At 45.4% G+C, this 288358-nt stretch overlaps 2 protein-coding genes across 2 annotated transcripts; both read right to left on the reverse strand.

The window, feature by feature from the left end:
- Positions 1-15274: 15274 nt before the first annotated feature.
- Positions 15275-148708, reverse strand: PIWIL4 (piwi like RNA-mediated gene silencing 4). The gene is made up of 18 exons (XM_066586812.1): positions 148651-148708; positions 112615-112829; positions 112276-112397; positions 87972-88052; positions 82599-82796; positions 77352-77466; positions 75614-75740; positions 72589-72706; positions 70730-70841; positions 70047-70231; positions 50548-50620; positions 41236-41436; positions 41064-41167; positions 40253-40323; positions 37228-37381; positions 36560-36685; positions 30248-30395; positions 15275-15512 (listed from the first exon to the last, which is right to left on the reverse strand). Exons 1-18 carry the CDS (start codon positions 148676-148678, stop codon positions 15396-15398), a joined length of 2295 nt encoding a protein of 764 aa, XP_066442909.1. The 5' UTR covers positions 148679-148708; the 3' UTR covers positions 15275-15395.
- A 90397-nt stretch (positions 148709-239105) lies between these two features.
- FUT4 (fucosyltransferase 4) lies at positions 239106-242589 on the reverse strand. The gene has a single exon (XM_066586821.1). The coding sequence runs from the start codon at positions 241896-241898 to the stop codon at positions 240810-240812; it is 1089 nt and encodes a 362-aa protein (XP_066442918.1). The 5' UTR covers positions 241899-242589; the 3' UTR covers positions 239106-240809.
- Positions 242590-288358: the final 45769 nt, after the last annotated feature.

A 288358-nucleotide genomic window follows, 5' to 3' on the forward strand; every position in this document is an offset into this window, starting at 1 on the left:
GGGGAGAGGGGAGAGAGAGATAGGGGAGAGGGGAGAGAGAGAGGGGAGAGAGAGAGGGGAGGGAGAGAGAGGGGAGGGAGAGAGAGGGGAGGGAGAGAGAGGGGAGGGAGAGAGAGGGGAGGGAGAGAGGGGAGAGAGAGAGGGGAGAGAGAGAGGGGAGAGAGAGGGGGAGAGAGAGGGGAGAGAGAGGGGAGAGAGAGAGAGGGGAGAGAGAGGGGAGAGAGAGAGGGGAGAGAGAGAGAGACAGAGAGGGGAGAGAGAGAGAGACAGAGAGGGGAGAGAGAGAGGGGAGAGAGAGAGGGGGGAGAGAGAGAGAGGGGAGAGAGAGGGGAGAGAGAGGGGAGAGAGAGGGGGGGGAGAGAGAGAGAGGGGAGAGAGAGGGGAGAGAGAGAGGGGAGAGAGAGAGGGGAGAGAGAGAGAGAGGAGAGAGAGAGGGGAGAGAGAGAGAGAGAGGGGAGAGAGAGAGAGGGGAGAGAGAGAGAGGGGAGAGAGAGAGAGGGGAGAGAGAAAGAGGGGGGAGAGAGAGAGAGGGGAGAGAGAGAGAGGGGAGAGAGAGAGGAGAGAGAGAGAGAGGAGAGAGAGAGGGAGAAAAAAAAAAAAGCTCGGCACCCAATGTCCCACATACAAAAGTGCTTGGGTCTCCCAATGGGGTTCATTACTCGAGTAGAGCTCTCGAATTTTACGAAAAACTCGACTCGAATAACGCGGACCTGAACATTTGGGTGCTCGCTCATCTCTAACTACGAGTTCTTCTTTACAGCCGACAGTGGACGAGTATTCTACACCAGCGGATTTCTGTCATAGTTTAGAGAAGCAGAATCCACACTGAAAAGTCCGATTCCACCAAATAAACAAAACCACACATTATTTTTTTTTAATTTATTTTACAACCCCAATGGTAAAAAAGTTGGGATGCTCTGTAAAATATAAATGTCAAGAAAAAAAAAAGAATGCAGTGATTTGGCAAACTCATCTAACCATATGTCACTCACAATAGAACATATCAGAGGTGGGAAGGGAGACACTTGTCCATTTCATTTAAAAAAATGTATTTATTTAGAAATTGATGGCAGCCACACATCTCACAAAAGTGGGGGCGGAGCCTGTCTACCATTGTGTAGCATCCCATCTTTTTATAACGGTCTGTAAACATCTGGGAAGTGAGGAGGCCAATTGCTGGAGTTTTGGGAGAGGAATGTTGTCCCGTTCTTCTCTGATAACAGTCCGGGGTCTTCTGTGCTGGATTTTTCCTTCATAATGCATCAAGCATTTTCTATTGGTGAGAGGTCTGGACTGCAGGTGGCCGGTGCCCCCCAAACTGTGTTCACAGATGATGATTTCTGGAAGTACTGCATTACAGAATCATGCCTGTTATTAATGCATCCACTATTGACCGTCGGCCTTGTCTCTTGTGCAGATCAATGTCTCCAGGTTCTCTGAAGCTTTTGCTGATATTATGTACTGTAGATGGGGGGATATTCAATGTCTTCGTGATTTTACATTGAGGAACATTTTTCTGAAATTGTTCCACAATTTTTAAACACAGTTTTTCACAGATCGGTGAACTTCTGGCCATCTTTTGCTCCTGAGAAACTTAGGGTGCCTTCACAAGTGTGAAGCCACCCATAGGCTCTCCATAATGCTTTATGTGACTTAACCATGTCCAATCCACTGTCTGACCTCTGAAGACATTATAATTTAAGGCTGTACAGCTCTGCTGTTGGAAGAAGTCTGTTGGGGTCCTCTTCCTGTATATTGCCAGCCACTCCGCTGTTGGAACCTATCCAACGTGTCACCTCATGCAGTACTGGCTTTAGCCAGCATATAGCGCCGTTGTATAACAGCAGAAAAAGAGTAAGCACTCCTAGGAAAACCAGGATACAAATTGGATTGGAAAGGGTTAATAGAGAATTGACCCTTCTGCTGTTTTTCTTTAGCACCACTTCATTTTCCAGCCTTTTGTTAACCCTGTCGCAATTTTTGTGGAATGTGTTGCTGCCATCAATTTTTAAATGAGTTAATTCTATAAAATGTCTCCATTTCACCTTCTGATATGTGTTCCATGTTCTATTGTGAATAACATATGAGTTTTCCAAATCATTGCATTTTTTTTTGCTTTGCTGGGATTGTATTTATTTTCATTCTATCGGGAAAATTTCATTTTTTTTTTTTAATGATTGAATTTTTATTAGAATTTTTCAGGGAATTTTAGGGTTCTGCTAACAGGTCATTTCACTTTAGAGTGGGTTCAGAATTTTAAAGCTGTGGCTGGAAAAAGGGAGGGAAGAAGGGTAGAGGGGGTAGTGGTGTAAGGTTGCTTGAGGTAGGTAGGGGGGAGGGGAGTCGTTAGCTTGTGGAAGTCTCCTTTCTATCTATCCTTCACAGCCCCTTCTTCACTTATTTCCCTGGTTCCCTTCCTCTCTTTAGGGGGTTTTTGGTTGTGTAGTCCAACCAAGTTGCCCAAAAGGATGTATGGGGGTGTTGGGAAACAAATCTGCGCGAGTAGGCTTCCTCTAGGTGGAAGGTGAATTTCTAACCTCTGATATAGAAGGGGCTTCTTTTGATTTCCAGTATCTAGCTATTGCTAGACGTGCCGCTAGGATAATGTGTGAGGTGATGGCTGAATAGAAAGGGGATATTTTGTCTGTTTTCAAGAAGCAGTGAGCCAGGTGAGGGTCCGGGGGTACGTGCTGGTTTGTGACGGAGTGTATTAGGTTAAATACTAGGTTCCAAAAGGACCGTATCTTGGGGCATAACCACCACATGTGGAAGTAGGTGCCTTTTGCACCGCACTCTCTCCAGCAAGTTTCCGAGGTTGAAGGGTTCATTTTAGCTATTCTTGCCGGGGTAAGATACCAGCGGAGAAATATCTTCTGGGAAGATTCCCAGTGAGAGATGCCATGTGAGATCTTTTTGGTCCATGATAGCGCCCGGCTCCACTCCTCCAAACTGAAAGTTTGTTTGAAGTCAAGCTCCCATAGATTCATGTGAGTTGATTTAGTTTGGGCAATCTGGGAGAATGAAGACTTGTAGAAGGTAGATATGCCTCCAGAGACCTCTGTTGATAATGAAAAGAAGGTGAAGGCCGCTTTGGGGAATGTGGGCTTGTGAACATCTATGGATTGTAATGCGTACCTTAATCTTAGATGCGAGAAGCCTAGTTTATTAGGGAGTTTGTGTATCTTACCTATTGTGGGGAAGTCCATAATGGTCCCCTCTCTATAGAGGTCTCCAATCTTTTTAACTCCAAATTTCTCCCAGGTCCCGTATTCAAAATCCGGGAGGATGGAAGATAGAAATCTCAGTGGGAGGAGTGTGGCCGGCACCTTTTCTGAGGTTGAGAAGATTAATTGGTTCCATATCTGGACCGACGCTTGAATGCTTGGTAGGGGCGCCCAGAGTTGCTGCTTCTATGTTCACCCATTTCTTGGGGGATGCAGGGATCCACCAATGTTTAATTTGGTCCAATGTAGCTGCGGCGAAGTATCGCTTAATGTCGGGGGCTTGCATACCTCCTAGCTTATATGGTCTTGCCAGGGTTGAGAATTTAATTCTGGCATGCGCTCCTCCCCAGATAAATTGGTTGATGAGAGCTTGGAGTTTTGATATAAAGTGGGTGGGGATCGGGATAGTAACCGTTCTAAAGACGTATAATATATGTGGGAGGGAAAATTTCATTTTTAAATGGGTTTTCTGGACCGTTTTTACCTATTAGCATTAGTTTCCATGTGATGTGATGGAGTAATTTCACATTGTGCATTGTTTTCCTATATTTGATGGGATTCCCCAATATCAATGCCGGGTTATGTGATGCGTCTCTAATATGTTTAAGTTGGTTCCGCTGATATCACACCTGTAGCGGCCCACATCTGCCCCTGTCTGTATGTGACTGCCATCAGGGGCTATGTAAACGTTCACGCTGGAGGCAGGGTGGGGACAAGATGTGTTGTGGTGGTGTATGAGCAGTCCGAACTGGCTGCAATGGCAGAGCTAAGGATGCTGGACAACCTCCGAAAACATAATGCAGTCTGTAACTTCAGCACAGAACCAGCCTTTATTTAAAAAACACAGTGTTGGAAAACCCCTTTAACTATAACTCACTGGCATAAATCTGCAGATGTTAATCAATGTAATGACCTTGTTTTCTTTGGGTTACAACAAACAGCGATACCAGATTTGGGATTAAAAAATATTTTTTTTTTCTTACAGACTAAAGGGGAAATTCTTTTTACTACTTTTTAAAATCCTTTTTTAAACTTTTTATTTTTGTCTTTAAAATAACAATATTTCATTATTCTTATACTACACTGCTATACTACAGTATAGCAGTGTGTTATAAAACCTATGAAGCTCAGCCAGAGGTTTCTCCAGTCCCGGCTGTTTTTTTGAACAAGTTCCAGGCTGTTATTCAACAGTCAAGCACCCGCTCTGCCTGGTAGGGGAGATCCGTGCCTGCTTTCTGATGCAGCACTGTGAAAAGGTAATAGCATCAGAATAAAGCCCCTTAGGGCCACTGTCAAAAGGCTTATGGGCGGTCATTAAAGGGTTAATGATTGCTACATCTGTACATACATGAACATTAGTCTAAGTATGCCATGATAAACGGGAATGTGGTCAGGCAGCCCTGGGGTCCTACAGTGGGCTCCGGGTTGTCTACCCTTACAAGGTAGGGACTTTGATCATGCTACAGAGATTTCTTTTGTTGTGACCCAAGGGAGGATCCCCTCCTCAGACTCTGCCTTTGAATACCTTAATCAGCATATGAGGGCTTAAGGCCGGTTTCACATGGGTGACAAAATCGCGTGCTTTTTTTGCGATGCGACAGCGCTACTATTCGCATGTATGTGAAGCCCATCCTTTCCTTCATATTAGCGATATTTTGCAGGCTGCTATATTGAAAGAATAAAAATTGTAGGTTGCTAAATAATGCCGCGATTTGCGATGCTTTGTAGCCCATGTTTCCCTATGGAGCCTTCCTTTCTGTTGCATCACATGAAAATGTGGTTTTAATGCAGTGCAATGCAACTTTTACAGTAGGAAGTCCAGCACAGCGCCCCCTATATTGCCTCCCTCATCTCAATCCATCACCCAGCTAACGAAACCAGACTGAGCGCCCCTTTAATTCGAACTTCTCATTCCCGCCTCCAAGACTTCTCCAGAGCAGCATCGGTCCTCTGGAACGCACTACCAAAGGCTACCCGGCCAATCCAGGACTCGCAGAGCTTCAGGCGTGCTCTAAAAACGTACTTCTTCAGGGAGGCATACCGCATTCCCTAAACAAACCCCTCTGTACTCCGCCTGATAACATGCTCCCTGACCTACTGACTGCAATCCCTGCTAGCCACCATAAACCGCTCCTGCAGTCATACAGATTCTGCCGTCGCATAGCTAAATGTCTGACCATTGTCTGTGTATATCACCCCTCACTCTCCACCTCGCCATACCGCGCACATCTCAGACCCTTTACCCTCTGTATCAGCCCATTACTTGTGGTATGTAAGCTCGTTGGAGCAGGACCCTCACCCCTATTGTTTCCATCATCTGATTACTATGTAACTGTGGTTCTGTAATGTTTGTATTTTTTTGGCTTTCTGTATTTCCCGTTTATGTAAGCGCTGCGGAATATGTGGGCGCTATACAACTAAAGATTTTTATTATTATTACTGTAAAAGCCCCAAAATAAGCCCAATCTGCACAAAGCCTGTGCGGAAAAAGACTTGTTGCCCCATGTACAAGTGTCCGCCAACGTGGCACTATAGGTGCTAAGCCACAAATCACTCACCTGTCGGATTGTGTAAAGAGGCAGTCATTCATCTATGAACAACTGCCTGTTTGCAATGAATGGAGAGAGTTGGCCGGAAGAGATCTTCGGCGTACTTCGCCTCCATTCACAGAATGACTATCGCTCATGTGTGAAAGCAGATTTATCATGTACAACTCTGCATAGAAAATTCAAAATTTTCAAGTGCATTTCGGCATAAAAAAACCCACAATAGAACATGCTCTATTTTACTGTGTTTTCGCGCCTCAAGGGTTCCTATAGCAGTCAATGGCGGGGGTGGGAGAGGGGGGGGGGGGGGGGCGAATGCGTGCAAAATACACAAGGAAATGCGTGAAACTCTGCGTAATTCGGTCGGAGAAAGAACACATCTGGAACTCATTAAACATATTAGACATTTCTTTCTGTCCCGCGCGCAAATGAACGTGACCTGCGGGCAGCAAAAGGACAGTGAAGTACGTCAATACGCACGCAAAAAAAAGCCTTGTTCATGCAAGTCGCGTGCAATTGTGCATATGCTTGTGTGAGGCCGGCCTCAGTCTGTCCTCTTTTGTCATGTGGTTGTAAATTCTGATCATCTGGTATAGTGAGAGCTACGTGCCAACCAGCATGCCCACTGGTACAGCTCCCAGATTGTTACACTAATGACGTCTGACTAGTGGTGCGCTGACACGGTCCGTCGCCCCCGCAGGTCCTTCGTGTGCATTGATTGTACTGGTGGAAGATCACATTTGCCAGCTAAGCGATATGAGTAAAAACAAACAAGCATGGAAAGCCGTTCATTTCCGTTAATGAAAATGCTGCTGCAGATGTCCGTTGCGGTGGACCAGTGCCGGCTGGGCATGGAGGACAATTCGGGGTAGGTGCTGTGGGGATGGCAGGCACTTACAGTCCGATGTAGAAGTTTTAGGCAGGTGTGCAAAAATAGAAGGCGTCTGAATCCAAATTAATTCTGCTAGCGGTGTAACATGGCAGCATTTACATGTGATAATGTCAGCCAAAGAACTGTAGTAAGGGCTCCGTCCCACCCGCCATTTCTGGCATGCGGGATACACGGCTGCACGCTCACCTCTCCTTGGTGGACGCCACCTTCTGTCTCCTGGTCGGCGGCTGTGAGCTATGTCCTGGTGAAGCTGTATGACTTCCTTTTGCCGACACCGCGCACCCTTTGGACTGTGAAGGGGGGTTGCCACTTCAGTGCCGCAGCCGCCACTAGGTAAGCCACTTTCTCCCTGGGGTTTGAGCCTGCAGCACTGGCGAACACTGTAAACTTTAGCTCTGAAGCTTTAGTGGCCTTGCAGGACCTGCCAGCCAATACCCAGTGCAGCCAATCATGTACAGGGGCCGTCACCCCCTGTCAATCTTGACTCTACCAGGAATTCCTGGTGGCGTCAAGATACACTAATACTGCGGTTAAAAACTGCTTCTCCCTTCTCCTCTTGGTTCTTGGCTGTGTCTGACAGCAGAGGACCTGACCTGCTTCTGCTTAATTGTAGCAACAGAGGCTTTAATCCAGTGCTGTACTTCTGCCAGGACCAAGTGCCATATATTCACTAGTCTTTAAGGGGTCAAGTTTGTTCCTGCATGTTTATCTATTTGTACTAAAAGCTTTTGTATTACGAAGATCCTGCCTGCTCCTGTCATCACTCCGAGGTCTCACCCACAAGAGGACTACATCAGCTCCTGGGGAACCCACGTCATCCTCACCTGACATAACTACTGGGGGAAGGCACTGCTGTTACTACTGGGGAAGGTACTGTTGTAACCACTGGTATAGACTACTGGGCCTATTGCAAAAGATTAGGGGAAGGTAGATTAATGGGCAAAGGGATAGCTTTGCTAAAGGAGGGAAAATGCCCTGCTTTGAGCCCGTCGCAACTGGGTAAGAGGCATAGAGTGCTGTTATCACTTGGGGAAGAGAGATAGGATGCTACCGCCTTTAAGGGGGACGTGGCACGTGTATAGGAACACCTGACTGCTTTTCGGGGGCAGTGCTGTTTTGGGCATTTCCTAAGGCCTGTAGCAGTCTGTAGCTTCAAGAAATGTAAAAGTGGTACCATATGCATCATTACGTTACCCCTAAATCCCATTCATAGATAGACTTGGTCTATAAGACTCAATACATAGTTATGGTGCTTTCATACAACGATTCCCTTCCACTATATAGTAAGAGGATTATTTCAAACAGACCCGATTCACCTTTGGCTGCTTCAAGCACTAAACCTATTTGTTTCTGCAGCATTAAGTAGACTTATCTTGAGGCAAGTGAATGAGGCTTATTACAGGATTAGAGTCTGGGCCGCTGCCTCCGCCGCTGAAATATGATTTGGATAATGGTATAAATTAACTAATTTTAGAACCAAAGTTAATCCCTTTGTGGTTCGAATCAGTGCGGAGTACATATATGTTGACCTTAAGGCAGGGTTCACACGGGGCAGATTTGCAGCAGTTTTTCTGTTGCGGCAAATCTTATTTTGTCTTGCGTATTTGGGCACTTTTTTAGCTTGAAAAAATTTGCAAAAGTTTTTTTTTCGCAGCACTTTTTACTTTTGCAGCGTATTTTGGTGCGGATTTTGCAGCATCTATGGAGGTCTATGGACAAAAAACGGCAAACTGCAGCAAATCCAATCCGTGTGAACCCAGCCTTAGGCCTCCAGCTATAATCTCATATATAGTGGGTTATACATTATTGATGGCTTAGCCTCATAATTGGCCATCACTAGTAGGTTGGCAGGGGTCTGCTGCCTAGGGACCCTGCCAATCAGTTGTTTGCTGGGTCGGTGCACTGAGCTGATTTCTGCAGGCAGGTCCACACCCACCATAGTGGCAAAACTTGGTAATGCAGATGAAAAATCTCATTCACTCCAATGAGAGCTGGGCCTGTAATAATAAGTCTGGCCACTGTAGTGGGAACAGAGCTGCCTGCTTTCAAACGACTGAAAGATTTAGCTATGTATTTGCATAAAGTGTTAATGGTCATTAAAAACCATTAACACTTTATCCTCTTCATTTGCATGTAAAAGGACCTACGGGAGTTTTTGCAGATCCCAGTGTGTTTAAACACACTCCCAGCTGTGTAAACACATTCCATTGTTCTACTCATGGCCAGTGTAAACATGCCGCGGGGAGAACATCATGCAGTCCATTGAAAGATGACCGAAATACATTCAAATGGAATATATTTGCTCAGTTTTAAGTGGCTGGACAATGGATTTTAAATAAGTCAAAATTGATCGTTGAAATGAAAAGTGCCCGAGTGCCCACATTTATATGTGACTATTATCGCTCATTTTCAGACGTTTAGATGAATTTTGAGCGATAATCGTCTCGTGTAAAAGGGCCTTCAGGAGGGTTCTTATAGAGGTGTAGAGATCTATGAAGGCCATCCCTGGGTGTTAGGCAGTTGTGCACATCTATTTGGTCGCTGCTAAGCTGACGGATGTATGAAGGATAATTAGTAGAGATGAGCGAACACGTTCGGCCCCGCCCCTTTTTCGCCCGAACACCGAACTTTGCGAACACTTCAGTGTTCGGGCGAAAAAGTTCGGGGGCCGCCGTGGCAGCGCAGGGGGGTGCGGCGGGGAGTGGGGGGGAGAGGGAGAGAGAGAGGGCTCCCCCCTGTTCCCCGCTACTGCCGCCCGCGCCGCCGCGCATCTCCCCGCCCCCCGGCGGCACCCGGACCTTTACGCGCGAACACTGCAGTGTTCGGCAAAGCCGGTGTCCGGGTGCGGATGTGTCCGTAACGGACATGTTCGCTCATCTCTAATAATTAGTTAATAATTTCAATGGGAAACTTTTTGCTTTAATTAAAGTTTGCTTTGTAGGGAGAAAGGTATGCAGAATAGTAAATGCCCCTGTAACGTGATACGACTGCTTGCACCAATATCAGCAATTCTAGGAATCAAGAGTAAGAAAACACAAGTCATGTAGGCATATTCCCGATGGAAGCTGTCATAGGAGTATATATTAGCAAGCGGAGCAAAACAAGATGTGAACAAGCCTTGTGTGTTTTATCTGCCTGCCTGTTGCGAAGGGCTCACTTTGCTGTGTCTCTTTTGCTCCATCTAGTGGCAGCAAAGGGAAGTATTCTTCAGAATGCAATGTACTCTGACAGCAGGTCCTAGGAAAGCTGAACTCATAAGGAAGCTCAGTTACAATTCAAAGTAACAGATTAATAAAGTTTAGCAGACTCTACACTGAACATGAACACTGCAGTATACCAAAAGGTGATGCCAGTGATGATCTAGTATCATTGCCTGTGCCAGTTCCATGCTGACCACTAATATATACTGCTGTCTGAGTTTTTATAGTACTGGTGACCTAGTAGCCACTCAGAATTGCCATAAAATATTCCAAGGTATAACAGACTGCCAAGAAGTAGTGTCTGATGCCCCTATGTAGTGCCAGCTATGTAGCAATACCCATGCTGCAGTAGGAGAATTTTGTACTCGCTTTCCTGCTCATTCCTGTGTGAGCATGCAGGAAGACGGGAGTGAATATCCTATGAGACTTTGCAGAACACTAATGTATATAGTATGACAAACCCCAAACAAACAATAGTACACATTCAATATTTTTATAAATGATCTAAAAGGAGGGAATTGAGGAAAAACTGATCAAATTTGCAGACAACGCAAAGCTAGGAGGCATAGCTAACACTAGAGAAGAGAGAGGATTCAAAAAGGTCTACACAAGATTGAACAGTGGGCGGCGACTAACAGAATGGTATTTAACAAGAAATGCAAAGTCCTACATCTGGGCAAGAAAAAAAGCACATACAGAAAGGGAGGAATTGGGCTAAGCAGCAGCACATGTGAAAAAGACTTGGGTCTACTAATAGATCATAGACTGAACATGAGTCAACAATGTGATGCAGCAGCCCAAAAGGCAAACACAGTTCTGGGATGTATTAAGAGAAGCATAGAGTCTAGATCACGTGAGGTCATTATCCTCCTCTACTCTTCCTTCGTCAGACCTCATCTGGAATACTGTGTCCAGTTCTGGGCACCCCACTTAAAAAAAAAAGACATAGACAAACTGGAGCAAGTTCAGAGAAGAGATGGTGAGCGGTCTGCAAATCATGTCCTATGTGGAACAGTTAAAGGATCTGGGAATGTTTAGCTTACAAAACAGAAGGCTGTGAGGTGACTTAATAGCTGCCTACAAATATCTGAAGGGCTGTCACACTGCAGAGGGATCAGCCCTATTCTCATTTGTACAAGGAAAGACTAGAAGCAATGGGAAGAAACTGAAAGGCAGGAGACACAAATTAGATATTAGAAAAAACTTTCTGACAGTGAGGATGATGAATGAGTGGAACGAGTTGCCACGGGAGGTGGTGAGTTCTCTTTCAATGGAAGTCTTAAAAACAAAGGCTAGATGGACATCTGTCTGGGATGATTTAGTGATCCAGCACTGAGCAGGGAGTTGGACCAGAAGACCCTGGAGGTCCCTTCCAACCTTACCATTCTATGATTCTATGTCATTCTCATTCCCTAGTGATATTCATCATGTCCCTGAAATAGTCATCCAGATATATATATATATACATACACACACTGTAGCAATGTCTGCGCAGGGGGTGGGCGATTTCACAGATGCTAACTTAAGGCCGGCCGTCCACAGACGTTGCGGAGTCCCGCGGCAGATCTCCACCGCAGGAGCTGCTGCCCGGGAGCAGGAGCCGCACATGTTTCTCCACCGGTCAGCCTAATCTAGTAAGCTGACTGCGGAGAATCGGGGCAATTCGCAGCACGCTGCGAGCGGAGAATCGCAATAATTCTCTGCTCGTGGACACGGGTCGGCGCTTTCCACAGCAACGTTATGGAAAGCTTCAGCCTGCGTGATTCGCTGTCGTTTTACCGCCGTCGAATTCACGGTCATGGACAGGGGGCCTTAGCCCAGATAAAAAGTTCAAGTTGCCTTTTTTTTCTTGCTCCCAGCAATAAACACGGTAACACAAATAAACAGCAGCCACTGGTGGCCCTTGAGTTTCAGGGCAAGACAGAACCCCCAAGGAAGTTCCGGACTGGATCCCTCCCTACCTCACCCAGGCTGTGTGTGTGTGTGTGAGATATACAACCCACCCAGCACCTTCCTATTTACCTGTCCACAACACACATACTAGCACCTGGGGATCTAAAGGTTATACACCCAGTTAACTCTGACCATGCCATGATGACTTACTTACAAGGTGACCAGGTGGGAATCCCTGTTCCTGGTTGATAGTATAAATGGCTGATGCATAGCTGTAGCAATCTGTGTACTCTGTATACTCAAGAAGTCTGATACAAGGTAAACCATGGAATAGTAGCCTTACAATACTGCAACAAGGAGAACAAGCAAATGGATTTTTTCCAAAACTGTATTGATTTACCCATGTTACAACAGATGCTGGAAGTGGTCTCTATTCAATTCTATGCACCTCTGGGCACATTGCAACATTGGCTGATACTGCCTGCAGCTCTTTTGCGGCGATACTGCAGATAGTGTTTGTGATGGTTTCTTTGCGCTCATACAGGAGAATGTAGTAGAATGTAGTAGCATTGAATGGCTGTGATTGGCTGAAGGCGCACGTGGCTTCAGCCAATCACACTATTCAATGATGTCATTGAATAGTGTGATTGGCTGAAGCCACGTGCGCTTTAGCCAATCACAGCCATTCAATGATGTCATGGCTGCCGGCGTGTGTATTAGCTTTCTGGAAGCGGGGATTTCAAGCCCCGCATTCAGAAAGCTATGCTGCGCCGGGACGAGGAGCGAGCGACAGCCTGCCGGAGCGAGCGACATCCTGCCGGAGCGCGACAGAACGCCGGGGCAGGTGAGTAATGAATTTTTTTTTTTTACACTTTTTTTTTTTTGAATTACCGGCGTATAAGACGACCCCCGACTGCAGAGCAGATTTTTCGGGGTTCAAAAGTCGTCTTATACGCCGGTATATACGGTAATAAAAGTTTAAATCACCCCCCTTTTGCCATATCTATTATTAAAATGTCTAAATAATAAAATAAAAATACATATTTGGTATTGTCGCGTCCCTAAAAGTCCGATCTATCAAAGTAGCACATTATTTACCCCGCACGGTGAACGTCGTCCGAAAAAAAAAAAAAGAACGCCAGAAATGCACTTTTTCAGTCGCCCTGTCTCCCAGAAAAAACGCAATAAAAAGCGATCAAAAAGTCGTACGTATTCCGAATTAGTACTTACAGAAAATACAGGACATCCAACAAAAAATGAGCCATCGCTGAACTACATCGACGGAAAAATAAAAAAGTTATTGCGCGCACAAGATGACGGCAGAAAATAATTGAAATAAATTAAATGTCTTTGGGGAAACACAAGAGTAGTAGAGTGAAAAAAACTATAGAAGTTTGGTATCGTAGTAATTGCACCGGCCCATAGAATAAAGTTATCATGTCGTTTTTGTTGCAATTTGTGCGCCGTAGAAACAAGACGCACTGAAAGATGGCGGAATGTCGTTTTTTAAAATTTTTTTACTCCACTTGGAATTTTTAAAACGTTTTTCAATACATTACAGTATATTAAATAGCATCATTGAAAAATACAACTCGTCCCGCAAAAAAACAAACCTTCATACAGCAACGGCGATGGATAAATAAAGGAATTATGATTTTTTTTAAGGGGGGGGGGGAACGAAAATGGAAGAAAAAAAAACGGGCCGCGTCATGAAGGGGTTAAAGTGGTTAAAAACCCATTTTCATACTCCTGATTAGCGCATTGGGGCATTAGAGGGGTCCTCTGTTCAGTATCCTCATCTCTTCTGGAGAATGGTTACATAAAGCTTCTCTCTCTCTGCGGGATTGTCCTGTCTTGCATATACAATCAATTCATGTGAATGGACACGGTGTAGTTTCTCATTTCCCCAGTGGTGGCGCTGCATGGAAACTGAAAATTTACTGCCATGGTTCGCTACAGTTGATCAAGGGGTCCCAGCAGGATACTTTGTCAAAAAAGACCGTTCTAACAAGTAGGGATTTTCACTATGCAGGTTCATCCATCCAATGTATAGGTAACTACATACCTCAGCCCCATTCACTTGGATTGGATGGTGTGGCATTTCTACCCAGCAAGTGATCATTAGCGGGGCTGTGCAGAAGAGATGCTAAGGGACCTCAGTCCCGTTGTTAGTTCTCCAAATCTGTGGGGGTCCCACATTCCTCATAATTTACAGCGCACATCTACGTTAGCTCACAACAGGTGTAGCTCTCAAATTTTAGGCACGTGGAAAGCCAGGGACGTAGGTCTGTGTCTCCACATATGTAGAAAAGCTGTGACATTTAGACAAAGGTCGGACATTGACCTGCAGAACTGACACCTTCTAATAGGTGGCGCTGTGGAGGCATTGCTCCATCTTCCCATTTGCACTTGCCCAGCCAGCAACCTACTGCACACTGATGAGGGGAAAATACTCTGACCCAGTCTATCTGTGCATGGTGATCTTTCCCTTGGGGAGAAGCCTCAGGCTTTGGCTCATAATCCCCAGTCCTTGTTACAAGGTTTGATAAAAGGTCAGACATTGACTTGCAGCAATGTTGCCTTCTAATAGGTGGCGCTGTACAGGGATTATTTCATCTTCCCATTTACATTAAAGGGGTTGTCCCGCGCCGAAACGGGTTTTTTTTTTTCAACAGCCCCCCCGTTCGGCGCGAGACAAACCCGATGCAGGGGTGAAAAAAGAAAACCGGACAGTGCTTACCTGAATCCCCGCGCTCCGGTGACTTCTTACTTACCTGGTGAAGATGGCCGCCGGGATCTTCTCCCTTGGTGGACCGCAGGGCTTCTGTGCGGTCCATTGCCGATTCCAGCCTCCTGATTGGCTGGAATCGGCACGTGACGGGGCGGAGCTACCAGGAGCCGCTCTCCGGCACGAGCGGCCCCATTCAGAAAAGAAGAAGACCGGACTGCGCAAGCGCGTCTAATCCGGCGATTAGACGGCGAAAATTAGACGGCACCATGGAGACGGGGACGCCAGCAACGGAACAGGTAAGTGAATAACTTCTGTATGGCTCATAATTAATGCACGATGTATATTACAAAGTGCATTAATATGGCCATACAGAAGTGTATAGACCCACTTGCTGCCGCGGGACAACCACTTTAACAAATTTGCCACATTGGACATTATTGTATTCTACAGCGCCATAAGCCTGGGTTCACACGGGGGGCGTATTCCCGCCGGAAATCCCGCGGTTTGGCCGTAGCCAAAACCGTGAGATTTCCGCCGGGCTTTGAAGCGGCCCGGCCGCTCGCTTTTCCGCTGCAGCCGGCGCTCCCATAGAGGAGAGCGCGGCCGCGGCGGAAAGAAGAGATTATTAGACATGCTGCATATTCTGAAACCGCGGTTTTCAAGGGTGAAGAATCGCGTTAAAGACAGCGGTTCCCTTTATCACATACAGGCAAAACGGACAACAAAAGTGCAAATAACATTTTAATTAAAAAAACTGAAAAATTGTTACAAAATGTTAAAACGCCCTATAAAACTAAAGTAACAAATGTCAAAGCTTAAAACTCAGCACTTCAGATAACCCGACAACAGGGAAGGGGAAGGTGTTTTTCCATGTCTGCCATTACTCATCAGACTCTAGAAAACATCTACTTAGAGGTAAAACAAGGTGTTTGAAAGCTCAATTCTTGGCTCTCGGTGGATGCTCTGTCCAACAAGGAAGGTGAGTTTATGGGCGTACTGGCAAGGAGCGGGCACACGGATCACACCCTGTGAAGAAAGAACACATACAAGATAATGAGGCAGATAATATCTACTTTCCAAGAACATACTTAGCGTTTGACATGAGAGAAAACAAGGCAACCAAAATGTTATAGATGACCCACCACTTAAGATCTAGACCACACTCCCAATATGCCTCCAACCACCCTCACACCATCAGCACCTTTTAGACCTCTTCTTACCTTGTGTGTAATATAAGCAGGAATGTATTTATAGTGTGGGCAATTAGAGTAGACAACCAACAGATTGAGATTAGACGTGGAGTGAAGATGCACTGTGGTCACTACCACGCAGTCAGCACCACCCCACTACTCCAGCACCCACTGAATCAATGTCACGTCATGTTAACAACTATATGATAGTATCTTAGGCTGAAAGAAGACAATGTCCATCCACTTCAGCCTGTTTCCACCCCCTCCTTGTTGATCCAGAGGAAGGCAAAAAACCCCAATGAGGCAGAAACCAATTTATCACATTTTAGGGGAAAAAAATTACGTCCCAACTCCATAATAGCAGTCAGAATAATCCCTGGATCAACGCTTGTAAGTTACTACCTGACTCCAAGACCTGGACAAACAAACCCCACTGGTTATTTAAAGGGGTTCTGTCACTAAAAAAGAAAAATGCTCTACTTATCTATTCCTCCCCATCAGTCTACTTACCAGATCTTTACCTCCAATCTAATGTGGTTAGATTATAGGCATGTATACCTCTGATAGTAAATTTATTTTGCGTGCTGTTGCCAATTTTGGTTTCTGCTTCTACTGTGTGTTGCAGCCATGGTTTAATGTGAACCTATATATTTCTATTGGGATATATTTCCAATGGGTAGTGCTGACCCCCTTTTTCCCTTCCTGTACAAATATTGTGAAGTTTTGGCTGCCTTCACTGGGTCGTGCACACCTGCCGCCCATTTACCACCTGTCCCACCTATTGGAACATCTATATTTGCAGGCTTAGTCCCAAGAGAGGAGCATTTTGCAGTTTCCTTTATGGACACGGGCACATTCCTTGTCTTTTATCCTCCATTTCTTTAGGCTATGGATATGAATACACTAAACAATGCTATTTATGCATTAATGATGGATCAACCATTTGAATTAGGGGCGCTCATTACTATGCATTAATTATGGGTACCCATCACATCACATCTCCTATATCATACACTGCCCAATTTTTATGCAATGCATATTGCGGTATTTGCTTTGAGATGCTTTTCTGCATAATAATCTACAGCACGATATCTATGGACGAACCTAAGCATTACGGCAACAACTATATCTTAATAGCTTCAGTACCGGCACAGCTCATCCTTTTATTCGTCTCGCACCATGCAGTCAATCGGTACGCACTAACCAACGGAGCCTAACATCTAGGTCTCCATGGTTACTGGTACTCTGCAGCCGACCAATCATCTCCTGGGACTAGTTCCTCCCCGCGAAGTAACTCCTCCCATAGATGTCATGATGTCATTGCGTGGTCACATGGTCTCGGGTGAGCGTGGTGACGTAACCAACGTTACTGTCACCCGCTCTACCCTTTCCCTGCACGCCTCTACGCCACCGCGTCATGGCGCGGCCACTCCTCCAGACGTCATTACGTCACCCCATTAACACAGGGTCTCGGATGAGCGCTATGATGTTGATCATCACAGCCAGCGTCATCGGCACTAATAGCGATCCTACCCGCGGACAGGTACAGTCGCTCAAACACTAGTTGTTTATATAATAAAGGGCTTTTACCACACTCCTTTTTAAGAGGAGGTGTTACATGGATGGCCGGTATATTGAGACATAGAGTCCCTCCCACTGCTATGAGGGGGCGGTCTCTAATAATGGTGTCTATTCATTGGATAATGGGGACATACCCCCACGGGGGCGTTAGCCTCTTTGCCTCATTTAAGACATGCAATTCCTGTGAGACAACATTTCCCTCCTGTCTGCCATCAAGACAGGGGTTGTTCTCCTCTTCCCACTTTCTCTGGTATTCTAACCGAATTGGGGTTTACCCCCTTTTTCTGATTCAGGAGCATTTACCACAAATTATCGGGGCCCTGTTTTGGATTGGACATTGTTTCCAGTATACAATTGTGTTTTGACTTGGCACTTTCAGTAATTTGCGCCAATCTTGACGCCTGATATTCTATAGGTGCCTTGTCTATCTAGGTTAGTTCGGATTTGAAGAGCAGTTTTTCAAACTATCTGGGTTTGTTCTATTGTTAGGGAAGCTTAGGGTGTTCTGCTTTTCGTTTATGGGCGACTTACTATCGGTCCATTTGCCCTGACGTATAGGCACCCCTTATTGGAACATCCAACAGCATTATTTATAATCTAGGGCATTTTTATCATCACGGGCTAATTTAACCATAGATAGGAAAGGTAGTATAATTATCAAGGACTACTACACCTTCATTGTCAGATGACACTATTTTGCATCAAGGTTCCTGATGAGTCTGTATAAGACAGAAACGCGTTGAACCAGTTTTGAACAAGTTTTGAATCAGTCTTGTAAATCTTCCTATAAGAGAGCCCAGTTTGATCATCAACTGGTGCTATGTGCTCAAGAACCAGTTCTGAATTTGTTTTTGAACCGTATTATGCATGAGAGCCCATCATACACCTGATTGTGGTCCTCTGGATTACATCTTATCGGTTCTATTAGAATCTATCGTAATTCTTGATTGGTGGCCTGTGGCCGACATTCTATCGGCCACTATTGAACCAATTTTTAACCAGTCATGAATTCATTTTGTACAAGAACCCAGCAAAACCACTGACTGGTGTTCCCTTATTCAGAACTAAGTTTGAACCTGTTCTGAACCCTATCAAGGAAAAGAACCCATCATATACTATCGCTTGGGGTTCTTTGGTTGGCATCTGATCGGTTATCATCCTCTGCCCTTTATTCCTCGAACAGGGCATTTCCCTGGATGGAATCGAACCTGTCTCTTATTGAGACTTTATTACAATCAAAAGATCGGTGTCTTTCGACCCTCATCAAGTCGCTTATTGTTGTGTTCCTAGTCTATTAGATAGGACTTTGTCTGGGTCGAAGTGCTCGTTCATTAGACGCTAGCTGTAAATCACCGACTCTGGTGGAGTCATCAGCCCACAACCATCTTGTTCAAGAGGATTTAGTCCGACACTGGCCTCGAATCACATCTAAATAAAGTTATATCATTCTATATTATTAGTTTACCTCGGATAGGCATTAGTGTCTCGTTTTCCAGCACCCCCTTGGACTACAATAGAGGGGCCAGCTTCACCCAATTTTTCCCGGTTCTTTTCCAGTATAGAACCTCTTGTTCTGTTATTGTCTGTCTTGTTTGTCTAATTTTTGTGAGGCTTAGGGCTCATGTCCACGGGCAAAATGAGATTTAAAATCCGCAGCGGATCTCCCGCGCGCGGATCCGCACCCCATAGGGATGCATTGACCACCCGCGGGTAGATAAATACCCGCGGATCGTCAATAAAAGGGATTTAAAAAAAAAATGGAGCATGAAAAAATCTGGACCATGCTCCATTTTCGTGCGGATCTCCCGCGGGGACGGCTCCCGCGGGCTTCTATTGAAGCCTATGGAAGCCGTCCGGATCCGCGGGAGACCTAAAATAGGAATTTAAAGAATTTACTCACCCGCAGCGGGCCGCGAAGCTCTGCTCTTCCTCACGGCCGCATCTCCCTTGCTTCGGCCCGGCGGATGTGCCCGGCGCATGCGCGCGGCACGTCGACGACGTGCCGGCGACGTGCCGCCGGCGTAAGGAATTCATCCGCCGGCCGAAAAAGAAGATCCGGCCGTGAGGAAGAGCAGTGCTTCGCCGCCCGCTACGGATAGGTAAATTCTTATTTATTGTTATTTTCAGCGCTCATGTCCGCGGGGCAGGAGGGACCCGCTGCAGATTCTACATGTAGAATCCGTAGCGGGCCCGATTTTCCCCGTGGACATGAGGCCTTAAATACGATTCTAAATATATTTATCATTAAAAGTTATATTTTAGGGGATACACCCAGTGACTAATACTGAACCCTGTGGCACCCCGCTAGCGACGGTGGCCCAATCAGAGTACGAACCATTTATTACCACCCTCTGCTTTCTATCTCCGAGCCAGTTCTTTACCCAGATACACACGTTTTCACCCAATCTGAGCTGTCTCATTTTGTATATCAGCCTATTATGCGGCACGGTGTCAAATGCTTTAGAAAAATCCAGATAGATGAGATCAATAGAGGGCCAGTGCTTTCAGTCCAATTCCTTTAACCGTTTATGCCCAACATGGCGGCCCCATCACTTACCGATCATCCTGGTTATTGGGAAGCAGGAGACGTGGAATTGTTTGGAATTAAAATCGATTGTTCAGAACTTAATTCTCTCTCAATGTGTTGATTTTTGGCTCATTCGAGCGTTTCTTTATGGTGTGCCACTTTCTCTGTGTATTCAGTGACAGAACTATCTATAAACCCCAGCGAATCCAACTGCAGTCAGCTGTGTGCAGATGTGATGTGCTGTCTAGTGATGTGTGAAGTCCTATAAGAAGGCTGTAGAGATAATTAGCGAGTGACAGAGCCTGTTTGTAAAACTAAACGTGATCTGACATCGTATCACAATCATCAGCATTTGTCCTTACTGCTAGATCCTTGTTCCAAAAACAAGTGGCTCTTGGGCCCTCAGCATGTGGCTAACGAGACACCGGCAGAGATGATTGTGTATGGATGCTTAGAGGCTGTACAGCAATTGAGAAAACATGGTCGCTGTCCGTGCAGTCTGTGAAACGTGTCCTACAATGTAACTAGGACAGGCTGCACTTTAGGACTGGAAGTGGAAGAGAACAGAAGTACGGGCAAAGGGTGGCACAGCCTAATGCCGCACTATCAGGCTGAAGGCTAAGCCTGCAAAAAAACCAAGAGTGTGGCATTAAGCTCCTCTGGTCTAGAAATGCATTTAACCTAGTTAATCAAGTTACGTTCTCGGACGGGTTTCTCACGTTGCATTGACATCCTGGAGACGCCTTTTAATACTAAACCTATAAACTTCTCTGCATCTATACTGCGGCAATACATTCCTCTGGTTTCATACATTTTTTTTGCCATATACAATTTTCTGAGAATTAATTGTGGCACGTAGTACTGCATGTTGTATCGTGGAGGGGTTCTCTGCTGTAAGAGTACTTCTGTAGGAAGATGGCAGCCCACAGAGTGTCTACAGATCTGCGGTACAGAATTGGAGGGACTCTGAATGTCGCTGCACAGTTTGTCCACGTGGCTTTGCTGCGGTCTTGACGGCTTACTGGAACTTCACACCAGGATCAGGGCGAATTAACATGGCTGTGGGCGCAACTACGCTTGGCAGCACGGAGCCAGGTTGTGCCTGAATGAGGGAAATTTCTTCTCCCTCGCCGGCAGTTCAAACTCCGAGCCAGAGTGCAGGAGTTTGAAAAAAGAGGTGGGAAGTCGGTGGCTGTCCCCGGATCTCTGCAGCATGTAGTTTAACTGTGTGCCAGAAAGATAGGGCAGATGGTGGAAACTAAATCACTGAATACCATAGAGATCACTGGTTTAATTGTGTCCCGTTATTCAGCCGTGATTATCATGGCCGTACAAGGGGGACAAAACCACGCTCGTCTGAATCTGCCCTCAGAACCATACATTTTGCAAATAACACCAGGCTCCTTCACACAGTATTTGCGCATGTATTTTACATGTGTAATATGTAGAGAATAGAACACACTGATTTCGATGGGTTCACTTACATGGGCGTATGTTTCCTGCGTAATTCGGTTGCGTTAAAAGACTAAGCAGCATGCGCTATCTTCCTGCGCATTTGCGCACCAACTGTCCCTAAAGAAGCCAATAGGGGGTGCATAAATGCGCGGACAATACATTAGGAGATGCGTATTATACCGCGTAATTCATCTGGAACTAAATAGCCATTTAAAGTGGCACGGCGTGTTTGCTGGGCACAAATTACCATGCCCAACGGGCAGGAAAAATACACTGATATGCAAAAAATGGCATCATTTCCACAAAAACGCACTGCTAAGGCGCATGCAAATGTGCATATACTTGTGTGAAGGAGGTACGTTTACACCGGAAAACAAGATCCATGTTCATTTAAGTGGCCTTCATACCAGCAATACCGAATGTGTGAGGCACAATCAATGATACATGGGATCATTCATCGCCCATAAAGTGTCATCAGGTCAGCAGAACATGTATGAGCTGCCCTATTCACATAGGCAGGTGTGCTGTTAACAACCACGTTTTTTTGGACTCGGTTTGGATCGTTTGCTTGTTTTTTGCTGATCAGGGGCGCCGTCAGACAGCCCAATAATTGGCAAATGATTGTTCAATGCCTGACCATTGAACAGTGTTAGCGCCCATTCACACTGCGTTGCAGATTTAATTTTCCTGCTCTATTATGAGAGCAGGAAAATGGGATCTCCTAGCTGAAGGGATTTGTTTCATAATGGATCTGAATGGTGCAGAACGGACCCCATTGACTATAATGGGGTCTGTTCAGTTCCTGTCATCTGGTCTGGAATTTCACCAAATGAAAAGAGTCCTGAATGCAGTATTTCACACCAGATCTGCACCGACGGCTCTGAGTGGAGCTTTTGGCACAGATGTCAATGAGCCCTAAAAGGGTCAAGTACAGTAGATCTGTCACTTGGGTTCTGGGTCAAGGAACATGGCCAAGACTAACAATTTGGAATTTACACCAGTAGAGTATTATTGGCTTTTTTTCATCTTCTTGGTTACCATTATCTACTGTAAAACCTATTGGCGTCCCCTCTACTAACGGCTCTTTCAACCCGCTGTATACTAGTTGTATACGGTTATTACATTTACATTTGTACTTATTCCAGACACATCTTTGATAGACTCTTTATATCTGTAGCACCTAATATGAGTTGGGAAGCCTGCTCTATGGGAACATTTTGGTTTTTCATACAGTATGAATCAAGGTTCAGTTCCTCCAGACCTTGATGATTTCTAGACGTCTTCAGTCTTGTGGAGTGATCGGCATCATTTCCTGCATATTGTCTCCGTGGGACTAATGCGTCTTCGCTGTGTGTTAGCTGACGGATGGAGATTCAGCGAGGACCTTTGGCTGAGTACCGGCATCGGTTTGATAATTTTGGGTTTTGTTAGAATAAATGATGTCGGACAATTTATTTTCCCGCTGAGTCGGAGCTCCGAGTCTTCATGAATGTGATTATTAAAGTTTCCTCAGCGGCTAATAGACTGCCAGGTAACAACTGTTAGAATCAGACAATTTGTGTTACGTGCAGATTTAATTGCAGACTTCACCGCATGTATTGCAAAAGGTGAAATAAGAGAAGGCGATCTGTGACAAAACTGATGTGCGGATGGTATTAAGGTCCCCAGCATGTTCTGAATCCCATCACATACTTTGTACTGCAGAATGTTGTGGACTCTCAGGACAGAATCCGTGACGGGTGAGTTCACCCTTAAAGGGGTTGTCCCGCGCCGAAACGGGTTTTTTTTTTTTTTTAACCCCCCCCCCCGTTCGGCACGAGACAACCCCGATGCATGGGTTAAAAAAACAACCCGCACAGCGCTTACCTGAATCCCGGCGGTCCGGCGTCTTCATACTTACCTGCTGAAGATGGCCGCCGGGATCCTCTGTCTCCGTGGACCGCAGGGCTTCTGTGCGGTCCATTGCCGATTCCAGCCTCCTGATTGGCTGGAATCGGCACGTGACGGGGCGGAGCTACACGGAGCCGGCATTCTACACGAGCGGCCCCACAGAAGACTGCAGAAGACCTGGACTGCGCAAGCGCGGCTAATTTGGCCATCGGAGGGCGAAAATTAGTCGGCTCCATGGGAACGAGGACGCCAGCAACGGAGCAGGTAAGTATAAAACTTTTTATAACTTCTGTATGGCTCATAATTAATGCACAATGTACATTACAAAGTGCATTATTATGGCCATACAGAAGTGTATAGACCCACTTGCTGCCGCGGGACAACCCCTTTAATGGAAGGGCAATAATGCAACGCTCTCACATTAGTTTATTGTCAGGGGTATCTAGCCTAGTATATTACGCTATGAAAATAATCATACGAACCACGGCTATTATCACCCTCAAAACCCATATTTTCTGCTGTGCTAATGCATCAAAAATAAAAAACAAAGTAACTTTGCAAACAGTCTTAAAGGGATATTCCACTCAAAAGTATTAAATGGGTTGTGCCATGTTTCACAGATTGGTGGGGCTCTAACCACTGGGAACTTACTTTTGTGGATTCATGAAAAACTCTTCTTGTTGCCCTGATCCATTCTCTTCTTGACTACTGTAACTCTCTACTGATCGGTCTTTCCCTCCCCAATCCATCCTGAACACAGCAGCCAGGCTCATCTTCCCATCCAATTGGTATACCGATGACTCCACCCTATATAAGTGACTATACCAATGCCTCCACCCTGTTCCAGTCACTGCGCCAATGTCTTTGCCTTATGGCGGTCACTGCACTAATACCTCCACCCTATGCCAGTCACTAAACCAATGCCTCCATCTTGTTCCAGTCGCTGCACCAAAGCTTCCATCCTGTTCCAGTCATTGCAACGATGCTTCTACCCTGTGTCAGTCACTGCATTGGCTGCCCATCCTCCATAGCGGTGGTGGCAGGGGGCACCCAGAACCCTCTCTGTGGGCAGGCGCACCATCACCCCAGCAGAGACGACAGTTAGGTCAACGACTGCATTTTGTTGGCACTCATGCAGAGTGTTTACACAGGCAGAGTTCTGCTCCATTTACACGAGAAAAGTGTCAGGCAAACAATGCCCAACAGTGTGTTCTAGCGATGCTCCCACCTGTGCTGTGACACAGGCACAAGTATCACTAGCATTGCTCATAGCGCTGCTAGCATGGAGGCGGAATGGACTGTGGAGCGTTCTCGCCCCTATTCACTGCAAACAGACAGTCCCTCAGAAGAGAACAACTGCTGTTTATACTGAACGGTGCTTTGTTCGGTTTTCTGTATGCAGAAAGTGAACTGCTAGAAATTCTCATTCATTTGCTGCATGCATTTACACGGGACGACTATTGTCCAAGTACCTGCGGGAGTGCGGGAATTTTAAACAATTTTGAGCGATAATCGTCCGGTGTAAATGGCTGTGTTGGCACTTTGAGATCATTAAGTGGGTTTTAGGTTGCAGTTTGGGGACTCGGTCTATAAGCCTGGGTTCACACAGGGCGGATTTGCAGCGGTTTGCCATTGCATATTCGCACTGTGGCAAAACCGCTGCGTCTGCAGTGCAATGCAGTGCAAATGTGTTTGGGCAAAAAGCTGGTCTCACAGGATGGATTTTTTCCGCAGTGCGGAAATGCAGCTGCGGTGCGGTTTTTCAAGACGCAGCATGTCCATTCTTTTGTCCATAGACCTCTATGGATGCAGCAAAGTCCGCTGCAAAAGTAACAAAGCGCTGCGGAAAAAAAAGCATGCGGATTTTTCGCGTGGAAAATACGCAAGACAAAAAAAAACCGTTTGAAGCCGTTTTGCCGCAGAAGCAGTTTTTCTGCGGCAAAACTGCAACTGAAAAACCGCTGCAAAACTGCAACAATTCCGCCCTGTGTGAACCCAGCCTAAAAGATTCGCCCTCACTGGTTTGTAGAATACAATTCTATCACTCTGATGCATACAGCTCTCCGCGGGGCTGCAGTGTCCTATATCACCTCCTTTATCTCTTTCCATAACTCTACATGTGATTTCCATTTTGCTAATGATCTCACACTAAATTCCTCCATAATCCAAACCTCCCACTCTCGTCTCCAAGGCTTTTCCTGAGATGCACCACTTTTTGCGTGAATACACCACCCTGGACAATCAGGTTAATTCCTAACACCCACAATTTCAGTGTGCCCTAAAAAACCATCTCTTTTGGGATGCTTATTACATCCTCCAATTTAAAGGGGTTGTCCCGCGGCAGCAAGTGGGTCTATACACTTCTGTATGGCCATAATAATGCACTTTGTAATATACATTGTGCATTAATTATGAGCCATAAAGAAGTTATAAAAAGTTTTTTACTTACCTGCTCCGTTGCTGGCGTCCTCGTTCCCATGGAGCCGACTAATTTTCGCCCTCCGATGGCCAAATTAGCCGCGCTTGCGCAGTCCTGGTCTTCTGCTCTCTTCAATGGAGCCGCTCGTGCAGAATGCCGGCTCCGTGTAGCTCCGCCCCGTCACGTGCCGATTCCAGCCAATCAGGAGGCTGGAATCGGCAATGGACCGCACAGAAGAGCTGCGGTCCACGGAGGAAGAGGATTCCGGCGGCCATCTTCACCGGTAAGTATAGAAGTCACCGGAGCGCGGGGATTAAGGTAAGCGCTCCGGTAAGCTTTCTTTAGGTCCCTGCATCGGGGTTGTCTGGACAACCCCTTTAACTCTTCTCTCTCTACCCATATCCTACATTCACCCTCAGAACCTCATCCCAGCATCCACCAATATCCCCCACATATACAGTGGTATGACTGGCTATGGACCATTGTACAGAACAAGCACTGCTACCTCTTGTGTCACCCCTATTTCCTCATAGAGTGTAAGCGCTTGTGAGCAGCACCCTCCCCCCATTGTTCACATTTTTTCTTAAGTTTACTACTGGATAGGAGCCATCCATATACGCGGGTCCTAAGCCCGGATAAACGGGGACGGTTAGGGTAAGACTTGGCGACCTACCCTGTAAAAACTTTGTCATGGAAACCGCAATGAAAGAGTTCACAAATCATTCAGATATGGTATCTAATGGCAGACCCCTCAGGGCAACTGGGGAAAAAGAGCAAGGTCTGAGTACAAGTAGTCGGGGTTTTCCTCATGACGCAACTGGGGGGGAAGCCCTCGGGAAGCCCAGCTGCTGCTGCACCTCATGATGATCGGAAAGGACTGCGCTGTACCAAAGGTCACATACTAGCAACATGGAATGTGCGTGACACGAGTCTAGGGAAATTGGACATTGTGAAACGCGAAATGTCAAGACTTAACATTGATATTCTTGGGATTAGTGAATTGCACTGGACAGGTAATAGATATTTTCAGTCCGATGAATTCACATTGCTCTATGCCGGACATGAGGAAATCAAGAGGAATGGAGTAGCCTTTATTACAAACAAGCGGACCTCAAGGGCAGTAGAAAGTTTTAGAACAATCAGCGACCATATCATTGCAATCTGGATACGTGGTAAGCCAGTGAACATCTCAGTCTTACAGGTCTATGTCCCAACAACTGATGCTGTTGAGAAAACCATTGAAGATTTTTATGCTGACGTCCAGAAAACGCAAAACGAAGCACCAAAGAAGGAAAACATTTACATTGTGGGCAACCTCAATTCAAAAGTCGACAGCCAGCCAGAAGCAACCATCACAGGAAGATTTGGGCTTGGTGAAAGAAATGCAGCAGGTGATCGCCTGGTACAGTTCTGCCAAGAAGATCAGCTCAGGATAACAAACACATGGTTAATAAACAGTAAATCAGAAGCGGCGCTCCAATGGTGTACAACGAAATTACAGACAGGAACAAAATGAAAAAGGGGACTCACCGCAACTGAACCGGTCCTGATGGGAAGGAACCGGTCAGTTCGTGGGTCCACTGAGGTGTTTCAAATCAACGTTGGTGGTCCTGAGACATCCCCTAGGGGAGAGCAGCAGCGAGCGACTCCGAAACAGTGTTGTCAAGGAGGAAAGAAATATAAATTTTAAAAGAGACAGAAAAACTCACTTGATGCGCTCCATCCAACTGTATCAACAAGTGAAAATCTTACTTGATGTGGGAAGATTTTCACTTGTTGATACAGTTGGATGGAGCGCATCAAGTGAGTTTTTCTGTCTCTTTTAAAATTTATAAACACATGGTTAATGCAACCCAAATGCTGAGTGTACACGCGGACCTCTCCCAATGGCCTCCATCGAAATCAGATTGATTACATCCTGTGTAATCATTGTTGGCAAAGTTCAGTCGCTGGTGTCAACTGCGGCACTGATCATGGACTCCTTGCAGTTAAGATCAAGATCCAATTCCGTAGCATTAAGAAAGGTGCTCCATTGAGAAAACCTGAAATCTCTAAAATTGTCCAATCATACACTATTGAGGTAGCAAACAGATTCAAACTGCTTGACACATCAGAAAAGCAACCAGAAGAACTATGGCACGAAATACAGTCCACGGTTATGGAAACAGCCAATAAGCATCTCACCTATAAGAAGCAGGAAAATTGATGCTATTGGTTGTCCGAGCAAACCCTCAGAATAGCTGCTAAAAGAAGAGCAGTAAAGGCGGCCGGCAACAAAGACGAAGTTTGGCAACTAAATGCCGATTTTCAGCGAGCGATAAGGAAAGATAAGGAAATGAACTGGAATGAGCGTTGCAAACAAATCAAAGCAGAAGCTATGAAAGGCCATATCCAAGGTCTATATAAACAGGTCAAGATGGTCCAAATACCTTTCTTGGGACGCAACAGCACAATCAAAGGCAAAAATTGGAAGGAACTGAATGACCAACAGAGTATCAATGATGGGTGGAGGGAATACTCAGAGCAACTATATGCGTGCAACCACATACCTGGACCATTGCATCATGGCAGCCTGTGGACTTGGAGCCTCCATTATGGAGTCAGAAGTGGTTATGGCAATGAAACAACTAGCCAAAAGTAAAGCACCTTAGATAACATACTGGCAGAGCTATTGCTGCCAGTACCAGTGAGAACCATCACAGAGCTGTGCCAGGCAGTACGGGGCATCCATACAATGCCACAGGACTGGAAACGATCTGTCTTTATCCCTCTACCAAAGAAAGGCGACTCCCAGAACTGCTCCAACTACTGAACAATAGCCCTCACTCCGCATGCAAGCAAGATCCTTCCCAAAATTATACAGGAAAGCCTGAGGTTAGTGGTTGAAGCGTCGCTCCCTGATGCGTAGGTAGGATTCCGGCGAGAACGCGGCACCCGCGACCATATTGAAAACTTGCGATGGACCATGGAAAAAGTTCGAGAATACCAAAAGAATATCTACATGTGCTTTATTGACTACATAAAGGCCTTTGACTGCGTCGACCATGACAAGCTGTGGCACGCCCTACAAGAGCTGGGCGTATCGGCACATCTAGTCAAGCTGATAAAGTCACTTTATACCAATCAAGAAGCCGCTGCAAGAACACAGTATGGGGACACAGATTGGTTTGGGATCTGCAATGGCGTCTGACAGGGCTGCATCCTCTTACCCTTCTTGCGTAACCTATATGCGGAAGTGATAATGCGGAAAATGGACCTAGATGAATTAGAAACTGGGGTGAAAATAGGCGGCAGAAACATCAACAATCTCCGTAATGCGGATCACACAACTCTGCCTGCAGAAACAGAAGCCGGTCTGAAGCAGCTAATATGGAAGATTAAACTGAAAGTGAAACAATGGGCCTCCAAATGAATTTAAATAAGACAACTGCAAAAAATGGCCAAATTCAAATCGAAACGAGGTCGTAGAATGCGTGCGAGACTTCATCTTCCTTGGCTCAAAAATTGACCAGGCTGGAGAATCTATGCCAGAGATAAAACGTAGGAGAGCACTGGGGCGAAGCGCAATGCTAAACATGGACAAAGTCTGGAAAAGTAGGGATATCGGTATAGCAACTAAACGCAGGATAGTGCAAACCACTGTTTTCCCCAGAACATGTATGGATGTAAAAGCTGGACTGCGAGGGAAGCTGATAGAAGGAGGATTGATGCGCTTGAGCTGTGGTGCTGGCGAAAGCTGCTGCGTATACCCTGGACGGAAAGAGTAGCAAACAGAAGTCCTGAATTGTATAAGACCCGATATATCACTGGAGGGCAAGATGACCGGACTCAGACTTCTTTTTTCACGATGCTTGGACAGATCAGTGGCAAAAGAAGACCTGGTCACCAAAGAAAATGATAGCTGATACTGTCAGAGCTGATACTGATATGGATATCACACAACTGAAAGAAGCAGAGCAAAACCAAAAAACATGAAGGGAGGGAGCCTTTAAACGGCTAACAACAACAACTGCTGGATATAATGTCATATTTTGTCTGTATACGGGCCCTCTAATTTGTAAAATGCTGCGGAATGTGTTGGTAAACATTCTTCTTATCATTATTGGTATGGTCTCTTGAGTTTGGTCGTTAAAGCGTTAAACCTGTCATAATCAGAATATTACTTTTTGCCAAGCAGAGATCCAATAGCTAAGGTAAAAACAAAAATGCAGGGTAGGATGCCGTGTAACAGAACAACATTTAGCTGCATGCATATGTACAGATCACACACTGCACTTGTGAATAGCACCTTAGAGATGCACTAGGAAGTCCCTGGGCGGTGCACATCTTACCACCCGCCAGTAGAGGTCACTGTAGCACAGCTATTGCACACCATGCTGTAGACAGCTCTTTCATCTTCTCTGGCAGTCTGCTCTTGATAATTCAGTATAAATCACAAATATACTTACATCTGGCAAATATAATCCCCTTGCAGGTCTGCTATAATCTGTGCTGAATTAACAAATGTAGAGACGCACAGATGCAGCAGATCTTTCTACCTGGCCTGAAACCCATTACACCCAGTGGAAAGAAAGCAAGAGAGGTGTAAAGAGTGGCGGATTCTCCTTTAAAATCGGGTTATACCCTAATATACTGGTGATTAGACCCCCCCCCACCCCCCCACCCCCCATTACAGCACTGACCAGACGCCACTGCTCACCGGCCAGTTGTAGTACAGGTGACACATCTTGTAGGTGAGACGTTGCAGGTGATCCGGTCTCAGGCAGTTGGAGTCGAACAGAACATTGTAGTAGGTGGGATTCACCGTTCCCTGCCGAGCGTTCTGACTTATGAGGAAAAAGTCGTACCTGCGGGAGAGGATAGAAAGGCACACGTTATACCGCATGAAAAAGACAAACCAAACAGAAAAACATTCTGTACTTTATCACTGAACTGATGGAAGAAATAGCAAGCGTCTTATTTATGAGCTGTAAAGAAAGTCGTCCAGGAGTCAGCACCGCTCTATGGAGCAGAGATAAAGTGTCTGTGCTGCCCACAGCAACCAATCAGAGCGCAGCTTTTATTTTACCAGAACTAAAAGCTGCGCTGCCATAGGTTGCTATAGGCAACAAAGACAGTTTTACTTTAAGACACGGCCATAAATCTCCCGTGATTGCAGGGGACTATGCTTCCACTCATTTTCTTACTACATTTCAGTTACATCCTCCTTCTTCTTCTCTCCCCGCTTTCTGAAGCTCAAGATGGAGGACACTGAACTCATCATCTTACCCGCCTGACTCCACCAGATCTATGAATCAAAGTCAACAGCTCCACACAATCACCAGACTCACAAGTCTGCTGTATTAAGCCCCATGTGTACACAACGATTATCGTTTGAATGAACAACTGAACAACTTATTTTCATAGAATGCTAAGCATTTAAATGTACAGATAATTGTGTGAGATCCGCTCCATTTCCCTCATTAGCTATGTAAACTTTGTGTATGTTGTTTGCTCAGGTGGGTGGCTGTTTATACGAGGAATCTCTGTCCAGCAGGGTTTTAATTAGTGTGAGGATAAGCCATTGTCTTCTACAGATGTGAGCAAACAAGTAGTCATTGTCTTCAGCAATGCAAACAATCCCCGCTCCCCTCAAGTTGTTCAGTATTTCAAACAACTGAAGGAACGCCATTTAAATGAAATTCAAAGCAAACAAACTAATGACCATGTTTATGCAGGCTGAACATCCTTCTCTGTGGCCTCCCCTCTAACACTCAAGTCCTTCAAACCCAATCCAAAACTCTGCTTCCCAGCTAATCCACACCTCCCTCATTACTCTCCAGCTTCTCCCCTCTGTCAATACCCTCTTTGACTTCCCATCGTCCAGACAATCCAATTCCAGATCCTATCAATTACATACAAGGCTGTCTACAACCTGTCCTCTCCATACATCTTCATCCACAACCTGTCCTCTCCGCGAATCTCCGCCCACAATCTGTCCTTTCCGTCATCTCCATCCACAACCTGTCGCTGCCATACATCTCTGCGGACAGCCTGTCCCCTCCATACATCTCCGCCCATGACCTGTCCCTGCCGTACATCTCCACCCACGACTTATCCCCTCCATGCATCTCCGCCCACGTCCTGTCCCTTTTATACATCTCCGTCCACAACCTGTCCTCTCCATACATCTCCATCCACGACCTGTACTTTCCATACATCTCCGACCACGACCTGTACCTTCCATACATCTCCACTCATAACCTGTCTTCTCCATACATCTCCATCCACGACCTGTCCCTTCCATATATCTCCATCCACGACCTGTCCCTTCTATACATCTCCGTCCACGACCTGTCCCCTCCATACAAACTCTGTCCACGACCTGTCCCTTCCAAACATTTCTGTCCACGACCTGTCCCTTCCAAACATCTCCACCCACAACCTGTCTTCTCCATACATCTTCATCCACGACCTGTCCCTTCCATACATCTGCACCCACAACCTGTCCCTTCCATACATCTGCACCCACAACCTGTCCCGTCCATACAAGGCTGTCCACGACCTGTCTCCTCCATGCATCTCCGTCCACAACCTATCCCGTCCATACATCTCCACCCACAACCTGTCCCGTCCATACATCTCCACCCACAACCTGTCCCGTCCATACATCTCCACCCACAACCTGTCCCGTCCATACATCTCCACCCACAACCTGTCCCGTCCATTAGAGATGAGCGAGCGTACTCGGAAAAGCACTACTTGCTCGAGTAATGTGCTTTATCCGAGTATCGCTGTGCTCGGGTCTGAAGATTCGGGTGCCGCTGCGGCTGACAGGTGAGTCGCAGCGGGGAGCAGGGGAGAGCGGGCGGGAGAGAGGGAGAGAAAGATCTTACCTCCGTTCCTCCCCGCTCTCCCCTGCAGCTCCCCGCTCCGTGCCGGCACCCGAATCTTCAGACCCGAGCACAGAGATACTCGGATAAAGCAAATTACTCAAGCGAGTAGTGCTTTTCAGAGTACGCTCGCTCATCTCTACCGTCCATACATCTCCACCCACAACCTGTCCCGTCCATACATCTCCACCCACAACCTGTCCCGTCCATACATCTCCACCCACAACCTGTCCCGTCCATACATCTCCACCCACAACCTGTCCCGTCCATACATCTCCACCCACAACCTGTCCCGTCCATACATCTCCACCCACAACCTGTCCCGTCCATACATCTCCACCCACAACCTGTCCCGTCCATACATCTCCACCCACAACCTGTCCCGTCCATACATCTCCACCCACAACCTGTCCCGTCCATACATCTCCACCCACAACCTGTCCCGTCCATACATCTCCACCCACAACCTGTCCCGTCCATACATCTCCACCCACAACCTGTCCCGTCCATACATCTCCACCCACAACCTGTCTCGTCCATACATCTCCACCCACAACCTGTCTCGTCCATACATCTCCACCCACAACCTGTCCCGTCCATACATCTCCACCCACAACCTGTCCCGTCCATACATCTCCATCCACAACCTGTCCCGTCCATACATCTCCACCCACAACCTGTCCCGTCCATACATCTCCACCCACAACCTGTCCCGTCCATACATCTCCACCCACAACTGTCCCGTCCATACATCTCCACCCACAACCTGTCTCTTCCATACATCTACACCCACAACCTGTACCCTCCATACAAGGCTATCCACGAAATATCTGTTCCACATATCTCTGTCTACAACCTGTTCATTCCATACATCTACACCCACAACCTGTACCCTCCATGCAAGGCTATCCACGAAATGTCTGCTCCACACATCTCTGTCTACAACCTGTTCCTTCCATACATCTCCGTTCACGACGTGTCCTTTTCATACATCTCCACCCACGACGTGTCCCTTCCGGACATCTCCACCCACGACGTGCCCCTTCTGGACATCTCCACCCACGACGTGTCCCTTCCGGACATCTCCACCCACGACGTGTCCCTTCCGGACATCTCCACCCACGACCTGCCCCTCCTGGACATCTCCACCCACGACCTGCCCCTTCCGGACATCTCCACCCACGACCTGCCCCTTCCGGACATCTCCACCCACGACTTGCCCCTTCCGGACATCTCCACCCACGACCTGCCCCTTCCGGACATCTCCACCCACGACCTGCCCCTTCCGGACATCTCCACCCACGACCTGTCCCTTCCGGACATCTCCACCCACGACCTGTCCCTTCCGGACATCTCCACCCACGACCTGTCCCTTCCGGACATCTCCACCCACGACCTGTCCCTTCCGGACATCTCCACCCACGACCTGTCCCTTCCGGACATCTCCACCCACGACCTGTCCCTTCCGGACATCTCCACCCACGACCTGTCCCTTCCGGACATCTCCACCCACGACCTGTCCCTTCCGGACATCTCCACCCACGACCTGTCCCTTCCGGACATCTCCACCCACGACCTGTGTGATAGACATGATAATTAGTCAGTGTAAAATGTCTATTGATTTGTACTAAACTAGATGTATTACGCAGCTGTAGTGACTTTAACTCTTAGAGGCTAATGACTGCATAATTTCATTATAGTAATTGCTGGACAATGGCATGGTGAAAAGATGTGTGTGTGTGTGGTATAATGTTGACTTTGCACACAGTTCCACAGCAGCCTCTTAAAGAGTTAAGTCACATTCCAATACTGAAGAAGCCCCCTCACCCACTCTCCAGCTTCTCAAACAAAGATGCTTTCAGTTTTGAGCACATGCAATAGAACAAAGGACAGGCTTACACAGTGGACTTTGGAGAGGGGTGGGGGATTCTATATGATCCGACAAATGAGAATCCTATATGTTACTGATGTAATCTGTTGCACGCCCATAAAAGGGCGGTTATCATGTGTTACAATAAAAGCCTGAGACTCTACACATTTGTGAAGAGACTCTCCCAGCTTAGACCAGCACTTGTGTCTGATCTGGTCGATGATGTGTGCACACTATACAATTTGGAAGCTACAGAATACCCCAAAACCTGCTGGAGGAAAATATGATCCAGCTCACCTGTCCCTTCCGGACATCTCCACCCACGACCTGTCCCTTCCGGACATCTCCACCCACGACCTGTCCCTTCCGGACATCTCCACCCACGACCTGTCCCTTCCGGACATCTCCACCCACGACCTGTCCCTTCCGGACATCTCCACCCACGACCTGTCCCTTCCGGACATCTCCACCCACGACCTGTCCCTTCCGAACATCTCCACCCACGACTTGTCCCTTCCGGACATCTCCACCCACGACCTATCCCTTCCGGACATCTCCACCCATGACCTGTCCCCTCCGGACAAGGCTGTCTACGACCTGTCCCCCCCATACAAGGCTGTCAACGACCTGTCCACTCCATACAAGGCTGTCCACGGCCTGTTCCTTCCATACAAGGCTGTCCACGACCTGCTCCTCCATACAAGGCTGTCCACGACCTGCTCCTCCATACAAGGCTGTCCACGACCTGCTCCTCCATACAAGGCTGTCCACGACCTGCTCCTCCATACAAGGCTGTCCACGACCTGCTCCTCCATACAAGGCTGTCCACGACCTGTCCCCACCATACATCTCCGCTCACGACCTGTCCCTTATGTACAACTTTGCCAACAACCTGTCCATCCACAACTGGCTGAGTGATCATACTCAAAGGGTGGTCATAAATGGCTAAACATCCAATTGGAAGAATGTGTCAAGTGGGGTACCACAAGGCTCTGTCCTAGGCCCAGTGTTTTTCAACATTTTTATAAATGATGTAGAGGAGAGAATCAAGGGAAAACTGATCAAATTTGCCGAAGACACAAAGCTAGGATGGATAGCTAACACTACAATCGAGAGAGGATTCAAGATTTAGAAAAGCTTAAACAGTGGGCGGCAACTAACAGAGTGATATTTAACAAAAAGAAATGCAAAGTCCTACATTTGGGTAAGAAAAATGAAAAAAAATCACATACAGAATGGAAGGAATTGGGCTAAGCAGCAGCACATGTGAAAAAGACTTGGGTATACTAATAGATCATAGCCTGAACATGAGTCAACAATGTGATGCAGCAGCCAAAAAGGAAAACACAATTCTGGGATGTATTAAGAGAAGCATAGAGTCTAGATCACGTGAGGTAATTGTCCCCCTCTACTCTTCCTTAGTTAGACCTCATCTGAAATACTGTGTCCAGTTCTGGACACACCAATTTAAAAAAAGACATCTATAAACTGGAGCAAGTTCAGAGAAGAGCTGGTGAGCGGTCTGCAGATCATGTCCTATGAGGAAGGGTTAAAGGATCTGGGAATGTTTTGCTTGCAAAAAAGAAGGCTGAAAGGAGACAGAATAGCTGTCTAGAAATATCTCAAGGGCTGCCACAGTGCAGAGGGATTAGATGAAACTGAAAGGGAGGAGACACAGGTTAGATATTAGTCAGTGAGGGTGATCAATGAGTGGAACAGGTTGCCACAGGAGGTGGTGAGTTCTCCTTTAGTGTAAGTCTTCAGAGGCTGGACAGACATCTGTCTGGCATAATTTAGTGATCCTGCATTGAGCAGAGAGTTGGACCAGATGACCCTGGAGGTCCCTTCCAACTCTATCATTCTAGGATTCTAGGAACGAAAACAAATAAGTAGCTGTTTTATTTTTGTCATGCAGCCCAAACCCCATCAGTACCTTTCCTACAAATTTCCTAGGAAAGTTCCGGCACCCTCTATCAAAAAAGGTTCCCCGCTCCTGATCTACATCAGTATCCACACGTGAAAAAGCTTGATTATTGGCAGTTAGGACTGTGCACATATGTGGACGCTGGTTCCCTGAACCAATGGAGGAAAGGACAAGCACAGGCAAGATGAGGCATTCAGCACACTCATGCACCAGTGTCCTAGAAGTAAACTATGGAGAAAAACTCTGCTTTTCCTTAACCTGCTAGTATTGGTAGTAGTAGGAGTATTTTTCCTCAAGGAAGTGATTACATGACATTAATGATACACAAAATGAATTGCTACTTGCCACACTGCTCTTGTAGCGTCACGGTCAACAATGGTTCCCAAAGGCGGGTTCTGTAATCCTCTGTGAGATTCGCTGAAGAACCTGGTGGTACATCTCTTCCTCACCACCACCACTGTAATCCTAGGGCTAGGACAGATATGTTACTGTGAGCTTCAGAAGTGATGTACATGCAAACAAATAAGTTAAAGGGGATTAGAAAAACATGTCTGTTTTCTTCCTGTCCGTGCGTTGTGTGTGGTGTTACAGCTCAAAAGTGAGTGAAGTGAGCTGGAGGAATTACAGGACATCAAGATGGGCAAATGACCATCATGCTGGCTCTGAGTGTAAAGCATGAGACTTGTGGTGTGGAGGACACATGGCCAGACCTGGGCTTTGAATTACACATGTATACATGTAAGCGGACAGCAGCTAGGACCAAGACGTCCATAATTTGCATGGATGACCCATTGATTTCAATAGGCACCTTACAGTAATTCGTGTCTGCTGTGGAGCTGCTGGAAGGGATTTGGATACATCTTCCCCTATAGATTACAGTTGATCACTGGGTTCCCAATTGCAGGACAACCAATCATCAGCTTATCATTAGGGAACACCACTGATTGTTCAGTGTGTGCCACCATTTTAGTAGTAGACTCCTTTTACATATGCTGTCATTGCTACTGTCATACCTGTATCCAGTCTGGGACTCTTTAAAGAAGGTAAGAAGTTGAGGGATTTCATAATCGACAAGCATCTGTAGCTGTCCGTCCCCAACTCCGTCCCGATAGATGATTATACGGTTTGGCAGCTCGTTATTACTTTTCTGCCACTTTTCAATAGCGCCTAATAAGAACACATTGAATGACACGACTTAACAGCTGTAGACATCTTTGGGGGGCAATTTTTTTTAAATTTAAATGCATGTATTTTGGTTTTACAATCATTTTTATAAAGAGGTTTAATTTAAAACATTTTCACAATTTGTCTTCTGCAGCTGCTACATATCAATGTGTATAGAAATATACAGTCTAAAGGTACCTTTACATGGGGCGAGTGCCCGACAGCCGTCCCTTGGACTATCGCTCCTGTGCTTACACAGGAATGTCATTCAAGTGAATGGAGGCGGAGCAGGTTGGATTGTTCCAGATGACCATCTTCATTCACAGTAAGCAGAAGTCATTCAAACATTGATTGGCTCCTGTTTACTATGGCCGATAGTTGCTTGTAATTTAGTTCTGTGGCTGCGTGCCAGAGAGAAACCAAGCCATCAGTCCAGCCTCACTGACCAAACTTTTACTGAGATTTATAGTCCTTTTGCATAGGCCAATTATTGGGTGTGAACATTCCTCCGAATGCTCGCTCACCCGACAACCGGGCTGTGTAACTGGCCGAACAATTAGCTGACGAATGAGCGAACACTGTGAATAGAGAGATGTACAGTTAGCTTATGGGGAAGAACGATCGTAATCATGGTTGTGCGTTCACTCAAGTCGAGTCTCCGCCTGTGTGAAGGAAAATGAAATGAATGCCGATTGACAACATTTTTCTCAAACCTCTTCCCTCCCAAGATTTGTATGTACATCACTAAACGGGACGTGGTTAAAGAAATACAACTGGGAATACCAAAGCAGGGAAACGTTCTAGATATGTTTCCCAGTAAGTTAAAGGACTTTTCCAGGCAGCACCTTTGGGGATACACCAGGGTCAGAGCTGAAGCCATTGCTCCGACTCCTATGTAGTGCTCGACGCTCATAATTACAGGTGCAGCTGTCATTGACATCAATGGGAGCTGAGTTTGTAAATGTAAACACAGTTCCCATTGATTTCAATGAGAGCTGCACCTGCAGTTACAAGCGTTGGCCACTACACAAGTGGTCGGAGCAGTGGCTTCAGCTCCGAGCCTGATGTATCATGGTTGGCGCTGCATGGAAAACCCCTTTAAGGAGAAGCCCTCAATGCCAAGTAGCAGCAGCAAAAGCAAATTAAAAAAGAGGTTAGAATCTGTGATTCAAGTATAATATTGCCTCTCTACTAATCACTTGTATGGGCTGATCGGGAGGGAAATTATACTGTGAGTCCTGAAGGGACGAGGACAGATGTCAATGGTGACAACCTCTGCACAGAGCTGCGGAATATGTTAGCACTATATCAGTCATGGAAAATAACAACTTTCCCGATCAGCGGGTGTCTGCAGATCATTACACTGGGACAGGATTTCTACAGCGGCTTCTTTTCCTTGTTTCCATTGCAGATATTGCCTATTAAGGTCAGGGAATGATAATATTCGGAACGACTTACAATCCCCATGCTAAATAAATAGAGACACAAAGCCTTATCAGCGAGCGCTCTCTATTAGGAGCCGGGATACCGCAGTGCTTGAGAACACATTATACTTTCCACTCCTTATCTTCATCCTCAGATAATAGCTGTCTGCCAGCGCTCATAAAAGTCCAGCTACTTTTCATTAGATGCCTGAGTGGCAAAGAACGCTGCTATCCATGTATATCGCTCATTGACATCCGAGGCTTGTAATGCCGGTACAGCACCGTGCGCACATAGGAGCTGTCACCACAGAGAAGAAGAATAACTTCACCTTCGGGCGTCAGCAGCATAGAGATACTACAATGCTCTTTAAATTGAAAATCTGAGCCGCTGAGCTCAGGGAGGAAGAGTCTCCTGGGATGGGATTCCATTTTTTCCTGTTTGAGTTTTACATGTAGAGCCATCAGGCACTGACTATGGGCAGGACTCACAGGCTCTTTCTAAGTGGGTGGTGGTATCAGGACTCACAAGCTTCCTCTGTGGCCAGTGATTGGCTGTAGCAGTCACATGTCCTGGTCAGCAGCAACCAGGAAGGACAGAGGGACTGTGATGAGAATTGGAGGGGAGGGATAAAAAGACCAATTCTGCCATTGCTTTTTTTCCCAGTGTCAATCATGCAGCATAAATTCCATGATAAGTTTTTTTCTGCCTGTTGGTACGACTAAGACAATACCAAAATCAGATATATTTTTTAGACCCTTTTAAAAAAATAATTATTTTTTGCATGGATGCATTCAAAAAATCCCGTAACAGTTTCCATTAATGGGGCTCTATGGGGGCTTGTTTTTTTTGCGTGATGAGCTGTAGTATTTCTTGGTACTATTTTGGGGACAAAGGTATCTGGTTGCCATGGCAACCCATCAGCCCTCTGCGATGACGTCATAGAAGGAGTGCGCTCCCTCTGTGAACCCTTTACATACCTCGAAACACCATTAATAGAGGCATGTAAGGCGATAACAGTGGGCATCAGTGTTTTTACCGATCCCCGCTTGGGCAGCGGGAGGTCGGTGTCAGTCACAGTCGGCTTCTGCTGCAGATGGCACAGGCTCAGCTTCTGAGCCCATGCCATGCACAGGACATAAGCTTACATCCTGTTGCCTTAAGTACCAGGGATCAAAGACGTAAACTTACATCCAATAGCGTTAATGGGTTAAAAACAAACACCACCAGTGGTCGTCATGCTGTGTTAGTTTAACATTCTGCTCCATCATGCCGTAATGTATCAGTGTTTGTGCTGCATGTACCCGCCTCTGCCCGGAGAAGGCATTATGCAGATTAATTGTAAACATGTTTTTGCTGCCTATTTTGTGGTCTGATATTTCACAACTGATTAATACATGTGGAGAGCGATCTGCCAATCTCAGCAGCTCCAGGCCTTGGCGGCTAAATTACCTTTCATGCACACTTTCAAGCAATCAGCAAAGTCTGTTGATGTTTTCTGTATGATACACTGTGAAAACCACCTGAAAAGGGACGGACAAAGAGAGAAAACAACGGCACAGCTGAAAATTCACAATCTCCATTTGGTGATTCAGCAACGGAATAGTCTGTGAAGTTAAACGGACCAAAGTCTAAAACACAAAATTGAAAATCTGTTACTTTCTAAAAGTTACACTTAGGAGAAAGGTTACAAAAAAAAAAAGGATGGAAGGTTTTGCAGAAAGAATATAAAAGTTACAAAAAAAGTTTCTGTCGCTTACAACCATTTTGATTACCTGTACTTAAAGTGTTAAACAGATTTCCGGGAATCTTAGGGCCCTTTTACACGAAACGATCATCATTCAAAAAAAATTATTGGATTGTGCGAATAATTATGATTATGAATGATTATTGTTCAGTGTAAACATGGCCAACGATTGAAAGACGTCACTTCACATGACCCCACAGCCAACCAAGGCACTGCGAGGTTGCGTCCGCAATGCTGTGATTTGGTTGTTGTTGACAGTCCGGCATTATGAAGCGGGGACTAGCTTAAAGGAAGAAACAAACCGTATGGTTTAGGTCCTGCCAAGCCTCTTTGTCTGTAATCTACCATAATTCAGTGGGAATTCTTTCTAGATCTGATTAAATTGAGCCTAAACTCGTTGCTATGGACTTTACAGTGCAGCACATCCCTAGCAACCAAACTGGGATGTCAAATCTGTCGGTCATGGAAAGCGTTTTAATCAATGGTCCTATAACTGGATGTAAGTGAAATACTTACTTGGTCAATCTTGAATTTGTGCTGGCCACGAAGCCCACAACTGACTGCGACTTATTGATGGCGTCTTTGTTGACATCTATCCCGATCACCATAAGAGACTTGAGCTGCAAGAACAGTACAGGCATTTAGTTACAGTAATGTCTTCTGACTGCAGGGAATGTTAGAGACTTACAGGGATCTCCACGGACCACAATTCCCCTCCGGTTTTACAGATGATCTGCATGGCGATTTTACTAGCGACGCTCATTAGCATGTTCTGCTTGGTCAGAGTACGGTTTTGCACACACTGGCTTGGGACCGGATGTTCCAGACTGAGATATTTCTTTATGGAATCGTAGTTGTCCTTCGATTGAGAGGGCAGAATGCAGAAGACCTGAAGGGAGAGTGAAAGGGGTGACTTGATCAGTTTGAAGACACTCGCAAACTCAACTGCCTCTTACTGGGAACCCCTGGCATACCTTCCAGACATCGGCACAATATCTGCCCCTTGTTACAGAAGACTAATTACACATCGCTCTATTCTCTCATTTGTGTAAGTTTGTACCTACATCACTTGTTTCTTCTCAGCTGTACCACTTTATTCTATCCCTCATTACTGATGATGCTATTGTTTTCATAGACTGGTAGAGTTGGAAGGGACCTCCAGGGTCATCGGGTCCAACCCCCTGCTCAGTGCAGGATCACTAAATCATCCCAGACAGATGTCTGTCCAGCCTTTGTTTGAAGACTTCCATTGAAGGAGAACTCACCACCTCTCATGGCAACTTGTTCCACTTATTGATCACCCTCACTGTCAGAAAGTTTTTTCTAATATGTCGGGTGGTTCTTTTTTGCCTTTCTTCTGTCCATGCACATTTATAGGACTTGTTTCACTTTTAGGGTACATGCACACAGATTAAATTTTCATCTTATTTTCGGACCATACATATAGCATTTATTCCTTTGATTTGGCGTGTACACATGGGCTTTTTCAAAAAATTCAAAGCATGTCCTATTCTTCCCTGATTTTCGGACGGCATATTAGACAGCACGAGAGCGGTCTAATGCAAGTTGTGCCTGAGAATGCACAGCCGTGTGTATCTATCTTCAGGCTGGATTCATTGGGCATGCGCTTCCTCATGAAAATGTTATGCACACAATTCACAGAAAAAGAAGTTTGACATTAACTTTAATAGGTTAGTTCATAAGCGCGTATTTTGCATATGCAATTGCATCACGCAAAAAAAACACAAAAAAACCAGCATGCTCTATTTGCATGCGCATTTGTGCAAGAAAAGAACACATCTGGCACTCATAAACAATTTGGCCATTTCTATGGCTGAGAGCACCGGTGTGTATTCTTTTACGCACGACTTGCAAGCATAAAAAGAAGAGTAAAGAATACAGCGGTACGCAAAAATACGCAACTTTCATTCCATAAAAACACACACAAATACGCATACCCTTGTGTGAATCTGGCCTCAGGCAGAAAACAATGGGAAACGCTTGCCGATCATCCGATGCGGCTGAAAACTACGCCGGAAGATCGCTACCTGACAGAACTGATGGGAGGTGTTTTTGACAGAAATACGCCTCGCATCCACGGGTAAATCACACGTTGGCAAGCGCGATATTGGACTGAATTTCACGGGCTGATATCGCACTTGGCCGTGTGTAGAAATCCTGACAGGAAGGGGTCATCGATCCATGCTGCTTGCGCCAAACTCTGACCTCCTATCACACAGTGCAGCAGAAATCTGGATCCATCTGACCAGGTGATGCGTTTTGCCTCCTGGAGTCTCAACTTTCTATTCCGCTTAGATACAACGGCGCTGAAACTGGTCGTCCGCTGTTATAGCCCATCCTTGCTAAGGAACAGCGAGTTGTGCATTTGGACACGTTAGTTGGAGCACCAGCTGTGCTGTGCAGCCCCTGTTCATCACAGCAATTCCTGACATCCTCCTCTGACCCCTTTTGTCGACAAATTGCGTCCATCTACAGGATCCCCTTTCCTTGAATTTTTTTCCCTTGCTCACACCATTCTCTGTATACTCTATACACCACTACACAAGAAAACCCCATGCGGCTGGCAGTGACATCACGGCCTTGGCTAGTCTAGCACCGATGACCCGGCCTCGTTGGAAGTCGCTCAGATTGCTGGATTTTCCCATTTAATATGGATTCACACTGAAACTGATCAACGGAAAACTTGTCACGTGATTTTATGCCGCACTCCAGGGGCACGGGGGGAATGGTCACTGATCTGCTGATTCCTGCTGGCACTGCTGTCACTATGGACAGCGCTGGAAGCAGATGGCACCGCCAACAGTGCATCGGCTCGTGTTCGGTACCGCAGCCACGGCTCCTATTGAATCAGATATGGCTGCCATCATTGTTTCAGCTTGAGCATGCAAGATGAAAACTAGAATTAATTCCATCGTGATTAAACCTTCGGGGATTTATTACTTAAAACACTTGGCGTTCACAAAGACTGGAGTTTGGTTTCCGACCGTTCCTCTAATTACACGGCATTAGCGGAGGGTTATGAGAGGGCTGCCATGTTGATTTATCCTCTTCTTAATCAGAGCCTCTTTTGCAACGATGCTGACACATAAAACTGTTGTTTTTTTTAATGGCGCTTTTGTTCATTCTGCCTTCGGTTTAATACGCATTCAATATATGCACAAGATTATCTGCCAGGAAATTATTACATATCGCAATGATGTTCTTGTTTGCGGCTGACTGAAACAGCTATAATAAGCCGGAACACAATATATATCTCATTGTCTGCGCTCAGGAAGTGTTTTCTAACTTAAATCAGAGCCATTTGGTTGTTCGGGAAGCAATAAAAGTTACATAAAGATGATAGAAGTACAAACACCTCCATGCTACTTAAAGGGACACTTAAACACGGAGAGGAAGGAGGGAGAAAAGCTTCACCTATCCGTCACTCTCCGAGCGGTTCTTGTAGCGCAGCGTTCTCTCCTGATTGCCTCCATTTTCGGCTATAGGGGAGGAGTTTCAGAGAGGTATTTATCTTACCAGGTCTGCTAACCCTGTGTGTGTGGATGGGAAGAGGGGAAAGACATTTGAGGACATCCCCCTTATTACTGCTATTTGCTACTAGAGGATATAGAAAGGGGTGGGTAAGAATCCATTCACACGGGTGTTTTTGCGTGTGCAATACGCAAAGGACAGAATGTAATTTTTATGTGTTTTTTCACATTCGTGTATTTTCTTGCACATTTCGGTCATGCAAAAAAAAAAACACAGCATACTTTATTTTCCTGTGATTTGCGCACCCAAAGTCCCCATAGACGTCAATAGGACACGCGCAAATGTGCACACAGTATGCTAAGAGATGAGTGAAATAGTGCATCATTGTGTAGGAGGAGGAGCGCATCTGGAACTCATTAGCCATTTCAAGCAAATAAACATGACTTGTGGACGCAAAAAGTCAAGCAAAATATACAGATGCTTGCGTAAAAAAGCAGTGTTCATTCTGCAAACATGCAGCGCTCAAGTGCGCGCAAAATACACGTTTGCTCGTGTGAAAGGGGCCTAGAAATGGAAAGTCCCTTTAACCCCTCCGGGATCTGAGATTTTTTTTTTTCTTTTCGTTTTTCTGTCTTCCAAGATCCACAACTTTTGTTTTTTCATTAACATGGCCGTACGGCCGCTTGTTTTTCTGCAGAGCTAGATGTATTCTTTTAAACCATTTCTTAAGCCGGTTTCCCGCGGCTGAGAATCTCCCACGAATATGAACCCCGATCTTTAGAATGGGGTCATACAAAATCAATATACATATACAAAATTGCATCATGTCCTATCTTTGGCCGTGCCCTCGTATTGAATCACTCACTGTTTTCAGTGGGACCGGCAGAACATTGTACCGCGTGCTAGGTGCACGTGAATGCGATGTTTGCCATTGGAAACAATGGGAAGCACTCAGCGTTCCTCCGCCACGGCTAAAAGTGGAGAATCGCTACTTCCCCATTGCGAGGCGGTTTTAACACAAAAATGCCCCGCATCGGCAGGGATGGTGCATGCTGGTGAGCACAAAATCAGGCTGATTTTCACGGCCTGATAACGCATTCGCCCATGTGAAATTAGCTTAGTGGTGTGGGGGGAAAAATGCAATTGCACCATTTTCCTTTCTTTTTGGGGTGGGGCGCTTTCCTGGCTCCAAAGTGTGATGGTGGTCCATCTGATAAGGTGCCACTGTTCCATCAGGTGAATACTACTCTTAATTCATTTTGGGGGTCATATACCTTCTATTCAAGCGCTGTCCAGCTTTTGATTCATTTGTTTCTGTACCAAATTTATATATTTTTTTAAATGTTTTACTACTGTTAAAAAATAATCTCTTAAAAAAAATAGCTTTCTGTTGCTGTATTCGAAGACCCACAACTTTTGTTTGCCAAACTCCCAGCGATCCTATTGGGCTGCTATGGTGAAAAGCCTGATAGCCGCTGTAGAGGACACGTTTCAGTTGTCTGACCGGATGCTTACTTCGTCAGCGGCATCTTTTTCCTTTAGACGTCCAAAGCAATCTCCAAAGACGTGTCCTCCTTATGAGGAGTTTGAGGATGCCTTAACCTGGGAATGGAACATTCCCAACAAACGCTTTACTAAATGAAGCTTCTAGACCTCATGTAATTTTTTCCAGATGAGTTAGTGAAGAAATGGTCATCTTCAACAGCAGTCGATCCTCCGGTGTCCCATTTGGGAAAACGCACCACTCTACCTATGACGGAAGCCTCGTCTTTTCAGGATGTGCGCAACAAAAAGATTGAGTCTCTGGCAAAGACCTCCTTAGAGGCAGTGGGTCCGGTTCTCAAGCCAGTTTTCTTCTAACTGGGTCAGTAAGGCCCCTACTGAATGGGCCAATAGGATCATCCTCTGCCGGAAGAATTGGCAGACATTGCGCATCAGATAAGCCAGGTGGGAAAGTTTACCAGTGAAGCTTCCCTGCATGCGGCCAGGCTTTTAGCGCTCACTTTGGTAGCCACACGCCGGACCCTGTGGCCTAAATCCTGTGACACAAGGCCTCCTCAAAAAAGTCCTTAACCAGCATGTTGGCTTGCGTCTGTTTGGCACCAGACCGGATGAGATAATTTCCGACGCCACAGGTGAAAAAAGGAAAAAAGTTCTCACGTGCCACAGAATTGTTCCAGACATGTGAGGGCTCCACCAAAAAAGTTCACAAAAACAAAGGCGAAGATCTTGACCTGGGCTGAAGATCATCTTCCAGTGCTCGCCGCAGTCCTCATACTGGAAGCATACAATTGGATAGCCAACTTCCTCAGCAGGGAGATAGTCAATCCGAGGAAATGGGAGCTATAGCCAGAGCTCTTTCGAGCAGTTTGTCAAAAGTGGGGCCAACTGGACGTCGTTCTGATGGCGTTCAGAATCGATTGCAAGCTGCCAATCTTTGTGGCCAGATCTCAGGATCCTTATGCTCGAGAGGTGGACGTACTAGTAATTCCAGGTCAAGATGGAAGGTCTCCCCATCGCTCCAGATTGGCATTGTACGCAGATCTCATCGATCTACTCATAGACTCTCCATGGCGTCTCCTTTTTAAGAGAATCTCTCGGAATGTCCCACAGTCTTCAGCGGTGTTCCCCAATGTTACAGACAAGAAAACAAAGATACTGTACTTACTGTAATATATCTTTCTCGTCTCGTTAATTGGGGGACACAGCACCCAGCCATGTTGTATTAGTATTTCCCCATATATTCTCCTGGTTGGAGTGTTCATTTTACATTTGCACATGGTGCTACTGAGCTACAGTTGTAAAAAAAAATGTTGTGTTATGTTATTGACTATTGTCCTACTGCTTGCATACAAACTGATTAGCTTGATGCCTGCAGGAAGGGTATAGCTAGCAGGAGGAGCCATCACTTTTTCTGCTTAGTACCCCAATGTCTTCAGCTATGTGTCCCACAATGAACGAGATGACAACTTTTTGGTCCCTTTTTACTAGATTTTTTGGCATAATTCAGGCTTTGTGTATTTTTTCTTTATGGCTCCCACATTGATTGCAGCATCTAACTGGTTAGGGGTTGCCCCAGGTTTTTACATTATCCCCTATCCGCAGGATAGAGAATACCTTGCTGAACAGTGTGACAGCTAGCACTGGGAGGTGTTAGCTGTTTTGTACAGCCGGCACTTACCAGATATGGTGTGGGTTTGGCTACATGTACCCCATGAAGGGGTTAAGAACAGATGCTCCAGAATTAAAAAAAAATCAGGAATGCAATAACCTACTAAGTAAGACAGATCAGCAGCTCCTCTGTAAGTGTCCGCGGAATACCGGAGGACGTCTGCACTGCGACAGATAAAGTTGTCTCTTAGTGACATGGATGTAGAGCGGCATCTGATTCAGGCGCTGAGTGCTTCAACATAAAAGCCGTGTCTTTCAATCACCTGTCTCTGCTTCATATGAGCTTGGATAGTAGGGACTGACTTTCATATCTGCACTGAGCTGAGATCCCGGTTCCCCAGGGTAACTCTTATCCGCTGCACACAATCGCAATTAAACAAATCATTCAAAGAGGAGAGGACGCCCGGCTCATTTAATTGCTATCGGCAGCACTGAGAACGTGTTACTTACTCATCAGGAATTTTAATAAGGTTTTATAGAACATGAAGTGTGTTACCAGAAGAAAGCCGCTAATAAATATACCATGGAAGACATATGAGAACAAAACAATCGCAGTACCCTGCTGGAGGAGCTGATTTTAACCCATTCACAGCCAAATTAGCTTTAAAGTCACTGTCCACCTTTAAACACCAATGGCTTCTCAATATGTCTGAAGTTAGTGTACATTATCCTGCCAAAAGTAACACCTGAGCAAGAATCAAAGTACCATTTATTTCCATATTTTAATACTTAGAGGGGCTTAACATTGGAGAGACAGTGCTATTCTCCGTGGCATAGTTTCTACTAACGTCTGATACACTTCAGCTGGTATTTCCCTTCATTCATGCTGTTAATGCCTGGTGAGTTCTCTCAAAGAAGATGCATCTACATACAATGGTGCGAAGATAGTAGAGCAATGGAAGAACGTTCTATGGAGTGACGAATCATGCTACTCCAGCTATGCAGCAGATGGAGGTACCTGGCTGTGGAGGATGATGGGGGACGCCTTTTGCCTGAGTGTGTTGTACCAACAATTAAGTATGGCGGAGGTTCCGTTATGGTCTGGGGGTGTGTTACATGGCATGGTCTCAGTTTGTTCAATGTAGTGACAAGAACCATGAACATGGAGGTGTACCTTGACATTCTAGACAATAATGTGCTGCCAACCATGTGACAATACCCTGGAAATGGTCGGCCATACTTCCAACAAGACAACATACCTTGTCACAAATCCAATGCTGTTTTAAGCTGGTTTGAGGATACGGATGTTCTACATTGAACCAGCCTGCACAGAGTCCGACCTGAACCCTACTGAACATCTTTGGGATCAACTGGAACGTTGGGTCAGGAAATACGTACAGCGTCCATATTCTTTGAGAGAACTCATCAGACGTTTGCCGGATGAATGGAGGGAATTACCAGCTGAAGTGTATCAAACGTAAGCAGAAAGTATGCCACAGAGAGTATCCGATGTAATTAGGGCCAAAAAAGCCCCATTGGTATTGTTCAGGTATCCGATTACTTTTGGTAGCATAGTGTATAAGCTGATCCATTTCATAAAATATCTTTATACGGGTGGAATTAAAGCTTTGTCCCACATCTTAATATGATTCATCCAATCCATCCTGAATGCGGCAGCCAGGCTCATCTTCCTGTCCAGCCGCTACTCGATCGCCTCTGCTCTGTGCCGATCACTGCACTGGCTGCCCGTTAAATACAGAATTCAATTTAAACTTGCTATCTTCATCCACAAAGCCCTCCACAGCGCAGCACCCCCTATATTGCCTCCCTCATCTCAATCCATCATGCAGCCTGGGCTCTCCGCTCTGCTAACGAAACTAGACTGCACACCCCTCTAATTCGAACTTCTCACTCCCGCCTCCAAGACTTCTCCACAGCAGCATCAGCCCTCTGGAACGCACTACCAAAGGATACCCGGGCAATCCAAGACTCGAAAAACTTCAGGCGTGCTCTAAAAACGCACCTCTTCAGGGAGGCATACCGCATTCCCTAAACAAACCCCTCTGTACTCCGCCTGATAACATGCTCCCTGACCTACTGACTGCAATCCCTGCTAGCCATCATAAACTGCTGCTGCAGTCATACTGATCCTGCAGTCACACGGCTAAATGTCTGACCATTGCCTATGTGTATATCACCCCTCACTCTCCACCCCGCCATACCGTGCACATCTCCAGCCATTTTACCTTCTGTATCCCCCCATTACTTGTAATATGTAACCTTGTTGGAGCAGGACCCTCACCCCTATTGTTTCCATCAACTGATTACTATGTAACCGTGGTACTTTTGTCTCTCTGTATTCCCCCTGTCTATGTAAGCGCTGCGGAATATGTTGGCGCTATACAAATAAAGATTATTATTATATTAATATGATTCCTTATGCACAGCATATGGAATAAGCTTCTGTTTAGTGGGAATATGACTACTGGGACCCCCAGTGATCATAGGAACTGCCTTTTTCTACTTGTATGAACAAAGAGGCGTCTCTGCCTGCGCTATGCTAGTCCGTTTGTCTCTGGACTGCCAGAGAGATGAATAGGGTGGTAGTGTGCATGCTGGACCACCGTTCCATTCCTATATGGGGCACGGGACCCCTATTCTTGTTATCAGTAGGGGTTGCAACAATCAGACCTCCACTGCTCAGATACCTATACTCTACTGAAGTGTATGGGATCTGTGCCTGCAATACCAAATCAAGCTACTGCAGAATATATGAAGCTATCTGCTTCCTGCTTCATAGAGGGGGCAACAGCGGCCAGGGTCCTTTGCATTTAACCTCGCTTCCGTCAGCTTCACGTCAGCCATGAGTCAGGAACCATGCGGTCAACGATGCGTTGGTGGACATGACTACGCTGGCTGATGTTTCTATTCATTGGTCTTCAGCTTTTCTGTAGTAAACAAGAATTTTACTGGATCCGGAAATGCTACTCTAATCTTTTCCTTGCACCTATGAAACACAGCTGTGGATATGATTGGTGGTGAGCTGATCCGTGTTTCTTTTGTACATCAGTCTGTAAGACCAAAAAGCCCCTCTAGAAGGGTTTTCACATTTTAAAACGTGATAGCATATTGCTAGCAAATACTAGCAGGAGCTGCACCTCTGTCCCCAGTGTAGTGGCCAGCAACTGAAACTGCAGGAGCAACTCTAATTGATTTTAGTGAGAGCTGCGCCTGCAATCCTGGCTCTGACAGCAGGCACTGCCTGGAAAATCCCTTTAGATACACAAGTAGGCCGTGACCTTAAGAGGCTAAAAATGCATTATTATTTCTTGATTTTCTTTCAATTTTCATAACTATTTCAGAAGATGCCATTGGCGCTTAGCCAAGCAATACGTACCAGCTGAAGATCAGGATTCATATTTTGCTGCAGAGCGCGCAGGAACGAAACTGAGCTGTCGTCTACTTGTATTCTAAAAGGCAAAATAAGATATTAGGTATAAAGAATACTCCTCTTGTAAAACAAAATCCAGCTAAAACGCTGACTTTAGAAATTCATTCCCAGCACATTCAAGAAAATGTAGCCATCATAGGGATCACCAATCCCTGTAATGACTGCTCATTCATGTCCACACTGACTGCTAGTAAAGGCAGCCAATACCACTATTATGTACACCATATACATGTGCATATCAGATCCTGCATTGCAGCTTTTAATCAGCTGCATTTCCCTCATTAGCTAAAGTAAACTCAGTAGCTGCTGTTTGCTCAGTTGGGCGTGTGTTTATGCGAGGGATTATCTGGCTGGCAGGATTCCAATGTCTTCTCCAGCCATGAGTAAACAATGTACTGATTATGTATGCAAGGCAAACAGAAAACATCCTGCAGCCGATCAAAAGACTGAACAAATTCCATTCAAATTAAACGTCTTTTGAGCGGCCTGACGATGGTTTTTATGCCGGCAAAAAATCCGTGGCTAACAAGTGAATGAACGGTGCACGACTGCCTATGTTTACACGTAACGATTATCGCTCACTTTCGGCGGTTTGAACGCATTTGGAGAAATAATCATTACGTGTAAAAGGGCCTTTAGCCTTATTTCTAACATGCAATCAAAAGTTAGTCAAGAAAGCCCTAGCCAGTCCAGTTATTTTAAAGTGTTTTATCTCAAGCAAACCGTATCCAACTAAATGAAGCCCTTGATTAGCTGTTTCAGGTGTCCTTGACAACAAGACCTGATTTGCAAATATGTGCATTTGGGGTAAGCTCCCAAAGTATAAGGGCTTATTTAGACGACCGTATATCGGCTCGGTTTTCACGCTGAGCTGATATACAGTGTCCTTGTCTGCAGGGGGGGGGATGGATGGAAGAGCCAGGAGTAGGAACTGAGCTCCCGCCCCCTCTCCACCCATTGCCACTATTTGCAATGGAGGGGGCGAGACAGGGGCGGAGCTAAGTCCCGTTGCTTGGCTCCGCCCCCGTCCTGTCCCTCCCATTGCAAATAGTGGCGAGGGGAGGGAGCTCAGTTCCTGCTCCTGGTTCTTCCACCCCCCCTTGCAGACAAGGATACCGTATATCGGCTCGGCGTGAAAACCGAGCCGATATACGGTCGTCTAAATAAGCCCTAAAAAAAAACACTTGCAGCTGAAACTTTCACAGCTACTAACAGCTGCATGATCTTGCCATTGGCTGCTGTAGATGGGAAGAGTTTAGGCCACAAGCCTTTTTTGTTGTGTAAGAAAGCAGGTTTAGCTATTCCTTACACTATTAAGGAAGGAAGAGTGTTTGAATAATTCTAAGACTGCAGTAGTTTTTAAAAGCAGCATTTTGAATTTCGAGACCCCGCTTGTTATATTAGTTGTGTTGAACTATTTAAATTGTTCTTGTCTGATTGTTTCTTTTTTAAAAACAGCTGAAAGTTTGTAGATTTGGCAAATAAATCTAATTTGTGAAGACCAGTTTCACACAAGCAAATTGCAGGAACATTTATGGGCCTGTAATACGGATGAGTGTACCGGCCCAACCATGGGTCTACTGACCTGAGTCACAGATGCGAACCATGCTGGCCTGTCCCTGCCCGCAGTATGAAGACTGACAGCTCACTCTATAGGCCACAGCGTTTCAGAATAAAACATACACTAAGCTAATGAGCTGTCCAGGGCTCATGCTTCCCATGGTTTGGGCAGCATTAACCTGCTGACAGTATCCTTTAAATCTCCATGGCAATGATTTTCAACCCAAAATAAATGCATTTAACTGAAAAAAATGTCCCCAAGGCTGCTTACAGGCTTTAAGGACTGCTATAAAAAAATAACCTGCAAATTGCTGCTCTCCAGCTGCTGAGAAATTACATCTCAGCATGGCTTGTCAACTACAGGAGAGTCACAAGTCGCAGACAACTTAGAAATAAGTATTTGTTTCGTTCACTTACCACTAGAGGGAGCTCCTAGCCAGTATTATATTGAGAACTAGTATATATAGATCATCATGATGTATCAGCTCCTATTTGTATCCCTCTTATGTACGCGTTGCGCCAAACAAGTCATAAGACTGAGAAGTTACTCACTCCCCCTCCTTCGTTACTGCTCTGTGCGCACATCTTACACTTCTTGGAGTACATTTTTATGAGGGTGACCTGGGAGCGCAATAAGAACCAAATCAAACAGCAGATCAGGAGATCAGGACGTGACCGCGGACAACGCCATGATGTATATGACATGCTGCAGAGACCTTCCCACAACTACATGTGAGCCGAGACATTATCTGATATGGCAGCGCTGCATCTATAGAGAGAGTGTCTCTTATCGGCCTCAAGGAGCTAAAAAAACTGGTTATATTACCTGTGTGGCCATTGAATGACTGACCGAGCGTACGGAATATTATAGGCTTAAGGGCGCCATTATATTTCCAATGGGTGTCACAGAAGGCCTGACCAGAGCTTACATCTACATAAAACATTGAGCTCTTTGCAAAAGCTCATTTTCTTTGTTTTGTGCCAATTCTGAGATATATCGTGCTTTCTTCTCCATTCACATCCAAAGCGTTGCATTGTGCTAGTTGGAGTCTAACACTACCAGTGACCCGGCCGTAGGTTGGGTTACCATGATGGGATTCTGTATACTTCCACCTAACGTGTATGGGCAACCTTAGGGCAGCTTCACAAGGGCGTATTTGTGCACGCGCAATACGCAGAGGATAAAAACCATTGATGTCAAGGGGTTTGTAAACATTTCGTGATTTTACGTAGCGCATTTCTCTCGTGCTGAAACAAATAGAAGCTGTTCCACTTATATATGCACTTGCGCACCAAAGGTTCCCATAGAAATCTATGGGGGTTCGCAAATGCGCTCGCAATGCGATGTGTGAAATACTGCACAATTCCGCTGGAAAAAAAACACATCTGGACCTCATTAGGCTAAAAAGCCATTTAAATCGTGCAAATGAACATGCCCTGCGAGTGCAAAAAGTACAGTAAAATATGCTGATGCGCACGTAAAAAGCGCAAATGTGTTGCACCGAGTTGCATGCAAACATGCATACGCTTGTGTGAAGCTGCCCTAAAAAGCATCTTATAACAAAGTTTCAACCTTGCTTGATTCGCTGCAATCCGCGGGTCACATTGTAGCAACTTGCAAGTCCCAACACAATCAGCACTGACTTCTATAAGATTTGATCGTAGAGCTACATTGTGTCTCTGCCAAAGTCGCCCTGCAGCCCTAACATAAGCCCCCCCCCCCACATTGGCGTATTTGTGTACACAATACAGAGAATAGAGCCCATTGAATTGTGAACCTGCGTATGTTGTTCGAGCATAATAAAACCCAAGAGAAACACGCTCATGTTAACCAGCCCACTGAAATCAATGGGTTGGCTTTGTCATGTTTTGCGGGTGTCTGTTTCATCCGCACGAAAACACGTTCGTCTGTTTAAGCCCCGTTTATACAAACGACTTTCTCGCACGAGTTACGTGTAAATGCGTTATGGACATAGCAGGCAAGGGAAAATAACCCATTGATTTTTCGCTCTCACCGGCAGTAAGAGAGAAAGACTGCAGCAGGTCCCATTTTTGGGTGACATCAGCCGTTAGTTTTTATGGGACTAATGAAAAAAATTGGATCGTACTTACACGTACATGCGACTTTTTATTGTAAAAACACGATTTTCACACATGTGGGAAACAAAAACTACTGATATGTAATGCGCTTTTCTCTCAAACGCATCGCACGCACGTAAATATGGTTTACAAGTGCGAAGCTCGGATCAATATCACACTCAGCCTTAGGGCTCCTTCACACGGCTGTATTTGAGCAAAATCTGCGCATGCTAGACAAAGAGAATCGAACCCATTGATTTCAGAGAGTTTGTTCGCACACGCACGTAAAAAAGTTGGACCTGCTCTATTTTCCTGCATTTTGCGCAGGGAGGTGGGCAAATGCACAAGAGGAAGGGAAAAAAACACTGCGCAAAACATATCCGGACCTCATGAGGCTTTAAACAGCCTTGAAATCCACTGAAACAACGTGCCATGCGTGTGAACTGGCCTCACATGTGTAAGAAGAGCACTATGTGCAGGCACAAATGACACCTCCTCAAACCTTGTTCATGTGCCAATACGCAGCGCTGAGCGTTTTTGCGCATACGCTCGTCTGAAGCCGCCCCTACTGTTACAATTTCTGTGAACCCGGTAAAAATAAAAAAGCAAATCAATTATTATTAACCCCTTGGCGACATACGGGTACACTGGTTGTGTGCAGGGTTAGTCTGGATCAGGCCCAAGAGCAAGCCCACTCTACATGCGACGGGTGGTCGCCATCTTTGATAGCCTACGCCCACCTGCAACAGCCACAATAAGAGATACTTCCAATCATGACACTTAACCATTTAAATGCCACCATAAATTCTAAATGCAGCATTTAACCTTTTCCAATCCACTGTCTGACGTCTTCCTACATTCTGATTGAAGGCTGTACAGCTCCGATGTCAGAAGACGTCCGGCAGGGTATTCTTACTGTAGATTACTGGCAGCTCTGTTGTCTGGGGGGCTTTCCAGTATGTCCCATACCGCAGTACTGTCTCTAGCCAGCAGATGGCACCATTGTATAATGGCAGAAAGAGAAAGCCCCCTAGGAAACCCTGAATCCAAAATTGGATTGCAAAGGGTTAAATTTCCTGAACGACATTTAAATGTCTTGAACGTCTCGCCTGCAATGAGAAAACAGGCGGCCAATCGCGTGTCACGGTAACATGCAGAAATACAATATATTGCAATACTGAACTACTGCAGTATGTTGCATTAGCTATGAAACAATCGCAAGTTTAAGTGCCCCATGGGGACTAGAAGAAAAACAAAAATACATGAAAAAGTTTTTCCTAAATATTACAAATACAGTAATACCTGCATGGCTTTTACGCAGAATATCTCTGTACGGGCTAATTCACACGGACATACTTGGGCTTCCTATTACGCATGCAAAATTTGCGCGTGCAATACCCAGTGAATAGAACCCATTGATTTCAATGGATTCTTCCACAGGAATGTATTTTTCACACGCATTTCGCTAGTGGAAAAATATAAGTAGAATGCTCTATTTTTGTGCATATGGCACACGAAAATAGCACGCATTAAATTAATTAAACGTAATTGCCTGTTGAAATCAGTGGGAGCATGCTTGTGTGTTTTCTGCGCACGCAAAATACACAGGGATGTGCGCACAAAAAATACATTAAAATACCCCCACATGTGCGCACAATCGCAGCGTCCATCACATAAGGGCTTGAATACACGACCGTGTTTGTGGAGCTTTTTGCGGATGTGAAAATCACAGCTGCAAAAAAAGGCTGAAACGAAACCATTGATTTCAATGGTTTCATTTTCACTGGCGTGATTCTCGTGCGAGGTCACTACACACAATGACAGATAGGACTTGCTCTATATTTCAGATTTTATTTCCCCCTCAGCGCAATAACACATTGGATCAGTTGGAAGAAATACTTTTTACTGGTTCATGCGCAAATATGCTCAATTGCAGCAAACGCATTTGCACATGTACCCGTGTATTGAAGCCATAAACGGATGCATAGATACACTTACCCCCATGTGAAGCTGGCCTAAGGGCTCCTTCACACGAGCGTATTTGTGAACACACCTGTGTGCGCCATACTCAGTGGGCTCATTCAGATTTCCTTTTTTGTACATAAGCGTTTTTTTGCGTGCGCAAAAAATAGAACCTGCTTTATCTTTCTGCAGCATTTGTGCACCAAAGGTCCCCATAGAAGTCTATGGAGGTGCACAATACGCTACGCAATTCCATGAAGAAAGAACACATCTGGACCTCATTAGGCTAAATAGCCCAATAAATTGGGGAGTGGTGTCCTGTGTGCACAAAAAGTATATTAAATGCACCGATACGCGTGCAAATCTGCAAAGTTCATAGCGCAAATACGCTGCGCTGAGATGTGCGCAATTGCGCGTATGCTCGTCTAAAGAAACCCTTAGGGTGACTACCCACTAGCGTTTTTCGAATTTGCAGCCTTTTTTCCCCCCCAGGTGTCTATGGGGCTTTCTAATGTTAAAACGCATCGCGGCAAAAACGTAAGTTACTGCGAAATCGCGCGATGCGATTTTAACATTAACAAGTCCCATAAACCCCTGGAGGAAAAAAATGCTGCGAATTTCGCATGAAAAAGAACTGTAGTGGGTAGTCACCCTTAGGGTGCATTAACTTGGGCAAGAGCGAGTTGTGCCCGAGACTCGCATCGCACAACACTGCATCCGTGTGCGATGAGCTGGAGACCGCACATCTGCATGTTCTGTTCTTGTGTGACACTTGCACAAAGAATGAGCTGCGACTTCACCCATGTAAATACATTACAAGTAATGGCTTGTATCTCTGCACCCGTTTTGTGTGTCTCGCATTTTCTCGCCCGTGGGAATGCACCCTATGTAGAGCACACGACATACTGCAGCCTGTAAAGCATCACGTGGAGGTTGTGCAGCTGTGCGCTGCCATGACTTTAGGATATGTCAATGTGATCACTCATCTCTTGCAGGGATTCTGGCTTCCCTGTTTTGTTATACCGGCAGGTACCTATTTTCATGTCATTTTTACTAGTATGAACTGAAACAAAAATGACACAAGAAAACAGCAAAATTGTAAACTAAATACACCCTGGCAGCCTGGCACACGTCTCCATGACAATGCTAATGTAACATCAAGTGTTCAAAAGTACAAAGCATGCAGTATAAAAGTATCCTACAGTGGCATACATACAGGTGTGCGGACCACATGGTATGCATACAGGTGTCTGGACCACGCGGCATACATACAGGTGTGCGGACCACGCGGTATACATACAGGTGTGTGGACCACGCGGTATACATACAGGTGTGTGGACCACGCGGTATACATACAGGTGTGTGGACCACGCGGTATACATACAGGTGTGTGGATCACGCGGTATACATACAGGTGTGTGGACCACTGGATATATATGCAGGTGTGTGGACCACTGGATATACATGCAGGTGTGTGGACAATGCGGTATACATACAGGTGTGTGGACCGTGCGGTATACATACAGGTGTGTGGACCGTGCGGTATACATACAGGTGTGTGGACCGTGCGGTATACATACAGGTGTGTGGACCGTGCGGTATACATACAGGTGTGTGGACCGTGCGGTATACATACAGGTGTGTGGACCGTGCGGTATACATACAGGTGTGTGGACCGTGCGGTATACATACAGGTGTGTGGACCGTGCGGTATACATACAGGTGTGTGGACCGTGCGGTATACATACAGGTGTGTGGACCGTGCGGTATACATACAGGTGTGTGGACCGTGCGGTATACATACAGTTTTGTGGACGACGTGGTATACATACAGGTATGTGGACGACGTGGTATACATACAGGTGTGTGGACCACGTGGCAGAGCACTTGTGATTACTGGGTCCTATGGAGGTATTGGCACTTCCTCTAGGAATAACAGAGCCTCAATAAGCGCAATGTAGGCTGGATAAGAGAAGGCAGAAGCAGTTCCTACTGAAGTGAATGGGAACTTTGCCTGTAATACCTATTTAGGCCACTGCAGTGGGAATGGAGCTGTCTCCTTCCTGCAGAAATCCCTTCAGTGCACCAGCATGGCAAACAGTTGATCAGTCAGGGTCCCGGGAGGCGGACCCCTGCCAATCGAGTATTGATGACCCATCCTGCAGATTGGCCATCAGTAGTTTAGAACTGATCAACACCTTTAAAAACATGGCCAAAACTGCACTATTTTGGTGCGGATGTGGTGCACATTTGCTCCACGTTTTCTATTGCAGAAAGCCTGCAGTGAATATGCCACGTGTGTAGGTGGCCTCATGGTGCTTTTACATGGGCGTTGCCAAAAATTGCAGGTGCAGCTAAACAATTAGTAATAAATAGTGAATGTAATCGGCGGCTGCCAGAGAGTCCTTTGTTGAAGCCAGGTGTGTAACGCAGACTACGGCAGTAATGAATTGTCTCAGAGAAGTTTTCGTTCTTGTGATGCTTTCTCCTCTCTTTAAGTTGGCATGCGTGCAACAATGTGTATTGGTAGGGTGGGTATAATTTTACCATCGGAAGTTGTTGCCATAGCAGCAAAAATAGTTACCTTGCGTTGCCCCCTGTGGAGAACTCTCAGCTGTACTGCAGGGATAGCAGCATTAAAGGGTTTGTACACAGCTACATTCCATTTCAATCATTCCAATACATGGAAAATAAAGCAACTTTGCGAGTAGTCTTGATTATACATCCCTACTTGGTGTGACTTCCCCTTTGCCTTCAAAACAGCATCAATTCTCCGAGGTACTTGGCCTTATTTAACAAGGTACAGAACGAGGAGGGCCGTATCGAGAACATTACTGCCATTTTTGATAAACAATAGATTGTAATGATACGATTGGGTTTTATTCCATATTTGCAGAAATGTCAAAAAAGTAGTAGATAGTTTTCACAATCAAACTTGTATTGGCGGTTATGTGATTTACTGTCACCATAAGAGGGGAGCAGAAAGAGAAAGGGAAGGGGGAAAGAGGAAAACTGAATAATCAATAGTGATCGGGGATTATTCCGATGGCCAGATTGGAGTCAGGAAGAATTTTTTTCCCTTAAATTAGGAAAACTGGCTTCTACCTCATTGGTTTTTTTTTTTTTGCTTTCTTCTGGATCAACATTGGGGTGTTGGGAGTCTAGCCAAGAAACCCATGTATTTTTTTAAATGTATCAGGGCAACCACTATGTTGGTACTAGTTATTAGTATTATTTATTAATGAAGATAGGAGCCACAGTCAGAGGGATCTTTACCAGGTTTTAAGAGTGCTACGGTATAATAGTAGCATCATAAAAGATGGGAGGGAGTCCCCCAGAAGGGCCCGTCACAGTGTACTTTGTAATAATAGGGAAAGTTGTTCCATATAGCTTTGATAGACCTCTATAGGAAGGCCATCTGGCCCAGGGGATTTATTTAGTGCCATGCCTGAAATGGGCCGCTGTACCTCCTCCATCTTAATAGGGGCATCCAAGAAGGCAACCTGTTCGGTGGAAAGAGTTGGGAATGTAAGGTCCGCTAGGTAGAGATTGAGAATGTCTGATACAGATTTACGACCTGAGGAGCTGTATAAAATTGCCATAGTATTCCTTAAAGGGGTTGTCCCGCGAAACAAAGTGGGGGTAAGCACTTCTGTATGGCCATATTAATGCACTTTGTAATGTACATTGTGCATTAATTATGAGCCATACAGAAGTTATTCACTTACCTGTTCCGTTGCTGGCGTCCTCGTCTCCATGTTGCCGTCTAATTTTCAGCGTCTAATCGCCGGATTAGACGCGCTTGCGCAGTCCGGTCTTCTCCTTTGCTGAATGGGGCCGCTCGTGCCGGAGAGCGGCTCCTCGTAGCTCCGCCCCGTCACGTGCCGATTCCAGCCAATCAGGAGGCTGGAATCGGCAATGGACCGCACAGAAGCCCTGCGGTCCACCGAGGGTGAAGATCCCGGCGGCCATCTTCACAAGGTAAGTATGAAGATGCCGGACCGCGGGGATTCGGGTAAGTACTATCTGGTTTTTTTTTTTTATCCCTGCATCGGGTTTGTCTCGCGCCAAACGGGGGGCTATTGAAAAAAAAAAAAACCCGTTTCGGCGCGGGACAACCCCTTTAAGACTTGCACCTTTGTAAGTTTTAAATCATACAGGACAGAATTAGATTGGGTATCTTGCTTGATTAAATTAGCCAATAAATGACTGGACTGATTCCATTTCAAATTAAAAAATAGTTTATGTTTGGTTTTCATATGAATCTGATGTTTATAGAGGCGGGAAAGACCCGGCCAATTTATTTTATTAGTGTCTGTAGAGTTAGATATTTACAACTTTTCAGCTTCGATGACTTGAGATTCTAGAAGGGGGTCTTGTTTGAGAGGTGGATTTTTCAATATAAGGAGATAGTGAATGTGAAACAACCTCTGTGGTAGTCTTCGAGGGAATCCCACTTTAGGGTTTATGGGGTATTATTATAATGAATCTGAAGGGACAAGAAGATCTGGTCAGGGACACGATCACTAGGTCCTATCAATTCAAGCCGAAAGGGATGCAGTTTCCAACTTGAGATTGTTGCCCCCTTCTGGAATTGTAAATATGGGAGTATTGTGTTATGGACAGATGTATCTTGAGGGCAATGAACAATGGATGACACATGAATAGCAAGTGCCGAGGAACTAAATATGTAGTCTATCCCTAAAAAGGATCCTTGACCAGGAGAGTAAAAAGTATATTCACATATATAAGTGGCGTAAGCGCCAAAGATCAATTCAGGCCACACCGTCAATGTAACAATCCACTTCAGGATTGCAGTCTCTTGTTGTAACCGCTGCGGATCAGTAGTGTAGTCAGGGGAAGTCAGAGGTCGGGACACGGGTAGGTATGAGTTTGCGTTACAGAAGAGCAGGTGGGTAGCGTAGTCAGGGAAGGCAGAGGTCGGTACATGGGTAAGTATCAGTTTGCGGTACAGAGGAGCAGGCGGGTAACATTCAGGGAAGGCAGAGGTCGACACGGGTAGTTATCAGTTTGTGGTAAAGAGGAGCAGGCGGATAGTGTAGTCAAGGAAGCCAGAGGTCAGTATACAGGTAGATATGTTAGGTAGCTGTATGGAGGAAGAGCAGCAGGTGAGAGAACATGACTACTGGCTGGGAGCACAATAATCATGCAGTGAGGGAGGAACAGGTTTCTAAATAGTGTCTAACCATTTAGGGGTGGAGCTAATCAGGAGCTGGGTTGCAGGAGCAAGAAATTGGGCAAGGTTAGATAGGGTAGCTGTCCAGCAGGCTGAATAGCTCACTTGAGAGAGACGTCGCCTGGAGTACAGGAGTTCCGAGCTTCAAACCCTGACAGTCCATCAGCTGGGGGAGTCATATATTCCGGTGTGTGTTTACTTGAAGTCTATCTTTAAGAGGATCTATGACCTGGTTTAAGTCTCCCATACCTAAAACATATGCAAGGTATTGGTATACAAATGTAATAGCTGTTTTTAAAACATGAGTACTATTGTATGGTGGGTTATAGACACATAAAAGGACATTGGGTTTAGTGTCAACGTCTTTGTATGCAAATATAAATCTGCCTTCCAAGTCACTGCAGACATTGATGGGGTTTTATCTTACTGATTTATGAATCTGTAGATAGACTCCTCTAGAAAAAGAGGTATAAAAGGAGTGGCATGACCACTGGACCTATGGTTTTGTAATGGCCCTTTTACATGGGACGATTCTCATTTAAACGAGCGAGTGACTACATGCCGTCACCGCTATTTGTTCACGCTCATGCCGAATGTTTGGACAGGCAGATTATTGCTGAGAATTGTTCACTTCTCCCTCAGGGCTTTACATTCCTATGTGAAACACTAAGCCGGGATGTGTTTAGACATAAAAAGTGAGCGAGCCGGCGCTCGCTTTTATTTAAACTGAGCGACAAATAAGAAGTACATGATGACTTCACGTTTAGACGTAACGATTACCGCGCACTTTCATTCGTTTGAGCGAATTTTGAGCGCCAATCGTCACGTGTTAATGGGCCTTATCTATTTTATCTATAATTAAATGTTCTTGTTAACCCGATTATGTGGTGGAAGCATCATTTAATACATACGAACACTGCTGCTCTCTTTGTCTGGGTGCCAAGGCTACACACATTCCATGTAAAACATTTCAAAGACATTGATAAGTGTGGAAAGATATATTAGGAGATAACAATGTTCACCTCGAAAGGTCTAAAAAGGTATCATGGAGACAATACTATTAGTATCAAGAACACCCATGTGCCAATACAAATAAACTAACAGAACAGGAATCAAATTATATAGCTAATTGATGACATCCAAGCTTTTTTAATATAGAAGGGATGTCAAGCAGAAAAAGAGAAGAATATAATATTTTCTCTAAAACACACAATTATAGTGAGAAGGGGATACTCCGATGGCATGGAGATAAGTTGGCGTCCACAATCAGTATTATACCAATAATACTGCAATAAGCTAATTACATAGATGTAATATTTGGATGGCAATGTAGAGGGTAGTAATAAGGTAGTATAGAAATGATGTTCTATTAAAATTGTGGCAACCGCTACCTTCAGTCCAGGAGAGTATAATTGGGTGCAGTGCCGTATGTCACGATTGAAAACGTTCATACAAGGAAAGTTTTGTAGGTATTAATGGCCTCTAATAGTTGTAGGGGGACAGGACGCAGAGTGGGTTCGGTTCCGGATCAGATTCTGCATCATTGGCTTTTGTTTGTTGCCTGGGCAGCTCGCGTGGATTGTAATGTAGGGTCAGGAGTAAACCGCAGTTTTCAGCTGCAGACGAATTCTTAGCTTGTGTGGTCATCGAAGCTGGATTAGAGCAGGATATAGGTTGTTCAGGGTATAGGTATATAGATAGCATTCAACAAAGTGATGGTAATGTCGATACAAGAGTAGTCTTAAGTCTCTGTTTTGGTATATTGGAGGTATGAAAAGTTGTCTGAAAGTTTTTAGTACTTAGGAGCACCACAAGTCCCAGATTACAACTGTGGTCAGCAATGTAACTAGTTTGCAATATGTACAACTTCAGTTGTTATATTTCCAGACCAGTACAGTTTCAAAAGATGATGCTTTCCTCCAATGGTGTTGTTGTCAGTATGCCTTGTATACGTTAAAGTGTCCTTCCTTAATGCTGGCAGTCAATTGTTCATTTGCCTGTAGGCCTAGGGTTGGAGAGGGCCCGCCACAGTCTCCTCCACATGGCATATAGCGTACAGTGCCATGCTGAGAGGAATGCCACAAGAACCACAGGCCCAAAACGAGGGAACACCATCCTCACTCAACAGGAGTTCCCCAATTGGCATGCAGCGTCCGAGAATGCAACTGTGGATCACAAGGGTGGTCACGGTGGGCATCAGGCCCTCCCTCACAACGAGCGTCGACCCGTGCCCCAAGGAAGCTTCCCAAAAGACCACAAGCTGGGGCTATGTCACCGCCGGGGCTCTGGAGACACCCAGGCAGGGTGTGATGTTCAGAGCTATGCTTGCAGAACAGTTAGCAGAACTCCAAGTATGAGGAGGTGCTGATGAGCGCCTACCTCATGGATACTAGCGCCTCCAGAGAGCCGATGTGCCACTAGGCTTGCCGGACCATGATGCAAGTCACAGATAGAAGGTCCCAGGAGCTCCACCACAGGTGCAATCGAAGCAAAGTCTATCCAGGGCAGCGCTGGTAAATGCCTGAGTGTGTAGAGGGAGCAGATGCAAATGGATTATCAGGATGAGTACAGGCTTATCAATAATCCCAGGGAGCTCCACTCAGAGACGTCCTGCCATGTTGGTGGTTAGCCACGCCGCTCCTGCACTGTTTTTGAAGGCACTCGGCAGGGAGGTTGTTCCAAATATCTTGGGGGACTAACTACAGATCATCTGTGGATATGTGCTTCCTAAAATCCTTCTGTCTCTTCATGTAATCCCAGACAGTTGTGCGATTTCTCTATGACTTTCTGCTGCATTTTAGGGTACGATTTGGCTTGAAACACCCATTAAGTATACAAAACAAAAAACTGACCACTAAGGTCTGTGATTGGCTGCAGCAGTCTACCAAATGCAACAGCCAGATAAGAGTCCAAACCGCACTCCCACAGAAGTCCACGTAATGTAGAAGAAAATCCTGGCAGCATGTAGAGGTGCTATAAAAAAATGTACTCTTTATTCTTCCATCACACAGACACAGCAACGTGTTGGCCGTGTGGCCTTTCTCAAGCTTCTCTAAGCTTGAGAAAGAGGACATTTTATATAGCATCTCTACATGTTGCCAGGATTTTCTTCTACATTACATGGACTTCTGTGGGAGTGCGGTTTGGACTCTTATCTGGCTGTTGCATTTTCTCGGGCGCTGCGGACCCACTTTGTTATTTTGCATTTGAGTGTCTGCAGCAGTCTGTGACGGACAACTTCTTTACCAGCAAGAGGTTGGGGGCAGATGAAGGGGAGAAGCACTGCAGGATCAGACTACAAGGGGTTTATTTGTAGCTTGTTACCACGGAGAAACAAAAGTATTTTAGAAAGTTATTTCAGAGCAAGTGGGCTTTTCTTGACTGAAAAGCTTTCAGTCACATTTGATAAATGTGTCCAGTAATGGGACAGACTATCAAAATCCCATTCACTTGTCTAGTACTGTAGATATTACCAGCCATATGTGAAATGGGATATTACCATAGCTAAAATCTGCCACATTTCCGTAATGCGCTAATTTAGCCTCAGGGCTCCTTCGTACGACTGTGTTGGCGCACATATTTGTGCAAAATCCGCGTGTCCTAAACACATAATAAAATCCATTAATTTCCATGAGTTTGTTCTCGTAAGCGTGCTCTGCGTGCGCATTTAGTGTATGCGCAAAAAAATTGGTCCTGCTCTATGTTCCTGCATTTCGCATAGCGAAATTGTCATAGAAATCTATCGCAGGTGTGGAATTACGCAAGAGGAAGGGTGTGCCACTGCGCAAAACACAGGAAAAGGCAGCTGGACCTCATTAGGCTTTAAAAAGCCAATAAACTCCACGAAATGGGAGTGGCAGGCACGCGTGTGAACTGGCGCTATGTGCGCAAAAATTACATTAATATGCGCAGACAAGCGCGGAACAGGCTGATTATGTTGCTTTTCAGACCTTGTTCATGCAAAAATAAGCTGCGGCATGTGTATTTACGTAACGCTCGTGTGTCTCTGCCCTTTAAGTCCTTTTACAAAGTCTGAAGACTGAGCAAGAATGATCGTGGGAACGTTTGCCTGATCACCTGCAGAACGAGCGAATGCTTTCACGCAGCACCAAAAATCAATGCTCCCAGCAGCACAACTTTGTGCCACTGCCGGGGATGAAACAGCATGATGATGGACGAACAATAGCATGAATGACCTTACGTTCATCCTACATTATGAATTGGCCTGAGCATGGCATTTTGGGTGTTTTACTGCGTTTGTGAAACACAGCCAAATAATAAAAAAATAACAAAAAAAAGGGAAACCAATAAATACACGTGGTTTTAGAAAACACATGCATATTTATTAACCCCTTTAGGTGAGGATTTGGCAACTGTGAATATATAGGTCATAATTGCAGCAGGTTTTCTATTGAGGAATGCCCGCAGCTAGTACACGCTGTGTGAAGGTGGCCTTAGGGTACCATCTTACAGGGCGGAATCACTGCTGGCATGCCACAACAAAATACCTGCAGCAAATCCACAGTGGGCAAATTGTAATTTAATCCTTGTACTTCAGGGGTGGCATAAATAGACATGCTACAGATTTAGAATCGGCAGCGGTTTTTAAAAACGTTACGGATTCATTGCCGAAAATTTCTGCCCCATGTGAAGGGGATTCTGAAATCTCTTCCACATGTCTTGTATGGTAAACTCTGCCAAATTTCTGCAGAAATTCCACAGGGTTTACAGCCTGGCCTCAGGGCTCCTTCACACTGGTGAGAAAATAGTGCGAGAAATCTCGCACAAATATGCAACCCATTCTTTTGAATGGGTTCATTCACACTTGCAATGTTTTCCTGCATGGTACCACGTTGTGTTGCAGGAAACACATCGCAGCATGTCCATTCTTTTTGCGATATCGCCCATTGTTTCAATGGGGCCGGCAGTAGCAGCACTGGCCCCATTGAAAACAATGGAAGAAGATCATGACCTCCTGCCGCGGTGGAGATAAAGGGAACCAAGGTGACTGCCTTGTGAAAACGCCTTGCATCCAGGGGTTTTCAGGATTGCGAGGGCGATATCGGGCTGTGAATAACCAGTTACCGAGCCCTTAGGATGCGTTCACACGACACTGATGGGCTGTACATTTTGGTGCAGATCTGCACCAAAATCCGCAACTAAATTTTCAGCAAATCAATGATGTGTGAACAAACCCTTAGGCCTTATTCACACAACGTATTTTACATCAGTATTTTGTGAGCCACAACCAAATATGGAAGACGTGCAAATCTTTCCATTCTACTTTCTCTCTGTACGTTTTGGCTCACAAAATACTGATGTCAAATATGCTGCGTGAATAGGGCCAGAATAAAGCGCCTGTGTGAGGGAGGCCTATGGCGGAGTTTGTGAACGGCAGTATAGAAAACTCAGCCAAAGAACATATGCGGTTTTAAAGAACTTCATAAGTTTTATAGATGCTTTTTTTTTTTACTGCAATTCACAAATGAAGCCAAAACGCCACGTGTAAACTGCGCCTTATTGGGACAGCGTGTCTGGCACTGGGGGCATTGTACCTACTGCTATAGTCAGAGTCAACTTGGGAATTAGGGCTTGAACATACAAACATATGCACAAATACGCTCTCCACAACGTAACGTATTGAAATCAATGGCTTTGCTTCGAGTTTTGAGTAAAACCTCCTCAAGCACGTTCGTCTGTTTAGGCCCTTAGAGTGTGTTTAGGTCCTGACATAGTAATAAAATAACTGGCCCAAAAAGCCCTGCAGAAGACAACCCCATTTGGAGATGACTATGGAGCCAATCACTATCACTAGGGTTTTTTATGTTGGAATGATCACAAATACCCCCTTAGACATTACTGATGATATATATTGTCAGTATAATGTTACCCAAACATCAGTAGTGCAGTATATAGCGATTTTTGATGTTATCTATCAAGCCCTGTCACAGGTAAGACTTAATAGGCAACTATGCATTGCAGCCTTCAGTAGGCTCCTGTCTGCCAAGCTAGCTCATCGGCAGCACTTGATCGCGTTGCATGGGGTGCTGATGGGGCTCGGGGAAGAACCCCCTTCATCTTGCTGACTGTTTAGACGCACGGACAGCTTTGGTAGAATCATCTAAATAACTAGCAGCTGTCAGCTGTGGCAAACACAAGAGCAGAATCATCTCTCGAGCCTGCTCCATACACAGTTCATTAACTGTATGACATACATTTACATTAGGTGATCGTGAAGGAAACTGGGTGGTATGGGCAGGACTGGCACTTGCGAGGTATGCAGGAGACCTGCAGGAATGTCGCTACCAGCTGCACATCCATCCGTAGTACAATGTTTGCCCACAAAAAAAATGTTTGTAAAACAAACTTAAGTTTACCCGTTCCAGGAAAAAAGTGTGTAGAAAGAAATGAAAGGAAAGATAACAAAGCAAAGACGGCAGGAACAAAGAGACTGAAGAATGTGACAGCTTCTCATCTATCTCTATCATTTACATTCCTCCCGCTGTCCCCATTATGCAGATTGCTGGAAAATAGAGCGTTTATTATTGGTTACACTAAACTCTTATCTCCTCCGTCTCGGGCTCCCGGCTCACCCCTGTTCACACACACAGCTGACGGATAAGATGCAAACAAAATGCTCTCATTAATCCCTTATGTGTCACTTTATTTGTGCAGATGAAAAGACTTCAGACATGAAAACATAATGCAGCCAAGGAACGACGTTGCTGCGTACTTCCCAAATCAGAGCGGATTTAACTCTCAGCCTTTTTTCCAACAGCTCAGCTTCTGCGTCAGAGCGCTTCTTTGTGAATGGAACAATACGGGAGGATTGATACTGTTCTTACAGACGCGCTGCTAAATATACAAGCTGCTTGTAGACGATGCCACAAAGCCTACGAAATATATCCATGCAGCAAATTGGAGCTGGAAAAGTAGGCTAAAGGTACTGAAGGGTGCAAGGACTTATGATAAGGCACTAAATGTAGCTACACGGACTAAGTTACTGATTGGGCCATGATTTTTAGCACCTTGTATCAATGGTATGTACAATGAATAGTCACTTTATCAGAGACCCCCATCTAGTAGCACGTTGGCATTCAGAACTGCAGAAATTCTAGGTACTGACATGTTCTGAACAGCTGACAGGAAGGGTTCATCGATTCATGCTGCTTGCACCAAATTCTGACCTCCTATCAGCGCGGTCAACAGAAATCTAGATCCATCTTTACAGGTTTCTCTGTTACTCAGTGATACAACTTTTGTGCTCTTTTGCCTCCTGAAGTCATGTATTTCTGTTTCTCTTAGACATAATCCAAAGGGAAAAGTATTCAGCAGCACTCAATCTGTGCCCACTAGGGGTGAGGTGAAAAAATGCAAGCCACCCAACAATGAGTCTGAGCCTCAAGACTCAGTAGTCAATCACAAAAGTAGTAAGGAGGAGGTGGCAGCATGCAAAAACTTCATAAAAAAAAATAAATCCCATTTTATTACTCAATAGTCTATAAAGGTAGGCTACGATTTGGCCTTAGAAGCTTGAAAAAGGCCTTCTAAAGCTGAAACGTAGCCTACCTTTTTAAAGACTATGGAATAAGAAAATTAGATTTTTTTTATGACGTTTTTGCATGCTGCCACTTCTTCCCTACTACTTTTGTGATCTCTTAGACATAATGTCACTGGAACTGGTCATCTGCTGTTATAGCCCATCCGTATTGAGGAATGACAAGTTACGTGTTTGGACATGTTAACTGGAGCATCAGCGTTGTACTCTGGTACAGTTTCCTTAACTATGTACCGCCTCTTCATCAGAAAGATTCTTGACATCCTCCTCTGACCCCTTCCATCAATGAATTGTTTCCACCCACAGGATCCCCTTTCGCTGGATGTTTTTTCTTGCTCACACCATTCTCGGTATATTCGACCCCACGAGGTTGGCAGTAAAATACTGGTCCAGGCTCATCTAGCACCGATGGCCTCGTTGGAAGTCACTCTGATCGCTGGATTTTGCTATCTAATGTGGAGTCACATTGCAACTGATACATGAAGAACTTGTTATGTTACTTTTTGCTGCACTCCGGAGTCACAGGTCTTCCATACAGGGAAGCTCCAATCATGAAAGGGTCGGTGTTACTACTAAGGTTCTGAAGGCTCTAATAAAGTGGCTATTCAGTATGTGTGTAAGCGTTGCACAATTCCATTATTAGGGCAATATAGAGCAGAACACCATGAGGGAGATGCCCGTATAAGATATTGCAGAAGGCACCATCCAACTTAGGGTTACCCCTTTTCTTAAACCTTTAACTTCCAGCCATTTTTCAGGTTTTTGCTTTATCATTCCAAGAGCTATACCTTCTTCATTTTTAATCTTTTTTTTTTATTTTAATTTTTTAAAAATTTGACTTAATTTTACATGTTTTTAAGGGATGTGAACTTTTTGTTGATTTGATTGTTTGATCACTTTTAGAACAGACTACACTGCAGTATATTTTATTGTTAATGTTCACCTATTAAACCCTGCCAGAGACAGGGCTTAATAGGGTTACATACATGGCTTACAACCATCGGCACCATGAGATCACATCACGGAGGGCTGACGCTGAGTCAGTAATAAACACAGGCACCATACAAGCATAAAGAGACTACTTCTTACATTCTGGGGTATTCAATAGAGAAGCCCATTCCACTGCCCACTTTCATCAGACAGTTGATCAGGTTTTCAGCAACATCTCTACTGCGGTGACTGAAGAGCAGAAGCCAGTTGGACAGAGGCTTGGCACAGATCATTCTTCCATTCCGTGTATCTCTAGACCAGTCGGCGGCAGATGCAGGTTGGCACTGGAAGAGGAATTATTTCAGAAATGTTGCAAACACTTGAATGCACTTTCGGTTATTTCTGATACAGCTGAGTGACAAACAATATAGCTTTTATTAGGACCTGTTCACACCTGTGTTTAGGAGTCTCTCTCAGGGGTTCCTCTGGCACTTTTTCGACAACAAAAGTACTATTGCTGGAGTCAAAATGAAGGAAACCCATATGAACCCTATTACAGCGGATAACTTAATTTTGTTGGACAACCCTGTTGTTCTTGTGCTTCCTTGCTCTGTTCTCACAGGGAATCCCTGTGATGTCATGGGTTTCCCTGAATGCAGAAGCAGTGTGGTATATCGAAGGCTGTGTTCACAGACTGATCATAAATTGCACATTAACCCCTTCTTTCCCAATGTACATACATTAATGACGACATCACTGGCCCGTTTAAAGGGAAGGAGTTAATCGGGATTTTATTTACAACTCACTATATGAAACCCTATTTTACTGTTCAGGGTACTTACTATATTGTCCCTCAGGCAAATCTTCTCAGGTGGTAAAACGCGTCCGGTGACAGACAGCTGCCTCTTCAGTTGCAGCCCCCATTTCGCTAGTTCTGAACTTGCCTCCCGACTCCTGTGAAAAAAAAGCATTAATCAGCACATTAATAATGCACATTGTTACTTCTGTCACTTACTGGCCTTCCTTTTTGGCACAACCACAGTATAGGAAGGTGGCACGAAACAGGATCTTTTCACATCATTAAATATATATGCTGTTCCGGTGCCAACTTCTAAGAGGCTTGCTAAGTGCACCGGGCATCCTTCTCACTCCAGGGCAGCAAATAAATCAAGTGTATAAACAGATAAATGAATGAGGGAAATGTAGCAGTGGAATCCAATTGTTAGCTGCTGTCACCGGCACTTATATTACCCATCAAATGAATTGCAAGAAATGTTCTCAGAAGAACTACAGTAGTTTATGCTGGCTAATGAACAGCTGACACGTACTTATAAGGTTTTATGCAAGGGATTTTCCAAGTTTAGAAAAAATGGGTCTGCTTCAAGTGAACTGAGGATAAGATGTAATTCCCTGGCACAGCCAATGGGCAGCCCCGGTTCTCATGATCATGAGGGTCCCAATGCTCAGATTCCCCACCGATAGGGAATAACTCGTAATTCTGGGAATTCCCCTTTAAAGGTGTTTTCCAAAGATTGTACTGCAATGACTTCACTTACAAGAGTGATCGTAGGCAGAGTTACTGCAATGTACTACATTAGCGATCAAAGCTGTTATGGTTCTGGTCCCCTACAGTGACATAAAAAAAATAAAGTATTAAAAAATTTAAATCAGGAAGGGACTTATTTAGCAGCACTTTCCGGTAATTTCTTTCTTTTTTTTTTTTGCTTATTACCCCTCAGCAAGGTGGGTACTCATTTTACCGGTAAGATAAAAGGCTGAGTAAACCTTGATCTGGCTACCTGAACCATGCAGGGATTGAATCCGCAACCTTCAGGCACTCTGTGCCACACAAGGCCCATAAAGAAAATTAAAGAACATTTTAAAAAATTTAATAAAAAAAAAATTGCACATATTTGGGGTCATTGTATCTGTAACGACCTGTACAATAAATTGAACACACTATTAATCCTGCATGGCAAAAACTGTAAAAAACAAACAAAAAAACAAGACAACGGAGGCAAACTTCTTTTTAGTTTTTCCTCCCAAAAAACGCAATAAAGGGATCAAAAAATCCACATGTACCCCAAAATGGTACTGCATGTCACGTAAATAACAAGCCCTCCTACTGCCGTGTGGACAGAAAAATAAAAAAAGTTATGGCTTTTGAAGAGAGGAGATGAAAATCCCCCCAAAATCGCTGCGTCCTTAGGTCGTGTCCTTATAGGGTTAATGCTCAAACAGGCTTTGTTACTAAGGGGTTAAATATTTTTTTTTTTTTTTTTTTTTTAGAATTCACTTCCGATTAAATTTTAAGAATATTATTGCAAAAATGCCCTTCTGCTATTAACGTGGCCGTACGGTCGCTCGGCTCCATTCCTATATATAGATCCTTTGTATCATACTCCGATAGATGAAACCCAGGTTCCCTCTTGGTACGAGGAGCCTGATCTACAATCGCGGAAAGGTCTTTATAGCTTTTACATTTTTAATGATAATCCGGTGATAGGTTGGAAGAATCTTCTCTTTCTACACCTAATCAATGAGAAATGATTTACTTTTAGCAATCCCCCCACCTCAGCCCTCCCCGTTATGGTGAAGGGATACACATGAGTTACTAAGCCTAGCTCAATAATTTATCCCAGGTCATTTTTTTATGTGATTCCTGTAATGGAACAAGTCAACAGCAAGTTGAATGAATTACTCCTGGATGTTTTCTGCCAGCTTTTGCAGCCTCTTCTGCCGGGACTCCGGGTTTAATTGTGTTTCCAGCGACAGGTCTTTCATCAGACGGAAGTCCGTAAGAGCGCGGCTCGATAGCCCTGGTGATAATGCAGAAAAGGGAAGAAATTGGCTAAATAAAAGGACACGGCAACATCTGACATATCTACAGCATAACTGCACTGCGTAAGAACAAACAAGATACACAATCTATCTTCCATCACCGGATGGCCTAACAAGTTAAAAAGTTGGAGTTGTTTCGGGAAGCATACTGCGGATTTGTTTTCAAGGTGTAGGATGATGGCTGCACTACAAGCAAACGCACCGAATGAATTAGTTCCAGATGTGTTCTTTTCGCAGTGCAATTATGCAGTGTTTCACACAAGTTTTGCGCACATCCCCGTTGACTCCTATGGGGACCGGTGGTGTGCAAATACGCAGAAAAATAGAGCAAGTTCTAACTATTTTTCATGGCTGAAATGTGCATGCAAAATATGTGCATGTGAACAACCTATTGAAATCAACGGGTTCTATTCACTGCGTATTTCATGTGCAAATCCGTTAGTATAACTATTGGTATAATACCTGAACAGCCTTTCATCTGAGCGGCCACCATGTAATGCCACGTTTCTTCTGTGGTAGCTGCTGCGGTAAAAAAGGTCTGGCTGGCCATGAGCGGGGGAGCAGGGCATTCTGCTGCCACATTCTCACTATTTTGAAGACTACTGTGTAAATTGACTTGATTCGTGGTTTCGGCATCAACAGGTTCCGCCAAGTAATGTTGTGCCGTTCTGTTTGGCACCCGAGTAGTTAATATGACGTGTGCTGTTTGCAGCACTTCTGGCAAATTAGGATAGATGTCGAGTGGGTGTTTAACAGCATTGTTGGCATAATGTACGCTGCATCTATTTTATGAGCTGTAGATAAATATTTAATGACACGCGTGTCTTTTGGCGAAGCGACGCCTCAAAGTGAAGAACAATGCTCCATTCATGGGGAGAGCTCCTCGGGCCGCATGCCCTCTGCCAGGAGCCGCCGGGCAGAGACATACTGCAGTGTGTTTGTCAGGAAAGTACATGTCCTGTTAGTGTCACTTGTGGCGCGCTGGGATGCCAAGAGGTTTACTCTCACTTGTCCCTGGCCGAGATCTGCTTTCACCAAGGAACAGGCCGGACAGCCCGAGGCTGAATGATTATCTCCTGGAAGCTGACCAATGGGATCCGATAACAATCTCATGCGCAGAGGATTACGGATGCCATCGATTTGTTTTCAACTGGGATAAGCGACACCGTACGTATCAAGTAGATGTTTAACTCGTTCTACTCAACTGAATGAACATTCAAAGACCCAACGGCCTGTTTACACCTAAGTATGGCTTCTGTCCGAGGGTCCTGTTGAGGTTTCCGTCTAAAATCCTCAAAACGGCCCCCCTTGGATGGGACCTAAACAAAACCAATGTCGGTCTTTATTGAAAACTCCTGAGAAAGAGACGAAAAGGGGTCCTTTTCGTCAGGTTCCCACTAGAATCTGATATTTTCTGCCGGAAGGAATAGCGCAGACCCCCCCCCCCCCCATTCTTTTTAGAACAAAATGTCAGAAACAAATGGAAACCTGTAGAAATGGAGAACTATTGGTCTTCATTTCAGCAGCTTTTATTATTGGCCACAATAGGTTGTGTTCAGGGTTGCTGGTATAAGAATGTTCTTCTGCAAAACGCAGGTGGGGTAACGCTAATTGCAGATGCCCCCCCCCCCATCATAGTGATGGAACCGACAAGTCCAGGTGCTGGTTGTGATCAGCGTAGCTCTGCCAGGGTTGTGGAATTCACCCCATATAGCCGCGTTGCACTCTTTGGCTGAGAACCATATGGCAATAACCGCATGCATAGTAAATGTGATTGGCCATGGTATAGCTGCTATTGTAAAGCTCATTAAGACTCCATTCACACGGAGCAGTTCAGCTGCAATAAAAAAACACGCCAAAAAGTGCATTTGCATAACTGCGTGTGTTTTTTGCCACATTTTACTACAAACATAGTAATAACACACATGGTTTCACCAATGTACTTTTTGGTGCGCTTTGCACTGCAACCGAAATGCCCCGTGTTAATGGAGACAAACTGTGGCAAATCACGGCTAAAAGCGTGTGGTTCTTTCTGAGTGATTCACAGAAAATATGTTGCAAACAGCCGCTCTGTCGCTCCCTGGTCTCTGGAGAAGAAAGCTGTAAAATGTAATTCACTCCCGTTCACGGCAGCTGCCATAAAGCGCACACACCCTGCCGCACGGTCTATACAGGAAATGAGTCTCTCCAATATGGCTGCCCCAGAGAAGTTTATTGGTAATGATAGGACCACCAATGCACTGGCCAATCACAAAGTGAAGGAAGTTCATAGTGTCTATTAGAGAGTTAAAAAATGTTGGTGACCATCATGTCAGCCGTAAAAAGGAAGCACCAAAGCAGCGGAAGGAAGAAGGTAGAGTACAGGTAGGACACCCTCCGCTCTCCAGGCCTGGGATAGGATTTTATCCTATAACTGTAAGATCTCTTTAATAAAATAACATACACATTGGGGTGTACTTACTTACTTCAACTTTTTGTATGCTGGTCCAAGTATGTGTAGGCATCAGTTCAACCACTGTAGTAAGCGGTGCAATACCGTGTACCAGACTGCAATCTACGCCGGCTACGAGATGAAGTAGGTTCCAGCTACAATTTGCACAAGCTTCTGGCATAAATCGTATTACCGTTACGCCCCCGCTTCTAAATGTAGGTCCCGCTTGCTTTTTGAAACAATGGTGGCGCTTGGTGTAAAAGTGCATAAACTGGGCATAATGCATAGGCTCCATTATTTCTCTTCGACTGACCTCTAGTGAATGAAAGCTGAGGCAAAATACTGGAAACATTCTCTTTAAATAAATATCTGCCTCGTGAAGCACCACAAACCGCAAAAGTGCAGGAACGGAGCGCTAGTTACACGGTGTAACACAACATGTAAGGCCCCTCACCAGTGAGATAGCACAGCTCTGGGAGCAAGTGCACAGCCCGGGGAGAGTCACATGCCTCGTTCTTCTTCACCTTCAGGGTGCTCACAAGCATGGGCTGGAATAAATCCATCAGCTCTAGATTGTATTGCTAGACAAGAAGAGAAAAAGTACATTGTGACGGGTCTCTCCAATACAGCTTTCACATCACTTTTAATATAAACTCCCTTGAAGGGGTTGAACAAGAATTCACTTGTATCACCAATCCATGGGATAAAAGTCTGATCTGTGAGGGCCTCACCACTGTGATCCCCCCAATGCCAAGAATGCGGCTCCCGTGTCCCCCTCTCCTCCTCATTGTGGGCTCCCTGCACCTCTGCAGTGAGGAGGAGACGGAATGGGGCGGTGGTTGCGCATAAGCGGAGCTGAAATGAATTTTGACGTCACTGCTGTTGGGGGCAGCGAGCCAGCAGTGATACAAGGCCCCCACTCTCAAGATTGGTGGGGGTCTCGTCAGTGAGGCTCCCATTGATCAGACTATCACCTACTCTGTGGATAGGTGATAAAAGTATATTATGGTACAACCCCTTAATATGGAATGGCCTACAGCGGAGGCCAGCTACTCACCTCCACCAAAAAAAGACCAGATATAACTAGGAATAAGAGAAATATAACTTTTAAAGGAGTATTTTCCATCTTTAGATTATGTAACTATATGGATTTGTTTAAATAAATGTATTTTTATTTTCCCATACTGCAATGTTCCTGAATGACAGGATCCTCCCAGCCTGTGTATGTATTCACTCACGGTTTGCTATGGCTGTGCCTCACCGCCCCGCCATTCCCCAACAGTTACGCTATTTTATTACTGTGGCCAGAACCTCAGGCGTGCGCATGTGCATCACTTCCCTGTCCAGGTACCACTCGCTAAGTCCGGATTCACAAGGGCGTATGCGCATTTACACGTGCATTGGGCATTGTGCTTTCAAAGGGTTCTATTCAATGCATATTGCGTGAGCAAATCTTGCATGTACAGATACGCATGCAAATATGGTAGTGTGAACAGGTTATTGAATAATAATTCTGTGTAAAAGTCCCTAACAGTACAAATCCATGGTAGAATCCCAGTGTGTGCAATAGCCCTGACTGCAGTTGGTGCGTAGCTGCTGAATCCTTATCAGGGCTCATATGCAGCACGTAAGTCGTAGTTCTGTGTGACCCGTTGTGTCCGGGGAACTAGAACACCCATAAATCAAGCAGTGACTGCCAGCGATAAACCGAGAAGAGCATCCAAAACAGCAGGACCCTGGTCAGACATTAGGTTGGATACGATGAAGATATCATCTTTAGGGCCCATTCAGATGGCCGTATATTTGGACTGTGCGCCATTTGTTCTGCATACAGACAAATGAATGTGAGTTTACACCAGAGACTTTAATTTTTGGTAAGCTGAAATTTAGGAGAGGTCTCAGACGGCCGTATGCACAACTATGCTCGCCGGCACGGGGTGGAGTTGCGCGTTAACAAGGTTTTTCACCAGCAGTTCAAAAGTCGCACCTTAGCACTGGAGTTTGGAAAAGTTAGTGGGCAGATCGGTGCTGCCCCATCCTTCCCGAATGTCGTTAGTATAATTAGCTCCATACTTTCCTTTGCAGATGCACTATAGCTCTCGGCTGAACACGGCTCTCCTCTCAGGCCCTCAAGGCAACTCGGATTTCTATCAATCTTTCACCCGCGGCCGTAGTCATACAATCGATCATACCTGTTTATAATATTCCACGTAGGAAATCTGACTGCCGTCCTTTTTTTTCGGAAATGTGTCTGTGGGTTTGGTAGACCAATCAATATCATCCACTCTGTAGGTTTTATTGTTGTACCTGAAGACAAGAATATATCGTCAATAAAATAAGATAGATGGACTTTTTTTTTTTTACAGACAAGACTAAATGCCCATGAAGGGCTGCGTGCGTGTCTGCTATATGCAGCCGCATGCTACCCCCCCCAGCTGAAAGCGCTGGCTGGGCGGCACAGTATGAAGACGGTTCCATCTGGCAGAGATTCTTGGTAGATCATCGCTCTGGACTGTCTCAGTGAGACTTACAGACAGTTCCTCACACTGTACTGCCCAGCAAATATACTGGGCCCGCTGCTGGAACAGTGCCCACAAGGTTGCTAGCTGCTAGCATCTTGTTGCCCCTTTAACCCCTGAGTGTCACACACTGTGCTGTCGGAGGAGTTACTACCAAACTCTGTACATTGACATCATTTTGATTGTGAGGGGTGTACCAGCTGAGCCCACGTCACCCTGCAGCAACAGCCGGTAGCAGAGGAACTTCTATTCTAGACATTTACCCCTTGTGATGCCACAATCAATAGAGATCCTGCAATCACAAGGAGTGGAATTCCTTTCTTTAGAACCAGTTAACCCATTTGTCCTCTTACAAAAAGAAAAAAAAAGTTTTGTGTCAGCCAGTATAGCAAAATGTGATTGTTCTCAGTAAGAGAAAGTAATGCAATATATTGCAATACTTACGTACTGCAGTATACTGTAGAAGTGATCAATCAAATACAAGTTCAAATCCCCTAGGGGTACTTAAAGAAAATGCATATAAAAAAAAATAAAGAACAACCCTCTTCCCATTTTCACACAAACAAGCTAAACAATAAAAAAAATTAAAATAAGTATCACATTATTTATCTCACACAGGGAGCACCATAAAAAACAACTACATTCATAAAACCAGCACTGTGTTTTTCAGTCTCCTTGTTTTCCAATAACAACTGAACAGACAGCAGAGCTGGGCAACTAAATGAACTCATTTGATGAACTGCTATTGCTGAGGCAAAGCTCTAACTACCATAAGGGCTTTTATCTTGTTGGGGGGGTGGAGTGTGCAAGACACCAGGGAATAGGGCTGTGATGACTGGGGGGAGGACAGTGAATGGAGGTTGTGATGACGGGGGCGGGGAAGCAGAATAGGAAGAAAGTGATGGGGTGTGTGCATAGTACATGAAAGATGGGATGACTGGAGGTGTGTACATAGAACAGGTGGGGGAGAGGGGCTGGGATGACTGGGGTGTGTACATAGAACAGGTGGGGGAGAGGGGCTGGGATGACGGGGGTGTGTACATAGTACATGGGGGCTGGAATGCCAGGTGATGCATTTGCTTAGTACATGGGGGCTGGGATGACTGGGGTGTGTGCATAGTACATGGGAGGTGGGGGGGGGGGGGGGGTGCATTGTACATGGGGATGCTGGGATGACTGGGGATGCATTTGCTTAGTACATGGGAGCTGGGATGACTGGGGTGTGTGCATAGTATACGGGGGGAGGGGTGTTTGCATTGTACATGGGGGGACTGAGATGACTGGGGATGCGTTTGCTTAGTACATGGAGGATGGCATGACTGGGGTGTGTGCATGGTACATGGGGGGGGGGGCTGGGATGACTGGAGGTCTTGTGAGCCTGATTTCTACATTCCGCAAGATCTTTGAACAAACTATGAAACAGCATGTATGCAAGTACTTGAATAAAAAATGAGTAATTAACCAGAGCCAGCATGGGTTTGTAACAAACAAGTCATGCCAGACAAACCTAATTTCCTTCTCTGACAGAATCACCGACTGGGTTGATCAGAAAAATGCGATGGATATACTATATCTTGACCTTAGTTAAGCATTTGACAAAGTATCTCATACCATCCTTATGGAGAAAAATGAACTGGCTGAGTGATCGTACTTAAAGAGTGGTCATAAATAGCTGCACATCCAAGTGGATGAATGTACCAAGTGGGGTACCACAAGGCTCGGTCCTAGGCCCAGGGTTGTGCAACATTTTTGTAAATGATCTGGAGGAGGGAATTGATGGAAAACTAATCAAAATATCCCAATGACGAAAAAGCTCGGAGGGATAGCTAACATTAGGGAAGAGAGATAGTATTCAAAAAGATCTAGAAAAGCTTGTACAGTGGGCGGCGACTAACATAATGGTATTTAATAGAGATGAGCGAACGTACTCGGATAAGCACTACTCGTCCGAGTAATGTGCTTTATCCGAGTATCTCTCCGCTCGTCCTGAAAGATTCGGGGCGCTCCGCTGCTGACAGGTGAGTCGCAGCGGGGAGCGGGGCAGAGCGGGCGGGAGAGAAGGAGAGAAAGATCTCCCCTCCGTTCCTCCCCGCTCTCCCCTGCAGCTCCCCGCTCTGCAGCGCGTCCCAAATCTTTCAGGACGAGCAGAGAGGTACTCGGATAAAGCACATTACTCGGACGAGTAGTGCTTATCCGAGTACGTTCGCTCATCTCTAGTATTTAACAAGGAGAAATGCAAAGTCTGACATCTGGGCAAGAAAAATGAAAAAAGCACATACAGAATGGGAGGAATTGGGCTAAGCAGCAGCACATGTGAAAAAGACTTGGGTATACTAATAGATAATAGACTGAACATGAGTCAACAATGTGATGAAGCAGCAAAAAAGGTAAACACAGTTCTGGGATGTATTAAGAGAAGCATAGAGTCTAGATCATGTGAGGTCATTATCCCCCTCTACTCTTCCTTAGTCAGACCTCATCTGAAATACTTTGTCCAGTTCTGGGCACCCCACTTTAAAAAAGACATAGACAAAGTAGAACAAGTTCAGAGAAGAGTTACCAAGATGGTGAGCAATCTGCAAATCATGTCCTATGAGGAACGGTTAAAGGATCTGGCAATGTTTAGCTTACAAAAAAGAAGGCTGAGAGGAGACTTAATAGCGGTCTACAAATATCTCAAGGGCCGTCACAGTGCAGAGGGATCAGCCCTATTCTCATTTGCACAAGGAAAGACTAGAAGCAATGGGATGAAACTGAAAGGGAGGAGACACAGATTAGATATTAGACAGTGAGGGTGATCAATGAGTGGAACAGGTTACCACAGGTGGTGGCGAGTTCTCCTTCAATGGAAGCGTTCAAACAAAGGCTGGACAAATATCTATCTGGGATGATTTAGTGATCCTGCACTGAGCAGGGGGTTGGACCCAATGACACTGGAGGTCCCTTCCAACTCTACCATTCTATGATTCTATGAGGGGGTTGTGCATAGTAAATGGGGGGCTAGGAAGACTGACAACTGGTAGTGTGCGTATAGTACCTGGAGGATGGGATGACTGGGGTCTGTATGCTTAGTACATGGTGGGGTTGGGATGGCTGGGGATGAGTTTGCTTAGTACAAAGGGGCTGGGATGACTGGGATGTGTGCATAGTACATGGAGGACTATGATGACTGTAGAGTGTGTGCATACTACTTGGGAGGTTGGGATAACTATAGGTGTGTGCATAGTACTTCGGGGCCCGGGATGACCGGGGTATGGTTTGCATAGTACATGGGAGCTGGGATCACTGGGGGTTAAAGGGGTTGTCCCGCGCCGAAACGGGGGTTGTTTTTCTTTGCATAGGCCCCCCGTTCAGCACAGGACAAACCCAAAGGATGTGGTGAAATTTAAAAAAAATTTTTTACTTACCCGAATCCCCTCTCTGCAACTTCTTCCTTCTTTTCCTCAGATGGCCACCAAGATGGCCGCCGGGATCTTCACCCACGATGCACCGCGGGTCTTCTCCCATGGTGCACTGTGGGCTCTGTGCAGTCCATTGCCGATTCCAGCCTCCTGATTGGCTGGAATCGGCACACGTGACGGGGCGGAGCTACGCAATGACATGTAGAAGGGGGCGGAGCTAGAACGGCGCTCATGCCCGGACTGACCAGAAGGGAGAAGACCCTTCTGCGCAAGTGCATCTAATCGGGCGATTAGACGCTGAAATTAGACGGCACCATGGAGATGGGGACGCCAGCGTAGGGAAGGTGAGTGAATAACTTCTGTATGGCACATATTTAATGCACGATGTATATTACAAAGTGCATTAATATAGCCATACAGAAGTGTATAACCCCACTTGCTATCGCGGGACAACCCCTTTAAGGAACCCCATCTTTCTAGTACATATAACTAAATTTCATACTCCATTACTTTACAAAAGGGAATCACATACACCAGACTTGATAAGAGCTGATTATCAGAACTGTCCTATTCAAATTTAATCACTATATATAAAGGGATGTAAAAAAAATTTACATTGTCATTTTTATCTTGTTTAGCAACAAAAAAAAATAAATGCATAAATAAGAAATGTAAATCGAGATTAAAATAGAAAATTAAAGGGGTTGTCCCGCGGCAGCAAGTGGGTCTATACACTTCTGTATGGCCATATTAATGCACTTTGTAATGTACATTGTGCATTAATTATGAGCCATACAGAAGTTATAAAAAGTTTTATACTTACCTGCTCCGTTGCTAGCGTCCTCGTTCCCATGGAGCCGACTAATTTTCGGCCTCCGATGGCCAAATTAGCCGCGCTTGCGCAGTCCGGGTCTTCTGCAGTCTTCTATGGGGCCGCTTGTGCAGAATGCCGGCTCCGTGTAGCTCCGCCCCGTCACGTGCTGATTCCAGCCAATCAGGAGGCTGGAATCGGCAATGGACCGCACAGAAGCCCTGCGGTCCACGGAGACAGAGGATCCCGGCGGCCATCTTCAGCAGGTGAGTATGAAGACGCCGGACCGCCGGGATTCAGGTAAGCGCTGTGCGGGTTGTTTTTTTAACCCCTGCATTGGGGTTGTCTCGCGCCGAACAGGGGGAGGGGGGGGGGGGGGTTTAAAAAAAAAACAAAAAAAAACCCGTTTCGGCGCGGGACAACCCCTTTAAGAAGAGATGGGGAAAAAAAAGAAAGAAAATCTTTGGCGACAAAAAACATTTTTTTTTAAATAAAAGTGTTCTTTAATTTTTAAAAGTAGTTAAACATAAACATAAATTATCATAGTATTATAGTAATGCTCATAATGATACGGATCCATTGAATAAAGTTAACATTTTTGTGTGATGAAAGCTGCGAAAGCAAACCTCCCCCAACTCACACAGCAAGGTCATTAAAGTGGGGCATAAATGGAAAATTCTGGGGTTAAATCATTTTTACCATCAGTACCTGGTTAACACAATCGTCCCCAAGAACTCTTTCTCACAGGCTTCGATGAACCTCTCTTTGGGAACCCTGGAGTACATCTCATTCATGGAGTCCAGCACAGTCTCGTTGCGCAGGACTTTATGGCTCACATCTGCGCTCAGAGTCAGCTGTTTCTCAAGGTAAGTGACTGATGCAGCGAATCCGGGCCACAGCATCAGCCTAGGAATGAAGACAGGTAAAAGTTAATATTTGACGATACGCTACTGTCACTGGACGGAAAAGGCTGGCCATAGACTCACAGCCAAGCAGATGAGCACAAGACACATTTGAAGGTTTTACTGTTGTCTGAATAATCTTCCCCTAATAGATGAACCCAGAACTAGAGATACAGCTCTGTACACGGCTGTAATGTACACACTGCATAAACCGTACATACTATCTGAAAGGGAACTTCAACCACTGGAACCCCAACAGATCGCCCCCATCCGTTTTTCACTGAAATACAGTAGGCCTATTGTTCTCATTACTGCTGCCACTCCTCTACCCTCTGATCTGGATTATGGTTTTCTCCAGCAGGTTTCGGGGTATTTTGTAGCTTCAAAATTGTATAGTGTGCACACATCATCGAGCAGATCAGACACAAGCTATCAGTCTCATATCCAAAATGGCTCTCTGGGCAGAAACACTCAGACGGCCCCTTTTATTGTAAAGCATAACACCTGCCCTTTATGGGCGTTTAACAGATTACACCAGTAACATATATATATTCTTATTCGCTGGGTTATATAGAATTCCCCGCCTCCCCCTCTCCCCACCTCTCTCAAGTAGGAGCCTTTGTCTCAATAACATGTGGCCAAATCTGAAACTGAAAGTAGATATCTCTTTGTTGAAGAAGATTCTGTGTGGGGGATGGGGAGGAAAACACTCAATATTGAATACAGGTATATATATAACACTATGACCTTTAACTCTTAGAGGCTGCTTGTGCAACTTATGTACTCAGCTAACATTACACCACACATCTTTAGCCTGCCATTGTCTAGCAAATACCATGAGGAGATTGTGTGGCCATCAACCTCCACTAAGTTAAAAGTTATTACAATAGCATAATACATTTGGTTTATACAAATCAATAGACATGTCTATCACAACTCCACTTCATCCCTCATAGAGTGCCTGCTTGAATCAGCGCTGATGCTGCTGTAATCACAGGACTTTATAAACTAGCAGGTTCTGTTCTAAGGTGCCCATATGCATTACACTAAGGGCTCCCATACACTAGCATTTTTTTTTTAACGCTGCACTTTTTAAATGCGAATGTCAATGAGACTTACTAATGTTAAAAACGGATCGTCCAAAAATTGCAAAGCACAAACTTGCAATGCGTTTTTAACATTAGAAAGTCCCATAGAAATTCACGTTTAAAAAACGCAGAGTTAAAAAAGCTAAAGTGTGTGGGAGCCCCAAAGTTGAGGAAAGTTAACGATTTCAACCAAAACAATAATTTGCTGGATGTAATTTGACATCAAACGAATGCTTCAGCCAAATGATGACAGACTGTCGTGGTCTAGAAAAAAGTTGGTCACCTTTGACTTTTTTGTCCGATAGTCAGGTGAAAGATCTCTAAGTTGGCCATACATATTAGACAGGAGTAGGCTGATGGTTGAATAACCGTTGAACAAACAATCATCTGGTTTTGCAGACTTAAGCTACCTACACTCGGGCGAGCGCGAGAAACTTGGACTAATATCGGGCTCGCCAACGTGCGTTTTCATACCGATGCAAGGCATTTTGTTAGCAAAAATGCCTCCCATCACTTCTATGAAGTAGCAATCCTCCGGCATGGCTTTCAGGCATGCTGGAGGAGCGACAAGTGTTTTCAATGGGAAACCTCGCATCGCACTGGCGTGCACATTGCATGGCATGTGGTGTGTTTTACTGTCCCATTGAAATCAAAGGGAACGTGAAAAGAACGGACATGCTGCGATGTGGTGAGGTAGGACATCGCACATGTATATGACTCCATTCAAAAGAATGGGGTTCATATTCGTGCGGGTTTTGTGCCTCTCGCAGCACACTTTATTCACGCAAGCTTTTCTGATAAGGGAAACCGGCCTTAGCTATACACATTTTAGTCCATATTGACTGTGGAAATTGTTCAAATTGGCTAGACATGTTCAATGAAAGTGGGCAAGGAAAATCGTTAATGAACTAAAGATCGTTTATGAAAACGAAAGAGCTTTAGGCCGCCTGCAGACGGCTTATCGGATCCGGCTGCGAGAATTCTCGCTGCGGCACCCGACCCGAGCCCTTGCAAAGAGCAGCGCGTACTCACTTGCTCCCTCGGCCCCGGCTGTTTGATGTGCCGGCTGCCCGCGCATGCGCAGACGGGAGCTGGTGGCCGGGGAGTGAGATTTCTGTGCGGGGCTCCGCGAGCCCTGCACAGAAATAGAGCATGGCGTGATTTGTTTGCCGCACGAGATTTCGCGCGGACAAATCGCGGCCATCTGCCTAGCATTGCATTTGTTAACGCAATCCTATGGCAGCTTCCACAGGCGGAAATTCCGCGGTAGATCTCACTGCGGTATTTTCGCCCGTCTGCAGGCGGCCTTAGACCGACTATCAGATGAGAAATTCAATCACGGCTGACTGATTTCCAGATGGTGACGGTCTGCCAGCGAAAGTGATCAATGTCATTTTAGTGGAGATTGCCACTCCTCTACCCATTTTTCACCCCTCACAGAATGCCTGCAATCAGTGCTGATGCTGCCGTGATCAGAGGACCTTAAGGCGCCCCTCTGTTTGCTGCGGGTTCACACGTGGATTCTGCCTGGTCAATGAGCATTTTGTGTAAATTCAACACAGAATCTGCAGTAAAAAGGGACGTCCATTCACGGAAAATATCTGCACTATAATTCCCAGTCAAGCAAATAGGACAGTTTTCTGGTACAGATTTCAAGCGGAATCCTAGCGGATTGCATGTAAGATCTGCAGCATATCCCACAGTATGAACATACTATACATTTTCAGAGGTGGAGGTGAGCTTTAACCACTTCAGGACCAGCAAACTATAAACGTCCGGTGGTCCTGAAATGTGTATGAAGTGGGCTCAGGAGCCGAGTCCACTCTATACTCAGTGACTATCTACTGTTTCCGATAGCTGACCGACACAATCAGTTAGCTCTGAATGCGAAAGTTAACTGTTTAGGTGCTGTGGTCAAATCTGACTGGACATCTAAAATGTCAGCGAGGAAGGGAGTCCGTTCCTGCACTCAGTCAGCACACCCAGCGCGATAAAGGAGTTCCAAAGGGTTAACATGGCAATCCCGGAGCCTAGTGAAGGCTTTCAGGTAGGATGCAGGGCTGGAAAGGCAACATCAAGAATAGCTGTATACTGTAATACAGAAGTATTGCAGTATATAGTACAAGCGATCAAATGATCGCAAGATTAGGTCCCCTGTGAGGGCTAAATAAAAAGAATAAATTTATATAGTGTTTTTAACAGTTAACCCTTTCTAATCCACTGTCTGACGTCTAAAGACATTATGAATTAAGGCTGTACATCTCCAATGTTGGAAGGCGTCCGTCGGGGTTCTCTTACTGTATATTGCCAGTCTCTCTGATTTTGGAACCTATCCAATGTGTCACCTCATGCAGTACTGGCTTTAGCCAGCAGATAGCGCCATTGTATAATGGCAGAAAAAAGTAAGCCCCCTAGGAAAACCAGAATACAAATTGGATTGGAAACGGTTAAAATATAAAAACTGCTATGAGTTAAAAAAATACTTTCTCCATTTTTCGTATAAAAAAAAACAACAATTAAAAATAAACAAAACACAAAAAGTGCTAACTATTAAAAAAACAACAATAATTATCCTGCATGGTGAAAAAAAAGTGTCTTCGGCACAATACATGCTGATCTCTATTACATGTAAAGATCTCAGATTTACGCTGGCCATATGCATTCAACAACTGTCAGACAAACAATTGTTCATCCGACAGTTGTTACCCCTAGCTCCTACTTTGCCGAATGTTCATGTAGTTGGGGAGGTAAGTCACAATCAGACATCTCTGACCGTGGCTTATCTCGTGGGCAACAAAAGGACTGGGCATGAAATACAACATACTTGATCCTTTTTTACCCCCGACATCATCTGAGAAAGGTAAGCCAACCCAATAAACATCAGTGAGTCTTCCAGCCCTACCGATATAGGTGATTTCGAACAACAAACTGGAGCAAGTTCAGAGAAGAGTTACCAAGATGGTGAGCGGTCTGCAAAACATGTCCTATGAGGAACGGTTAAAGGATCTGGGAATGTTTAGCTTGCAAAAAAGAAGGCTGAGAGGAGACTTAATAGCGGTCTACAAATATCTGAAGGCCTTTCACAGTGCAGAGGGCTCAGCCCTATTCTCATCTGTACAAGGAAAGACTAGAAGCAATGGGATAAAACTGAAAGGGAGGAGACACAAATTAGATATTAGACAGTGGGGGTGAACAATGAGTGGAACAGGTTACCACAGGAGGTGGTGAGTTCTCCTTCAATGGAAGTCTTCAAACAAAGGCTGGACAGACATCTGTTTGGGATGATTTAGTGAATCCTGCACTGAGCAGGGGGTTGGACCCGATGACCCTGGAGGTCCCTTCTAACTCTACGATTCTATTAACTAAAATCCAATATGTATGACGACCCTTAGACCCCTCAGCGATAAAATCTTCCCCAACATATCACATATCTAGTCTAATCTACACATACTGTCAGGGTTTTAGCACCGAGCGGCCTTCTCCCATTGATAGGATGGTTTGTTATAAAAATAACTCTGCCCCATGTGGATGCATTATGTAACTACACACTATGCCTCAAACTCATTCATCAACACCATAGTATCTAAAGGTTGCCTGCACCACACTCCTATGAAAGCAATTTAAAAGCAAATCTGCGTTTGTTGCCCAAAGCAACCCATCACAGCGCAGCTTTCATTTCTCATAGTGCTGGGGTAAAATGAAAGCTGCGTTGTGATTGGCTGCTTTGAGCAAAATGATTTTTTTTTTACACATCTTTCATAAAACTGTGGTTTTTGGCTAATTCTCCATAGCCGTTCTGTAGAACAAACTTAGTTGAAATGTTGTTTATTGGGAAATATATTTATTAGATAATAAAAGAAAAATCTGCGGACTTTTAAAAAATTCCACCAGTCTCTACAAAAGTAACCAGTGGGCAACACACAAAGGGACCTCCACGTTGGTTTGCCCTGAGTCTTTGTATTCTAACTATTATTCCTCATTCCACTGAATCATTTTCCTGAGCATGGATATTTATATAGAGAGATTGCAGTCGGGCTTTCTACTAGTACTGTATATGAATTATATTATAGAGGCCACATTATCTGCCTTACTTGTGCTGAGGAATATGCACAGGATCCGATGGGAGGAAGTAGTTGCGTCCCACTTGGTACATGTTTAGAAATTTAAACACCCTGAAAAAACACAAACAAAATCAGAAATGTTACTGCACTGAATATCACAGAAACAATACCTTTACACAATATACACACCCGTAACATTCATAACCTTGAAACAAACTGCACAACATGGCTTAGCCCCCCTCGTGGCGCCAAAACAGATCTGAACCTTCAAGGCAGACATCACAACAGCTCTGCAAGTGTTCTGTGGCGCACACACACCCCGCCGTCCACATGATGTGAAAGAAAAAAGGATTCATCAGAACACATAGCCTTCTTTCATTGCTTTGTAGTACAGTCCTGCTGCTTAAGGCCACCTGCAGACGGCCGGGTCGGATCCTGCTGCGAGAATTCTTGCAGCCGGATCCGACCCGCGCCCCCTGCAAGGACCAGTGCAGGTCTCACCTGCTCCCACGGCTCCGGTTCTGTGATGTGCCGGCTGTCGGCCAACCGGCGCATGCGCAGAGCAGAGCCGGGAGTGACATTTCTGTGCGGGCCTCTGAGAGACAGGCACAGAAATAGAGCATGTCGCGATTTGTTTTCCACGTGTGATTTCACGAGGAAAAATCGCAGCCGTCTGCCAAGGATTGCATTTTCTAATGCAATCCTATGGCAGCGGCCACGGGCAGAAATACTGTGGGAAATCCCCCTGCAGAATTTCCGCCCGTGTGCAGGGGGGCCTAAGTGGCAGCGGGACTGTACTACAAAGCAATGGAAGTATGCCCATTGTAGGCATTTTCAGAAGTGGACAGGGTGGTCTTTGGCAACACAGCCCCAAAAGTATCAAGCTGTCCTGTATGATCTGACATCTTTCTATTGCTGCTTTTACACTGGATGATTGTCGTTTGCACGAGTGAACAAGTGGGTGTTGTCATCACCAGATCGTTCGATCTCATGCAGCCTGTATAGACAGGCAGATTCATCGTTGGCTCCTTCAATGTCATTCACATTTGCTATGTAAAACACTGAACAAAAAGTGTTTAAACGTAACGACAAGTGAACGAGCCATCGATGATTTTTGGTCCTGCAGAAACTGAACCCTGAATGAGAAGTGAACGATTTTCGTGCTTCGTTGGCTCGCTTTTAGACTAAGCGATGATCATTCACTTTCGTTGGTTTGGACGATTTTTTGAACAATAATCTTAAGACAGCCAACGTGAACGCTGGCTCTACCAGGTTGGCAGTCTTCACTCCCACACATATCAACGATATTTTAGCGCCCATGGAATTGTTGCCAGTTCACCAGTTGTTCTTATTCAGACCCCTTTTGGTAGGTACTCACCGCTACATACCAGGAACATCCTCTAGGACCTGCCATTCTGGAGATGATTTGACCCAGTAACACATATCCCAATTTGGTCCTTGGCAGAGTTGCTCAGATCCTTACTTGGCTATTCTTCTTGCTTGTAACATATCAACTTCAAGAACTGACTGATGGCTTGCTGCTTAATATATCCCCCACTGATAGGCGCCCTTGTCACCAGTTAGCCCATGTGATTCCCTTCACCCGTCAGTGATCTTAATGTCATGGCTGATCGGTCTGGTCCTCCTCATACATATCCCAATAGACAAGTATATGAATAAGTTAGTATGTATGATACACGGGTTGTAGCGAATGGACAGGCATTTTTTTAACGCTAAACTATAAATCTAGCATTTTCTTCTGTTTTCCTGCAGAATAAAGCGCGGTCAGAGTTTTGCAAGTTCCTATTAAGTGTTATACACAAAGATAAATTGGCGCGCACGAAGCAGCTGAGATCGTGAGCTTGTAGTGGATTCGTCACTAGAAGAAATCTCAGAAACGTTCTATTTTCTGTGCGTTTTGATAAGAAAGAAAATCTAATACTATAAATGAAGAATAGATGTACAGGAAAAGATGGCAGAGAAACCCTCTGTTAAAGGGAACCTCGCAATATATCCCCTCTGTGTCTCGTAAACATTGGTACATCTGGTAGATGTCCTGATAATTCTAAAGCACTAGGATGGAGGATGAAGCCGCTTAACCCCTTCCCGCTATAGGACGTACAGTTACGTCCTGCGTGGTCGGGGTATGTATGAAGAGAGATTGCAGGGCGAACTCTCTGCATACAGCACGGGGGCCAGCTGTTTATTACAGCGGACACCTGGCAGCAATAGCTACACGGCTGATCAGTGTTATTAACCCTTTAAATGCCAACCACCGACCCCCCCCATCAGATTTCAGGAAGACGTGTGGGTGGCAACCAGGGGCCTTCTGAGGCCCCATGACTGTCTTAATAGATTGCCTGCCCGATCGTAGTACTGCAGGAGCGATCAAAGCATCGCTAGTTGTTGTGCCCCCTGGGGACTAAAAAAAAAAAAAAAGTATAAATCAGAACAATAAAGTTTTACCAAATATAAAAATAAAAAAGTAGTAAAAGTTCAACCCCCCCCCCCCCCAAAAAAAAACCTTTGGCCATATTTATAATAAAAGAATCTAAATAATAAAATAAAATATACATATTTGGTATTGCTGCGTCTGTTAAACTTCGATCTATCAAAGTGCATGTGGAACGTCGTCCGAAAAAAGAAAAAAAAAACCCGCCAGAAATGCACTTTTTTGGTCACCGTGTCTTGCAGCAAAAATGCAATAAAAAGCAACCAAAAAGTCATATGCATTCAAAAATGGTACCAATGCAAACTACAGGATGTCCTGCAAAAGATAAGCCCCTTGCACAACTATGTCAATGGAAAGATAAAAAAAATTATTGCGTGCATAAGATGGCGGCAGGAAATAATTTCAAAAAATGTAAAGGCTTTGAAAAAAAAATACAAGTAGTACAGCAAAAAACAAAAAAACAATATACGTTTGGTATTGTAGGGTTCAAAATGAAGAAGTCATATTTCCTTTCCAGTCCAGGTCAGTGAGTATTGTAACATTGTTAGGGTAGGTTCACATACTGCAGACAAACCCAAAACCTGCAGATACGATTGTAGGAAAAAGGCTGTCTAGGGTTACAAAAACATGTCCATGGGTTGTGTGCGGTACTGCAGCCTCATTCACATCAATAAAGTTCAAGTGCGATACTACACACAACCTGTGAACGGGAGCGGCACTCTTTTTTGGGGAAAGCAGCTATTGTTTCTAGTCCTTTACAACCTTTTTAAGTATATACAACCCCAATTCTAAAAACGTTTGTCCGCTGTGTAAAATGTAATTGAGGGTGCCTACCCACTAGCAATATATTTTCTTGCGATGCGAGAGCCTCGCAGCGCAGAGCAAGCTCTGTGATATCGCTCCGTGTTTTCAATAGGACCGGCGGCAGCAGTGCCAGCCCCATTGAAAACATAGGGAGTACATCGCAAACTTCTGTCACAGCGGTGACAGAAGTCCGTGATGCTATTCCATTGCTCGCAATGGGGTTGGCACTACTGCAGCCCCATTGAAAGCAGTGAGTTGCAGGCAACCCCGCAGTGATGACTTTCAGGGAAGGGCTTAAAATATAAGCCCTTCCGGAAAATCATCCCTAGCTGTAAAAAATTAAAAATTTAAAAAATAATAATATATTTTATATATATATACATACACTACCGTTCAAAAGTTTGGGGTCACCCAAACAATTTTGTGTTTTCCATGAAACGTCACACTTATTCACCACCATGCGTTGTGAAATGAATAGACAATAGAGCCAAAACATTGACAAGGTTAGAAATAATGATTTGTATCTGAAATAACATTGTTTTTACATCAAACTTTGCTTTCGTCAAAGAATCCTCCTTTTGCAGCAATTACAGCATTGCACACCTTTGACATTCTAGCTGTTAATTTGTTGAGGTAAGCTTGTGAAATTGCACCCCACGCTTCTAGAAGCATCTCCCACAAGTTGGATTGGTTGGATGGGCACTTCTGGCGTACCATACGGTCAAGCTGCTCCCACAACAGCTCAATGGGGTTCAGATCTGGTGACTGCGCTGGCCACTCCATTACCGATAGAATACCAGCTGCCTGCTTCTGCTGTAAATAGTTCTTGCACAATTTGGAGGTGTGTTTAGGGTCATTGTCCTGTTGTAGGATGAAATTGGTTCCAATCAAGCGCTGTCCACTGGGTATGGCATGGCGTTGCAAAATGGAGTGATAGCCTTCCTTATTCAGAATCCCTTTTACCCTGTACAAATCTCCCACCTTACCAGCACCAAAGCAACCCCAGACCATCACATTACCTCCACCATGCTTAACAGATGGCGTCAGGCATTCTTCCAGCATCTTTTCATTTGTTCTGCGTCTCACAAACGTTCTTCTTTGGATTCCAAACACCTCAAACTTGGATTCATCCGTCCACAACACTTTTTTCCAGTCTTCCTCTGTCCAATGTCTGTGTTCTTTTGCCCATCTTAATCTTTTTCTTTTATTGGCCAGTCTCAGATATGGCTTTTTCTTTGCCACTCTGCCCTGAAGCCCAATAACCCGCAGCCGCCTCTTCACTGTAGATGTTGACACTGGTGTTTTGCGGGTACTATTTAATGAAGATGCCAGTTGGGTACCTGTGAGGCGTCTGTTTCTCAAACTAGAGACTCTAATGTGCTTATCTTCTTGCTTAGTTGTGCAACGCGGCCTCCCACTTCTTTTTCTACTCTGGTTAGAGCCTGTTTGTGCTGTCCTCTGAAGGGAGTAGTACACACCGTTGTAGGAAATCTTCAATTTCTTAGCAATTTCTCGCATGGAATAGCCTTCATTTCTAAGAACAAGAATAGACTGTCGAGTTTCAGATGAAAGTTCTCTTTTTCTGGCCATTTTGAGCGTTTAATTGACCCCACAAATGTGATGCTCCAGAAACTCAATCTGCTCACAGGAAGGTCAGTTTTGTAGCTTCTGTAACGAGCTAGACTGTTTTCAGATGTGTGAACATGATTGCACAAGGGTTTTCTAATCATCAATTAGCCTTCTGAGCCAATGAGCAAACACATTGTACCATTAGAACACTGGAGTGATAGTTGCTGGAAATGGGCCTCTATACACCTTTGTAGATATTGCACAAAAAACCAGGCATTTGCATCTAGAATAGTCATTTACCACATTAGCAATGTATAGAGTGCATTTGTTTAAAGTTAGGACTAGTTTAAAGTTATCTTCATTGAAAAGTACAGTGCTTTTCCTTCAAAAATAAGGACATTTCAATGTGACCCCAAACTTTTGAACGGTAGTGTATATATACAGTACATACATACATAACATACATACATACATACACACTCACCTAGAAGAGCCATCCATCTCTTCTCTCCGGCCCCGTCAGTCGTCTTCTGGAGGCCAGAAATTGAAAAATCCCCACCCCAAGAAAGCACTGGTCTCATTAGCTGAGCACTCAGCGCTCAGCCATTGAATGACAGAGGTCCCCGCGGGGATGAAGGAATACCCTGCCCTAGCTGTCACAGCTGTGGCAGAAGTCTGCGATGCACTCCCTATGTTTTCAATAGGGCTGGCCGCTGTTGCGGCCAGCCCCATTGAAAACACTGAGCGATATCGCTGATTTTTTCTCTGTGCTGCGAAGCTTGAGTAAAAAAAAAAAAAAACGCAAAGAAGTACAAAACCATTGAAAATCATTGGTTTCATAATCATGTGTTTTCACTCACTCACGCATCACAAGAAAATATATCGCTAGTGTGTAGGCAACCTGAATGTAAAGAAAAAAAAGAATGCAATGATTTGGAAACTCATAGAACACGTATAAAGAGGGGGACTTGTGGCGACAGCCGAAATGTTGGCTTCAATAAAGATGGAATTCTTTTAATTCTATGCATTGCCGTATTTGGGTACCCTGCTTTGTGGCTCCAACACATCATTTCTTGCTGGACTTTATAGGGGTCACGGATTCAGACTCCTTTTGGGAGCTCGAAATACACACCGAAAGAAGCCCCCCTTAAGGTAAGGTACGCACAAGTGCTGTTGTGTTTGCGTTATTTGGTTCTAAGAGGGGGAAAGGGAGACCTTTTTCCATTTCATTTTTAAAAAGTTAACTCATTTAGAAATTGACGGCAGCAACACATCTCACGAAAGTTGGGACAAGGTTTACAAAGTAAGTGGTACAAATTAAAAACAGCTGGAGGGTCAATTTTCTACTAAGTCACATGACTGTGTATTAAAAAAAGCATGTTAGAGAGACAGAGTCTCTCAGAAGAAAAGCTGGTCAGCACATCTCAGATGGTATGAGGTGGCATTAGTGCCTATTGCATGAGCAGCTTACACATCCTGAAAGGCACTATTAATGCTGAGCAGTATATAGAGGTTGTAGAAGAATATATGCTCCCATAAAGGGGAGGCCTTGCAGATTTCAGCAAGACAATGCTAAATCGCACACTACATCCATCACAAGAGCATGGCTTCACAGAAGAAGAGTCTGGGTGCTAAACCGGCCGCCTGCAGTCCAGACCTTCCACCAATAGAGAATATTTGGCACATTATGGAACAAAAATTCCAGTGAAGACCCCAGACTGTATAGCTGCTAGAATCCTACGTCAAGACAAGAATGGGAAAATATTAAGCTCCAAACACTCCAGCACTTGGTCTCCTCACTTCCTAAATGTTTGCAGACTGTTGTAAAAGAAGGGATGCTACATAGTGGTAGACATGGCCCGCCCAACGTTTGTGCCATCAATTTCTAAATGAGTTACTTTTTTGAATAAAATGGAACAATGTCTGCCTTCCCCCCTCTGATATGTTTCATGTTGTTCTGTGAATAAAATATGGTTAGATAAGATTTCCAAATCATTACTTTCATTTTTCTTTACTTACATTTTACACAACCTCCTAATTTTTGGGGAATTGGGGTTGTACACCAAATGATCATTGCATTAGGACCAGCTGGCATGTGACATCTAGTGACCAATAACGTGGTACCACATGATGGCTGCATCATAGTCTGCTCTCAGATAATGTGCTGCTCGCTCCTCTCGGGGGCAGAAGGCAATATTTGGCAGTCATGAGTTCTTGTGGTGACTGGAGTGGCTTTGTGGGCAGATTGTTGGTGCCCGGAGGATTGGTGCTGGTATTTCTGAAACAGTTGCACTTGTTGGCTGTTTCCGCACCATAGTATGAAGAGTGTACCAAGAGAGGGGCATGGCCAACTAACAGCATGGAAATACGCTTCTGAACTGAGCTCCCTAGAGATGCCTGTAATCCTGTTGGACTCCGAAGCCCTTTTTGGATTTCAGCACTTACAGCTGTTGTCCTGGAGTGATTCGTTGGCTCTGTGGCGGTACCTTGGGAGCCTCCTGTCTACGTCTTGCGTTTCAGCCTGGTGAGGCCCAGCCGCGAGGTGGCCTCTGAAAGCACTCCTCATCAATGAGGTAGGCGCTTGCTCAGATCTCACTTGGCTTAGGAAACCTTAGATTTGCTGGATGTAGCGTTGCAAGCTGCATGCCACTTGGGGCAACTCCGAATCTCTGCTGCCCTGCTGCATTTGAGCCAGAGGCTCTCGTGGGCGGACTCCTCTGTGCTGTGTTGACCAGTGCGGATAGGGAGAGGCGGCATTGGCGTCGGCGCCTCTCTTCAGTTATCCCCCTATGGCTATTACACTGGCTGCCATATACCATGTTGGATAACCCCGCTACATCAGATAGTGCTCCATTGATTTTAGACACGTGGCAGCCTTACTGGTGCAGCATCAAGTATCGCGTACCGAGAGGAACGGCTTTAGGGCCGGTGTAACACCCTTCAACAGGGTTCTGCGGCAATAGCAGGAAGCATGTGGCTCGTAATAAAGGGGGGTGGGACCAGCTATCCTGGATATAACTTGTTAGAAAACGTGCCATAACTACACCACCTGCACATTTATAATCACAGTTGTGTTTGGCAATATCTCATCATCTACCATACTACGGTATTTCCTCCACTCACCACTGTGCATCAGGCAACTACTTGTTATATACTGGATACTACATTCAAGAGACTCCTTAAAACAAATCGTACATTCTGGAACTTTTAGCACTTCTAAGCATTAAGCTCAAGCTATCCTTTTATCAGACCACACAGTGACGGTCTAGATCATATATATTTCAATACCGCTATTATCCAGCCAGGCTCTGTTTATACCTTATTGTACGCCAACTCTTTTATATACCGTATATACCGGCGTATAAGGCGACGGGGCGTATAAGACGACCCCCCAACTGTCACCTTATACGCCGGTATTCAGTGGAGAAAAAAAAAAAAATTCATTACTCACCTGCCCCGGTGTTCTGTCGCGCTCCGGCAGGATGTCGCTCGCTCCGGCAGGCTGTCGCTCGCTCCTCGTCCCGGCGCAGCATAGCTTTCTGAATGCGGGGCTTGAAATCCCCGCTTCCAGAAAGCTAATACACACGCCGGCAGCCATGACAGCATTGAATGGCTGTGATTGGCTGAAGGCGCACGTGGCTTCAGCCAATCACACTATTCAATGATGTCATTGAATAGTGTGATTGGCTGAAGCCACGTGCGCTTTAGCCAATCACAGCCATTCAATGATGTCATGGCTGCCGGCGTGTGTATTAGCTTTCTGGAAGCGGGGATTTCAAGCCCCGCATTCAGAAAGCTATGCTGCGCCGGGACGAGGAGCGAGCGACATCCTGCCGGAGCGCGACAGAACGCCGGGGCAGGTGAGTAATGAATTTTTTTTTTTTACACTTTTTTTTTTTTTGAATTACCGGCGTATAAGACGACCCCCGACTGCAGAGCAGATTTTTCGGGGTTCAAAAGTCGTCTTATACGCCGGTATATACGGTACTGATATAAATTCCCCTCTTTCTTTCGCCATTATGAGCACGTTTGCCAAAAATTCGTCTACAGCAGAAAAATTATGGGATTTTGCCCGCATGGATATCCCTGACCCCTTGCCACGCTCAACACAAGCCACACGAGTAAAAAATAAATAAGATGACCCAGAATCGGAGACTACTCTGCACCAAGTCACATGCCAGTTGTTAGAGGCCATTTACACCGGCAATACCTCTCTGCCAGGGAAGATATAGAGGAAAGCAATGTTAATCTACTTAGACAAGATGTACAAGCATGTGGGGTCCGATACATGTGATAGAAGGCCGGCTCTCTAATGTTGAAGATAAGCTATTTCCACTCCCCGCTATAGTACAAAAGTCCAACTAAAACAGCTGAAATATGCCAATCAATAGTAAATGGCCTTGAAAATCACCTGTGGCTAAATTATTTACGCATTAGGCCTCATGTCCACGGGTGGGTCGGGTTCCATGGGCAGGAGCCCCGCCGCGAGATCCCACCCTGCCTGCGGCATGGAGACATTACTTGCGTCCGTCTTCTCTTCTGTGCATGTGGGCGTGCCCGCCGGCTGGCATGCCCCCCGCACATGCGCAGTGATTTAAAAAAACAAACAAACTGCTTTCCCGTGGGACCCGCAGCACACCGGGAGTGACAATTCTGGGTGTGCCGCAGATCGGACGGCTTCCACTGTCTTCAATGGACGCCGTCTCTGCAGGACCTGCAGCAAAACGGAGCACGTTGCGATCCGGAAAACAAACCCGCATGCTTTAATTAAGCTGCGGGCGCCCATGATTGTCTAGGGGTGGCGTGAACTCGCGTTCATCTGCGAGGGTGCCCTACACGGACTCCAGAAGTCAAACCCGCTCATGGACATGAGCCTTAAATATGGAAGGGTCATACCCTGAGACTTTCTTGGAACAGTGGCTCAAATCAACATTGGGTGATGATGGTTTTTCTTCTTTGCTAGCGCAAACCAATATTTGCTATACAATATGCGATTGGGGTCCAAACTAAATTGTTTAGAGGTAGACTAACATTACATCACAGAGCATGTGATGTGATCCAAAGGAATCGGTTTGAGTGACAAGCGACCCTTTTATAGGGTCACATGTTCAATTACAATAATTCAAATCTATTAGAATTCATTTGTTACCATTGGTCAAAGAGCAAAAGCAAAATATAATATATACAAGATATACAAGAATTTAACATCTAAAATGCCAACCAAACGCACGCAGGTGCAGAGCTAACCATATATGACTAACTTCTTGGAACAATAAGTTTGCTTTACATAGAATGTCCTGGAACATGTGTGAGTGTGTCAGTCTGACCCGCCGACCAGTCTAAAGGCCATATAAATCTTCTGGAACAAAAGCCTTAGTGATTCACTGAAGGTTTAATAAAAAATCATTTATCATCCATAAATCCTGGAGAAAGAGGAACGTGAATACAGTGAAGAGAGACACAGAAGACGGCTACAGGCTTATAAAGTGGCTAGGCATAATATAGAAGATGGAGTCATATTCATATCACTAACATCCTCCTTTGTAGTAAAAAGGACCCATAGAGGCCCAGCAAAATCACATTTAGGCCTCGGTCAGACAAACACTTTTTTTTTTGCGCACCTGTGTGCGTAAAATAAAAATGCGCTGCACGGATGTGCAAAATGTGCGTGACTGAAGCTCCGTGCTACTGGAGCAGCTGTGCTTGTAGAAGTGCAGCTGCTCCACGAAGGTCCAGTATGCAGTGATGATGGGACTCCCCACGGGAATGAAAGAATCCCCAACCACAGCTGTCACAGAGGACCGCAATGTTATCCCATAGCTTTCAATTGAAATATAAGCCCTACACAAAAAATCATCCCTAGCTGTTAAAAATAAATAAATAAAAAAATGTAACTCCCCTAGAAGTGCTATCCAGCTCTTCTCCCATCCCGGACAGTCTTCTTCTGTATTCTGGTGGCCGGGGATTAAAAAATCCCTGCCTCCAGAAAGCGCTGCCTCTGATTGGCTGAGCGCTGTGACCAATCAGAGGCAGCGCTCAGCCATTCATTGAAGTCTCACTCTTAATTCATTGTTTATTGCGATGGAATCCTATTAATACTCAAAGTATCCCGAAGGCAGGTGTGTGTTTGTATATGCAGAGATTGATAGTAAACCTTACCTCATGCATTGATAATCCAGCACACAATAACGCGCATGTTTTCACATTTGCACACCAATAGCCTCTCTTGATTCATCTGCATGGGAGACGTTTATCAAATTATGGATTCTTCCAAAGAGAGATTTCAGACACGCTCGCTCGAGTCTCCCCCATGCAACAGCTGATTGATGTGTGTGCGTTTACGCCGCACAGATATCTGTGACTATACCTGTCGTTTCCCTTCCATTTTGAGAATATGTTCGATATTTAGCTCCCCTGCGCTCGCTATTTATGTACCTTCCATTATTCATGGACTCCGAGGTGTGTCTGATCATAGTCCAGTAATGCTCTGCTGACAATTTCCAAGACATATGATAACTCCAACTTAGAAAATTTACCCTTTTTGATGGGCCCTAATGACCGTATTCTTGTCCAAATATCTTCATTCCTTCATATTCATGATGATCCCACCCATTATGCCTTAAAATGGGATATGCTTAAGGCTGCATTCCCACGAACGTATATGGGCTCGGTTTTCACGCCGAGCCGATATACGTCGTCCTTGTGGGAGATATCCTATATGTTCACCATTTTGTATGTATTTTCTGTTGTCAACTGTGTATATACTGTATTTTGTCTATAATGGTCTGAACCTCTGGAGGAAGGGAACATCACCTCCCCCCCACCTCCACAAGAATTGGAGGAGCTCAAGAACTGGTAAAACCAGTTCTAACTGGCCAAACCTTTTTAGGAGTGCTTTGTCTTGGACAGCAGAGAGGAGAAACAGGATGTTCTTCTCATGAGACCAAATTCAAGAATGAACTGAGCGTGCTCACTGAAGTTCCTCCCAGATGGATGACATCACAAGCTACCTCACAAATACCTCCCTCTGAGAAATGGCCTATCAGCTCACTGTAACTGCTAAATTGCCTGACTTCCTGTGTTGAAACTTATTTAAGTTATGCGCGCATAATAAAGAGACTCTTTGGGGAACACATGATGTAGGCTTGTGGTCTTTGAAGGCTCTCCAGGCCTGTACACATATTATTTAATTTGGAACACACAGTATATCTATAATAGCGAATTTTGCGCTAACAAATTTGGAGGCACCGCTGGGATAATGAAGATACAGAGATATGAAGATATTTCATCGTTATCCGGACACAAGGGGACTTCGAAGCAGAGACGGACAGATAATGAGCTCAAACAAGGTAATAAGTTATTCTTGTGCCTGTACTATCTCTCCCTCTCTGCTATGATCCGCCCCAGGCTGGGTGAGTTGAAATACCTTTGTTATGTGGGGGGAGGGGTGCACATGGAATGCTTGCATTTGCCATGTTGGCATACCTCAACTCAAGGGAATTTGGGCTTGGAGTAGAGATGTGGGCTAGCCAGAGGTTCTGCTCCGATTATGGCAGGCCAAACGGACTGTTGAGGTTCCACAATGTGGTGCCAAAAGTGCAGATCTGTGCCATGAGGTGCAGGAGTAGAGAATCTCAATTAATTAAGGATTTTTCCAATTACGACAAGATGGGCAGGGGTGAAATTGTAAGTGCTTATTAATAAGATAAGCCAGACCTGTGTCGTGAGTTGTGGGAAAAATCGAAGTATGACTCGCAAGCAAATTCAGTGAGATGATGTTTGTAAACATAAATGGACACACAAAAATGGGAAAAGAAAAAGCAAGTCAATGAGTTAAGGAAAGGTAGAAGGTTTAACAATGAACGGTGATAATGGCTGCTATCTGGAGTGGTGAATATAAGCATGTGGGTGGAAATGGGCATAAGTTGTATTATGTTTGTCATTGGATAGCCTATGCTGGACAAAATATGTAAAAACCGCGGTACATAAGAGTGTTTCTTATATATATATTTTGTTCAATATGGGAAGTTCTATGTACAGTAAATACAATCCCAGTTTCTACTTCACATGAGATACTTATCAGTCTGTATATGAGTGAGTGAAAACCCCAGTGAGTGTGAATTTGTGTATAAATGAAGGGCCCGTATGAGAGTTAGATTGTGTTATATGATGTGTACTGTCCGTAACCAGAAATGAAATGAGGCAAGAAAGACCAAACGCTGAGCCAGGCCACAGGGGGTGGAGTTAGGTGATGTAAGGAGATGGGAGGGAAGAACAATAGGAAGAGGTTTTTGCTCCACCCTCAACACAGACCAGCCTAGGAGAGAAGTGTGTCTCCATTTAAGTGGATGTTGGTATATATGTATATTGTGGTAATGTATAGAGGGAAGGTCACTCTTAGACTCCATGTTAAGTCTCTCACTTGAACAAATGTAGGTGACCAAAGGAGGGGCATCTAATTTTATTCCTCAGGGTAGTTGTGTGAGATAATAGTCCAGGATTACCACAGTATATATATATATATATATATATATATATGTTCTTGGAGTATGTGGAGTTTTAAAAATATTGAGTTGTATTTATTTTAAATATTATTGAATTAAGATACTAAAATGAGGTAATTGTGTACTTGAGACATCTGATAAGTACTTTAGTCAAATTAATAACAAAAGTTCTATTTTATAATGTATCTCATTTTCAATTAACAACAGTATTTTATATGAAAATAGTTACATTTGAAAAATAAGTACATTTTTGATGCCAGTAATTGAGTTTATCCCAAAGGGTATCAGGGATATCAGTCCCTTAGTAAACCAGTAATTAACCATCATTGGTGCTGTTGTTATGGTCGTAGATTGTAATAACAATATTTCCTCTCCTGTTTGCTGTACATTTTCGTACAGGTACCAGAGATGGTGTGGGGCCCCTTAACGTCATGCTTCCTCAAGGGGTCATAAAATACTGCATAGAGTGCAAACAAAACATCTTTCAGCTTCCAGACTAACTATGTATGAGACTGCCCTGCTAGCACCCTCACATCGCAATCAAGTGGGGTAGAGTTCTAAATGCCGTTTCATATCTTTTACTGAATTTAGAAGGTTGAGAGGAGGAGCAGCAGGCACAGACCATGACATTAAATAGCAAGCACATGATTGTATGATTGTTGGAAGATTAATGCAGAAGAAAGAGAAACTAGGGGTCCTAACAATAATGTTGTAACTGCCATGATTAATGTAAATCTTGAGTTTTACCCATAGATGGTTCCAAATATTGTGGAAATGGACAAGCAAAACAGGCTATGCAGTGGTAACCGACAGAAAGAGGTAATTATACAAAAACCACTCTTTTCCTCCTGAGAGACTCAGTTACTCAGGAAATAAAGGTGATGGCGCTCACTGAAATATGTAAGCTGGCTGCAGGTAAGACTGTTTGTGTCTGCACCGACTTAAGGTACACATTGGGAATCGTACACGATTTCACATCCTTAGGAGGCACAGTGGAAGTTTCATGGGGTCCTTGAGTAAGCCAATTCAGAACGCAGAAGCAGTGTCTTTTGTTCTACAAGGTTTTAGCTCTTTTCGCACAGGTGACTTATCATCAAGTCCAGGCTTATGCCACAGAGACAACCACTGAGGCTGGAAGGAACCAGAGAGCAGGCATCGCAGCAGCCTGACTTCCCTTGAATGAGGTAACGGCTGGTAACCTGCTTGCACCTGAAATAGGTGTAGATATTTCTCTGTTGCTTGAATTACAGGAACAGGCCTCAAAAGAAGAAAAAGGAGGAGTGGAAAAGCGAACAGAATGCTACTGGGGTCTGGCAAAAAAGTAAATGCCTGTGCCTCCCCTGCACGCTGTACTCCATGATGTCACACCTGATCCCTGAGCTAACCCATTCATCCAAGGAGGTAATGTGTGGTATGGTGTCTTCTGCTTGGCTTACCCCAGGGTTCAACACTGCTGCAATAGGGTTTGTACAGGGATGCATGATATGCGCCCGTTACAACCCAGGCCAATTGGTCAAGGTACCTTCTCGGTGCGAGCCAGACTATCTGTATCAGTGACTGCAGGATGATAGCATACAGTGTTGGTTTGCATAGACCTCTTTTCATGTTATTTGGAGGCGTGGCTTGAGAAAAAAAATAAATAAATAAAATAAAAATAATTTTTAACACGCCAAAAATATGACCTAAGAATATGTTTTATGAAAGTAATTTTGAATATTTGGGTACACCAGAAGTAATAATAAATAATAAAGGTAAACATTTTATTAATCATCCACTTGGTCAGAACCACGCCCAAATGTAAGACTAAGTTGAGTCCCTCTGAAGGTTTTGTTTGGTAATGCTGCTGTAATAGGCCTATGCTTATTCCAGGCCAAAAAGGAGGGTCTCACCTCCCAAGTGAGTGCCTTATATCAGGAGTTATATCAACTGTCACTCATAAATGTGTATTCTCCGTGTTTCCAGATCAAAATGCAAAGAATCCTTTCAAGTACTGTTAACACTACGGTCTCAGTGAAACTTCAAGAAAAGCTAATTTGGGTTCATGTCAGACATTGAATAAAGATAATCAAGGAAGGAGACAAATGTTGCCCATAATCCTTTGTGATATGTAGGACCCCTGCGGTCATTGGGCTGTCATTTCTCTTCTTCCTCATAATGGGATGTGGTAAATACATAACTACTGATGAAGATGATCATGACAAATCTAGGAATATTGCGTTAAAAAAATTTGATTAACTTGGTTTGCGGTATTCGATAACATATATGATAAATAAGTAACTGCACTGATGATGATATTGATAAATCTAAGATTATTGTATTGTAAACTTGATTGATTTGCAATGTTTGATATTATATTGTTTGTTTACATAGTAAGAATTCTTGAGTTATATGTCTACTGTATGTAGAAGGTATTTGTGCCGTAATGTAGGAAGATTAGGAATATTAAAAATATTCATTTGCTACAGCAGAAAACTTATCAAGTCTCTCTGGGCAGAGATTGTTGGATGGATAAATTTGAACTACAGATTTTTGTTTTGAAGGGGTGAAGAAAAGCACACATGGCCCCAGATTGTGATTTTGTTTTTGTTTTGTTTGATTTGCCATGGACTGAATTATTTTGGATCACGTTTTATTTGGGACTGAGAAAATTTATGAACTGAGTCATTTCCACCAGGACATTGGGACTTTTGCTATTGTGATTTGAAATTTCATCTTCTCTAAGTGCCTGCTGCACCTATCCACACGCTATGACTATTCAACTGAGCCTGAAGAACTGACAAGTGTGCCCAACTACTGCTAAACTGTCATAGGAGTGAACCTCAGATGTTCTGCAGAATGCTGACCGCCAGCTGATGATGACAAAGGAGGGTGAAGCATCACAGCTCCTCCCTGAAGACCTTGGGCAACAAAATGCTGTACAGAGGCATCTTGCTACATTGGAATAAAGGGGCTCTATAGTCAGCTGTGGATACTTCTGGATATGGAGAATGGAGAAGATTGTTAAATGGGCAGGGACAGATTCCTACTTAGGGTCTGTTCTTTGGCTAACCAGGGAAAGCAGTGAGGGCACAATAATCCCCCTGCATCGGAGATCCTATAGGTTTAGGATCTAAAGAAGATCAAGAGAAGAAGAAACAATTTTACAGGAAGAGACATTTGTATTCAACATCTAACTGTTTTTGAATTTTTTGTTTTTCGTTATTTTCTCGAGCCCAGATTTGACAAGATTGGTTTTATGTTGATAGCAAATGGATATATATAGGGAACAGGTATTTGGTTGTTTATGTAATATATTTCAGAAGTTGATTAATAGAACTTGAAGATCAAACCATGATATGTCAAAGTACATATTCCAACCCTAAATTGTATGCTAATTTTATGTATCTTGATGAAATATTTGTAGCCCTCCATTTTGTCCTTCATCCTCCATTTTGTATTTTCCTTTATTCTCCATTTTGTATCTTACATACGAATAGCTATGAACATTCATGTGGCCTTCAAACCTGTTTGGTGTAGGAAGCTTTGATGTAACTGTGAAATGTGACAGAACAATGCTAACTGCATTAACTACAGTTCCATTTGTATAGGTTTGTTTGAACTCTGTCCATATACATTGTATGGCCAGGAATCTGTTGTCTTGTTAATCCTGTGATACCATCATCATTGTCTAGGAAATTGAGTTGCTGATTCTGAACCTTTGATCAATGAAACTGGCTCCTTCAGATGGTGGGGGGGGGGTCTCAGACTGATAACATCTTGGTTTACAAAGCTTGGGTATGACTAAGCAAGTTTTAGTGTATAAAATAGGACAAAAAAAAAAATGTCAACAGATACAATAAGGTAGCAGTAAGTGTACCAATGTTTCAGCCATATTGTGTAATCAGACCAATGTTAACCTGTAACAAACAATATAACCTGAGATCACACTTGGAAAGCCAGTCACATTCAACATGTTGTATGTCATTTAAACTATGAACAAGGTGGCTTATGCAGAAAACGTGAAATAAAGATAAATCTTTCAGGAGCCATCTACCTAGAATACCATTGGGAAACTGTAACGTGTTGTGAGGTATTTTCCTTATCCTGGATATCACCCAGCAGTAGGCAGGGATAAGGAAGGTGACAGCTAGGGTCCCCTGTAGGTGGTAGGGAAAGGCCCGAGAACACAAAGAGGAAGAAAAAAACATCCAAGAGAATGAAAATACGCACAACAAAGGAGGGAATTGTGGGAGATATCCTATATGTTCACCATTTTGTATGTATTTTCTGTTGTCAACTGTGTATATACTGTATTTTGTCTATAATGGTCTGAACCTCTGGAGGAAGGGAACATCACCTCCCCCCCACCTCCACAAGAATTGGAGGAGCTCAAGAACTGGTAAAACCAGTTCTAACTGGCCAAACCTTTTTAGGAGTGCTTTGTCTTGGACAGCAGAGAGGAGAAACAGGATGTTCTTCTCATGAGACCAAATTCAAGAATGAACTGAGCGTGCTCACTGAAGTTCCTCCCAGATGGATGACATCACAAGCTACCTCACAAATACCTCCCTCTGAGAAATAGAAAACAATACGTCAGGGAGGCGCCACCTGTGTCAGCTTGGAGCTATAAAACCTCTGTGTAACCAAACTCTATGTGAGTTTGATAGCTTGAATAATAGATCAATGAATTCAACTCACCCGGTGTCTGGTGAGTACCCCTGTAAGGAGGTCTCACCAGCACCTCCACTTCCTCGTCGGCTTTGAAACCTCTGGTATGTCCGTTCGGCTGCTGGGCTCCTGTGTCCTGCTGACTAGCGGGACCCACTCGAAGTATATTCGTGTATAGACTTAAAAAGAAAATGCCCGCGCTCTTAAGGACCTAGTTACCAGAGTCGGGCTACAGGCACCACTTGCATCCAACTTTTATTACCAATATCCTCTGTGCAACGCGTTTCGTTGTCATCCACGACAACTTTCTCAAGCACAATGTTAATAGCTATACATTTACACTCAATATATGGATAACTCACAGTTTAGTGGCAGCATCCCATTCGTTGCGCTGGTTTTCAGGTGTAGGCGTCCTGAGCGTCTGTCAGATGCGAGGCGCCATGTCGGGAGTGAGTATCGGCATCGTCACTTCCGGGTAGGGTGACGTATGCCGGTTCCAGACGGAGCTGAATGCCCTGCACGTTCTATCTCCTAGCTGATTGGTCGCAAATAACGTAGAGAACACTTACAGGCTGATTGACATATTTCAGGACCAATCAGCTAGGAGATAGAACGTGCAGGGCATTCAGCTCCGTCTGGAACCGGCATACGTCACCCTACCCGGAAGTGACGATGCCGATACTCACTCCCGACATGGCGCCTCGCATCTGACAGACGCTCAGGACGCCTACACCTGAAAACCAGCGCAACGAATGGGATGCTGCCACTAAACTGTGAGTTATCCATATATTGAGTGTAAATGTATAGCTATTAACATTGTGCTTGAGAAAGTTGTCGTGGATGACAACGAAACGCGTTGCACAGAGGATATTGGTAATAAAAGTTGGATGCAAGTGGTGCCTGTAGCCCGACTCTGGTAACTAGGTCCTTAAGAGCGCGGGCATTTTCTTTTTAAGTCTATACACGAATATCCCTCTGAGAAATGGCCTATCAGCTCACTGTAACTGCTAAATTGCCTGACTTCCTGTGTTGAAACTTATTTAAGTTACGCGCGCATAATAAAGAGACTCTTTGGGGAACACATGATGTAGGCTTGTGGTCTTTGAAGGCTCTCCAGGCCTGTACACATATTATTTAATTTGGAACACACAGTAAATCTATAATAGCGAATTTTGCGCTAACATCCTCATGTGCAAGGGGGGGGGGGGGGGGTAGATGGGGGGAGGATAGAAGAGCCAGGAGCAGGAACTGAGCTCCCGCCCCCTCTCTGCCTCCTCTCCGCCCCTCTGCATTATTTGCAATGAAAGGAGGCGCGACGGGGGCGGGGCCAAGTTTCGAGAATTAGCCCCGCCCCGTCCCGCCTCTCCCCATTGCAAATAGTGCAGAGAGGCGGAGAGGGGGCGGGAGCTCAGTTCCTGCTCCTGGCTCTTCCATCCTCCCTCTCCCCCCCCCCCTGCACATGAGGACGACGTATATCGGCTCGGCGTGAAAACTGAGCCGATTTACGTTCGTGGGAATGCAGCCTAAGGCATATCTCAGATGCACCATATCCTTCATTAAAAGATCTACTAATTAAACAAATTGGCTGGGTCTTTCTCGCCTTTATAAACATCAGCTTTATGTAAAGTTATTCTTTACCAGACAATACAAATTTAAAATGGGTAACCATCAAGCGAACTATTACCTAACTTAATTAAACCTCGTTCAATAGTGAGATTTACCTGCATGGCTCCGCTGTCGGACGAGGTCCGACACGTGTGTCTAACACTATGCAAAAGAGAGTCGTGATGTCAGAGTTCTCTTATGCATACGTATATTACAGTATGCAGAGGAGAGCTGCGATGTTGGCTCTCTCCTCTGCATAGTGTAATCAAACTACTAACGACCACTTGCCATTTTGTATGTATGTATGTATGTATGTATGTGCTTCTCATGCTCCACCCCTGGTGACGACATCGCAGATCCTACATCATATATAAAACACAGAGCCTAACCAACAGAAAAACGACAAAGTTAGGGCTCTTGGAAGCGGAGGACAAAAATAACAAAATGAGAACACAACTAAGCCGTTATTATCTCAGACACAACTCAGCGGTCCTGACAGGACACACCGACCTACCGCCACCTCACAGATCCTGTAGGCTGAAGGACCCGCGGTGATGTCACTACTAGAAAGTACTGTATACTGGATAAGCTGACAGCAGCTACCAGGACTTGTGATGACATCACCATCATATGATCACATGTGTGGGTGGAGTCAGGGATCACATGACCAGGGGATGATCACTGTCTCCAGGAGCTCTGTGTGTGTCATGTGTGGGAATCAGGATGGATCAGCATGAATGTAGCAGAGCTGTTTGTGTCATGTGGGAATTAGGATGGATGTAGTACAGCTGTATGAAGTCACTATGGATGTAGCAGAGCTGTGTGTGATGTCTGTGAATCATAATGGATGTACCATGTAGCACAGTTGTGTAGTGTAATTTTTCTACTAATTACTAGTATACATATACAGAGGAGAACTCCAATGTCCAAGCTCTCCTCTGCATACTGTAATATACAGAAGAGAGCTTCGGAGATGATCCCATGCAGAATAAATAAGAGCTGGGGAGGATTTGGGTGGCAGTAAAATTGGATTGGAAAGGGTTAAGCTGGAGGAGAACCGACAGGCCATAACAGATATGGCATTGAACAAATCCCCTGGGCCCGACGGCCTTCTTATAAAGGTGTACCAGAGATACTTGGAACAACTCTTCCCAATATTACAAGATATACTGCAGCAGGCCCACCTGGAGAACTCCCTCCCGTCCTCTTCCTATGACGCTGCCATCATAGTATTATTAAAACCCAGTAAAGAATCTACAGAATGTGATTCATATCGTCCAATATCATCACTTAATGTCACTCATACTGATCAAATGAGCTTTTTGCCTGACAAATCCACTATTATAAATATCCACAGAGTTCAAGCAACTGTTCAACTTGGCAGGTCGCATAATATGCCTTGGGCTTTAGCATCATCAGATACAACGAAAGCCTTCGATTCACTAGAATGGAGTTTCTTAGAGGCTTGTTACAACATCGTTTCAGGTTTGATCCCCAATTTACAAATCCTCAACAGCTAATGTCATAGTAAATGGTATTCCATCAACTAATTTTCCCCTCTCACGTACAACTCGGTGCAGACCCTTATCCCCTGCTTTATTCTCCACTGATATAGAAGCACTGGCTATTTGGCTACGTTGCACCCCTTCTGTCACGGGTATTTGCTGGGAGGGATGGGAGAGCATTACGGAGCTTTACACTGATTATATAACCCAGAGAGATCATTTCCTCCAGCCATAAAATTAAAAAAATACTTTTCCTCCAATTTTTTGTGTTATGTATTAACTGGCAATAATCTGCCATTGTGTGCACGGCTCAAAACCCACTTATGGACCCTTTTTGTCTCCAGATGCGGCCTGTCGGAAATCACTAAAGACCTTGGAATAAATATGGTACAAGACCATGAAAATACAACTGCTGAGACTATTACTCCACTGCGAGAACTAATTAAAATGAAGTTTAAATTATGGTGTAAATTACCTCTCTTGGTGGCGGGCCGCATAAATTTGATTAAAATGGTAATACAACCTAAATGTTTAGATACTTTGCAACATATGCCAGCAACAGTTTCACTGGGTTTTTTTCAATCCTTAAACTCTCTTAATACTGCATTTAGTTGGGTCTCCAAAGTGAAATTATCCTCTCTACAAAGACCTAAGGAGCCGGCTGGGATGGCTGTCGGACTTGGCAGGCCAGATGCGTAATATACAATCTTGGTTTCTAAATGAGGAATTACCTACTGCAGACCATTAGTTGGCTGGAATGGAGAGTTTACTTAACTTTCTGCATTGCCTGAAGTTACTATTACCACTGCATGTACTGACTCCGTCTCTTTGGTGCACAGCTAAAGCCATTCTACATTTTACAGACATAATATCTGATCTGCCATTATGGAACAATCCCATATATGGGACATATATAATGATAATGTACTTCTGTCTTTTACCTGAATTATGAGCCAACTTGCAAATACTTCAACTCTATTTGGTACTTTCAATTACACCATGCTTTTAATGCGCAATTTCTCCATTTCAACCAAAATTTCCAAATATAATATGGTAGGTATATTAAAATTTCAAGGTCCTAAAGGACTAATCTCAGGACTATATACACACATATCAGCCAAAGTTAGTCATAAGCCATTATCTATATATGATAGATGGAAATCACATATTCCCATGATGTCATCAGAATGGCTAGATCTAATGGATTTATAATTAACCGCATGCCCGGCTATTAACAATTAATACAACTACATATTCTACACCAATAGAGAGGAGCGAACGTGCTCGTTTAGGGCAATTACTCGAACGAGCTTCGCTTTTTTCGAGTAACTGCCTACTCGGGTGAAAAGATTCGGGGGGAGAAGGTGGAGCGGGGGGAACACTCTCTCTCTCTCTCTCTCTCTCCCACCCTCCCCCTCTGAATCTTTTCACCCAATTAGGCAGTTACTCGAAAAAAAGCGATGCTCGGTCGAGTAATTGCCCTAAACAAGCACGTTCACTCATCTCTATACACCAATCTTATCTTACCCCTATCCAGTTACATAAAATTGGTAAAATCCCCAAATCAGCCAGCCGCAGATCTCATCAGCTGAATACTAGTTATTGGCATCTAATATGGGGGGGGGATGTCCTTATATTAAGGACTTCTGCTCTGATCTCTTTACCTTTTTATTCCCACTTTTACCTCTCACTCTTAATCTGGATCCCAAGGTTGGGATACTTGGCTTATTAGATTTATGGCCACACAACGCACAAATATTCCATAAAGGAAAGATGTATTTGGCCTGAAAGATATTTACTATGACGTGGATGGCTGTAGAGTCGCCTTCTGTCTCAAGCTGGACAAGATTGATTAATGTAATAATTGCTTATGAAAAAGTAATATTCCAATATAGGGGTTGTCCTGATGAATTAAAAGGAAGATGGGCTCCCTGACTTAACTCCCCTTCCAAAATGCAAATTGATTGATTAATTAAATATATGTCCTCTCTCTTCCCTCCTCTCCTTCCCTCCCATATATTTCCTCCCTTTCCCCCCATATCCCTTGTATTTTTCTTTTTTCCTTCATTCCCTTTTCTTCCTTCTTCCCACTTCATAGAAACAGAACTACATGGAAGCCAAACATCTTTGTTTACCTGTTTATTGAAAATTTGTTTAAGATTTTTCTTTTCTATTATTTGAATTTGTCAAAAGATTCCAAACCCTGTCCAATCATTTTTCAATATGACGTGTATTGTATTATTTCTGTGATGTGTTAAATAAAACAAAGTTTAAAAAAAGTTTGTACCAGGTCCAAGACCGGTTGAACCATGGACAGACATCCAACAGCCGTCCACATCACAAGTGGGTGATATTAGAGGCAAGCGTTAGGTGGCACGTCTGGTATATCAGCAATGACATGCCACAGTGGACCAACTGACCCAGCAGTACAACAGTAGCGAAGTTACGACAAATTTCTACAATGACCATGCAGTGTACATGGCATTGACTGGGACTCAACAGCCAAAGGTCATCGGCAAGGAAGCCTCTGATGGTCCCCACATCATCACCAAAAACCCCTCGCATGGGTCCATGAAAGATGTTAATGGACCTTAGACACATAGTGAGCTGAGATATATGGATGGCCGGGTCCGCATCTGGTGTAAGCAGCATGAAGCCATATCCCATGGGTGCACAGTTGCAGTTCAACAAGCCGGTAATGGCGGTGTCATGTTCTGGTGAGCATTTTCCCGCCACGATCCAGAACTGTTGGTCATCGTACCACAATCCTTACACAGGGAACGTTACAGGGACCTGTTAGCTGATCATCTGCACCTATATCTACAGGAAGTCTTCACCGACCCGAATGCCAACATTTCATCAGGAGAACGCTCCTTGTCATCAAGCTCCACCAGGGAGTGGGTGGCCCTTGGACTCATCAGACTGTAACTCCATTGAACATGTTTGGGATACGCTGGGAAGGGCTGTAATACTAGTTTCTACTTGCCAGCCAAATTCAGTGGGCATGGGTCGAGTTGAGTATGGAGGATATTTGCCACCTTGTGGAATCTGAAAGCCGTGGTTGCCAAAACGGTGGACCAAATGATTATGGCTCGGTTTCTAATACAGTGATCGTTCAGTGTATTTATGTAGCATGCATTTTTCTACATTTATTTCCAGACTATTGGAGGAGGAGATACAGATGAGTGACGGATAACACTGCCAGTACTTATGACCAGAGAACTTACTTTTAATCCTAGAGAACTTACTTTTTGAAAAGGACATTAAAGAACTGGATGCAGACGGGGGATCCTGGCATCAGAGTGCTTGTCAGGGTCACCGTGATCTTCACAACCTCCCCATTATTAGTGGTGCTGGTCAGATCTGTCACCTAAACAAGAAATGGACCTTATGAGTTTCAACTATGCACAGATCATCAAGACCTTGTATATCTACTTTGGGACATGGACCTAAAGTGTGTGCTACGTCTTTATTCAGTCACTCAGGTGAACAAACAAGTTAAGACGCAGGACAGCTTTGCTTGTGACTTGACAGATTACAGAATAGAGAGTAAGCAGAGTTACTATTAAACAGCTATGATTTCTTACCGTATTTTGAAGTTTCCTCGACAGGAAGAGTATGGCGCCGTCGAACGCACGTGCCGTTCCCAGGACATCTCCATGACTGTACAACAAGCCAGCCTTCAGTCTCATTGAGACGATGGATGGGCTGAAATCCACATGGTACTGGTACAAGGACCACTCAGTAGGCAGCCCCAAGTTAAACAGATTAGTCAGAAGATTCACAGGATTTCCACTTGTTCCTAAAAAAACAAGAGAAAATAATAATTGTTTTCAGCTGTTCTCTCAACCTCTTATAACAACTACTGTCATCTCTGTTAGGAAGCCCTTGCTTCCGAGGATCCATATATATTTTATTACGTGTCTAGAAAGACCTCTCAGTTCTCCAGGCATTTCCCATACACTTTTAAAGCTCATACACACAGGTGTATGCAATTTTGGTCCTTGAAAACCAAACCAATTTCACTGTATGTATGTGCGGGTTGCAAGCGTGCGATTGTACATTTGCGATTTTTTACATCCGCGTGGCACCCATTTTTCATGCGCGCACAAGAAGGCCCAATTGATGTAACTTTTTCATAACTGATGTTGACAGGCGACCCATACAGCTCTAGTGAATTTCATGAGGCCTAATAGATTGGGGGCACAGGAAAGTGGTCTCGGCACCATAGCAAGGAGTATGGTTGAACTGGGGCAAGCCACAATTTCTCTATTTTCATCCGTTTAGTGAAACTGTATTGAGCCGACCAAGAAGGCTGAGGTGGACAGCCAACAATACACCCATCGTCAAAAACAACCAACCACCTAGAAGAAGTCATGTTGATATAAGTGATTTCAATATCAGAGCAAAAGCATCATTTATTGTGAAAATACTCACCCCTTGAAGGGAGGTTCTAGTGCCCTGTTGGGCTGCATCAAGCTCGGATACAAGATATGATACGGGTGGGCATAGAGGCTCTAGTACCCTGTCGTACCACTTCTAGCTTGGATACAAGATGTGATACAGGCGGGATGGAGGCTCTAATACCCTGTTGTACTGCCTCTAGCTTGGATACAAGATATGATAGGGTGGGCATGGAGGCTCTAGTACCCTGTCGTACAGCTTCTAGCTTGGATACAAGATGTGATACAGGCGGGATGGAGGCTCTAGTACACTGTTGTACCGCCTCTAGCTTGGATACAAGATGTGATACAGGCTCTAGTACCCTGTTGGGCTGCATCACGCTCGGATACAAGATATGATACGGGTGGGCATGGAGGCTCTAGTACCCTGTCGTACCGCTTCTAGCTTAGATACATGATATGATACAGGCGGGATGGAGGCTCTAGTACCCTGTTGAACTGCCCATAGCTTGGATACAAGCTGTGATAAGGGTGGGCATGGAAGCTCTAGTACCCTGTTGTACCATCTTTAGCTTGGATACAAGATGTGATACGGGCGGGTATGGAGGCATACAAGTTTTGTATGGTATCCTGTGGCATATCGCTCCACATTCCTGTAAATGGGTCTTCAGATTGTGCAAACTTGTAGGCTATTGAAGTTTGCGTCTGAGATGGTTATATACAGGTTTTATTGGAGATAAATCTGGTGACCGGGCTGCCAAGGAAGTGTGACAATGTTGTGGGGGCATTCCTCTGACCCCCTTGTGTGTGCGGCCGAGCATTATCCTGGGAGCCCTGCTATAAGAGACAACACATGAAACAGCAGGATGTCCTGAACATATCACTGAGCTGTAGACTGTCGTATGTGATGTTGGCAAGACCGTTCAACTAATCACGCCATTACACTAATCATCAGCATATCTGACAACTCCTTGGAGCTTCAGTTCTTGACAAGGAGTGTATTTAAGAATATCAGGGACCAAGAGACCCCCCTGAGCCCTCCCACATAACACGACAGAGCGTGGGACCCTATGGCATTTAGAGCTCCAAATAAAGATGAATAGCTGTTTGTAGTGATTTCAATTCCGAGAGCGAAACTTTAACTGGTAGTGTCTCAAAGTAGTAAAGCAGTTTCGGTAAGAGGGTTATCTTAACAGCTGTGATACGCCCTAGTAATAAAAAATGATGGAACTGCCACTTATCTAGAAGAGAGCGGAATTAACAGAAGAGGGGTGGGAAAATTAACCGAGTATGGAGGGGGTACCCCCCAAGTACTTGAGCGAAAAGTCCCTTCATTGGTAGTGGAAGTCACATCGCAAAGTCCAAATCAGTAGGGAACATTCAGGGCTTCTGTTTTGGAAATATTTATTTTATAGCCTGAAAGAATAAAATGCAGGTTCAGTGGAGTGACATGAAGGTTAGAGAAAGTCTCCGTAAAAAGAGTAAGTTTAAATTCCCTATCCCTAACCATAACACCTTTTATATCTGGAAGTTGCCTAATCCTGGCCGCTAAAGGTTCTATACAGAGGACAAAAAGAATAAGTGACAGCGGGCAGCCCTGACTAGTACCATTGGAAATACGGAGGGTCTGAAAGGAAGAATGGAGTAATTTCACCTCTGCGGAGGAGCTAGAGTACACTTTGAATGGCTGTTAAAAGAAGGCTTGAGATGCCAAAGGAACTAAGAGCTTCCATCATAAAGGGATAACTAAGCCAATCAAGAGCTTCCTCTGCATCTAAACTAGGCAAAAGGGCTGAATCGGATTGGTTATTGACCAGCTTAATTAATTCGACTGCCTGGTTAGTGACTGGCCATGATGGCAAGGGGCAACACTGACTTGATCCTTACAAATAAGGAAGGGTAGCAAAACACTCAAACAATTCACCAGCATCTTAGTAAGGCTGCCTGTCCACGGGCGTATATTCATTGCATTCTCTGCAGCGATAATTCGGCCACGGGGAACGCAGTGAAAGCTTTCCATAGCGTTGCTATGGAGAGCGCTTCCCCCCTATGCACGAGCGGAGAATCATAGCGATTCTCTGCTGGTGGGTGGCAATCGCAGCAAGCTGCAAATTTACCGCGATTCTCCACTAGGCTGACAGCGGAGATCCGTCTACCGGCTCCTGCTCCCAGGCGGTGGATCTACGCCACTGGATACTACAACGCCCGTCGACAGGCAGTCTAGGTGATTTTAAATCCGTATTCAGTAATGAGCCTATAATCTGCACACTCCTGAGGTCTTTTTCCAGTTTGGGCATACAGTTAGGGCCAGAAATATTTGGACAGTGACACAAGTTTTGTTATTTTAGCTGTTTACAAAAACATGTTCAGAAATACAATTATATATATAATATGGGCTGAAAGTGCACACTCCCAGCTGCAATATGAGAGTTTCCACATCCAAATCGGAGAAAGGGTTTAGGAATCATAGCTCTGTAATGCATAGCCTCCTCTTTTTCAAGGGACCAAAAGTAATTGGACAATGGACTCTAAGGGCTGCAATTAACTCAGAAGGCGTCTCCCTCGTTAACCTGTAATCAATTAAGTAGTTAAAAGGTCTGGGGTTGATTCCAGGTGTGTGGTTTTGGATTTGGAAGCTGTTGCTGTGACCAGACAACATGTGGTCAAAGGAACTCTCAATTGAGGTGAAGCAGAACATCCTGAGGCTGAAAAAAAAGAAAAAATCCATCAGAGAGATAGCAGACATGCTTGGAGTAGCAAAATCAACAGTCGGGTACATTCTGAGAAAAAAGGAATTCACTGGTGAGCTTGGGAACTCAAAAAGGCCTGGGCGTCCACGGAAGACAACGGTGGTGGATGATCGCCGCATACTTTCTTTGGTGAAGAAGAACCCGTTCACAACATCAACTGAAGTCCAGAACACTCTCAAGGAAGTAGGTGTATCTGTCTCTAAGTCAACAGTAAAGAGAAGACTCCATGAAAGTAAATACAAAGGGTTCACATCTAGATGCAAACCATTCATCAATTCCAAAAATAGACAGGCCAGAGTTAAATTTGCCGAAAAACACCTCAAGAAGCCAGCCCAGTTCTGGAAAAGTATTCTATGGACAGATGAGACAAAGATCAACCTGTACCAGAATGATGGGAAGAAAAAAGTTTGGAGAAGAAAGGGAACGGCACATGATCCAAGGCACACCACATCCTCTGTAAAACATGGTGGAGGCAACGTGATGGCATGGGCATGCATGGCTTTCAATGGCACTGGGTCACTTGTGTTTATTGATGACATAACAGCAGACAAGAGTAGCCGGATGAATTCTGAAGTGTACTGGGATATACTTTCAGCCCAGATTCAGCCAAATGCTGCAAAGTTGATCGGACGGCGCTTCACAGTACAGATGGACAATGACCCCAAGCATACAGCCAAAGCTACCCAGGAGTTCATGAGTGCAAAAAAGTGGAACATTCTGCAATGGCCAAGTCAATCACCAGATCTTAACCCAATTGAGCATGCATTTCACTTGCTCAAATCCAGACTTCAGACGGAAAGACCCACAAACAAGCAAGACCTGAAGGCTACGGCTGTAAAGGCCTGGCAAAGCATTAAGAAGGAGGAAACCCAGCGTTTGGTGATGTCCATGGGTTCCAGACTTAAGGCCGTGATTGCCTCCAAAGGATTCGCAACAAAATATTGAAAAAAAAATATTTCGTTTGGGTTATGTTTATTTGTCCAATTACTTTTGAGCTCCTAAAATGTGGAGTGTTTGTAAAGAAATGTGTACAATTCCTACATTTTCTATCAGATATATTTGTTCAACCCTTTAAATTAAACGTTACAATCTGCACTTGAATTCTGTTGTAGAGGCTTCATTTCAAATCCAATGCGGTGGCATGCAGAGCCCAACTCGCGAAAATTGTGTTACTGTCCAAATATTTCTGGCCCTAACTGTATGTACAGTTCTGTTATTGTTATTGTTCTGTTATTTCTGAAAGTAGGATATTAAAATCACTTCTGATGATCCACAAGGATGGCAAAAGCTTGCAAACAGTTTAAAACCCATCGGACAAAAGAGGTCTGATAGGTGTTTGGGGGGGGGGGGGGGGGGGGGGAATCAATGTTGCTAAAATGACAGGGCTACCATAAATAGTGCTTTCCAAAATAGTAAAGTAGCCTAGAGGATCAATTTTGGAAGAAGAGACTAGTACTTGGCAAGTGCAAGATAGTAGAATAGCTACCCCGGCCTTGCCACAGTTATGTTTGGATGAGTCAACATTAGGGAAATAGTGTTGGGTAAAACGAAAAGCACTACTTTGGTCAAAGTGGGTCTCCTATAAGAAGGCTTCTTCAGCTCGCAAGGCTTTAAGTTCCCACAAAACAAGCTGCTGCTTCATATTGTAGTTGAGACCCTTTACTTTTAAAGTGACGCACCGAACTATAAAGACACGTACAGATGGAGGAAAATGCTGAAATTGCATTCACCGGGCCAGAGCCCACAGGATAGGAGGATAAAAATGTTAAGTAAATGCCAGTGGAGAATCAGTCAGGCTGCTCCAGTATCAACATAGTATACCTGCTAGAAGAGGAAGGAAAGGAAGCAGAGGAGGGAGAGAACACAACAAACAACAACACGAGACACACATAAAAAGAACAAGTAAAGTGAACAGAAAGCAGGATCTGAGAACCCATAGGGAAGAAGCCAATACCGGCAGAGCAGATGAAAGGTTTTGTAACCATACAAAGCTCCATTAAAGGGACTTTCAGAGTTGTAACATATGTGTGCAACCCCTTTTCCTATACAGTAAAATAATAAATGGTGATATACTAACCTCTCTCCGCTCCCAGTGTGCACCACGACGGTGCTTGGTCCTCCGTTCTGTCTGCCTGGTTTAGGGGACACCACAGGGGCTGCAGTGCTCAATCGCTAAGCTGTGTTATTGGTGCTGTAACCATCACTTGTTATACTCTGCATGGGGAAAGGGTTGTCCAAAGATGGGAGAACTCAAACAACCCCTTTAAGGCATTATAGGTGTTCAGACCCCTCAAATTCGGGAGCAGACAAGGAACTGACATTGACAAACAGTGAAGCAGAGAACAAAAAAAAAAAGACATTTTCTAGAGGTTGTCATCCATGCCACAATCAAAAAGAAAACGTCCAATCAAGTGAACAGAAAACAGATCAGCTCTACAGGGCTACAGGCTCACAACAGAAGAGGAATGAAAGGGGAGTTACTCAAGGAAGCACAATCATGAACAAAATTGCATAAAAGATCCAAGAGAAGGAGGAGGCCTTTGTTTAGCTCCGGCAGCTTGCCACACATGAGGATAGCAGGGAAGGAGAGTCCAATTCCCAATCAGTCAGGTTCAAGTCCGACACATCTAATGCCTCAGAAAACCGGTGAAGATACGAGTACTTACGAAGTGTACCCAAGCGACCATTCCTACAAGCAGTAGGTGTGAAGGGGAAACCGCAACAGGTGGTCACGTGGAATAAGCAGTGGTGGAAGGTGCCATCTTTTTTGTAAGGTGACCCACGATAAATCAGGGAACAGCTGGATTGGGACACCATCAAATTCAAAGTTTCTCAATCCTCTAGCTTTAGCCATAATGGTCTCCTTGATCACAGCAGATGCCATTCCTAGGCTAAGAGGTGGCATTTTCTGGCTTTAGGCCTCTATGAGCTCAGTTAAGTTTAATCTTTTGAGGAGATGGCTATCCTAGAATAAGATTAAAGCTTGCTTATAGGGTGGCGTGTAGGTCTTCCGCACCCTAATGTTGTTCCCCTGACTCCTGTCATGCAAGACCTCTAAGCGACCTTGCAGATCACATGTACCATTGAAATGGGAAACCACTGTAGCCTGTAACGGAGTGATGTAAGGCCAAGTAGCGTTATAATCAACTTCATGGGTTGCAACTTGTGATGTAATATTCTGCCAGTCTTCTACACACTTAAGAAATTTCCACCCGGTAGCTCTCTTGAATTTCTAATATCAATGCCTTAGTCAGTTTGAGTGGGGAGCTGCATAAAATAGTGGCACCATGTTGGAGGCAGTTGTGTGGGGAAGACAAGTCAGTGTCCTTAGGGCGAATTCCAGGGGTGATTCAAGTGTACAGATCGGGAAGCGGGAATGAGGTTTAGGTAGGGGGAAGCCCAAAAACCCCCACTTTCCCGCTCTTGTGGAAACGCCCCTGAGGTGTGATCTGGGATACAGTTGCCAGGTGCATCAGTGGTCACTAGCTGGTTTTCGAGTCATGAAATTTGCATGAGGAGCCTAAACCCACATTTGTGCCCTCCCTGGCTCATCAACACTGACCTGTGCAAGCTGATGTCTGGGAATCTTCTCCATGCTGGTACCATTTTGCTTGGGCACCAAAGGCTGTGCACAATGCTGAACCTGGCCTACTGTCACATCAGGAGACGTGAAAGATAGACCACCATTTCTTATATTTAGGGACACTAGTGAGACCAGGGTTCTACCACTGAATTGGCGCATTGTCAGTGTGGTGACAATATACAAAAAGGGGTCTAAAAGAGCCAGGTAACTACAGGCCGCTGAGTCTCACTTTAATAATTGGAAAAATATTTGAGGAATTTCTAAGAGACGCCATCGTAGAATACCTCCAGGAAAACAACAGTATAACCCCTCATCAGCATGGGTTTATGAGGGGTTGATCGTGTCAGACTAATCTGATCAGCTTCTACGATGAAGTAAGCTCTAGGCTGGACCTGGGAGAGTCTATTGATCTCATATATCTGGATTTATCTAGAGCATTTGACACCGTGCCGCATAATAGGCTGATATATAAAATGAGGCAGCTCGGACTGGGCGAAAACGTGTGTATCTGGGTAAAGAACTGACTCAGAGATAGAAAGCGGAAGGTGGTAATGAATGGTTTGTACTCTGATTGGGCCACCGTCGCTAAGCGGAGTGCCACAGGGTTCAGTACTAGGCCCCATTCTGTTCAATATATTTATTAACGACCTGATAGAAGGACGGAAAGGAAGGAAAATAACGATATTTGCAGACAATATGAAACTATACAACATAATTTATACAACGGAGGACAATCTACAAACGGACCTAGATAAGCTAGGGGCTTGGGTAGAAAAATAATGAATGATGTTCAATATTGATAAATGTAAGGTTATGCACACGGGCAGGAAAAACTGATGTCACCATTACACACTAAATGGGGCACTGCTAGGGAAAAGTGATATGGAAAAAGACCTGGGGGTACTAGTGGACTGTAGACTTAACTGGAGTAATCAATGCCAGTCAGCTGCTGCAAAAGCAAATAAAGAATTAGGGTGCATTAAAAGAGGTATAGGGGCGAAGGATGAGAACATTATTCTTCCACTATATAAGGCACTTGTCAGGCCTTACATGGAATACTGTGTACAGATCTGGACACCGGCGCTCAGGAAAGATGTTGCTGTGCTTGAAGGGGTTAAAAGAAGGGCAACTAAACTAATACATGAAATGAAGGGACTGGAATACCCAGAGAGTCTAACAAAATTGGGATTATTCACCCTGGAAAAAAGACGGCTAAGAGGTGATCAAATAACTATGTATAAATACATGAGGGGACAATACAAGGATCTCTCCCATGATCTGTTTATACCCAGGACTCCGACGGTAACAAGAGGGCATCCGCTACGTCTAGAAGAAAGCAGGTTTCATCACCAACACAGGAGGGAGTTCTTTACTGTAAGAGCAGTGAGACTGTGGAACTCTCTGCCTGAGGATGTGGTGATGGCAAAATCCATAGAGGAGTTTAGGAGGGACTAGATGCCTTTCTAGAGCGCTATGATATTACAGGATATAGACATTAGGTGACCAGCGGGGTTCTTGATTCAGGTCTTGGTGTTAGGTAGGAACTCAAACGTTAATCCAGAGATTATTCTAACTGCTATTATGGAGTCAGGAAGGATTGTTTTCCTCCAAATGAGCTAAATTTGCCTCTGCCTTGTTGGTTTTTTTTTTTGGCTTCCTCTGGACCAACAAGAGGGGGGGGGGTCAAAGAGGCTGAACTAGATGGATATTGCCTTCATTTAGCCTAACATACTATGCATGTTGGGCAGGTGAGAGAGGATCCTCGGCAACTGCAGTGGGATCTCCAGATGTCGCTGTACCCACTTGCATCCTGGAAGAGGTGGCTGGATCAAGAACTCCTTCTCAGACACAGGCATCTGGCGATGGAGGGCAACAATGGTTACCTGTAGAGGGTTTCTTATGTTGTCTCCTTCCCATGTAGGACAATGCTGGGCATTATATTTGCAGTATGAACTTGGGGGCACAGAACCTAAACGGCCGCACTCATCATGCCCCTCCTCATAGATTGTAAGCTCTTGTGAGCAGGGCCCTCACTCCTATTTCTTCATAGATTGTAAGCTCTTGTGAGCAGAGCCCTCACCTCTATTGCTAAAAATGTTTATTAGTTGACCACTGTATGTGATGTCTGACTTCGTCTGCTCATGTTCCCTCCCTCTGATTTGTAAATTGCTGTGGAATAAGTTAGCACTATGTAGAGACTTTTACTGTAGGAAAATTCTTGCCTGGCCGGGTTTTCTTCCTATTTATCATCCTTTCCACCTCGAGTACGCAGCTTGATGCATAACAATGTCCAATACAGGCAGAATGGAATGCGATTAGTGGTTCTGGATGCCAAATGTCACAATAACCAGCAGAACACAATGACTGGTACAATTCCATGTTATTACCAAGCTTGGCTTAATCAGGCCATTGAAGGTGCTATTTATATATATGTATTCAGCCCCTGCTCTGGTTGGGCCAAGTTAAGCAGGACATAATTTTCCAAAGAAGAAATCTGCTTCAGCTTCATTAAGTTCCATTATAATGTAACCGCGTGTTAATGAAGATTTAGAAGGTCACGTTGCAGCTACGGATTTTTTTTAATAACGGCACAAAAGTGGGACCTTTTCTTCCATGATGAATATTCCTACAATGCTATAAGTATTAATGATGGGATAACTTTCTTTTCCATGTTTGTGTCTTAGTGCCCGGTATGAGGATATATAACTGCTCCTGGGGATGATAACTATTGATTATGGGTGATGATGATTAGCACTGTTCAATTCAAAAAGGGACATATTATATAAAACGTGCATAAGTTGACAGTTTACGAGGGGGTGCTGATAAGTCTTTGGCTTTACCCAGAAAGAAACGAGATAGGAAGATGAAGCTTTACATTTATTCCACATACTCTCCACTGATGCCAACACGCTTCTTACATTGGTATTCCAAGTACTGTAAGCCTTGCAAAAAGAAGGATTTCGGTTGTGCCTCAAACCAGTCATCCGTAGCAGCCATGGCATCAGAAATGGTGTGAATTTGGTACCCTTGAGGTGTTTCTTCAGGCTTAGAAACATGATAGTTGGAGGGAGCTAGATCTGGTGAATAAGGTGCGTGGTCACTAGCTGGAAGCCTAGCTCCACCAGTTTTGCCGTGGTCGCTTGTGCAGTGGGAGCGGAGGCGTTGTCTTCCAGGAACAAGATTCCTTTGGACAGCTTGCCGCGCCTTTTGGCCTTCAGAGCTGCCTTCAACTGGTCCAAAAGTTCAATGTAAAAACTTGCATTGATGGTGGAACCATTTTGAAGGTCGGCCACTAGCAGCACCCCCTCCTTATCCCAGGACACAGACGCCATCACCTTAGTGGCTGAGCTTCTTTGGGCGAGGAGAACCACTGTGCCTCCACTCTTTTGACTGCTCCTTGGTTTCAGGGTCAAACAAATAAATCCAGGTCTCATCCATGGTGACCAGTCGATCCAGGAAGTTCTTATCAGTCCGGAAACGCTGACAAATGGACCGGGAAGTTTTCACTCGCATGCTTTTCTGATCTGTTGTCAAACATTTGGGGACCCACTTTGCAGATAGCTTCTTCATGTTCAAACGTTCATGATTAATGACACAAACACGTTCATGAGAAATTGTGCACAGCATCGACTATCTCTGGAACTACAACCTCTCAGTCGTCCAGGACGTTCCTCATCAAGTGGCCCATTTTAAATTTGGCAACCCAGTTCTTAACTGTAGAACATGAAGGGCATTGATCCCCCAATGTCTGCGACATATCACCATGAATATCCTTAGCGGACCAGACTTTCCTTGCAGAAACAAGAATTTTATCACTCCTCTGCTCTCATTTGCTGTGAATATCACCTTAGACGACGCCATTTTGTTTTCCCGCGTGCCGAGATCACTGTTGCCATAAGCCACAAACACAACATTTTGAAAACATATATTAGATACATAAGGCTTTCATGTGATGTAACAATCGTTGCCATAGAAACAAAAAAAGAACACAAAGCCAAAGACTTATCAGCAGCCCCTCGTACCTTTGAGCGGGGGCAGATACTGACAGAAAAATGGTCCCAAGGCAAGAACAGTATACGGGCCCCATAGTTTCCACAATAGGGTGCTTACCATGAACAAAGTTACTAATATTCATCTACCTTCTCCCTCACCAACAGGTACGTTGCATTGCTCTATCAAACTGAATTGCCTAAAGAGATGGCGATACTCTCAATTTAATCTTCCTCTGCCTCTCACTTTAATAAATCCCCCCCTTCCACTCTCAGATCACAACCTCCTCTCTTTCTCCATCAAGCACCCTAGCATCACCCGTGACTCGCCTATCTATCGCACCTCTAGGAACCTCCAGACCGTCTGCACCCAACAGTTCGCCGAGAAAATCCTGTTCTCCCTGTCCCCTATCTCTCTCCTCCCCTGCTCTAACCTGGCAGCCCAACACTAACACACCACCGTCGGATGTGCCCTGGATGAAGTGGTACTACCAGTGACCCGAGCCATCAACCACAGACCACGGCAACCTTGGCTTACGTCCGAAATGCGCTTCATCCAGCGGTGCTCTAGGTGCGCTGAATAGCTTTGGAGAAAATGAAACCTGCCCACAGACTTACTCCACTTCAAATTCATCCTTAAAACTTATGACTTACGACGCCAAACAAGTTTATTTCACCTACCTTGTCTCATCACTATCCCACAACCCCAAATGACTCTTCAACACCTTCCACTGCCTCCTCAGCCCCAAAGAACAGGCCCCTGTGACGGATCTGAGTGCTGGAGAACTAGCCCCCTATTTCAAATCGACAACATCCGAAAAGGAATCCACGAAAACTGCACGGCTAGCTCCAGTCCCAGTCTCCTTAGCACTACACCCATCACCCATTCACTTACTATGTTTGAACCAATGACAGAAGAAAAAGTCTCCAGGTTGCTTTCCACTGCTCGCTCCATCACCTACGCTAGCAACTCTCTCCCCACTCACCTCCTCTGGTCCCTTTCTCCAGCTGTCATTACCCACCTAACCATCATCTGCAACCTCTCCCTAACCTTTGGCACCTTCCACATCTCATTGAAACACTCCATCATATCCAACCTGCTAAAACAAACAACCCTTGACCCGACCAACGCTGCCAACTACCGACCTGTCTCAAACCTCCCCTTCGTCTCCAAATTACTAGAACGCCTGGTTCACTCCCGCCTCCCACACTTCCTCTCTAACAACTCTCTTCTCAACCCCCTCCAGTCTGGTTTCCGCCCTCTACACTCCACCGAAAGTGCTCTCACTAAAGTATCAAATAACCTGATGACCGCAAAGTCAAGGGGTGACTGCTCCCTACCAATCCTACTTGACCTCTTTGCTGCATTTGACACTGTCGATCATGACTTCCTTCTCACTATGCTCCGTTCTATCAGCCTAAAGCATACTGCTCTCTCCTGGGTCTCCTCCTACCTCTCTGACCGCTATTTCAGCATCTCCTTCGCTGGTTCTCCTCTCCACTTCCTCTTGCTGTTGGGGTACCCCAGGGCTCGGTCCTTGGTCCCCTTCTCTTTTTTATCTACACAGCTCCAATTGGATAAACCATTCACAAATTCGGCCTCCAATGCCATCTCTATGCTGACGACACCCAGCTATACACCTCTTCCCGTGACATCTCTGCACCTTTCCTCCAAAATAGCACTGACAGTATTAGAGTCAGCGGACAGACAATGTCCTACCTTTTTCTCAAACTTTGCCTCTCTAAAACTGACCTTCTCGTATTTCCGCCTTCCAACCGACCTCCCCTCAACATCTCCATTCTAGTGTCTGGCATCATAACCCCCAGACAGCATGCCCGCTGCCTTAGGGTCACACTAGACTCAGACCTCTCCTTCACCCACCACATCCAATCTACGACCCGAACATGCCACCTGCACCTCCAGCCGTTCCTCACCACGGACACGCTCAAGACACTCGTGGTAGCCCTCATCCACTCTCAACTCGACTACTGCAACTCGCTATTCATTAGCCTTCCCCGCATCAGACTCTTCCCTCTCCAATCCATACTAAACGCGGCAGCTAGGCTCATATTTCTATCCAGCCATTTCTCAGACGCCTCTGTACAGTGTCAGTCATTGCATTGGCTGTCCATCCACTGCAAAACTAAATTTAAACTACTTATCCTCACCCAGAAAGCTCTCCGCGGTGCCATGCCATCGTATATCGCGTCTCTCCTGTCCCTACACCACCCAGCGCGCTCACTCCAATCCGCTAACACACTCACACTAAACACCCCTATAAAATGAACCTCACATGCTCGCCTACAGGATTTCAGCAGAGCAGCACGCATCCTCTGGAACGCTCTACCCCAAGGCATCCGGACAATTTCTGATGCACAAAATTTCAGACGCATCTTAAAAATGCACCTTTTCAGGGAGGCATACCAAATCTCCTGCCCCTCCCTATGGCTCCCCACACCTTCCACCCTGCCTATCACATATGACCTCTAACTCTTCACCTTCTTACCGCCCCACCCCGTATGCTTCCTAATAATCGATTTCCACATGCAACTCCCTTACTGCCTGTGTTCAGTCATGTCTTATCTCTCCCCCCCTGTACCGCCTGTAGCACCCCCACCCCGTTGACTTCAAACTGTTTGTATATCACATGTTATTGTTGTATTGTCTGTGTTATCCCATGCCTGAAAAGCGCTGCAAAATAAGTTGGTTGTCGCTATACAAATAAAGATTATTATCATCATTTATGGCTCTCCAAAAAAACTCTCACTATTGTGCCAATATACCCATAACAATGGGACATGGAAGGGAATGAGTGTAGCCAATGTGATCGAATAGATGGTAGGGGGAACTGCCAAAAGTAATTGGACACCTGAGCAAAAATCAAGAGTAGTTTTACTTCCATATATTAATACTCAGTGGGGCCTTCTTTGGTCATAATGACATTGGATACTCTCTTTGTTATACTTTCTACTAATATCTGATATGCCTTGTCACAAATCTAACACTGGTTTACGTTGGTTTGAGGATATAGATGTTCCATGATTGGACCGGCCTGTACAGAATCCCCACTTGAAACCTACTAAACATCTTTGGGACAAACTGGAATATGTGGTCAAGAATTATGAACAGCATCCACCCAACTTTTTTATTTTTCCATCGATGCGGCCGTATAAGGGCTTGTTTTTTGCATTTTTTATCTGTGCCACTTTTGGGTACATTTGACTATATTGTAAAACTTTTATTTTTTTTTAATGATAGCAGGGAGAGAAAACGCATCAATTCTGCCATAGATTTTTTTTTCTTACACTTACAGCATTAATCATGCAGCATAAATGAAACAATCCATCGGTTACAACGATACCAAAATTCTTACTTTTTTTTTAGGTTTTTCCACTTTTCTGCAATAAAAACCCTTTTTTGGAAATCTTTTTTTTTTCTCTATCGCTGCATTCAAAGTCCTCTAACTTTTTAATTTTTTTATGTACGGAGCTCTGTGAGGGCTTATTATTTGCAAGACGAGCTGTAGTTTTAATTGGCACCATTTTGGGGTACATACGGCTTTTTTGATCACTTTTATTGCGTTTTTAAGCAGGCAAAATGCCCCCCCGCGCTGTTGCAGCGGGACAGCGCGAGATCCTATGTGATCTCGCGCTATCCCCAGGACGTAAGTTTACACCCTGTTGCGGGAAGTACCCCGCTGCCAGGACGTAAACATACACCCTGGAGCGGGAAGGGGTTCAATACGAAAACCTCACACTTGTACTAGGGGAACGTACATGCACCCCAAATCTTTTATACACGGGACAGATTGTTTTAGCAATGTAAAAAAATGTACAAGGACAGAGAACGACATGAGTAATGAAACCCTTCACTTCTGATGTCTGACCACCCACACTAAGGCACCTCGTAGAGTTTTGGAGAATACAAAATCTACAATAGCCACATTCATAATTGCCTCTCAGCATAACTCCAGTTGCTGCTCGGTGCCCGAGATGATAACCATTCTTCATTTTTTTACATCAAATTTCTATATCGGTGAAATAAAAAAATTGGCTTCCTCTCCGACACAGCAGACAAAAGAGGATTCCTTTCAATTATGTGCCGGTTGGTTCTAATGGCAGAGCGTATTATGGCTTATGGAGATACTCGTAATAATAATTTAAGTCCTCAGCCTATGCTTGAAACATCCATCATCGCTATTATTCCTCCTAGTCTTAAAATATGCCCAGAATGAAGAGGTATATTTGATATGCGGGGTAGTAGCTGTAAAAATGAAGCAATAAATTAGCAGCCACGGGTTTTCCGACTGCCTCTAGTGTTAAGCTGCCCAATATCCACACCGACTGATACTGGTGAATTTCATGTTTAATAGTGAATTTCATGTTCGACCAGATAATGAACACATTGTCTATATAACGTAGATGTTATCAGCAGCTCTTGAGCAATCAGTCTCCATACTATGCAAAGGTGCATGTTTGTGCCTGATCTCCTGGCATTTGATCCAAGCCTGAACCACCCAGCTTTCCTGACTTCACCATTCCTGACCGTGGATCATTATTAGACTATGCTTCTCTTATTTGCTGTCTGTTCTGATTCTTGTCCTGATCTACGTTGTGAAAGTATTCCGCCTGTCGTGACTCTGTTCTACGACTTCATCCCTGACTGTACCCTCTGGTACCATATTACAGCAAACCTGATCAAATGCATCAGTCGCCTCTTAAAGGGGTTGTTCAGTTGTAAACTATTGATAACCCAGCTACGACTGGACAAACCCTTTGGCCGAGACGATTTCTAGGGTAATGAATTGGGAGCGCCAATGAAGACCAGATCCTGATTGTTGGAGTAAAAGGGTAAAACCCAAGGAACTTCGGTTGCTGCTCCTTGATCCAGACCCAAGTTCAATGAGTTTTGGGGCACAGCACATTCACATCCACTGCCATGACGATAGATACAGCTCCAGTTTGCAACGGTGTGGACTAGTATGATCTTCATAAAGGTACCTGCTCAAAGCCTTAAAATGAAAGTTCTGAAGTATCTTCACAGTATCTACACCCAGTAGCCATGGAAAAACTCTTTTAGCCTTTTCCTGCAAATGGATGCACCATTACGTCTAGACTGCTGTGCCCTAATTAAAACCTGACGTAATAACCCATCCTCATGATCATGCAAATTCAAAGAAATGAGGCTGCATTTCAGTTTATGTAGTGTCACTGCGCTGGAAACTACATCACAGTCTCTTTCCCTTGAATTAGCATGATCACAGGACGAGCCACTGAGTGATTACATCACCTCTGAACTAGGAAAACCGCAATCTAGAAGTAATGGCCTAAAAATCTTCTGCGATGTCTATTGTTCCTTATTCATTCAGCTGCCAATCCCATTCCTGAGAGCAGAGTGTACACATGTTACATTGCCGCTACTCAGTTCCGCAGCAACAGCCAAAGAATGGACAGAGTGCTCCGCGGCCACTTCGCTCTAGTGGATAGTGGGCTCTAAGCTCCAAGACCTCGCTGATCAAAACTTTTAACAGATCTCTGGAAGCTTTTCTTTAGGCCACTTCCACATAAGCGACTTTATCGCCCGATTTTGTTGCGATAGCGCTACTAATCACATGTAAGTAGAGCTCATGCTTTCCTATGGGTTCTTCCACACGAGCGATGCTTTCTACCCTGCAACAATGCGAGACTACAAAATTGCGGCATGATCTATGCAACCGCGATTTGCAATGTTTTGTAGCCCATATTTCCCTATGGAGGTTTCTTTTCTGTTCCGTCGCAAATCCTACTGTAAAAACCCTAAACTAAGCCCTAGCAGCAGAAAAAAAAAAGTCTCCGGCACACATCTCCTCTTCACCTCCGGCACTTGTCTGGGTTGGAGGATCTGCCAGCCCTTCCTGGATTGGAGGATCAAAAGCCCAGCCTGCAGAAGGGCTGGCTGTGACTGGTTCTCGAGCATCATGGCTCAGCTAATCAGAGCCAATGCTCGATCAACCAATCACAGCCATTCATGCATTCAATCCAATCCTGGAGGCGGGGATTTTCCAATCCCTGACTGACCCGAAAAGATGCCTGAAGACAATTACCGAGAAGACGTGGCTGAACTGACAGCACTTCCTAGGTGTTATATATGTTTTTTTGTTTTGTTTTTTTATGCAGCCTAGGCTTATTTTTGGAGTGGGGCTTATATTTCCCCTCCCCCCTAAAAAAAAATTCTCGCATGTTGGTGCTACAAAATGGTGTGACTTTGTAGTGACACAAAATCGCGATATCACACGGACCACCGATTTTCTTGCAGAGATATCGAATCACCTGTGTGGAAGTGGCCTTAATTTGCCAGTGAAACTTCAATTATGAACCTAGAAAATCTTCAGATGCTGAATTATCTGGTTGGCAGATTTGATGGACAGCGCACATGAGACCCTCCATTAGCGGGTGGCATTCAGTGACACTAGTCCTTAGTGTTTTAGTCTATCATGGACTGTCATTCATTAACTTTCCGATGGATAGATCTTTAACTAAACTATTCCGGTGTTGCATGAAGCAAAAAAAAGACTCATTAAACAGTCTATGATTTTTTTTTCAAATGCCCTCTCTGGTGATTTTTTTATTTGTTCACTGTGTGGCTAGTATAGTGTATATACGGTATAAGTCGCTAGCATTATCTTGGTTAGCTATTTCTTTCTGTCTGAATCTCCAAGCCTCTTTTTCCTCAGATGGTCATATAATCTGAATTCTGACCAGCGCAGATCTACTTGGGATTATGTATTCCTTTTCTAGTCAGTTTCTCAGTTTGTGTAATGCTGTTACAAGGGTCTAACACAGACAATGCCTAGAGGGGAAGACAATCTCCTGTCACAGTTAGGCTGGGTTCACACAGGTCGGATTTGCCGAGGCAAATCCGCCTGCGGTCGCTAATCTCGGGATTAGCCAGCCATGTGGACGAGATTTCTCAGAAATCTCGTCCACACGGGACGGCCAATCCGCTGCGGTAAGTCAGGCAAGAACCGCGGCTGTGGCAACCGCAGCCGCGGCTTTACAATATGCAGCATGTCTATTTATTTCTTCTTTCCGCTGCAGCCGCGCTCTCCTCTATGGGACCGCCGGCCGCAGCGCAAGAGCGAGCGGCCGGGCCACTTCAAAGCCGCCGCGGGTTTTTCCGCGGCGGTTCTCCCAGCGGAGATCTCGCGGTTTTTGCTGCGGCCAAACCGCGGGATTTCCGGCGGGAATCCGCCCTGTGTGAACCCAGCCATACTGATGATGATCACATAGCTCCACGTTATGGATAGTGAAAGCGGACTCACTTTGCTAACCAACTAGCCTGGCTCTTGGACCAGACCCGGTGTGACTGGCAGCTGACCCCAGTTGCAAGACAATCTCAGATGGGGAATCTTGCTCATAGTTAATGAGGAAGCTGGGTAAGCGTCCTGAAAAAAACAACCCCACGCTGGAACCTCGGGGCTAACTATCTATGACAGGACACAGGGACGAAGTACAGAACACAGGGCACACAGAACAGGACTGACTTACTACGAGATGGGAAGGATGCACAGACTGGAGGGAAATGGACAAACGCACACAGGCGACAGGCTAAAGCACAAGGCATAGAACATACAGAACAAGCAGATATAGATCAAAACAGGCAAAAATGCTGGGCTGATGCATCATGGGATTGACTGAAAGTGAAATTAAAAAATCAAGATGGTGTCTGATAAGGGGGCTGCACTGCATGGAAGTGACTGGAATATACAGAGAAGACCTCCAGAGTGTGACAGGCAATCAGCTTAGTGGGAAGGAATGGAAAAATGTATTTTTGCCAGAATGGCCCTTTAAATTGTCTGTGTACAGTATGTCCACATTTCAATCATTGTAACTATCATCCACTAAGAACTCGTTTATCCTTATCTACACCTGAAAACATACAAAGTGTCCACAGAAATATCCAGGGCCAAAGAGATCTTTCCCGCGTTAGGAGGGAATGTGTGAGGAGCGGCTCGATCCAAAGACAAAATAACAGAAGGGAATTAATTTGAGACAATGAATCAATTTGACAAACAATTAATTTCTGACTGTAAAGGATGAAAAAATCCTCAACATAAATCTGCAATATGTTAATTTATGCGCGGATTTAACGTTTTCAAACAAAGGGGTGAAATTCGCATCAAAGTGTAAGTCACAAACTGCATGTTTCACGCAGATCTTAACGTGGATTTTGGTACAAATTTGGACGTGGCTAAGCACCTAAATCTGCTTTTTGTTGTCGTAGTCTAAGGGCTCATTCAGAGTGTATTTATGTGCGTACAATCGTGCGCACATAACCATGCGTCTATTGAAACCATTGGTTAGTGTCCTATAGTGTGTTCACATGTCCGTGTTTTACAGGCGTGCAAACACGCGCAACTGCAAAACATAGGACATGCGTGCACATAGGTCCATGCTGCGCATCAATATTCCCCGCGGGGAATCCCCTCATCATTGAACACTGACAGCATTGTCACATTGTTCAGTAATGATGGCATTCCCTATGGGGAGCAAAGAATCCCCTACCACAGCTGTAACAGCTTTGGCAGAGGATCGCGCTGTTTTCCCACTGCTTTCAATAGGGCCGCCGCTGCTGCTGGCAGCCCCATTGAAAGCAATGGGCTGCAGGTAACCCCTGCAGTGATTCTCGGGGAAGGGCTTTAAATATAAGCCCTTCCCTGAAAATCATTCCTAGCTTTTGTAAAACAATAAAAAAATATATAAATCACCTCTGCCGGGGCTCGGAGCATCTAGCCTGTCTTCTCCCTGTACTGCTCTGAAGCTCTTTCAGCAGGCGAGGATTTAAAATCCCTGCCTGCTGAAAAGGCTGTGTCTGATTGGCTGAGCGCTGAGGCAATCACAGGCAGCGCTTAGCCATCCTTATGAATGGCTGAGCGCTGCCTGTGATTGGCTGATCACTGTGACCAATCACAGGCAGCGCTCAGCTGTCATACAATGAATGGCTGAGCGCTCAGCCAATCAATCAGACACAGCCCTTTCAGTAGGCAGAGATTTTATATCCTCGCCTGCTGAAAGAGCTTCAGAGCAGTACAGGAGGACCAAGCGGCTAGATGCGCCTGAGCTCGGACAGTGTAGGAGAGGCGAGTATATATATTTTTTCTTTTTTTACACATGCTAGGGATGATTTTCGGGGAAGGGCTTATATTTGAATCCCTTGCCGGAAAATCACTACAGGGGTTGCTGGCAGCCCGTTGCTGTCAATGGGGCCGCCGGCAGCAGTGGCGGCCCTATTGAAAGCGATTGGCACAGAGCCTCGTTCACGCGTGTTTTGGCACGTCCGTGTGAACAAGGCCTCAGGCTTGCTTCAAGCAAAATTCTTTGAGGCAGATATTTACTGGGCTTGTAAAAAAAGTTTTTTTAAAAGTCCAAAAGAGCTGCCTCAGAGAACTAGAGTTTTTTTTTCTATACAGACAATTTTATCATATGTTTGTTGTTTTTGTTTGTTTTTTTCCTGGGGGAGGGTGGAAGAGAGGCATACCCAGAGATTGCTGTGTTCAAAAAGGAAAAAAAAAAGCTTTGATGCACCAAAGGTGAGAAGAAAATGTCACAAAAAAATATGGTCTGCAGTGTACTTCTTAACTCCCTTTAGAGTAAGATAACAGCTGACATCTTTTTTTCGTGGATGGATTTAACACAAAAATAAAAGAATGTTTCCTAGAAACACTATATTGAAGACCACCTACCATAAGCGAAGAAGCACCAAACAACTAAGGAAAAAAATAAATTATGTAAAAATCAGATAAAAGCAGCAAAGATGGAGACAAAGACTTATTGCCAGAGAGAGTAAAACTAACCGTAAACTGTTCTTCAATTCTATAAATAGTAAAACGATTAATACTGAAAGTGTTGATCAATAATGTAGGAGAAATTATAGACAGCGATGAGAAAAAAGCAAATCTATTAAATAGCTTTTAACATAAACTATCCACTAAATGTCACCAGTCTAAAGGCCCTTTTACATGGGCTGACAGTCGTTTAGACGACTGCACGAGTGGTGACGTCAACGCTCATGCAGAGTGTTGAAACAGAAAGTCCTGCCACCAGCTCGCAGGCTTCTCGCTCAGTGCTTCCCCCTCCTGTGGGAAGAGCGGACTGGGGAGCTTTTACACAGGACAACAATTCAGCGGGTACTAACAAGGTTTTTTAAGCTGACTGAAAAGTCAGCTTAACAACCGCGAATGACAAGTGAAAATTTTTTTCGCTTCATACTGAAAGATTATCACTCACTTCTGCTTGTTTAAACGAATTTTAGGCAATAATCGTTGTGTGTAAATGTCTCTTTACACAAGAAAAAGTTAAAAAGCTTAAAATGGGTTTTAAGAACTTTATAGTGACAGGGTCTGTTCCACTGGATTGGCGCATAGCTAATGTGCTGACGATATTCAAAAAGGGGTAAAAAAAAAGTGAACCTGGAAACTACAGGCCAGTAAGTCAGACTTCTATTGTGGATAAAATGTTTAAGGGTTTCTAAGAGATGCCATCCTGGAGAAAGCTCAAGGAAAATAGCTGTATAACTCCATATCAGCATGGGTTTATGAGGGGTCGCTCCTGTCAAACCAACCTGATCAGCTTCTACGAAAAGGTAAGTTCTGGAGCGGGGAGAGTCATTGGATCTTGTGCATTTGGACTTTTCCAAAGCATTTCATACTGCGCCGTATAAAAGGTTGGTATATAAAATGAGAATGCCTTGTCTGGGTGAGAATGCGGGTAAGTGGGTAAGTAACTGTTCAGGGATAGAAAGCAGAGGGGGGTATAAATGGTACATACTCTGGATTGGGTCACTGTTACTAGTGGGGAACCACAGGGGACAGTATTAGAGGGGGTCACTGTTACTAGTGGTGTACCACAGGGGGCAGTTTTGGGCCCTATTCTTTTTAATATATTTAGTAATGACCTGGTAGAAGGATTGCACAGTAAGATATAAATATTTGCAGATGATACAAAACAATGTAATTAACACAAGAGAGGACAGAATGTAGTTGCAAATGGATCTGGATAATTTGGGGGTTTAGGCGGAAAAGGGGCAAATGAGGTTTAACACTGATAAATGTAAGGTTCTGCACATGGGCAGAGGAAATACATGTCACCATTACACATGAAATGAGTAACACTGACATTGAAAAGGAGTTGAGGAATTTAGTTAACTGTAAGGTTAACCGCAGCAACCAGTGTCACACAGCTGCTGCCAAGGTGAATAGAATCATGGGGTGCACCAAAAGAGGTCTAGGGGCACATGATGAGAACATTGTTCTTCCTCTTTACAAGTCACTGGTCAGACCACACATGGAATATTGTGGACAGTTTAGCGGTACTCAAGAAGTACATATCAGAGCCTGAGCCAGTACAAAGGCGGGCTAATAAAGTAATAAATAGAATGGGCGGACTACAATACCCAGAAAGGCTATCAAAATGGGAATATTTAGTTTAGAAAAAAGTCATCTGAAAGGCGACCTAACAATTATGTATAAATGGACAATACAGAGATCTCTCCCATCAACAAACTACTAATGACCACTTGTTTATTAGTATGTATGTGTGCAGGTGCTTCTCATGCTCTTCCACTGATCACATGCTGGTGATGTCATCGCAGGTCCTACAGCATGAATCGTAAAGAGCATGACAGCAGCTGTGTGCTCAAAGGACCTTTGATGATGTCACCGTCATGTTATCAGCCACCGTCACTTAGCTCCGCCCCTGATCACATTACAATGACGTCATCATAGTCACATGGTCACGGAGCTCTGCCTCGTGACATCATCGCAGGTCCATCTAAAGCATATATAAAACATAGAGCCCTAACAGCAGGCATATTAACTTATTCCACAAGACTCCTGCTCGATTTGCAAACTGATTGGTTGTTTGGTGAATCAGCCAACCCAAACAACCAATCATTGTGAATCAGCCAACCTAAACAACCAATCAGGTTGCTGGAATTGTGATTCAGCCAACCTAAACAACCAATCAGGTTGTGAATCGAGCAGAAGTCTTGTGGAATAAGTTAATATGCCGCCAGCAGCCGTGTGCTCACGGGACATGTGATGTCACTGTCATGTGGTCACATGGTGTCTGAGCTCCGCCTGATGACATCATCGCAGGTCCTCCTATAGCATAATTATACAGAACACAGCATATCGGCACCTCTCTGCTCACAGAACCTGTGATGACGTCAACGCATGTCATCAGTCACCTGGTCTCTGAGCTCTGCCCTGCTACATTATCGCAGGTCCTCACAAACCCATGCAGTCTCAGTTGCTATGGATACAGCTTACTCCCTTTGCAGTATGTAGTTTGTTATGACAAAGCTGCACACCTGCATGGAGACTCCAATAAATAAAACTTCACAAATGTCCATATACATAGTGTATTTTGACTAACAACATTGAAGCATAGTCCTTCCCCACTATCTTCACATCTCCTGAACGTGATATCATGTAATCTCAACTGCTAATGCCGCGTACACCAATCCAGCCTTCATCTAATCGTCAACCGTTGTCCAGTGTTGAAACAAACCGTCGCTGTTCTGCCAACATGTCACCATAGAGGGTTCAACGCCGCCGTGAAGGTAATGCAGCTTACATGACACAGCAACAAACCACGATTTCACCTCAGTCACTAGCTGAAGTTTGTACTTCTTGTGCAGTAGATATGCAAAAGCAACGAGCCAACATGTCTCTTCAGCAAGTAGCTGAAGTTCGTAAATCACATGTAGCTTATATACGAAAGCAACAAGCGAGCATGTCTCCTCAGAGAGCTGTTGAATAGAGCAATTCATCAATTTTGCTTTTACCAACTGCAATCTCTTCAGAAACTTCACAGGTTTAAATGTTGCAGTATGAGTATTGCTATTTTGTACATTTACCAAAGTTTTCTTTTTCATAGCTGTTTGCAGTGTTCAACAAAAGAGCTTACTATTTGCACAGAAATATTTTGATCAACTCCAATCCCTTTGACTATATACAGAAACACTGCTACTATAAATAATACTAATAACTAGTCTATTTATACTCAGGACTGTGACTGTAACAAGAGGGTATCCTCTACGACTAGAGGAAAGAAGGATTCTACACAGACACAAAAGGGGGTTCTTTACTGTAAGAGCAGTGAGACTATGGAACTCTTTACCCGAGGATGTGGTAATGGCAAATTCGATAAGGGTTCAAGAGAGGCCTGGACGCCTTACTTGACAGATACAATATTTTATGTTATAATCATTAATAACTTCAGAAGGGTCAGTGATCCGGGGATTATTCCAATTGCCAGATCAGATTTTTTACCTTAAATGGGGAAAATTGGCTTCCACTTTATGAGGGTTTTTTTTTGCCTTCCTCTGGATCAACATTGGGGTTGAACTAAATGTATAAATAAATAAATGAGTGGCAGCAACCTTGGATGCAATTTCTTTAAAAAGGCAAAAGTTTATTCTTCCATAAGAATTAAGGGAACAACGTTTCAACCTGTCTTTTCAAGCTTCTAGATGTATACAAGTTTTTTTTCGGCCTTACATTCTGTTACTATGTAATTGTGCTGTAAAGCTATATTTTATAGATTTCAGATGTCAATTTTCTGAACAACTTGTCATCATAGTTGGTCTAGGCAGGCTGTCGTCTTGGACTACAATTCCATAAGTTAAAATGACAAATCACTGATCTATCTTTGCTGTGATCTGTGGTCCGGTCTGGGCTTCCGTTGATGGGATGCTGATCTATTATTCGACATGAGTGATTTTTCTAAAGCAGCACCCGGCAGCGACCAAAGAATACAACAAGGCAGTTATTTACCATTGGTCACCATCTGTCACTCTCACTCACTTCACAACAAGGTGCCAATTGTGGTCAAAAAGTGGTGTAAACTGGCCACTTTGACTGTCCAAAGCCACTAATATACGGTCAGCTTAAAGGGCTTGTCAATTCGTAAACTATCCATGGCCTATCCTGAGGATATCCTCAGGATAGGCTATGAATACTAGATTTGGCTAGGGTCTGCCACCTGGGATCTCCACTGATCAGCTGTTTGCTGGGCCCACGTGCTTCTGCACAGAGATGATTTCTGCAGAAAGCAGACAGCTCAGTTCTCACCACAGTGGCCAGGCTAGGAGTTGCAATACATTTATTGCTATGGGAACTTTCCCTGTAATACCAAGTCTAGCCACTGCAGTGAGAACGAAGCTGTCTGTTTCTTGCATAAATCAGCTCAATGCACAAGCACTTCGGCCTGGCAATACAGCTGATTGGCTTGGGAGGTGGATGCCCTCCAATCTACTATTGATAGCGTATCCTAAGGATACGCCATAAGTAGTTTACAACTGGACAACATCTTTAAGTATACAACTATGTTTGACTTGAAGGCCTTGGGCTACCAAGACAACTATTTGGCATCTCATGGTCGTGGGGCAAAGGGATTCCCCTCCTTTTTTATGAGCACTTAGATGTCACATTGAGCATTGACTATGGCATCTACAGTAAAGGGTTAAAAATGCCGGAATCAGAGGTAACTCTGGGCTGTTGCAGGCAAATGTCAGCTGTGCACAGTAGCCGGCGCCCCTTGCATTTGAAGCAGGCTCGGCACCTGAGCCCATTCTGTATGTACCCCGCACACATCCGCCATATATAAAGCGGATGTCACGAGGGGGTTAATAAAATGTGAGTTCTGCTTTTACGGTATAAACACCTCAGGTTCACCACAGGTGACGCTGCTCTTTAGAATTCATGTTCACTCTCTCCTGTTACAAAAACATGACAAGTCGACGCCAAGATTTTAAATATTTGCGCAGTCCATTACACTGCTGATAAATTATACATCCAGAGAGCTCAGCTAGGAAGGGAGTCACCTCTCCCGCAATGATTCAGTCCCCTTGTAATTAAAAATTGATGGTTAAATAAAGCTGGCATAATGCATTATCACGATTAATATTTGATTGACTCTAAATGTTTCTCGTATTTCCTTAGGACATGGGAAAATTGTATAAACATGAGCAAAATACATGTGTCTGTAAGAGAAAGATACCAACCCGTGAGCGGAATAGCAAATAGGTCGCAAAAAAAAGGAGTGCAACTTGTTGGGTCTTCAAGTTAGTGACTCTCCTCAGTAGGGAGTCTCCCCAGGCACGGGCAAGAGATCGGGTGAATACGGAGGTGAGGCGAGGGTGTCATGACGTTTTTCCTAAAATATTCCTTAACATTGAGCGCTGTGTGGGCAAACAGTGGACTGGTTCTTCCATCACAACTACGCACCCGCCCACACAGCGCTGAGTAATTTTTGACGAAAAATGTCATGACACCCTTGTCTTTCCTAATTTTTATTTATTTTTTTTACAACTCGGGAGGTTTAAAAAAAAGTTCACTGGAGCCGAATGCAACCTTCCCCAACAACGTCGGCTGGCGTACCGCCTCAGAAGGGTTCCGCATATATTACTAGAAGCCTACTAGTAATACCCCGCCACCAGAAGAAAATTCCTGTTTCGTTTTGGGTACCCCTCGTATTACACAGGAGGTAGATGGAGATGGTGGAATAGGAAGACAGAGCAAAGAAAAGCACATTGGCTCAGTAGTTAGTGCTACTGCCTTGCAACACTGGGGTCCCTGGTTCAAATCAGGCTAAATATAGATAGTGAGCCCCAATAAAGATGATTACCAAGAAGAAAAAGAAAACCATTAGAGATGAGCGAGCATACTCGCTAAGGGTAATTGCTTGAGCGAGCATTGCCCTTAGCGAGTACCTGCCCGCTCGAGAGAAAAGGTTCCGATGCCGGGGGCGGGCAGGGAGCTGCAGGGGAGAGCGGGGAGGAACGGAGGGAGGATCTCTCTCCCCTCTGCTGACTGCTGTAACTCACCAATCCCCCGTGCCGGCACCCGAACCTTTTCTCTCGAGCGGGCAGGTACTTGCTAAGGGCAATGCTCGCTCAAGCAATTGCCCTTAGCGAGTATGCTCGCTCATCTCTAAAAACCATGCAGATCTTGTCCTCGGCAATATTTCTACCTGTGGGCTTCGAGGTAACGGTGCTAACCACTGAGTCACCCTGCTTTATGGAGAGCATCACTAGTGTTAATGATTTCCGAGTGCATGCTGTTTTCCATTGATTCGGCTCTGAGCACGATTTCCTGGGACATCAATACACAGAAGTATTTTTGTGCATTATATATTTTACATTCAACTTTTATTGGCTTTTTTTGCAGAGAAAATACATCTTTCAAACGTAGAAGTATAGTGAGGCGGTACATTATAGAGAACACAATAAAGCAGGAGCAGCGTAAGCAAAGAGAGATTCTAGTGGATTGTAAAGAACAGCAGGAAAACCATCCAGCGTACAGAAGGCATACTGGTAGAAACCTTCTTGGGCCACATAATGAAGAAGAGACGCAGTCAGAAGCACCGAGAGCAAGTAATAACCTGTGATACAGGGGATACAACCAGAATAAGAGATACCTGGTCGAGGACACGTCAGGGGTGCCCTCACACAACCCTATAGGAAAAATAAAAATCTTATGGCAGTCAGAAGTTGCTGACACAAAAAAAATTTTATAGGCCGCTTCCACATGGGTGACGCAATATCACCGTGAGAAAAATCGCTGATATCGCATCTGTGTTCTGTTCAATATCGCTGCATTTTCTCGCAGCATTATCTGTGTTGCTACAAAGTTGCACATGACGCTACAAAGTCGCACGACGTTATAGTGCTCTTTTGCCGGGATTTCGGGGGGCTTGAAATACAAGCCCTACCTTGAAAATAAGCTCTGGCTGCAACAATAATAAAAAAAACCAAAAAACAGAAAGATCTGTCTTCAGGCAATTCCTCCTGGTCCAGGGTTTGAAAAACTTCGCCTCCAGAAAGTGATGCTGTCTCTAATTGGTTCTTGAGTGCTGTGGTTCAGCCAATCAGAGCCAGCGCTCAATGAATAGCTGCGATTGGTTCATCGAGTGCTGTCACAAAACATCGGAAATCACGGCTATATAGAGCAGAACGCGATTTTGTATTCTAGCAATGTCGCAAGCTACAAAACATTGCTCATGTGAAAGAACCCTTTGGAAACCATGGGCTTCTCATACACGCATTTTGTAGCACCGTCGCATTGGTACAAAATCGCGCAATTTTGTAGCCCGTGTGGAAGCCGCCTAAATTTGATAATAATCTTACTGAGCCATAGGCAGAGGCCCGCACAGAAATATCAGTGGTGACGGGCTGGCTCCTTACTGCGCATGCGCCGGCTGGGCCTGAAATCCATAAGTGTGAATTTTTCGTGCGCAATTATTTCACACAAAAAATATGCATGGTCCATTATCCTGTGCATTTGCACAGGATAATAGAGCATATGAAACTAATAGACATTTCAATGTACAGGACCTTGACTGTGAGTTTCTTTGAACACGCAAATGCGCATAATTTGCGTGCGCAAAAAGTACAATAATAAACACAATTGCACATGCAAATATAAAACGCCTGATGCACAAAAAACGTGGCTCAAATACACATACACTCATGTGATACCGGCCTTAAAGGGAACCTGTCACCTACCTAATGACCATAAACTAACGTTTGGTGCTGTTAGGTGAGATGACAGGTAGCCGGGTGTTTTATGTGTCATACTCACCTGCTTCCAGGTTCCCGCTGTGGCCGCCTGTGAAGCTCCTGCATGAGCTGAAAACAAGTCAATGGGTGAGCACGCGCACAGGACTCTAGAGGTGTTGGATTTTCTGCTGGCACATGCAGTTCAGTGGTGAGCACCATGGGAACCAGGAAGTGAGTATGAAAAATACAGCACCCGACTCCCTGTCACCTGCTCTAACAGAGCCATAAGTTTTTTGCAAGTGACAGGTTTCCTTTAAGGCTAACTGCACACGGGTGAGTGCGATATTGAGCCGTGAATCAAGGCAACATGCAGTTTCCCTGCAGGTGTGAGTCGTTTTTATGTCAAAACCACCCTGCATTTCTTTGGGGAAGTGGTGCGATATGAGGGGGGGGGGGAGGGGGGTTAAATCGCTCATGTGTAGGACTCCATTTAAGAGAATGGGGTTCATATTCATGCAAGCTTTGCGTGTCTCGCAACGCACAAATCTACTATGATTTTCTTGCCCATGTGCAGCCGGCCTAAGAGGTTAAAAAAGGTGGCCATCTATTTTGTGCAACGATTGCTAAGAAACGAATGCAAAACTTTAGGCCGTCTATTAGTTGAAACCAGCCCACGCACTAAAAGAAACATATACGCCAACAATCGGCTCTCCATACAACTATCTTACCTTGGCTTTTAAGGTCATTTCTATTCCCCCTCTATAGACGGCACTTCTCATGTAAAGGCATTGCAGGTACAACTAAATATTCAGAGAACTGAGATGGAAAATAAATCGTCTTGACAGTCATTATTCCGGATAACCTATAGACAGGCCGGCAGCGCGGCAGAACTATTGGGTAAAGCAGCAGGGTTCTGGGCTGCATAAAGTACAAGCAGCGGGAAGCGAGTGTTTATTGTGCTACTTTATACATTATTACTACGACCTCTGTTAGGCCTCCACCTGAGGAGCTTTTACACAGCAACCTGAAAAGAAGAAAAGTCACGCACTCCTTCCACTTCACAAGCTGATAAAAGGCAGAGCTTTCTACCATTCACGGAGTACCTATTAGACATCTGCAGGAATTAAATCCAATGAATTGAAATATTGCAATTGGCACCGACAACACAAGAGACTGCAGACGTGAATCTGACCCGCTAAATCCTCTTACACATCACATGAACGCTTCTGTTCTAGAGTCAGTTTGTACAATGGCTTACAGGCGATGCGCGATCATTTTATTACTTTCATGAAAAAACTTTGCAAATAATCTTTATTACAAATATCCCACCATTCTGTGTGTACGGCTTCCATGCAGACCTACAGCAATCACAATTATTGACCCCCTCCCCCCACAGTGCAAGTTCGGTTCCAACTTCACAAACTTTCAGCTGTTTGCAAAAAAAACTATTAAACAAGAACAATATAAATAACTCAAACACAACCAATATAACAAGTGGTTTCTCCACATTCCCCACAAGATGCTAATTTTACGGACTACTGCAGTCTCAGAATTATTCACCCCTTCATGACGAGCGTCTTTAGTACTTCACAGAGCACCTTTATGCTGTTATGACCGGCTGCAGATATAACGCATAGCCAGTGGCTTCTGACAGCGTTCCTGAGAAATCTTAGCCCAGTCCTCATGGGTAATGGCCTCCAGGTCACTAATGTTCTTGGGTTTGTGTTCTCTGCAGCCGCCTTCTTAACATCCCATCAAAGAGTTTCTATGGGATTCAGATAACTGTGACAGTCCAGAATCTTCCAGGACTTATTCTGAAACCAAACCTTGGTGGTCTTTGAGATATGCGTGGGATCTTTGTCCTGTTGGAAGGTCAATGAAGCCCAAGCTTCGGCTTCCTCACAGGAGGCGTGACGTTTTTGACTTGGATTTCCTGATACTTGATTGAATCCATCTTGCCCCCCATACACTGCAGGGTTCCAGAGGAAGCAGAGCGGCCTCAGATCAATCGCCGAGCCACCGCTATGCTTCACTGTAAGCAGGAGGCTCTTCTCAGTGTTTGCTTTATTCTTCCTCCTCCAGACATAATGCTGATCGGTAAGCCTGAAAAGTTCTGGGCTTTTTTTTATCGCTCCACGGAACAGAATCCCCAAACCTCTGTGACTTATTTATATCATAGAATGGCAGAGTTAGAAGGGACCTCCAGGGTCATCGGGTCCAACCCTCTGCTCAGTGCAGGATTCACTAAATCATCCCAGACAGATATTTGTCCAGCCTTTGTTTAAACACTTTCATTGAAGGAGAACTCATCACCTCCAGTGGTAACCTGTTCCATTCATTGATCACCCTCACTGTCTAATATCTTTTCTGTGTCTCCTCCCTTTCATTTTTATTCCATTGCTTCTAGTCTTTCCTTGTACAAATGAGAATAGGGCTGATCCCTCTGCAGTGTGACGGCCCTTTAGATATTTGTAGACAGCTATTAAGTCTCCTCTCAGCCTTCTAATTCGCAAGCAAAACATTTCCAGATCCTTTAACCATTCCTCATAGGACATGGCTTGTGGACCATTCAGCATCTTGGTAACTCTTCTCTGAACTTGCTTCAGTTTGTCTATGTCTTTTTTAAAGTGGAGTGCCCAGAACTGGACACAGTATTCCAGATGAGGTCTGACTAAGGAAGAGTATCGGGGGATAATGACCTCACGAGATCTAGACTCTATGCTTAATACATCCCAGAATTGTTTGCCTTCCTTTCTGCTGCATCATACTGTTGACTCATGTTCAGTCAAGGATCTATTAGTATACCTAAGTCTTTACTTAGCCCAATTCCTCCCATTCTGTATGTGCTTTTTTTCTTTTGTCTTGCCCAGATGTAGGACTTTGCATTTCTCCTTGTTAAATACCATTCTGTTAGTCGCCACCCACTGTTCAAGCCTGTTTAGATCTTTTAAGATCTCTCTCTTCTCTAGTGTTAGCTATCCCTCCTAGCTTTGTGTCGTCGGCAGATTTGATCAGTTTCCCATCAATTCCCTTCTCCAGATCATTTATAAAAATGTTGAACAACACTGGTCCTAGGACAGAGCCTTGTGGTACCCGACTTGATACATTCTTCCACTTGGATGTGCAGCCATTTATGACCACTCTTGGCATACTATCACTCAGCCAGTTGTGAATCCACCTAACAGTTGCCTTGCTAATCCCATATTTGGTAATTTTTTCAATAAAGATGGTATGAGATACGTCACAAAACTCAAGATATACTATATCTACTGCATTTTCTTGATCAACCCAGTGGGTGATTCTGTCATAGAAGGAATTTAGATTCGTCTGACATGACTTGTTTGTTACAAACCAATGCTGGCTCTGGTTAAGTACTCAATTTTTATCCAAGTACTTGCATACATGCTGTTTAATAATTTGTTCAAAGATTTTAGAAGTCAGGCTCACAGGCCTGTAGTTTCCTGGGTCCACATTTTTCCCTTTTTTGAAGATTGGAAAAGAGCAAATGTTGTCCCTATCTTCTGGGACTTCTCCCATTCTCCAGGGATTTTCAAAGATTATGGCGAGTGGTTCAGAAATTACCCCGCTGCTTTCCTTAGTATCCTAGGATGTAATTCATCTGAGACTTCAATCAATTTAAGTTAGCTAAGTGTTCCCTTGCCATCTCTCTGCTTATAGGTAGCATGCATTATTTTATTCCCCCAATAGCACAATGAAGATCAGTTGATGTTGCATCTACTTTTTGAGGAAAAACAGATACAAAATAGGAGTTTAAAAGTTCGGCCTTCTCAACATCATTTTTAACCAATTCAGCATTTTCATCTTGTAAACATCCTATAGCATCTTTGACTTTTCTTTGGCTTTTGACATACTCCACAAATCCTTCATTGCTTTTTGTCTCTGTTACAAGCCTCAATTCATTATTAGCTGTTCTGACACTTGCCCTACAGTTTCTGCAGACCACATTATATTCTTCTTTAGATATTTCCCCCTCTTTCCATTTGATAAACATATTTTTCTTTGTTTTTAGCATGTGTGTAAGTTCTGTGTTCCTCCATCCTAGTCTCTTTAAATTCTTCCTTTTTTTAGGAATTGTTAACAATTGTGCTTTGAGAATCTTATTTCGCAATATTTCCCATCCTTCTTTGACATTTCTGTCCTTAAGAACATCCAGCCATTAAATCATTCTTACACTCTTTCTGAGTCAATTAAAATCTGTACCTTTCCAAGTCCATTAAAATCTGCCTCAGACTTCTTTCACACGAGCGCATATTGGCCAGCCATTTTTGCGCTGTGATCTGATGCATTGCATTCCTGTTTTCCTCCCCTTCCCCATGCAGGCTCACCTCTCGTTCTTCACCGCTCTTTCTTTGCAATGGGAGGGAGCAGGACGGGGGGCGGAGCTAAGCGCTGATCCGCCCCTCCTCCTCCCATTGAATAAATAGAGAAGTCCTGCAGCACCACTTTCAATACCCAAACATGGGGAAGAATTCTCTGCACAGCCGATCAATAAAGGTGAACCAACCTTTGTATACTGCAAACTTGATAAGTGAAGGAGATCCGCAGCAGACAAGGAGATGATGTAAAAAGATGTTCTTTTATTCCAAATCCATAAAAGCAAACTGTACAGGCAGCGACGTTTTGACCATTGCTGGTCTTTATCAAGCCCCTCCTCCTCCCATTGATGGCTATGAACAAGGGGCAGGACATGGGCGGAGCTAAGTGACCGCCCTCTCCCCGCCCCTTGCCATCAATGGGAGGGGGAGTCGCAGACCAGCGCTTAGCTCCACTCCCGTCCTGTCCCCTCCCACTGCACAGAACGAGCGGGGAGGAACAAGAGGTGAGCCTGCGATGGGGAGGGAGGGGGAATGGGAGATGGCCTGGTGAGGTCGGTGCATTTACGCCGGCCTCACTAGGCCATATGAAAGGGCGCTTAAACGTTTGATTTGTGCGCCCCTTCACCAGTTTTTTCACTAACAACGTAGCGTATATCAGCCCAGCTGTGAAAACGGACGGCCAATATACAGTCATGTGAAAGAAGCCTTACGTTGAGGTCTGAGTCTTCTCAGGTCTTCTTTCCCTCGTTATCCAAAATTCAAGGATAGCATGATCACTGCCTCCTAAGGTCCCAGCCATCTTTACTTTCTCAACCATTTCCTCCCTGTTGGTAAGATTGGGTCCAAGATAGCAGATCCCCTTGTTTTCTCTTCTACCTTTTGGAAGATAAAGTTGTCAGCAAGAGCGGATAAGAATTTGTTGGATCCATTACTTTTACCTGAGGTTCCCAACAAATGTCTGGATAGTTAAAATCTCCCATAATCACTAGGTCATGCTTCTTTGAGAGCTTGGCCATCTGAAATAGTTAATCCATATCTTTTGCTTGCCCAGGCGGCCTATAGTAAATGCCTACAATGGTGTCCTTTCTGTTATTTTCTCCGGCATCCTTAGCCAAACTGTTTCTACAGAACTTCAATGCTCTGAAGCTTGAATCTCTGTGGAGATGTGTGCTTTTCTAACATACAATACTACACCTCTTTATCTTTTATTATTTGTGTAGAAACATTTTAGTTTTTGATCAGTGTCTCTTTCACTCCTCTACTTTCCTTCAGATTTTTTTGTCTCTGTTCTTTCTTTCCACTTCTAATAGCGAGGTTCTCAAATGTATTAATTAGCTGTATATTTTTTCCTGGCCTTTCACTTCCCTTCCCATATTGTTCTAGTGTAAAGCTCTCCTGATGAGTGTTGGAAGGCGCCTGCAAATATATGCTTTCCTGTCTTTGTAAGGTACAACCCGTCTCTAGCAAGCAGTCCATCATATAGATAATTCACTCCATGGTCTACAAATCCAAATGCTGACAACACCATCGACATAGTCAGTTGTTCACCTCTAGAATCCTGTTCCATCTTCTTATTACATGGCCATACACTGGGAGGATGGACGAGAAGACCACCTGTGCTCCTAGTTCCTCCACTTTCCTGCCGACGTCTTCAAAGTCTCTGCAGATAGTTGCAAGGTCCTTTTTTGTAGGGTCATTACTCCCTACATGTATTAGTAGGAATGGGTAGTAGTTTGTAAGACTGAAGAGCCTTGAAAGCCTATCAGACCCATACAATTTTGAGCATATTGGAGTCAACTCTGTTTGTGGTTTTGGGTCAGTAGAGGTAAATATCTTGGAGTTCGGGCATAAAGACCTTCAGCACTGCGTATGCGCCTGACTGTGCAAATGGAAACCTTAAGTGCTGCTGCCAACAAATCTTGCTGCAAGTCTTTTGCAGTTACTCAAAGATTTTTGAGCATCTGCCTCCTCAGGAATCTGGTGGCATCCGCTAATAGTTTCCTCTCTCTGTCACATCCAGGTAATGTAGCCAGTGTGCCATTAACTTTGTAAATTATGCATCCAACTATATCTCTATGAATATTCAGTGCCTTTGCTATCTTTCTGTATCCTTTTCCTTGTTTATTCAAGGCAATGATCTCTTCTCTTAACTTTTTGGACCCCTCTCTTGTCTGCCATATTTCTAACATGAAATCAAATGTTACTGTCAACAAAGCCCTCGCGGGTCCAGGTATCTGATTGGAAGGGTTTTATCTCAAACATACCTGATGCAACTATTGAAACCCTTGATTAGCTACACCAGGTGTGCTTGAGGCAACACCAGGTTTGTGAATGTGTGCTCTTAGGTGGGGGGGGGGGGGAATGATTTTAAGACTGCAGTAGTCATTAAAAGTGGCATTTTGCGTTGTATTTGGATAAACCACTTGCTCTATTAGGCTGCTAATACACAAATGCTAGAAGAAGCCGCTAGTGCTCACATTTTCCCCCAAACTGCCAGGCTCAACCTGCAAATGCAGCCTGGCAATTTGCACTATTACACGAGCATTAACGGCACTCATGTAATAGCAGTCTAAGGCTGAACAGTATTTTCCTGGACAAAATAGCAGGGAATAATGTGCTATTTTGCCTGGGATTTTGTCCCACATCTGCGCTGCAGGCTCATGTGGATGATGCAACAGGCACTTTACTGCTCCATGCCTGTTGCAAAGGTTGGGTTCCCACTAGCGTTTGCCATTCAGTTTGCCTGCTTTGTCAAAAGAGCAGGAAAACAGAATGCTGGATCCGCCTTATCACGGAAACAAACTGCACCAGATGTACCGCAATTCAAGTGAATCAAGCTGTAAAGTATTTCCCTACACAGTGGGTGGCTGGCAGCGTTTCTGTCCAAGGATACGATAGTACCACCGACATCATATATCAATGATAAGCCATCATTTACTACGGAGAGAAAACCCGTATAAATAAGCTATTCCTTTTTTTCTAAAGGCTGTCTCTTTATATACCATGAGTGGGGAGGTACCTGTTTTACAATCCTTCACATGAGCCATGGTCTGCCTGGTGACAATTCCCAAATCTTGTAGGATATGTCCAAACCGACGTCCCCTCTCTGCAAGTACATGCCGACCGTCTCCAGCAGAGATATTACCTAAAGCAATGCACAGGAGAGTGAAGGAAGGACATTATTACATGAGATTCACTGTACCTCATGGAAAAATATTCTAAGCATTGACTCCTTATAACAATTTGTCTTAGTGACACGACAGCCCTATCACTGATTTCAGGGATATTTAAGACTTTTTAAATATTTAAAGAGGTTGTTCCACTTCTACCTGTTTTGCTGCAGGAAGCAGACAGCTCTGTACATTGCACAGTGGCCTGGATTGGTACTGCAGGCTGCATCCCATTCACTTCAATAGGACTCAACCTGCAGTACTAACTTGAGCTACTGTGCAATGTATAAAGCTGTCTCTTTCCTACAGCAAAGTGGAACAAAAAGAAATATTATACCCCAAACATATACATTTACTGAATGCAGACACTGTACATGTTTCAAAATACCACCCAGCACTTAACATGAAAAGTAATATTTCCCCGTAATTGGAGGCTGCAGAGGAGGAGAGCATATATTTCTTTGGGGGGAAAGGGAGGTGATAACATGAAGAAACGTTATGAAAGTTCCTGAATTGCCACCCAAGTCATTAGAAGCTCTACAGGAGGAGAGCATGGCTGCAATACGAAAGCAAACAACTACAAAAGTTACAGCAGCACTCTGCAAGCGCTAACATACGTAATCACTGCATATTTACGCATGAAGTCATAAAACATAAAAAATGCAATGAATACTTGCGCAAAAAAAGTGTAATGCCCAATGAACATACAGAGTTTTGGTCCATGAAAACCCTTACAGAGGTGGTAACACTGGCTGATGATCAATTAATCAAGGGAAATTTATTAGAAGCACCTGGCTGCTACTTACACTCTTAAATCCTATGGCAGCAGTAAGGAAGTACTTAAAGGGGTTGTCTCGCGCCGAAACGTCTTTTTTTTTTTTCAATAGGGCCCCCGTTCGGCGCGAGACAAACCCAAAGGATGGATTAAAAAAAAAAAAGATATATTACTTACCCGAATCCCCGCTCTGTGACGACTTCTTTCTTCCTTCTCCAAGATGGCCGCCGGGATCTTCACTCACGATGCACCGTGGGCTCTGTGCGGTCCATTGCCGATTCCAGCCTCCTGATTGGCTGGAATCGGCACACGTGACGGGGCGGAGCTACGATGACGACGCGGGACCAGCTCTCCGGCACGAGCGGCCCCATTCACAAGGCAGAAGACCGGACTGCGCAAGCGCGTCTAAAAACGCCAGAAGACAGCGAATTTAGACGGATCCATGGCGACGGGGACGCTAGCAACGGAGCAGGTAAATGAATAACTTCTGTATGGCTCATAATTAATGCACGATGTATATTACAAAGTGCATTAATATGGTCATACAGAAGTGTATGACCCCACTTGCTGCCGCGAGACAACCCCTTTAATTTTTAACACTCTGCTTCTGCATTTTGTTTTTGTTAAGTTAATAAATAAATAGTGACAGTGTAAAGGCCCTTTTAGGCCTCATGCCTACGGCCGGGTCGGATTCCGACTGCGAGATTCACGCAGTGGGATGTGACCAGTTCCCCGACATTGACCTCCTGCTTACCTGTCCGGTGTCTTCTCTTCCCGCTCTGCGATGTGCTGGCTGACGCACAGCCGCGCAGAGCAGAGCTGGTGCGTCAGTGGTGACGTTTCTGAAATAGGACATGCCGTGATTTTAATACCTTGCGAGTTTTCAAGCGGGCAAAGCATGGCTGTCAGCATAGGGTTGCATAAACTAGTGCAATCCCATGGCAGTGTGCAACGAAGGAAATTCCAAGCGGAATTTCCGTTAGTGGGCATTGGGCCTTAGGGCGGCTTTAGACGCCGGATATCAGCCGGGTATTCATGCCGGCCGATATACGGCGTCTCTTTCTGCAGGGGGAGGGGGCAGGAAGAGCCAGGAGCAGTGCTCTGAGCTCCTGCCCCCTCTCTGCCTCCTCTCCGCCCCTCTGCACTATTTGCAATGAGAGGAGGCGGGGCGGGCCAAAGTTCCGGGAATTAGCCCCGCCCTGCCCCCCCATTGCAAAGAGTGCAGAGGGGCGCAGAGTTGATGGAGAGGGGGCGGGAGCTTAGAGCACTGCTCCTGGCTCTTCCAGCCTCCTCCCCCTGCAGAGAGGGACATCGTATATCGGCCAGCGTGAATACGCGGCCGATATACGGTCGTCTGAATAAGTCCTTACTCAGGATGACTGTTGGGTGCTAAACTACCCGACTGCTGTCCCAGCAATGATCGCTCTACATGAAAGATCCAATCATGAGTCTACATGAAAGATCCAATCAGATTCATCACTGATCGTTCTCTTACTGCATGTCGTTACACCTAACAATTATCGTGCAAACCATTCAATCCATCAAATGCTTCACACGGGCACGCGCATTACAAGGAGATTAGAGCCCATTAATTTCGTTCACATTTCCTTTTTTTGCACAAGGATTTATTACTTGGGCAAAAAAAAAAAATAGAACCTGCTCTATTTTGGTGCATATTGTGCAATACGCAAGGTGATGCATGAAACACTTCGCAATTCTGTGAAACAAAGATCACATCTGGAACTCAATAGACTAAATTGCACGCAAATGATCGTGCCCTGAAAGCGCAAAAATAGAATAATATACGGCGATACTCACGCACAAAAGCTTCTGGTTGTTCATCTGAGATTGCATTTACCTAATTTTAAGACCTTCTAAGTGTGACTACCCACTTGCGTTTTTTTTCCGCTGCGAATTCGCTGTGTTTTTTTTTCCAATTGTCAATGGGACTTTCTAATGTTAAAAACGCAGGGCACCAAAAACACAAGTTGCGTTTTTAACATTAAAAAGTCGCAGATGTTTTTTTATAACGTCCTGATACGTAAATCACAGAATTCAGAGCACTTCGTTTTTGTCATGACTGTATATAATATTTTTTAGCACAGGTTTCTGACATAACGGCACAAACCACAAATACATTTCACCGACACCTGTATATTAAAAATTTCCAATTTCTTGGCCGCTATGAAATCCCTCCAGCACAAAAACCCTGCCAACTACTCTCTGCACCGAGTAGAGGCGCAGAAAGTGAAGCGAGTGCTCAGATTTTTCATCCCTCTGGTAGGTAATTGACCTGCAATGAAGGAAAAACAATTGGAGATAGGACCGCTACCTAATTTGTTTCTGTCTGTTCCTGAGCTCATCCCCAGACTAGTAAGCGGACGCACCATACCAGTGAAACTACCTGGAGAGAGATTTCCTTCAGACAACATAAACAAGAGGACAGACTTAAAAAAATAGAACTGCAGCTTTGAAGAACATTTTCTCCTCCTGTATGTCAATTTCAGCATCACTCAAGGCTATATTAATCAGCGAAGAGCATATTATACCTGCGGTGAGACCCCGGACCCTTCTCTGACAGCACTTATTTACGGCCGCTGGAATCTTCCTCGTAAAAAAACCTAAAAAACAATAACCCCTCTAGGAGGAGAAAAAAATACAACCCGGGAGAAGCTGCTATAAAGAGACGAATGGCCGTATTAAAGTGTACAAGAGTCTCTAGGAATAACTACAATCATATGGGAACAAGAGGCGTTATTCCCCTTTCCAGAGACTTTATGTTTTTCCTTCCGGCACCTGAAGAAGAAAGATATATAAACTAGTAACTAGTCCCTCAATGCAAAGTATACAAAAAGCAGATGAGGTAATACTAAACCAATGACATGACTGTAGTTGTCAGAATACTTCAAGAAAAGTACGACCATTATAAACTTTATTATCAATTCATGTAGACCCGTGAAAAACTGCATCCACACAATATACTAACATCAAGATAAAATCCCCCAAAAACACCTATATAAAGAGGATGCAGGTATAGTCACAGGCGTAATCTCTGGGGTCCCAATGCAAAGATCTGTGATGGGCCATCTAGGATGTGTCATGTAGACTACTGTTGTCTTCTTCTGTGGCAGATGGATCTTGTGGTGCGCTCAGGTGTGACTCCGCAGCCCCTATAGCTAAGCCACAAGGTATAGGAATACATACCTTGTGCACAAACATCAAAAATATCAAACTATTTCACAAGCCTAACTTGAAGCTCCCATGCCCCATTGTATAATCTGTTACAGGGACCCCCACTTACAATGTGTTATGTGCAATACCGCTGTTTTATTAACCCCTTATTGCCACAGGACGTAAACGAATTCCTTGTGGATGGCGTGGGCTCAGAAGTGGGTTTGCACCATCCCACAGCACGAGGCGGCTGCATCTGATAGCTAGCCTCAAGCTGCAACAGCGGGAATCGGTGAGAACAGTGATCCCTGCTGTTAACCCCTTATATGCCGCAATCAATGTACATCGTGGCATGTAAAAGGGTTCATGGAAGGATCATGCTCCCTGTGACCGTCATCGGTCATCTGCGACAAAATCACAGAGGGACGATGGGTTGCAACACTGGTGTCTGGGCCCGCCATGGCCTGTGATCACCACTGTGAACAATAATAAAGGAAAAATGTACTTATTAGGTTAATAAAACATATTACAAAAATGCTTACAATCACCTATTCTGGACATATAAAACAGAATTTATGGTGGCTTCACATCTGCATCAGAACTTCCGGCCAGAGGTTATGCCACAGATTCGGCTGCAAGTACCAGAATAAAAAGCGCTGCATGCCAAGCTTTTTCTTCCATTCCAAAACTGGCCAACTGGGCGGACCCCATTATAGTCAATGGGGTCCATCCAGAGACAGAACCGTTCGGCTGCGGGGATTCTCCTTTCCTGCTCCCTGAAATCCCCAGTGCAACCGTAAAAGCACCCTTAAGTGATAGTTTAAAAAAACAAAGGCAGACAACCCCTTTAAAGTGTAACAGATGACCTATCCTCTAGATAGGTTACCAGTAGTTGATGGACGGGTGCCCGCTGCTTGGGAACCCCTTCATCAGCTGATTGACCAACCCACTGTCAGTTTAGCGGGCCAGACGTTGTCATCAGCAGTCACGTCGGGAAATCAATGGGAGCACCGAGCTACTACGGGACTTCCTGCTTCAGAAGCAGGAAGTGCCGCAGTTGAGCAACGCTTCCACCTATTTCAGTGAGCGGATGGTCAGCTTGATGGCCTGGGATCCTGAGCGGCAGACCCCCATCCATCAACTACTGTTGACTAATCCAGAGCATAGGTCATCAGTTACAAAAGGGGGAGACAACCCCTTTAAATACAGGCTTCTGGCTGTGTGGTGGACCGCTTGCAATGAGGGAGCATCTCCCATTATTTTGCTGATCTTCAACACCTGATGACCTAGGAGTTCTCCACCACATACAGCCATAATAGGGTCCTTGGGGCCCAAGACAGAACCAGAATAAAGAGCTGAAGAAGACCTTCCAGTCCACTTGCAGCTACCACCATTGAACAGAGTTCCTTATCAGTCCCCGGCGCTGTAAGTATCACTGGTCCGTGTGTGGGGAACGTATGACTGGATTATTTATCTGTACATTTTTGTGTTAATTGATTTTCCTTCTCTTCTTAAAGAAGCAGGGTAGAATTCCCCATAAAACGTTTTCCCCAGAGGTCTCCGCACCCGGAGAATGGGCACGTACGATATGCACACATGAACGACAGAACAGGTCATGTACTAAAAAAGATCCATAAAAGAACTCCACCAAGAAGAAGTTTGCCTGCAAACATTTAGCTCCCATTTCCATGTGTGATATAGTAAGATATAGTGTCACTCCGAAGGTAAAATCAATTTCATTCTCACACATTCTTCAAGATAATAAACATCATCTATATTTATGTGGTATTTTCCTCGTCTTGAGGTTCCAAGATGAAAGAGTTATATATTTTCTGGCTCGCCTTTTTTTCGTTGGGGACGGCGCCAGGTTTAGAATTTTAATCCTCTCTAGTCATTATTCTCCGAGTAGTTCAGAAGTAAAGCGTGGCGCGGAAAGAAAGGAACTGCTCAGGTACCAAATGTCATCCGGCTCGGGCAAACGGCGTCTTTGGTGTTTGCGGTAGTATTTATGTGTGAGCGGGTATTTCTTTGTCTAAGGATTAGCATCTTCAGTCACCAAGTTCATCGCTGACAGGATTGTTTGGGGAAGGTTTAAGGGTTTATTCACAAGAGCGATATCCTTGCGCCAATATTAAATCCTATCTTTTATTCAAAATTGCAACATGTTCTATCTTTTGGTTTTCTCTCGGAAAGCCCCGCCTATTTGTTTTCAATGGGACCTTAAAAGCCATCGTATGGCACTCACATGACGTGTGATGTGCATGCGAGTGCGAGGTTTCTTATTGAAGTCAATGGGAAACATTTGCAATCCTTGCAAGCGTGAAAAATACACGTTGTCAAGCGCAATATCGGCCCGAGTCAATAAGCCATTGTAGGGAGAATGCTTACAAATGGGAGGGGAGGACTCAGCTGCTTCCATTATTTTTTTACATGAAGCACTCTGGATGGTCATCACCGTAGTATTAGGACATATTGACATCGTAGAGGGTCTCTAGTTCAAGCCCCCCCATCTACAAGCAGGAACAATACAATATCAAACAGCAGGATGGGCAGTGTAGTCCAAATACATATATACACTGCACACAAAAGTTTTGTGAACACCTAAAGTGTGTCACATATTTCCATCTCTACCCCCTTCACCCACTGTCACACTCTGGACACCTATGCATACTGCAGTCACTTCCATGCAGTGCAGACTTCTGTCTGATGATTAATAGACATCATCTTGATCCAGAGATTTCTTCCTGCTGTCTCTTCCACTATCCTGTGCATGACGCATCAGCACTGCATCACATGACCAACTAGAGCCTGTACTATCTCTGCCTGGTGGGAGGACATTGTAATTATCATTACCTTCTATATTCTGGTAAATAAGCTAAAGACCATAATTATACAGTCAAGAGGCTAAACTATTATCTCCTTCATTATTACTGTGAGACAGGAGCCTTTAATCATCAGCAATAGCTGTGATAGAAGTTTCTCTGGTAAAATCAATTACACAGGTATTATGCTGACTGGAAAACTGACTTAAGAACATAAACCAAGTAAATCTCAGGTGGTCAGAATGTCACTATAGGGGGATGTTTGCTCCTATGGATGCTCTAGCTAAAGTCGAAAATGTGAAATAAAAAAAAAAAACAGTGTGAATGACCCCCAGAGGTCTTATCTGATGTCATGGGGAACATAGATATTAGGAAAAAAGTTACAAATATAAAAAAAAAAAACAGAATTAAATAAAAATATATATGAAAAAAACGACCCACCGCCTATGCCAACCTAAACCCTAGCCATGTACACCCTGTAATCCGAGACTATACAAATTATATACATGTCCGAAAGAAAATGGCGAACCCATTTCTGTCCTTTATTTTAGCATAAATATAATTATTTTAAAACTATAAAATGAAAAAATATATTTTTTTACTTTTTGTACATATCACCCAAAATAAAACAAAAAAATGAAAAAAAATTGTAGTGAAAAAATGTATTATAAAATAGCCCTGTATGTCGCACAAAAAAAACCAAACAAACGACAGCGCAAGAAAAAAAAATAGGGTCATAAAACTACCTTATGCATAATATCGCTAAAAAGTGTTTGGTCCTTCAGGACTGAAACACCCTGGTCTTGAGGGGTGAAACCAATTCATGTGTGGAAAACCCAATCTTCAGGCCTCTTCACAGGATCGTGTGCACGTGGGTACACAGACAATGGAACCTATTGATTTCAATGGGTTCTTTTTCATGAGCTTGCTTTGCTTTGGACAGCACACAGACTGCACTCATACGGCATCCATTTTTTTCTATCTCAATTGACTTGCATGGACGAATTCCATCTGCAAATTGAATCAGAATAGTGCATGCAATGAGTTTTTTGACGCAGTCCGTGTCTGCGTGAAAAAAATTGCCATTGTGTGTTGCCACATAGAATAATAGGGGTCCAGGAAACAGACTGAAAAAACAGGCTAGTAAACTGAAGGCCTCAAACCAACTTTCTTTAATAAGTTTTCAGATATTCTCAGAAGTTGGAAAGGCGCCGACTTCTGCCTGCTGACAAATCCAATCCGTCACATGTCACGGAAAAAACAGAAAACCCACCTGAACCGATCGCGGAGGAGCCGATGTTTTTTCTAATTGTTAACAGCAGATGTGCTGTATTCTTATCAAATAGTCTCCTGCGGTCCTGTCATGGCAGAGTATAGACGGAGCACTCTCGGCTCTGCGTGATCCTGCTCACTCTTCGTCTGCGGGAGCCGATGACTGACATGTAGACAAGAAACCTGAGGTCTCCAAACTCCCAAATACAGCTGCGGCTCTTTGTTCTCTTCCCGCTGTACGGCGGCCTTTGTATTTTGCGCTTCAAGCTACTTTTCATAACACAACTTTCTTATTCCTTTACATATTGTACTGCATGCTAAATGAAGCGCACATCTGCCTTTTATTAAGGTGCAAATACCATCGGGTATTTTATGAGCTTTCAAAAAGCTGTTTCCTCTTCATTTTGAGCTTGCGAATGACACGAGGACATCAAAAAACCGCAGCCGTCATCCGTCTCAGAGTGAGGATCTTGATAGCTCCAATATATAACTCATGTCACAAAGCTACAAACTGATTACATCTAAAATGGAAGAACGCTGGCGCGGCTCCCCTGCTAGATCGCTCTTCTGACACTGCGCATAAATAAAGCACAAGCAGCCACATTAAGAGCGAGAACAATATCCTACCTGGAACAAGTTGGCGGCAATCAGTCCTTGTGAAGGTAATTGAATGGAGAGGGTCATGTGACCCACAATGTATGTATCTGTACAGTAGGTTCTAACTGCGAGCGATGGGAGAAAAGATCGCCGACAATGTGTCAGATAAGGAAAACCACTAAGCAAAATGCGCCAGAATTCTGACTTAATAAGGTCTGAATTTAAAGGGGTTTTCCAGGGAAATATTACTCAGATTAGGTCATCAACAGCTGATCAGCTGGGATCCATCCCAGCGATCAGCTGATCGGGTGCCCAGCACCACAATACACAGGGATTGGAGCAGGAGCTTCTTCGATTTTTGGGCGCATGAAAAAAAAGATAGGTCTTGCCTTATGTTTAGAAGAAAAACGCTGGAGCTCCCATAGACTCCTATGGGAGCTGAAAAAAAAGAAGGAAGTGGGGGGGGGGGGATTACACGCGTCCGGCGCTCGGGAAAGAAGACAGCTTCCTCTATTTAAGCATTAGAAGTCATTATGAGGATTTCCGCCGACTGCCGGAATGCTGCGCTGCAGCGTATTTTTCCTGTGATAAGCCCGTGTGAATTGGACGAGAAAACACTAATCAATCTCTATCCTCCACTGATGCGATTTTCGTCCGCGGTGCAGCCGGCGTTAAAAGGCATCGCCCATGTGAATAAGGCCTCTGTTACACAGCCCTATGTGTAGCTGCACGTTCAGCTGCGTCCAACGCTGGGAAAAAGTTACAACTGGCTCTATTTAATCATTAATAGTAATTCCGTGGATTTCTGCTGGCCGAGGGATTTCCGCGCTGCAGCATGTTTTTTTTTACCGATACACCACAGCCGCCCGTGTGAATGGACGAGAAAACGCTAATGAAGATCGGGACTTGATAGCAGCTAATCTTCTTTCAGGTAATTCTTAGCCACAATTGGCTCGAGCGTAAAAACGCATACGGTCCTGTGAAACAGGCCTGAGGGTGCATTCACATGTGAATGGACTTTGATCCACAGCAGATTTCACACTTTTAATTAATGGGGCGAAATCTGTTGTGGATCCACATAAAACCCACTATGATCAGTAAAATCCGAAGCGCCCTCTCAGTGACTTCAATGGGCAATTTTGGTCCGTGAAGACCAGAACAGGATATATTACAATCTTTTAACACGTACCATCGGTAAGGCTACCTTCACATGGGCGAGCACTCTATCAGGCTGAGAGACCCGCACTTTCTCGCTTGTCAATGTATATTTTACCTGCAGATGCAAGTCTTTTGTCACGCAAAAACGCCTCACATCACTTCTCTGAAATTCCGATCCTCTGGCACTTATTTCACGCGAGGATCAGCAATGGAAACATCAGGGCATGCAATGTTTTTCACTGATCCACTGAAAACACTGGGTGAAGCGTTCCGAGATTCATGCTTTAGATTAATCTTTAATAGATTGGCCTTAGGACACATCCAGCCGTGAAAACCGCGTGAGATTTGTGCGTTGCGAGACGTACAAATCTCGGATGAATATGAACCCCATTCTTTTGAATGAGGTCATATACAGGAGCGATTGTTTTTTTTTTCACGCCATGTCCTATCTTTGGGCATTCCCTGGGAACGCATCGCCCTTTGTAGCACATGGGGCCGAAAACACGTCGCAAGTGCAATGCGAGGTTTCCCATTGAGGATATGAATTGTACTGAACTGATGGGAGTCTTTTCCCGCTGTCAGGATAAGACTGAATTGAACACTGGTCGCGCAAGCACACCAGAGCTCCATTCACTTTCAATGAGACTGCTGAGTACCCGAGCGGTACATCCGCTCGGATATTTACGTCACTCCCATTGAAATGAATGGAGCGCTGACCACACATGCTCGGCCAGTGCTCCATTCACAGTGACGTCACTGCGAGAGGAAAAGTGACCCCTGCAGTGAGAAGGGATCGGGGCATGGGAGTCCCTTTCTCCAGATTGGTGTGGTCTCAGCAGTAAGACTCCCACCAATCAGCACCATATCCTTAATCCTGTGGATGGGGAATAACTTGCTATCCTGGTACAATCCCTATAAGGCAGGTATGGTGCTATATCTGGAGGAAGGCAGCCATGTTTTTCCAAGGCTAATTTCACACAAACGAGTGTGTTATGGGGCTGTGAAACTCGGCCCGATATTATGCTCATCCCCCGTGGATGCGAGGTGTTTTTCTGTTAAAAACGCCTTGCATTACTTCAGGGAAATGGTGGCGGAGGATCGCTGAGTGTTTCCCATTGGAAACCTTGCATAGTATCGTACTCACATGCAGCTCACATGTCGTATGATGCTTTGCCAGCCCCATTGAAAACAATAGGTGATGCGAGGGAACGCCCCAAAATAAGACATGCCGCGATTTTTTTACCGCACCGCGATGTGTGAAAAAAAAATCAATCGTATGCGACCCCATTTGAGAGAATGGGGTTCATATTCGTGCGTCTTGCAACACACAAATCTTGCACGATTTTGCCGTGTGAGAACGGTCTAACTCTGCACAATCCCCTAAACTCTCGTCACCGAGGGTTACGCAGAATGAAGCCGCAGTCTGGCTATGAATTCCCTATTGTATAGGAGAATTCAGCCGTCATGTAGAGGTAATACTTACTCTCTTCAACAAATATCGTAAAATCCCCAGCGGTTATTGACTATTACAGGTGAGTAATTTATATCAGCCGCATCGTCTTGACAGATCTAGCACACGTTAGTAATGAATCCAATATCTGGCTGCTATGCTCTGTGCACATTTTCATCTTAGCAAACAGCTTCTAGTACTTTTTTAACTTAAGGAGAATATTAAATAGGCTGAACTTAAAGGACGTTTCCGCTTTATCCATTGAATAATATGCTCTGTTTATCAGCCCAACATTATTTTCAAGATCTAGCTAGCTGTCAGTGAATGGAATCCCATACAAAAGCATGCCTGATTAGTTTTAGCAACAGTGTGAACAGCAGCTGGCCAGATTTATAGCATGTGGCTGTAAAAAAAACATTGTCCATTTTTTCTAAAAGTTCCATTCATTAAATGTTAGCAGAGATTTTTTAAACTGCTAGGCTATCAAGTATGTTAGTAATTGCATCCCTTTTGATTATACAATTAATAAACTTTATGTATATAAAATAGAAGTATTCTATTAAAGGGGTCTATCTGTAGAATAGGAGACCCCCGTCCCACCTCACCTCTGATTACAGTTACAGCAGCACAGCAAGCTGGATGCTTTTTGCAACTCCCATTCACTTCTATGAGAGTTACAGAAATAGAACAGCTCATTCAGCTACCAGTGGCCACAGCGGAGAGCAGGGATGAGGGTCGATGGGTCACAGTCTTGGCAATAGGTCAATAGGTGCTAGGACCTGCATCCATCAGACTTTTATAGTATATCCTGCTGATAGAATATACTGAAAATTGTCTAATTATACAAAGAATAAACGTTATTCGATACAACAGGAACAGCCCTTATATATAGAAAGGCCGAGTAGGATGCACAGGGCGCCATGTGTGTTTACGCTTGTCTAATCAATGGAGGTAGGATCTGTACTACATCTATATGTGGTATTCCCAATCTGCATTATTAAGACTTATATAAAAGGAAGGTCTCCTTCCAGAAAGCTGGTCCAACACTTAAAGGGGTTGTGCAGTTATAAACTACTACTCAGTAGTAGATGTTTTGGCCATGTACCCCTGCCAATGAACTATTTGCTGGGCCAGTGTAATCATGCACTGATATGATTTCTGCAGGAAGCAGACGGCTCCACTCCTATTGCAGTGCCCAGGCTTGTATTGCAGGCCAAGTTCCAAGTTCCAAGTACCAAGCCTGAGCACTACAGTGGGAAAGGAGCTGTCTGCTTCCTGCAGAAATCGGCTCAGTACATGAGTGCACAGGCAAACAGCTAAGTGGCAGGGGTCCTGAGTGACAGACCCACACTAATCTACTAGTGATGGCCTATCCTGGGGGTAAGTCATCAATAGTATACACTTTGACAACCCCTTTAATTGTGGCCTTTTATACATATAATAGCAGAATACTTACATATGGAACTGCCTGCTCCACTGTTTCTGCCATTATTGCTGTCTTTAGGTCTTCCATTTCCATCTCCAAGCAAGCCCTAGGATAAGATAAGGCAAAGGTGCAAAAAGAGAGTAAAGAAACAGCCAGAGTGCAATAACGTAAAAAGTTGAAAAGCAAATCCTAATGTTCTATTCATATACATCACCGGTCCAACGTGTAAACAATGAAAAGTGTTTAATGAGATTTGGCAATGGATGATGGATTATATGATTAATAGTCCTTTATATATATTTTTTGACTACTGCAGGCACTTTGGGATGTTTTGTTTAAAGGGGTTTTCCTACATTTATCAAATCCAAACATGCCATGACGGGAACACCACACCAGCTGAGCACGACTGGACTGTTTCAGTAACTCCCATAGAAGTCAATGAGAGTTAGGAAAACAACGTAGCACAATGAACTACGTTGTGTCCGTAACCTCCAATTTAGAAAAACAAGATGGCTCGCTGCGCTACACTGTTTGCCTAACTCTCCTTGACTTCCAAGGAAGTTAAGAGAACAGAATAGCAAAGCTCATCCAGCTGTTTCCGTTATCCCAACCACCCCTGGGCGCTACATCCAACTAAGCCATGGCCAGTGGGTGCCAAAACCAGAGATAGGTTTGGTCCCAGAAGTGGAACCCGCACCTACACTGGATATAAAAAAAGTCTACACACCCCTCTTAAAATGCTGACAGCAACATTAAAGGAGCTGCAAGAATTTCTGGCAAGTACTGGTTGTGTAGTACATGTGACATCCGTCTCCCATATTCTTCATATATCTGGGCTGTGGGGGAGAGGGGGAGGACGGAAGCCTTACCTAACAAAGCAAAACATCCAAGCCCGGCTATGTTTTACCAAAACCCACATGAAGTCTGTCAGAAGTCTGCAGAGAACATGTTGTGTCTGATGAGACTTAGGTTGGACTTTAGGCCATAATTCCATAAGGTACGTTTGGTAGAAAGCCAACACTGCGCATCACCAGAAGACCACCAGACCAGCAGTGAAGATGGTGGGGGCAACATTATGCTTTGGAGGTGTTTTTCTGCTGCTGGAACTTGGGCTTTAGTCAAGGTGGGGGGAATTTTTGGCACAAAACCTTCAGGCCTAGGCTAAGATGAAGATGAATTTCCTCTTTCAGCACAACAATGACCCAAAGCAGACCTCCAAGTCGCCAAGAGAATGGCTTCACTGGAAGATCACAGTTTTGGAATGGCCCAGCCAGAGCCCAGACCCGAATCCCATTGAAGATCTGTGAGTGACCTGAAGAGGGCGCTACACACCAGAGGCCCTAGAAATTGGACAGATTTAGGCTAGGTTCTCACTGGGCGGATTCCCAACGGAAATCCCGCGGGTTTGGCCGCAGCGAAAAACCGCGAGATTTCCACGGGGAGAACTGCTGCTTCAAAACCCTTCCGCTGCGGCCGGCGCTCCCATAGAGGAGAGCGTGGCCGCAGCGGGAAAAAAAAAAAAAAGAACATGCTGCGCTCAGCAAATCCGCACCGCAGTGGCGGCTTCTGAGAAATCTCGTCCACATGGCTGGCTTATCCCAGGATTACCGGCCGCATGCGGATTTGCCGCGGCGAAATTCCGCACGGAATTTCCGCGGCAAATCCGCCTCGTGTGAACCCAGCCTATAGCGCTGTTACAAGGAAAAGTGGGCAAAGATTGCCAAGTCAAGATGTGTCATGCTGACAGACACCTATCCAAAAGGACTGAATGCTGTCATAAAGTCAAAGGGGTCATCAACAAAGTATTAGTTTTAGGGTGTGTATATTTGTGCAACCACATTATTTTAGCTTTCTTTTTACATTTTTCCACTCTAAAAGATTCCAGTTTGTTTTCCAATGGAATTGTACAGATACCGGGCCACGCTGAGGGGGAAATAAATCAGAAATTATTTAACATGGCAAAAACATAACAGGGGTGCGTAGACTTTATATATCCTCTGTATCTGACTTATTTTATGTTGGGTTAGTATAGTGTGGGTTTAGAAGCAGAGCCTGCTCCATACACAGCGAATGTCAGCAGTCAAACAGAGCTGACACCTGGCCACAGCAGCTGGGATCAGAAATGACTCTAATCCTGCCATAACCCCTTATGCGGTCAGAGCTGAGGTCCCCACCAATCAGGATGTTATCCCCTATCCTGTGGATGAAAAGTTATATGAAAGTAAAAGGATATATTGAAGTGGTTTTCAGGAAAAAATACTATTGACAGAGCCAGAAGGCGGCTTCGCTTCCGTTGATTTCAATGGGAGTGATGCCATTTACGAGGCTTCCTGCTCCAACCCCATACTGACATCTGGTCCCACTGCACTTACAGTAGGCCAGTCCACCAGTTGATCGCCAAAGATCCATAGCGGAGGATCCCCAGTAAGTAACTACTGATGACCAATCCTGAGGATAGGTCATCAATAGTATTTGCCTGGAAAATCCCTTTAATTATGGTGGGAACACAGCGCTCGAAAGGTGAAAACATACCTGCAGAGATCTACTAGCAGAACTGGGTCCACTATCTATATGCCTTCTCTTCGGAGCTGGTCCACTCATTTTTGCTGTAAAAGAGTACAGTATTATGTAATGAAGCTGTTGATTTTTAAAATTCATAAGTCAAAGCATAAAAGACCCTCATTATAAGCCTTATATCACTCACAAATCTGAGCCGCCAATACGACAATATTCTCTCTCAAAAGTGAAATACACCTTTAGGCCTCTTTCCCACGACCGTATGCATTTTTACATTCGGCCGTTCGCACCGTAAAATTACATGAACAAGAAAAGTCGCGATCAAATATCGAACTATAGCCACGTATTTTTTGCCTTTCCCTCCCCCCTCCCCTTTAGCTCCCATAGAAGTCTGGCACTTTATATCTATATACAGGCGAACAAAAAGAGCATATTTATTAGAGATATGCTTATTGGATGCCAATGTTTTCCAAATGTTACGCTCCAGACAGCATACAACGTAATTTATATAATTGACCGCCGGCTTCACCTGCAGTTTGTACTGATTACAAGCAGCGGCCGAAGCTGTAAGGACTCCAACGCTGATTATTAAAACGATGTCCCCCTACCGTATTGCACAACTAATTCTTGGAGTCAGTCACAGAACTGTTGCAATATATTTTAAGGGCTCCTTCCTTATCAAGCGGTTTATAAATTAGTATGATCATTGTGTTTCACCACTGATTGCCAGCAGTGACTGTGACAACAACATGTAGCAGCCCCCCTATGCTGAGTACGTCATTAAAGACAGCTTTAAACTAGAACAATATCGGAAGGGAAGTGAAAGGCCCGGTAAAAATATACAGCTAATTAATACATTTGAGAACCTTGCTATTAGAAGTGGAAAGAAAGAACAAAGACAAGAAATTCAGAAGGAAAGTAGAGGAGCAAGAGACACCGATCACAAACTAACATGTTTCTACACAAATGCCCAGAGCATGGGAAACAAACAAGGAGAATAAGTGCTCCTAACACAGGAAGAGAAATATGATGTCATAGGCATCACGGAAACTTGGTGGGATGATACGCATGATTGGAACACAAGGCTTGAAGGATACAACTTATTTATAAGAAATCGACCTAATAAAAGGGGAGGAGGTGTGTTGTATGTTAGGAAAACATTCATCTCCACAGAGATTCAACCTTCAGAGCATGGGAGTTCTGTAGAAACTGTTTGGGTAAGAATACAAGGAGAGAACAACAGAAAGGACACCATTGTAGAAATTTACTATAGGCCGCCTGGACAAGCAGAAGATATGGATGAACTCTTTCTACATCAGATGGACAAGCTCTCAAAGAAGCATGATACAGTGATCATGGGAGATTTTACCGATCCATACATTTGTTGGGAATCTCTCTCAGGTAAAAGTAATGGATCCAACAAAGTCTTATCCGCTCTTGCTGCCAACTTTATCTTCCAAAAGCTAGAAGAGAAAACAAGGGGATCTGCTATCTTGGTCCTAAGTCTTACTAACAGGGAGGGAATGGTTGAGGAATAGAGATGAGCGAGCACGCTCGGTAAAGGCAGATACTTGTGCGAGCATCGCTCCTCTCGAATAACTGCATACTCTTCTGAGCAAATGCGGGGGGAGCAAGGGAGGGGAGGGAGAGAGAGAGATCTCTCTCACTCTCCACCCCGCCCACCCCCCTGCATTTGCTTGGACGAGTATGCAGTTGCTCGAGAGGAACGATGCTCGCTTGAGTATCTGCCTTTACTGAGCGTGCTCGCTCATCTCTATTGAGGAAGTAAGGGTGGCTTGGACCTTAGGAGGCAGTGATCATGCTATCCTTGAATTTTGGATAAAAAGATGAGGAAGACCAGAGAAAACTTAGACCTCAAGGTTGGATTTCAGAAAGGCAGATTTTAATGAACTCAGAAAGAGGATAGGAAGAATCCAATGGCTGGATGTTCTTAAGGACAGAAATGTCCAAGAAGGTTGGGAAATATTGCAGAATGAGATTCTGAAAGTACGATCGTTAACAATCCCTAAAAGAAGTTAGAATGGGAAGCATTTAAAGGGACCAGGATGGATGAACACAGAATTGCACACATGTTAAAAACAAAGAAAAATAGGTTTATGAAATGGAAAGAGGGGGAAATATCTAAAGAAGAATATAATGCGGTCTGCGGAAACTGTAGGGCAAGTGTCAGAAAAGAGGCCAAAAGCAATAACAAAGGATTCTGGGGGATGTCAAAAGCAAAAGAAAAGTCAGAGATGCTATTGGATTCTTACAAGATGAAAATGGTGAATTGGTTAAGAATGATGTTGAGAAGGACGAACTTTTAAATTCCTATTTTGTATCTGTTTTCTCTCAGAAAGTAGATGGAACATCAACTGATCTCTGTGCTATTTGGGGGGGAAAAGAATGCAGGCTATCTATAAGCAGAGAGATGGTAAGGGAACGCTTATCTAACTTAAGAAGTTTGGAAAAGGGCAAATGTTGTCCCTATCTTCAAGAAAGGGAAGAAGGTGGATCCAGGAAACTACAGGCCTGTGAGTCTGACTTCTATACCAGGAAAGATCTTTAAACAAATAATTAAACAGCATGTATGCAAGTACTTGGATGAGAATGGAGTAATTAACCAGAGACAGCATGAGTTTGTAGCAACAAGTCATTCCAGACTAATCTAATTTCCTTTTATGACATAATCACTGACTGGGTTAATCAGGGAAATGCAGTGGATATAGTATATCTTGACTTAAGTAAAGCATTTGAAAAAGTATCTCATACCATACTTCTGGAAAAAATGACCAAATATGGGATTGACAAGGCAACTGTTAGGTGAATTCACAACTGGCTGAGTGATCGTACTCAAAGAGTGGTCATAAATAGCTGCACATCCAAGTGGAAGAATGTATCAAGTGGGGTACCACAAGGCTCTGTCCTAGGCCCAGTGTTGTTCAACATTTTTATAAATGATCTGGAGGAGTGAATTGATGGGAAACTGATCAAATCTGCCGACGACACAAAGGTAAGAGGGATAGCTAACACTAGGGAAGAGAGTATTCAAAAAGATCTAGAAAAGTTTGAGCAGTGGGTGGCGACTAACAGAGTGGTATTTAACCCCTTAATGACATGGCCCTTTCCCCCTCCCCCATTTTCGCCCCCCCCCCTTTAAAAAATCGTAACTCCTTAATTTATCCATCGACTTCGCCGTATGAGGGCTTGTTTTTTGCAGGACGAGTTGTATTTTTCAATGATGTTATTTAATGTACTGAAAAACTTTTTAAAAATTCTAAGTGGAGTAAAAAGAATAAAATAACGACATTCCACCATCTTTCAGTGCATCTTGTTCCTACGGCGCACAAACTGCAACAAAATGATGTGGTAACTTTATTCTATGGGTCAATACGATTACTACGATACCAAACTTGTATAGTTTTTTTTTTTTTTTTCGCTGTACTACTTTTATTTTCTGCCGCCATCATCTGCGCACAATAACTTTATTTTTCCGTCGACGTAGTTTTGCGTGGGTTAATTCTTCGCGGGATGTCCTGTAGTTTATGTTGGTGCCATTTCTGAATACATACGACTTTCTGATCGCCTTTTATTGCATCTTTTCTGGGAGACAGGGTGACTGAAAAAGTGCATTTCTGGTGTTTTTTTTGGCGACGTTCACCGTGCGGGGTAACTAATGCACTACTTTGATAGAGGTAGTGTGATTTAAGCCCTGGCTGACTCAACGAGATCTAGGGATTTCCGAGCTGTTTTCATAAAAGTGACTGCATGGAAATGAGTGATGGAATGATCCTTCATAGCGCCACCTATTAGCATAGTAGCTACCCTAGGAGTGAATACCCAACACTTTAACTGGCCTAGTAATATAACTAGGGATTTAAGCCAAACCAGAATGTCTATGTACAGACAGCTGTTTCAGGGTTGTGAAAGGCGACTTTAAGTGCAGAAACGCTTCACATGTCACTAGCCTGTTAGTCTGATTGCTTTGGATCTTTTTATTCGCATCTTTATTCTGTTTTTTTGTAACTTTTTATTAAGAATAAAAAAATCTGGTAACTCATTAGTCAGGAACGCGGAGGCATTTTCCTTATACTGCATTTTATGCAGTTACTTTATACTGTTTCAGGGTTCATCGGTACACAGTAGGGTTCTGGTTGGCCAGGTAAGAGGCCATCAACGTAAGCCTAGAAGGGAGGGATGGGAAAAATCATGCAAATTAGTGATTCCCCCACAGGGAGTATTGCATGGTTCGAAAGACCCCCTACAATCTTGTGGTGCGCTCCACTAGGAGGAACATTAATTCCACTAATACAAATTATGCATTTGAGAAATATTTTCCAAGATGGTTTTCCTGGTCAACAGCTTTCCTGATCTTTTTTCTCTTCTCTCTATTCCTTTTCTTCTGTCTCATTTTGTGTATTACTGTTGCAGACTCTATTTCCTCTTCAGTGAGGAGCAAATGAAACAGTAAGTCAATGCGCTTCTTTTGATACTACATGTGCTTAAACAGATGGGTGTGATTTTTGTTCTGTCATGCCGGATAACGGGATGAAGCAAAACCATTGATTTCAATGTTTTCATTTTGACAGCAGTATTCTCATTCGCTAATAGTACATGCAAGTAAAGATAGCTCGGGACCTATCCTCCTGCTTTTTTTTTTTTTTTTTCAAACTTGCAAACTGAGTTTGAATGGTGCGGAACAATAAACAAGAACCAAGGGTTCATGCCCAACTACCTATCCTCAGGATAGGTCATTAACCCTTTCCAGTCCAATGTCGGGCCTGCCCCGACATCATAATTTCCCTCCACAGCTCCGATGTCGGGGCAGGCCCGACACTGCAGTGCAGGAGTGGATCTGCACCCGATCGTCAGACACATCGGGTGCAGATGCACTCCTTTACTGGTCGTCATCGAGGACCCCCGAGGAGAAGGCAGAAAGGGTTTTTAACCCTTTCTGCCCACTCCTTTACACATTACATAGCGCTCAATTAGCGCTATGTAATGCATAGATTCCGGCCGGCGATCATGTGACCGCCGGTGTTACCTGACCCCCGGCGGTCACATGAACTCCGAGCCGGGAGCCTGCACCGTGCAAGGACCTGCTTACCTGACCGGCGTCTTGTGCATTCTCCTTCTGTCTCCCGACCCGGCGATCATGTGACCGCCAGGTGTCACCTGACCCCAGCGGTCACATGATCGCCGAGCCGGGAGGCAGAAGGAGAATGCAGAAGACGCCGGTCAGGTAAGCAGGTCCCTCCCTGCACCCTCCTGAACTCTGTCAGTTCAGGAGGGTGCAGGGAAAATGTATTTTTTCTCACCCATTCTCCCAGCTTCAATTTATTTGGAGCTGGGGAGAATGGGTGAGAAAAAATAAATGGATTGGAAAGGGTTAATAGTTGTTCAATAGGGTTCCACCTCTTGGGCTGCCCAACGATCACCTGATCGATCAGCCCGCTGTCAGTGAGTAGGGCCAGATGTGGTCATCGGGGTTAGAGCAGGAAGTCTTAATAGGCTGCTCTGCTGCCATTGATTTCAATGGGGATAAAGCCATCAATTACACTACCGGCCCTGACGACTAATGCCAACATTTCACCGGCCGCATTGACAGAAGGTCAGACAATTAGCTGATTCCAGCAGATCAACTATTGATGACCTATTCTGAAAATAGGTTATCAACAGTATTTGTCTCGAAAACCCCTTTGAAAGGGTTTTCTGAATATCCCTAGCATTGGTGGCAGTGGGAGGGATGCATAGTATATTAAAAAACAAACGACAATACCCATCTCCCACTGCTTGCTGCCGACTTCTATTTACTTTGGCAGCAGCAATCACATAGGTTGTTTACCCAGGTGACCCATTAGTGTTGTTTAATAAACCTGCCTAGGGGCTACATTAGAAGCCCACATCAAACGTTTATGGGACATCATCAGATCTTCTCACCTGGTGACATCCTCGGTCAGATGCTGTGCCAAAGCAGCGGTCCGGTACCACTGCGGGCCCGAAAATTTAGAAAAAAATAACTTGGACAGCCCTTTTAATCCACAGGATGTGGAGTTAACGCAACAGGACGTAAGCTTACATCCTGTGGATGGCACAGGCTCATGGGGCGGGGAGGGAGCTTAGCTCTGCCCCCCATCTCGCCCAATCCCACTGCAAACCGCTCAGAGGGGAGGAGAGAGGCAGAGACCCGGTGAGAGGGAGAGAAAGAGGGATCTGCTCAGATGGAAGCGCATATCAGCCAGCCGTGAAAACGCCGTCCGACATACGCTGGTGTAAAATAAGCCCTGATGCTGTAAAAAAAAAATATATATCAGAATTGGGGTTTTCTCTCCCTCCCCTCCCAAAAAAATTAAAGGGGTTGTCCCGCGGCAGCAAGTGGGTCTATACACTTCTGTATGGCCATATTAATGCACTTTGTAATGTACATTGTGCATTAATTATGAGCCATACAGAAGTTATAAGAAGTTTTTCACTTACCTGCTCCGTTGCTAGCGTCCTCGTTCCCATGGAGCCGACTAATTTTCGGCGGCTAATGGCCAAATTAGCCGCGCTTGCGCAGTCCGGGTCTTCTTATCTTCTCAATGGGGCTCCGTGTAGCTCCGCCCCGTCACGTGCCGATTCCAGCCAATCAGGAGGCTGGAATCGGCAATGGACCGCACAGAAGCCCTGCGGTCCACGGAGGGAGAAGATCCCGGCGGCCATCTTCCGCAGGTAAGTAAGAAGTCACCGGAGCGCGGGGATTCAGGTAAGCGCTCTCCGGTGTTCTTTTTTAACCCCTGCATCGGGGTTGTCTCGCGCCGAACGGGGGGGGGGGTTGAAAAAAAAAACCCGTTTCGGCGCGGGACAACCCCTTTAATAACGGTTTTACAATACATTATATGCACCCAATAAAAACTAGAGTTTGACACACAACAAACAAGTCCTCATACAGCCATGTCGACGGAAAAATAAAAAAAAATTATGGCTTTTGAAAAGAGGAGATGAAAATCCCCCCCCCCCCAATTGTTGCATCCTTATGGCCAAATAAGCCCTGTCCTTAAGGGGTTAAGACTTTAAATGGCTGGGATCTGAGTTGTCCCCAATCTGGGCAGCTGCAACAGTGCCAGTTATAATATACTCAGTGCAGATGGTGTGCCCAGCTCCTCCGAGGTCATCACCCCCACACAGTACATGTACGATACTTTACATGAACCATACAGTGCCATAAATGTATATGGATTTCCCGCAAGATCCATTCGCCAAGAAATCTGCTGCATATTAATTCCCAGAACTGTGAAAAACACGTCAGCTGCCACCTATAACCTGACATAAGACGGTGGCGGCTGCTCCTCGTACCCTTCAGGCTGCTCCTACTAACGGCTTTCTTACTTCATTAATCACCGCTGCTCTCATTGACTCATTTCACTGCGTTTTATGCGAGTCGCTGACTAACGCCGTCACACGACTGTTTTGTTGAGTGTTACGATAATTATTATATTGTTGTGCTTGTACGGAGGGTTTTTATATATATGTACACCCTGCACCCGTCTTATCAAGCTGTGACAGTTTTAGAGCCCGGCCGCGGCGCTCTGATTTAACGATGTAGTTCCACCGTTTCATGATGTACTTACCACAAGGATAAATTGCAATGACAATTTCACTCCGGATAATAAATCAATGTTACATTTATTTTCATCCCGCTGAACAGTTTTATCAGAACAAACGCATATCTGTTTCTGGGAGATACTCGCGCTCACGGAGCTGGAACTGTACGCCATTACTGAGGGAGGATGAAAAAGTATATAGGCTGGGAAAGGAGCCGTTATTATTTGTGCATCCTTTTATGTTCTCTTAAAGACGCACGTCGTGTACGGAGGCAAAGGCGATTGCCGACCCTCCGCTGCCCGCCGAAGTAGACGGGGAGCAAAAACATACTAATCTATACTGTAGTGTTGGACGCCGGTGAGAATTGTGCCTGTTATACAGGGGTGGATTTAGTACAGTCTGCGGAGGCGTGTACAGTATTTAATAAGTTATTTAACCTCTTAACGCTACAAGATGTACAGTTAAATGCCGTCGTCAATTCTGACTGCAGCATATAAATGCACCCGACCGATGTTTGGGGGTCCCATAGGATTGCGGGTTGTCATGGCAGCTAGGGGCCTTCTGAAACCCCCCGAAGGCTGCTATTGCAGGGTGCTTATCAAGCCATGCCGCAGGCAGATTGCGATATGATGTAATACTATGGCATTACTCATACTGCAGGAGCGATCAAAGCATCACAAGTTCTTGTGTCAAGGGAATTTTTATTTTAGTCAAGGGACCTAAAAAAAAAAAAAAGTAAAAATAAGTTTAAAAAATTTCTTTTAATTATTAAAAAAATAAAAGGTAATAAAAATTTTAAAAAAACCTTTTGCTATATTTATAATAAAAGAATCTAAATAATAAAACAAAAAAACATATTTGGTATCGTTGCATCCGTAAAAGTCCGATCTATTAAAAGAACGCATTATTTACTCCCCACGATGAACGTCATCAGAAAAAAAAACAAAAAACCCAGAAATGTTTTTTTGGTCACCCCGTCTCCAAGAAAAATTGCAATAAAAAGCGATCAAAAAGTCGTATGTACCAACGCAAACTACAGGACGTCCCGCAGAAAATGAGCCCTCGCACAACGATGTCGACGGCTGTCAGAAGATTGCGGCAAAAAATAATTAAATATCTTAAAATTAAAAGTAGTACAGCAAAACACTCATGAAATTAGAGAGTTCCTGAATTGTAGCTCTTCCAACCTGGTCTATATTGCGCCGTGGCCTTGCCCTAAAAACTATGTGGGCAAAACGATTCAACAGTTTAGGAGAATGATTTTGGAGCACGTGGGAAACATTAGAAAAGGTGACAACATACCTCTTGCAAACCACATGAGCCAATGTCAAGAAGGAGATGTTGACAGGTTGAGATTGCAGGGCATTGAATCTGTCAGGTCATACGGAAGACGGGGTGACCTGAACAAAAGACTATTAAGGCTTATGCCCACGGCTGCAGGCGGAATCCAACCCGGCGCTCCCCAGAGACCCTCTACTCACCTGTCTAGATCTGCCGCAAGAGTGTCGGCCAGGTGAGCATGACGCGCGCCGATAGCGCAGAGTATCGCGGAACGGATGGCTTCCATTGACTGTAATGGAAGTCATCCGTGCTTTTTTCCGCACAAATTAGAACATGCTGCGCTTCTCACCCCACAAGCAAAAAATTGCGTCTGATTTCCGCTCATGGGCATGAGAGAATCGTTTTACACAGCATGTCTATGGACGGACATTGCTGCAGAAATCACGGTGGATGTCTGACAATGATTCTCGCAGTGATAATCGGTTTGTGGGCATTCGGCCTTACAGAAGGAAAGAAATGGATATATAGGATTGATTGTGTACATCCTAGGGGCCTCAATGAGTTGTTGTCTTTTAATTGTTTCCTCTAATAAGCAGGTACTCTGATCTACTGGAATTAAATTGAACTAAACCGTTGTCCTTCCCGGGACAGAAGATGATTTCTGTGATGCTGTAGGTATGAACATAGAGTTTGGTACTCGTATCAAGGTAGTCATCTCCTCTCACGGTGATTGATAACCAAAGATGAATCTGGTTATCGACATGGTACTATTAGATAGAGATGCCCATACAAACTTCCATCTCCATAAAACATTGAGTATGCCTTTATTTTAGCATATATAAAGTTTATGCAGGGTGAGGATACCGGATCACCGTGAGAACAACGAGGGAGCAGGTAGGGACAGGCACATGCCTGTGAAAGGCGCCCCCTGGGTTACGGTGCGCACCTCTAATCCTGAAACAGCATCAATGGGTTTTCATAGAAATTTTTTTTTTTTTTTTTTCGGCCATCTCTGGATCATGTGACCAGATGCTCGGGATGGACACGCCTACTGTGTCGTGATGTTGTGATGCGGTGCGGTCATGTGACCAGAGGTGTCTATGGAACGCAACTGGAAGAGTGTCTTCTGGAAGGGTGCCTTGACTGTCTCTGGGTCATGTGACCAGACGCTTGGATAGACACGCCCCTGGCGTCATTACATGGTGCGATCATGTGACCACTCAAGTCGGTGGAACACACTCGGAGAGGGGTAAACTAACGCTACAAGCAGGGGATCGGTTGGTACTTTTGCAGGTAATTGGTAACACTGGGATTGCGGATGAGGTTATTAGTTGGCACACCATAACTGTGATACCATTAGGTATAGATCGGCTGATACGGCTTCAGACGGCATGAGGATATGTCTAATCCCCGCCCCCTGGGACTGCTTCAGAATGGTCACTCATGCGGATTGGTGGATTGGGGACATATCCCCATGGGGGATGTTACCAATGATGGCTTCATAAGGGAGCAGCGGATCTAGGTTTGACTATTGGTCTCCAGCCTACCACCAAGGCTGGAGGCTCTGCTAGGTCCTCTGACGATCATCTGTTTTTTTGGTTGTGGCTAGGCAACAGATACAGAGACCCGCACAGAAATGTCACTCCCGGCGGCCCGGCTCTGCTCTGCTCATCACAGAGCCGGAGCTGCGGGAGAAGGTGAGACCCGAAATCTCTCGCAGGGGATCCGTACCGGCGCCTGCACATTGGCAGGTTAGACCCCGCATGCGGGATTCCCGCAGCACAGTTCGACTCGGTGCCAGGCCTGCTTACCTGTCCGGCGTCTTCTCCTGTGCTGCCTATGTGCCGGGTGGAACATGCACAGTGCAGGGGATGCTGCGCCGTCATTATGGCGATGACGTGGCCTCCCCTGCTGCGAATGTGGCGGCCAGCCTATACACAGTTGAGAGGACGTTGTGCTGTCACCATAGTGATGACGCATCTCCTCTAACCATTTCACAATGATGATTGCGGAATGGCCATGTCATGGACGGCTTCCATTCACTTCAATGGAAGCCGGGCCTTGTGTAGCCAGCGGCAAATCCCGTTTCGCAGCAGGCACTAAAGCAGATACAATGAACAAAGGGCACAGGCTATTATACTTAGGCCCCCTGCACACGTGCAGGTTGGACTCAGCATTCGGAATCCGACCCTGTGCCCGGCCGGCGTCCGGGCGGAAGTCTTTGGCCTCTTGAAAAATACAATCCGCGTAGAATCTGCCACGGATTTCCGCGGCAGATTCCGCGCGGATTTGCTTTAAATGGTATTTTTTTGTATGCAGATATCCGCACACATTGCTATCAATGTGATAGCAATTTTGCCGATCCGCGCGGAATCCGCGGCAGAATGGAGCAGGCCGTGTTTTTTCTCCCGCGCGTGAAAAACGCAATTCTTTTAAAATGCCATCCGTGGGTGCAAAAATCAATTTAATGGACCCGCGGATGGCAATGATTCCCTATGGGCAAAATCCGCTGCGGATTCTGCGGCGGAATCCGCAATTCCATTTAGCTAGTGGGCCTTTCTGCTGATTGTCCGCACAGCGAGCCATCGGACAAGCGCAGTACAGATTTTTTTTTTTAATCACTGCTTTTCCTGCATCATCACCTAGCGATGTCACGGAATCCGCGACCTTTCCTAATGTCATTGCGGAAGGGCCGCGATCAGACTGCTTCCATTGACTTCAATGGAAGCCATCCGTGCAGAATCCGCTCAGGATCACAGCACGCTGCAATTTCTTCTCCGCCAGCGGAAAATTGTAATCGATTTCCGCTCACGGAAATGCTATGAGCTGTATCTGCTGCAGAAATAGCAGGCGGCCTCACAGGTGTTTACAAAAACACTGCATTTTTTTTAACGCAGCGTTCACTGCGTTTTCAGCTGCGTTGACCTGTGTTTTTAACAGCGTTTGATTGCGTTTTCAGCACAGTGAAAAAATGCAGCCAAGCACGCTGATAATGCCAGAACTAAAAAAAACGCAGTCAAAAATGCTGCTGAAAACGCAGTAAAAAAGTTTAACAAAAATATTAAAAATTAAAACAACACCTATGCTTCCCAAAATAGTACTAATAAAACCTACAGCTCACACTGCAAAATAAAACAAGCCCTCACAAAGCCCGATCAACCATGAAATAAGAAGGTAAGGGTCCCCGGTTATGGCGGTGGGAAGCAATTTATGTTTAAGAGAAAAACCTTTAAAAAGCAGAAAAACACTAATAAACTATATAGATTGTGTGTCATCGCAGTGCCGCCTGCACACGACTGGGTCGGGTGCCTCATGTGAGATCTAACCCTGCACCGGCCGGTGACCCCCGTGTACCTGTCCGGATTCTTCTCTTCTGTGCCGCGGATGTGCCGGCTGACGCACAGTACAGATAATGCCGTGCCGCCACTAGGCGATGACACGGATGCCGTAATGATGATTGCAGAAGGGCCACGGGTCGGACGGCTTCTCTTGACATTAATAGAAGCCGTCCGCACGGAATCTACCTAATAATAGAGCATGCAGCAATTTTTCCCCCGCGAACGGAAAATCGCTATTGATTTCCTCCTGTGGGCAGGAAAAAACGCTTTTCTACAGCGTGCAATGGCAGGTATTCGCAGCGGGCCGACTGAACGGACGACGATAGGACGCGCCAGGCGAGGAGTTCAGAGGGAGCATTCGATGATAGGACGTGCCGGGCGAGGGGGTCGGAGGAAACGCCTGACAATAAGACGCGGCCGGCCGAGGAAACGCCTGACAATAAGACGCGCCAGGCCGAGGAGGTCCGAGGGAACGCCTGACAATAAGACGCGGCCGGCCGAGGAGGTCCGAGGGAACGCCTGACAATAAGACGCGGCCGGCCGAGGAGGTCCGAGGGAACGCCCGACAATAAGACGCGGCCGGCCGAGGAGGTCCGAGGGAACGCCTGACAATAAGACGCGGCCGGCCGAGGAGGTCCGAGGGAACGCCTGACAATAAGACGCGGCCGGCCGAGGAGGTCCGAGGGAACGCCTGACAATAAGACGCGCCGGCCGAGGAGGACCGAGGGAACGCCCGACAATAAGACGCGGCCGGCCGAGGAGGTCCGAGGGAACGCCTGACAATAAGACGCGGCCGGCCGAGGAGGTCCGAGGGAACGCCTGACAATAAGACGCGGCCGGCCGAGGAGGTCCGAGGGAACGCCTGACAATAAGACGCGGCCGGCCGAGGAGGTCCGAGGGAACGCCTGACAATAAGACGCGGCCGGCCGAGGAGGTCCGAGGGAACGCCTGACAATAAGACGCGGCCGGCCGAGGAGGTCCGAGGGAACGCCCGACAATAAGACGCGGCCGGCCGAGGAGGTCCGAGGGAACGCCCGACAATAAGACGCGGCCGGCCGAGGAGGTCCGAGGGAACGCCCGACGATAGGACGTGCCGCCATTTTTTCCCATTCGGGTTCATATTCGTATGAGATTTCTGCGTCTCGCAATGCACAAATAATGCGCAATTTTCTCGCTGCCTGAAGATGCGTGCAACTCTAACAATATTGGCGCCGCTCACTCCAACGGCACTGACGTAAGATCGCCGGCAGGGATAACGGCGTGTGGCGAAGGAAAAACGTCTCCTGTCCTGCGCATCATATTATTAGGTGTCATTATACAACTTACATAACAAAGCAGATAATCTATGACTATACAATATAACCATAATGTATTATAGCTAGTGCTGAGGAGAACTACAAGTCTCAGCTTACCCTGCCTTACTACCTATAAGATATCCTTAGCTGTACTGGAGATGTAACATACATGTAATGTACAGCATGTAATAACCGTGTAATACACAGCCCGTACGTGTGTAATAAGCATATAATATAGCACATACGTGTGTAATAAGCATATAATATAGCACATACGTGTGTAATAACCGTGTAGCCTACACCCGCCGCCGGTACTCACCGCCCCTGAGCTTCGCCGCCGTCAGCCTCCACACCTCTGAGAACGACAGGAGAGCTCCCCTAGTGGTGAAAAGGTGTAATAGCGCAGACGCCACAGACTGCCGCCCGGGCCTTCTGGAAGGTTCTGGCGGGCTCTCTGAGGAGCTGCTGTAGTGACGCCGTATCATTACCACATACACTGCTTACTTGGCATGGTCACTGTGAAGAAACAGTTCACTACACAGGCAGTCTGTAGAAATATGGCGCAGGGGCAGTTAACACGCCATCTCTTTGTTCTGGTGACAGAAACATTGGATATAAAGGGGTTTTCTGAGGCTAAACTATGGATGATTTCTCTCAGGAGAAGCCACTGATATCACACCGCTGGCACCCTCGCTGATATCAGACCGCTGGCACCCTCGCTGACCCACTGTCTGAGGGGCCGCGGCGCTGTAGACTCGTCCGCTGACGTCACGCAGGGTTTTCATGGACCAGAGCTGCACGTATTGCGGGTTTTTTGTGCGTGTGTACTCATGGTAGTTTTCACGTGCACAAGATGGCCCCAGCGATCTCCCTGCCTTCATGCATGAGGCCTCTCACACGCGTGACAGCGATATCACATCTGTGGCCTGTGCGATATCGCTGCGTTTTCACGCGGCGATATTGTAAGTTTGTGTCGCTACAAACAGCAGGACTTCCTACTGGAAAAGTTGCATCGCATCGCACAACCACCGTGATTTCATGCGATGCGACACAAAGGAAGGGTCCATAGGGAAAACTGGGCTAGAAACATCGCAAATTGTGGCGTTCTAGAGTATGCCGCCATTTATTTTCTCGCAATATTCAGTATGCCGCGTTTTTCTCTCTCACAATATAGCAGCATACAAAACATCGCTCATGTAAAGGAACCTGCGGGCCTCACACATACGCGACTTGTAGCACCGTCGCATCACGAGAAAATCGTGCGATTTTTGTCACCCGTGTAAAAAACGGCCGATCCCATTAACTTCAAAGATGGCTTCAGACAAGCTTATGTGCAAGTGCGCTCACGTGAGCCTAACGCATTTGTGCCATAAACAATGCGCTTTTGTATAATGCTGTTCTTTTTGCGCTTGCAGAGCCAGTTCACATGGGCGCGGGACACCCCCCACCTCCCCCCGCTGGGATTTTAAAGTCTATTTAGCCTAAAGATTTCCAGTTATATTCTTATGGCCGCCTGCAGACGGGCGGTTCGCATCCGGAGGCGCGGGAACCGACCCGAGCCCGCGGCTCTGGCTGTTTGATGTGTCGGCTTGCCGGGCAGCCGGCGCATGCACAGACCGGAGCCGGCAGGTGGGCACTAACGTTTCTGTAGAGCATGTCGCGATTTGTTTGCCACAGCCAAATCGCGTCCGTCTGCATAGGATTGCGTTTATTAACGCAATCCTATGCAGGCTTCCAGCGGCGGAAACTCCGCCGCGGTATTTCCGCTTGTGTGCAGGTGCCCTATTCCTGAGGAATTCCGCAGCGTATTGCACATTTGCGCAGGTATTGAGTGCGCGTTTGGGCACCCCCGATAGGCTTCTGTTGGGACCTATGGTTCACATGCAGTGCTAAAAGGGTGATGAGAGTGAACCCACTGATATCAATGGGTTTATTCTCTGCGTAGTGCGCACCCAAGATACGTTCGCGTGAAGGGGCCCTACTTGGCAATTTCAGCCCATAAGGCTTTCTTCCGATGGCCGCGCTTTAGTTCCACTTTGCAGTCGTGAAAATCACGGCCGTAAAACAAGATGAATCTAAACCATTGATTCCAATGGTTTTGTTTTGACTAGCGGCATTCTAGCATTGTTATTACTATGTGCGAGAAACGTGTAGTTTGTCCCGTGTAGCTTCCTACGTGTGATGTAGGTAGGGCAGGACGTATCTTCACACTTTTTTTTTAAAGCTTGCGTGCAATAGTGCAGAATTTAAATAATCCAAACAAAAACCCCGGTTCATGTGATAATATGCTAATATATGGGTGTAATCACGGCCGCATAACGGGACGGAACTAAACCATTGATTTCAATGGCTTTGTTTCGGAATTCTCGCTCATTAATAGTACGGGAGTCTCTGTGCCCATCATAGAAAGTTATGGACCCATACAGAGAATGTCTGTCTACGGGACATCATCAATAAGGACAAGTCAGTTCGGGCTCCAGGCCAAGGAAGGATATTTGGTGCAGAATCCGCAGCGGGCGTCCGCACAACGGATCCGCAGCAAATAGTGCCCATAGCATGCTATGGAAAATCAATTCTTTATTCACGCTTGCGGAAACCAATTGCGGTTTCTGCAAGTGGAGGAAAAAAATCGCAGCATGCTCCATTCTTTCGCGGATTCCGTATTGACGACTTCCATTGAAGTCAATGAAAGCCGTCCGATCCACAGCCCTTCCGCAATCACATTGCAAAAAAGTAACGGATTTTGTGTCATCGCCTAGTAATGCGAGAAAAGCAGCAGTTTAAAAAAAAAATCTGTACTGCACAGGTCCGACGGCGAGCCATGCCGACCTTCCGCAGTACAGAAGAGACCACAAGAGAACCCTGTAGTAATCCAGTCCAAACCTTTGACTGGCGATATACGCCGCACTCCACCCGTGTAAGGGCCCTTTTATGCGAGACAACTTGTCAGGCGCAGATGCCCAACAGGCTGTCCCAGCAATAATCGTTCTTGTGCTTTTAGACAGGAACGAGCATTGCTTTTAAATGGAGGCGGAGCTTGCTGGGAATTCTTCCGACCCGCCCCTCCATTCCAAATCAACAGGCAGTCGTTCATAAGTGATACTGCCTGTTTACATGGGCCTGTCCCTTGTTCAGTTTTCTGCATGCAGAAAATGAGAAAATGAACGGCATACAAAAAGCAAATGTTTCATCCACGTTCGCCGTTCAGACGGGGCATGCATTTACAATAAAGGATAATCCAGCGGGAATCTATTGGCCCATCTAAAAGGGCCCTTAGTTACTACAGGCTGGACCAGATTAAGGCCGCCTGCAGACGAGCGGGTCGGATACGGCAGCGAGAATTCTCGCCGCGGGACCCGACCCGAGAGCCTGCAGGGACGAGCGCGTACTCACCCACGCCTGGCGGCCCCGACTCTTTCATGTGCCGGCTGCCGCGCAGCCGGCGCATGCGCAGACCGGAGCCGGCGGCCGGGTGAGTGCGAGCCCCGCACAAAAATAGGACATGTCGCGGTTTGTTTGCCGCGCGAGATCTCGCGCGGCCAAACCGCGGCCGTCTGCATAGGAGTGCGTATTGTAATGCACTCCTATGCAAACTTTCAGTGGCGGAAATCCTGCGGGAAATACCGCCGCGGGATTTCCGCCCGTGTGCAGGCGGCCTAAGGTTGGCTTTGCACAGGCTTATGTGTTTTCGTGAACCATTCAGCACAACATATTTGCGCTGTAAACGAGTCTCTTTAGCGCTCATCCCCGTGTATTTTACTGTACTTTCCCTGTTTTTTTGCACAGGGGATACAGCCACGTCCTGTTTTAAATGGCTATTTAGCACAATGAGTTCCAAGTGTGTTCTTTCTCCCTCAGAATTGTGCTGTTTTTCACACATCTGCTTACATATTGCGTGCACATTTGCACCCCTCTGCCTTATAGACTTCTATGGGGACCTTTGTTGCGCAAATTCGCAGAAAATAAGGCATGCTGAGTCTTATTTTGCGCGTATAAAATATCCGTGCAAAAACCCATTGAAATCCTCTGCGTATTGCGCACGCAAATATGCCAGTGTGAAGCCATTTTAAGAATGGTATAGGCCCTAAGGCTACAATTTTGGCACACATCCACCCTACCTTTTATGAAAGGCAACAGTAGCTCACAAATAAGTCCACAGGTTTTGCTATCAGGCCCCCAAAATAAATATTAGACCCCTTCATCAGGCCTGAACATTAACTTGGGCCCAAGACTCGAAAGAGAATTCATACCCCAGGAGACAGCCTTGACCTGTACACACTGCGGAGGTCTGATAAAAGGACACATATACAGTTGTAAAAAACAAATAAGTGAACCCTTTGGAATTACCAGGATCTCAGCATTGATTACTAATAAAATATACTCTGATTGTTATCTGACTCGTAATTATCAACAAAGACAATGTATCTGTCAGGGAGATGGATGTGGATCTGCAGGCAGCACTTGAAGAAGCCCGATTTTCCTCTTTGACTTCCTTAACCCCTTAATGACATGGCCTATTTTGGCGTTGAGGACCAAGCGATTTTTTGGTATTTTTCCATCTCCATTTTTCAAAAGCCATAACTTTTTTATTTTTCCGTGGACGCGGCCGTATAAGGGCTTGTTTTTTGCGTGGCGATCTGTAGTTTTTATTGGTGCCACTTTTGGGTATATAGACAATATCGTAAAATTTTTTTTTTTTTTTTTTTTTAATGATAACAGGGAGAGAAAACGCATCAATTCTGCCATAGATTTTTTTTTTTTTTTTTACAGCGTTAATCATGCAGCATAAATGACACACTAAATTTTTTCTGCGGGTCGGTATGGTAACAACGATACCAAAATTGTTATATTTTTTTTTAGGTTTTCACACTTTTTTGCAATAAAACCCCCTTTTTTTGGAAATCTTTTTTTTTTCTCTATAGCTGCATTCAAAGTCATGTAACTTTTTTATTTTTCTATGTACGGAGCTCTTTAAGGGCTTATTTTTTGCGAGACGAGCTGTAGTTTTTATTGGTACCATTTTGAGAAATGTACGGCTTTTTTGATGACTTTTATTGCATTTTTTGTGAGGCAAAATGCTAAAAATTAGCATTTTGCCTCTGTTTTTTAGCGTTTTTTTTTACGCTTTTTGTCGTACAAAATAAAAAGCGTGTTCAACTTTTTGTACACGTCGTTACGGACGCGTCAATATCCAATATGTGGGGTTTTAGTTTTTTTCCCCTTTTTTTATGCTAATATTAGAAAAAGCATAAAAAAGGGGTTTTTTACATTTTTTTTTTTTACATTTTTCTTTTTTTTACACTTTTCTTTTCTTTTTTGTATACTATTTGAGTCCCTCTGAGGGACTTACATCACTGTGCCTATGATCGCTGTCATAAGGCATGGCAAAGCTACTGCTCTGCCATGCCTTATCGCTTGTACAGCGATTACAGGCACAGGCAATACAGGACGCCAGTGTCTGGCGTCCTGTTGCCATGGTGACAGGCCGGGCTCTCGCGATAACATCGCGAGTTCCGGCCGGAGACACACAGGGATCGCGATCCCTCTGTGAACTCTTTCCCTGCCGCGATCTACTTAGATCGCGGCAGGGAAGGGGTTAACAGCGGCGGGCGCATCTCCGATGTCCCCCCGCTGTTGGAGCGGGACGCCGGCTGTGACTGACAGCCGGCTCCCGCTGCGGGATAGCGCGGGATCTTATGTGATCCCGTGCTATCTCCAGGACGTACCAGGTACGTCATGTTGCGGGAAGTATCCCGATTTGGTCTTTGCTACTAGGTCCCTATACCATTACTCACAGAAATAGTCTCAGTAATGTGGTTCTGATGCTACATACGGCCGGTTCCAGAGACTGTACACAGACGTAAACCAGAAACAAGTCACGTTTGGGGCAACAGCATAAAAGTCTACACAGGGGTCAGTCGATGGGTCAGGGCAGGTGGTTGACAAATAATGTGGTCCAGAAACGTAGCCAAGGTCAGCAACACAGAGGTCAGATTAGTCCAAATATGGCTGCATCCACATGGGCTACAAAACCATCACAACGAAACGCATGTATGTGAAGCTCATGGTTTCTAATGGGTTATTTCAGGCTATAAAACATCTCACATGCCGAGGAGAGAATGTGGTGTGCAGGACAGGAGCGAGGTCAATATTGAGGAATTTTTGACCATTCTTCCCTGCAAATGTATTTCATTTCATCAATATTTCTGGGATGCCTTGCGTGCACAGCTTCTTCTGGTCATGCCACAGCATCTCAAATAAGGTAAGCTCAGGACTCTTGGCCGTTCTAAAAAAGAAATCATATTCTTTCTTCTCCGTTGATTTACTTGTGTTTTGAGTCAAAGTCTTTTCGTATCACCCAATGTCTCTTCAGCTTGAGGTCATGGACGGCTGCTCTTACATTTCATGTAACATGTCTGACTCTGTTGGCATTGTTGGCAATCCCCTGGGAGATGGAATGCCCCAGGTGTAGTCACTGTAATGAGGACTGGGATGAAGAATAGGCAAATTAGGCGCCCACCAAGGGTGCTCTTGAGTGAGGAGGGCACAATTTGACACTATCATTGTGGTTTTCAGGCGCCAACAGTTTGGTATGGGAGGAAATTCTAAACCCCTTGCCATGGGCACAGGAGTAGAGCTTCTGCACCTCTGACGCCAATGGAAACTGAACTGAGAGTAATTTTCTAATGAAACTATGAGCCGCTTCAGTCTGCATTATACAACCAGCAAGTGAGTACAAGAGAACGCTCTGGGGACGTATTGATGTAATGTCTTCTAATGCCAGTGTTTGGTTTATGCGGTCATTTATGATGCATGCACCTTTGTGGAGCTGTATACATTGCGGTCATGAAAGCTGTCTCCTTGACTCTTTATCAGTTGGGTTTTATAATCAACTCACGCTTCCTGCAGTAAATCACAGAGGTTCATCTCAGCATATCAAAGGCACGCGGCATGCTTCAGCCCTCCATCTATTTCAGTCTATAACAAACATAGCGAAGAGCCCGGCGATCCATCAGACACACAATAAACAGGCAGCCAATGTACATATTTTACCAGCATAAAGAAAAAAAAAACTCCTGCCGGTTACCCATGCTGCAAGTAATGCAAATGAACACCGGCAGGCGATCGGAAATTTCAAGAGAAGAGCCCGTAGCTGTGAACATAAGCGCAATTTAATCATCAAGAGACGGGCTGCTGTACGAGGCAGCTGCCGCACAACCACCTCATCTGTATGCACATAAAACAAATCACAAGATGTGGTTCAAGTGCAAATCATATTTTGTGGGGAAAGAGTTTATATCGCTACTTCATAGAGTTTATAGGTCGGATGTGCTACAGATAAAACAAAGCTTTTGTAGCATGTCACCTGTCCTGATATGTCTCCTTCGTGTTCTTCATAAAATAACAAATCGGGGGCATCTTTTCTCAGAGCTCTACGGTATGCCGCTCCTGTGTTATTCCTCCCGGAAATTTATAACTACGTTGACAACTGGGTGTGACCAGCTGGGGGTGTGTCCATGCATACACTGTCCAGTCAGTAGCAGTACAAGGAGAATAGTAATATCCAGTTGTCAATGTGTTCATGAACTTCTAGGAGGGAACAAGGGAACATCACGACCATGTTATTTGATTAGGAATACAAGAATTTACTATCAGTGCCGGCCTTAGATTAGCTCACACCCTCGGCTGATTTTTTTGTGTCCCTCAATCAGAAGACAAAAAAAAAACTATATAATTGCAGTCATAGGCAGTCAGTCTGTATTTTAGTTGTGCAGAAAACCGCAAGATAGCAGCTTACACACCAGAACAGCTCAGTGAATAAATACTGTACCAAAACCAAGCTCATAACATAAATACAACATAAACCAACCTTAGTACATAGATACAATACATGAACCAAGCTCATTACATAAATACAGCACCAGAACAAAGCTCATAACGTAAATACAACATGATCCAATCTTAGTACAAAGATACAATACCAGAACCAAGTTCATAACATGAATACTGCCCTAGAACCAAGCTATTAGCATAAATACAGCGCAAAGCTATCTTGGTACATAAATACAATACCAAAACCAAGTTCATAACATAAATACAATAACAGAGATGAGCAGTTGTGTTGCAGGGGCACCAATGGGCTGACCACACTGCTTCAGAATATCAGACAGGACAAGATAGAGCCAAGAAGAAGACGATTTAAGACACTGCTGCATGGAGGAAGGAGATCATACGGTCTGGCAAATCTAAGGGGAGCAATCAGTTCCAGACTACATCTGCCTGGTACCCCTCCCTCTCATGCTGGTGTCCAGTGCGCTGTGTGACCGCATACACCTGTAGTCCCGGTCCCCCTTACTGAGTAAATCCTTCCTACGCCTTTAAGGTATCTAATCATGTGAAGGAGAGTTGCATAGATTTCAGGGAGCTCTAAAAGAGCTCTCCGGAGCATGAAGCAAATGAAAGAAGTTTTTGAAAAAACTCCTGCGCTCATAAGAAGGATATAAATAGAGACCAAAGTTTGAGGTGTCAATTAGGAGCAATAACAGACACTTACTTCGATCCATATCCCCCCCCCCCCCCCCCCCCCTTCGAAGTAAGTGTCTGTTATTGCTTCTATTTGACACCTCAGCTTTGGTCTCTATTTATATCCTTCTTATGAGCGCAGGAGTTTTTTCAAAAAATGTTTTCCATTTGTTTCAATATTAAAGTGGTTCTCTGCTTTGAACAATCCCAGCCTTTTAGAGGGATGCCTTAACAATAAGAATATCACAAAGATTTTCCCTGATGGGACCCCTAGTAATCAGCTATAATCTCTGGGGAAACAAGGTTGTCAGTGTTCAATTTCCCTGCAGTGCCCCCACAGGGGAAATTAAGCATTACACAATATCCATTGACATCAACGGATTGTCCTTGGATCGGGAAGGGTATCATCTCTCCTTAAAGAGAGCACCTAGAAGGTGTGTGAGGAGACATCTTGGTGCAACAGAAGTATTGTTCCATCTTCCTTATTTGGATTGTGCTTGTAATGCAGGACAGACCAGACCTCCCGAAAGACACTCTTTGTAGCCTCTCTCCACTCTGGCCAAGAGATGAGGATCCTAAGCAGAGGAACCCCTCTATTAACCCTGGATTTTTTAATAGGGTGCAGAATCCTTACCTACAACATCTGTCTTTATACTGCATAGCACAGTATAAAAAATACAAACTATCACCCTGGCATGACAATAGCAAAGAAAAACTAAAACCAAAAAGGTAAGGAATGTCCAAGGGCATCTTGTATGTGTGAAAAAGTCAGTCTCGGAAGTTTGTGGTGGGGTTCAAGATCCACTCTACTTTCTTAACCCATAGGTGGTGTGAAACTTTTTAAGGCTTCTCTCTGGACTGACAATACCAAGGGGTATTGCTAGACTCGGAACACACTTGGGGTAGCTTGTGACTTTCTTCGACTTTAGAGGGATTGTGCCAATATTAAGATTGATGAACTATCTTCAGGATTGGTCAAAGCTAGCTGATCAGCAGGATTCCACCACCCAGGACCCCGGACAGTGTTCTAATATACAGCGCTGATTTGTTACTGGAGGCAAACCACACCGTACATTGTTCAGTGGCCGGAAGTGGTACTGCAAGTTGAGTCCCATTTACCTCAATGGAAAAAGCCTGTTGTATTTAGAATGGCCACTATAAATAATACAGCGTTCTGAATAAGAGCAGGATTGTACAGACATGTAAACTTTTAAGAGGTTGTGGCGCTGACACCAGCATCGCAGACCCATCGATCATCTGTTCCATAGAGATCCTGAGCGGCGGATCCCCACTGATTAGATATTAATGGCCTATTTTAAAGGGTTGGATAATTCCTTTAATATGATACATCATCAATCTTAAAAGTAGAAAAACCTCCTTACCAATGATGGTCTATCCTTAGGATAGGTAATTATCAAATTAATTTTGACTCCTGGCACCCCGACAAGCACCTGATTAAAGGGGCCAGGGCATTTCAGCAGGAGCTACAGCCTCTTCATTTTTTAGCAGAGACAGTTACTATATGTACATGCTCTGTAAAATTCTCAAGCAATGGTCAGTTGAAATGGTCAAACTCATCCATTCAAGTCAACTCAGATACATTAAGTGCAACGTTTTGGCAAGATTGCCTTTCTCAGGTTTTAGTTAAAGGGGTTTTTCAGGGAAATATGAGGGTGAGTCAAAACTTATTCGCACTCCAGTTGAATTAAAACTTCTGTTGGCCACACTGTCTTATCAACATTTTCCGTTGTAGGTCATTGTCCCTCCAGTCACTGTTGTGCAGGATTAAACATATTAGGTCAGTTAATTTGTGATAGTAGTGCAAGACATAATGGCTTCCCCACTTCTGATTTGCAGGAAAGAAGAGCACGACAGACTAGGGTTTCAAAAAGGGTACCGAAGAGCACAGAGACAGAGGACTGCTGCTATCCAAGGGTGTTGTGCTGCTGCATGACAATGTATGTCGCGACACTGCTGCCCATTCTGTCGACACTCCAAAGACCTTGTTTTGAGGTGTTAGAGCATCCTCCATATCCCTGTTTGTCCCCTGAAAGAAGCCCTAAGTGGCCAAAGATTCACGTCTGATGAAGAGGGGAAGACATCGGTGCATTTGTGGCTTGCAGCTCAGCTTAAAACATTTTTTAATGAGGGAATACAAAAGCTTGTTGACAGAAGGACAAAGTGTATTGAAAGGGCTGGACATGATGTAAAAAAATAATGTACTGTATATACTCGAGTATTGGCCGACCCGAGTATAAGCCGAGTCAATAAGTTTTACCACGAAAAACTGGTAAAACTTATTGACTCGAGTATAAGCCTAGCTATACTCGAGTATATACTAGGTTAAAAAAAAGCCAATACTCACCTCCCAGCCCGCGTCTGTGTTCCCGGCACGATGGTCTCCCCAGCGGTGCGGCAAGCTGCTTGAGAATTCTCCCCGCTGTCATCTCCCTGCTCGGCTTTCAATTCCTCTGCCGTCAGCGCTGTGATTGGATCGAGCGCCAGCCAATCACAGCCGGCGCTCGATAAACCAATCACAGCCATTCAGTGATGTCATTCACTGAATGGCTGTGAATGATCGAGCGCCGGCTGTGATTGGCTGGTGCTCGATCCAATCACAGCACTGATGGCAGGGGAATTCAAAGCCGAGCCAGGGAGATGACAGCAGGTAGAAGTCCGAAGCAGCTTGCCGCACCGCCGGGAAAACCATCACGCCCGGGACACAGATGCCGGCTGGGAAGTGAGTATTGCAAGGTTTTTTTTGTTTGTTTTTTTAACCTCACTTGAGTATAAGCCTAGGGGGGGCTTTTTAAGCATAAGAAAAAATCTGCTGAAAAGCTCGGCTTATACTCGAGTATATACGGTATTTGTCTTTTTTTGAAAGTTGATTAAAACAAATTCTACAGCCAGTGTGTGGATAATTTATCTCTCCCCCTCGTACTATAACCTATCCTCAGTTGATTGGCTGCTGTTTGCCACTCGGGACCTCAGCTAATCGGGTGCCCGCTGTCAGCACTGCAATATACAAAAGTACGGAGCAGAAGCTGCTGCTCCAACCCATGTAGCGGCCGGCACTTGTAACTGCAGGTGCAGCTCTCATTGGTTTTAATAAGACCCCAGCCTGCAGCTACAAGCAACAGCCACTACACAGGGGTCGAAGCAGCAGCATCTGGTCCATACCCCAATGTGTAGCGGTGCTGACAGCGGGTGCCCAATCAGCTGGGTTCCCGAGCAGCGGACCCTAGCCAATCAACTAGTGATGACCTATCCTGTGGACAGGTCATCAATAGTATTTCCCTGGAAAACCACTTTTAATGTGAGTCAGTTTGTAGTCTTAGGCTGCACACTATATACTATATACACTATATACTGTATTTACATATAGATCTAAGAAACAGGCGCTCTTCATTTCCGCAGTGTCAGTACTACTTTATAGATGAAGATATCCAAGGATATAGTGCTCATTGTCTTAACTTGGATAATTAGAAAAGCTGACAGTAATGCTTCTTGTTAATTACCTTCCAGCATCATATTGCCGTACCCTCAGGCAGCACAGTGATGTATAGCTCTGGGGAAATGACAACGCATGTTTTTTTTTTTAGCAAATCTGAATAATTGCATTTCATTTCTAGAATACAGAGTGTGGCGTACTGTTAGTAAAGCTTCTCCGCCATATTATATTGTATCGCTGCTGGGAGAGGGCGTTGGAAAGGGGATGTCCAAAACAGGGATTTTCTGGGACAATGGAGAAGACTTCAGTGTTTCATCAGTGGAGATCCGATCTCTACCATAGTACAGGTGCTTTCATTGTTTACACAGACACAGCGCCACATACTGGTATAGCTGTGCCTGGTACTACAACCCAGTCCTATTGACTTGAAAGGAACTGAGTTGCAGTACCAAGCACCGCCACCCACGCAGGCGACCTTGGAAAAACCATTTAAGAATATTCTTTTCTGATATGAAGTAAAATAGGGGGTATGGCCTTGTACGAATTTCCCTATGCCCAACTTAAAATTTGTTGATCCCTCTCTACACTTTTGTTCTGGTGTTTGAAAACCTGATGGCCTCCATTCAGGACAGTTCAGATATCGGGGGGGGGGGGGGGGGGGGGGGGGGGGGCATTTCTGTCAAAGAAGTGGAATACAAATGCTCAGGGTTTACCGGTGACCTTCTGGTTTAACTTACAAATCCTCAGGTCTCTATCCATTCCCCTAGTGTCTGAGCTGTTCCTTCTCATGAGCGTTGCAAAGCAAAATTAACCTTTCCAAACCTAAGGCACTTAACATCTCCCTTCTCTCATGCCTGGTCACTACCCTCAAATCCAACTTCCTATTTATGTGGCCCACTACAGGCATATCGTACCTAGGTATAAACCTGGGTATATCACTATAATTTTCTCCTGTATCAACCCAGATTCACTAGGGATGTCGATACCTAGGGCCATGGAGAATTTTCGTGATTTGGATGGGCAAACATCTTTAAAAAGACACTCTACCCTAGATTACTGTATCTGTTGCAGGCTATCCTCATCATGATCCCTCATTCCTTATGCTTCCACCTTCAGCATTACTTAGGAGCCTTTATCTGTACCTCTTGCCACCTCTGGAATAGTAGAAAAGTCCTTATATGCTCCAAAGATTCTGGTGCGGTTGGCCTGTTGGACTGTCATCTGCAGAGTTGAAAGAACCGAAGCAGTCGGTCTCTGTTTCGGGTCAAACTTTGCTAAAAAATTTAGTTTGAACCCTGCGTTATTCATCTCCACCAAATCTGCAAAAATTCTTCTTTTTTCTACTTTTTTGTTGCGTCCAACCAGGATGCGCTGGATCCGTCATCCGCAGATCTCAAGCAAATGCAAAACAAATAGTGTCTAAACAATACAGATAACCAAAACACGGGAAACACTGTCCCTAAATAACTAACACGGGAAAGGGGACCTGCCTAAATACAGATTACCCGTCCTGATAAGGACAAACCTGGCCACATACCTCGGTCACTAGTTCATCCTACATGGCACAGGGGAATAACACAGAACAGCTAATAGACATGCAGACTTAGCTCTTAGATGCAACAGATAACTGAGAGATCTAGGACCAAGCTCTGATTGCGAGCCCAGTCAGAGGAAGACTAAAGATTCAACAACAATTCAGCTCAGCATCAGACCAGGCTAAATAGCCCTGACAATTACTCATAGGTGAGACTAGGCGCTTCTCATCTAATGCAACACACACCAGAGCCGGAAGATAGAGAAACATCTACAAAACCTGCACCAGACTATCAGCAGGACAGCAATCCCAGAACTGCTGCAACATTTGTCTTTCTTTTTTCCTCTTCTTTCTTCATTAACTCCACCTTTAAAACAGCTCAAAAGTACTTAGATACACTCCTAGCTGTTATACGGGGCTTACTCCAGTGTTAGGGGTATTGGTGAAGTTCCAGTTTGGTTTAAACTGATTCGGACCAAATCAAACTTTTTGCCTAAATTTGGCAAACCAGCCAAGCCAAACTTTTAAAATGTTTGCTCATCAGTAGTGCTCTGTATTGCCTAGCCATGGCCCACACTCACTTTCTCAAACAATTCTGTGGGTCTTCCTTGACCAGGCTGTATGCTCTTACACCCGCTCCTCGCTCCTTTAGACCTCACGTGGGAATGTAACCCCCAAGTTCACATTTATTGTTTAACACACCTTCCTACCAATACGCTCCTTGGGGTTTTATATCATATCATAGAAACAAAAGGTCCACTGATCCCAATTACTGATAATCCTGACTTTTCGCCGGACTGTGCAGGCCATTCCTTTTTATGAGGGTGGGCTTGTCTTCTACACCTTCTTCTCTGTTTCTTTCCCGTTGTATCTGGCTCCTCGTTGCTCCCACTCACTGGGAACTCTCCCAGACCATCTCCCATATGCTGGTATGATCCTTAAATCCCATCAGCTTACTTCAACTTCTACAACGCGACAAAATATCACACCAACCTCCACCGCCCACTTACGTCCTTTGAGCATATGTGTCTTACAGCTCTCTCAACATCACATGTTATATCAGCAATCTACTGTAAAATCTGTTAATATCCCAATGTTCTCAGTATCTTCCTCCATACTGTGAGTACAGGAGGAAAAACTACTGGGCAGAGCACCAATAGAGGGAAGACGTGCAGATGGGAAGTAAGGTATGAAAATGCACTTAGGTGCTGACGGCCTAGTACGCTGGTTGACCAAAGGTCAATGGAACGTGAAATACTAAAAGAAAGCATTGAAATAGTGACTCAGGCTCTGGTGTGCCCTGTTGGATGTGCCCTTTCCTCTTCCTGGCTGCTCTCCAATCTGAGGATCAACACCCTTTGGCAGTGCAATTGATGATGGCTGTAAATAGCTTTATACTGATAAAGAGAATATAATACATATGAAGTTTATACTGACATCTGAAGTACGAAGATTTTTTTGTTTTGCAACATATTTTGAGTCTATGCTTCAGTTTCTTATGCATTTGGATGGTGAGCAGTGTTAGGAGAAACTCATTTGAACAGAACCAGGTGGTGGCCGCAAGGTAAAAAAGTCACAAAAATACTCCCAATATGCAAGTATCCGTCTACCAAATAAAGCACAAAAGATTTGCTGACACATATAAAATCCAATTTTAAACTTTATTAATAATCAAAAATGTATTGACAAGAAATACAAAAATAATTATCACCATTAACCCTTTCCAATCCACTGTCTGACGTCTGAAGACATTCTGACTGAAGGCTGTACAGCTCCGATGTCGGCAGACATCCGGCAGGGTATTCTTACTGTCTATTACTGGCCACTCTGTTGTTGGGGGCCTTGCCAGCATGTCCCATACCACAGTACTGGCTCTAGCCAGCAGATGGCGCCATTGTATAATGGCAGAAAGAGAAAGCCCCCCTAGGAAACCCTGAATCCAAAATTGGATTGCAAAGGGTTAAGGAAGATATTAGAGCTAACGAACAGTCTCTCAAGCTATAGGTACATTAACATGTGCAACTCCCCTGGTAGAAGGAAGCAAAAACACCACAGGCAGTGCCAATAGCAGCAATGTACTAAACAAATATTCAGTATACAGTGCGTAATCATTTTAAAAGGCATATAAAGAGTTATCTACAAGGCTACGGCCATTCTCACACATGTGTTCAATCAAACGCCACTGAAAACCGATGAATTTTACCGCGATTTCGAGAGGTGTTTTTGAATGCATGGTCAGCATTTGACAGAGCTTTTTAACGCACCCCATCATGGGGATGGGTGATGAGGTGCGTTAAAAAGCGCAAAAATAGAACAGATCACCAACTGTGGTGTTAGCAATGCTCTGTTAGAGCGCAGGTTTAAGAAGCCCCATTGAAAACAGCAGCTGGTGTAACAGCAGCCTAAGGCCTCCTTCACATAGGCAGATTCCGCGCAGACAGCCTGTGTTGAAGTCAATGGAGGCCGTTCGACCCGCAGCCCATATGCAATTCACATTGCGTTTGGTCCGTAAGTACCCGCGTCTTCGCTAAGCGACGGTGCGGGAGATACAAACAGTAGAAAAAATAAAACCTGTACTGCGCATGACTGCCGGTGAGCTGCCGTGGTCATCCGTAGTACAAGCAGTTCAGGTATGCAGGGTTGCCACTATAGAAAAGACTCACAGAACACATGTAAGATATTAAAGGGGTTGTCCCGAGAAAGCAAGTGGGGTTCAGCACTTCTGTATGGCCATATTAATGCACTTTGTAATATACATCGTGCATTAAATATGAGCCATACAGAAGTTATTCACTTACCTGCTCCGTTGCTGGCGTCCCCGTCTCCATGGTGCTGTCTAATTTCAGCGTCTAATCTCCCGATTAGACGCGCTTGCGTAGAAGGGTCTTCTCCCTTCTCTTGGGTCTCGGCACGAGCGGCGTTCTGGCTCCGCCCCCTTCTACGCGTCATCGCGTAGCTCCGCCCCATTATGTGTGCCGATTCCAGCCAATCAGGAGGCTGGAATCGGCAATGGACCGCACAGAGCCCACGGTGCACCATGGGAGAAGACCCGCGGTGCATCGTGGGTGAAGATCCCGGCGGCCATCTTGGTAAGGTAAGTAAGAAGTCGCCGCAGAGCGGGGATTTGGGTAAGTACTAAACTTTTTTTTTTTTAACCCATCCCTTGTGTTTGTCTCGCGCCGAACGGGGGGCCTATTGAAAAAAAAAAGCCGTTTCAGCGCGGGACAACCCCTTTAAATACAAAATACCCTAAGGGATCATGTCCATAACCATGCTTTCATCGCTTGTTGCACATACGCATAATACGCGGTGTATGGAAGCAATGAAAGTCAATGGACTTTCATTGTTGCATGCAAAGCGGCATGCGGACACTGTGTATCCATACGCAAGAGAAATAAAGTGCAGCCCTTCTATGGGCTGCGTATGATACTCTGTCTATACGCACCTCCACTCTGAACAGAGTAGAGAATAAAAATCAAATGAAATCACACTGCGCATGTCTGTGACATGTTGATCGCGGGCATGCACAGTGTCATAGTCAGCCCATACACGGTCTCTGCCAGCTCTCTACCATCATTGCGTATGGGCTCTAATGTGTAAAACGCTTGGCATTTTACGCTGACCGCCGTGGGCATGAGCCTTTAGACATGGTGTAAACCAGGTGAAGTAACTAACACACAAAGACCTCGAAGCGAGTTTTACTGCATCGACAGCTTCATCAGGAGGTAATGACATTAGAACTGTGGAGGATTTATACATTGTATAGTCAAAAAGATGAATCGAGCGCTATATCTCAATACTGGTGTCCTATATTGAAATAACAATTGCATACTTGAATAAGAAGGCATGGATGCACTACACGATGGTATGGCGCACGGGTCCCGGGGGGCCCCAGAAAATGGATTTCAATTTTGTGTTAGGGTCCCTCTGAGAGTAAAACCCAATTGAAACATTGAAGAGTAATATGGGACCGCTGCTATGACTGAAGCAAGGAAAGCATACTTGAAGTGGCCTCTTTCTGCTATGATGCGGCAGATCATTCAGTAAGTCATCCACCGTAATCTGCAGGAGATTCATGTGCCGATCTGCGTTGAGAGTTCCTGGAATGAACACAGGTCCACCGATGGCTCCGTGTATGTATCATAGCAGAAGCCTACTGCTACATGCCACTCTTCAACTTTGCAATTGGGTCTTACACTCTCTCTCTTACAGGGGCAACAACACAAAATTAAAAGTCATGTTCTGAGGCCCATCCATAATTCATACCATCGTGTAGCACATCCATTCGAGTACACTATTGTTATTGCAGTATAAGACACCAGTATTGAGAGCCATCGTTCTGACTGCACTCCGTATACACAACAAAGTCTCCATGTTCTAAATTACCAGGTAAGAGGTATTGAAATGGTGCATTTTCGATGCAGTCCACCACCCATCATTGGATAAAGGCTCACATGACAATGGAAACCAGCTCCTGAGATCACATGGCAATGCAGTGACGCACTAGTGAACATACACTCAAACATGCAAAGCGATGGGGAGACATGGCAACCATTAACACAAAGTGGCCCCATCCCATACACATGGAACTTGTACAGATATATAAACTGCCAGTGATACACTTTATGATTATGTACCTATTCAGGTATGTCCCAAACAACAAAAGCAGCAAAGCAAAATTTCAGGATAAAAATTAAAAATATTCAAATTGACAGAAATCTCAAAAAACTGATAAAACTAATACTATAACATAAGTAATGAAAAGAAATTCCAATAAATTTTAAATCCTTGTCCTTTTCTTCAATTGCGATACCACAGCAAGGCACAGTTTTCAACTGTTGATGTATATACTCAACCCGTGAACAGGTTGGCACTGAGTGTGGTAGAAAGCAGCCATCTTTTTCCAACTCTGCACATCCCTTTAACTCTTGCCAACATATGCTACGTACACTGATTCCAAAGTCTGTCTGTTAATTTCCAAATGGAGGAGTAGTCACATATGCCTACTGCTGTTCCAGTTATTTCAATGGGACTGCCGGAAGTAGCCAAATGGAAATGCAACCAGCCTTCTCACGGAAATTAGCTTGACCACTACTCCATTGCTTCAGAGGTACTCAGGACTGCCCTTCTCATCATCAGTGAGAGTCCCCCCGATTGTACTCCCATCGCTCAGATAATTATCTCATGTCCCATGGATAGGGAATAACTTCATTTTATGGGGAAACCCTTCTACGTTTGGCCCAGTAGAACTGGTTAAGGGTGTGTGTGTGTCGTAGCTGTAATACTCGTGGTATGTTTGCTTCAATAGAACATGGTGGTCCAGGTGTTGCCGCAATACGAATGATAAAAGTTTGGTTTAGTTAGTAGAACAGTGGGGGGAGGAAGGTCTCCATGCCGTGGCCATGATATACACATCTTACCAAAAGTATTTGGACAACCCTATATCAGTAGAATGGATTGTGTCTTATTAGCATGTCACATTTCCTAAATCATGCCACTTAAGATGCAGACCCTTAGAGGTTTCAGACATAGTTTGTAATGGGAAATGCACGCTATTGGAAATACAGGTTATACTGTTGCACACAAGCTGTCTATCACAAAGAGCAACGCATCGGCTCGTCCACAATGGTGCAAGGAGTGTCATTGTTGGACAGTTGAGCGATGGAAGAACGTTCCATGGAGTGATGACTCACACTACTCATCTTCTAATCAGATGGATGCCCCTGAGTGTAGAGGAAGCCTGGGAATGCATTTTGCCTCAGTGTTGTGCCAACAGTTCAGTACAGCGGAGGTTCCTTTATGGTCTAGGAATGTTTTACATGGCATGTAGTGTTGAGCGATAGTGAAATATTTGGATCAGAACTGCCCAACCTGATTTTTAAGAGTGATTGTGAATTGGAAGAGCCAACTCCGACTCCAATTGAAATCAGGGGAGGAGCTGCTTCAGTGCTGTTGTTCTAGGTTCAAATCCCAGCAAGGATAATATCCACATGAACTTTGAAGAAAGCTCCATAAAGCTTTTGCCCTTTGACAGATTTGAACCTACATCTTGAGCACTGCAGAGCAGCAGTGCTAACAAATAATCCAGCACACTTATCTCTTCTGCTCTAGAGGAGGGGAGAACTACAAGAATAAACACAAAGAGAAAAAATCCCATCCAGATTTTGCCCTTCGTCAGATTTGAACCTACAACTCCAGCATTGCACAGTAGCAGTGCTAAAAACTGAGCCACCTGACCTGTCTGTGCTATTCCAGAAGGAAAGCAAGAATACAAACAAAGAGGCAGCACACCTGTCACTTCTGCTAAAGAGGAGGGTGAAGAACACAAGAATAAACACAGAGACCATAAAAACAACATCCAGATGTTGCCCTTGGCCAGATTTGAACCTAGAACTCCAGCACTGACAACAGGGCTAACAACTGAGCCACCACACTTCCCCTTTCTGTCACCCTTCTCCAGAGGAGGAGTAGATGGAGAAGAATAATACTAAATATGAAGAGAGCATACAAACGCCATACAGATGTTGTCCATAACCAGCCGTGAACCTAGGACCAGAGCACTACAGGGTAACAGTGCTATCTAGTGAGCCACCAAGCTTCTTCTCTCTTACTCCTCCTGCTTCTTATTCACTGGAGGAGAAGGAGAATATCTTCTCATTTTCCTTCATCTCTTTCTTCCCCTTTCTCCTTCCCCTATTTCTCATTCTTCCCAATTGGAGGAGGAAGAGCAATGAAGTAAAAGAAGGAAGTTCAAGAAGGAAGAAGAATAAGCATGGTGGCTCAGTCATGAGCACTATTCCCTTGCAGTGCTGGGGTCTTAGGTTCAAATCGGTCCAAGGAAAACATCTGCATGGACCTTGCATGCTCTCTCTGTCTTCCTCCCCTCCTCCAGAGAAGGAAGACCAAGTGTGGTGGCTCAGTTGCTGGCACTTATGCCTTGCAGTTCTGTCCACGGGCAACCACTCCATTCGCTTTATGTTTATCCTTCCTGTTCTCTTCTGTTGGAGCTGAAAGGCTAGGCATCTTGCCTCAGTTGTTCGCACTGCTGCCTTGCAGTACTGGAGTTCTAGGCTCAAATGTGTTTAAGGGCAACCTCCAGATGGATTTTTATGTTGTTTTTGTGATTAGAGAACAGAGAAGAGTTACCTAGAGAAGAGAAGAGTTACCATGATGGTGAGCGGTCTGCAAACCATGTTGTATGAGGAACAGTTAAAGGATCTGGAAATGTTTAGCTTGCCAAAAAGAAGGCTGAGAAGAGACTTAATAGCTGCCTACAAATATCTGAAGGGCTGTCACAGTGCAGAGGGATCAGCCCTATTCTCATTTGTACAAGGAAAGACTAGAAGCAATGGGATGAAACTGAAAGGGAGGAGACACAGATTAGATATTAGAAAACACTTTCTGACAGTGAGGGTAATCAATGAGTGGAACAGGTTACCATGGGAGGTGGAGAGTTCTTCAACAAAGGCTGGACAGACATCTGTCTGGGATGATTTAGTGATCCTGCACTGAGCAGGGGGTTGAACCGATGACCCTGGAGGCCCTTCCAACTCTACCAATCTATGATTATTCATGTTGTTGTTCTTCCCCTCTCTGAAGTAAATCAGGCAAGTGTGTTGGCTCAGTTGTTAGAGTTACTGCCTTGGAGTGCTGGAGTTGTAGATTTAAAGTTGTAGAAGAGCAACATCTGGATGGAGTTTTTTCAAAGTCCATGTAGATATTAATTTCAATGGGATTTGAACCTAGAACCCCAGCACTAAAACAACTGAGCCACATTCATAGAAACATGATTTTATCTCCTGGCTGAATGACACTAATGGGATGGTCTTGGTCCGTTGGATGTATTGACAAGAACCATGAACACAAAGCTGTACCCTGACATTCTAGACAATGGCGAGAGAACTCACCAGACATTTGCAGGATGAATGAAGGGAAATACCAGCTGAAGTATATTAGATGTTAGTATGCCACGGAGAGTATCCAATGTCATTAGGGCCAAGGAGCCCCATTAAGTATTAACATATGGAAATAAATACTACTTTTGATTCTTGCTCAGGTGTCCAATTACTTTTGGTAGGATAGTGTCGTCTTGTGAAATCGCCATTAGCCTCAGAAAAGAGATTTGACTCCAAAGGTAAAGGAAGGGGGAGGCAGTAGTCAGTACTGTATGTCTGGCTTGTCTCACTTTATGTATGACTGTCATTAGAACCTCTGAGATGGAGCAAGCGATAAGTCAGGGAACAATACCATAAAGAGAGTACAATAGCTGACCCTAGTGCAACATCAAGAATGGGTAACCTGCTCCTACAAGGAACAGACGGGCACTATGTGGAGAAGAATAGACTTCATCACAGCATTACAAATTGCGCCGGTAGAAAATAAGTCAGGGCTTGCTAGTCACATAGTTGTCTGTGGTGTGGGTTACAGCCGGCTGAATAGCTACATTTGTCTCCGTGCCCCGCTGATCTCCCTCAGGGAATGCCGACTTTGTTGAGTTGTCACTGGGTTAAATAAATATCTTGTATTGTTATATTTGTGGTTGGATGACAGGTGAAAAGGTAAATCTGAAGAGAAGGGAGTGGAGTAGTATACAACTCAAGGAGGTGTCCTAAGTTTCTATATATGAACGTATACTGTATATAATTAACCCCTCAAAGACAACGCCAATGTTGTGCACAGGGACCCTGGACAAGAAGACTGTTTCAATTTTACCTCTACTTCCCGGAAACAGTTTTTATGCCTTTGGCGCCGTACACGGATCATCATCCATCATAATGGTTATTTATGTGTTGTTGCACCAGATGCAGATACAGATGTAGCAAAAGTAAACTTGATAACTTTTAGGGCGGGTCTCACACGAACGGATTCTAATTGCGGAACCCATGATCGCCGTCCATGCGGACTGTCCGTGAAAAAAGGCTGGAATTGAAAGACATGTACTTTTGATTTTTCCTTCACACTTGCAGATACCAAAAGCGAAGAAAAAACACAGTATGCTCTATTTGCCACGGACGCATCCATTGATGTCAATGGAGGTATCCGACCCGCAGTCCATAGGCAATTAACATTGTGTATGGGCTGGGGGTGTCTGCGTCTTCATTAATTGATGGTGCAGGAAATTAAAACAGAGAAAAAAACCTGTACTGCACGTAACTGCCGGGAAGCCGCTGCGGTCATTCGCGATACAGACAAATATGGTACGCAGCGTGACCGTCCGGGCTTACATCTGGATCCGCTGTGGGCCAACCGCATGCAGAATCCGACACGTCCGTGTCAGTCAAGCCTTTGTTTTTTTGTGTATCTCAATGTATATTTCGCGCCCGCCAAGCATGTTCATTTGCGTGCTGCAAACAATATTATCGCCGCAATGAACTATCGCCCCATGGACAGGGGCCTATTAGTGTTAGTTTGAAGTTTGTCAGAACTGTACCTAATGCATTAAGTGTCAATTTAACATTTCATGATTCGAACTTCCCTGTATGGAAATTCTCCCCGTGACCCCGGAGTGCGGCATAAAATCACGGGACAAGTTTTCCGTTTCAGTGTGAATCCACATTAGATGGGAAAATCCAGCGATCTGATGACTTCCAACAAGGGCCGGTCATCGGTGCTAGACTATCCAGGGCCAGGATGTCACTGCCAACCTTGTGTAACAAGATAGAAAGTATACTGAGAATGGCATGATCACTGAAAACATCCAGCAAAGGGGGATCCTGTGGATGTAAAAAAGTCAAGAGGAGGATGTCAAGAATTGTTCTGATGAACAGGAGCTGCACAGTATAGGAAATTGCAGTCAAATACAACTCTGGTGCTCCAACTAACCGAATGTACTTCTTGTTCCTTAGAGTATAACAGCAGACGACTAGTTCCAGCATGACTACTGTCTATGAGAAACAGAAAGATAAGACTCCAGTGGGCAAAAAATTGTAGCACTGAGCAGCGGAAAACATCAGCTGGTCCGATGAATCCAGATTTCTGTTGCCCCGTGCTGATGGGAGGTCAGAATTTGGCGCAAGCAGCATGATTCGATGACCCCTTCCTGTCAGCTGGTCAGAACATGTCAGCACCTCCAGCTAATGTGCGCCAACTACAAGAAGCTTCCTGTAATTCTATGTATATACACTATATGGACAAAAGTATTTGGACACTGCATTTCTTTCAGAAAAAGTGTTTTATTCTTCTATTTAGTAACATGTCGGCCCTCCTTTTGCTTGTATTACATACTTTCCACAAGTTCTCTGTACGTCTGGGCAGGAATAGCTCGCCATTCCTCATGCCAGGCTGTGAGAGGAGATTGTTGTGAGGATGGGCATGGGTGGTGGTGTCGTACCCATTGCTCCAGTCCGTCCCACAAGTGCTCAATCCAATGAATGAATAGTTATTACAAAATGAGCAGCTTTTAATTTTACCGATGCCCTTCCCAGCATGCCGTTCGGCAAACTCCGTATTTGCATATTTGCTGAAGAACATGCAGTGTCCAAATACTTTTGTCCATATAGTGTATGTAGTGGCCCAGAGTGACAGTGCATTTGTACTTGTCTCTGTAGTGTATATGTGTGTGTCATACTGGCACTGTCAAGTGTTGTAGACTGTGTAATGTGATGTGTATTGGTCCAGACAGGTCACTAAGAGGTTAATGTCTGATGACTGGTGTTGTGTCAGTCTAGTCTGGTTATGTGTCTTGTCTGTCCTAATCTTTTGTGTGCCTGTGATGTGTGTGGAATGAGTCAAATGATTAGGGGAGGAGTTGAGTAGTAGAGAAGTAGTCGGAAGAAGGACGTGAAAGAAGAAGGTTGGAGTGTGGAGATGCGGTGGAGTCAAGTGAAAACGCTTTTCGGGGACGAGGCCCTTCGTCAGTTTGGCTGGATTAAACACGGCAGGATGCCTGGGGGTGACACAATTCCAAAGGTTTTTGGGTGTGCCAGAGGTCCTGTATGTGGCAGGGAGATAGGGAGGAAAGACGTGCTTCAGCTCACCTTGGTGGAGCGTCATCTGGTTGGCAGCACCTCCATCATTTGAAACACTTTTTACTCCAGAACTATTTCACCACTCTCACTGGATCTTGCTCCACCCTCCTTTTCCATCTTTTCAGGGAGCGGATCCTGTTTTCCTGGAGTCGGTGGTGGTGTGTACATGTTCCTCCGTATATCTGCTCTACTAACGAGTGCATGTGAGAGAGACTGAGTAACTAGATTTGGGGAGTGCGGATGTAATGAAGAAGAGAAATGTTCCGAGATGTGTGCCTATATTGCCACGGGAGCACCCTAGCAAAAGTTCCTCAGATAATAATAATAATAATAATAATCTTTATTTGTATAGCGCCAACTTATTCCGCAGCGCAGATAACCTAGACTGCAGATGTACAAAGGGAAAAAGCGACTTCTGGATACAAGCTTGTTGAGGGAGGAATCTAGAAACAAGTGTTTGCATATTTATGCTTAAGACTGTTAATGCTGTGTAATGGAACTGCACTGTTTGATCTAAAAAAACACGTACCTCCGGTTTTGGAAAATTATTCCTGTGACTGTGGACTTATTTGCGTTGACCATTTGAAAAGGGCACTGGCGGCACGAAGACAACTAGGTGTCAAACAGTTCCCTACATAGGTGTTATTTACGGGTCCTGCAAGCGGCTGGGACAATTACACTATGGGCCTAGGTGGAGAAAATGGTAGAGCCACCTGTGCCAGAGTAAGTTCTGTACACCGCCATCTTCCCCATCGTCAAAAGGTGGCACTAGGCCGCCGCACATATGTACTCGGAGCAAACCTCAGTATGCACTCTGGGCTGTTCTCCCACACCGTATTAGCAAGACAAGTGCTCCTGATGCTCAGGGCAGGGGTTTCAGAATGCACCCTCCTCACTATTGGTCCCAGGCTACTTTGGGTGCCTGTTAGACAGTAAAAATCTATTCTCTAACCAACATGTATTGTAACTGTCACCTACAGCATTATTAGCAGCTCAGACACATCTAATAGGTTGGACAAAGAACTGCAGAAAGAAGATTAGGGAGGTTTCTGCTATAATGAAATGTATCCCCTATCCCTAAGGATAGGGAATAAATGTTTGAGCACTGGGAGTCCTATCACCAGGACCCCCAGTGATCCCGAGATTTGCACACTCTGAATGCCCTATGTAAAAGGAGTAGTGGGGTGCATTCATGGCATTCACTTCTTATTGGATGAAGAAAGACTGCCAAGTGCAGTAATCACCCTCCATCTCACAAAAGTCAATGGAGTGGTGGTCAGACATTTGCACCACTGCTCCATTCACATTGGAAATTCAGGGTGCACAGATCTCAGGATCACTGGGGCTCCCAGCAGTAGGACCCCAGCGATTAGACATATATCCCTTGTCCTGTGGATAGGTGATAACTATCATTAGTTTGAAAGCTTTCTTAAAAAGTTGCAAGTGACTTTCCAAAAGATCTGTGCCATAAACTTTATCACAACTCACAGGCGACACCATACGGCTGAGCCAACATACAAAAGGATCCTTCCAAAAGTAATTGGACACCTGAGCAAGAATCAAAAGTAATATTTATTTACACTCTCTATGTTAATACTTAGTGTGGCATTAATGACTTTGGATACTCTCTGTGGTAAACGTTCTACTAACGCCTGATACTCTTCAGCTGCCATTTCCCTCCATTCATCCTGCAAACGTCTGGCAAGATGGATGCAGTTTAAATTTCCTGACCCAACGTTCTAGTTCATCCCAGTAATGTTCAATAGGGTTCAGGTCTGGACTCTGTGCAGCCGGTCCAATCGTGGGACACTCATCCTCAAACCAACGTAAGACAGCGTTGGATTTGTGACAAGGCGCATTGTCTTGTTGGAAGTATGGCCGACCATCCCCAGATTATTGCCACATTGTCAGCAGCACATTGTTGTCTAGACTGTCAGGGTCACCTCCGTGTTCATGGTTCTTGTCACTACAACCACGAACCGAGACCGTGCCACGTAACCCATCCCCAGACCATAACGGAACCTCCGCCATACTTATCTGTTGGCACAACACACTCAAACACAACGCGTTCCCCAGGATCCTCCACATCCAGGTATGTCCATCTGATGTGAAGATGGAAAACACGTGATTCATAACTCCATGGAACATTCTTCCATTGCTCAACTGCCCAATAACAACCCTCCTTGCACCATTATAGATGGGCTGATGCAATCTGTCGTGATGGACGGATTGTGTGCAGCGATATAACCCGTGTATCCAATAGTGTGCAGTTCCCATCACAAACTATGACTCACCCCTCCAAGGGTCTGCATCTTTTGGTTTAGGAAATGTGACATGCTAATAAGACACGATACAGTCTACTGACAGGGGTGTCTAAATACATTTGGTAGGATATTGTAGGTTTGACGTGACTACATTGATAACTAGGTGTATATGAACACATCCTATTCACAAGGGAAATGGTAATGCCGAATCCACAATTTATTCATGATGTACATTTCCCACAGGAATAACAGAGGAACAGCATAAAGCCAAGCTCTAAGAGAATTGTTCTAGAATTTTTATACTATAGGGGATTCACATAATTATTAAAACAGACATATTAGCAGAAGTGACAAGTCCTCTTTAAAGGTACAGTTAAGTCAACCCTCTTATCAGGGATTGTTCCATTGTAGATTGTGAATATTGACTTGTTACACAGTTGGCCATCAGATAATGCCCTAATTTTCTCTCCTCAATGCCTGCACCGTCCCGCTCCATCCTATTCCCCCCTGACTCCTGGATTACTTAGGATTGATCTTTCATGGACCGCAGGATTTCTATCGCTGGTGCGGAGTCCCCTCCATCAATTACTAATCTTGTATTATCAGTGACAACATTCTTCTGCATATAAAACCTCCTTAATCTGAAGGGATTTATACAATATCTCCAAACTAGCACAGCATTACCGAGATTAATCCATTTTACAAAGGGCGAATGACTGACACACAAGCAAACGTCATGATTGAACTGCAATTGCAGAAGCAGATATAAAGAGAGTATGTAGTGGGGGGCCGCAGGCTAGTGGGGGCCTGACATGATAGGTTTAGATAGGGGACAGTTGGCCAGAAAATAGGGGGACGATAGGGTTAATTTTAGAAGGAAAAGATGTATTCTAAGGGTGGGAAGAGTAGACAAGAAGGGTTAAGTGAGGTAGCTTACGAGCAGTAAGGAGGATGAGGCACACAGGACGCCCAGTCTTGAGATCAGCGTGAGACTTCCACTAATCAGCAAGTTATCCCCTATGCTGTAGACGGGAGAACTTGTTATTCTGGCACAACCCCTTTAAAATTGTATATTACTAGTGATTTTTTGATATTGTTGAACTGCTTATTAACACATTAATGACCACAAGCTGAAAATCTACTGCATATTGTCCTATGCTTGAAACCCGCGCCTCTGTAAATGTTCGCAGTGGGTTTAAAGTTTCTGCAATCCAGCCAGTTGGGTGTTCAGCTGTCTCTGTGAAGATAAGATAGAAGTGTGTTACAATAGTCCATCTCTTCTTGATTACAGCTTACAAAGTGCTCAATAAGTAAAGAACAGAGGCAGTAACAGTGCCGCCATCACTACTTTACATGGCCCAAATCTGTTGGGTAGATACAAACCCAGAGCCATCTTGACAGCAATTAATGTCACTCAAGATAATATCTAAGTCGCTGACGCAGATACCATTTTACCCGATGCAATGAATTACGCCCAAGCGACCGCACCAGATAAGATGTAGAATGGATGGCCATTTCTACCTCCACACTCCAGAGAAGCCAGACTGCTTCTCAGATCTTCATGTAGACCACATGTGCTTTATCTAATAGTCACTAAATACTCAAATAAACAGAATATAGTGCAATAATGTTTAAAGCTCCAGAGTGTATAAAAGCGAGTCCTTGTATTATAGTCACTAAGGTATACAATCAAACAGCATATAAAACAGAATAGAGGCTCAGGGTCCCATCTGTTCCAGCCTGATTCAGGTTTCACAAGCTTGGGTAGTCCCGGGGCATGTCACCACAATGGGCTGGTTAAGGTAAATGTACACAGATCGGAGCGGAAGTGCTGCAGAAGATCTCTACAGCAAATCTGCAGACAAATCTGCACCAAACTGTGCATAACAATAGCAAACCGTGTTGAGCAATTTGTAAAATAATCCGGTCTGGAGTGACCGACCCAATTTAAAAAAATAGTTTTAAATCAGGACTCCCAATTCTGACTTCTATTAAAATCTGTAGGAGTAACAATTCGGTTCTCTAATTTGGCCTCCCTTAACAACAGTGAAAGTGGCGGAGGTCCAGTGAGCATTGGTGGGGTCCCAGGCTCAAATTCCCATCAAGGTCAGATTCAAACCCTGAACTCCAGCACTGCAAGGCAGCAGCGCCAAGCCACACATACTGAAAGCCGAGAGGCAATATTTTGGCAATTTTTGATAAAAATCAGATTGGGATGATCCGATTTAGCAAAAATCAGCCCGATTTTATCACCCGGGCCAATCACAATTGAGCATCAAATAAAAAACACGTAGACAATATATAGAAACAAATCCAGTACTCATGCAAAGAAATGGGCAGGACAACCCGACCAGCTTACGCATTTCTAACCATGGTTCTTACTCCTAACAAGAGTAATCCCAAACTCATTCCAACACTATTTATCGCAAGTCAGCAATTTATTTATTTATTTATTTTTTATTTTTTTTAAAAGGTCACTTTGGGAAACTTTCCTTTTCAATCAGTGTGTAATCAGTCCCCCAGTAGATGTAAGGGTGGTTTCACATCTGTGTTGGAACCTCCACGCAGATCCAGCACAAAATCACAGAAGAAAAAAGTGCTGATGGCAGCCCTTTTTCTTCTAGCTAATTTCCAGACAGCTGAGCGGAAACCAAATGGACCCAGATATAGTCAATGGGGTCCGTTCAGCGCTTTTCGGTTCTGTCCTAAATTGGAGGTGTTCAGGCACAGGGATTCCCCCTTTTGCTCTCTGGATGGAGCAGGAAAGCAGAACTGTGGATGCAGATGTAAAAGCACCAAACATCCGCTAGTGTTACCTTGGTTCTATCAGAAACGATCTGAAATCCTTTTCAGTTCTGACCAGCTTAGATTTACTTGTCTTTATGTTCTCTCAAGAAGTCAGTTCTCCAGTCAGCATAATTCCTGTGAGATGGATTCTACCTTGCAAGCTCTTTAGAGGAAGTCATACCACTATCACAGTTACTGTTAATGATCACACCACTCCGATAACACAGGTATAATGAAGATGATCACAGCTCAGTCTCCTGATTGTATACTAATAGGTCAGTGAAGTCACAATTACAGTGTCCTCCCAGCCGGCAGAGATGGTACCAGCTCTAGCTGCTTACGTGATGTTGTGTTGATGCATCATGGGATCAATAGTACAGATTAATGAAAGAGAAAGCAGGGACAAATCTCAACATCAAAATGGAGGAGGCTGGTGGACAATCAGGTGATGGTGCAAGGATAGAAAAATGTGTTTTCACCGGAGTGGCCCTTCAAAAAAAAAAAGGACTATAAATATAAAATAATAATTTTTTAAACGTTTTGTACATTTTAATCCAAATAAAGCTAACAAAAGCAAAAAATATGACTATAAAAAGATACACTTAGACCGCCCCCACGTGTCACAAAAAACTATGCAAAATTTCCTTGAAATAAGAAACATTAGCTCACTGCTTGAGCAAAATCTTTAAGATGTGCGGTCACTTAGAACGGACGTTAAGCGGTTAAACGTTGTCATTTTGTTGTACGCCATTCAATACTAATCACCTGTGATTGAGTTATTGCATTGTGTCCCACCTCTGCTCCCTTTCTATATATTGTATTCTCCCCACACAGATGCTCCATGTATTTTAGACTCCTAATTCCCTTATCAGAACTAACTTGGCTTGGAAATTCTCGGTGAAATTATCATCCGAGATTTAGCTGTAATAATCTTGAATGCCATCCAATACCTCTCCATTTTGTCGAGATCCTTTGGGAAGCTGCTATTTCTGGCAAGGCCACTTATACCAGGTTGGCCTTAACAAAAGGTGGCATTGTCACCTGCTGTTTACCAGTCAGCATGTTACTGTCAACCCTGCCAAGAAAGATATCCAGCCGTGACGGGTAGTGAGATCACCATCACCTCCTCCCAGTCTCTGACAGGTAACCCTCCAAGACGTCTTCCCTGAGCAGCAGCAAAATGCAAGGAGGGAGAAATCTGTACATTTTACGTAAAAGTGCTTTACAGAAATAATTCAATTAAATCCAAAGCTGGTTTCGAATGTCTGAGTGCAATTCCCTCAAGACGAGCTGCTCTAAGAATATCGATTAACGTGAATTAAGTCAGTGTATCAGGCGCTGTTATTACGGGGAGGATATTCATTTTTCATAATTCATAGAGGCAAACAAAGAAGAAAAATCGCACCATGCAAGAATGGAAAATGGATAAAGTAAAGACCTTGCAGTTAGCAGACAGCTATCCTTACACACATGCTACCGGGGACACTGATGCTACTGGCTATCAGAACTGAGGTTATACCGTATGTATCTGATCAAGTCACTGCTAATTAAAAGTACAATTAGCTAGCGATTAGTGCTCACAAACCGAACCAGAAGAACCCTGTTTCGGGGTGGAACTTTGCAGGAAACCCAAACCTCGGGCAGTCCAACCTAGTGGTGGCGTGGCTCAGCGGTTGGCACTGTTGCCTTGCATGCTGGGTCCTTGGTTGAAATCTGACAGCATCTGCACGGAGTTTGTATGTTCTACCTGTGTTCCATAATAATCATCTTTTTATATAATATGTGCAAACCATGGCCAGGTCGGATGCCACGGCTCATCTCCTCCTTGGCGTCTTCTCTGCTCTGCTATGTGCCAGCTACGTGCAGTGCAGAACCGGCATGTCAGCGGTGGCGTTTCTGTTTCTGCGAGGCTCGCACAAAAACAGGATATGCCACAATTTGTTTACCGCCCGAGTTTTCATGCAATCAAATCGCGACTGTCTGCATAGGATTGTATAAACCAATGCAATCCTATGGCAGCGTGCATGGGCGGAAATTCTGCGGGAAATCCAGCCGTGGAATTTACGCCCGTGCAGGAGGCCTATGAAACACTTTCATCACTTTAGGGCTCATGCCTACGAACGGATTTGTACCACAATTCCCGCGGCGTAAATCTGCAGCGGAATTTCGCAGCTAATAAGTTCTATTGAACCTAATGGCTTTTCTGCTAACCAATACCGACATGGGGAATTTTACCATGGATTTACACGAGCTGTAAAAAAAACGTGGCATATTTGCCGCGGATTTACACCGCGGGAGGTCTCTATTAATATAGTATTAATGGAGAACGCTGAAAAACACACGTTTTTCCGTGATCACCAGCAGGCGTGTTTTGTTTGCCCTAAAACTTTCTGCCCCCATAAAGGCTGAATCGGATTTCGATTGCGAGATTCTCGCAGTGAGATGCGACCCTCTGCCCCTGCAGTGACTTCCGGCTTACCTGTGCGGCGTCTTCATTCTGCGCTTTAGATGTGCCAGCTGGCACACAGCCGCACATGCGCAGTGCAGAGCCAGCTCATCAGCGACGAGGTGGCTGTGCGAGCCTGTGTGAGCACTGAAATAGGACATGCTGCAATTTCCACCCCGGGAGCGGAATATCGCAGTTGAAATGCATTTTTCAGTGCATGTTCTATAGGCTGTATTTGCTACCGGATCCGGAGCTCTGCATTCCGCGGTACAAATACGGCCGTGTGCATCAGGCCTTAGGCTCACAAGTTAGATTCACCTGTATATTTTGGAGTGTGGGAGGAAAGCCACGCAAACTCCATGCAAATGTTATCCTTGATCAGGTTTGAACCTACGACCCTAGCACTGCAACACAACTGTGCTAACCACCGATCGACCATTCTTTTCTTCTTCCTTCTCCTAAATAAATGTATGCACTATATAAATAAGGTGGCTATTATGAAGAAAAAAACACATAAACACAGTGAGAAGATACAAATGCAGATCTTGTCTTTGGTCAAATTTGAACCTAGGACCCCAGCACTGCAATGCATCAGTGTTAGCACCGAGCCTTCTCCTCCTCCAAACTTTTCAAAAGTTCTTGTCTTTCTTTACTAGCAACAGTTGTGTTACTTGCTGACTATCTTCAGAGCAGTCTGATACAACTGTGTTTAAGTTGTAGCAACTTAAAAAGATCTACTCCAAGGATAATGTGAGAGAGAGAAACAGATGTGAGGAGGCAAAGAACATGGGAAACAGAGAAAGAGAGACAAGGGAAAGAATAGAGAGAGAGAAAAGAGGGAAGAGAGAGAAACTGTAAGGGTAGAAAGCATACTGCATTAATGAAATTGCCATACCGTGCACTAAAAATAATCGTATACACTGTCTATGTAACAGAAGGTGAGATAGAGAGAGAGGGGGAAAGAAGGGCAGGGGAAGGAGAGAGTGCAAGAGAGAAGGGAGAGAAGAAGAAGGGGAGTGAAGGACGGGGGAAGAGAAAGCTAGAGAGATGGAGGGAGAGAAAAAATAGAGAGATAGGAGAGAGAATAGAGAGAGCAGGAGGAAAGGGAATAGAAAGACAGCAGGAGGGGTAGGAAAAGAATAGTAAGGAAGAGGAGAGTTGAATAGAGAGAGGAGAGAGAAAAGAAAGAATAGAGAGACAGAAGGAGAGAGGCAGGAAGAAGAAGAATTGTATAATGTGTACAGAGAGAGAGGGAGGAAGCAAAAAGGGAGAAAAATAGATAGGAGATGTTAAAGTAACAAGATGGGGTAGAGAGAAGAAATAGAGAGAAGATGGGGAGAGGATAGAGAGAGAAGAGCAGAGAGAAGGAGAAGGGAAAAAGTATAGAGGGAAAAAGAAAGTGGGGAAGAAAATGGAGATGAGATGAAGAGTGTAGATAGAATAGAGAGAGAATATGGCAGAGAAGATAGAAGTGAACAGAGAGAGAGAATAGGAAGGGGGAGTGGAAGCGAATAGAGAGAGAAGGAGGGGAATTTGATGGGAGGAGAAACAGAGAAGAAGATGGGAGAGAGAGAGAGAGAATTTGCATGTTGTCCACTGGATTACGTTGTACTGTGTGTCACCATATGCTGCAGCTTTACTTGAGTATGTAACGTTTGTTTGCAAATTTGTTTCAAGATTCTAACTTTATACCTTCCTGTTCACATGTGGCAGAAATGCAGTTTGTGATGAGGAATTTTTCACTACAGAAAATTCACTGCATTTCCGCCACATGTGAAGGCACCCTAAGGCCTCATGTCCACGGGGAAAATCAGATCCGCTACGGATTCTCCATGTAGAATCCGTAGCGGGTCCCTCCTGCCCCGCGGACATGAGGGCTGAAAATAAGAATAAATGAGAATAAACTCACCTCCCATCCGCTCCGTTTCTTCTCTTCGCGGCGGCGTCATCTTCTCTCGTCGCGGCCGGATCTTCATTCTTCGGCTCGGCGGATGTGCATGATGACGTCGGTGACGTGCCCCGCGAATGCACCGGGCCGAAGCAAAATGATCCGGCCGCGACTGAGATAAGATGGCGCCGCTGCGAAGAGAAGAACCGGAGCGTGTGAGTAAACTCTGATTTTTGTGTCCCGCGGATCCGGACGGCTTCCATAGGCTTCAATAGAAGCCCGCGGGAGACCCGCATGAAAATGGAGCATGGTCCAGATTTTTTCATGCTCCATTTTTTTTAAAATCACTTTTATTGACGATCCGCGGGTATTTATCTACCCGCGGGTGGTCAATGCATCCCTATGGGATGCGGATCCGCGCGCGGGAGAAGAGTTAAAATCCGCTGCGGATTTTAATTCTTATTTTCCCCGTGGACATGAGGCCTTAGGCCTCATGTCCACGGGGAAAATAGGGCCCGCTACGGATTCTCCATGGAGAATCTGCAGCGGGTCCCTCCTGCCCTGCGGACATGAGCGCTGAAAATAAGTATTTAAAAGCATTTACCTATCCGTAGCGGGCGGCGAAGCTCTGCTCTTCCTCACGGCCGGATCTTCTCTTTCGGCCGGCGGATGAATTCCTTACGCCGGCGGCACGTCGCCGGCACGTCGTCGACGTGCCGCGCGCATGCGCCGGGCACATCCGCCGAGCCGAAGCAAGGGAGATGCGGCCGTGAGGAAGAGAAGACCTTCAGCGCCCGCTCCGGGTGAGTAATTCTTTTAAATTCCTATTTTTGGTCTCCCGCGGATCCGGACGGCTTCCATAGGCTTCAATAGAAGCCCGCGGGAGCCGTCCCCGCGGGAGACCCGCATGAAAATGGAGCATGGTCCAGATTTTTTCATGCTCCATTTTTTTTAAAATGCCTTTTATTGACAATCCGCGGGTATTTATCTACCCGCGGGTGGTCAATGCATCCCTATGGGGTGCGGATCCGCGCGCGGGAGATCCGCTGCGGATTTTAAATCATGTAAAACAGCAAAGTGTATAACGTAGCTGTGGGGGACTGGGAGGCGGGGCTAGCTAGATGGAGAGGAAGGAAGCGACCAAGGGAAGGGTTAGAGGGATAGGAAAGAGAAGAGAGGAAGAGGAGGAGTCAGTGCTCAGAAGGAGAAAGAAGAGTGGAGTCGCACCAGGAGAGGTCTGCAAGCAAGTCTGAAGATGGAGCATCTAACGCAGCAAATTCGGGAAGCGGTGGCCAGCCAGGGTCCCCTGTGGCTCATGAAGATGGCCGAAGAGTACCGGACGGCGGCAGCAGCGGCGGCGGCGTTACCGGAGTCGAGGACGGAAGAGGAGCCATCGGCGGAGTGCGGCGGCACGGAACCACGTGGGAGGCCGCAAAGAAGAAGGCAACCACCGGCAAGATTAAGCCCCAGCCCAGCGCCGAAGAAAGGGGGCAGAAGCAGCCCAAGAGCAGCGGGAGCGAGCCGGAGTGGAGCGGCGCGGTCGCAGCGCCAGGCGGAGGCATACAGGTCTGGGGAGCGTAGGAGTGGGGACGAGAGCGGAGCGGAAGTCGGAGTTCTACTCACCGGGAGAGGAGGAGCGGTGCCAAGGTCGGGTAAGTCCTGCGCGGGCAAGGGGAATCCCGTGGCGGCGCAGGAGATCATGGCGGAGGAGAGGGAGAGCGGGACACGTGTCTCCCTCAGCAGGCGGAGGGATCTACGAGCCGGAAGCAGTACCGGCGGGAGGCCTGCACTGCAGAAGGAGGCCACAAGGGGCTACGGGAGCGAGTCCCTGTTCAGCCCGGAGGAGCGTAGCGGGGGGGAGGGAGAGCTTAGCGGAGGTAGCGAGAGGGAAAGGGGGGGGGGGGTCGGATTTCAAAGAGAGGTGTTAGGAGGATAAATAGAAGGGAGGGTAGGGATAGTGGAGATAGTGCAGGCAGCATAGTTTACATGAGAAGTGGGCTTGGGGCGTTGGCAACAGCCCCTCTGCCTGTAGAGGGGAGGGGGGGGAGGGGCGGGGGCGCTTTGTGCAGCAGCAGGCAATAGTGGCATTAGGGGCAGCCGGCGGATGGCAGGGCGCCCGACACGAGCGGCACACAAGCGGGCGCTCACCGGGCAGCTCGGCAAGGGAGCGAGCAAGTTGGCGCGCCAGGGAGGAGCAAGCAGCAGAGCAAGGTAAGTATGGGGGGGTGGGGGGGCGCAGAAGCGAAAAAGGGGCGCAGCGGTTTAGGGCAGGCAGAAGAGCGCGGGTAAATACGAGCTCGTCAGCGTCTCCAGAGAATGAGGGTCGGAAAAGGAAGGCCCCTTTAATGGATGCACAGAGAAGGGCAGAAGCGGCGGTTGCTTACGATAGGCGCAGCGGCCGGGAGCGGGACGCTCGGGCTTCACGCGATACTTCATCTCTCTCGCCGGCTTCTTCCGCAGATAATAGGTACGCTCCCCGCAGTAGCAGGCACAATATGGCACCTTCGGCCGGTAGGGCATTCAGTGCGCAGAGCCAGAGAAGCCGTGGTGTCACCCATGATTTGGGCACGGAACGACACGCAGGCCAGAGGCGGGATCGTGTATCAACGCCACCCGGCCCGAGCTTCCTCTTGGCGGAACCAGGGAGGAACAAGGCGGGTGAGTCACACTACAAAAATGTTTGGGATGTATCGGTAACATCTGGTGATAAGTATAACGAAGATTTTATGGGTGCGCTTAAAGCGCTGGTAAATCGTTCTGGAATTGAAAAAGGTTTTGCTCACGCACCCGAGAGCTCGCAAGGGGCGAGTCGTAGGGGCGAAGAGTTGTGTGATGAAGAGTTTATGGGAGCGCTAAAAGCGCTGGTAAATCGTTACGAGGTTGGTAAAAGTTTGGCTCACGCACCCGAGAGCTCGCAAGGGGCGAGTCGTAGGGGCGAAGAGCTGGTTGGTGACGGCTTGAGGTTCGCAGATACACTTTTCTGCGGGGTAGCCCCGCTCGGGGTGGGCTTGACGGAAGAATTAACGGAGAAAATTAAAAATGGTACATATGTTGACATATGGTCACTACTGTCGGTGGAACATATTGCGGTCGACAAAGAGCGGTTTTCGGAACGTGGGACCGACAGAAAAGCGAAAGTAGCCAAAACATTTGGGAATTGGCTACAGGCGTTTTTAATGTTGGCACACGTAGCCTGTCAACACAGTCCACAGAAGGGTCCTGAACTAATGGTGTATATGAACACCATTCATAGTGCGTATAAACTGCACGGAGGGTCGGCGTGGTGGAGGTACGACGAGGATTTTCGTCGTCGTATTTCCGGAATGAAGAACATAAGCTGGGCCACGAAAGCAACGGATGTGTGGATCCAGCTTATTCTTTCACAAAAACCGGTAAAGCCGTTTTTTCAGGGGACCGCTGCAGGCGCCAGTGGACAGCAGGCACCTGCGGCATCAAAACCCTCCGGATCGTGCTGGGCCTTCAACGAAGGTCATTGCCGATTCTACGCATCGTGTAAGTTTCGGCATGAGTGCTCAGTGTGCGGAGGAGCACACTCCGCGGTACGGTGTTTTAGGCGACAGAGGACAGCAGTTACACCAGGGGTGCCCAGCGCAGGGGCGAACCCCAGTGAACGTCAGGTACCTGGAGCGGTGGCTCGTCCGGTACCACAGGACGCAGGAGTCAAGATTAATTAGGTTAGGCTTTACGGAAGGTTTCCGGATACCGCACAACCCGACTTTTTCCCTTAGGCTCTGCGACAATCTAAAATCGGCTCGAGAAAACAAAGAGTTAGTGATGGAGAAGTTACTGAAAGAGGTGGAATTGGGTCGGATGGCGGGCCCATTTCGGGAACCCCCATTCGGGAACTTGCGGGTTTCACCTTTGGGGCTGGTCCCGAAGAAGGAACCGGGCAAGTTCCGGCTTATCCATCATTTATCTTTTCCGGCGGGTGATTCGGTCAACGACGGGATTTCGAAAGAGCAAGCAGCAGTGTCGTATGCGTCTTTCGACCGGGCGGTGTATCTAGTCCGTCGGGCGGGAGCTGGTGCAATGTTAGCAAAGGCGGACATTGAATCAGCTTTCAGGTTGCTTCCGGTACACCCTGATTGTTTTCATCTGTTGGGGTGTAGATTGGAAGGGTGCTATTTCGTGGACATGTGTTTGCCGATGGGATGCTCTATTTCGTGCTATTATTTTGAGGTTTTCAGTTCATTTTTGGAATGGATACTTCGATTCGAGACGGGCATCCCTTCGGTCTTACACTATCTGGACGATTTTTTGTTCGTAGGGCCCCCCGAGTCACGCGTATGCGGTTTTTTATTGGCATCTTTTCAGAGGCTGATGGAAAGAGCAGGCGTCCCCCTGTCCGCGGAGAAGACAGCAGGGCCAGTGACAGGTTTGGAGTTCTTAGGTATCGAGATCGATACTAAGGAGATGGTGTTTCGGCTACCAGAAGAAAAGATTGCGCGGTTGCGGCAGATGGTAGAGACCGTTAGTACATCACGGAAAGTTACACTGCACCAAATGCAGGTGCTGCTGGGCCTGCTAAATTTCGCGTGTCGGGTCATACCCATGGGACGCGCCTTTTCGAGGCGATTGTCTTTGGCGACGAAAGGGGCAAAGGAGCCTCATCATTTTGTCAGGGTGACAAAGGAAATGAAGGCGGACCTGCACATATGGAAGGTTTTTCTCGAAACTTTCAATGGGCAGGTAATATGCCAAAGGGAAGAAGTCGACAGTGAGGAGCTAGGACTGGTATCAGATGCAGCTGGAGCCTGTGGTTTTGGTGTGATTTTTGGTAACAGGTGGTGCAACGCCTTGTGGCCGGAAGCCTGGGTCGAGAGAGGATGGACGAGAAACATAGCACTGTTGGAAATTTTTCCCATCATGGTCGCCATTGAACTATGGGGCCCGGTGTTGGCTAATAGAAGTATATGTTTTTGGTCGGATAACCAGACGGTGGTGAGAGCGGTAAATAAACAGTCCTCAGCGTGCAAATTGGTGTTGGCGGCTTTACGCCATTTGATTTTGGATTGCCTGCAGCATAACATAAAGTTCAAAGCGAGCCATGTACCAGGACATTTAAATAACAAAGCTGACGCTCTTTCTCGATTCCAGATGTCGAAATTCAGGGAGCTTCACCCGACGGCGGACGTCGAGGGGGTATGTTGCCCTGCTTTCTTATGGCAAATAATAGAAAGGAGCTCCTGAATCTGGTCCGTAAGTCGGTATCCGAAGCCACATGGCGGCGCTACAATGCGATTTGGAAGCAATGGTTTGAGGTCGCCGGGGGTGGTTTTCCGGATACGGAGCAGGCTAGAGCGGTTACTTTAGACACATTGGCGAACCTGCGCGGGCGGGGAGCGTCGGCGGATGCGGCGAGAAAACACGTTTCGGCAATAGCATTTTTGTTACGCCTACACGGGAGTCGCGACGTGACAAAGGAGTTTGTTTTTACGCAAATACTGAAAGGTTGGAAGAAAGAGAAGTTTTCTCGGGATGGGAGACGCCCGATCACTTTCGAGCTGCTTTGCGCAATGATGAAGATAATGGGATCAGTATGTGCGAACGTAGAAGAAATGGCGCTTTTTAGAGCTACATTTTCCTTGGCCTTTTTTGCAGCGTTGCGGTTGGGCGAATTAGTATCGACGAGTAAAAATAATCCGGGAGGTCTTCAATTTTCGGATGTTTCGCTCGGGGACGACGATATTAAAATTTGCATACGAAAATCGAAAACGGACATATACGGAGCGGGTGAATGGTTGCGGATTCGTGCGCTGGGGACAGAGTGGTGCCCAGTAAAGTTAGTTAGAGACGTTATGGCACGCCACAGTGGTGGCGGCCCGCTATTGGTGCACGCAACGGGATTTCCGGTAACAAGGTACCAGTTCACGGCGATAATGCGGTCATGCTTAAAAAACCTGGGTTTGGCGCCAAACGATTTTGGGTCTCATTCGTTTAGAATTGGGGCGGCCACGTCGGCTTTTTCCTGCGGGTTGCGAAGTGAGGAGGTAAAAAGGGTGGGTAGGTGGAAGTCGGAGGCATACCGGTCCTATGTAAGGCCGGATTTGAGAGTACTGTGAAATGGTTATGAGTTTGATGTTGGGGACATTTCTTCCCCTGTTTTTCTTTCTTGATTTGTTTTACAGGTTCAAATTGGACAGTGTGGGTGGTAGGCCACTCCTACATATTTTGGGCCGAAAAGAGGGCCAGAGCAAGGCCGGTGGGTCCCCATTTGGGACAAAAAGACGTATGCGTGCAATGGCATGGCGTACGAGGGTTGAAATGGACCGGGCTGCTCCAAGAGGTGCTGCAAATCAGCAGGCGGTCACCCGATAAAGTGATCTTGGTAATCCACGCGGGTGGAAATGATCTGGGGAAAGTTAAAGTGGGAGAGTTGCTAACGTTGATGAAAGAGGATTTATACCGGTTTAAAAAGTTCTTTAAGGACGTTATTATAGTCTGGTCAGATATTGTGGCCAGAAGGTTCTGGAGGGAAGCGAGGGATATGGAGGCTATAGAAAGAGCGAGGAAGAACGTCAATTTTAAGATGTCTAAATTTGTTCAGTCAATTGGGGGGGTGTCAGTTAGACACTGGGAGTTAGAAAAGAGAGAGATAGGCATGTTTAGGGGTGACGGTGTTCACCTTAGTGATATTGGCACCGACACGTTTTTGTCAGGGCTGCAGGACGGGGTAGAGGAGGCGTTGTGGCTGGCATGTGGGGGGCGGAGTGCAGCATAGGGATATGCGGCATCCTTGGTGGCGGTAATGTTTTTTCCATGCCAGCAATGGATGGAAGGGCTGTACAGGCCCATCATGGGGCTTTCTTACGCCTGGTTGTTTTCACGTTAAAAGTTTAAAATTTAATAAAGCAGTTAAGCGGCATGGAAGATGGGTATAAAGTGGAGTAAAAGAGAAATTAAATAAAGCTGTGGCCTACCCACGTAAAACGCCAGCAGGTTGTCGTGTCCTTTATTTCATAGATAAGGGGGAGCTAAGAGGTAAAGGGTAGTCCTCCCAGTCTGTAAAACAGCAAAGTGTATAACGTAGCTGTGGGGGACTGGGAGGCGGGGCTAGCTAGATGGAGAGGAAGGAAGCGACCAAGGGAAGGGTTAGAGGGATAGGAAAGAGAAGAGAGGAAGAGGAGGAGTCAGTGCTCAGAAGGAGAAAGAAGAGTGGAGTCGCCCACCCACCCGCCCTGTAAGGAAAGGGAGGTGTGATAGAGTTATTATGAGGAAGTTAAGTTGTTTAGGAAGTTGTCACAGCTTGGGGTTAGGCGGTAATGTTTTTTCCATGCCAGCAATGGATGGAAGGGCTGTACAGGCCCATCATGGGGCTTTCTTACGCCTGGTTGTTTTCACGTTAAAAGTTTAAAATTTAATAAAGCAGTTAAGCGGCATGGAAGATGGGTATAAAGTGGAGTAAAAGAGAAATTAAATAAAGCTGTGGCCTACCCACGTAAAACGCCAGCAGGTTGTCGTGTCCTTTATTTCATAGATAAGGGGGAGCTAAGAGGTAAAGGGTAGTCCTCCCAGTCCATTTTGCCCGTGGACATGAGCCCTAAAGCAGAGCTTTGTCTGGGCAGACAAGATAGAATTAAGAGAAAAAACATGCAAAAACATTACAAATATGAAACACTAACAGACCCAACATTCTTGTTGACGCATTTCTGTTTCTGGCCTGTTGTGTGGAACCATCACCCATTTTACAAACAAAAACTATAAAATCATATATTGATGTAGCAGAGCTGTGTTTGTCATTTAGAAGTATGGAGTTGCATTATATCTATTGTAGGTCTACCTACAGTCCTACAAAAAACACCGATAACGCATCCAGATTCGATCCCAAAAAAAGCTCTTCTGCATCTGACAAGTATTAAGGCTCCTTCCCGCACTCCAAAAACATATCCAGTGGTTTAATTGGCTTCTCATAAAGCATCCATTAGGATGATTAGGAGATCCTAAGAGGTTGCATGGGCCTAAACACTGAAGTTCCACTTATCTTAAAGCTTGGTTGGAGTTCTTTACGACCAACTTTGGTACCGAAGACACAATTTAGCAGTGATCTGTGCGAAATACAATCTCAGCTCTGCTGCATTTGTCAGTAAGATCCATTAAATTGTACCGGCAGATATGTAAATACGAGGCTACCATACTGCTATCTCCTGCGCTGTGCAGCAATATCGCCCAGGGAACAGTTCAATTCATTTGAACCTATTAGAAATTGTGTTAATCCTTTGTATTCTGCACAGAATCTCTTATTCCAAACAGTTTAATCCTCTTTATTCCGAGCAGAGCAAATAAATCAGTTTTAAGGATTAGGCAGAATTGTCATCAAACCCAGGAATCAGGATGCACTCACCAAATGACTGAGACAGCTTTTTAGAGTACATTTACATGAGACGTTTTCCACTGCGCAAGTAGGACCACCTGTAATAACTGCGCGGCCAATGACCTCATAGTAAAACCCTGGCAATCGCAGTAAAACCATATGCAGCACTCTAAACCCATTTTTGACAGTGGAACATGTCTTGTGTTAATATACCCTACGGATGCGTGGAATTGCTGTGGATTTTCTGTGGTTGAAGAAATCCACACAGAATTACCAGATATGCAAGCCGCTTGCAGTAAAATTATACGAATCACAGACACAATAACTACTAGGATTCACAGAAAAGTGTATTGTCTTAAATAATAATACTAGCTGATATACTCGGCTTCGCCTCAGTTAATTTGGTACTGGTGTTTATGTGGTGTTCACACGGAAAATCTTATGAAGTCGTGGTTACTTTAGAGATATCGGAAAAACATATGTTCACCATTTTGCATAGTTCTCTGCGTTACCCAGGAAACACCACGTGGAGGTAACCATGCGACGTTTCCTTTATATAAAACGACATCAGGAAGTGAGAGAATTAGATTACATACATAAAATTTGGACGCTAGTTCTTTTGTGCTTAGAATTGAATAATGGAGTTGGGACCCATTAACTTTTCATATTTATGACACAATCAATGCTTGTGCCAAATTTCAAGTTTCTATGACATCGGGAAGTGAGAGAATTAGATTCCGTACGTAAAATGTGGACACTAGTTCTTTTGCGCTTAGAATTGAATAATCAAGTTGGGACCCATTAACTTTTCCTATTTATTACATAATCAATGCCCGTGCCAAATGTCCAGTAAAAAAAAACTCCTTGTACCCAAAACCGTCCCAAACACCAGTCTAAGGACGGAGAAGCTGAGTAACCAACCTGAAAAGGAAATTCCCACACAGGAACCTAACCATAGTGCTTCTGCATTGTATCTAGTAACTTGTGATTGGTGGTCCATGATAAACCCCTTAAATCTACGGGTGAAACATGTTGGTGGGAGGAGTACATTAACCCCTTAGTGACGGAGCTTTTTTGCTTTTTTTCCATTTTTGTTTTTTCCCACTCCCTTTTAAAAAATCGTAGCTCCTTTATTTATCCATCGACATCGCTGTATGAGGGCTTGTTTTTTGCGGGACGAGTTGTATTTTTCAATGGCACTAATTATTGTACCATATAATTTACTGAAAAACTTTTAAAAAATTCTTAGCGGAGAGAAATGAAACAAAAAAACCGACATTCCACCATCTTTCGGTGCGTCCTGTTTCTACGGCGCACAAACTGCACCAAAAACGACCTGATATTTTTATTCTATGGGTCAGTACGATTACTACGATACCAAACTTATATCGTTTTTTTTTGCTGTAGTACTTGTATTTTTTTTTAAAGATATTTAATTTTTTTCAATTATTTTCTGCAGTCATTTTGTGCGCGCAATAACTTTTTAATTTTTCCGTCGACGTAGTTGTGCAAGGGCTCAATTTTTGCGGGATGTCCCGTAGTTTCCGATAGTATCAATTTGGAATACATACAACTTTTTGATCGTTTTTTATTGCTTTTTTTCTGGAAGACAGGGTAACTAAAAAAGTGTATTTCTGGCATTCTTTATTTTTTTTTTCGGACGACGTTCACTGTGCAGGAAAAGTAGTGCACTACTTTGATAGATCTGACTTTTACGGACGCAGCGATACCAAATACATATTTTTATTTTATGATTTAGATTTTTTAATAATTGATATGGCAAAAGGGGGGTGATTTAAACTTTTATAACTTTTTTTTTTTTACAATTTAAAAATCTTTATTGATCTTTTTTCTTACTTTACTTTGAAGTCCCCCTGGCGGACTTTAACATGCGATGCTTTGATCGCTCCTGCAGTATGACGTAATGCTCTAGCATTACGTCATACTGCTTTTTTACAGGCAGTCTATCAAGCCCCCCTGTGTGGATGGCTTGATAGGCAGTCTGCTAAGGCAGTCCTGGGGCCATTCATTAGGCCCCCGGCTGCCATGACACCTGCACGGCTCCCCCGATCTCACCGCGGGGGGGCCGTGCGGGACCCCCAAACAGCGTTCGGGGGATTTAAATGCCGCTGTCAGATTTGACAGCGGCATTTAAAGGGTTAATAGCCGCAATCGGCCGAACGGACGAGCGCGGCTATTGCCCGCGGGTGTCAGCTGTAATAAACAGTTGACGCCCGCGCTGTATGGAGGGAGATAGCGGCGCTACCTCCCTCCATACACGTCCTGCAAAAGCAGGACGTAGTTTTACGATAGCGCCGTCACTAAGGGGTTAATCATTCGTATATATTGGTGTCATCGATTTCAATCTCATATTTTGAAATAAATTGTCTATCTTTGAATGACATTTTAGTCGTCATACGCGAAATTAATTAGAGATGAGCGAGAACGCTCGTTTATGGTTGATGCTCGAGAGAGCATCAGTCTTTTCGAGTAACTGCTTACTCGTCTGAACACCATCGGGAAGGTGGGGGGGGGGCGGGGAACGGGGGGGGGGGGGGAGAGAGATCTTGTTGGGTTCTTCTTTTTCCACACTTTTTTCATTTTCTACTTCAATCTCATAATGTTGGGGTGGAGTAGGAACTGGGTAACTATTTGAATGCGGAATAGGTTGAGTAGCAGATGGAAGATTCCGGTATGGAACTGTTCCTGTTTTCTTCATTGACAATCCTGCCTTTATAGGAGAAGTCAAGCAGAACTAGCAGTCATCTTCATGGTTTCTAGGCTCCCGCCAAACCATAGGCACAGCAAAGGCCATAGATAGTTTTTTTATTTTTTAGCCATTCTCGTAGTTTAACTGAACAAGAGTTGCAACATATAGGTGGAGCCCCTGACTTATCCTAGACCCCTACCTTCATATCAAAATAATGATGATAGGCAGTCTTCACAAGAGGCGTCAGATTGGGGTTTTTTTTTGACAAAAATGTTATTTCACCACAAACATAACAAAAATGATTCACTATATTTACACATTTTCATGGCAAATTTTGTACTCCAAAACCAGAAATTCTGAAAAAAAGAAAATCAGGAACAATGTGAGTCATGGCAACATTTATTATGTTTATAGCCTACAAACATATGGAGAACATTATGTTATGTCAGTTGAGAGGTGTGACAACTCCCCCCCCCCCCCAAAAAAAAAAAATTTCCCACAAAATAAAAATGCAAACTCTATAAAATGACAAGTCACTGTATCTCCAGAGCAAGAGCTAATCGGTCATTTTTATGGTGATTTTTGAATTCAGCAGATGGAAATCAATAGGAATATGCTAATTTTGAGCCTGAAACAAAATCATCGTTGGACAGAGAATCGGCTCCTCTTCATAACATTCTGTCTTTATTACATGTCAGAACTTGTCTACATTGTTTGACATTGGCAAACTAGGATTAAACTGTCAAATGTAAGCAAGGCCTATTGTGGGTGCAAGCATAGAGCAGCACTGCAAGTTGTGCAACCAGAGAACAATGCAAACACATACTGTCCTGGAAATAAGCCCTACAAACACACCAAGATGGGATGACACAGAGCACAGTAACTTCAACAAGCTGGCAGCATGTTGGACAGCGATATGAGGGAATCTGCATGTTTTTGACTGGTGTGCAGCTTCACAGCCTTGTGCGTCTGAATTTCGGGGGTTCACATTGTGCGCCCTTGGACCTTGTCTGGACAACAATGATGACTAAAGTACATACCAATGATTCTGGAGGGACATCCAGATTGTGGCCATTGAAGTAGGGCCAGCTAAAAGTTTCACACATACTAATCCTAACAGGCTAGACATCCAGGTGAAGCTTTCAAAGTTGCACAGTTAGCAGGGCCAAACAAATGTGGATTTCCAAGACTGGCCCTCCTGCTCAGGGGCTATGACCTATAGAGACATAACCCACTTGTTTCAAACTATAATCCCTGGGGTGTCAGGAAGTAGTCCACGAAGATGACCCAGACTTGGAGAGCAGAATCTGCTGGTCTACCATACAGTACGGCTCCTCCACAACCTACCCTGAGAAAGTAGTTGGCTGAGCCTCTTCTGCATTCCAAACAGTATTATTCTGCTGACAAAAATTATGTAGAACCACGTAGGCGCAAATTACCGCACACACGTTGTCCAGAGCCAGCTAAATGGCACTAAGGAAAACTCTACATCTGTTGGCGAGAATCCCAAACGCACGCTACACATAACTCTGGGCACGTGTAAGGTGGTTATTAAACACCTGCCACCTGGTGTCCATGTCCCTGCAGGCAAAGGCTCGTATAACATGAGTTGCCAGGCCAAATCCTGCATCCGCCACAAGGACAAATGGGGCATCTGGACCTGTCAAGTCAGAACGTTTCTGGGGCTCCAGCACAGAGATCTGCTTGGCAAAAAGCTGCCGACCCATTCTGGAAGCCCTGAAAATCCTGGCATCCCCAACGCTCCCAAAGGCCCCCATATCAACCAGCAGGAATCAATAGTTACTATCAGCTACCGCCAACAGAACCACCGAAAATAACTGCCTTTAGTTAAAATACCGAGACCCTAAGTGCGGTGGCTTTCTGACATGAATATGCTTCCAGTCCAGCGCCCCTATGTCGTTCGGAAAATGAGCAGCATCTAGAAATCCTGCAGCGACGTCCATTCAATCTTGGCGGGAGGGTGGAGAAATCACCGAAGGCACCAGACGTTGCCAAATGACATCACAGGTTTCCCTCACCATCACAGAGATCATAGACACGCCACGCCAGAAACCCAAATGCAACAAAGCAAATTAATTCCCAGTGGCAAGGAACCTGGGGGAAGAAGAGAAAGAGTACAGATATTAGGCTGCCTGTCCACTGGCGTGGCGATATCCCGTGGTGGAGCTCCGCCGCCGGGGAGCAGGGGACAGCTGACGGTTCTCCGCACTGAGCCTATCTGACAGATGCTGGGATTTGCCGCCCACAAGCGGAGAATCGCTATGATTCTCCGCTCATGGACAGGGGGTCTGCACTTTCCATAGCAACGCTATGTAAAGCGTTCACTTCGTTCCCCGCAGCCGGATTATTGCCACGGGGAAAGCAATGAAAATTCGCCCGTGGACAGGCAGCCTTACAAACAAATTTCAACACTTGCGGCTTATCGTACGCAACAGATGAGATTAGATTTCAGGGCACCGGTAACCGCCACACCCACAAAATTAAGACATTTTTTTAAAAAACCTATCATGCACATCAACGCAGGGTCGGCTCACAGTGTCTTACCATCCGGGACTGACAGCATTGGGGGCAAACACCCAAAGCAATAACTGCATAGTTACACCATGTGTGTTTGTACAACATTTTCATATACACTTTATAACCTCCATTTACGCAGGGAAGTTCGGTGGCAATACAAACCGTAGCAAAAAGTGCATTTGCCAAATTGCATGCGGTTTTTGCAACATTTTATTACAAACATAGTAAAAACACACATGGTTTCACCAATGCATTTTTAGGTGCGATTTTAAGCATAAACAAAACACCCCATGTGAATGTAGCCTTTCACACCGAGTAGTTCGGTGGCAATATAAACCAAACTGTGTGCGTTTTTAACCCTTTGCAATCCAATTTTGGATTCAGGATTTCCTAGGGAGATTTCCGTTCTGCCATTATACAATGGCGCCGTCTGCTGGCTAAACCAAGTACTGCAGTATGTGAGATGCTAGAGAGGCCCCGAACAACTGAGCAGCCAGTAATATACAGTAAGAATACCCTGCCGGATGTTTTCCGACATCGGAGCTGTACAGCCTTTAATCAGAATGTCTTTAGACGTCAGACAGTGGATTGGAAAGGGTTAATATGCTTGTAATAAAATTAGGGGGAAAACGCACGCAGTTTGGCAAACGCACTTTTTGGGGCGGTTTTTATTGCCACCGAAATGTTCCATGTGAATGGAGCCTTGGGGCTCTTACCCACTTGCGTTATTTTAACGCTGTGATATCGCTGCGTTTCTTAACGCAGTTGTCAATGGGACTTTTTAATGTTAAAAATGAATCGCACAAAAATCGTAAAGCACAAACTTGCAATGCGTTTTTATCATTAGAAAGTCTTATTGCCAATCGCGTAAAAAAAAAAGCAGCGATATCGCAGCGTCAAAAACCTACGAGTGGGTAGAAGCCCTTAGGCTGGGTTCACACACACCGGAATCCCGGCGGAAATCTCGCGGTTTGGCCGCAGCGAAAAACCACGAGATTTCCACCGGGAGAAGCGCTGCTTCAAAACCCGCGGCACCCAGCCAGGGTTTTGAAGCGGCCTGGCCGCTCACTCTTCCACTGCGGCCGGCGCCATAGAGTAGAGCACGGCCGCAGCAGGAGAAGAAAAAAAATGAACATGCTGCGGCTGGCGAATCCACGCCACAGTGCCGGCTCCTGCTGGCTTTGCCGCGGTGGATTCGGTGTCCCGTGTGGACGAGATTTCTGAGAAATCTCGTCCACATGGCTCGCTAATCCCGGGTTTAGCGTCCGCAGGCGGATTTGCCATGGCGTAATTCACATTTTTGCTACAAATCTGCCCAGTGTGAACCCAGCCTTATGGTGCATTATTTATTGAACAAAAAATGGCCCATGTGAATGGAGCCTTTAAAGCTGAAGGCAAACACAACTGTAGTGGCCCAGAGTTAATGGGGCCCCTCCATAAGTGTGAATGCAGTGTCAGTGTCTTATATGTTGCATGAATATGATGTGTATTGCATAGCTGCGGCACTGAATGGGTTAACTGTCTGGGTTATGTCTGGAAAATGTACCTTGTTGTGTGTCACGTGACTTTGTTCCATATATGTATTTGCAAGGGTGGTTCTGTTCCAGACTTGCAAGAGAGAGGACAGGAGAGATGTTCTGCAAGTGAGCCACACAGACACCCGCAGAATCCCGCAGATAACGTGGCCTGTGGAATCATCTGTTATCCTGTTAATCCTCCCTGTCACACCACTCTGTGTTTTTGCACCATTTTTCTTGCTGGCATGTATATTACTGTTGGATTGTTGAACCATTATGTTCAAATAAAGGAGCACTGCTGACCGTTCCCGGCTTTGCTTTAAACCTTTCCCTGTATGCGGACTACTTATTTTTCTACCATCTGGATTCACTGCAGAGGAAGGAACGATGGCGTCACGAGTGACCAAAGAACCTTCAGGTAATACACATCTTGGGTTACCCCCGTGAAACTCCCCCAGCAGTAACTGGGATGGGTCCCGTGTTACCCCTAGGGGAGGAGATGGTAGAGCCCTGTGACAAGGCCGCAATCTACCCCGCTATCTCCTCGGCTGTGGGCCTGCTCCTCGGATGCTACACAACATGGAGACTAAAAGAACCAATCCAACAGAGGTCAACCAAAAAAGGGAAGGGAAATTAAATGCTAATCATCTTTGAACATAGAGCCACATATGAACTTACCGCATAGTGACCAGGAATCTTTGCTCAGCACAGACACACTGATGCATAGTGGTATCTCTGTGGGTAATCCCAGAACGCACCTTCTCCAGAAGTTTATTGAACTGAACGACCAACAAACGACAGAAAGCCATGAGCTTTACCGGGTGGCGCCTCAAGTCCTCGTAAAGGGAGTAAAACCGCCCAATACGGTCACACTGTGACACCACCGGATGTACCCAGAACCTCCTAGTCCTCCCACTGCTTCTGACCGCCCCAGCACTATTGCTAGTAGGTTGGTCACTAGGAAGGTCACCAGGCACCTTCTTCGGGGTCTCAGGCGACTCCCCAAATGCGCTTAACCAGCCAAAAAGAATATCATCTGGCAACGATATGTCTCCACGTCCAGTAACTATATTGCAAATCCAGGCAGAACCAGAAGCAGAATGAAGCGCAGCCAAACTTGTCCCCATTTTATAGCAGCCTGCAGTGGGCTGGACAAAGAATCTCCGTTCCGGGATGTATATCCGGCCGTCCACAGCGTTTTGCGCAACTATGCTGTTTGCCGCACTCATTGCCTCATGAGAACGTTCGAATTATGTGCAAATGTAGTTTGCGTCTTCAGCGCTAGTGAACGAGGCCTTATAGATACAGCTAAATTAACCCATCATAGTTGCTACTTTATAATGGAGACAACTACAATGACAAAGTGTCAAGCCCCCATAACGGTGACAGCTACATTGTAGCCATGACAGTTCCTGACCTTTATAGTAGGACTGCCATTACACCCTCATAACTAATTACAACCACAGCAGTCCCATAATGGTATTGGCTACGGTGACTGCCATAGTACCCCTACAGAATCAGCTGTAGTGACTGCCACAGTGCCCAAATAACTGTGATTGTCACAGACTCCCTATGTCAGGAACTTGCTCACCGCCCTAGGATAGCGGGAGAACATCAGCGATGGCTGTCTGATCTGCTCTTCCTATAGAGCAGGGTCGTCCAGTGCTTCCAGTCTATCGGAGGCCCACCCAGAAGTAGTTACCCAACACGGTGTGAAGAGCCAAATCTGCAATTCATGAACTTGTGAAATGCTCTAATCTCACGCTGATAAAGCCGCGCCCATTACCTGCCATAAACACACTGGGCCTGCCAACTGCTGACAGAGGTTGGCAGCCGCGGGGTTCATTCTATGTACACATCTGCCTTCATTCATCTGTTCGTAACATATTATTTTTTTGCTTTTTCGAATCTAAAAAAAAAACAAATGCAAACTCAAGCGATCAGATCCGGTATTTTGACGGATCCGTTAACCCTTTAATCACGCAACCCTATTTTTTTTTTCTCCACACTTTAAAAAAATCATAAGGCCTTGTGTCCACGGGCAAAAGCGAATTGCGTGCCGCTGGCGCGGACGATCCGCGGTTCAAGCAGTCCATAGAGAATCATGGAGCGTCCGCACTTAATTCAACACCCGCGGATTCGATATTATTAGATTTGCAGATGGCAGTGCGCAAAAGAAACCGCAGCCTGCTCCATTTTACAGAGAATGAGGTGCGGATGGGCTCCAGTTATCTCTATGGAAGTGATCCGCTGCGCATTCGCAAATACATTTGCGGATTTGAAGGTTGAATTCAATTAGGACGGCTGGGAGGCGGGGTTGTGGAGTTTTTTCTGCGCAGATGATCCGCTGTGCATGCACGCGGAAAAACAAACAGTGCTGTGGCGTAACCCTTTTATTTATCCATCGCCAGAAAAAAATCAAACTTACAAAAGATAGAACATATGGGTCAGAACGTGGTCACGCGTTTTTTTATACATGCGCATTGCGAACATTTTTATTCCCCGTAAAAACACCCATGTGACTGAGCCCTGAGGGGGTTTTTTGCGGGACAAGTTGTATTATCAATAGTAGTATGTAATGTATCGTATGATGTACTGAAAAAACGTAAAAAAACATTTTAAGTGGAGTGAAATGGAAAAAAAATGAAATTCCGCGATCTTTGGGGGGGGGGGGGGGGTCTTGTCTGTATGGTGTACACACTGCAGCAAAAATGACAAGATAACTTTAATCTGTGGGTCAAAGCTTATTCACACGACTGTATGCGTAAAGACATTCGCCTGTACGGAACGTATATTCGCATGAATTAATTTTTGACAAGCCCGACTCCCGATCGTAATTGCCATATTTTAAAGCCATTGGCAGCGGGCGCTGCAGCGCAATGTAAAAGAACATGCTGCACTGATTGCAAAGGACGATCGGAAGAAACGCTTAGAATGACATTTAATGCCTAAGTATAGCGAGCCGTCTTCATTTCCCAGCATTGTACGCAGGTAACTCCCTCCCCCTCCCTTTTTTCCAGCTGCCATAGAAGTCTATGGGAGCTTGCTGCGTAACACGGACAAAGATACAGCAAGACATGTCTTTTCACGCCCCTTAGATAAGATACGGCCGTGAAAGATCGGGCAGGTCCTATTTTTTCTTGCGTGGAAAAAACACGTTCGTCTGAACCATGGCATTGAAATCAAATGCATCGCACGGTCGCGTTATAAGTGTGACTTTTTAACGTGCGGAAACGCCTGTCCAAATACGTTCGCGTGAAATAGCCCTCAGTAATATTTCTATGATACCAATTTTATGTAGTGTTGTTTCTTTTTTTTGCTGCACTATTTTTGGAAATATCTTTGGAAAAAAGTTAAATTTTTTTCTGCCGCCATCTTCTAACAGACAGAACTTTTTACATTTTTCCGTCAACATAGTTGGGCGAAGGCTCGTTTTTTTGCTGGACGTCCTGTAGTTTCTATTGGTGGAGTACATATGACTTTTTTCTAAACTTTTATTACCTTTGATTTTATTTAATAAGTAATAAAACATTTTTACATTGATTTTTACATTTTTTTTAGTCCCCATAGGGGACAAGAGTAGAGATGAGCGAGCACGCTCGGTAAAGCAGTTACTGGAACGAGCATCGCTCTTCTCGAGTAACTGCTTACTGGTCCGAACATGCTCGGGGTAGGTGGGAGAGAGAGAGATCTGTCGCTACCCTCCGCCGTCCCCCCGAGCACGTTTGGACCAGTAAGCAGTTACTCGAGAAGAGCGATGCTCGTTCGAGTAACTGCTTTATCCGAGCGTGCTCGCTCATCTCTAAACAAGAACTTGCAATGCATTCATCACTCCTGCAGTATAATATAATGCTAGAGCATTACATTATACTGCGATCTGACAGGCATTCCATCAAACCCTACGGCAGGCAATGCTTGATAGGCAATCTGCAATGACAGCCCTGTGGGCTTTCAGGGGGCCACTGGCTGCCATGGTAACTTAATAGCACCCTGCGATCTTATTGCTGGGTGCCATTTGGGACACCTGAACATTGATCGGGATATTTAAATGCTGCTGTTAGAATTTAAAGCAGCATTTCAAGGGTTAACAGCTCCAATCAGCAAGCTCACGCTGATCCGAGCTGTAGCGGGCAGGGGTCAGCTGTAAGAAAATAAGGGAGATGAAACCATATTTCCAAAGTGCCACCTATTGAAAGTCAGCAATACCTAAAGTCAATGTTAGACTCTTTATACAAGCCTTGCAACAATGACCAGGAATTGAAAGCAAAGTCAGAGCCACTGCACAGACAGCTGTTTCAGGGTTTTAGCCTTTCATCAGTGTGCAGTAGGATTCTGACTTTGTATGCTTGTATAAAGAGTCTAACATTCAGTTATAACCCGAAAATTAGCAACTCTTTCGCGTAGGACAGCCTAGATTGTGGGAGCTACTGGACAAGGTGGGAAGCATCACTTAATTGTACCACAGCAATGCACCTTGGGAGACAGAGAGGTCACTTCTCAATTCCTGTATCTAACGGACCTTCCAATACCACTTTTGGGACGGGATATGGTGAGAAAACTACAGGGCCAAGTGTCCTTTAAACCGGATCTTCTCCAACTTTACAACTTGGAGAAGATGTTCCAACTCCAGACCACATTTCCTTGCTCACAGTACCTCAGGAGGAAGAATGGTGATTGTTTGCTGTAATTCATGAGCCACATCACTCAAGTCCCACTCTGGACCTAGTAATGAAACTACGAAGAGCAGTAGAGCTAAAAACCAGGGGCACAACTGGTGTCCAACAAGCAATACCACTTACCATCTGCTGCTTGCCCTGGCATTGCACTGCATCTGGAGAAGTTTGTGAATTATGGTATCATGAAGAGATGCCAATCACCCTGGAACACCCCCCTCTTGCCTGTAAAGAAGCCTGAAACAGCAGAGTACTGCCCGGTCCAGGATCTCAGAGTGGTAAATCAAGCTCTGGTTACTTTGCATAAGACAGTGCCCAACCTGTACACACTGCTTGGACTGATACCGACGGAAGCAACCCACTTCACAGTCAGGCTGACAGAGGACAGTCAGCTTATCTTTGCCTTCCAATGGGAATACCCAAGAACTGTAGAAAAGTACTGTTTGCCTCAAGGGCTCAAGAAGTCACCCACAATCTTCAGAGAAGCTGATGCTACTGACCTAAGAAGAATATCTCTCTCCCTTCCCAGCTAGGCAATGTATTGCTACAGTATGTGGATGACCTCCTCATAACCGGATCTCCCTCTGAACGATGTCTGCAGAACACTGAGACAGTACTTTGTCATCTCTATAAAGCTGGATACATAGTCTCAAGGAAGAAGGCACGGGTCTGCCAAGCAGCTGTCAAATACGTGGAATTTCACATCTCAGAAGGAAAGAGACAATTGGGTATTGAAACAAAGTAGGCCGTCTACAATATCCCTGTACCAACCACCATAAAAAAAGGCAGAGAATTCCTTGGAGCTGCTAGATTCTGCAGAATATGGATATCTGGCTTTGCTGAAATGGCCAAACCCCTTTATGAAGTCACAAAGGGAGGTGAAGATGCCCCCTTCTGTTGAGAGCAGGAACATACAAGGGCCTATGACAACATCAAGCAAGCTCTCATAAAAGCACCTGCGGTGGCCTTGCCCAATCTGGAGAAACCATTTATTCTGTATGTTCATGAGAAGAAGGGACTGGCGATTGGGGTTTTCACATCAGATGATGTAGGGTAGGCCTAGCCAATTAGTGTTGGGGATTAGAGCAGACAGCAAAGTAGTGGAAGAGATGATCAATCACCAGCAGATGCTTGCCCTGGGTAGGACCATGGCAACCATCGCCAAAAGAGCAGGAGAAAGGTTACTTATTTGTTTGAATATTGCTGTGTAAAAGTTACCTATATGTCTGGCACCAGAGGCCTCGCAAACCTTGGTGGAAGGGTCCATACACCGTTATCCTATCTAACCCGACAGCTGTTAAAGTTGCTGAGATGGGACCTTGAATCCACTAGACCAGAGTCAAGTGGCCTACACCGACTGTGCCTGCTTACCACACCCAACAGAGCCCCTAAGGCCTCCTTCAGGCAGGTGACAAAGTTGCGCGATTTTGTCGCGTTGCTACAATGCTACAAATCACATGTATGTAAAGCCCATGCTTTCCAATGGGTTCCTTCACACATACGATGTTTTGCAGCATGCAACAACCCGACACAAAAACCTTGCGGGTTCGGCGATATGTTCGTGACACGCGAGGTTTTGTAGCCCATGTTTCCCATGGAGCCTTGCACTCTGTTGCATCACTTGCATGAAAACGCGATTTTCGTGCGGTGCAATGCAACTTTGACAGTAGGAAATCCTACTGTCAAAGCCAAATCTATGCCCTAGCTGCAAGCAAAAATAAAAAAAACAAAACAGAAACATCACCTAATAATCGCTTTCCAACGCCGCAGCAGCTTCTCCCTGGGTCCCGGCACTGCTTCTCTTATTCATCTTCGGGCTGGGGATTCAAAATTCCCTGCCTTCTGGAAGCGCTGGCTGTGATTGGCTGCCACTTATCCAATCACAGCCAGTGCTCGATGAATGGCTGTGATTTTTCAATCCCCGGCCAGAAGATGAAGAAGATGATCAGTGCCGGGACCCGGCCAGAAGATGAAGAAGATGATCAGTGCCGGGACCCGGGGAGAAGCTGCAGCCTCTCCCCAGACAGCACGGGCGAGGTGATGGATACTTCTTTTTTTTTCTTCAGCTTATTTTCAGGGTAGGGCTTATATTTCAAGATCTCCCCTCCCCTTTCCCCTCGAAAATCCTCGCATGTGATGCTACAAAGTCGTGCGACTTTGTAGCGTCACATGCAACTTTGTACTGCTACAAAATTGTGGTATTGCTGTGAGAAGACGCAGCGATATCGCACGGTGCAGCGATGCTGTGTCGCCTGTGTGAAGGAGGCCCAAAGCTTACCATAAAAACCTCCTCAAGTGCCTTGGACCAGACTGAGACCCTACCCCCTACTGGAAGCCCAGAAAGTGGGAACGCACCTGCTGACAGTGTTTTACTGTCAGGAAATTTGGATTTATGCCAATAATTGTGATAAATGTAAACAAGAATCTAGAATGGGTACACGCATCACAAGAACATTAGTGTACCACTACTACACAGGTAAGGGGAGACAAGTAGGGGGTTGCACATACAATAAGATCACTTACTACATGTGTGCACAAGGTTCACAGATCATATGCTATAATCCAATATATCCTGCCTCTTAAACATGGATAGACACTGATGGAGCACAGGATACACAAGCTATACTCAAGTCTATGGGGGTATAAACCCCTAAATTAGGATGATAGACTATAAGCAAGTGATAGCTATCAAAGGGAGGAAAATGTGGTAAGAGGATTTCTAAGCTATTGTTTCTCAGTTATCAGCCCGAAGGCTGAAGCATATTATACTTTATACTAACTTTACCTTTTATTAACTTCCCTTGTGATACTAGTTGTAACTGAGTACTTGGAGATTGCAGTGACATTCCCCATTGGCTCCATCACTCTCACTCTCTCTGACTTACTGTACCTTTATGTACATAACTTGCATAAGTAAAAGCAAACTATACTTCTGTCTTTCTTTGCCTGATGTTAAAAGATAAGATGAGCCAATAAGTGTTAGCTCTTAATAAGCCTGCCTACTCAATATATAAAGCTCTGTATGTGATGTAATAAGACAGTCAGAGATTTGTGAACAATGCACGGTTCCCTCTGTGTTCACTTCCTACGTCCCTCATCAGATGTCGTATCGTACATCAATATCACACTCCTGAACCAGTGATATTCAGGCTTCATTTCCGCATTAAAAATTCACAATTTTCCTTGTTGTACATTGCGCCTGAGAAACAAAACATCACAAGTTGTTCCAAAAGCTGAAATAGGAAATAATGCATCGCAATTGCAATGTGATTTTTTTTCATGTTCCCATAGGAAAGAATGGGTGATATCTTACAGCGGACTGAATTATTTTTTGGTAAAAAAGTGGAACCCTCACGAAATGGAAGCATTTTTTCCCCCTTTTTTTTAAACCACAGTAAATTCAATGGGGGAAAAAAACTGATCTTTTTTTTTCAGTTTGATTTCAGTTTCTCTCCTTGAAAAACTGAGAAGACAGAAAACCTGAACTAACCCTAACGCAGGTGTGAGAGCAGCCTAAGGCCATTTTCACACTGCGGATTCCAATTGCAGAATCCACAATCGGCATGTAAATTCGCTTTTTTGCTCACACTCGCGGATACGAATTGCATATTCTGTGAATAGAGAAAAAAAAATCGCAGCATGCTCTGTTTTGTCACAGATTCTTCAAGGACAGCCTTCATTGAAGTCAACGGAGGTTGACTGGCAGCCCATACGAAATTAACATTGCTGCAGTAACATGTATCATCGCTAAGCGACGGTTTAGGAAATACAAACATTAAAAAAAAGACCTGTACTGTGCATGACCGACAGCGAGCTGCTGCGGTCATCCGCATTACAGGAAAAGAAGGTATGTAGAGTGAACGACCAGGCTCACTGCCGGAATCCTCTGCATGCCTCCCACATGCAGAATCCGGTCCGCCCCTGTCAGCCCAGCCTGAGTCTTTTTTTTTGTCAAAAAAATAGGAACCAGAAAGAATGGAAAGAAACGGAAACAAAATAAGTCCTACTGGATCTATTTTGTTTTTTTTCCATTTTTCAGTTCTGATGTGAACTCAGCCTTAGGGTGGCTTCACACGAGCGTGTTTTTGTACATACGTAGGTGCGTACATAAGTGTGCACGCATGTATGTGCAAAAACACGCGTGAATGCAGGTCTGTGCATTGTCTTCAATGGAGCCGCGGCTACTGCCGGCGGTTCCATTGAAGGCAATGGTGTTCCGGCACCCCTGAATTGTTTTTCAGGGAAGAGCTTTACATATAAGCCCTTCCCTGAAAAACAAGAATTTTAGTGTAAAAAAAAAAAATACTTACCTGTCCACCGCTGCTGTGTCCCCACGGGGATGAACAACACATTTGCTGCATGTGGCAGATGTTTCCTTTATCCCCGCGAGGAAAAATAATTTCCTGCTGCGACAGATGCAGCAAAGGAATTCTTGATCCCTGCAGAGAATAAAGAATTCCCTACCCCAGCTGTCACAGATGACAGCTGCGGTAGAGAATCCAGCTGCCGGCATCCTGTAGATGTTTTTCAGGGAAGGGCTTTAAATGTAAGTTCTTCCCTGAAAAACAAAGCAAAGTGGTGTTTTAAAAAAAGCCAAAAACATACTCACCTCCGTTCAGCTGCTGGGGCTCAGTCGCGTCCTCTCAGCACTGTCCCCGGCTCTTCAAAGCAGTTCTTTCTGCAGGCGGTGATTTAAAGCCCCGACTACTGAAAGAGCTGCTTCTGATTGGCTGAGGCGCTCAGCCAATCACAGGCAGCTCTCGCCTGTCATTAATTCAGCGAGAGCTGCTTGTGATTGGCTGAGACAGCTGTGTTAGAAAATTCTTTATTCCCCACAGGAATCAAGAATTCCTTTTCTTGCATCTGTCACAGATGTGGCAGGTGCAGCAGGGAATTCTTTTTCCTCACGGGGATGAAGGAAACATCTGCCGCATGTGTTCTTCATCCCCGCGGCTACACAGCAGCGGCGGACAGGTAAGAATTTTTTTTTTTTTTTTACACTAAAAGTCTTGTTTTTTAGGGAAAGGCTTATATGTAAAGCCATTCCCTGAAAAACAATTACGGGGTGCCGGCAGACCATTGCTTTCAATTGAAGGCAATGGGTGCACGCACCTCTAAAACATGGACATGTGAACACACCATAGGGAATGCATATGTTGTAATAGACGCGGTTGGTGCGCGCGTATGCACGCACAAAAACAGGCTTGTGTGAAGCCACCCTTACAACGGACTAACAGAGGTGTATACGCAAAAATGCACGCATTAGTACAATGTATTTGCACTGTGATTGAGTCTTTTTTGCCTGCGTTTTTGCGCATATTACTGTATTTTTTGCGCTGATAGGACACAGCCACACCCTAATGGATCCAGCGCTGCATTGACTGGCTGAGTAAAGCTGGATGAACCAATCAGAGCTATCACTTCCTGGAGGCGGGATTTATGAATCCAGCAACCAGGAAGTGATCTTCTGTGAGCAGCGGGAGGACCCAGACCGAGCCTTTCAGCTAATATTTACATGCACTGCATGTGATTTACGAACTTCAGCAGCTCGCTGAGGAGACATGTTCGCTTGTAGCATTCACATATAAGCTGCACAAGATTTACAAACTTCAGCTGGTGGCTGAGGTGAAATCGTGGCTTGTCGCTGTATCATGTAAGCTGCATTACCTTCACGGCGGCGTTGAACCCTCTGTGGTGACATGTTTGTACAACAGCGACAGTTAGTTCCAACACTGGAAACCGGTTGACAATTAGATGAAGGCTGGACTAGTGTTGGCGGCATTAGCAGTTGAGATGACATGATATCATGTTCAGGAGATGTGAAGATAGTGGGGAAGGACTATGTTTCAATGTTATTGGTCAATATGAACCACCAGCTATATATATGGACATTTGTAAGGTGTCATTTATTGGAGGCTCCACACAGGTGTCCAGCTACAAACTGCCAGACTGAGTACTGCTGTATCCATAGCAACTGAAGCCATGGCGGTTTGTGGGGGATGTAATCCACCTGTAATCCCTCATTCAGTGCACAATGATGAAGGACCTGTGATGACGTGACCGTCATGTGATCAGGGGCGGAGCTCAGACCCCCCACCCCCTGGTGACTGATCACATGACGGTGACATCATCACATGTAACTCACAGTCACTCATTCACTCATCAGTCACAGACGGGTGGTCATTAGCATTTTAATTCCCTTTTTTTGGAGTGCAGCTAGGGCTTAATTTGGCGGTAGGGCCTTATTAGGATGTTAAAGGCGTATCGCATCACACGAAAACCACGATTTCATGTTGCAATGCGACAAAAACAAAGGCTCCATAGGGAAACATGGGCTACAAAAAAGCGCAAATCGCGGCAATATAGAGCATACTGCAATTTGTTTTCCTCACAAGACAGCTTCAGAGAAAACAGCACTGATGGGAAGGAACCCATTGGAAAGCATGGGCTTCACATAGATGCATTTTCTCAGGCTATCGCATTGCGGCAACATCACGCTATTTTGTCGCCCGTATGAAAGCGGCCTTATACTTTTTTCCCTGTAAGATCCACTCCTTGTTTAAAAAAAAAAAGTATAAATAGAGCAAAAACATCAATCTATTGATCGGTCATGAAGGGTGAAATCTTCTTTTGAGTCCATTTGAAAAAAGTTATTACAGGTTTCCTGCTGGTGAAACTTCCAGAAATCATCCAAAAACTGCTGGGGAAACTGACAGCAGGTGTGCTATTCCCCTACAGTGCCCCTACAGGAGAAATGAAGCATTACACTGTGCCATTGAAACTGTATTCTTTACACTCCACTCTAACTAATGGATTGAGACCCAAATTGAGGGACCTTTAACTATTAACGCAGAATACCCTAGAAGTGTATTTGGAATAGACAACCCCTTAAAGGGTGCGTTGACACGTTTACTATTAAAGTAAATGGGATTAAAGCAAATCCTGTTCACATTGGTGGCAGTGGGGGGATGATAAAAAAAAACTCTTTGCTGCTGCGCTGCTCCCCCGTTGCTGTTCCAATCGTCCAGTGCTTTGTTTACCCACATGACTGCTGCGACTAGTAGGAGGTCCGTCAAGTAAACCTGCATTAGAAGCCTATGTGACAGGTCTACCGGAGATCAGCAGGCCAGAAGACTCAGTGCCGTCACCTGTTATATGTTGAAGCGGGACTACAGCGCCATAGTAAGTATAGTAATAATGCATAGTTTGCAGGAGGCTCCTGGGCCCGGGTGCAAGAGTCCCGCCTGGGCCCTTTTTCCCTGAATGCAACTTGCATGGCCGCTGCCCTTAAAAATGTATACATCGAGATTGGCGCATATATATATATATATATATATATATATATATATATATATATATATATATATATATATATATATATATATATATATATATACATACATACACATATATAAAATTATGTATGTAGGACACTCATAATATGACGCTCAGTTATCCACAAAATAGTAACTCTCTCATAGTAAAAATGAAGCTGGCACATCGAAAGTTGTGTCTGGCAGTGCCCAAAAATGTAGTATTACTTGATGGCCATTCCAATGAATGGCCGGTCACGTAACACATGAATAGACTGGGTGCACCAGGGATGGAGGCACTGATGCTTCATGGTTCTTCACTCTGAATCATAGAGACAAGTTGGTATGGGCATTCAGAGAAACCAAAATCAGTGTAAAAATAGGATCTGTCAGCAGCACATTAAAGGGGATGTCCGGGTGTGAAAAAACCTAGAGCTTGATATTGCAACATTACAATATACTAAATACAGTAAAAGTAGAAAAAACTTTGCAATTAGTGTGATCGTTATGGCTGCACCTCATTATATTCACACAGATGAAATTACTTGACTGCACAGCCTATTGAAAGCAGCAGATAACAGGATGCGATGACATTGTGAGCTGTACCAGCACTGCTACATCTGCTTACACATCACGGGTCCGTCTAGCGGTCGATAGAATTCCATTCCAACAAAATCTGGTTTCAATATTTATTACAAAAATTTTTTTTTTCATGACAAAAAATATATCACAAAAGACAAACAGTGTCCCTCGGTGTCTTGTGCTTCTGTTCAATAATTTAGCTCCATAAGTTCTGCACACCCAGCAAGTATTAAACCGGCAAACTATATCTTCACCCAGGCTTCAAGTAATATCCACTTCCTCAGAATAGATAAACATAAATAGCACTTATTGCAAATGAATCCTTTCGTTTTACAAAAAAAAAATACAAGTTGGCTTCAAATTAATTTACATTTCAAGTTAAAACACATCCACTGTATCGATAATTTATTAATATTTCCCATGTGAAAAGTAAATGCCCAATTTTTTTTAAAAATTGGTATATTAAATAGTCAATAGCAAAAAAAAAAAAAAGAAAAACCGTACCATACAGTTACATGAAACAGCAATGAAAAAATAAACAAATTGCCATTAAATTGGGTTTACCACCATAACGTTCCCCACCCCCCACAAGGTAGGGGATAATTTTCAGATCAGTAGGGGTCCCAGCAATCGGACTCCTGGGGATGGGGTTCGGAACAACTTTGAATAAATGTAGCGGTGGTTGAGCATGCACACCGCCGCACCATTCATTTTAATGGGATCACCGGAGATTGCCAAGTTCAAGTGCTTCCAATCCCACTGAAATGAATGGGGGGGGCAATGGTGCGCATGTGCGGACACCTCTGCTTTCATTCGGAGATGCACCAGAGCCCAGTCCTTAGGATTGTGGGTGTTGCAGCAGTCAATCCCTTTTCGATCTGCAAGTTATCCACTATCCTGTGAATAGGGTACAAATTGTTGTGCTGGTGAAATCCCCTTAACAGAATTTTCCGGTATGATTCAGTTATGCCCTATCCACAGGATGGGGAATACTTAGCTGATCGGTAGAGGTCTGCCCACTGTAACTCCTACCAATCATCAGAATGGGAGTCCCTCATCCCCCTGAGAGATTGGCAGAATGAATTGAGCAATTGCCTACATGCTTGACCACCACTCTATTGATTTCAATGGGAGTGACGAAATAGCAGATTTCAAGCATTTGGCAATTCCCGTCCCTCTCATTGAAATGAATGGGAGCACTTGGGATAGCCAGTAGCTTGAATTCAACTATTTTCAGCACTCCCACTCAAATCAATGGAGCAATGGCTGAGTATCTGCGCTGCTGCTCAATTCATTTTGCCAGTTTTTGAAGGAAATACGGGACCCCCATTCTGGGGATCGGAGCAGTCAGACTCCCATCGATCAACTAGTTATTCCTTATCCTGTAGATAGGGCATACTGAATCTTACCTGACAATCAGTGGGAGTCCAAGCAAATCAACCCTCATCGATTAGCTGGTTATCCCCAGTCCTGACGATAGGGGATAATGTAATCTTACCAGAAAACCCCTTTAAGTATTGGGACTGTAAGTAATAAAGACAAAAAATTAAATAAACAAAAAGTCATTACCCTTAAGAATAGTACAAGCATTCGGTCTCAGGACCTACACTGTTCTATTTAGGTAGAAAACAGGATTGGGTTGTATTTCATGAAAGAGTTTTTTGTAGTGTGGTTCTTTTTGAAATTTGAGTGCCTTTCCATTTGTAGATTCCAGCTCTAAATCCGATAAGGAAGTAGAGCTGATGCTGTACGACGGGGCTCAACGTTTGATTAGAATTTGGGATGGGAAATTTTTCTTCAGCTCTCAAACCACTCGGCAAGATCTGAGACAGTCCGATACTCATCACCGGAAGCTTTCACAGTCTCACAAGCCGTGCAGTAATGCTCATCCCAAAAAGAAGTCACATGGACATCATACCTCTTCTTCCACGTGAAATATCTCCTGTACATGTGAATGTTTTTGTCGAGAAACCTCAAGTGCATGGCCAACTTTTTGGGACTCGAGAAATCATCGACATGAATGAAAGAGTTCCGAGGAATAAACATCTCATAGTTGTATCGGCTTGGACCCATAACTATAGGGACCGCACTGGCTTTAAATGCGTTCCGCCATAATTTCTCAGTGATGTAATCCGTATGTAGTGAATTCTCAAATGCCAGGTAAAATTTGTATTCTGATACGGTCTTCACAACATTGTCATGCTTCAAATCCATACCGTACCTCCCATAAATGTCAATATCAATGTATTCCCGGAGCTGGTTATAATACTGAACTCGCTCATGGTCCTCATTCCAGTTACTAATCACCCACGCCACTAGTTTTCTTTTCCGTGGAAGAACTATTTTGGCACGTTTCCTGGAATATAAGTAGCCATATGGCACAAAAATATCAGAGTCCACTCTGTAGGACATTGTCCAGTTGAAGAAACCCCCTAAGGCGGTCAGCCAAGACGAATGAGAAGGTGACTCAAAGTTCATCCAGATCCACTTTTGGGAAGCGGGACGTTTGCTTATCGGAAAGTCACCATATTCACCGATGTCCCGATGATGAAATAAAATGGCATCTGCTTCCTGGTAAAGGCTCCTGTTAGTGGTCAGTTGGCACCCGCTGATGTTGAAGAGTAGGTGGCAATCTCCAACACGTCTTCTCTTGCCAAATGGCTCGTACCAGATCAGGAGTGTAACTTGTTTTGGTTGGGTAGGGTTTCCCCATAGTAATGAGAAATATGTGGGGTTGTAGAGGAAATCTTGGGTACAGGCATATACGAACAGTACAGTGCATGTCAAACTGGCGGCAAGGAGCTGTGACTTAAGAGTCCTCCAGCGCCCTCTCCGGCAGGGTCTCCATCCTCGTAGTTGCTCGAAAGATAAACTTTCTCCTTTCATACTGGCTAACTCACCTAGGGTAGGACTTGACGTCCTAGGTCTTAAAAAAAAACTGACCCAATACCGATTGTGCCCGGTGGCAAATGTCTCTCATGCTTGTAATATTTGCATTCCTCTTTGTGCCAGGAGTCTGGAATGAGGCTGCCCTTGAATCGTTGTCTCTTTCCAGAATGCCTTCAGGTCCAAAAGGAAGTTTTTAGAAAAGCCGATAGAATGTGAATCAGTTCATGTGCGTCCCATCAGCATGCAAGTCCTGACACTTGTTACGGGGAGTCGGTGTGTGCACCGGGTGTGCATTATATCCTTGCACAAGCTGAAAATTTCCATGAGGGTTAACTGACAGGGAACTCACCAACTAAAGAAGGTCAACCTCAAGACGCCGAGAGCTGTCAGCTTCCTTATTCCCGGACGATGAAACAAGACGCGGTTTATGTTATTTCCATGCTGGGATTCTTCTTCTTTCAGCTAGTCGGAACCTATCCAGTTGAGCTTGCACACCGCTCAAGCTTCCGTCTTGGCTTTAGCTGTGATTTGTTCTTCTCCTTTAAGTGCACTTTTCTCACCGCCTTGTACTTTGTATCTGTGTCACCGTAGCCATCCCCCTTTGCATTGGATGATGAGAAGGAGCCTCACAGCCTTGTGCAGCTCAGAAGACCAGCCTTGTACAAGCAGCTCGGCAGCCTGCACCCTCCATCCACATCATCAGTCAGTCACACCTCCAGTGATGTCATCTGTCACTCAGGAAGTTCCCAGAGAAACCTGAGATGGACTTGCAGGGTGACAAGTCCCTTTTTTTAACCCTTTTGTGCGCTACTATGAAGATGGTGGATTAACCCTTCTTTGTCACTCATGGAAAAAAAAAAATCAGCGGGTAGTAAAGCAACAAGCAGTGCTGTCGCTGCACCAGCAGAGGGGTGTCAAATGCACATATTAGGCCTGGCGGAGAGCAAGGGTTTTTGTTTTTGCTCTTACGTTAACCCTTTCTCAGCTTGGCATGCTACGGAACTTTTTTTTTTCTTTCCAAAAGTGATAAAAAAATATGAAGTATTATTGAACTTTTGGCCAAAGTATGCAAAGTTGCAGCCCACAGCGAGGGTCTTCGCGTCTTGTACAAACAAGTCACCGACAAAGGAGATCATATCCGAACCACTGAAAAAGACCGTATTAGGCTCGTTCACACGAGCGTATTTGCAGCGCGGATTGTGTGCGCAATTTTTACGTGCGTAATACACAGTGAAAGGAACCCGTTGATTTCACTTGGGTGTAGTTTTTCAATGTGGGATCGCGTGAAAAAATACGCAGCAAGATAGTTACGCATCGTAAAAGCCCATTAAAACCAATGGGTATGCGGAAATGTGCACGAATGATGCAGGAAACCCGTGTATTCGCTGCATATTTGTGCTAAAAGCAATGCGATGTGGGCTCTTTTTCATGTGCGTAAATAAGCAGTGTACTTGTGTGCATAAAAACACGCCGGAGCGATTTTTGGTCACATAAATACACAGCGTATTTACGCCACCAAAATGCATTTAACCCGGGGGAACCAGCTCTACGGCCGGCTTCACACAAGCGTATTTGTACTCGCATGGGCGTAGCGTTTTTGTGGAATGGATAATGCTTTTTTACCCGCACATCTGCGTATTTTACTGTACTTTTTGCACCCGCAGGTCATGTTCATTTGTGCACGGCAAACAAAGACGCACCGATGGCAATGGCTAATTAGTACAATGAGCTCTAGATGTGATCTTTTTTTCCGCACAACTACGCAGTGTTTCACGCATGTCCCTGCATTTACGCACCCTTTATTGACTTCTATGGGGACCTTCGGTGCGCAAACGGGCAGTAAAATAGAATATGTTCTATTTTCTTTGTGACTGAAATGCGTACGCAAAATACATAAATGTGAACAAACGCAATGAGATCAATGGGTTCTATTCTCTGTGTATTGCACATGCAAATTTTGAGTGCGCAAATGCCCCCGCGTGAAGCCGGCCTAACTAATCGAGGGGTGCATAGTTCCCAGTAGCAGTAAGGCCTCATGTCCACGGGGAAAATAAGAATTAAAATCCGCAGCGTTTTACCCGCACGCAGATCTGCGCCCCATAGGAATGCATTGACCACCCGCAGGTAGATAAATACCCGCGGATGGTAATTAAAAAATTTCTGGAGCATGAAAAAAAATGGACATGCTCCATTTTACTGCGGATCACGCGTGCGGGAGCTCATAGAGCACATAGCTCAATTGATCTTCCGCAGGAAAAAAAAAGACAATTACAGTGCATCCGCAGCCCAAATCCGCGTTACAAATACGCAGCAGATCTGATTTTCCCCGTGGACATGAGGCCTTAGTCAAAGTGCTGAATGGGAGAGAGGTGCAGGTGTAAAATCTCGATGAGTAGCAGCTCACACACTGACCATACGCTGGGGAGCGGCTGCTTTGTATTACACCTCCGGTAGCGTATTTGGGTCCGTGTTAATTCACGGACAGTGCACAGACGCATTATAGCCTATGGGACGGTGCACGCTGCCATTTTGTCACTCATTGCATGGACTGTTCTTGTCCTTATCACGAACCAGATTTAGAACATGCATATGTGGCGAGTGCGTGCCTGGCCTTAGGCTTCCTGCACACGTGGCGAGTGGCCAAGAAACTCGGTCCAGTATCACGCTCGCCAGCATGCGTTTTACACGGGGATGCAAAGTGTTTTCCTGTCCAAAATGCCTCCCATCACTACAGTGCGGTGGCGGTCCTGCAGGACGTCAGGTTTAACGGCTCGATATCGTGCTCACTCATGTGTAGGTAGCCTTAGGGCGGTTTCACACAAGCATATGGCATATTTGACTGCACTTTGCGCGCCTGCAGGGCACTTCCATTTTTAGACAAGCACACCCCGATTTGAATGGATATTATTCTAGTGAGTTTCCGATGTGTTTTTTCTAGTGGAATTGCGCAGTGTTTCACTCCGTCCCCTCGCATTTGTGCACCTCCCATAGACTTCTATGGGGGTCTATGTTACACAAAAATGGAGCATGCTGTGTTTTTTTTGCACACGCAATATACGGAAATTTGGACAAACCTATTATCATCACTTAGTTCTGTTCTCTGCGTATTGTGCGCAAAACCGCACGCTAATATGCCCATGTGAAGCTGCTCTAAGTCCATTCACATACATTGGACTGTAGGTTGCTGGGAAATTTAGGCTCACATTCTGCAGTCGAAATTCCGCGATGTGTGAACTCAGCCTTAGGGCTTCTTCACACAACCATTTTTGCGCACACAAAATATACGCGCGCTAAACACATAGAATAGAACCCATTTGTTTCAATGAGTTTGTTCTCAGAAGCGCATTTCACGTGCGCCAAAAAAAAGACCTGCTGTATTTTCCTGCGTTTTGTGCAGCAATAGCCCAATCGAAGCCTACAGGAGGTGCACAAATACGCAAGGCGAAGCGTGAAACACTGCGCAAAACTGCAGCGAAAAGAAGACATGTTAGGCTTTTACCCTTTGTAATCCAATTTTGGATTCAGGGTTTCCGAGGGGGCTTTCTCTTTCTGCCATTATACAATGGCACCATCTGCTGGCTAAAGCCAGTACTGCGGTATAGGGCATGCTGGAGAGGCCCCCGACAACAGAGCGGCCAGTAATATACAGTAAGAATACCCTGCTGGACGTCTTCTGAGATCGGAGCTGTACAGCCTTCAATCAGAATGTCTTCAGACGTCAGACAGTGCGTTGAAAAGGGTTAATAGCTAATCAATCCCTGGAAAGTGAGTGTCACACACGTGTGTAAACTGGCTCTGCGTACACGAATATTACAGTAATGTGCGCTGACACGCGTGCAACAGGTTGATTACGTGGCTCTTCAAACTGCTCATGCGCAGCTGTGCTGTGTCAAGTGTATTTGTGCCAACGCTCGTGTGAAGGAGTCCTGTCTTCACGTGGACGTATTTCACTGGGTTTGTTGACATGCGGAGATCTTGAGCATGCATTTTATAGCCGCGCAAAAAAATTGCTCTATTCTTTTGCACAATAAAGGTCCCCGTAGAAATCAATGGGGGGGGGGGGGGGGGGGTATGCGCGTGTAATACGCATGGAGATGTGCGAAACACTGCGTAATTCCACTAGAAACAGAACGGACCAGGAACTCATTAGCCATCTCTACGATGAGATACTGTAGATCAGGGAACTGCATAGGTGACAGCTCCTTACATGGATTACCCAACCCTAAACTATGGATGGTCGTAGATGAGTTGCATGGGAATCTCAGGTGCAACTTGCATCAGATGGCACAGGGACACCCGTCTATGTGCTGTCCAATCCTTATGGACAGTGCACACTGCATATCCTATTCTTCTCCATGATACGGACTACAATAGGACATGCAGCAATTATTTCATAGACCATGTCAATAGCCTCAGGGTATAATGGGTCAGTTTGCTTTCTGTAAAATACATGGGCATAAAATATGTGCAACGAGCTGCTGAATTAAGTTTCTTTAATAAAGTGGCCATTTGGTGCAGTGTCAGACTCGGGTGCCCAGGGCCCACCAGTGATATTCATTCTGGGGGCCCACTATACAACTACATGCAAATGTTACCTGATCCCCGGTCACAAATTCTTCCTTACTGAATTCTCCAGCTACTTCAATAAAAGGTTGGCTGTGTTTTAGTGCGGCTTTGTCTCCAAGCATATCAAGAATACAGCAGGCAGGAATTGATAAGCCTCCCCGTTACCCAATATGTGCAGACCCTATGCACAGCTTGTGGGGAGAGTTGGGTGCCCACTCTACCTCAGGGCCCACTGGGGGATTCACCTGTTCCACTCTGGGCCAGTCCAAGCCTGATTTGTTGTATGTTAAGTAGAACCTATAATGGAGATTCCCATACGAGGTCCTCATATACATTAGATTGTAGGCCATTCCCACCAGTATTGGCATGTTCAGTTGACTGTTGTCTCCAAAGCCTCATTGAGCAGGGGGTTGGACCCGATGAACCTGGAGGTCCCTTACAACTCTACCATTCTATGACTTATATGACTCTTATATGACTCTGACTATGAGTTTATGTGTATATACAGATGAAAGTGTTTCTCTACAGTAAGCTGTATATGGAAGGCCAGAGAGGTTTAATGTATTAGTAGTGATGAGCAAACTTTTACAAAGTTTGGTTCAGCCGGTTGGCCAAATTTCAGTTTGGTCTGAATTACTTTGAACCAAACCAAAACTTCACCAACATCCCTAAAATTGGTGTGTAATTGATAGTGGTGGTTCTGTAGCTCAGTGATTCCACTGGTGCCTTGCACCACTGGCGTCATAGGTTCAAATCTGACAAAGGACAATGTCTGCATGGAGTTTGTATGTTGTATATAAATACTCTTCTGTAGGCCATAAACCTCCTGAGATACAAAGATAATGCTTTTAAAGCACACAGAGTAGCATGCTCCATTAATTGCAGGGGACATTGTGCTTGTTGAGGTCTCAGCTTCCAACTGCCTATCTATTATTTACCTGATCAATTTTTCATGCTCGCGGTTTCTTTTTGTACTATTTTATTATTTCAGAGATGAAAGCAATAATTTTTATTGGTTTCCTAATATCATGGATTTTGTCCAGTTTAGCCTTTATAAATAATAAAGTATCATATTGTCAGTCTCCAGCCCAAAACTGCTTCTACTGCTTTTTTATGCATGGAGCTTCAGAGCTCATGCGCATGAGTAATACAACATATACAGAATACTGTGGGCACATAGTGTATCTCTGGGCGCCTCAGAGGCACATGGAGGTAATTTCTTATGGATTCCATAAAAACCTACAAAAAAACCCAGACAGAACATACAAACTCCATGCAGATGTTGTCGGTATTAGTGCATCTTGACGCCATGAACAAGTGGTGGAGTCAAGCTTGACGGGGGTGACGCCCCCTGTACCTGATTGAACCTGATTAACTGATGAGCTGCAGGTCCTGGCAGCCACAAACACAACAGCACAGGGCAAATAAGTGATTGCGAACTGATGCCAAGACACCAGGGAGGGCACAGTGACAGGGCCGGTGGGGAAAGAGGCAGCTAGCTTTGGGAACTGCAGTGTAGCACAGCACTGCCTAACACAGGGAGTGAGGCCACAGTGCCTACTTGTAGGACCTTCTGCTATTGACCCTATCGTTCCTCCTGTCAAACCCCTCAAGATACACTAATACCAATGTTGTCCTTGGTCAGATTTGAACCCAGGACTCCAACACTGCAAGAGAACGGTACTAACCACTGAGCCATTGTGATTCTTCTTTCTTTTAACTCCTCCTTTTCAGGAAGAGGAAGAAGAAGCATGGGGCCCTAGGTTCAAATCTGGAGACAACAACTGCATGGAGTTTGTATGTTCTCCCAGTGTTTGCATGGGTTTCCTCCCACACTCTAAAAGCATACTAATAGTTGAATATTGCGTGCACAATACACAGAGAGTAGAACCAATTTATTTCAATGGGTTCATTCATGTTTCCGTATTTTGCATGCACATTTTGGTCAACCAAAAGAAATAGAAAATGTTCTATTTTTCTGCATATATGCAAACCAAAGGGCCCCATAGAAGTCAATGGCGACAGGCAAATATGACAGGAATATGCATGGAGATGCGTAAAAAGAACACATCTGGAACTCATTAGCCAATTCAATCAATGTGTCCCTGTTTGCCACGCGCAGGTGAACATGGCTTGTGGGTGCAAAAGGTACCGTAAAATACGCCGATGCGTGCGTAAAAAGAACATCATTCTAATTGCAAACACACAGCGTTCAGACACGTGAATACGCATACACCCGTGTGATGCCAGCCTTAGCCTTCTATTAGTAGAAGCAGACTCTACCCAGTCAAACAACAGATGTATGCCATGACTAAGAACGATAACGCTTGAAACGCGTAGACGCTGTTGTGCGCAGTTACTACCTTTGTCATTTTGTTATGGATTAATAATAAAGTTGAATCTTTTAAGTGCTGGGTTTTTTTTTTTTATTTCTAGATCCCTACCCAGTCAACCCCGACCAGTTTGCACACCTTTTTTTGAAAAGTGTTAAAAGTCACAAATATTGTGCACATGTGATCATTTCCAAACTTCCCCTGGGATATCTTAGCACTTTACTTTGACATAAGAGAAATCGTTCCCCTTACTTAGTGAGCTGCAGTACTGGATGTAGCCCCTGGAGGCGCTGTTTGTGGAATAGAACACAAACTCTTTTTTCTCATCTTATACAACCCTTTAATTTACTTTTCATGGGTTATTATAAAACAGCGGTAAACTCTTACAGTATGTGAAAAGACAATTCTGCATAGCAATAGATCTGTTCTTAGAATAAAGTGCTTTTTCCTGCGAACAAAGTGGCATAAAATTGTTTTCATCACAAGAAAAATTATTTCTATTTCATGGTGAAATTTTACTATAACAGAATTTCCTACAGAAATAATAGCAATCTTGTGTTTGTCGATGAAATGTTCCCTCCAGTATTAATAGAGGAGCTGCAGGATGTGTTTGTCTGGATAATAAGATATGTTTTATATAAGTAGAGTATGAAACTTTGTTTGGTGTGTGGTGGTCCGGAGCGGGGAAGGGAAGGGGGGGGGGGGAGGCAGTGTGGTATGGTTGCTGTTGGACTGCTGGGTTGCCCCCTTGAAGAAGTTGGGTTGCAATGGTTTTGGACCCCATGTGGTACTACCCCTAGGATAAAGACACATAGTCAGCCCATGTGTCGTCTGAGTTGTTAGACTCGGACAGCACATGGACTCATAGTACTCAATAAGGCAAGCAGAGATGCCCCAAGCCTTTATGCTGCCTGAAGTGAAGTGTGTAATGGTGCCACCCTGCCCCCCCCAAAAGAAAGAAAAAAGGAAACACTCACTTTACAGGCATGGAAAGCACCATACTCAAGACACCCAACACATATTTGAACCATTGAGCCTTGTCTGAAGTGACAGAGTAATAGTGATACCAGTAGTGGCCCCAATAGTAAATGTCCCACTTAGTGGCCATAGTGATAATACCGTCCCTCATAATGGCCCCAGTAGTAATAGTGTCCCCTCTATTGGTTTCCATCCCAGCTGCATCTCAATAAGCATTTCACTCACACAGCCTGCAGCCCCGTTCTGGCAGCGACTGCACCTGTGGCCCTTGATGTCTTTTTCCCGGTATCTGCGCTGGGTACAGGCCAGAATCTGCATGCAGAAACACAGAGGTGGAAGGGACAGGACTAGAGCTGCAGGCTGGGTGACTAAAATGCTTGTCGGGTGGCTGCCTGGGCGCCTCCCAAGTAGTAATTATATTTTACCAGCCACTAATAGCTGGTTAAAAAATAAATACCAGCTAGGTGGCAACTAGAGATGAACGAGCACCAAAATGCTCGGGTGCTCGTTACTCGGGACGAAATTATCGCGATGCTCGAGGGTTCGTTTCGAGTAACGAACCCCATTGAGATGTCAATGGGCGACCTGAGCATTTTTGTATATCGCCGATGCTCGCTAAGGTTTACATTTGTGAAAATCTGGGCAATTCAAGAAAGTGATGGGAACGACACAGCAACGGATAGGGCAGGCGAGGGGCTACATGTTGGGCTGCATCTCAAGTTCCCAGGTCCCACTATTAAGCAACAATAGCAGCAAGAGTGGGCCCCCCCCCTCCCAACAACTTTTACTTCTGAAAAGCCCTCATTAGCAATGCATACCTTAGCTTAGCACCACACTACCTCCAACAAAGCACAATCACTGCCTGCATGACACTCCGCTGCCACTTCTCCTGGGTTACATGCTGCCCAACCCCCCCGCACGACCCAGTGTCCACAGCGCACACCAAAGTGTCCCTGCGCAGCCTTCAGCTGCACTCATGCCACACCACCCTCATGTCTATTTATAAGTGCGTCTGCCATGAGGAGGAACCGCAGGCACACACTGCAGAGGGTTGGCACGGCTAGGCAGCGACCCTCTTTAAAAGGGGCGGGGCGATAGCCCACAATGCTGTACAGAAGCAATGAGAAATCCAATCCTGTGCCACCTCCATCAGGAGCTGCACACGTGGGCATAGCAATGGGGAACCTATGTGCCACACACTATTCATTCTGTCAAGGTGTCTGCATGGCCCAGTCAGACCGCGTTTTTTTATAAATAGTCACAGGCAGGTACAACTCCGCAATGGGTATTCCGTGTGCACCCACAGCATGGGTGGCTCCCTGGAACCCACCGGCTGTACATAAATGTATCCCATTACAGTGCCCATCACAGCTGAGGTAACGTCCGATTAAATGCAGGTGGGCTTCGGCCCAAACTGCATGCCCCAGTCAGACTGGGGTTCTTTAGAAGTAGACACATGCAGTTACAACTCCCTGTGGACCCACAGCATGGGTGGCTCCGTGGAACCCACCGGCGGTACATAAATATATCCCATTGCAGTGCCCAACACAGCTGATGTAACATCAGCTTTAATGCAGGTGGGCAAAAAATTAATTGGATTACACTGTAGGCGAGGGCCCCAAAAAATTGGTGTACCAACAGTACTAATGTCCGTCAGAAAAATTGCCCATGCCCAACCAAGAGGGCAGGTGAAACCCATTAATCGCTTTGGTTAATGTGGCTTAATTTGTAACTAGGCCTGGAGGCAGCCCAGTTAAAATAAAAATTGGTTGAGGTGAAAGTTTCAACGCTTTAATGAGCATTGAAACGTATAAAAATTGTTTACAAAAATTATATGACTGAGCCTTGTGGCCCTAAGAAAAATTGCCCGTTCGGCGTGATTACGTCAGGTTTCAGGAGGAGGAGCAGGAGGAGGAGGATGAATATTATACATAGATTGATGAAGCTAAAAGGTCCACGTTTTTGATGGTGATAGAGAACAATGCTTCCGTCCGCGGGTGCAGCCTACGTATTGTTTAGGTATCGCTGCTGTCTGCTGGTGGAGAAGAGAAGTCTGGGGAAATCCAGGCTTTGTTCATCTTGATGAGTGTAAGCCTGTCGGCACTGTCGGTTGACAGGCGGGTACGCTTATCTGTGATGATTCCCCCAGCCGCACTAAACACCCTCTCTGACAAGACGCTAGCCGCAGGACAAGCAAGCACCTCCGGGGCATACAGCGCGAGTTCAGGCCACGTGTCCAGCTTCGACACCCAGTAGTTGTAGGGGGCAGAGGCGTCACGGAGGATGGTCGTGCGATCGGCTATGTACTCCCTCACCATCCTTTTACAGTGCTCCCGCCGACTCAGCCTTGACTGGGGAGCGGTGACACAGTCTTGCTGGGGAGCCATAAAGCTGTCAAAGGCCTTAGAGAGTGTTCCCCTGCCTGTGCTGTACATGCTGCCTGATCTCTGCGCCTCCCCTGCTACCTGGCCCTCGGAACTGCGCTTTCGGCCACTAGCGCTGTCGGATGGGAATTTTACCATCAGTTTGTCCGCCAGGGTCCTGTGGTATAGCATCACTCTCGAACCCCTTTCCTCTTCGGGTATGAGAGTGGAAAGGTTCTCCTTATACCATGGGTCGAGCAGTGTGTACACCCAGTAATCCGTAGTGGCCAGAATGCGTGTAACGCGAGGGTCACGAGAAAGGCATCCTAACATGAAGTCAGCCATGTGTGCCAGGGTACCTGTACGCAACACATGGCTGTCCTCACTAGGAAGATCACTTTCAGGATCCTCCTCCTCCTCCTCAGGCCATACACGCTGAAAGGATGACAGGCAAGCAGCATGGGTACCCTCAGCAGTGGGCCAAGCTGTCTCTTCCCCCTCCTCCTCATCCTCCTCATGCTCCTCCTCCTCCTCCTCAACGCGCTGAGATATAGACAGGAGGGTGCTCTGACTATCCAGCGACATACTGTCTTCCCCGCCTCTGTTTCCGAGCGCAAAGCGTCTGCCTTTATGCTTTGCAGGGAACTTCTCAAGAGGCATAGCAGAGGAATGGTGACGCTAATGATTGCAGCATCGCCACTCACCATCTGGGTAGACTCCTCAAAGTTTCCAAGGACCTGGCAGATGTCTGCCAACCAGGCCCACTCTTCTGTAAAGAATTGAGGAGGCTGACTCCCACTGCGCCGCCCATGTTGGAGTTGGTATTCCACTATAGCTCTACGCTGCTCATAGAGCCTGGCCAACATGTGGAGTGTAGAGTTCCACCGTGTGGGCACGTCGCACAGCAGTCGGTGCACTGGCAGATGAAACTGATGTTGCAGGGTGCGCAGGGTGGCAGCGTCCATGTGGGACTTGCGGAAATGTGCGCAGAGCCGGCGCACCTTTCCGAGCAGGTCTGACAAGCATGGGTAGCTTTTCAGAACACGCTGAACCACCAAATTAAAGACGTGGGACAGGCATGGCACGTGCGTGAGGCTGCCGAGCTGCAGAGCCGCCACCAGGTTACGGCCGTTGCCACACACGACCATGCCCGGTTGGAGGCTCAGTGGCGCAAGTCAGCGGTCAGTCTGCTCTGTCAGACCCTGCAGCAGTTCGTGGGCCATGTGCCTCTTCTCTCCTAAGCTGAGTAGTTTCAGCACGGCCTGCTGACGCTTGCCACCGCTGTGCTGCCACGCCGCGTGACACCGACTGCTGCCGATGTGCTGCTGCTGACACATCTTGATTGCGAGACAGAGGTTGCGGAGGAGGAGGAGGGTGGTTTAGTGGAGGAAGCATACACCGCCGCAGATATCACCACCGAGCTGGGGCCCGCAATTCTGGGGGTGCGTAGGACGTGAGCGGTCCCAGGCTCTGACTCTGTCCCAGCCTCCACTAAATTCACCCAATGTGTCGTCAGGGAGATATAGTGGCCCTGCCCGCCTGTGCTTGTCCACGTGTCTGTTGTTAAGTGGACCTTGGCAGTAACCGCGTTGGTGAGGGCGCGTACAATGTTGCGGGAGACGTGGTCGTGCAGGGCTGGGACGGCACATCGGGAAAAGTAGTGGCGAAAGGTCTTGAGACAGTTGCCGGAAGTCCCCAGCCTCATCCCCCGGACCCCGGGAACTTTCCAAAGGTTGGGCATCGGTCACGACAAACTCCTCCAGTGGGAGAGGATTCGGAACCCTTGCTGCCCATTCTGGGCAGGGGCCCGGGAACAGTTCCTGGGAGTCTGCCTGCTCCTCAGAATGTGTCATTCTAATGGAGTGAGGAGGCTGGGAGGAAGGAGGAGCAGCAGCCAGAGGATTCAGAGTTGCAGCAGTGGACGGCGCAGAACTCTGGGTGTTCGATAGATTGCTGGATGCACTTTCTGCCATCCACGACAGGACCTGCTCACACTGCTCATTTTCTAATAAAGGTCTACCGCGTGGACCGATTAATTGTGAGATGAATGTGGGGACGCCAGAAACGTGCCTCTCTCCTAATCCCGCAGCAGTCGGCTGCGATACACCTGGATCAGGAGCTCGGCCTGTGCCCACACCCTGACTTGGGCCTCCGCGTCCTCGCCCGCGTCCACGTCCTCTAGGCCTACCCCTACCCCTCAGCATGGTGTATTACCAGTAGTGCAGAAACAGAACGCTGTAATTAAATGTGCCGCTTATTGGCCTGTGGTTGGAGGCTGACTTCGCTTACGGAACGCACAGCAGAGCCAGGAAATAATTGTGCGCAAGCCTGCTGTAACACTTAGCTGGCTGCGTATGAATTAGGACAACTACCCCCAGCACAGACCCAGTACACTGAGGACAGTCACAGGCAGCCCAAATAGATTTTTTTTCCCAAATGTTTTTGGAAAGGCCCACTGCCTATATACACTGTATATGTCTTCTCTCTCTGCGTCACCACTACTGGCCCTGGAGTATGTAAAATAACTGCAGACTGTTGCACTGTGGACTGGAATACAGCGGTGATGTAACAGCCAACACAGAGCCAGGAAATAATTTTGCGCAAGCCTGCTGTAACACTTAGCTGGCTGCGTATGAATTAGGACAACTACCCCCAGCACAGACCCAGTACACTAAGGACAGTCACAGGCAGCCCAAATAGATTTTTTTTCCCCAAATGTTTTTGGAAAGGCCCACTGCCTATATTCAATAAATATGTCTTCTGTCCCTGCCTCACCACCACTACTGGCCCTGGACTATGTATAATTACTGCAGGGCGCAATGCTCTGCACGGCCAATATCCAAAAAAAAAAAAAGTGCAACACTGCAAAAAGCAGCCTCCACACTACTGCACACGGTTAGATGTGGCCCTAAGAAGGACCGTTGGGGTTCTTGAAGCCTAAAATACTCCTAACGCTCTCCCTATAGCAGCTCCGGCACCAGAAGCACTTTCTCTGAACTATGTCAGAATGCATCTGTGGCGAGCCGCGGGAGGGGCCGATTTATATACTCGGGTGACACCTGATCTCGCCAGCCACTCACTGCAGGGGGGTGGTATAGGGCTTGAACGTCGCAGGGGGAAGTTGTAATGCCTTCCCTGTCTTTCTATTGGCCAGAAAAGCGCGCTAACGTCTCAGAGATGAAAGGGAAAGTAACTCGAACATCGCGTGGTACTCGTCTCGAGTAACGAGCATCTCGAACACACTAATACTCGAACGAGTATCAAGCTCGGACGAGTACGTTCGCTCATTTCTAGTGGCAACGCACCGCCCCTCTGAGGTCCTGTAGATTGCCGCCTGAGGCAACAGTCTCAGGTCACCTCATGGTAGGGGCGCCCCTGGTGGCAAGACACATCAATTTGTTTAAAGGGATACATGAATTGCGAGATCCATGATGTTTCTGGCAGGCCCAATACGCATTGCCTATGCACCTATACTGTGTTTGTTTATGTACAAATTCATGCTCAGAACATACAACCTCGTCCTCCACCATGCCAAACAAGTCTATATTACCTCTTTTGTCCCCTCTCTATCTCACAACCCTAAACGATTCTTTGATACTTTTCTCTCCCTTCAGAGCCCTAAACCGTAGTCCCCGGTGACAGATCTGAGTGCTGTAGAGCTGGCTGCCTACTTTAAAAAGAAAATGAATGACATCCGTCAGGAAATAACCTTCCAATCCCAAACTAGGTCCGTCCCTAGTCTCGTCAGCACTGCATCTAGCTCCTGTTCACTCTCTGTACTCACACCAACGACGGAGGAAGAAGTCTCCAGATTGCTTTGCTCTGCTTACCCCACCACCTGCACTAGCGACCCTCTTCCCTCACACCTCCTCCTGTCCCTCTCCCTGGTGGTTATCTCCTACCTCACCACTATATTAAACGTCTCTCTGACCTCTGGTATTTTCCCCTCCTCTTTCAAACATGCCATCATTGTTACGATCGTGTGGGCAAACTAAGCACGGAGCCCACACGATTGTGACCAAGAGGGATGCACGCACACGGGTTTCACATGGTTTTCAGGCAACTGACCCTGTGCTACAAGGGAGGAAGACATGGCCCTACCTGAGCGGGGACATCGCCCCAATAAGGGCGGCCCAGCGGTCTTCGGATCTGGGCCCTAGCTGATCCTAGGAACCATACACCAGAACAGGATACATACACATGCCACATGACAGGGACAGAACAACAGGACACACATAGCCAGAAAACACCACATACAGCAGCTAAAATGCAACCACTAGTAGCAGGTAGCAAAGCTGAATATAAATACCAGGTATTAGTTGACATTTTGATCAAAACATGGAAGCTAGCAGGCCACTTCACGGCTCCTGGCTATACCGCTAGTCCCTATACTAACCAGGAGTCCAGCAGAACAAACTGAGACAAAAATGACAGAAAATAAATGGACATGAACCAGCAAGACCCCAAACACACAGCAAGCTGTGACGGACATGGATACCTGACTGCTCACTCTGGACACCAGACAGAGACTGACAGAAGCTCGGTTTATATGTGATCAAAGACCTAGGAGATTGGCTAGCAGGAAGTCACCACACCCAGCCCGCTCAATCATTCACCACCTGTGTAGCTGTGCTGCTAGAAACCATAGCACTACATCTCAGCAGCACACGTAACAATCATATCCCCATTGCTAAAGAAACTGACTCCTAACTCGACTGATGCTGCCAACTACCGATCCATCTCAAATCTCCCTTCATCTCCAAACTACTAGAACGCCTGGTTTACTCCCGCCTTATAAGCTATCTATCAGAAAACTCTTATCGACCCCGTATAGTCCGGCTCCCGCCCCCTACACTCGACAGAAACCACCCTCACAAAGGTGTCAAATGACCTCCTGACAGCCAAATCGGGGGGCGACTACTCCCTACGGATACTCCTCGACCTTTCCGCAGCATTTCCCTTCATCTCCAAACTACTAGAACGCCTGGTTTACTCCCGCCTTATAAGCTATCTATCAGAAAACTCTTATCGACCCGGTATAGTCCGGCTCCCGCCCCCTACACTCGACAGAAACCACCCTCACAAAGGTGTCAAATGACCTCCTGACAGCCAAATCGGGGGGCGACTACTCCCTACGGATACTCCTCGACCTTTCCGCAGCATTTGACACTGTTGACCACAAACTCCTCCTCAATATGCTACGCTCCATTGGCCTAAAGGACACTGCTCTCTCCTTGTTCTCCTCCTACCTATCTGACCGCTCCTTCAGCATCTCCTTTGCTGGCTCTACATCCTCTCCTCTTCCCCTTGCTGTTGGGGCCCCCATGGCTCGGTCCTCTGCCCCCTCCTTTTCTCCATCTACACAGCCCCTATTGGACAAACCATCAGGAGATTTGGCCTCCAATACCACCTATATGCTGATGACACCCAGCTATACACCTCTTCCCGGGACATTACAGTTACATTCCTCCAAAACGCCACTGACTATCTGTCCGCTGTCTCTAACACTATGTCCAATCTCTACCTAAAAATGAACCTCTCTAAAACTGACCTATTGATGTTTCCTCCCTCTACTAACCGACCTCATCCCTGACATCTCCATCTCAGTGTGTGGCACTACCATAGCTCCCAGACAGCACACCCGCTGTCTTGTGGTCATATTCGACTCTGATCTCTCCTTTACCCCCTACATCCAATCTCTGGCCCGAACATGCCACCTGCACCTCAAGAACATCGCAAGAATCCGCTCTTTTCTCACTGTGGACAAGCTACAAATGCTCACTGTTGCCCTCATCTACTGTCTGTTAAGGCTGGTATGGGACAGATGGCCAGGGGGGTTCCCTACACCAGCCCACTCCCGTATCCCTACCTATTTGCACCCCTGGGCTAAGCCCCAGGGTGACAACTGAGCGGCGGTCCCTGCTCTGACCTAGTGACAGGGACCCCAAGGGAGAGGGACAGGAGACGGATGGTCAAAACAAGCCAGGTCAAAACCTACTGAGCAAAACGACAGAGGATAACACAGAGAGTAGTCAGGGAAAACCGAGTCAAACTGGGAAGACACGTGTGCAGTACAAAGGGACTAATACAGGAGCCTGATATGTGAAAGTCCCTACCCAAAAAGGGAGCGGAAAGGTGACACGTCCCTAGGGGAGATGATAAGATCCCTCGGCTCTCCTTGGGGACGTGTACTCTACAGGGAGCCACGTACCCGGCCGGAGGGAGTGTGTCCCCGATCGCGGCAGGACACGCTCCTTGGCGGGAGCGGGCAACCACCAACACGGGGGAGCCTCGACTGGAGCAGCCCGCACTGACACTCGCGGTGCCAGGAGAACACGACCCCCACCTGTCAGTAACCCCAGCGGTAACCCTATCCCTAACACTGTGGGCTGCTGATCGGCCTCCCCTGCGCCAGACTCTCCCCTCTCCAATGCATCCTGAATGCGGCAGCCAGGCTCATCTTCCTGTCCAGCCACTACTCGGATGCCTCTGCCCTCTGCCAGTTACTACACTGGCTGCCTGCCAAATACAGAATTCAATTTAAACTCCCTACCCTCATCGACAAAGCTCTCCATAGCACCACGCCACCCTACATTGCCTCCCTCATCTCAATCATCACCCAGCCTGCACCCTCCGCTCTGCTAATGAAATCAGACTGACTGCCCCTTTAATTTGAACCTCTCATTCCCACCTCCAAGACTTCTCCAGAGCAGCACCAGTCCACTGGAATGAACTACCCTAAACTATCTAGGCAATCCATGACTCAGAAAACTTCAGGCATGCTCTAAAAACGTATCTCTTCAGAGAGGCATAACTACATCCCCTAAACCAAATCCCTGTCTACTCTGCCTTATAACATGCTCCCTATCCTACTGACTGCAATCCCTACTAGCCAAAATCAGCCGCCCCTGCAATCATACTGATTCAGCCGCTATATGGCTCGAGTCTGACCATTGTTTATGTGTATAGGATCCCACACTCTCCACTTCGCTATACCTTACACATCTCCAGCCCTTTACCTTCTGTATCTGTATCACCCCATTATGTGTAGTATATAAGCTTGTTGGAGCCGGCTGATCACCCCACTGTCTCCATCAACTGATTACTACATGTAACCGTGGTTTTTGTATTTTTGTACTTTTGTCATTCTGTATCCCCCTGTTTTTGTAAGTGCTGCGGAATATGTTGGCGCAATACAAATAAAGGTTATTATTATTACCTGAGTATCTAATAAACTCCTGTGGATTCACCCTCCATTGTGTTGGACAACAGGGAGAACGTGAACTTGGAGTAAGGGGTGAGGTTTTCTTCCACCCTCTCAGTGAAGTCACCCAATTTGTCTATTTTACATTATACATTATATATTCCACACGTTCCCCATAGTGTGACCCAACACATCTTTTTGTCACCCGCGCCGGCCCCCGAATCTTTAGAGACGAGCGGGGAGATACTCGGCTAAGGCACTACTCGCTCGAGTAATGTGCCTTAGCGAGTATACTCGCTCATCTCTAATCTTAATCATAGACTGAATGGATCGAAAACCAAAATGTGTCTACAAATTGCTTATGTTTTTTATCTGTACCATATTATACATTGAAAAACTTTTAAACTTGGGTGAAATGGAAAAAGAACCTGTAATCGTGCCATTTGGAGGGAAGCAGGGTCACAGCATGGAGTGGTAAACATTACATGTTAACTTTATTCTGTGGGTTGCTGTGATTATTATGGTGAAACCAAATCTATATTCTTTTAATTATATTTTACTAGTTTTCAAAAAGGAAACTTTAAAAAATGCAAATTTGTTTTTTGTCGCTACGTTCTGACACCAGTAGCTCTGTGTTGTTTCTATCAACGGAGCTATACGAGGGCAGGTTTTTGTTTGTACTAATAAGGAAGATGGAACAATACCTCTGCAGCGCCACCTATTGGATGGCAACATTTCTTCAAATCAATGCTTGACCCTTTATACAGGTCTGTACAGCAATGATTGGGAATAGGAAACCAAGCCAGAATCCATGCACAGACAGCTGTTTCGGGGTTTTTTCCCCTCATCAGTGTGCAGTAGGATCCTGGCTTGACTAGTGAGAGGCCTGTGGCGTGGCTTGGGAGGGGCATCATCTCTCCTTAGGGAGAGCGCTAGTATCCTTTCGAGGTACATCCTATTTAACTTCTTTTATATTACATTGGGCTTACAGGTTTTAATCTAGCTTTTTATACATCCTAAAATCTTACGTACTTTTGCTGCTGCTGCCTGACAAAAATCTAAAGTTATCTGCTATCCACACGATTGGGAGATAACTTTAGGGTTGGTGCACATCCAACAGCTTGGACCCTAATCGATGCCAAGAACAGGGGTCGTGACAATCCATTCATGGAGAAACATGAATGTGCATCGACGTTCCTTTCATTTCAATGACAGCACCAGAGATTGCCGAGTACAAGGGCCGACCGCTGGGACCCCCACTGATCATAGAGTTATATAGATAGGGGACAACTTTAGCTTTTGGTACAACTCCTTCAATAACCAATAAATACATTAATAAATGATCCTACTATTTGTAGTCATCACAAATATAGCAGGAGTACATGATGCAATAATTAGGGGTTTCTGTAATTAAGGAAGTATAAAGTAATGAATCTGAACTTTGTTCAAATGTCCTCATTCTCTAATCTCAAGAATGGTTTGTCTAGGAGTTCAAAGTACAGGAACCAACACTGTAAAGTTGTCCATAAACTCTTAATAGCATTTGGCCGACAGCCATATCTCCCGTGTCCCCCATACACATGAACGGTCAGTTAGGACAAGCATTCCTGTGTTTTCAATAGGGAGGGAGGAGAAGTCTGCTGGCCAACAGTCCTGGCCGTAGCTTATCTCCAGGTCAAATCGAAGGGTTGGACATTGCAGTTCAAAATGCTGAATCCTTCTTACCCCAATGTATTCTGTTAGGGGACAATCAGGAGCCCCCCCCAAATACATATACTAAAGTTGACCAGTTCTGCCCAAATCAGTGGTTTGAGACAATTTTTCTCTGATGTGCATGAAGGCCTGTAAAGGGGTTCTGCCACGTTATGACGCTATTCCCTATCCATAGGACAGGGGATAATTTTGTGATTGGTAGGAGTCTAACAATTGGGACTCCCATGAATCCTAAGAACAAAGGTTCGGTTGGTCCTCGAGTGAATGGGGCGGAGGTCACGCAGACACACCACTGCTGCATCCATTTCAATCGGGACTTCAGAGAGGACTAATTTCAAGTGCTTCGGTAACCTCCGGCACTGTCATTGAAGTGAATGGAGTGGTGGCGCACCTGCGACAGGGCTGTCTGCTTTCCCCTCTTCTCTTTGTCTTTTCCCTGGATCCATCCAGCACAAGCTCACTGCATATGCTGATGACCCACCTTTCTTTCCTCCTAAATATATTAAAAGAATTGCAAAATATGGCGCTCTTTTGAGCTTCAAAATCAACTTCCAAAATTCTGAAGCCCTCCCTACTGACTTTTCTCCTTCACCATTATATAATTTCCTTCTAATTTCCCTTTTAATTGGTCCCCTACGGCTCTTCAGTATCTTAGTATTTGGATCCCAGCAGGTCTTGCTATGAAAAAAAGACATATACTTTAAACTTTCCCCCATTACTCAACACCATTAAATCAGAATTAGTAACCGGGAACACTTGACTATTCTTGTGGTTCGTTAGGCGCAACATTATTAAAATGAATATCTTATCGCGCCTGCGATATCTCTTCCAAACCCTCAATATTCACATTCCACACTCAAAATCTGTGGTCAAAATCTGTTTGGCATTTTGGGTGCCCGCGCCTTGCCCATTCCATTCTCTCAAACTGCGTGGTGGAGTGGCTCTCCCTGACCCGTATAAAAACACATCTTATGCGAATTGTTGACTGGTTTAGACATTCCTTGTCTAAAAAATGGATCTCTGTGGAGCAAAGCGCAACACCTACTCCAATATACAACTGCCCCTGATTGTATTCTGATATTGGCCCTGCTCTAAATGTCCATGCAACCATTGGACCAACACTTAAAATAGCAAGATTATTCTCTCCTTGTTCCGGGAGGGATAAACAACTTCAAAAGGGATTTCCGAAACACCCTATGCACCCTCCAAGAACTCGGTAAATTCAACTGATAAGCTAGAGGATTAATGACTCTCGTTATGGCAAAGGGACCAATAAAACGCGGCGCAAGCTTTACTGAGGGGAGCTTCAATTTTAAATTCTTCGTGGACAGATAGACCTTCTGACCGACCTCAAATGGCTCCAACACAGTGGGCCTTTTAGAACTACGTAGTTGCATATGGCCACTTGCTTCCTCCCGATTCTTGTGCACACCATTCCAGACTTTCCGCAACTCACTAGTGACAACATCAACAGCGGGACAAGCTGTAGGTACTGGAATGGAAGTCAGGAACCGCGGATGCCAACCGAACACACAGAAGAAAGGTGACACCCCCGTCGCAGAACTGATACGATTATTTATAGCAAATTTAGCCAAAGGTAAAAATTCTACCCACCGACTAACCCTCTCGCCCACAAAAAGACGCAAGTATTGTACTAGGTCTTGATTTTTACTTTCCGTTTGCCCATTCATCTGCGGATGAAACGCTAATGAGAAAGACAGAGATGTTCCCAAGTTTTTACAGAAGGCCCTCCAAAATTGGGCCATGAATTGCACCCCCCGATCCGCAACTATATTGACCAGTATTCCGTACAATCTCATAAACTCTCTAATGAAAATCTTCACTAATTCAGCGGCAGACGGCAATTTTTCCAAAGCAACAAAATGGGCCATTTTCAAGAACCTGTCAACAACTATCAAAATGGTGGAACAACCTTGTGACAGAGGCAGGTCAGTGACAAAATCCATGGACACGTGCGACTATGGACAACCAAGTACTGACAGTGGCATTAACGGTCCCTCAGGGTTCTGATGGCGACTCTTACCACGTGCACAAGCTGAACACCGATTTACAAACTCCCGGACCTCCCGTGCCATGCCGGGCCACCAGTAGAATCAAGAACATAGCTCAAGAATCCCCTGGACCCCCAGATGCCCTGCAAAAACAGAGGAATGAGACTCTTCCAGAATGAACAACCGCAAATATAGATCCGCGCCACCACACAAAAAAACCGAACTAAAGGGGATTTTTACTCACCTGGTGCACAGCGGGATTCTTCGTAGACGCAAAGAACCCGCTTGCACCGATGATCCCCGTTAGCCTGTAGGACTAAAGATGTTTCTTCTTGCAAAAAATCCCCAATAATCCTTGAAGGAGATGCAGCAGTAGGAAAAACCCCAGTAGGTGATACACCTTGCAATGGGGAAAATACAATCTGTAGAAGACAAGAAAAAAATCCTCCTGCGCTCTTTTTTGGGGGCTTTCTGCGATCCAAAATAGGAACTTCCAGATCACCGAAATATACAATTAAGTATATTTTTATTCATACAAGCCCCGGACTCCGCACATGGAGGAAATGTAAGTGACTCTATATAAAGCAACTAGTATTGTGTGATGTTATGCTTGAAAAAGGCGCTCTTAATAGCGCCGAAACGCGTTGCAAGACTGACATAATTTTATTGTATGAATAAAAATATACTTAATTGTATATTTAGTTGATCTGGAAGTTCCTATTTTGGATCGCAAAAAGCACCAAAAAAAGAGCGCAGGAGGATTTTTTTCTTGTCTTCTACAGAATGAACAACCGCAGAGACATCGGTACAAATAACTTCCCTGCTGGAACCCCCTCCGGGGCTTCTTGTTGATATTCCTGAAGCTGAGCCGGAAGGTTCCATGTCAGGGCTGCCACCACGACACCGGGCGGGAGGATGCCTTCCGGAGAAGAGTCCTTAACCTCTGGAGTCCCGAAACTGCGGGAGAGGGCGTCAGCTTTCACATTTTTATCTCCTGGCAGGTATGTGACTGTAAAATTGCATCTCAAGAAGAAAAGCGCCCACCTGGCTTGCCGCGCATTAAGACGCTTAGCATCCTCAAGACTCACTTAAGTTCTTGTGATCGGTGAAGACTGTCACCTGGTGTCGAGCCCCCCCCCCCCCCCCCCCCGGAAGATTGTGCCATTCCTCAAATGCCCAAATTCCCAACATCTTCTTTCTCCATCCCAGCAGTACGTCTCTTCGGAAATATAAATGCTCCTTACTAAGGTACCTTTTTAACGCTACTAAAGCTTGCATACCCCCTGTGGAAATCTTCTTCTTACCCTACTATTACATAGTGGTTTGCTCAGGTCAATGAAATCATGCGAATGGTAATTACAAGCTTCGGGAAGAGAAACATGGACATAGTGTAAAGAACCTGCTCACGGCCACAAACTCCTTTCCACCACTTTTTTTTCTTTCCTTCTCCCTTCTCTTCCAACTCCACTTCTTTCCTTCCTCATGCTCATCCATTCCTTTTTCTTCTGCGCTCTCCCCACTCCTCTTCCCCCCACCCTACCACCCTTCTATTGATTTTTGGTTAATACTATATAACGTTCTTTTTTTCTGATGGTAGTCTCACACCTACCATTCAGCCACTGGTCTTTGGCTGCTCAAAAAGGATTCACAACGTTGTTGAAAATATAGTAAAACCTTTTATTGCAAAAAAAAAAGTCTGATCAATAGTTGTCTCACCGCTGAGACTCCCACCAATCCTGAAAACAGCAGTTCATGTACACCTCCTCCTCACTGCGGGCTCACTGCACCAACCGCAATGAGAAGCAGATTCAATGGAGCGTCAGTTGAGCATGGGCTGTGCCGCTCCATTCATCTTCAAAGGAACTGCAACAGACAGCCAAGTGCTTGTACTCAGCTATTTCCTGATACGAATGGAGCAGCACTGTGCATGCTTGACCTCTGCTCCATTCAATCTTTTCCTTATTGCTGGGGGTGTAGTGAGCCACAGTAAGTAGTAGACGGGGACACGAGACTTCTGTTCTAAGGATCAGTGGCGGTCTCCACGGTGAAACGCTTTTGATCAGACTTTTATCAACTATCCATAGGATTATTATAGATTAACAGCTCAGGGACCAATATACTGCAATACAGTATTTCAGTATATTATAGAATCGATCAGATCAGATGCTTAAGTCCCACTTGAGGACTAAAAAAAAATCTTACTAACTTTCCAATATTTTAACATAAAAATCTAAACACTAAAAGAATAAACATAATCAAAAAAAGGATTATCTAAGAAAATGCAGAGCGGGCACTACAGTCTATTACAGTTCTGTACCATAAATTAGTGCTGGATCATCAGACTTTTCAGTTTATCAAATGTGTTACAAATTCATTTTCCTTTGAGCTTACATAGGACTGCAGAAGAATCTACTGCATTATCACTCGGAGTTATCACAACGCCCAACGCATAAATGATAAAGCCGGCTCGGCTCCAACCGTACACATCTATTTTCTGAGATAATAGTAATTCTTTTACTTGGCTTTTAGCCAGTCCATTACAGAAATCACTTAACATTCTGAACAAGTATTCATTTTACGACAAAATTCCCGTTTCGGAGAGATGTCTTAGAAATCCTCATTACTTTGTTAGATCGCACGCAGGCATTCACGGATTGGACATTGTACTCGAGCTAATTTCAAATAACAATTTGTTGGGGGGAGATGAGAATTCCTATAGATGTCATGTTCGCGATCTGACATCTGAGAGTCGGATGAAGGCGTGTGGGCTTCAGATTAGAGATGAGCGAGTATACTCGCTAAGACACATTACTCGAGCGAGTAGTGCCTTAGCTGAGTATCTCCTCGCTCGTCTCTAAAGATTCGGGGGCCGGCGCCGGTGACAGGTGAGTTGCGGGAGAAGACCCATCTGCGCAAGCGCGTCTAAAAAAGCGAGAAGACACCAAAATTAGACGGAGCCATGGACGGGGACGCCAGCAACAGAGCAGGTAAGTGAATAACTTCTGTATGGCTCATATTTAATGCACGATGTATATTACAAAGTGCATTAATATGGCCATACAGAAGTACTTAAAGGGGTTGTCTCGCGAAATCAAGTGGGGGTATACACTTCTGTATGGCCATATTAATGCACTTTGTAATATACATCGTGCATTAAATATGAGCCATACAGAAGTTATTCACTTACCTGCTCCGTTGCTAGCGTCCTCGTCTCCATGGTTCCGTCTAAATTCGCTGGTGGCTTGCTTTTTTAGACACGCTTGCGCAGTCCGGTCTTCTGCTCTGAGCACGAGCTGCTTCAGTGTGCTCGCCGCTACACCTCTTCTGCGCATGCGCAGACGAGCTGTATCTTCTTGGGAGCGCGCTGGAGCGGCCATTCTGCTACCATCCTCTCTTAGAGGAAGGTGCAGAGCCGCCCAGCCGTGCCGAGAAGCCGCCCAGCCCAGCCGCCCAGGTAAGTGATGGGTGACGGACTGACGGGGGTGACGCGTGACGGACTGCCGCTGTGGCCCCGGAGCCTACCGCTGTGGCCCCGGAGCCTACCGCTGTGGCCCCGGAGCCTACCGCTGTGGCCCCGGAGCCTACCGCTGTGGCCCCGGGGCCTACCGCTGGGGAGCCGGGGCCTACCGCTGTGGCCCCGGAGCCTACCGCTGGGGAGTCGGGGCCTACCGCTGGGGAGCCGGGGCGTAGCGCTGGGGAGCCGGGGCTAGCGCTGGGGAGCCGGGGCTAGTGCGGGGAAGCCGGGGCTAGCGCGGGGGAGCCGGGGCCTAGCGCGGGGGAGCCGGGGCCTAGCGCCGGTTACCTGCTGCCTGGTGGTGGGTGACTGGTCGGCCGCGTTCAATCCCGGGGTCCGGTCGGCGGCTGCGGGGCGTCTGGTTGTCAGGGAGACACAGCTGGTAGCGTCTCGGGAGCGCGCACGTCGGGCTACAGCAAGCGACGGGAAAAGAGCCGGCGGCCATCTTGGGGAAACTTTTTATAAGTTGCTGAAACGCTGGAACTGTAAGTACAAACCAGCTAGAAAAGTCATTTACATGGGTAATTAGTAATGTATGCTTAATAAGGGGTACTGGGCAAAAAAAACATTTCACTGCTTCCTCGAGACAACCCCTTTAACCCCACTTGCTTTCGCGAGACAACCCCTTTAAGGTATTTAATTTAACCCCTTAGTTACCAGACTATTTGGTGCCTTAAGGACCAAGCGGTTTTCATAGTCACATTACAAGAGCCATAACTCGTTGAAATAGCCGTATGAGGGCTTGTTTTTTTGGGGGGGGGGGGGGGGATAGGTTGTATATTTAATGGCACCACTCTGGGGTGCATATGGTGTGATTTGTAGATTTTTTTTTATTATCATTTTTGGGGACATATGGAAAATCTTTCCAAAAATTCCACCATTGTTCTCCGGGTTTTGTTTTTATAGTGTTCGCCAGTCGGTAAAAATGGGATAATCATTTTCTTATCTGGATCAGTATGATTAGTGGAATACCAAGTTTGTAGAGATTTTTTTACTACTTAAACACAAAAAATACATTTTTTTAAAGAAAAACAATGACTTTGCATCGCCACATTTTTAAGACCCATAACATTTTTATTTTTACAGCAGCAGAGCTCTATAACCAGTTTGAGGTACAGGGGAGGCAAACAAAAGAAAAGTAGCAATTCTGGCATTACTTTTTATAATAATTTTTATGGTGTTAACTAGTGATGAGCGAGCATACTCACTAAGGGCAATTACCTGCCCGCTCGAGAGAAAAGGTTCGGGTGCCGGCGGCTGGCAGGGAGCTGCGGGGAAGAGCGGGGAGGAACGGAGGGGAGATCTCTCTCTCCCCCCTGCTCCCCCGTGCTGACTGCCGCAACTCACCGCTCCCCTGTGCCGGCACCCGAATCTTTTCTTCCGAGCGGGGAGATACTCGCTAAGGGCAATGCTCGTTCGAGCAATTGCCCTTAGTGAGTATGCTCGCTCATCTCTAGTGTTAACCAAGCAAACTAAATAACAAAACGTTTGCATTGTTTGGGTCATTACAAATGCGGTAATAGCTATTATGTGCTGCTTTTTAACCCCTCAATGCTTCATGACGTACAGTTACATCATGGAGGTTTGAGTCGTGTATAGAGAGGGATCAGAGATCGTTGCCGCTCTATACAATGCAGATGCCAGCTGTTTCTTACAGACGACACCCATCTGCAATAGCTCTGATCAGCAACACCGCTGATCGGACCTGTTAACCCTTTAAATGTCGCTGTTTATTCAGACTTCGGCATTTAAATGCCCCAATCAGTGTTCAGGGGTCCCATTTGGCCCCCTGTGATGACATCGTCTGGTACCACTTTTACACACTTAAAAAAATGTAAAAATCACTTTTAGTTTTATTAATTATTTAGAAAGATAATAAAAGTAAAAAAAACCCTTTTGCCATATTTATAATAAAAAAATCTAAAAAAAACAAACAAACATATTTGGTATCACTGAATTCATAAAAATCCAATCTACCAAAGTGATGTATTATTTACCTCGCACGGTGAATGCCGTCTGAAAATAAAAAACAATGTCAGAATTGCATGTTTTTGCTACCCCGGCCCTCAAGAAAAAAATGTAATAAAAAGCGACCAAAAAGTCATTCCTACTCCCCAATGGTAGTGATAGGAACTACAGGATGTCCCGCAAAAAACGAGCCCTCACACAACTATGTCGACAGAAAAATATTTTTTTTATGCCAAAGATATTTTATTTTTGAAAGTAGTGCAGCAAAAAAAACTAGTGGGCGGCAACTAACAGAATCGTATTTAACAAGGAGAACTGCAAAGTCCCACATCTGGGCAAGAAAAATGAAGAAAGCACATACAGAATGGGAGGAATTGGGCTAAGCAGCAGCACATGTGAAAAAGACTTGGGTATACTACTAGATCATAGACTGAACATGAGTCAACAATGTGATACAGCAGCCAAAAAGGCAAACACAATTCTGGGATGTATTAAGAGAAGCAGAGTCTAGGTCACGTGAGGTAATTATCCCCCTCTACTCTTCCTTAGTCAGACCTCATCTGGAATACTTTATCCAGTTCTGGGCACCCCACTTTAAAAAAGTAATCGACAAACTGGAGCAAGTTCAGAGAAGAGTTACCAAGATGGTGAGCGGTCTGCAAATCATGAGGAACGGTTAAAGGATCTGTGAATGTTTAGCTTGCAAAAAAGAAGGCTGAGAGGAGACTTAATAGCTGTCTACAAATATCTGAAGGGCTGTCACAGTGCAGAGGGATCAGCCCTATTCTCATTTACACAAGGAAAGACTAGAAGCAATAGGATGAAACTGAAAGGGAGGAGACACATATTAGATATTAGAAAAAACTTTCTGACATTGAGGGTGATGAATGAGTGGAACAGGTTACCACAGGAGGTGGCGATTTCTCCTTCAATGGAAGCATACAAACAAAGGCTGGACAAATATCTGTCTGGGATGATTTAGTGAATCCTGCACTGAGCAGGGGGTCGGACCCGATGACCCTGGAGGTCCCTTCCAACTCTACCATTCTGTGATTCTATGAACTATATAAATTTAGTATAGTAGTAATCATACTGACCCATAGAATAAAGTTATCATGTTATTTTTGTTGCAGTTTGTGTGCCGTTTTTCAGTACATTATATGATCCATTAAACAGAGCCATTGAAAAATACAACTCGTCTCGCAAAAAACAAGCCCCCAGACATCTACATTGATGGATAACTAAAAGAGAGATTTTTTAAAAAAAGTGAACTGAAAAAACGGATAATGAAAAAAGAAAAAAGGACTTCGCCCATAGGGGTCTAGATATTTTGGGGTATTTCATTATTTAAAAAGGGGGTTTGTGGGGAAATTTTGCTAAATTAAACTTTATGGAACTTTTTCACACTATTTTCAGTCCCTCAAGTGGACTTGAAGATGTGATCATTCAATCACTAAAATGATACACTGAATTACTCATATAGTGCATTCTACAATGCCTATTACATCATACTATTAGACTCTTAGATCTAATATGCTGAGTTACATGGCTGTCATGGGAACCCATTGGTACCTTGGGGTGCTGATGGGGGACAAGAAGAGACCCCTCCTCCTGTCAGCTCTTTACATGCTACAGTTGCTATTTATTGTGGCATGTAAGAGGTTAAACTGACAGGATCTGAGGTTTTTCTGTTCCTGGTAGCTGAGGCAGTCAATAGTCAGCAAACAGGCTGGGGCTGTCAATAGTCAGCAAAGCCACTGTATGTGCAGATTTAAAGTTTATGAGTGACCTCCGTAAAAAGACCTATTGCAGTCACTAAAGGGTTAAAACCTCACTAGACAGTTTTGAAAAGTGACTAGAAAATTGGGCGCGGCTAAGAGGACTCATAAATCGCACCAGATTTATTTATGTCATGTTCCATGATTTTGGCCCATAATATTGCTGTAAAGTAGTCTAAGGCATTCAAGAGGTGGCATCTGGAAGACAAAAGTGGCTGACATGTCCAGTAAGATGCACCGCACTTATGGCACAGCGTGCGCCACGGTGATTAGTTTGGCACAGTTGCTGCATGTCCCATTTAAATTTTGGGCAGTATTAGTAAATCTTTCCCATTGTGTTTATAGGGGAAATCTCTGCAAATTCGATCATCATTAGAGATGAGCGAACACCAAAATGTTCGGGTGTTCGTTATTCGGAACGAACTTCCCGTGATGCTCGAGGGTTCGTTTCGAACAACGAACCCCATTGAAGTCAATGGGCGACCAGAGCATTTTTGTATTTCGCCGATGCTCGCTAAGGTTTTCATGTGTGAAAATCTGGGCAATTCAAGAAAGTGATGGGAACGACACAGCAACGGATAGGGCAGGCGAGGGGCTACATGTTGGGCTGCATCTCAAGTTCACAGGTCCCACTATTAAGCCACAATAGCGGCAAGAGTGGGGCCCCCCCTCCCAACAACTTTTACTTCTGAAAAGCCCTCATTAGCATGGCATACCTTTGCTAAGCACCACACTAGCTACAACAAAGCACAATCACTGCCTGGATGACACTCCACTGCCACTTCTCCTGGGTTACATGCTGCCCAACCGCCCCCCCTCCCCCCCCACAGCGCACACCAAAGTGTCCCTGGGCAGCCTTCAGCTGCCCTCATGCCACACCACGCTCATGTCTATTTAGAATTGCGTCTGCCATGACGAGGGACCGCAGGCACACACTGCAGAGGTTGGCACGGCTAGGCAGCGACCCTCTTTAAAAGTGGCGGAGCGATAGCCCACAATGCTGTACAGAAGCAATGAGAAATAGAATCCTGTGCCACCGCCATCAGGAGCTGCACACGTGGGCATAGCAATGGGGAACCTATGTGCCACACACTATTCATTCTGTCAAGGTGTCTGCATGCCCCAGTCAGACCGGGCTTTTTAATTCATAGACACAGGCAGGTACAACTCCCTATTGTGAAGTCCCTGTCGACCCACAGCATGGGTGGCTCCCTGGAACCCACCGGCGGTACACAGAAATATCCCATTGCATTGCCCAACACAGCTGAGGTAGTAATGTCGTGCTTAATGCAGGTGGGCTTCGGCCCACACTGCATGCCCCAGTCTGACTGGGGTTCTTTATAAGTGTACAGATGTAGTAAAAACTCCGTGTGCACCTACAGCATGGGTGGGTGCCAGGAAGCCACCGGCGGTACATAGAAATATCCCATTGCATTGCCCAACACAGCTGAGGTAGTAATGTTGTGCTTAACCCTTTCCATTCCAATTTGTATATGGTTTTCCTAGGGGGCTTACTCTTTTTCTGCTGTTATACAACGGCGCTATATGCTGGCTAAAGCCAGTACTGCATGAGCTGACACGTAGGATAGGCTCCGACAGCAGAGAGGCTGGCAATATACAGTAAGAGAACCCCGACGGACGTCTACCAACAACGGAGCTGTACAGCCTTAAACCCTAATGTCTTCACAGGTCACACAGTGGACTGGAAAGGGTTAATGCAGGTGGGTTTCGGCCCACACTGCATGCCCCAGTCAGACTGGGGTTCTTTACAAGTGGACACATGTAGGTTAAACTCCCTGTGGACCCACTGCCTGGGTGGGTGCCAGGAAGCCACCGGCGGTACATAGAAATATCCCATTGCATTGCCCAACACAGCTGAGGTAGTAATGTCGTGCGTAATACAGGTGGGCTTCGGCCCACACTGCATGGCCCAGTCAGACGGGTTCTTTAGAAGTGTACAGATGTATTAAAAACTCAGTGTGCACCTACAGCATGGGTGGCTCCCTGGAACCCACCGGCGGTACATAAAAATATCCCATTGCATTGCCCAACACAGCTGAGGTAGTAATGTCGTGCGTAATACAGGTGGGCTTCGGCCCACACTGCATGGCCCAGTCAGACGGGTTCTTTAGAAGTGTACAGATGTATTAAAAACTCAGTGTGCACCTACAGCATGGGTGGCTCCCTGGAACCCACCGGCGGTACATAAAAATATCCCATTGCATTGCCCAACACAGCTGAGGTAACGTCAGCTGTAATGCAGGTGGGCTAAAAATTAATTTGATTACACTGTAGGCGAGGGCCCACAAAAATTGCTGTATCAACAGTACTAATGTACATCCAAAAAATTGGCCATGGCCAGCCAAGAGGGCAGGTGAAACCCATTAATCGCTTTGGTTAATGTGGCTTAAGTGGTAACTAGGCCTGGAGGCAGCCCAGTGTAACGAAAAATTGGTTCAAGTTAAAGTTCCAATGCTTTTAAGCGCATTGAAACTTATAAAAATTGTTCTGAAAAATTATTTGAGTGAGCCTTGTGGCCCTAAGAAAAATTGCCCGTTCAGCGTGATTACGTGAGGTTTCAGGAGGAGGAGCAGGAGGAGGAGGAGGAGGAATATTAGACACAGATTGATGAAGCAGAAATGTCCCCGTTTTGGATGGTGAGAGAGAACGTAGCTTCCATCCGCGGGTGCAGCCTACGTATTGCTTACGTATTGCTGCTGTCCGCTGGTGGAGAACAGAAGTCTGGGGAAATCCAGCCTTTGTTCATCTTGATGAGTGTTAGCCTGTCGGCACTGTCGGTTGACAAGCGGCTACGCTTATCTGTGATGATTCCCCCAGCCGCACTAAACACCCTCTCCGACAAGACGCTAGCCGCAGGACAAGCAAGCACCTCCAGGGCATACAGCGCTAGTTCAGGCCACATGTCCAGCTTCGACACCCAGTAGTTGTAGGGGGCAGAGGCGTCACCAAGGATGGTCGTGCGATCCGCTACGTACTCCCTCACCATCCTTTTACAGTGCTCCCGCCGACTCAGCCGTGACTGGGGAGCGGTGACACAGTCTTGGTGGGGAGCCATAAAGCTGGCCAGGCCCTTAAAGACTGTTGCACTGCCTGGGATGTACATGCTGCTCGATCTACGCACATCCCCTGCTACCTTGCCCTCGGTACTGCGCCTTCTGCCACTAGCGCTGTCGGCTGGGAATTTTACCATCAGCTTGTCCGCAAGGGTCCTGTGGTATAGCAACACTCTCGAACCCCTTTCCTCTTCGGGAATCAGAGTGGGCAGGTTCTCCTTATACCGTGGATCGAGCAGTGTGTACACCCAGTAATCCGTCGTGGCCAGAATGCGTGCAACGCGAGGGTCACGAGAAAGGCATCCTAACATGAAGTCAGCCATGTGTGCCAGGGTACCTGTACGCAACACATGGCTGTCTTCACTAGGAAGATCACTATCAGGATCCTCCTCCTCCTCCTCCTCAGGCCATACACGCTGAAAGGATGACAGGCAATCAGCCGGTGTACCGTCAGCAGCGGGCCAAGCTGTCTCTTCCCCCTCCTCCTCATCCTCCTCATGCTCCTCCTCCTCCTCCTGTACGCGCTGAGAAATAGACAGGAGGGTGCCCTGACTATCCAGCGGCATACTGTCTTCCCCCGCCCCCGTTTCCGAGCGCAAAGCAGCTGCCTTTATGGTTTGCAGGGAATTTCTCAAGATGCATAGCAGAGGAATGGTGACGCTAATGATTGTAGCATCGCCGCTCACCACCTGGGTAGACTCCTCAAAATTACCAAGGACATGGCAGATGTCTGCCAACCAGGCCCACTCTTCTGAAAGGAATTGAGGAGGCTGACTCCCACTGCGCCGCCCATGTTGGAGTTGGTATTCGACTATAGCTCTACGTTGTTCATAGAGCCTGGCCAACATGTGGAGCGTAGAGTTCCACCGTGTGGGCACGTCGCACAGCAGTCGGTGCACTGGCAGCTTAAAGTGATGTTGCAGGGTGCGCAGGGTGGCAGCGTCCGTGTGGGACTTGCGGAAATGTGCGCAGAGCCGGCGCGCCTTTACGAGCAGGTCTGACAAGCGTGGGTAGCTTTTCAGAAACCGCTGAACCACCAAATTAAAGACGTGGGCCAGGCATGGCACGTGCGTGAGGCTGCCGAGCTGCAGAGCCGCCACCAGGTTACGGCCGTTGTCACACACGACCATGCCCGGTTGGAGGCTCAGCGGCGCAAGCCAGCGGTCGGTCTGCTCTGTCAGACCCTGCAGCAGTTCGTGGGCCGTGTGCCTCTTATCGCCTAAGCTGAGTAGTTTCAGCACGGCCTGCTGACGCTTGCCCACCGCTGTGCTGCCACACCGCGCGACACCGACTGCTGGCGACATGCTGCTGCTAACACATCTTGATTGCGAGACAGAGGAGGAGGAGGAGGAGGGTGCTTTAGTGGAGGAAGCATACACCTCCGCAGATACCAGCACCGAGCTGGGGCCCGCAATTCTGGGGGTGGGTAGGACGTGAGCGGTCCCAGGCTCTGACTCTGTCCCAGCCTCCACTAAATTCACCCAATGTGCCGTCAGGGAGATGTAGTGGCCCTGCCCGCCTGTGCTTGTCCACGTGTCCGTAGTTAAGTGGACCGTGGCAGTAACCGCGTTGGTGAGGGCGCGCACAATGTTGCGGGAGACATGGTCGTGCAGGGCTGGGACGGCACATCGGGAAAAGTAGTGGCGACTGGGAACTGAGTAGCGCGGGGCCGCCGCCTCCATGATACTTTTGAAGGACTCAGTTTCCACAACCCTATACGGCAGCATCTCAAGGCTGATGAATTTTGCTATGCGGACGGTTAACGTTTGAGCGTGCGGGTGCGTGGCGGCGTACTTGCGCTTGCGCTCGAACACTTGCGCAAGCGACGGCTGAACGGTGCGCTGAACTACACTGCTGGATGGGGCCGAGGACAGCGGAGATGAGGGTGTGGGTGCAGGCCATGAGGCGGTAGTGCCTGTGTCCTGAGAGGGGGGTTGCATCTCAGTGGCAGGTTGGGGCACAGGGGGAGAGGCAGGGGTGCAAACCGGAGGCGGTGAACGGCCTTCGTCCCACCTTGTGGGGTGCTTGGCCATCATATGTCTGCGCATGGTGGTGGTGGTGAGGCTGTTGGTGTTGGCTCCCCGGCTGAGCTTTGCGCAACAAAGGTTGCACACCACTGTTCGTCGGTCGTCAGGCGTCTCTGTGAAAAACTGCCAGACCTTAGAGCACCTCGGCCTCTGCAGGGTGGCATGGCGCGAGGGGGCGCTTTGGGAAACACTTGGTGGATTATTCGGTCTGGCCCTGCCTCTACCCCTGGCCACCGCACTGCCTCTTGCAACCTGCCCTGCTGATGCCCTTGACTCCCCCTCTGAAGACTTGTCCTCCTGAGTAAGCGTTGCACACCAGGTGGGGTCAGTCACCTCATCGTCCTGCTGCTCTTCCTCCGAATCCTCTGTGCGCTGCTCCCTCGGACTTACTGCCCTTACTACTACCTCACTGCAAGACAACTGTGTCTGATCGTCATCGTCCTCCTCACCCACAGAAAGTTGTTGAGACAGTTGGCGGAAGTCCCCAGCCTCTTCCCCCGGACCCCGGGAACTTTCGAATGGTTGGGCATCAGTGACGATAAACTCCTCTGGTGGGAGAGGAACCGCTGCTGCCCAATCTAAGCAGGGGCCCGAGAACAGTTCCTGGGAGTGTTCCCGCTCCTGAGCAGGTGTTATTGTAGTGGAGTGAGGAGGCTGGGAGGAAGGAGGAGCAGCAGACAGAGGATTCGGATTGGCAGCAGTGGACGGCGCAGAACTGCGGGTAGACGATAGGTTGCTCGAAGCACTTTCTGCCATCCAGGACAGGACCTGCTCACACTGCTCATTTTCTAATAACCGTCTCCCGCGTGGACCCATTAATTGGGCGATGAATGTGGGGACGCCAGAAACGTGCCTCTCTCCTAATCGCGCAGCAGTCGGCTGCGACACACCAGGATCAGGAGCTCGGGCTGTGCCCACACCCTGACTTGGCCCTCCGCGTCCTCGGCCGCGTCCACGTCCTCTAGGCCTACCCCTACCCCTCAGCATGCTGTATTACCAGTGATTTGATTTCACAGGCAGGAAATAAATTGGCGCAAGACTGCAGGCCAAATATAATTTTTGCCCTTTTTGGAAAACGAAAGGCCCCACTGCCTCTAGTGAATGAATTATCTAAGTTTAATAACTGTGCTGTGTCCCTGCTAATGTGTCACAGAACGTGAGGGTAGCAGAGTTATTAACTCTGGCAGAGCAGGTATTTTTTTCCCAATTAAGGAAAGCAAATGGCGAAGCCAGCAGTAAAGCGTAGCTGGGTGCGTCTGATTTAGCAATGTTGTTCACGCAGCTCACACGTGTCCACCGCCCTTAGGACGGACAGAGGCTGGACAAATAGATTTGTTTTCAGTTTTTTTCCACCAAAAGGCAGCACTGCGTATATTCAATGAACATGAGAAGTTTAATAACTGTGCTGTGTCCCTGCTTATGTGTCACAGAACGTGAGGGTAGCAGAGTTATTATAACTCTTGGAGAGCAGGTATTTTTTTCCCAATTAAGGAAAGCAAATGGCGAAGCCAGCAGTAAAGCGTGGCTGGGTGCGTATGATTTAGCAATGTTTTTCACGCAGCTCACACGTCTCCACAGGCGTAAGGACGGACACAGGCTGGACAAATAGATTTGTTTTCAGTTTTTTCCCACCAACAGGCAGCACTGCGTATATTCAATGAACATGAGAAGTTTAATAACTGTGCTGTGTCCCTGCTTATGTGTCACAGAACGTGAGGGTAGCAGAGTTATTATAACTCTGGCAGAGCAGGTATTTTTTTCCCAATTAAGGAAAGCAAATGGCGAAGCCAGCAGTAAAGCGTAGCTGGGTGCGTATGATTTAGCAATGTTTTTCACGCAGCTCACACGTCTCCACAGGCGTAAGGACGGACAGAGGCTGGACAAATAGATTTGTTTTCAGTTTTTTGGCACCAAAAGGCAGCACTGCGTATATTCAATGAATAACAACTGTGTTGTCGCCCTGCCTATACAATTCTTTCCCTGCAGTATCAATGGAGGGTGCAATGGTCTGCAGAGGCGATTTTGAGAAGCAAAAAAAAATGCAGCACAGCTAACAGCAGCCTGGACAGTACTGCACACGGATAAATATGGCCCTAGAAAGGACCGTTGAGGTTCTTGAAGGCTACACTCACTCCTAACACTCTCCCTGCCTATGCAGCACTTCTGTCCCTAATGCCAGGTGCAACGGTCTGCAGAGGCGATTTTGAGAAAAAAAAAATTTGCCACTGCTAACAGCAGCCAACACACAGCTATTAGTGGCCCTAATAAGGACCTTTGGGGGGTCTTGAAGCCTACACTAACTACCAATTCTTTCCCTACAGCAGCTCCGGTACAAACAGCACTGTCCCTCATCTAACTCACACCGCATCTGAGGCGAACCGCGGGAGGGGCCGACTTTTATGTTCGGGTGACACCTGATCTTCCCAGCCACTCACAGCAGGGGGGTGGTATAGGGCTTGAACGTCACAGGGGGAAGTTGTAATGCCTTCCCTGTCTTTCAATTGGCCAGAAAAGCGCGCTAACGTCTCAGGGAAGGAAGTGAAAATAACCAGAACACCGCATGGTGTTCGTTACGAATAACGAACATCCCGAACACCCTAATATTCGCACGAATATCAAGCTCGGAAGAACACGTTCGCTCATCTCTAATCATCATCTATCTACTGGTTAAGAGATGAATTAAGGGCTGCCAGTGGTCCGCCCGCTGGGACCCCCGGCAATGCCAAGAACGGCGGACCCCAGTGATGGTGCACACAAAAGCTGATGCTCCATTCACTCTTATGGGATTCAGGGAAATAGCCAAGTGCATCTCATGCTGTCGCAGGGGCTGGGATGCGACACGGGTTGCAGAATACGATGCGGACAACGGGGGTTACAAGATTGAAAGCAAACAATGGAATGTAATTTTCTTTTTTATCTTCAGACTGTTATTCACGAGTGTACCTAGGGGGGCTGGCAGGATATAGGCTCTGGTTCCTGGGTGCCAGGGAGGCCACCAACAAGCCACTCTTTGTTGGCAGCACTGGCCTTAAGGGTGCGTAAAACCCTCCACTAACACAGGAAATACTTGATCCTCTTGAAAACACACGGATGCTCAGCCAAACTCATCATCCATGAGTATGGGAAGGTTGGGAGGAATAGTTGTCAAGTGTTGGAGATTTACAACCACCTTAAAGGGGTTGCACCACAGTAGAATGACATCCCCTATCCATAGGATAGGGAACAACTTTCAGATCAGCAGGGGTCCGGCCGCTGGAACCCCCACTGATCTCAAGAACGGGGCTCTGACTTGTCCTGAAGTCAAGTCAGTAACGGCCGTACATGTTAAGAAGAAAGTCATACATGTATACCACCACTCCATTCAATTCAATGGGAGCGCCAGAGTCCTTTACGTCAGGATGTGACGGAGCCTCGTTCTTGGGATTAGTAGAGGTTCCAGCAGTCAGATCCCCACCAATCTGAAAGTTATCCCCTATCCCATACCCAGCAACGGTCAAAAAGGGACATTTATGGTTGATTGTGTGACGGATGCATTTTCCATCCATATCTAAATACTTTAATGCTTTTAATGTAAATATTAGCACAAAAATAATTGGAATAGCAACATGTTTGCGATCCAAATTGCACGATGTGATGGAATAATAGAGGGACAAGGATCAAAAAGAGAGAGGTATGCCTATCTTATGGATAAGGGATAACTTTCTATCATGGCCCCACCCGTATGAAGAATGGTGAGAGGCAATTTGCTTACATTCAGTGTTTTAGGATACTTTTAGACGGAACGATATTGTTCAAAAAAAGCATTAAAACAAGTGAAAGTGAATGATAATCCTTCAGTGTAAACGCAGCCAGCAATGAAAAGATAATCATTCGCTTTTTGCTCGTCATTCATTTTATGCAGGCCTAAAAATCATTGTTGGTTCATTCGCTTATCGTTCAGTTTAAACAGCACTCGCTCAGTCCCTCGCAGTCACTTACACAGCAAATGTGGAAGACCGAACGATTCTGAATGATTTCTCATTTGAATGAGCTAATGATGTATCTGCTTGTCTAAACAGAGTGAATGAACTGGCGGTGACATTATTCTCTTCTTCGCTCGTTCAAACGATAAATCGTCTCTTCTGCAAGTACCTGAAGGCAGATACATTGTTGACTCGTCCAAACGAGACATCGTTCAGTTATTCACATTTGCTGTAAGTGAAAGAGAATGAATGAATGATCAGTATGTCAACTGAACAATTAGGGCTCATGCCCACAACTGTCGCGTGATACACCCGCAGATTTACGCCACAGGAGTACCGCGGTGGTGAACAAAACATGCCCGATGGTGACTATATAAATGGAGACCTCCCGCGGCGTAAATCCGTGGAAAATAGAACATGCTGCGTTTTTTTACTGCTCGCGTAAATCCGCGGTAAAATTCCACATGTCAGCATTGGCTGGCAGAAAAGCTATTAGGTTCAATAGAATCAAATAGCTGCAGAATTCCGCCGCGGATTTCAAATCCATTTGTGGCTATTTGGCCTTAGTGAACGAGCCAACGATGATTCTTATGTCTGCATGAAATGAACAACGAGCGAAAAGTGAACGATTCGTCGTTTAATCGTCGTTGAATGATTATTGTTCGTTATCACTCGATCAAACGATTTTTTGAACGATACTATAACCGTTCCGTGTAAAAGGGCCTTTACTGGAGTCCTGATTGCTGCTCATTTTCTCCTTGAGTCTCCAGAAGACGTGGGGGAAGAAGTTAAATCCTGCTATTAGAGATCGGCAGCGATAAGGTGTGCTTGACCTCTCCTCTGTATTTGCTGAGGCTGCTGGGTCAAACTTCATTACAAACACAAATAAATCCAGAAGCGTCATAAATCCTCTTTATAAGGTGACTGCAGCTATAATGTACATTGTGTTCAGCCTGGATTGTGATCTGAGGAGCCTCCTGTACCAACAAATCATGCCCATACAAAGCTGAAAAGTTGTGCCTTGAAATAACCACTAGGTTAATTTAAGTCGTTGCAGAAGCAGGTGGGCGGTGGTATGTAATGGCGCGGCAGTGACACACAGAGGCGGGGGCAGCATATTTTGCCTTGTGTAAAGCAAACATTACTTTACGGGAATTTGGTTTTCCCTCCGCGTGAGGGCACTTGAACGTTGCATCAAAAATAAAATTGCTTTTGCAGTATGGAAAGTTACAGTTCCATTTCATAGAAGGGCACAAATTACTTAAACGTTGCATGACAGCAATGTAACACAGATTGCGGTTGCTCCAACTTATGCTTTGTTCCGGACTGCAGCAAGTCATTTGGTACTACAAGAAGCCCTAAGCCGTTACCAGCTCTTTTACACGTTGCCGAGATCTGTTTCCACCCCGAAAAGGGCCACGTCTATGCGCCAAGATGCACAATGTCGTTGATGTCACACTATAAGGGAACACACTGCATAAAGCACTTTAGACTACACCTCTCCACTAGGCTTACAAGGTCTGATATCTCGCTGTGGATCGTCGAACGGTGTGTTGTCTTCCTGGCGCTCGAGTTCGACACATCGCGGATCGGATTGACAGATTACTGGGAGGGGCTGGTGAGGATCCAGCGGTTATGGTGCACGTTGGCACCAATGAACAAGTTAGAGGTCAATAGAGGGCCCTCAAAAATGATTTCAGGGACCTAGGGTCTAAGCTCAGGGCACGGTCCTCCAGGGTAGTTTTCTCGGAAATACTACCTGTACCTAAAGCCACACTAGAAAGGCAGCAGGATCTTAGGGAGGTAAACAAGTGGCTCCGGAGTTGGTGTAAGAAGGAGGGATTTGGGTTCCTGGAGAACTGGGCTGACTTTGCTGTCGGCTACAGGCTCTACCGTAGGGACGGGCTGCATCTTAATGGGGAGGGTGCAGCTGTGCTGGGGGATAAGATGGCTAGAAGGCTGGAGGAGTGTTTAAACTAGGGACTGGGGGGGGGGGGTAAAATGAGAAATAGTGGGGTAGCCAGTGTAACTAGCGATCCGGGTCCAAGCAAAGGGAAAGGGGGTCGAGCAGGGGGTGGGGTTAGTACAGTTAGAACTGATAGATCAGCCATAAGTACGAATAGCAACAAAACAAATTTAAAAAACAAAAAAAAATTATATAAATTGTATGACCACGAATGCAAGAAGTCTGATCGGTAAAGTTGGTGAGCTTGAAGCGAGAATGACTGATGAAAATTATGATATAGTCGGAATTACGGAAACATGGCTTGATGATAAGTGCGATTGGGCGGTGAATTTGCAGGGGTACAATCTCTTCAGAAGAGACCGAAGGAACCAGAAAGGGGGAGGGGTATGTCTGTACGTCAAATCGAACTTGAAGCCGAGGCTATGGGAGGATATAGGGGTAGGAGACGAACAGGTGGAATCTCTGTGGGTAGAAATACAGGGAGGAAAAAATAACAAAATCCTGATAGGGGTCTTCTATAGACCACCAAAAGCAACAGAAGAAACTGATAACTTACTATTAAGGCAGATAGAAGAGGTGTCAAACCGCAATGAAGTAATTATCATGGGGGACTTTAATTATCCAGATATAACATGGGAGAAGGAAACCTGCAAATCTCACAGGGGTGATAAGTTCTTGAGAGTAATTAAAGACAATTACCTGAACCAACTGGTACAGGAACCAACAAGAGGGAGGGCCATTCTGGACCTAGTACTAACCAACAAACCGGACCGTATAAAGGGGGTGCAGGTTGAGGGGCACTTGGGGAACAGTGACCACAATATAATCAACTTCCAGCTGTCAATCAATAGGAAGCCTTATCAGGGAGCAACAAAGAAACTAAACTTTAGTAAAGCAAAATTTGATGAGCTTAGAACTACTATCGGTAACATTAATTGGGACAACATCCTCAAAAATATCAGTACGAAGGAAAAATGGGAAAAGTTCAAAAGGATCCTAATCGCCTCATGTGAGCAGTTCATTCCCTTTAAAAATAAAAGGAACTCAACTAAAAGGAAACCAATGTGGCTCGACAAGACGGTAAGAGGGGCAATAAATGAAAAAAAGAAAGCGTTCAAACTACTTAAGCAACAAGGCAGCGAAGAAGCGCTAAAATCGTACAGGGAAAAAAACAAAATATGCAAAGATACGATCAAAACTGCCAAGGAGGAAGCAGAAAGACGGATCGCCAAAGAAAGCAAAAACAACCCGAAGCTATTTTTCAACTATATTAACAGCAAAAGGATTTGCAGGGAGAGCGCTGGCCCTTTAAAAAACAATGCAGGAGAAATCATTGATGATGACGAAGGGAAAGCAAATCTACTAAACAGTTTCTTCTCAAGTGTATTCACAAACGAAAAGGAAATGCCACACGAGATGCAGGGGAATAAAACGAACCCCTCACAAAATATCTCATACCTAACACAGGAGGAGGTGCGGAAGCGACTAAAGAAAACTAAAATTGATAAATCGCTGGGCCCAGATGGATTACACCCAAGGATACTAAGGGAACTAAGTGACGAGATAGCTAGGCCGCTATACCTAATATTTCTAGACACTATCAAGACCAGTGTTGTACCATTGGATTGGCGCTAGAGATGAGCGAACGTACTCGTAACGAGTACTTACGCACCCGAGTACCGCCATTTTCGAGTACTTCAGTACTCGGGCGTAAAGATTCGGGGGGCGCGGGGGGCTGGGAGAGGCGCGGCGGTGCGGGGGGGAGCAGCGGGGAACAGGGGGGAGCCCTCTCTCTCTCCCTCTCCCCCCCACTCCCCACTGCTACCCCCCGTGCCGCCACGGCGCCCCCCGAATCTTTACGCGCGAGTACTGCTGTGCTCGAAAATGGCGGTGCTCGGGTGCGTAAGTACTCGTAACGAGTACGTTCGCTCATCTCTAATTGGCGCATTGCCAATGTGGTTCCAATTTACAAAAAAGGGAGCAAAAGTGAGCCTGTTAACTACAGGCCAGTAAGTCTCACTTCAGTAACGGGAAAAATTTTCGAGGGGATTCTATGAGACGCCATCGATGAGTACCTCAAGGAGAATAAGGGAATAACTCCTCACCAGCATGGATTCATGAAGGGTCGCTCATGTCAGACAAATCTGATCAGTTTCTACGATGAAGTAAGCTCTAAGCTGGACCAAGGAGAATCTATTGATCTCGTATATCTGGACTTCTCTAAAGCCTTTGACACTGTGCCACATAATAGGCTAATATACAAAATGAGGCAGCTCGGACTGGGCGAAAACATGTGTAAGTGGGTAAAAAATTGGCTCAACGATAGAAAGCAGAGGGTGGTAATAAGTGGTTCGTACTCTGATTGGGCCACTGTCACTAGTGGGGTGCCACAGGGTTCAGTATTAGGCCCCACTCTGTTCAACATATTTATCAATGACCTGATAGAGCGGCTGCACAGCAAAATATCAATATTTGCAGATGACACTAAATTATACAATATAATTAATGCAACGGAAGACAACGTGCGGCTACAAACGGATCGAGATAAGCTGGGGGCTTGGGCAGGAAAATGGCAAATGAAGTTCAATGTTGAAAAATGCAAGACTATGCACATGGGCAGGAGAAACGGATGTCATCAATATTCACTTAATGGGGTACCGCTGGGGAAAAGTGATATGGAAAAGGATCTGGGGGTATTAGTGGGTAATAGACTAAACTGGAGTAACCAATGCCAGTCAGCTGCTGCAAAGGCAAATAAAGTCTTGGGGTGCATTAAAAGAGGTATAGGGGTGAAGGATGAGAACATTATCCTTCCATTATATAAGGCACTTGTCAGGGCCCACATGGAATACTGTGTACAGTTCTGGTCACCGGTGCTCAGGAAAGATGTCACAGTGCTTGAGGGGGTTCAAAGAAGGGCAACTAAACTAATACATGGAACGACGGGACTGGAATACCCAGAGAGGTTATCAATATTGGGACTATTTACTCTAGAAAAAAGAAGGTTAAGGGGTGATGAAATAACTATGTATAAATACATGAGGGGACGATACAAGGATCTCTCCCAGGATCTGTTTATACCCAGGACCATGATGGTAACAAGAGGACATCCGCTACGATTAGAGGAAAGTAGGTTTCATCACCAACATAGAAGGGGATTCTTTACTGTAAGAGCAGTTAGACTGTGGAACTCTCTACCGGAGGAAGTGGTGATGGCAAAATCCATAGAGGAGTTTAAAAGGGGACTAGATGTCTTTCTGGAGAGGAAGGATATTACAGGATATAAATCTTAGGTTAAGTGTCAATCTGGGTATATAGGAAGGTAGGAACTATTAGGGGTTGATGCAGGGATTAGTCTGATTGCCATTAGGGAGTCGGGAAGGAATTCTTTCCCCAAAGGGGCTAATTGGCTTCTGGCCTTGGTTTTTTTTTGCCTTCCTCTGGATCAACTCAGTAGGATAGACAGGCTGGACTAGATGGACATTGTCTTCATTCAGCCTTACATACTATGTTACTATGTTACAGCATAAACGTTACATAAATATCACAATTAGCAACTCCTAATCTAAACCAAACATCACACTATTGAATGACGCTGACACCCCATAAACCCACTGCAGCATATTCATAGTCCTCCAGTATCCAGTGAGCGTCCATAATAAACCCATCAGCATGCATGTTAACTACCCCACACATCCTATGTACGATACAAACCTAGAGTCTTCCATAGTCCATGTAGTCACTTGGCCATTGCAGCCACAGCGGTGACTATTCTTTCTTGCAGCTTGTAATTTTCAGCCACTAGTCATCAGGGCCGTTTTTACCGCAAACTTTCGGCCCTCTGTTAATCAGGACCCTTTTTCTGATGTTTGAGCTGCTTTCAGTCCATGGCAGCCGAATCCTAGCTACTTCCCTGGTAGGGGGAATGCAGCCCATGCAGCAACCCTAATCTGCATCTTCCACTACTTTAAGACCTGGCTGCACTATTGGCTCACACTGAAGCTACTACTGTCTGTTGGCTGTTGTAGCAGCATCACACATTGCTGCAGTATGCTCTCACTCCGCACTGAAGTCGCACACACAGTTCCTCTGCAGCTCGGACTTTTTATATCGGACACCTCCCTGTGCCCAGAACTTTCTGGAACATTCTGACTCATTCCTTAGGAGTAAAGTGGAACCTCCCTCCCACACACACCAGCCAATGGGCTATTCTTTTGGGTTGTGGTAACATGCTAGTGTTGCAGTTTCAGACACTAGGGAGGGTTCTCAGGTAAGTAGCCACAGGTCTGGAGAGTAGTCAGAGAAGAGCCAGGAGTCAGCAACAAGTTTCTGAGTTTCTCAGTTTGCAGTACAGACGGTTGAGGCGGGCTGCGTAGTCATAAGGGAAGCCAGGTGTCACCAACAGAAGGACTCAGTTCGCAGTACAGATGGAGGAGATGGGTAGCATAGTCAGAAGGGAAGCCAGAGGTTAGCAACAGGAGGTCTCAGTTCGCAATACGGATGGAGGAGGCAGGTAGCCTAGTCAGAAGAAAACCAAGGGCCAGCAATGGAAGGTCTCAGTTGAATAGCAGAGGAGCAGGAAGAAGTAGAGCTTGATTGAGGCTTGGAGCACAATAATCATGCAATGGATCTGAGGCAGGGTGAGGCTTTGTTTATGCTGTGAGCTTGGTTCTGGTACAGCTTTTATTCACTGAGCTTTTCTGCTGTGGGTATGCTGCTGTCTTGTTGCTTTTTACACAAGCAAAATGCAGGCAGATTGCCTATCATTACAATATATGTATTGTTTTTTTCTCATGACAGGGGTGAGGCACAAACAAAATTCCACACAGGGTGCCATCTAACCTAAGGGTGGCACTGCCTTTATAGGCGAACATGGCGAGTCAGACTTCTCAACAGTCACATTTTTTGCAGGACTTTTCTGTTAAAGGGATCACAATGAGACTCACGATCCCGGAGTGCAGCGACTGATGTCCTGGCATCACTGTACCATTTGAAGCACACTGCCTGCAGCACAGCATTGATATGTACAGGCTGCAGCAGATGCTTCTCAGGTTCTGTAGCTAGATTCAGACACTGCCAAACGTAATACACGCTCCCCTCAGGTGTCCTCTGGGATTGTGAGTTTGAACATTACCATTGCCATGTCGGCATATCAATCATGGCCGCTACAGTAAGTTTGATGGTATAAAGTTAACTCCATCATTACCTGTTTTCTAGCAGCGGTTGGGTTCTTCACGATGTTTATTTTTGGTACTGAACATTAGGTATTTGCTGACTTCGTCGTGTGCTGTTTTTAGTATCTTCTTTATCTATATTGTTATCTTTATCACCAATCTAAAAAATCAGTATTAGGCCTCTTGCACATGGGCGGGATTTCTCGCATAATTTCTGCCTGTGCCCGCTGCCAAAGGATTGCATTAGATAATGCAATCCTATGCAGACAGCTGCGATTTGACTGCGTGAAAACTTGTAAACAAATCGCGGCATGTCCTATTTCTTGCAGAGGCTCACACAGAAACGTCATGGCCGACGTGCCGGTTCTGCACTGCACACGTGCGGCTGTGCGCCAGCCGGTACATCACAGTGCAGAGAGAGAAGACGCCAGGCGGGTGAGTATAAGGTCAATACCGGCGCACGGGTCGCATCCCGCTGCGAGAATTCTCCGGCCTTATACAGATCACGGCGCTACGTGAGGCACTGGATTGTTTGTTTTGTTCACTGATGAACCTGATCATGTAGAGCGAAACGCATCGGGATATAGATATTACATTATGTTAGATGGCATACTATTGGTTCACTCTATTCGTTGTGCTATGGGCTCTTTTTCCCCTTTTGTATATAGAGCTTTTGTACAGTCCTTAGTATTGGAGTCAAGGTTGACTCAGCCTTCTATCCTTCTAAGGTTGGTAAAAGGAGTACCCAGCTTGCTGGGGGGTAAAGATGACTGGGAAAGGCAATGGCAGACCACCCCGCAAAAACAGTCTGCCAAGAAAGCATCACGATGTGACGTCATCCGAGGAGTCAGTCTTGACTTGGTGCTTTACCTAGTATTGGAAATGTTGGTGGTTAGTTGTTATCCATGGGGTTCTTACCTCCTCTCCACTCCTTTTCCTCCTTCCCGGAACATATGATTTTCTCCCTTTAACAACTACAGAAGTAGCAAATGTTAACACGTTAGGATAACTTGAGTACTATATACTACAATGCTGTAATTCGAGTTATCATGATGCGTCAGGCATGTTAACGATTGTTACATAGGTTGACAGGGATCCATAGAGATTTCTACGGGAAAGTTGTAGAGCGCAGTTGCTCTTTTCAGTGCGAGTGCTCTGAATTGCTAGGGTGACGCGAAGAGAGAATTAGAACATTTTGTTAGTATCACTTTGGCTGCTCATTGAGGCATAGTTACTTAAACCAGCATTTTCTATGCCATTCTGAGTAAGGATGGTGCTATCGGGAAGTGTGCCAAATGTATTAAGAGGCACAAGCCTCTTAATACATTTGTCACATCTTTCAGGCTGGGCCATCCCTGTGCCAAATCTGAAATCTATGCTACCTACAAGCTGGTGTAGATTGCATGTCCGATTCTGGTCCGTATTATGGACCAGAATAGAAGATATTGCGATTTTTTCCGCCCGCGTGTCTAGCCTAACTGGCTATAATGGGTACGTGCGCTGTCCATAAAATACACGGACAGCACAACGACTGGAAATAAGTTTGTGTGAATGGGCCCTAAATCTGATGGGCCACCAGTGGCCACTCATCCTAACACTAAGCCACATTCACAATTAAAAATGGCAGGCCCAGCATGAACCATGGGAAATGGGGAAAAAATTGCCACTTTTGGCATTTGTACCCAAATTGTGACTTTTATATCTCAGAATTCTGGTGAAATTATGGCAATACATTGTTTTTATTAGATGGTTATTAAAAGTTATGGTGGCTTTACACGGGATAACCATTGTCTGGAAAGTTACTCAAAATAGCCCCTACGATAAG

The sequence above is a fragment of the Eleutherodactylus coqui genome, chromosome 1 (genome assembly GCF_035609145.1).
Source record: "Eleutherodactylus coqui strain aEleCoq1 chromosome 1, aEleCoq1.hap1, whole genome shotgun sequence".
Lineage (NCBI taxonomy): Eukaryota > Metazoa > Chordata > Amphibia > Anura > Eleutherodactylidae > Eleutherodactylus > Eleutherodactylus coqui.

Coding starts and splice junctions, on each gene's coding strand:
- PIWIL4 (XM_066586812.1), bottom strand. CDS start 148,678: ATGGCTCATGTGAAGGATTGTAAAACAG. Junction 50,621..70,046: donor TCTATTGAATACCCCAGAAT/GTAAGAAGTAGT, acceptor TTTGCCTTTTAG/AATACAAGTAGACGACAGCT. Junction 40,324..41,063: donor ACAAATTCAAGATTGACCAA/GTAAGTATTTCA, acceptor GTCCCTTTTCAG/GTGGTTTTCACAGTGTATCA.
- FUT4 (XM_066586821.1), bottom strand. CDS start 241,898: ATGAAAGGAGAAAGTTTATCTTTCGAGCAACTACGAGGATGGAGACCC.